This window comes from Schistocerca gregaria, chromosome 3 (genome assembly GCF_023897955.1).
Source record: "Schistocerca gregaria isolate iqSchGreg1 chromosome 3, iqSchGreg1.2, whole genome shotgun sequence".
Taxonomy (NCBI): Eukaryota; Metazoa; Arthropoda; class Insecta; order Orthoptera; family Acrididae; genus Schistocerca; species Schistocerca gregaria.
The window spans coordinates 673586332-673874689 of NC_064922.1; the positions used below are offsets into that span (position 1 = coordinate 673586332).

Below are 288358 nucleotides of genomic sequence, written 5' to 3' on the forward strand. Positions count from 1 at the left end.
AACACAAACGTGCACTTTTTAGAAGAGATCGTAAAGTCATAACATATTTGAAAAAACGTTCCTACAAATTAATGAAGTTGCATCGCTTTAGATAGTTGACTGTTTCCTGTCTCACCAATCTTCCATACTCGAATAAAACTATTTACGGTCTCTGACTTTTAGAAAGCAAACGGGAGAAAGAAAAGCAGTTGCCATTCATCCTGATTCAAGAAAATGGTGATGTGCTTTGTTGTCTTCAAGGATTCTTTATTTCCGATGGCATTTAGTGATTTTGCAATGCACGAGGAAATTATATGCAGCTGACTCGGAAGCGTATACGTTTCTTTCACTAATGTGTACTACATCATATACAACAGTCCTTAGTCTATTTGTGCTTTGATAAATAACCATTTGATAATGTTAATTAGAGGAAATAATGTGTTTCGCACTCGTAAACTGCTTTACAGAAATACTGCTCTCCTAGTGTAAAAGAAGTCCTCAGCGTTGTGTTGTGGTCACATTCGTAATTTCATTAATTCAGAAACCAACATGAATAGGATTCATCTCTGAAACAAATTTTGAGGTGTCATGATAAGCAAATCCAGCATCATGTCACATAGCTCCCAATAAATTGTGACATTAAATTAACCAAACTAATACGATTAACGAGTGAGCAAATGGAAGCCACAGACTAACACAAGAATGCCTAAATGGATGTCATACCTTCCCATCGTGAAACAGACGCAGTTCCGAGCGGAGAAACGAGAACAGAAGTCGAGAGCAGAACCGTGTTAAGCTAGAAGGCTCTACGATAAGGGACAGACACACACGTCACCAGCCAACCTCTAGTACTCCCCCCCCCCCCCCGCCCCCCTCCCAGCACATGTTAAAAGATAAAGCTCTCCAGAAGAACAGTATAGATCTTACGGTAACACTAAAAGGGACACACGAGCTGCAAGTTTTAGCGTGAGACTTTTTATCGTTTCTGTTACGTTGCAAACTTAAAAAACATTGCCCCGCCTAAAAAAGTATAACGTTTCTCATTGGATAGGCAGAATTTTTGTAGGCGGAGCTTAAGGTTAACATTGAGACCCTGATTGGTCAGATGAAAACACAGCGAGACATTTCTTTTAAAAACAACTTCGGTAAATTGTAATAAGGAGAAGTTAGGAGGGAGTTACTTCCGAGACGACGAGATGCGTGGAGCTGCGCCGCCCGCCGCCCCCTGACGCTGCCTAAACACCGACAAGGTAATGAACGCACGCGATGCCGCATTTTTGAGCGCATAAGTCTTCACTCCGAACGGCAGAAGTCTCATCTGTTACATCCCCTTTTTACGTAATACTAGTGTCGATCGTCAATTAAATCTCATGGCGTTCACATTTGCTATTAGAAGTTAAAATCAGAAACGCCATGATTTTTCTGTTATATAATCATTGAGAAGCCACATCAGCCACTGTAATTTACGACAAGTCAGATAAGTAATTAAAGATAATTGAGGGTCACTGTAGACCATTTTGATTGTTTTGTCTTTTATGAAACTTAATTTCAACCTAGATTATAGATGTAGTATGGCATAGGTCATCCTTCAATCCATTGTAGAACTTGGAAACTCATTCAGGGAATACTTATTGATATTTTTGTTGAACGCAGTTGGTTTTTAGCATCCTGTATTAAAATATTTCCTTTTTTCAATAGTGTAATTTATAAACAATGTTTTGTGAGTAGAATAAAAATTCCAATGGTAATCTTAACTACTTTCTCGACGTTATTTTACCGGCTAACTAAAAATAGGAAAGCCTTCAACCCCTTCAACTAAATTTTGTTAGTTTTAAGATTCGTTTACAGGGAGTGCAGTGGAGCTGACGCTGAAATCATTAAGTATTTGATTGTATCATCCCTAGTCTCACTGAACTCTTCTAAACTCTACATGTCATGTGTGGTCTGGCGACTCCTTACCAGCAACAGGTCCCAGGTTCAAACTAGTCAATTCCCTAAAAAACACGCTCAGAGCGCCGAGTGGTAGGATCACACGATTTAGAACAAAAAGGCACCACGCAGAATGTTACAAAATATAATGAAAGGAAATGTTATTAGATTAAAACTGCGTGCCGTACCTGGAGCCGAACCTAAGAGCTTTAAAGCTCTGGCGATGGGTTCTGGCCTGTGCTTGGGTAGCTCAATCGGTAGAGCTCTTGTTCGTGAAAGGCAATGGTCCAAAGTTCGAGTCCCGTTGGGCACAAGGTTTTATCCTGCCACAGAGTTTCAAATCGGCCCACAGTCCCCTGCAGGGCGAAACTTCCTTCACGAAAATAAAAAGGTATAATACCAATAAGAGATACAGACTGTGAAGTACGGTTTTTTACGTTTTCACGTGAGTTTAATTCCGCGTAATTTGTATGTCAATTTATAAAGAAAATTTGGGTAAAGCTCTACTACCTACCATATTTTTATTGCAACGAACGTCATTCCCAGCGTCATACTCTGCAGTCTGAAGCAACAAGTGCTTGTACGTCATACCGGGCACGAGATGCAGTTATACAGCTTGACGCATTCACAAAAGTTAAAAAAAAGTAGCGCTTTGTTTTATTACGTATGACAGTGTGCAAGGTTCGTGGCTGCGTGAGCTGTCCAGTGACGTGCAGACAGCGACGTGGACAGAAGAACGCACGAGCGGGGCGCATGCGCGACCTCTTCCCCTCTCTCGCCCCGCCCCAGCGTGACGGCGTCGTCACATTTGAGTCGGCAGCGGCGCGCGTCCGACGCCGCGGACCAGAGAGCGCCAGTGTTCCAGGCGCCGCCGCCTTCTGCACGCGTCGTTGCCTCGCCGGCGCCGCCTCATCGCCGCAGCGGTCAGCGCTCCGCCGCAGCTGCGCTTCCTTGGATTCTCTTCCGTCGGAGAGCCAAGTCTCCAACTCTTCCAAGCTGCTCTCGTGCTGAACCTCGCTCCTGGTTTTACCTCTGGGACTGACATCAAATCTGCTGACTAGCAACAGGTAGGTGTTCAGTGTCACAATTCCAGTGATACAACCAATGTGACTCGAGAAGAAATAGTTTCAAAGTTCGTTTTTACAGCATTCTCTGTTTCAAGCTTGTTATGATAGGATGTTATACTGTGATTCTGGACTGTAACATAATGTTTAATGTTACGCCGTTTTTGTGTCGTGTTTTTCGCAGTAGGTCCCTTTTCATTTATCTTCTTGACTGCTACGCTATTACCGGCAGGTTAGTGTACTAAACTAATTCTATATAAATTCAAGTAATGGCCGTATTTCTGTTCCTAAATACATGTCTTGTTTTCTGATCAGAGACTGTAACCCACAATATGCCTCGTGGTGAAGTTTACGAGGTTTTATGGGCTGTGAACAATATTTTATCGGCATTATCAGTAGCAGGTAGATTTTTGTATCCGAAACTAGTCTTTTAAGAATGCATTGTTTCAGAATAATCATCTCAATAGTTATATACTAAGCTTCTTAGCATACATCTTATTGTACTGAATGCGTATCTCACATACTGGTCAGTCAAAGTAGCTCTTCTTACTTTATACAGGCTGACACCTTACAATAGCATTACACCAACAGCGGTATTGTATTTGAACAATGAACATGATCATAGTGTGTAGGGTTAACTTCACTATTATTTATGCCTCTTTACCCTTTTCGTCATTTTCGAGCGATTTTCAGTTAGCTGTGTTTAAACAAAGAAATACTATTTTGGGCAGTTATTTCTCTTCCTGAGAGAAAACAACAGGTTTTCTTCACAATAACAGCGGATGTGAATCAATGGATGTCAATATGTCAATTGTGAAATTTATTTTTTCACAAGTGGGAAGGCGCTATTATGGGAACGCGCATTCTTGCAAAACGTGAAGCGTCATTGACATTCACCTAGCGAAAAATATTCAACAAATGTCATCAAAAAGATGCAAAAATGAAGCACGTGACACTTGGTTGACTACTTTCGTAAATTGTTTTGATCTTTGCTGACGATTACTTTTCGCATTTGTATTAGATTTAACGAATGGTATGTAACGGCTCAGCAGAAATCTGTGGAATATAATAGCTAATATTCCTTAATACTGAAACGTTCTCTTCATTAGACATGCTGTAAATTCTATTGTATAAGGCACTCGTCACATCAATATCATATTTTTACATCACAAACACAAACAGAAATACAAACAACTCGCTTTCTGAATTTGTGACTACAAGTGGGCTAACACAGGCACTTCCCACGAGAACTACTGTCAACAACTGCTTACAAGAAATTTCTACTCGGCGTCTATCTTGACTTAATACTGTACACTTTCACAACAGCTAGAGAATAAATTGTAAAATATAAAATCATGTTAGCTTTTCCATTACTTGTATTCCAGAGCTAGTATTACTGTGCTGAATACGTACTGGGTGAATCTGTGTGTAAAGTAAGGGAGCTTTTAGGTACATCTTTGAAAATACATAAGGTAGAATGACAGCATCGAGCTTTAGATCGCTAAAATCTTAATTCATGTCTCAGTGTTGGCAAGTGAAGTTCGCTTGGAACTTGGTGTGCACAAAGTAAGCCGTAATCACTCATTACTGATGACATCACCAACTACAAACAACAAAAATGGAAAGACATTGTCTTACAAAGAAAATTAATAAATAAAAATAATAAAAAGAGGCGACATGTGTACTCCGTACATATATAAAACGCAGTTTCAAAATAAAATCTTCTCGACAGGTTCAGTATTGCCTATACTTTTAGGATATTAGAAGACTGTTATAGAAACACACTTTCGTTTATAAGTATACAAAGATTTTAATCATGAACTATTGGATGGAGTATTTGTCGGAATATTCGTAGTGGTTATTCAGGAGACAAATGGGTAATCCAAGTAATCGATACTGGCGTCATGAAAACGAAATTCTGTCACACTATCGCACCTTAGTTACTCATGGTTCAAAAATAGATGTATTACTCTCCTTGCTGCGTTAACAGTAATTTTTACATTGTGATTTACGTGTATTACAAAGTGATCTTCCGAAACAAAGGTGGTTGTCCGACACTAACAATACATACGCAAGTGGCATTTGGCTTCACGGCTTGGATAAGTATCAAAATTTAGACAACGAACGTTCCATGTGGAGTCGGGTAAAATATAATTATCTCTGAGTACGTCGTCTCAAAAGAACTGATGACCTCATAACTACCTAAACCTTACTAACCTAAAGACATCACACACATCCATGCCCGAGGCAGGATTCGAACCTGCGACCGTAGGAGTCGCGCAGTTCCAGACTGTTGCGCCTTGAACCCCTCGGTCACTTAAGCCGGCTTCGTTCTAACAGTCTCTTCTCCAACGCATTGTTTAGTAACAAAACCAGAATGGTTGGGGGGATGATTGCGTACGACAGGTAGCCTCCCGTAGACAGCGTAAGATGAGTTGCACGTTGCAGATGCAGATGTAGATCATCTAACAGAATTTTCGGTGACATGTACCCACAGCCGTTGTTGTACGACCGTATATACTGATTTTGAAACTGACATGCGGACCCTATTGCAGTTTCCTTAACAGGAGTAGGTCAGTGGCTACAGCGATTGTCATTTCATATTACAGATTACAAAGTAAATGTCCGATTTGTCTACCGCCTGTGCGTTAACGCAGTGTGCACCTTTGGTGTGTGAAGAAACTGAGCATATCATCATACCAGAATTCACCTTGTTCGTTTAAGCGGGTACAGATTAATCAGAGGTGTTGCCGTTCCCATGGCTTTACCTGCTCTTATGCGTGAGCTAATTTTGTGTTTCACTGCTCGTTGTAACTCAGCAAGTAAGACAATAAACGTAAACGGTTTCCAGAGCAGTGAAACCCAAAAGGAAAGTAGCGTCCAGATAAATTGTTTCGAAATTGACTGTTACATGCGTCAAACATTAAAATGCTATCTAGTCGAGGTAGATATCCAACAAGTCTTTAAGCCTCTCTCTCTCTCTCTCTCTCTCTCTCTCTCTCTCTCTCTCTCTCTCTCTCTGTCTGTCTGTCTGTCTGTCTGTCTCTCTCTCTCTCTCTCTCTCTCACACACACACACACACACACACACACACACACACCTCTTCTGAATGCGGTGTTATACGATGGGCTACTCAAAATGAAAAACTGAACTACAGTTTCACACAACGATATAATTTCATTTTTTTATTTAGATTTACAGAGCTCACTTTGACAATGCACGCAATCATGAAACATACCAGTAGATTCAAAGGAAAATTATTGACTTCGTCTAGTTTGCTAGTACAAGACGTGACTTTCGAATTATTAATAACGGTTAGGTAGTGTGGAGAGCACTACTCAAAATGTCAACATGGCGTTACAGCTCAAGTCATTGCAGTAATTGTAATTTCCTAAAAAGTTCCGTTATTATAAATCACAAATAACTAATGGAAAATGAATCTTAGGTATTCTTACATCGAACAGGAGTTTTAGAAAGGAAGCGCTATCAGTCTTTGTTTTAAGATACGCTTCACTACCAGTCTCCAGTTGTTTAGAGGTCTTCTGAAATGTGCCGTGTAAGGCGCACTATTTTGAACAACACAGAAGAACGTGAATTCCCTGTACAGATCTTGTCTGTGTCCTGTGGTGAAAGTAATTGTTCATTCGAAATACATGAATGCTGTGAGTAACAAGTCTGAGAAGAAGGAGATAGGCTGTGATATAGGTGTTAATAGCCCCTAATTTACATAGTGTAAATGAACTCGAATGATGTCTAACTGTTGCGAATCAGTGAGGTTTTCTTGTTTTGAATTTTGCAGTTTCAGTTTCTAATTGTACACAAAAGTATGAAACTGTTTTGTGTACTACGAGATTATTCACTTAGTAAGAAGGTGCGGAGAACAGAGCAAATAATCATTTACCCGTATGTAGGTGGGCGACAAGAAATATTTCTGTATTCGGAGGAGAAACAATTTCAGAAATAAAATTTGTATGTGCAAAACAACATTTCCACTTTTTGTAACAGATGATTGGGGTGGGTATTTATTCTTGGCTTAGGCCTTCAAATGGACAGCAATCATAGAAGCATACTTAGGAGCATGACCACGTGGCACAGACCAGGTCACAGCCTTTCAGTTATGTTCTGTATTGTTTTTCAATAAGTCCGATGAGCTGCGTGTCTGTGCTGCTGGGAAGTGGAGCGTGCTGATGATTCCGAGGGACCGCTATCAACTCATCATTTACTTATAAACACAGACTCTGAACATTATACTTCACAAAAAGTAATTTCACCATAGCTCATGGTAACACCGTTTAATCTCCTTATACTTTGTCACTATTGGCACTAAGAAAACAAATCTTTCAATCTATAGTAAAAAGTATTTGGCTGAAATTATTCAGACGCATAAGAATCAACATTCGCCCTTACACGGGGCGTCTATCAGTATAGCTTCAGTTTGAAAATGCTGTAGAAAAAGGGCAACTGCTCAGAATGACGTCAAATTTGATCTGCATATATTGCCACAATGGAACAAGAAGAAAAAAATCACCAATTGATGGCGCTGTAAACATCTTAACATAAACGGGGTCGGCTACAAAGGTCTGATGAATCACAATCGACGGCCATGGTTTGAGTCGCACATTAACTCATGTGTACTCTACAATGTACATGACTGAACAAATTCGGTATTCAGTAGTTGTAGCATTGGTAGGTAAATTCGTCAATCACTGCCAGGTCTTACCGCAATCCATGGTAAAAATCGGTATTGAATTGTCCTGAGGCCAAATCCGCATAAATAGCCAAATAACACCAGTTTTTCATTTTCCCGGTGCCACAAAACAAAAAAAAGGTTCAGATGGCTCTGGGCACTGTGGGACTTAACATCAGCGGTCATCAGTCCCCTAGAACTTATAACTACTCAAACCTAACTAACCTAAGGACATCACACACATCCATGCCTGAGGCAGGATTCGAAACGTGCGACCGTAGCGGTCACGTGGTTCCAGATTGAAGCGCCTAGAACCGCACGGCCATAGCAGCCGGCCGCCACAAAACACACAAGGATAAAAATTACATCGCTGATTGAACTGAGAAAATCAGCTCTCCAGTTTCTCGTATAGAGGTTAATTAACAATTTCTCTCCCTGCTTTCAAATTCCGTAAAATTTTCTTCATCAGAAGTACATGGACACTTAAAATTGTAATAGTCCTGTGCCCCTGGCGACGAAAAATATGAATGCAAAGAAGCTCATGTCAAGTAACATGATGTGTCTGAGTATCAGTAAAACTAAGTAAAATCCATTGGTGCTGGCCTAAGCGTAAAGGGTTTCACATCAAAATGTGGAGCGAATGAACCGGTAGGGTACCTTTCAGTTCCATTTATATTGTAATGTGAAGACTTCTAAGCTTTGAGAACGTACTTTAATCGAATTATTTGGTTTTACTACGGTCACATATGTCATATTACATGACATGAGCTACATTGCTCTCAGATTTGCTGTTGCCAGTATGTGATTCTATGTGTTCATGTACTTCTGAAGAATATAATGTTATAATTGTTAAACTCATTGTCAGGGGTTGTTAATATAACTCTTTATCTGTAACTGGTTCGATGATTTGTTCAAATCAGTCATTCCCGTTTACCAATGCTGAACTGTAGCTTTGTTCAAAATTTTAAAATGATGTCGGTTTGTAATTGTCCTAGATCCCAGAACCGCTTAGTTAGTAAAACAACATCAGCTTCTAATTGTCGTCTTCAATATGCTGTCCGCCGTTTTCTGCCAAAAGCTGAAATCGAGGAACCGCATATTCCACAACAGATCGGAGTGTCTAGGAGGTCCCGTTCAGAATGCACTGGGTAATGCGTGCCTTCAATTCAGCTACGATAGTAATTGGAGCACTGAAAAGAATTGTCAGATAACATCAAATCGAGAAGTCAAACTGAATAAGATCATGCTGTAGAGAGATGACGACTGATGCCTCTAGCGTTTCTGAAACGCCTCTGCAGGAGCCGCTTCTACATCTACATCTCCATCTACATCTACAAACATACTCCGCAATCCACCACACTGTTCGTGGCGGAGGATACCTCGTACCACAACTCGCATCTTCTCTCCCCATTCCACTCCCAAACAGAACGAGGGAAAAATGACTGCCTATATGCCTCTGTACGAGCCCTAATCTCTCTTCTCTTATCTTTGTGGTCTTTTCGCGAAATATAAGTTGGCGGCAGTAAAATTGTACTGCAGTCAGGGGTTCACTGAGTGTGCCACGTAGGAAGGAGCGCCACCTGGCACAAAAATGATTCTACCCACACATCCGCGCTGTTGGCTGGCTGGAATAACGTCGGTAGTAAAAGAGTCTCAAAGCGTTTACCAGTGGCGGTACAGGAACATAAGCCACAGGACTCGCCTCCTCGGAAAATTAAGGTGCCACGATAAACGATGTTGTCAGCCCGCAGCAGTAATCATCGCAGAATGAAGTCCTACCAGATATGCGTATGGATTTTCTGTAGCCTATATACTGCAGTGCTGCAAAGTGACGTTTCTTTGGAGACGAAAATGGGCTTAGTCTGGAATCAGAGTATTCCATGACTATTCCTTGTCTATTTCCATGCGGACGAGAAATTCCAGAGCGAACGTCTTGCTGGCAGGTCAGCAGAAAGCAATTCTTGAATATGCGTGATTTGGTACTGATAGCAATGCAGAATCTTTTGTAGGATTTTATGCACCGTGCTCGCAGGCATGTGGAATGTTCGGGCAATTCCTCGTGCTCTGCAAGTTTGCACGCCAATGCTCAGACCCCCCCCTCCCCCCCCCCCCCCAACTGCTGTAGCCACATCTTCGAAAGATGTCGGATCAATTGCTATCCTCCCTCTGCCACATCGAACTGCAAAAGAGCCTGTCTTTTCGAATTTTGCAATCATTTTCTCCAGACCTTCAGCAGACATCGAGCCATAACCTTTTTTCATACCCTTGAGTGTCCGGAACTCCTGCTGGGTTACTGATGCACTGTTACCGGTCTTGTAAAAAAGCTTTGCCGGCAGCGCGTGATCCTTCATGCAGAAAACCATGTTGGGCGCCTCGGACCCAAAATGAGGAAGAGCCGTGTGCCGCACTTCCATTGGTGTGCATATTCTGACGCTTACGGCGTCATATATTAGTAACATTTTCGGTACATTTTTTCTTTTTATCTTTGTTCCAAAACTGTTTCCCCTTAGTCAATAATACAATGCTCAAATTTGACGTCATTCTGAACACTGGTTCTCTTTCTACGGAATTTTGACCCTGGAATTTTGATTATGGCATAGTCCATGCGATGTTTCATCATATCTCATAACAAAAGTGAGTCTTGCTGTTTAACTTTAAAACAAAGAGATTTACGAGGAGTTACTGAAGTTTCAGTACCCGTAACTCCTTTCCCTCCGGGTTAGCCGTTCGGTCTAACGCACGGCTTTCGGATTGGGAAGGAGCGCCTGGTCCCCGGCACGAATAAGGTCCGGTGAGCCGGCCAGTCTGTGGATAGTTTTCAGGCGGTTTTCCATAGGCCTCGGCGAATGCGGGCTGGTTCCCTTTATTCCCCCTCAGCTACACTATGTCAGCGATTGCTGCGTAAACAAGTTCTCCACGTACGCGTACACCTCTCTATCACGCAAACACAGGAGTTAGGCGGGCCGCAAGATGAGACACTGGCCCGTGGGGTGACGCAAATTCTTCACGGTAGCGTGAGTCACGGCGACAATCATCGCAACTTGGATCGCAGTTTGAATACGCAGTTTGTTGAGGAACTTTGTCTATGGCAGAGATGGCAACTACTTCTGTTATGTTTGTAGATATAAGTTCGGAATCGGGTTCCGGTTCTGAGTTTGAGTTCGAAACGGTGTGTTACATCGCTTTTGATGAAACAAAAAGCAGAAAAAGTGCATACATGAAAAGAAGACTAAGTCATGGGGAATTCGCTTAAGTAAGGAATTTGCTACAGAGTTTTAACAGTGTCAATGTAGAATGTCAAAAACGAATTACAATGCAACTTACCATTTAGTATGTCCGTTTCCTCGGCCACTTCCTCCCTCCTCTCAGCTTTCAGCTTCGTTTTCAGGTAATGTTCATGGCTTGTATCATACAGAACTTCACGAACACGTACGACTCCATTTAGCTTTTCTTCCGTTTCGAACTACCAACAGCCAGAACCACCGTGAGCCTTGCAGTAAACTGCGTACAGGAGACTGCGATCCGCAGGGTCACCAACCGCAGGAACTGCGTCACGTCACGCTGCGCTCTAACGTGCGCAGGACCATTCACTTGAGTGGTTGGCAAAAACTCACCGTGAGTCACCCTGCGTCGCCTCACGGACCTGCTCTCATCTTACGGCCAGCCCTGGCACTCGTCTGGTGTGAGACGCTCCCTCTTGAAGGCCCACCGGGAGACAAACCGCACAATAACCCTGAAAGAATGTTTCGGTGTGGGGCGGCGGAGGGGTGAAGTGGACTGCGGTAGTCGTCGTGAGGTTGTGGACCACTGCGGCTGCGGCGGGGACGGAGCCTCTCCGTCGTCTCTAGGCCCACGATTAACATACAGTACAATACAACCGTAACTCCTCAAGAATCACGAAGATTAGCCTTTCTTTAAAAATAAATCTTCGAGACGAAATTATCTAACTGCTTACATGACAAATACAGATCAATTAGCTTGACAGATATTGAACTCTTCACATAACGTTGGCTCGTATGTCTAAATCTTACATGATTAATTCGTGGCAATCTGAGATCAATAGCTTTCACATACATCGAACCATCTGCTTCAAAACATCGGTCCTACCTTCGAAGTATTTAAAAGCAGTGAGAAGGTGAGAAGCTTTGTAAGTTAATGAGAAGTTTCATAAATTAACCTAACACAATATCACAGTCCTTTGCAGGACTTAAAAGGAGAGACGGTTAGAGGCATAGGCAAACAAGAAAACAAGCCAAAGTTAACACTAATTTGGAACGGAGGGTAAACGAGAAAGAACCGTGGCATTCAATACAAGCCGCTCACCTTCACTAGAGAACAGTGTACTTTCTTTAATTGAATCGTATGGCTAGGGCCTCTCGTCGGGCAGACCGTTCGCCGGGTGCCGATCTTTCAATCTGACGCCACTTCGGCGACCTGCAGTCGATGAGGATGATAGGATGATGATAAGGACAGCACAACAACCAGTCCCTGGGCGGAGAAAATTCCCTGATCCAGCCGGGAATCGAACCCGGGACAAGGCCAAGAGGATTGACAATCCGTCACGCTGACTTTTCTCTTTCTTTTCTTCTTCGTTACGGTTCACTGTATTTCGCCTTAGCAGACGTCTCATGATATCCGTTGAAGTTCGTTGTTGACCTTTTCACTCAGTATTTTTTATTACAGAGGCCATCCAGCGCTCTGACCGAACAAGGTGAGCAACCGTGCCGGCTGTCCATTCAGCTACCGGGGGCGGACAACCAGTGCACTGACGTTCACAGTTTAACAAGGGCGCCAGCTCACATAAGCATTCAGCATTAAAGCAAACAAATGAATGACACAAACACGACTGAAGGGAAACAACTAAAAGGGCAACGCCGTAACGAGCCACAATGACAATCCAAAACATCGTCGTTCATACACCAATCAGCGACAATGTCTGACCACTGGCGCCACCCAAACGTTGCGAATTTTTCTGTACAACTTCTTCAAGATTTTTAAGTAAAACAAACTTAATTAACATATTACATCTTCGTTCGTCATTTCTACGTATTTACTTCTCAACATAGTCAGCCTGCAGACGAACAGCTAGAAACCAGTTTTACTTTACTAACCCAGCCAAAACCTCACCTCTGCTTGGACCGTTTCATCACTATCAAAGTTGAACCCTGGAGGATGCTCTCAAGTTTTGATAAGGAAAGAAAATCAAATGGGAATTAGGTGCAACTATACAGTCGATAATCGATGATAGTGAACGCAAGGCGTCAGATTGTTTTAGGTGTGTCAGCGTTCGTGTATGGTTTGGCGTTGTCACGCCGAAGGAGAGGGTGCTTCATGTATGCACGAACTTTTGGAATACGAAACTCACTACAGGTCGCTGTTCATCACGCACCGACATAGTTACCTTACAGACAGCCATATTAGGCATTCCAATTTCCAGCCCGCTTGCGACAGAGAGCTGAAAATATGTAAAGAAGAAGAATGAGGACGCACAATGTTAATAACGTGTATTTTACTTAAAAATCTTCAAGAGTTTCCGCATAAAAAATTCAGAGGCATTACTTTGCACCATGTTATCATACGTTTCCTCGCCTATTTTCGAGAAACTCCTTACATATCCTCTGTTCACTTAGTTTTCAACATTCTTCTGTAACAGCAGTTCTTAAATGCTTCGATTCTCATTCTCTTGATTTTCCGCTGTCAGTCCTTCGTACCACTGATATCCTCAAAATACACGTTCTTAGAAATTTCCTCCTGACATTAGGGCTTATGTTTGTTAATAGCAAGGAGTATACTCTTTGCTTTACTAGTCTTCTTCTTATATCATCACTGCTTCTCCCATCACATGATCTTTTGCTTCTACCATAACAAAATTCCTTCATTCGGTCTGACTCGATAATCCAAATTCTGATGTTAGCTTTACCACTAATCTCATTTCTGCTACTGAACATCACTTTCGTCTTTCTAAGGCTTAGTCTCAATGCCTACTATGTGGTGAGTCGACTATTCATTCCACTTGTCAGGTGTTTTTCACTTCCACAGAGGGCTGCGATGTCATCAGTGAATCTAATCACTGACATACTTCCATCCAGAATTTAAATCACTTTCCTGATATTTTTATTTTATCGTCATTGCTCCTTCGCTGGACATTTTGAATGGTTGCCGAGGAAGACAGCAATCCTGTGTTAAACACCATTTAATCTGTCCATCTCTAAGTCGACTATCCGTCCTTACTGATACCTCTTGATTTTTCTCGTTTCTTTCGCATCTTACTCATCCGCCCTCAGAATGTTACGATGCAGCCCACCACGAATACCTCCCTTGAGCGAAGAGCTCCATTTCAGAAAAGCGCTTGCACATTCCATCCTAAATTATTTCTTGTATTTAGTAATCTCTTTCTTCTCTACAGTTGTTACCATCTACAACACTATGTAGTGCCATGGAAGTTATTCCCTGAAATACGCCATCCTGCCACTACTTCTTGTCAGTGTTTTTCAAATGCTCCGTTTTCCTCCAGTTCTGTGGAAAACCTTCTCGTTCCTTTTCTCTCCAGTCCACGTAATTGCAAATAACCTTGTGAAACGCTTTTATTGTCTTTACCGATTTGCTCAATATTCATCCTTAATTAACGTACGATGTTGTGCTTCAAGCCTACATTGTCAGAAATTTCTTCTTCAAATTAAGGCCAATGTTTGACACCAACACACACTCCTCTTAGTCTCCAATGCCCTCTTTGATAGGCTTTGATCCACTCTTTCTGTCTTTCTAGCTTCATCCCTCATGGGTTGGCCTGCTTACAATGTGGTCGAAATCTTTCATTCCCTTTACTTCATGGTAAGCAATTCGGGTGTTAATTCTATCGGTAATCTCATTTTTGCTGCTATTAATTATTTTTGTCATTTTCGGTTTACTGTCCATCAATATCTTGAATTCAGGTATGCTCATGCCATTCTACTTGTATGAGAAATTCTTGCTCGCTCTTAGCACAAAAGTGCCAGCGGTGGTTCCTACCATTGCTAGCCTTCGCTCTGAATTTTAATCGCACTCTTAAATTTTTTTAATTCTGTCGTTGCTTCTTCGATATATAGATTGAACAGTTCCGGCGAAATAATGTGTCCGTGTCTTACATCACATATATTCGAGCACTTCGTTCTTGGTCTTCCGCTGTTACATCTTCGTTCTTTGTGCTTGTTGTATGCTACTCGTCTTTACAAATAACTTAGTCTTTCTTTCGCAGAATTAGGACCATGGTGTTCCATTTTACACTGTCGAACGCTTTTTCTTTGTTGACAAGCTCTATTCACGTACCTGTTTTCTCTTAAAACTTCCTTCCATTACCGAGCACAGCGTCAGAACAGCATCTCCGGTGCTTTTTACTTTTTAGAAAGCCAAACTGATTATTTAACAGATTCTCGATATTCTTTTCCTATATTCTGTCTACTATTCTTGCGAGTAGCTTTGATGCACGACCTGTTAAGGTTACGTCTGCGAAATTATTTTCTCTCGCTTTTCTTGAGAGTGTGTGGATGATGATATTCCGGGAGTCCAACGGTATATGCATGTCTCCTGTTTCATAGATTCTGCACACCTGTCACGTAAGCGCGAGATAGGCCATTGCAAATGTGAAATTCTGGTGCATTAGTTCAAATGACTCTGAGCACTATGCGACTTAACTGCTGTGGTCATCAGTCACCTAGAACTTAGAACTAATTAAACCTAACTAACCTAAGGACATCACACACATCCATGCCCGAGGCTGGATTCGAACCTGCGACCGTAGCGGTCGCTCGACTCCAGACTGTAACGCCTAGAACCGCACGGCCACTCCGGCCGGCTCTATTGCATTAATAGCATGTGTAGCCACCAGAGTGTTGAATGTAAGTGAGATGGAATCCCGTGCGTGTTGCACTTGATCGGTCAATACAGGGACGGACAATGCTATTTCTGAATGACGTTGGAGTTGTCGTACAATGATGCCCCCCCCGTGCCGGAATAGTGACAGATCTGGTGGTCGGGCAGGCCAGGGCGACAGGTCGACACTCTATACAGCATGACGGATTACCACAGCGATATTTGGGCGAGCGTTATCCTGCTGGAAGACACTTTCTAGATTGTAGTTGATAAATGGTAGCTCAACAGGTCGAATCACAAGACTGGCGTAATGTTTTGGTACGACCACGAGAGGGCTCCGGCTGTGTCATACGAAATCGCACCTTCGTCCACAACTTTGGGTGCAGGTCCAGTGTGTTTCGCACCCTGCCCTCCAATAACCTCTTGCATGACACCACTGAAGTCGCAGATGGCGGTGGTTCTGGGTCAGTGCAATGCATGCTACATGGCATATCGCTTGAAGCTATTCTCGAAGTAAACGATTTGTAACGGTTCCTTGTGTCACTGTGGTGTCAACTACTGCTCAGGTTGCTGCCGCAGATGGAATACGATGTACCAGAGCCATAAGCCGAAAAGGATGGTCTTCCATCTCAGTAGTGCCACGTGGCCGGTCTTCTTGCGACCGTACATTCTCGTAACCACCGCTGCGAACAACCATACACAGCGGCTACTTTCCTTCTAAGTCTTTCTGCAATCTAATACAGGTCGTCGTTCAACATCAGTGAGGTGTTGATAATGGAGGAGGACGATCTTAGTGTTTAACGTCCCGTCGACAACGAGGTCATTAGAGACGGAGCGCAAGCTCGGGTGAAGGGAGGATGAAGAAGTCAATCGGCCGTGCCCTTTCAAAGAAACCACCCCGGCGTTTGCCTGAAACGATTTAGGGAAATCACGGAAAACCTAAACCAGGATGGCCCGAAACGGGATTGAACCGTCGTCCTCCCGAATGCGAGTCCTGTGTACTAACCACTGCGCCACCTCACTCGGTGGTCTTGATAATGGCTTCTTTGTCGCCTGAAGGGCATTCTTGCCTAATTCTCGCCGTTTCAGTGTGTGTTTGTTGCAAAGCTGATTTATACCCTCAAAGTGGTAGTGAAAGCGTCATTCGTATGCGTCTAGGGCGAAATATCGTCTTTCAGATCTAGAAACAGGCCTACCAACTTTCGTTTGCTTCGCGCAGCACCTCCTTGGTGTTGCGATTCTTGTTTCCGTCAGTTTATATTCATCGGTTTATGCTGTTGTTCGTTTCCTCTAGTTTCACAAACCAATTTGAAAGTGTCTAGAGGATTATTAATTTTTTCCTCCATTATCACGCCCCATGTCAGGATTTTATTTAGTGCCTCTACCTTCCAGAAAGCAAAATTGATCATCAAACAGTTTTTACTCCTGACTAATATGGCTGAAACAATTCATGGAAAACCTGTTTCGGATACCTTAGACTCCGTATTACGGGAAGAATCCGTACAGCAGACCCCGTATCGTCCGCCGGTGCTCTATAAATAGGCGTCCTGCGGTCGCTGGCGGCAGCTGTTGGTCGTTATTCAGCCACGCTAAGCCACCCAGGCTGGTCTGCTGTCGGAACCAGAATTAGTTCTAATTCTGACGCGTGTGGGTAGCAGCAGTTTAATGACGCAAAAGTTTGGTACTTGTTCATAATTATAATAGGTACGAATCGATGAGCGCGAATTTATTTGAAAATACGGAGCAGATGAAGTTAAGGAATTCTACTACCTAGGCATAAAAATAACCAATGACGGACGGAACAAGGAGGACATCAAAAGCGGACTAGCAATGGCTAAAAGAAGTTCTTGGCCAAGAGAAATCTACAAGTGTCAAACATAGAACTTAATTTGAGGAAGAAATTTCTGAGACTGTATGTATGGAGCACGGAATTGTATGGTAGTGAAACACAAGGCAGTAGGAAAATAGGAACAGAAGAGAATCGAAGCATTTGAGAAGTGGAGCTCAGGCGAATGTTGAAAATTTGGTGGACTGATCAAATAAGGAATGAGGGAAATCCGAGCAGAATAGGAGAGGAATGGAATATGTGGAAAACACTGACAAGTAGAAGGGACATGGTGATGGAACCTCTCTTAAGACATCAGGGAATGACTTCCATGGTACTAGACCTAGCTGTAGAGCGCAACAACTGCAGAGGAATGTACTGGAATACTTCCAGTAAATAACTAAGACCGTAGGTAGCATGCCTTACTCGGAGATGAAGAGCTTGACACAAGAGAGCAATACGTGGCGGACAGCATCATACCACTTACAAAGAGACCGATGACGCCAAAAAAGGAAGAGTTTGATAATATCTGATCAGAGCATTGTGGATTTCTACTGTGATTCGTCTATTGTGGAAGAATCTTTTCAGTTCCTGATGTTTCCTCCAGATCTGCAGTGCACGTCTTCGGTTGTGCTCCTGACGATGCTGAGAGTTCCAGACGCGTGTGGGTAGCAGCAGTTTAATGACGCAAAAGTTTGGTACTTGTTCATAATTATAATAGGTACGAATCGATGAGCGCGAATTTATTTGAAAATAGATCCATAAAACATCCAACAAGAGAGCTGATATTGGTGATACTAAAAACATTGACCATTACTGAACGGTGAGAGCGAGCAATGTGACCTTTACTGATCGGAAACCTCCTCACTATGAATAACATCTATTCTAAGTACAGCAGTCCTGTCAAACTCGGCAGTTCAGTCGTTGATTATCTGAGATTTGTGGCCATTAGCCAAATGTCTGAGGTGTTTACATGTGCCTAACATTTCATCTCCTGTGGAAGACATCATCAGAATTTGTATTTCTCACTATGACAGGATCCTGAGCACACAAACATGCCTTTGTAGGCGAAAGAGGCATCAAGAATATAATAATACTGGCCGTGGCAGCCTACAGCACGTTCCGTTCATCGATAATAGCTACATGACATTACATATTGTGATCGACGATGGTGCCTTGTTCCATGACTGACATCAGCTGTGAGATGCACTTCCACTCAGGGGGACAAGACACGAACTAATCTACTGTTTACATGCATTTCTAAACGAACAGACACTTTTGCCTGTAAATTAATTTGCTTACTGTGAATTCCTTGTTATTAGCTGTGTTTAGCATAGATATTTCGCCCGTGGAAGACTGCACTAACGTCAGGATTGGATTAAGGATTTTCTACTAGACAGAACTTTTTAATGACGAAATATCGCCAAGTGGAAAATGAAATTCAAGCACGCCGCAAAGTACGTAAGCGTCATATTATTTATAATAAATGATCTGGTGGATAACATTATAAACTTGGCTTTGCTGTTACGTACAAGGAGATGACAGAATCACGAGATTGTAATGAGAAGCTAGATAACATGTAAAACATCGACATCTGGTACAAGGAAAGGCAGATGACTCTCACCGTCAACTTATGTAACCAACTACGCAGAAATTGGGGGATACTCCGGACTGTTTGATTACATGTTTGGTGGTCCTTTCTTGGTAGCTACAGCAACAGCGAAAAGGGTGACTTTGTTGTGGAGAGAGCTAAAGCCACAGCGGATATTTTTCGGAACTAACGTACAGCCAGTTTCTCGGTTCCCCTGACCGCGCTAAGCCTACGAGAGCCGCTGTGTTCTGTACATAGTTCCGCGTAGTCAGCGTGTACACAACTTATCTACTAGAGCGTGCCCCGCTAAGCACACCAGTCTATAATACTCTTCATTAGTCTATAGTCAGGTTTCAGTCTGCGCCTAACAAGATTACCATATTCCTGTATATAGTCATGAAAATAAAGGAATAGACACTTCGACAAGTATCAGAGATATGTGAGAATAAGATTAACGTACCAAGACCAAAGAAACTTCATATGTTTGTAGTATGTTCTCCCCAATTTGCCCAGATGAGTTCTACACTAAGTGACCGTCACTGACTAAGCAGCTCCCACAACGCTCCTCCAAAATTTTACGGAATGGTTTTTTCTTCGGTTTCGAAGAACCTAGACGTACCTTATACGTGCGGTACTTTGGCAGTGCACTGCTCCACGTAACGTTGTGGCTCGACATAGTCACACAGTCCACCACACATGTCGGTATCCGTGCCCAGAATCAAAACTCATTGTCAAAAATACTTATACCAATGAATCTGCAGGCTAATTACCTAGGCATAGGCTTGTACTGCGAATTATTAAGTTAAACTAGTTGTAATGTTCCCGATGTTATTCAATCTGTATATTGAGCAAGCAGTAAAGGAAACAAAAGAAAAATTTGGAGTAGGTATTAAAATCCAGGGAGAAGAAATAAAAACTTTGAGGTTCGCCGATGACATTGTAATTCTGTCAGAGACAGCAAAGAACTTGAAAGAGCAGTTGAATGGAGTGGACAGTGTCTTGATAGAAGGTATAAGATGAACACCAACAAAAGCAAAACGAGGATAATGGAATGTAGTCGAATTAAGTCGGGTGATGCCGAGGGAATTAGATTAGGAAATGGGACACTTAAAGAAGTAAAGGAGTTTTGCTATTTGGGGAGCAAAATAACTGATGACGGTCGAAGTAGAGAGGATATCAAATGTAGACTGGCAATGGCAAGGAAAGCATTTCTGAAGAAGAGAAATTTGTTAACATCGAGTATAGATTTAAGTGTCAGAAAGTCGTTTCTGAAAGTATTTGTATGGAGTGTAGCCATGTATGGAGGTGAAACATGGACAATAAATAGTTTGGACAAGAAGAGGATAGAAGCTTTCGAAATGTGGCGCTACAGAGGAATGTTGAAGATTAGGTGGGTAGATCACGTACCTAATGAGGAGGTATTGAATAGGATTGGGAAGGAGAGAAGTTTGTGGCACAACTTGACGAGAAGAAGGGATCGTTTGGTAGGACATGTCCTGAGGCATCGAGGGATCAGAAATTTATCATTGGAGGGCAGCGTGGAGGGTAAAAATTGTAGAGAGAGACCAAGAGATGAATACACTAAGCAGATTCAGAAGGATGCAGGTTGCAGTAGGTACTGGGAGATGATGGAGCTTGCACAGGATAGATTGGCATGGAGAGCTGCATCAAACCAGTCTCAGGACTGAAGACCACAACAACAACAGTTGTAATAAAATTTAATAACAACAATAATTGATAAAAATGGTTTGATTACAATGAATAATGGATATGGAAACCCACAACAACAACAGTTGTAATAAAATTTAATAACAACAATAATTGATAATAATAGTTTGATTACAATGAATAATTGATGTGGACAGTGCCAGAATGTATAAACTGAATGAAATGATATATTCAGTCAGTCTAATATGGAAAATATTATATAAATGGTGGGCCTACAATAAATTATTAAAATATGAAAGAAAATAATAATAGTTTTCAGATCGATTAAGGTTGTGTATATGCTTCATTAGAATGGCAGCAGAATCCCCAAAATGCCACCTATACAGGACTGGTAGTCGAAAAACAGAGTTCCATTCCGTCAACTGCCCACTTACAATTACTCATGGCAATCAACATATTAACAAACGCGAATTCACGAGAAGATTTTAGTTGCCTATCCAGTCAGAATTCGAAAAGATCAACCGAAATAAATTCAAGTTAAATTTTGCGCATCATCCAAATCTCAGAAGAGGTTAAAGATCCAGTCAGTTATCAGATTTGAAGCCGAATTCACTAGTCAATTTTAGAAGTACGAGTTAATGTTACAGTTTTCGTGGGGCAACTTGTCGTCTAGAAGCTAACTGTCGCGATGCAACCTTCCGTGTAGAAGCCAACTTTTGCCCCACTATTAGATCTAAGTGTGTATCTGAAGAATTTCCTGCACCAAACTTAACTTCTGAATTTTCTGCCAGCTGGACAAAATAGTCTCTCCCTGCTCACTTCTCGACGCCTTCCTTTCTCTCAACAACGACTGGGAATGCTTGAACGCCCATCTACTCTCGCCAGTGAAAACATGAATTCTGCCAACATAATCGCACAGGTTAATTTAATTGTAGAAAATATACAACTATTTCATTAATAATAAATAAAATAATTTGGCATATAATTTAAATAAGAGGCCATTTTTCCAATACAATAGGGACAAAACACAATACTCTACATATAAGAGTTTGGTCATAAATATTTAAACATGGATCTAAGTCATGGACGCCTGTATCAAAGGCTAAAGAGTCCACATTGAAACATATGAAAATATAAAATTGGCCTGTTCAACAACCGCCTCTTTTCGAGCTCAATCTAGTGATGATATATAATCTGCCGGATAATTTGCCTTTCCAAAAATATAAACGTTTTGAATATTGGCCAACTTAAACTTTAATTAAGTAATGCTCAAACAGTTAATAAATTATATAAACGTAACTTTGCAGCCCATGGCGAGACTTGAGAACTACTAACTGCTTTCATCTTCTCTATAAACTGCGAGGACTCTGAGGGTCAACCGCAACGATATAATAAAAAAATAAAGAAAAGTAATAAATCAATACGTAAAATAAGTGCAAATGTATACCTTTCGGGGAAGATAGCTAAAATCCTGAGAAATCTTGTAATATCAGGTTTATTAAAATCTCATGAAACATTCAGCCATTATTGATTTTCGATAATAATAACAAGAATATTTATTTGTTGTTGTCACCTAACTTCGGTAACATTCTTTCCAGTGTTATTGACCCAATACATGCATCTCAGCGTCCTTTGCGTGCTGATATGATTGGATTTTCACGACGCCCGCACCCTCCTCACGCATCTTGGAATTAGCCATGTATTCCCTGAATAATCGAAGAAATATCACTTATATTATCCTCAACGAAAGGGCGTTCGCCCAGATCAGAAACTGAAAATGTTAAAATGATAATTGTAAACAGCTACAGGCCCCACAATTAGAATAGCTTACTAAAGGCAACAATATACAGATAGTATTAGGAACACAAGATTGGTTGATACAGTAAGTAAATAGCAACGAGACCATAACCCGAAGTTAGAAGACAAGGTGGTATTCATTGCAGTAAAGACTTGCGTAGGGCAAAGGAACGGACGAAGATTCAGGCCACTCGCTTGTCCTTGGCGAGGGAAACTGTCCTTACATCTACATCTACATGACTACTCTGCAATTCGCATTTAAGTGCTTAGCAGAGGGTTCATCGAACCACAATCATACTATATCTCTACTATTCCACTCCCTAACGAACATCTAAACCTTTCTGTACGAGCTCTGATATCTCTTATTTTATTTTGATGATTATTCCTACCTTTGTAGGTTGGGCTCAACAAAATATTTTCGCATTCGGAAGAGAAAGTTGGAGACTGAAATTTCCTAAAAAGATCCCGCCGCGACGCAAAACGTCTTTGTTGAAATGACTTCCATCCCAATTCGCGTATCATATATGCCACACTCTCTCCCCTATTACGTGATAATAAAAAACGAGCTGCCCTTTTTTGCACCCTTTCGATGTCCTCCGTCAATCCCACCGGCTAAGGATCCCAAACCGCGCAGTAATATTCAGAGGACGAACGAGTGTAGTTGAAGCTGCCTCTTTAGTGGACTTGTAACATCTTCTAAGTGTCCTGCCAATGAAACGCAACCTTTGGCTCGCCTTCCCGACAGTATTATCTATGTGGTCCTTCCAACTGAAGTTGTTAGTAATTTTAACACCCACGTACTTATTTGAATTGACAGCCTTGAGAATTGTACTGTTTATCGAGTTATCGAATTCCAACGGATTTCTTTTGGAACTCATGTGGATCACCTCACACTTTTCGTTATTTAGCGTCAACTGCCACCTACCACACCATACAGCAATCTTTTCTAAATCGCTTTGCAACTGATACTGGTCTTCGGATGACCTTACTAGACGGTACATTACAGCATCATCAGCGAACAACCTAAGAGAACTGCTCAGATTGTCACCCAGGTCATTTATATAGATCAGGAACAGCAGAGGTCCCAGGACGCTTCCCTGGGGAACACATGATATCACTTCCGTTTTGCTCGATGATTTGCCGTCTATTACTACGAACTGCGACCTTCCTGACAGGAAATCACGAATCCAGTCGCACAACTGAGACGGTACCACATAGGCTTCATTAGATGTGGCTTGTGAGGAACTCTGTCAAAAGCTTTCCGGAAATCTAGAAATACGGAATCAACTTGAGATCGCCTGTCGATAGCGGCCATTACTTCGTGCGAATAAAGAGCTAGCTGCGTTGCACAAGAACGATGTTTTCTGAAGCCATGCTGATTACGTATCAATAGATCGTTCCCATCGAGGTGATTCATAATGTTTGAATACAGTGTATGCTCCAAAACACTACTGCAAACAGACGTCAATGATATAGGTCTGTAGTTAGATGGATTACTCCTACTACCCTTATTAAACACTGGTGCGACCTGCGCAATTTTCCAATGTGCAGGTACAGATCTATCGGTGAGCGAGCGGTTGTATATGAGTGCTAAGTAGGGAGCTATTGTGTCAGCGTAATCTGAAAGGAACCTAATCGGTGTACAATCTGGACCTGAAGACTTGCCCGTATCAAGCGATTTGAGTTGCTTCACAACCCCTAAGGAATCAACTTCTAAGAAACTCATGCCAGCAGATGTTCGTGTTTAAAATTCTGGAATATTCCATTCGTCTTCCCTGGTGAAGGAATTTCCGAAAACTGCGTTCAATAACTCCGCTTTAGCGGCACAGTCGTCGGTAACAGTACCATCTGCACTGCGCAGCGAAGGTATTGACTGCGTCTTGCCGCTTGTGTACTTTACATACGACCAGAATTTCTTCCCATTTTCTACCAAATTTCGAGACAATGGTTCGTTGTGGAACCTATTAAAGGCATCTCGCATTTAAGTCCGTGCCAAATTCCACGGGTCGGTAAATTTTAGCCAATCTTCGGGATTTCGTGTTCTTTTGAACTTCGCATGCTTTTTCTGTTGCCTCTGCACCAGCGTTAGCACCTGTTTTGTGTACCACGGGGGATACGTTCCATCTCTTACCAATTTATGAGGTATGAATCCCTCAATTGCTGTGGCTATTATGCCTTTGAATTTGAGCCACATCTCGTCTACATTTGCTTAGTCAGTTCGGAAGGAATGGAGATTGTCTTTTAGGAAGGCTTCTAGTGACACTTTATCCGCTTTTTTAAATAAAATTATTTTGCGTTTGTTTCTGATGGATTTGGAAGGAACAATATTGAGCCTAGCTACAACGACCTTGTGATCACTAATCCCTGTATCAGTCATGATGCTCTCTATCAGCTCTGGATTGTTTGTGGCTAAGACGTCAGGTGTGTTTTCGCAACCATTTACAATTCGCGTGGGTTCGTGGACCAACTGCTCGAAATAATATTGGGAGAAAGCATTTAGGACAATCTCGGAAGACGTTTTCTGCCTACCACCGGTTTTGAACAAGTATTTTTGCCAACATATCGAGGGAAGGTTGAAGTCCCCACCAACTATAACCGTATGAGTGGGGTATTTATTTGCTACGAGACTCAAACTTTCTCTGAACTGTTCCGCAACTGTATCATCGGAGTCTGGGAGTCGGTAGTTGGAGCCAATTATTAACTTTGTTCGGCTGTTAAGTATAACCCCACCCATACCAATTCGCGCGGAGTATCTACTTCGTCTTCACTACAAGATAAACCTCTACTCACAGACACAAACACTCCACCACCAATTCTGCCTAATCTATCTTTCCTGAACACCGTCTGAGACTTCGTAAAAATTTCTGCAGAATTTATTTCAGGCTTTCTGTATCTATAACGATATCATCTTCTGTGCTTTCTATTAGCGTTTGAAGCTCAGGGGCTTTTCCAGCACAACTACAACAATTTACAACAATTTACTACAACAATTCCGACTGTTCCTTGATCCAAGCACGTCCTGTATTTGCCATGCGCCCTTTGACATTGCATCCCTCCCCGTACTTTCCCGAGGCCTTCTAACCAAAAAAACCACCCAGTCCACGCCACACAGCCTCCGCTACCCGTGTAGCCGCCAGATGAACTCCTAATCTATTCAGCGCAACCCGAAACCCCACCACCCTATGGCGCAAGTCAATGAATCTGCAGCCAACAAGGTCTCAAAACCGTCTGAGCCTCTGTTTCAGACCCTCCACCCGGCTCTGCACCAAAGGTCAGCAGTCGGTTCTGTCGATGATGCTGCAGATGGTGAGCTCTGCTTTCATCTCGTAAGCAAGACCGTCAGTCTTTACCTTAAAGACGGAAGAATCAATAATGTTCAACGGTATGGGGATGCAGAAGGCAATAGGAACTACAGTATTGAAGACACATAATGTGTATCCACAAGACATGTGGCCTGTAACTGAAAAAGTGTCGTGATGATACCTCCATTTGAAAAAAGTTCCGCAGCAGTATCCCATTCGGACTTCCGGGAGGGGACTGCCAAGAAAGAGGTGACCACGAGAAAAAGATTGAATAACTAACGAAATGATAACGTTCCTATAGTCGTGGCGTAGAATGTCAGAAGCCTGAAAGAGGTAGCGAAGATAGAAAATCTGTATATGGTAGGTGTCAGTGAAGTGAGACAAAGATTTCTGGTCAGATGAGTATAGGGCAAGAAAAACAGCAGCAGAAAATGGTATAACGGGAGTAGTATTCGTTATGAACACGAAGGTTAGGTAAAAAGTTTGTTACTGTGAATAGTTCAGTGATAGGGTTGTTCTTGTCAGATCGACAGGAATCAAACACCGACAACGATAGTTCAGGTACACATGATGAAGTCGCAGTCTGAAGATGAAGATATAAAGAAAGTATACGAAGATATTCAAAGGCTAATACAGTTGATAAAGGGACGACGAAAATCTAATAGTCATGGGGACTAGAATATAGTTGTAGGGAAGGAGCAGAAGAAATGGTTACAGAAGAATATCGGCTTGAGATAAAGAATGAGAGACGAGAAAGCCTAATTGAGTTCAGCGAATACTCTGTTCTAGAACCGCTAGAAGAGGAGGTATACTTGGAAAAGGCCGGGTTATACGGGAAGATTTCAGTTCCACTACATCATGATCAGACAGAGATAACGAATTCAGATACTAGATGGTAAGACATACCCATGAGCACATATCGGCTCATATCACAACATAGTAGTGATGAGGAGTAGGCTGAAGTTTAAGGGTTTACTCAGAAAGAATCAATACGCAAAGAAATGGGATACGGAAGTACTATGGAATGACGAGATACTCTTGAAATTCTCTAAGGCTATAGATAGAGCAATTAGGAAAAGTATAACTGAAGGGGAATGGACATATCTAAAATGGGCAGTCGCTAAAGATGGAAAGAAAAACATAGGTACAAAGAAGGTAACTGCAAAGAAACCACTGGTAGACTAGCAGAAGAAATACGTCAGTTTATTGTTGAGAAAAGGAAGTACAGAAATGTTCAGGTAAATTCAGGAGTACAGAAATGCACGTCGCTGAGGAATGAAATAAGTATTAAGTATAGGGAACCTAAGACGAAATGGCTCCATGAAAAATGTTAAGAAATCGAAAAATATATGTTTGTCGGAAGGACTGACTCAGCATATAAGAAAGTCAAAACAATCTTCGGTGCAATGTAAAAACATTAAGAGTACAACGGTAATTCCACTGATAGAAAGCAGAAAAGAGAGCTGATAGATGGAAAGAGTACATTGAAGGCCACTATGACGGGAAAGATTTGTCTCATGCGATAGGAAAATAAACAGAAGTCTGTTGAAAAGAGATAGGGAATCCAATATTAGAATCAGAATTTAAAAGAGCTTTGCATGACTTAAGGTGAAATAAGGCAGAAGATGTCGATAACATTGCATCAGAACTTCTAAAATCGTTGTGGTAAGTGGCAACAATACGACAATTCACGTTGGTGTGAAGAATGCGTAAGTCTGGCGACATACCACACAATTCCCGATGCTGCAAGAGCTGAAAAGTGCGAGAATTATCGTACAATCAGCTTAACAGCTCTTGCATCCAGTGCGCTGACAAGCATAGTATACAGAAGCATGAAAAAGAAATCTGAGGATGTGTTAGATGACGATCGGTTTGCCTTTAGGAAAGGTAAAGGCACCAGAGAGGCAGTTCTGTAGCTGTGGTTGATAATGGAAGTAAGATTAATTAAAAATCAAGCCAGATTAATAGGATTTGTCCACCTGGAAAAAGCGTTCGACAGTGAAAAATGGTGAAAGATGTTCGAAATCCTGAGGAAAATAGGGGTAAACTATTGGGTGAGACGTGTAATATACAATACGTGCTGGAGCAGAGAGGGCATAATAAGAGTGACGACCAAGAACGAAATGTACTTTGTAAAATGTGTGTAAGACAGTCATGTAGCCTCTCGACCCTACTGTTCAATCTGTACATAGACGAAACAGGGATAGAAATAAATGATAGTTTTAGGAGTGGGAGTAAAATTCAAGGTGAAATAGTGGCAACGATACGATTGTCTGCTGGTGACATTGCTTTTCTCAGCGAAAATTAAAAATAAAGACATGATCTGCTGAATGAAATAAACAGTCTGTCAGCAGCTCGTGGTCGTGCGGTAGCGTTCTCGCTTGCCGCGCCCGGGTTCCCGGGTTCGATTCCCGGCGGGGTCAGGGATTTTCTCTGCCTCGTGATGACTGGGTGTTGCATGATGTCCTTAGGTTAGTTAGGTTTAAGTAGTTCTAAGTACTAGAGGACTGATGACCATAGATGTTAAGTCCCATAGTGCTCGGAGCCATTTGAACCATAAACAGTCTAAAAATGGCTCTGAGCACTACGGGACTTAACATCTGACGTCATCAGTCCCCTAGAACTTAGAACTACTTACATCTAACTAACCTAGGGACATCACACACATCCATACCCGAGGCAGGATTCGAACCTGCGACCGTAGCGGTCGCGCGGTTCCAGACTGAAGCGCCTAGAACCGCTCGGCCACACTGGCCGGCAATAAACAGTGTAATTAGCACAGAATATGGACTGAGAGTAAATCGATGTAAGTAATCAAACGCATCAGTAAAGAGAACAGCGATAAATTAACATCTGGATTGACTGTTACGAAGCAGATGAAGTTAAGGAATTCTACTACCTAGGCATAAAAATAACCAATGACGGACGGAACAAGGAGGACATCAAAAGCGGACTAGCAATGGCTAAAAGAAGTTCTTGGCCAAGAGAAATCTACAAGTGTCAAACATAGAACTTAATTTGAGGAAGAAATTTCTGAGACTGTATGTATGGAGCACGGAATTGTATGGTAGTGAAACACAAGGCAGTAGGAAAATAGGAACAGAAGAGAATCGAAGCATTTGAGAAGAGGAGCTCAGGCGAATGTTGAAAATTTGGTGGACTGATCAAATAAGGAATGAGGGAAATCCGAGCAGAATAGGAGAGGAATGGAATATGTGGAAAACACTGACAAGTAGAAGGGACATGGTGATGGAACCTCTCTTAAGACATCAGGGAATGACTTCCATGGTGCTAGACCTAGCTGTAGAGCGCAACAACTGCAGAGGAATGTACTGGAATACTTCCAGTAAATAACTAAGACCGTAGGTAGCATGCCTTACTCGGAGATGAAGAGCTTGACACAAGAGAGCAATACGTGGCGGACAGCATCGTACCACTTACAAAGAGACCGATGACGCCAAAAAAGGAAGAGTTTGATAATATCTGATCAGAGCATTGTGGATTTCTACTGTGATTCGTCTATTGTGGAAGAATCTTTTCAGTTCCTGATGTTTCCTCCAGATCTGCAGTGCACGTCTTCGGTTGTGCTCCTGACGATGCTGAGAGTTCCAGACTGACAAGTCGGACCTCGGAGAACAACATAAATATTTTGTAAAGTGGGCGTGGTCGAGTTTACGAGTTGTCAGCGTAGATCAATCGTGTTGGAGGTAAAAATTAACTATCAATCATACGTATAAGTATTTGCATAGGAATATCAATCATCATCCACAACAGAAGAGAGGTGCCATTACAAATCATTTTGACAGAGCCAAAGCACTTTGCACACCGGAACACCTGGACACCGAATTAAAACATCTGAAGGTTTCTGAGAAGCATGGCTATTCAGGCAGAGAAGTAAAAAGGGTCCTGCAACGAAATAAGTTAAGAAAAGGACAATATAATACACGCGGGTGGAAGAACACAGTTTCTCTCTCTTTTACCAAAAAAGTCATTCATCAGGTCGACAAGATTATACAGAAACATGAAATCACAGCACTCCGATCTGTGAAGGGCAAATGCCGTACTTTGTCACCAAGTGGAATGTGTAACATTTCGTGTACTTGTCTAAAGCCCTACTCTGGGACTACCACGAGAAGCGTGAGTACAAGAATGAAAAAACACAGAACTTTTTGCCCGACAGGAAAAACAGAAAAATCTGCTTTAGCAGAGTACGCTGTCCAGTCAGGATATCATGAAGTTTTCAGAAAGCAAAGTTGTATTTACTACAACAAAATATTATTCACGATGATATTCAAAATCTATCGAAATTTATATGCATAGCTATAATTTTAACAGTACAGAAACAGCTATGAAACTCAGTGATCTATGGACAATGGCTCTGCACAATCTATAGATTAGTTTTTATCCTTGACAGGCGACGATCTATAGCTAAGTTTACCTCTGACAAAGATTATCCCTGCGTGTAAGCTGGACCACGTCCACTTCACACTGTATTTATCGCGTTGTCCGTCGTCCGATATGTTAGTTGGTTAGGACTCAATGTTGCCAGGAGCAGCTCCTGAGGTAGCCAGCGCAGCTCTGGACGGAACCCCAGAAACCGAAAAGTTTCATCGACCACGTCCATACATCCCGGAAGAGTCGTCGTCAGCTGTGACTTCCGGTCGTTAAAGCTTTCATTGTATGACAGAGTGGGAGAGTCATGCTCTCAAAATTGGTACCCAAGGCAGGGATTTGTATGACATGATGTTACGTCTTAGAATTACTTCGAACAGATAATTAGAAAACCAAATCGTCAACATAACCCTTACACTTCCTAGCAACCAACAGGCAAATTTTCTCATCATTTAACTTAGAGAAGGGTATCAGCGATAAGAAAGCAGTAAAAGCATCTACGACTACTGGTAATAGAAGGAATGTAAACACGGTAGATAAATAGATTTGATTAGAAAGAGTGAAAGGTTACGAACTGCTGAGTATTTGAATGGACAAGATCATTAATGCTGAGCACGAAGACGCAGAGCTCTAATGGATAGAGATTGAAAAGCATCGTTTTTTATTCCTTAGACAAGTATGTTCCTAGAAACTTCTTAACCGATGGAATAGACCCGCCTTGGTTTAATAAATGTGTCAGAAAATCGCTACGTAAACCGAAAGCGCTTCGTCACAGATTACTTACTTACTTTCTTACTAGGTAGGCCACACACACTGTAGTCGGTTTTCAACCTCGCCAATTAGCATCCTCCATCTTCCTCGGTCCACGTAGTGTTCTCCGGCTTTTTCCAGTTAGTCCCATCTTACACGGGTCCTGTCTCATCCCGTCAGTCCATCGCAGCCGTGGCCGTCGACTCGGTCTTGTTGCCTCTGATGTTTTCTTCCACCACCTGCCTGGTTATCTGGTCTACTCTACGTGCACGAACCACCTCAGTCTCCTCTCTCGAATCACTGTCATTATGTCCAGCCATTAGTACAACTTCTACAGTTCGCTGTTCATCCTTTTCCACAAACTGTCTCGTCCGCCCAGATATCTGAGTGGTCAGCGTGACGGATTGCCGTCCTACAGGACCGGGTTCGATTTCCGGCAGGGTCAGGGATTTTCTCCGATCAGGGACTGGGTGTTGTGTTGTCTTCATCACCGTTTCATCCCCATCCGGCGCGCAGGTCGCCCAATGCGGCGTCGAATGTAATCAGACCTGCACCAAGGCGGCCGGACCTGCCCCGTATGGGGCCTCCCGGCCAGTGGCGCCAAACGCTCATTTCCATTAGCAGTTGTCTCCATCCTTCACTGGCCGACAAATCTGTCTCACAACATCAGTCTCCAATCTCTTCTGTCATAGTCCAGGTCTCTGCTCCGTATAGGACCACAGGTTGCATTACAGTCCTGTAGATTCTAATATTTGTGGATCTCGACAGAAGCCGGTAACTACGCAACTTTCCGAGTGTAAACCTCGAGCTGTTTCGTTCCTGGAGTCTTGCCACTAGTTCTTGGTCCACCTCATTCCTTTCACTGAGTACTGCCCCAACATATATGAACTCTTTATCCTTTTAAAGATTATTTAATTTTCAGTCATGGTAGTACTCCAAAGCCAAGAAAAACCAACACACACACTGGTTCCTGCGTTTTAGTTACGTATTATTGTATCACAAACATTTTCAGAATTACACTGTGCACTTCAGTGAACATGTTAATAGCTGTAAAACTACTTTTTGGTAACAATGTCACTAATGACAGGGGTGCTATTGATATGTTGATATGTTATGTACGTTTCCTTCATCAGCAGGAGTATGTATCATCATTATGACCGGCAATCTGTTTTCTGTGCATTCGTTGCGTTTTAGTGTGAAAAGAATTTACGCACGATTGTGGGCAATCATGTGAATGATTTGGCTAACTCTGATGTGCTGCTTGACAAACGAATTAAGTTTGGTATGTACGTCTGTACGTATGATAAGGGGCACACAAAACTCTACAAACTTTTGAGTTATTACCTGAACACATTGTATAAATAGAACAAAACATGGAAGGAAAGAAAAGGGTATTTGTGGAATTCATTTCATGAGAGATCGCCTATGAATCAATTCACGCCTTCACATTCATTAAGTGCCTTTCATTTTAAAAGATTTTCCTGAATCTTTCACTTACATCTCCCTCAGATTAAAATTCTGCGAGGATCCTTTCTCTCTCCGTTATTTAAAATGGATCTGTAGGTTCCAATTCAATTTGTAAATGTTGAGTTCTGCCTTGAGCAATAAGCTGCGTAAAAGTTATAGGCACTATTACTTCGGTGTTTTCGAATGGCTACTAAACAATCTTTTCCTACAATTATACATCATTTTCTTAGTCTTCGTTGTTAGGTTTTCAGTACTACGACACGCTCAGTTTTCCACTTTTTTGTGTTGGCTATGGAGTAGAGGTGTTACATACTGCAACCTGAATGTGGAGAGAAATTTAGAAAAGGAATATGAGATTTTGCAGCAAGGATCGTGTTTCCGAAGACAGCTTCAGAAAATAAAGATAAAACAGGGCTCACAAAGTTGCAAATAGTTTACCGTATTATTTATTTATCTTCCATTAATACAATATACATTGATGTGGTTGTGTTGCTAACGTTATATATAATTAACATGGAGTATGTTCAGTTCCAAAGCAATATAAGGACCATAAGCTCTAAATGATAACCATCACATTCTCTAGCCAACAGAACCTCGGCGTAATCATGTATGCTTAGCTGTTATCACTGCTTGGTGAAATTTAGCCTCGTCAGAGGCAGCAACAGTGTAGGCATCGGTTCTGGTAAACAAGTGATTTTCGTAGATGTTCCAGCATCTAATTGCACAGTGTGGAATTCGCATCACCAATCAGGTTTGGAGTATGTCATGTTCATGTCATCACTGATCAGAAAATATACCAGCCAGATTACTGGGGACACGCAGGCCAGCGCTTGAATTGCCATCAGACAAGCTAATCGCGTTTTGAAAGGCAGAATAGATCAAAAGTGCCTAGCATGGCGTTGTGTCACACTGGAGGCGGTCATTTAATGACATATCTCCTTAATTACTACGTAAATTGAAGTGGGACAGAGGCGACACGAGAGGAAGAGGAAGGAACTAACTATATCAGCTGCATGGGTAGTATATGCTGATTCAGCGGCGAGTAGTGAAAATGCGCGTGGGACTGGGATTCGAACCCGGGATTTGCTTACTAGTCAGCTTATTACTGCTCCACCGAGACACAATGTTATTGCAAATGCACGGACTATCACGGTACGCTTCCCAGCCGACTCACAATCTCAGCACTCTTTTTACATGTCCTCCATGCCATCTAATTTCAGATTCCCCCTGGAGGTCGAACGCAAATTTGCATCCGCAGAAGATAGTGAATTCTCATCGAGGCGAGTCCGAAATCGTACACATGACGCATTCATTTAACTGGTTGTGTCCGGGTGACGCAGTGGTTATCGCAACTGTTAATGTGCAAGACATCCCAGATTCGAGTCCCAGTGTGTAGTTAGACATGAAGTTCCGATGAAGCTTTTTTTTTGTCATCAGTCTACTGACTGGTTTGATGCATCCCGCCACGAATTCCTTTCCTGTGCTAACCTCTTCATCTCAGAGTAGCACTCGCAACCTACGTCCTCAATTATTTGCTTGACGTACTCCAATCTCCGTCTTCCTCTAGAGTTTTTGCCCTCTACAGCTCCCAGTAGTACCGTTGAAGTCATTCCCTCATGTCTTAGCGATGTCCTATCATCCTGTCCCTTCTCCTTATCAGTGTTTTCCACATATTCCTTTCCTCTCCGATTCTGCGTAGAACCTCCTCATTCCTTACCTTATCAGACCACCTAATTTTCAACATTCGTCTATAGCACCACATCTCAAATGCTTCGATTCTCTTCTGTTCCGGTTTTCCCACAGTCCATGTTTCACTACCATACAATGCTGTACTCCAGACGTATATCCTCAGAAATTTCTTCCTCAAATTAAGGCCGGTATTTGATATTAGTAGACTTGTCTTGGCCAGAAATGCCTTTTTTGCCATAGCAAGTCTGCTTTTGATGTCCTCCTTGCTCCGTCCGTCATTGGTTATTTTACTGCCTAGGTAGCAGAATTCCTTAACTTCATTGACTTCGTGACCCTCAATCCTGATGTTAAGTTTCTCGCTATTCTCATTTCTACTGCTTCTCATTACCTTCGTCTTTCTCCGATTTACTCTCAAACCATACTGTGTACTCATTAAACTGTTCATTCCGTGCAGCAGATCATTTAATTCTTCTTCACTCAGGATAGCAATGTCATCAGCGAATCGTATCATTGATATCGTTTCACCTTGTATTTTAATTCCACTCCTGAACCTTTCTTTTATTTCCATCATTTCTTCCTCGATGTACAGAGTAGGGGCTGCAGCCTTGTCTTACACCCTCCTCAATACGAGCACTTCGCTCTTGATCGTCCACTCTTATTATTCCCTCTTGGTTGTTGTATATATTGTATATGACCCGTCTCTCTCTATAGCTTACCCCTACTCTTTTCAGAATCTTGAACAGATTGCACCATTTTATATTGCCGAACGCTTTTTCCAGGTCGACAAATCCTATGAACGTGTCTTGAGTTTTCTTTAGCCTTGCTTCCATTATTAGCCGTAACATCAGAATTGCCTATCTCGTGCCTTTACTTTTCCTAAAGCCAAACTGATCGTCACCTAGCGCATTCTCAATTTTCTTTCCCATTCTTCTGTATATTATTCTTGTAAGCAGCTTCGATGCATGAGCTGTTAAGCTGATTGTGCGATAATTCTCGCACTTGTCAGCTCTAGCCATCTTCGGAATTGTGTGGATGATGCTTTTCCGAAAATCAGATGGTATATCACCAGACTCATATATTCTACACACCAACGTGAGTAGCCGTTTTGTTGCCAGTTCCCCTAATGATTTTAGAAATTCTGATGGAATGCTATCTATCCCTTCTGCCTTATTTGACCGTAAGTCCTCCAAAGCTCTTTTAAATTCCGATTCTAAATCGGATCCTGTTTCTTCTTCTATCACATCAGACAAATCTTCACCCTCATGGAGGCTTTCAGTGTATTCTTTCCACCTATCTGCTTTCTCCTCTGCATTTAACAGTGGAATTACCGTTGCACTCTTAATGTTGCCACCGTTGCTTTTAATGTCACCAAAGGTTGTTTTGACTTTCCTGTATGCTGAGTCTGTCCTTCCGACAATCATATCTTTTTCGATGCCTTCACATTTCTCCTGCAGCCATTTCGTCTTAGCTTGCCTGCACTTCCTATTTATTTCATTCCTCAGCGACTTGTAGTTTTGTATTCCTGATTTTCCCGGAACATGTTTGTACTTCCTCCTTTCATCAATCAACTGAAGTATTTCTTCTGTTACCCATGGTCTCTTCGCAGCTACCTTCTTTGTACCTATGTTTTCCTTCCCAACTTCTGTGATGACCCTTTTTAGAGACGTCCATTCCTCTTCCACTGTGTTGCCTACTGCACTATTCCTTATTGCTGTATCTTTAGAGTTAGAGAACTTCAAACGTATCTCGTCATTCCTTAGAACTTCCGTATCCCGCTTCTTAGTGTATTGATACTTCCTGACTAATGTCTTGAATTTCAGCCTACTCTTCATTACTACTATATTGTGATCTGAGTCTATATCTGCTCCTGGGTACGCCTTACAATCCAGTATCTGATTTCGGAATCTCTGTCTGACCATGATGTAATATAATTGAAATCTTCCCGTATCTCCCGGCCTTTTCCAAGTATACCTCCTCCTCTTGTGATTCTTGAACAGGGTATTCGCTATTACTAGCTGAAACTTGTTACAGAACTCAATTAGTCTTTCTCCTCTTTTATTCCTTGTCCCAAGGCCATATTCTCCTGTAACCTTTTCTTCTACTCCTCCCCCGACAACTGCATTCCAGTCGCCCATGACTATTAGATTTTCGTCCCCCTTTACATACTGCATTACCCTTTCAATATCCTCATACACTTTCTCTATCTGTTCATCTTCAGCTTGCGACGTCGGCAGGTATACCTGAACTATCGTTGTCGGTGTTGGTTTGCTGTCGATTCTGATTAGAAGAACCCGGTCACTTAACTGTTCACAGTAACACACCCTCTGCCCTACCTTCCTATTCATAATGAATCCTACACCTGTTATACCATTTTCTGCTGCTGTTGATATTACCCGATTCTCATCTGACCAGAAATCCTTGTCTTCCTTCCACTTAACTTCACTGACCCCTACTATATCTAGATTGAGCATTGGCATTTCCCTTTTCAGATTTTCTAGTTTCCTACCACGTTCAAGCTTCTGACATTCCACGCCCCGACTCATAGGACATTATCCTTTCCTTGATTATTCAATCTTTTTCTCTTGGTAACCTCCCCCTTGGCAGTCCCCTCCCGGAATCTTTTGCCAATGGAGAGGTCATCATGACACTTCTTCAGCTACAGGCCACATGTCCTGTGGATACACGTTACGTGTCTCTAATCCAGTGGTTTCCATTGCCTTCTGCATCCTCATGTCGTTGATAGTTGCTGATTCTTCCGATGCAGCTGAGATCATTAATTCCCTCCCTTTCCATTCCTTCCCGCCCCCTTCCCCCCTTCTCCCCTCCATCTTCAGGTTACGTAATATGTATCATAGCTGTGGACTCCGTGTGGTACCTGTTCTTTCGGACATGTTCGTAAGATCAGCCCCTGCATCCATATAATATCTCCTTAAATTCCTTCACCGGGAACACGTCGTCTATCAAGTAGGGAAATATATCCATTCTTATTTATCAGTCCATCTTTTACTATTATGCTTTGTATGCATTTACTATTATTACTTTTGAATACATTTATAAAATTCCATGAGTAAAACATATATTAACTGGATTATATGGTATTTTCAAAGTGTGTGTGGAGGGGGGGGGGGGAGGGTTTGGGGTGGGGCAGTTTGGACGCAGTTTGAATATTTCTGACAGCCTTAGTTAACCGTTTCCCTACACTAATGGAACGAAAGTGCCGTATAATTTCCGTAATTAGGATAAAAGCGTACGCCTCGTGGCTTCGTATTCATTCATGACGGGTGAAAGGATACAAAACAAACAGCTACGCTTAAGGGGAGGGCGTGGCTGTGTTTCCCAAACTTAAAATAAACAGCTGGTGATTTAGCTTTTCTAGTAGCTTAACAGAAGCCCATCAACCGTAACACCTTCACTGTTTATGAGTACTCTGGGGATCAAACACCGTTTACGAAGATTTGACGTTGGAACTGCCATCTCATTTGTTTTTTCATCTGTCACTTTGAGGAAAAACGCAGCGAAATTTGAATAGCCTTCTTTTTCATCTTGATGTACAGACATAACGACACTTAACCTTTTGCTAGGTTACTTGAAATAAAATTTAAATTGTATGATATTTTAGGAATACTTAAGCGAAACAAGGGAGCTCCGCAGTTGACCACACGCGAAAAATTAATGTCCACCTAAACACCGTGCCGTGTTCTAATCCGCATCGTGGCCCACGCTTGTAACGGTTTCAGACTACCATCGATGAATACTGTTACCGCAATGGACTTATTCATAATAATTACTTTTAGTTTACTTTTATTTGTAATAACAGATTTGCTGAAGATTACAGATTTACTAGCCTGCAATGACTGAAGGACAAGTATTTTTAGATACAATTTTTTATGCACTACAAGTACTCCCGGTATAGATTTTCAATTCTCTGCTTTCAGAGCCTACTGGAGAAACTCCATCGGGGGCCGAGATAGCTACTAAGTTCCTCGGTAATAGTGAACTATGCCTCGGAGGGAACAGTGCAGATGAAAAAATCTGGGATGGGGATGGAGGGATGGGACATCAACGGACGACAAATCCATTGTCATCCACAACCAGTATTAACCGTCCCCCTATTGACCGACCAAGGATCAGGCTCGGAACTCCATCGCACAAAATGATATCTGGCCCATGTATAACACAATGCATGCACGTTTCCGTGCTTGCATTCAGCATCCTGGCGATTATACAGTTGTTAATGGACAACCATTTCACATTCTAAATCTACATCTACATCTACATGACTACTCTGAAATTCACATTTAAGTGCTTGGCAGAGGGCCCATCGAACCACAATCATACTGTCTCTCTACTATTTCACTCCCTAACAGCGCGCGGAAAAACGAACACCTAAACCTTTCTGTTCGAACTCTGATTTCTGTTATTTTATTTTGATGATCATTCCTGCCTATGTAGGTTGGGCTCAAAAAAATATTTTTGCATTCCGAAGAGAAAGTTGATGACTAAAATTTCGTAAAAAGATCTCGCTGCGACGAAAAACGTCTTTGCTGTAAAGACTTCCATCCCAATTCGTATATCATATCTGCCGCACTCTCTCCCCTATTACGTGATAATACAAAACGAGCTGCCCTTTCTTCCTCCCTTTCGATGTCCTCCGTCAATCCCATCTGGTAAGGATCCCACACCGCGCAGCAATATTCTAACAGAGGACTAACGAGTGTAGTGTAAGCTGTCTCTTTAGTGGACTTGTTGCATCTTCTAAGTGTCCTGCCAATGAAACGCAACCTTTGGCTCGCCTTCCCCACAGTATTATCTATGTGGTCTTTCCAACTGAAGTTGTTCGTAATTTTAACACCCAGGTACTTAGTTGAATTGACAGCCTTGGGAATTGTACTATTTATCAAGTACTTGAATTCCAACGGATTTCTTTTGGAAGTCATGTGGATCACCTCACACTTTTCGTTATTTAGCGTGAACTGCCACCTGCCACACCATACAGCAATCTTTTCTAAATCGCTTTGCAACTGATACTGGTCTTCGGATGACCTACTTCTCAGGCGTATGTCGCACTTACGTTAACCTTTGATCTTGCAATGCTAATCACATGCATATGCTACCTAGACCAATGGTCGTTGCCCCACATTAATTATTTTTCCTGTTGCTATTTTTTCCGTCAGTGTATCATGGAGGAGACAGGAATCATGGAGGAAAACATCAGATCAGTCGAACATTTATTGCATTATAGAAGCGAGTTAAATCGCTGTAATGATTAGTATTGTAATCAGTGATAATCACTACGCCATGTACGTACTATGGTTTTAATGTTCAGTACATTGGTGTCACAATGATTAACTTTAGAGTTGAACTGGTTGTACGATTAGTTAACTATTGTTACCATCTTAGAGTCAAAGATAGAATTATGAGTACAGAAAGGGCTTTCCCTGGATATCATTGTAAAAAGCATATTGATTGCGATAGAGACAAACAGACGTTAACATCGATAACAGCTAATTCCGTTTTATACAACACTGTGAAATTGCAATTCATTCTCAAAGAAGAGGATGTTACTTAAAATCATGTTTGTAAACCTGCGAGTTCGTGATGATTAATGGCCAGCTTGGATAAGGTTCTCTGGTTACACATGTGCACCATAAAGACCCTAGTGTGAAAAAAATGTTCAAATGTGTGTGAATTCTTATGGGACTTAACTGCTAAGGTCATCAGTCCCTAAGCTTACACACTACTTAAACTAAATTATAAACACCCATGCCCGAGGGAGGACTCGAACCTCCGCCAGGAGACCCTACTGTTGAAGACGAAGATAAGTGAAGCGAATCGTCAGCGCATGTGAATGTTTAAAGGATGCAAAAAGACTGATAAAATATTGTATAACGTAGGACTATCCGTTAATGCGTTTATGTTCCAGTTGACAATGAGGCCATGACATGGGAAGAATGTGGCAACTGTCTCAGATGCATCATGAATGTTTCAGCAGGAGAATGATTTCAACCCAATTTTTGTCGAACCCCGCTGCAGTATCGTCACCTTGAGACCGCCTCAGGCGTATGAAGTTGCGGAGATCGAGGTGAGGAGGTGGTGCAGGTCAAAATAATGGGTAATAACCGACATATCCAACATCAGCGCTTGCTAGCAGATAAAAGCTTTTACCTACTTAGCTTTTTGTACTGCTGCTTTTATCTTTACGATCCCTGAGGCAAGAATATGTAAACATCTTTGATTATTCGTGGACGCTCCCTAAGAAATCCATGTTACTCTTCTAATTAAGTTTCCGTGATACGCTTGGGATCTATCTTCAAGCGCCAACGAGTTACCGTGACTATATATGACACCTTTCTACGTATTCGATAGAGAACCCTTACTTGTCTAACGTAATACGTGCCCACTACAACTGGACATTTTTTCATATGTAGCTCATACGCATATTTAATCAGGAATCACTTTCGTAAGTGAACTGTTGTTTCTCAGTGCCGTAAGTGCAGTGAAGTTTGCTATTTCCTGTATCTACAATGACGCCTGTGTAAGCGTCACATTTAATGACCCCCATGGGTTAGTACGTTTGGTGGATGGAAGGCTTCAGTTAACCCTGCGTATAATATACATTGCGTATAATTTTAAACATTACTCTCATATTCATCATTATTCCACACGTATAGCCATGTCAGCTGCAAACCATCTGCGAGTACAATGCACAATCTCAACAAGGTAGTACAATGACCAGTCAAAATATTATGACCACCTACCTAATTTTGAACAGTTTGACAGAGCACTGAAAGCCCTGAATCGAAAAGAGGCCCGGGAGTAGAAAACATTCTATTAGAGCTACTGACGGCCTTGGGAGAGCCAGTTCTGACAAAAATCTACCATCTGCTGAGCAAGATGTACGAGACAGGCGAAATACCCAAGAGGAATATAATAATTCCAATCCCAAAGAAAGCAGGTGTTGACAGATGTGAAAATTACCAAACTATCAGTTTAATAGGTCACAGCTGCAAAAAAGATGGTTCAAATGGCTCTGAGCACTATGGGACTTAACATCTATGGTCATCAGTCCCCTAGATGTGTGTGATGTCCTTAGGTTTAACTAGTTCTATAGGACTGATGACCATAGATGTTAAGTCCCATAGTGCTCAGAGGCATTTGAACAATTTTTTGGAATACTCTCTTTGAAATTTTAAAGGTGGCAGGGGTAAAATACAGGGAGCGAGAGGCTATTTACAATATGTACAGAAACCAGATGGCAGTTATAAGAGTCGAAGGGCATGAAAGAGAAGCAGTGGTTGAGAAGGGAGTGAGAAAAGGTTGTAGCCTCTCCCCGATGTTATTCAATCTGTATATTGAGCAAGCAGTAAAGGAAACAAAAGAAATATTTGGAGTAGGTATTAAAATCCAGAGAGAAGAAATAAAAACTTTTAGGTTCGCCGATGACATTGTAATTCTGTCAGAGACTGCAAAGGACTTGGAAGAGCAGTTGAATGGAATGGACAGTGTCTTGAAAGGAGGATATATGATGAACATCAACAAAAGCAAAAAGCGGATAATGGAATGTAGTCGAATTAAGTCGGCTGATGCTGAGGGAATTAGATTACACTTAAAGTAGTGAAGGAGTTTTGCAATTTGGGGAGCAAAATAACTGATTATGGTCGAAGTAGAGAGGATATAAAATGTAGATTGGCAATGGCAAGGAAAGCGTTTCTGAAGAAGCGAAATTTGTTACTATAGAGTATTGATGTGTCAGGAAGCCGTTTCTGAAGGTATTTGTATGGAATGTAGCCATGTATGGAAGTGAAACATGGACAATACATAGTTTGGACAAGAAGAGAACAGAAGCTTTCGAAATGTGGTGCTACATAAGAATGTTGAAGATTAGGTGGGTAGATCACATAACTAATGAGGAGGTATTGAATAGGATTGGGGAGAAGAGAAGTTTGTGGCACAACTTCACTAGAAGAAGAGATCGGTTGGTAGGACATGTCCTGAGGCATCAAGGGATCTCAAATTAAGCATTGGAGGGCGGCGTGGAGGGTAAAAATCGTAGAGGGAGACCCAGAGATGAATACACCAAGCAGATTCAGAAAGATGTAGGTTGCAGTAGGTACTGGGAGGCGAAGGAGGTTGCACAGGATAGATTAGCATTGGAGAGCTGAATCGAACCAGTCGCAGGACTGAAGACCAGAACAACAACAGCAACATAATAGATGGTATGTCCACAATTCACACGGACAGCAGCGGCGACGCGTCGTAGCATGGAAGCAATGAGGCCTTGGTAGGTCGCCGGAGGGAGCTGTCACCATATCTGCACTCACAACTCACCTCGTCCCCGTAAATTCTGGGGAGTGGCCGAAAAGCTCTGACGTCACGTTCAATCACATGTTCGATCGGTTTCAATGTCGGCGAGTTGGGGGGCCGCCACAGCAATCAGAACTCATCACTGTGTTCCTTAACCACTCGATCGCATTCCTCGCCTTGTGACATGGCGCATTATCTTGTTGAAAAATATCACTGCCCTCGGGAAACATGATGGTCACGTAGGAGTGTATCTGGTGTGCAGTCAGTGTACGATACTCCTTGGCCGTCATGATCCGTTGCTCGAGCTCCATTGGATCCAGGAATGCCCTCGTGAATGTTCCCTAGATCATAATTGAGCCAGCTTGTCTCCATTCCACAGTACAGGTGACAAGGACCTATTCCCCTTGAGGACGACACATTCGCGGCCTCCCGTCACCATGATGAAGAAGGTACCGAGATTCAGCACACTGTGAACAGCTGTGCAACTGCATCAATGTCGAGCGCCGATGGTCACCTGGCCATTTCAGTCGTAGTTCCCGAAGTCGGCTGCGGGTGTCCATCGCTAGTAGTGTTCGGTGCACCTTTTGTTCAGACACTCTTGTACTCTGCCCAGGATTAGTCTGATGTTAGTTCCGCCACGGTTTGCAGACTGTCTTGCTTTATTAGTCTGCTCAGCCTACGACGTCCGACATCTGTAATGGAGAATAGCCGCCCAACCCCATGACTTCTAGATGTGGTTGTGCTGCGTGTTGAAAACACTCATCACAGCATTCCTCGATCATCCAACATGTCGTGCAGTTTCGTAAAAGCTCGTGCGAAGCATCTGATCACAATCTGCGCTTGTTCAAACGCAGATAGATGGCGCGCCTTCGCCATTCTGCACAAGGACAGGAGGCTCGCTGACACTACATGCAGCGTGCGTGTGTCTGACTTCAGACATTATGCGCCAAGCGACGCTAATATCGCCTGGACTTGTTTAGGTCGATGGTAGGTCGGTGTTCATAATGTTCTGGCTAATCACTGATGATAACTCAAGGGTAAATTGCCCCATCACCTTCCTATTATGCCGATCGAGTGGTCACAAAACTAGTCCATTGCTCAGATGGATATTCCCTACGATTTTATGTTCTATATATCACATTTAAACACAAACCCCTCCAATGTCGTTGCATGGCGTATTTATTGTGGGCTTTCGTTCGGCTTCAATAGTGTTTTGACAGTTCTTACTGGTTGGTGTAGAAAAGTGGCTCCACTGGATCGTTATATTTGAGTACTGTCTCCCATGCGGCTTTTTTATGGGTTCATTGATTTAACGTAATCTACAATCAAAGACCAGGTGACAAATGTTCTTAAACTACGCAGCGTCATTTATATAAATAAACTATAGGTATTGCTTTTGTTGCTATTGTGGGCTTTAGTCCAAAGACCGATCTGGCACTCCAAGATAGTCTCTCCTGTGCAATACAAATCATCTCAGAAAAATTACTGCAAACTGCATGAACTGTAACCAGCATAGAGTATTCATCCGTTGATATGTCTCTAGAATTCTTATCCGCCACGTTTGCCTCTGTTACCAAATTGACGATTCCTTCATGCATAAGGACGTGTTAAACGATCACTTCTTTTGATCATTTTGGGCTATAATTTTCTTATTTTCCCACCTTGAAGTATCTCGTCATAAATTACTCGACACACCGATTTAGTCTTCATCATTCCTCTGTAGCACCACATTGCGTTCTTGGCTTAAGTGCTTGTCGTCCCAGTTTCACTTGCTTACAAAGCTACAATTTGAAATAAACCTGTAAGAAGACATTTAAAACACTTAAATTTACATTTTCACAACAACAAAATATTCTCAAGATCATTTTGTTGACAATGAAGGCGACAGGTGGTAAGGTAACACGTGATCTATCGTTATGGGAGTATACGATAAAAGGTTCAGATAAAGTGAAGCGCACATGTCACAACATAGGGTAACTGGACAGTAGCATCAGCACACAATGCATCTATCACTGGTGACAATGCAGTGACATATTCTCGCATGCAAATGATCGTGAATATGCAGAAAGGCATGCTGCGATAGATAGTCCCAAGCTTCTGGCGCCTTTTGTTACTATTCGGCAAAGGTTCGTGCAGATCCAGGAGAATGAATAGGTTCTCGTTTCAGTAGAACCCACACATATTAAATCTGCGAAAGATCTGGTGATCAAAACGCACGTTGCGTCACAACAACCTTATGTGAATTCTCGAACAAAAAAACGCAAATGCCTTTCCTGTCGAAGGTACGACAGTAGCATGGGCGTAACAGCATATGCGATGTATAGGCCACTGGTTGCTTTACTCCTGCAGAAACGTCGATTGTCACCGCGAGTTTCAGCTGATTGCGCACCACACCATGACGCCTTGGATAGGACGTGTATGACTGGGCGGATGCACTCTGGAATAAGCAGCTCGCTTGGTCGACACCACCTAGACTACAGGCCTGCGCGAACACGCCCTCTGCAGCTATACGAACTTTACGAGTTTTAGTGCTGAAAGTGCATAGGGATTCCCGTGATTTCCTCTTCTACATGGTCTTGCAATGAACGTGTGGAAATTTATATCATTGCACAAAGTAAATGAACAAAACTGCCCTATGTTATTTCAACATGTAAAATTGTTTGGACGATCTGCCTTAAATAAGCGTTTATATGCTTGAAGACACTGTATTTTTAAATTCTGTCTTTTGCCTCAGGAGCTTTTTTTGCAGTAAAAAGTCGGCTATATGCAACAACAAGCAGACGTTTTCGGTTTTAAATAAAACTGCTGGAGCTCCTACAGGTGGTTCAAATGGCTCTATGCGCTATGGGACTCAACATCTGAGGTCATCAGCCCCCTAGAATTACAACTACTTAAACCTAACTAATCTCAGGACCCCAACACACATCCATGTCCGAGGCAGGATTCGAGCCTGCGGCTGTAGCAGCAGCGCAGTTCCGGACTGAAGCAAACTGAAAAAAGCTTTTATCATCAGATTCTTCAATAAACTTATATAAAACACCTTGCTTTATCTCCAACAAATGCTCTTTATCTCCATACTCTGGAGATGCACTGTTTTCAACAGATTTCAGTATACTTTCAATATCCTGAAAATAATTTATTTTCGTAGGAAATTGGTATCTGTTCTGGGAGCTATTCACTGATACTCGTTTATAAAAAAACTGAAACTTCCAACTGTTCATTAATAACAACAGTGTAACGTAAATGGAGTACAGATCCTGTTCTCTCAAAGTTAACAAAAATAACACTGTCTGCCTTGCTGATGACGGTCCAGAAGGAAGGAAAGTTTACTTTATGCCCTCCTGTTAACAGAGATATATTTGAAATTTGCTTTTCACTTTCGTGTAGATCTACAGAATTCACACTCTCACTTATCGCTTTCTGAAGTTCTGCTGCTTCCAGACGCATCAGCTTTTCATCAGGCGATTCCCGGAAATCCAGTTGCAATGATTAATAGGAAGGACAACCATGAAATATCGATGGAACACATCCATCTTTCATACTCGGTAATTCGAGATTTACAGTTAAAACCCGTCCTGTCTTCTCGTCAAAGCAGATTGCTGCCCATACAATACTTTTCGGTAGGAAATGTTTGTGACATATCTGTGACAGCACAACACAAATTAATATAGCTATTCTGTTTGACAATAGTTGCGTTAATGAGGGACATTTCACAGCCACATTCGCATTAACCTCGCAGAAATGGTCCACAATTAAGAAACAATTGATACTTGGACATCATACATAACTGCTTTTAAAAACAATTGGCAAATATGGTGCAAGAGAAACAAATAACACGTTACAAATTTTTCGTCATTTACTTATCCTTGAATGATGCATAGGCAGAAATTCCTGTCAGGGAGTAGCTGCAATCCAGCGATTTCTCAATTTCGCACATTTGAGAAATCGAAACATGTGCCCTTTCATGCCTTTTTTCGATTTATAATTTCCCTGGTAAAAGGGAGCGCTGCACTTGTATCCCATACGTTGAAGAACTCTAGGCGAATACTGTATGAAATGTATATCACTTTCACGTGGCATACACTTTCAACACAACATACCCGCCAACAGGACTGCCGACCAAAGATAAGATGGCCAACAGTTTGTGATGTCTCGTGCCAATATGGCCGCTGTGCATAGGCATTGTATCTAGAAGGCTTTGTCTTGGACCACTCCATACACGTGTACGTTCATCACTAGCATACAAACTCTCATCGCTGAAGACAACGGAGCTAACCTCCACTCCCCAGTAAGCTCTTACACGGAGCCGAGCAGCCATGCTTGGCGGTGTCATGGTAGCTCAACTGGAGGCACACACGATCTTCTTCCTTCGGCGCGAGGGCGCTTGCCGATGGTCTCTCATGACGCAGCACGTGCAAAATGTACCGACACGTTCAGTCGGCAACTGCTGCTCGCACAATACGTCGATCTTGAGGTGCGCCTAAATTACGCGGACTTCCGCAACCTGCTCTGGAGGTGGGGGAATGTTCCACAGACCACTGTCGAAAGCACACCACCGATACATTGTGCCCACCATGTGCAGCAATCCATGGATACATTCACGCAGCATCCTGGAAGCCCACACTGTGACCCCATTCTAATAACTGAAACTGTTCAACAGGAAAATGTACACATCGGCGTAGCATGCCTGTACCTTAGAATAAATGTTGCAACCACTATCCACCTCACAAACCCAGCACAGTTACTGTCTGCAGAGTCAAAACAGGGTGCACAGACAAGCGGCCTGAGCGCCAGCGGATGGTCAGTGACAGTGACAAATGTATCACTAACTCTAAAACACCTCAGTGTGCACATATTAACAGAATATAGCAGATTTTTCCCCCAGTATTAATAGATGTTAAAAAATTCTTAAAGTTTTGAACATGCCTGTGTTGTTAGCGACCATTTACAATGTAAAATTAAAGCAATAACTGCCCTCGGTTGTAAAAATGAAGTCTTTCGACCTCGGGTTCGGCAACTACTAAGAGTGCCTTCATCAGAAGTAATACATTCAAACTGTCATGGCATATATCAAATAAATAGAAAGCGATAAAGCGTTAGTTACAAAATTTTAAAATAGAAAACATAGAAGGCAAGCCACTATTGGCTGTACACACATGTTGATCTGCGGTACCATCAGAGTAAAGCATTATCGCTTGATATTTATTTCATACGTGACATGCCAGTTTGAATGTTTTACTTCCGATGAAGGCATTCTTAGTAGATGCCGAAACCGAGGTCAAAAGAATTAATTTTTGCGATCGAGGGCTGTTATTGCTTTAATATAACACATTCCTCCTTTCCAGAAAAGATTTTCTTTATATATCTACTCTGCATTTTATATCCTCTCTACTATGAGAATCACCAGTTATTTCTCTAACCAGAATCCGAGCTCATATACTGCTTTTTGTTTGTAATTGCCTAATTCCCTCAGCACCGGCTGATTTCATTCCACTACATTCCACTGCCATTGTTTTATTGTTCATCTCACAACTTGTAAACTAAACACAATACACTTTGTTGAATTGAGCTTCTAAATTATTTCCTGTCTCTGATAAATTTAGAATGTTCTTCAGTAACGTCAAAGTTTTTATTTTGTTTCACTGCGATTCATTTCCTAATCCTAAATTCATTTTTGTGTCTTCCATAATCAGTCTAAGTATTGAACATAGGGGATTGGCTACATACGTGTCTCACTGCCTTCCCTTTCAGGCCCTTGAATTACAACTACCATATGATTTGCCATGAGAAAACACAAGCAACAATCTGCTTCAACGTTAAAACTTCAGAAGCATTCCCTGTTAAGAACGGTGTGAAAAAGGGGTGTGTGTTAGCTCCTATATTATTTGGGATTTTCTTTTCCCTTCTGCTCAGATTTGCCTTTGAAGACTGTGAGGAGGGAGTTTATCTACATACGAGGTCTGATGGAAATATTTTCAACATTGCTCGCCCTAAGGCCAAGACCAAAGTAAATACAGTTGTTATCCGTGAGTTGTTATATGTGGACGATGCAGCTCTAGCAGCGAACACAGAAGATGAGCTGCAGTATATAATTAACAAACTATAACATGACTGTGAAAAATTTGGTCTACTCATCAACCTTCAAAAAACTAAGATCATGGAGCAAAGCACTACCTACCTTCCATTCATCAGCATAGATGGCAATCCTCTCCAAGCAGTTGATGACTTTACCTACTTGGGATCCAAAATATGTAGCAACTTGTCCATGGACACTGAAATTCCTGACAGAATTGCAAAGGCATTATCTGTCATTGCTAGATTGAAAAAACAGAGTATGGAACAACGGACTGCTTACTACAGAAACTAAATTAAAAGTCTAGAACGCTTGTGCTATAAGCACCCTTCTCTATAGATGTGAGACACGGACAACTCTTTCTAAGCACGAATCTCGACTCAACAGCTTCCATCTCCGCTGTCTCCGGAAGATACTTCAGATCTCTTGGAGAGATAGAGTACCCAACACCGAAGTCTTTCATCGTGCAAGCACAACCAGCATCTTTGCACTCCTGAGTCATCGACGTCTAAGATGGTTGGGACATGGATCCTGAACGGATACCGAAACAACTGCTGTACGGAGAACTTCAGAAGGGTGTAAGGCCAGTGGGACGACCGCATCTTCGTTTCAAGGATGTCTGCAAGAGAGACCTGACCAAGACCAGAATCAATCCAAGTCGGTGGGAAAGCATTGCAGATGACCGTGTCAAGTGGCGAGTAACTGGGCGCAACGGCGTCAAGCTCTCAGAGGACGAACGCACACAGGAACAAATCAGGAGGAGGACAAAGCGGAGAGACAGAGCGGCTTCTGTTCGAAGTCCCTCAAGTTTCACATGTCCAAACTGCAGTAGGGACTGCCAGTCTCAAGTGGGACTTTTTATCCACAGCAGACGCTGCAGACTCTGAACCAACCATGTTACACCATTATACGTCAAGGATGGACGGGTGCCATTATGATTTCTTTTCAAGTTGTAAATAACCTTTCACTTGCTGTATTTTGTCCCTGCTAGATACAGAATATACAAACGGCCTTGCCGCAGTGATAACACTGGTTCCCGTCAGATCACCGAAGTTAAGCGCTGTCTGGCTTTGCTGGATCTTTGATGGGTTACCTTCCGGGTCGGCAGTGTGCTGTTGGGTGCACTCAGTCCATCTGAGGCCTATTGAGGTGCTACGTGATTGAGAAGTAGTGGCACCGGTCACAAAAACTTACAACGACCAGGAGAGTGGTGCAGTAACAACATGCCCGTAAGTATCCGTATCTGGTGGCGCCAAAGGGCTGTGGATGACACGGCGACGGGCCTGTAATGTTGGGCCTTCATGGTCTATTTGGACGTGTTCTTTTGTTTTCCGTTCAGAATATGAAGAGTGTACACTGCAGTAAAAATTCTGAAAGCTTTCTTTAAATCTACAAATGAAATTTTTAATGCTTTCGACACGAAGGTAGATGGAAGTAACTATTACGCGAAGCGATCGGATATTCTGTAACTAGGTTAGTAATTCGAAGGTGGTTTTGACATGGAACGAAACGACACAGGTATGTAAAGAGCGATAGCTGGAAAAGTTTTTATAGAAATATCAAAAGAACAAATAAGTCACACGAAATGTATTCGCAATTGTGAATATGGACAGCCATCAGCTGTACAATGGAATGACGACTATGGAAATAAGCGGGAGATCTGTGTTTGAGTCGCTATCCGGCACAAATTTTCATTGTCGTCATTCCATTATACAGCTGACTGTTGTCAGTATTCGCAACTGCGGATACATTTCACGTATTTCATAAGGGCTGTAGTCACTGCTGTGCCTGTTACTTCGGACATCCATGGGTGTCCAAATGAACTTTGCATCGTGTTTCGGAACAACAACGGTGCCTCCATCGGAAAAACTTGTACGACCTTTCAAATGTGATGGATTTAGCTGGCGTGTACCTAGAATCGTTAAAGTGCGGCACTACACGCAGTGTTGCGCTGTAACATTGTAAAAGCTTTTTATGTCATTTACAGTCCAGAGAGCGGGTAACAGCAGGGCTGAAAAAACATAAAAAGCCTTTGCTGCTTAATAGCATGTTCAGTTTTTAACGCTCCTTAGTGGCTCCATTCTGTATACGAGAGCAAAAATTATGGTTGCAGTGCACTCGTAATGGGCCAGATACGGTTCAACTTTACAGCACCACGATGTTGTTACGGAAGCCGGAGTGATTTCAACGCCGGTTGATTTGGTTCTGACTCGATCGCAGAAGTGTGAAAGGAAGGGATGAAATGAGGGTAACTGGATGTTTGGTGACCTCCCCATTGTATGAAACGTGGCGAAATGTGATGCCAACGTGACCTACCTTACATCCCATATTAACTACTGACCTGCGACCTTTTTGTCGAATGAGTTGATACCTTGTTATTTGAAGCGTCGATGAATCCGAGACTGACGTCGCAGGGGTCACAGGGCACAACGATTTCCCACCATTAAAGAGAAGGTAGTAGGCAACTCTGAGACAAATTTCGAACGCGTTGCGAGGGGAAACCATTACAGGGTTCCGAAAAAGTTGTGCTTTAATATTTTGCACAGTGCAAAGGTTTGTTAAGAATGCATGTGCAGCGGGACAGGGATACCAGTCCGGAATTGACCTAGCAGGATGTGGAAAACCGCCTGAAAATCAGATCCAGGCATTTGGCTCACCAGCCCTCGCCGTTGATTCGCGTTTTAGATTCAATCCACGGCAGGCTCGCGTCCCCTAATCTTGAAAGAGGCGACGAATGACTCTGAGCACTATGGGACTTAACATCTATGGTCATCAGTCCCCTAGAACTTAGAACTACTTAAACCTAACTAACCTACGGAGGTCACACAACACCCAGTCATCACGAGGCAGTGAATATCCCTGACCCCGCCGGGACTCGAACCCGGGAACCTGGGAGCGGGAAGCGAGAACGCTACCGCACGACCACGAGATGCGGACAGTCGAACGAACGCGCTCGGTCTTAGGGCGGGTGAAGACCTAACATCTCTATCCTTAATTACCTTATCGAAAGTAGCGACGATCAGTCGTTACTTGATGGTGACCTACGAGGTTGAATTTCTTTGTTTCGAGAGATAAAATTAATTGCAGAACGAGCAGAAAGACTCTCACTTGTTCACTGCAGCTACCATCAGTTTGTCGAATACATGTAAATCAGTAATAACAACAATACCTTAGACAATATCTATGTGTTTTGCAAACATTCCACTAGAGGCTGTCTTCAGAAACACAGAAAAACACATTCATTGAAGTCGATATTCTTTAACTGGGTGCAAATGAAATGGTCAGATCTCACAATTTGCTAGTCTTTAGAAGACTAGAAGACGCCAAGTTGATCTCTAGAAAATTACATTATTCCAGGGCTTTTCGATGAAGAATGATCATAATTTTCATGGCCCTTCTCAAAAAGATCTCCGACGAATGCGATTCACTTGTTCCAGCGTTTCTGCGACTCTTCAAATACATGCTCGAAACCATTTTTTGGGAAATTCTTCCAATCCATATGTGGCATACAGCAAACCTGTATTTAACAGGATTGGTTTAACAGTCTTTGTTGCAATTTTTTTATTTTTTTAACTACGCGTTTCGCCTTTTTTTTTTTAGACATCTTCAGGTTATCTTAATTTGGTCTTTCTTAGATGAATCCTTTACTCAGTGTAGCTAAAGGGCGTCATTGAATATATCAGGCCAACATCGCCTTCCATCCGTCTCGAAAAGTTTTTACTGTGTTTAACGAAGGCCATGTTGGCCTGATATATTCGACCATGCCCTTTGGCTACACCGAATAAAGGATTCTTCAAAGAAATACCAAATTAACCTGAAGTTGCCTAAAAAAAGGCGAAACGCGTAGTTAAAAACTAAAAAACAAAAATTGCCACCAAGTCTGTTTTTAACCAATTTTTTTTTTTTGGGGGGGGGGGGCATTCATAATCGCCTCCGCAGCTTTCACCACTGCTTCTGATGATTGATAATGCCTCCAACGGACTATAGGGAGGGTGAGGGAAGCACTTCACGTTAATTTTTGCAAGATAATCAGCAACAACGTTGGCAATATGTGGACGCGCATTATTGTGGTGCAGCATCCAGCCTGCTTCACGGAACTGTGGTGTTTTACGTCTGATATGGACCTGCAATGTTCTCAGGACATCCCTGAAGTATTGTCGGGTTACGGATGTGTGTGCAGGTACGACATTCTGATTTCATGAATATCATAGAATGAGATGACCATAACGTTCCCACCACAAGCAACTACGTTTGCTTTTTTGGGGGTTGGTGATGAAGGAGATTTCGACATTGAGCTTTGCTGTTTGCTCTCAGGATCAAAATGATGTGCCCAAGTTTCTTCGGCAGTGATTACATTTGTAGGAAATTCCGGACCTTCCTCTAACCTCAACTTTTACTGCACGCAGTCCTGCACGCGAATGTCCTTTTGTTCGGGAATCAACACACTTGGAATCCATCGCGGCCAAACACGTGCCATGTGTAATTTTTCTGTCACCAATGTGTTGGTGGCACCCAATGAAATGTTGAGTATTTCAGAAAGTGATCTTAAGTAATTCGCAGAGCCTCTCTCACAATGAAGGATGCAGTGTTGATGTTTTCTTCCTTAAGAGCAGTAACTGGAACACCGGGTCCTCCTTCATTTGAAATTGATTGTCTCCCCTCTTTAGACATTTTAAACCACTTCCAGGTGTGCTGTGGGGAAGAACAGACGCTCCATTGGCCTCCTCTAACATTCTATAGACCTCAGCTGAAGATTTGTTGAGACGAAAGAAGACTTTCAAACCCACGTATTGTTCATCGCGTGTTACCTCCACTCCAGCGGTAGGTGGTACTGAACATGTCTGACCTTGCCTCCCTCTCACAGGCGGGAATCAGGAGTCCCAACAACGAAGCTACTACGGCGTGTTTGTTGAACATTACGCTAACAGAATATCGTAAGACTAAAGTTTGGAGCGAAATATTATGACCATAAAAAATTATGAACGTTCTTTATTGAACAGCCATCGTAGTAGGGGAATATGCTGTACCTGGAGCAGGTGTATCTAGGAACACTTGATGTTCCGATAAAAGAACGAGCAACAGACACCATCATAAGAAGTCTCTGCATTTTCCACTGCCTTTGTTGTTGTGACATATAAATTTGTAATTTGTGGTTATGAATGTTACGAGTTGTACACATTTAAGTGGTGTGCAATAAAGTAACGTAATTTTGGTGATATAGTTTAATTTTTGGATACAGAGTTTAATAGGAAGTATAAGCGTGTACATATTTAGAACTGCAAAGTAATATAAAGTGTAGAAAATTAATGTACACCATGTTGTACCTATAAACGGAAGGTCTCTTTAACAAGGAACACTCGGTATTTGCAAATTAATAGTGTCTTGACTGTCTTAACTATTTTCCCAGTCATGAGAGTGAAACTTCATGTTACATGCCGATAGCTTCTATTTCAAAATATTTTTAACTGGGATCTGGCATTTCATAATATTTCTTTTTAATTTGAATTCGCTTACTGATTACCGGTGTGTAATATAGTAATAATGTAACATATAGTATATTAAATACGGTGTTAACTAGATTTTCTTGATTGCAACACTTTCAAATATGAGTGGAATATGTGTTCCTAACTACATGACCGTGTTTCACAGTGGAGCACTGTGGCACATCAGGAAGACCCTATTTTACAGGACTAGTGTTTATAATTTCAGTAAAAGGGTGCAGCATACATAAAGTAAATGCTATCTTTTCGAAATGGAATAGAAAAATATATCTACCTTGTGTTACAGGACTGGCTAGAGGCGAAATTCTGAAAGCTGGTCCAACGTGGAACACCCTTCATACAACCTCATTTATTTCCGGCAACATAACCGAAGGTATCCACAGAGGATTTGCTAGAAAGACTTTTTCCTGCCTGCTGTGGAGCTTATATTTCAATGATTCCTAATGAATGTCTTCGATCTATTTCTATAACGGTTTTTTCTGTTGTGTCATGGATTCTTTGAACAATGTGCGTACGTGTTATCTTTTTCTTCGTGTTTCTTTATTCTCGTTTAAATACAGCCCAAAGCCTTTGTTGTTCCACTGTGGTTACACATAGGCCTACATTCTCAGACCGTATGTGTAATACTGTCTCAATGGATGTTTGCATTAATCTGTTTGAAAATAGAGCGATCCTGACAATGAAGACTTATCCTGGCAAACTGTTACATTTTGCTCAAATATTCTTTCTTTCTTTGGGCACTACCGCTCTTGAAATGTGTAAACTAGTTACTGACGAAAGACTGTAAGGAAAAAGATTTTTATGTCTTTATTAGTTTTCCGCTTACGTTTCTATTAAAGGTTGTGTTTAAATTGTTACACCTTTCAGATTCAGGTGTACATTTGTCAATATCACAAGTCGTATTTTATAATATCGCTTCGTGCTAATTTAAACAACAAAATTCGCAGGAGACTGCAACACAGACAGTGGATATAACCGTATCATTTTTTAAAGATTTCTGCAAACATTGATACTGAAAATGTGGGATAAAAGCTCGAGGGAAGTTCTTAACAAGTCAATATTAGGAAACGTCAGACATGGCTCTAAGTCAACTGCGTAACCTTCACTCTGTCGAAAAGCAGAACAAATTTATTATTCCCCGGTTGTTGATTACTGTGCGGTAGCTGATACGGATTTACCGTTCTTTGCCACGAAGCGGTTTTATAAGCGATTCTCTCTCGTCATCGGAATGTCACGGCTTTCAAATAAGAGACTTCAGAAAAAAATATGTTTGAGACCTCCAGCGGAAAGACTTTCCATGCAAACTTCCTTGCTGTTTCGTCGGACAACATAAAGTACAAATAAATTACTAGTTTCCAGAACGCTACAAAAAAAAGAAGAGAACCGCTGATCACAATGGCGGCAAATTTGATCGGAATATTATCGAAGAAGTGAGGAACGTTACGAAAAGAAATTTTGAACAATTTCCGACTAGACGGAACCGTAAGCGTCATAACATAAATGGGTTGGGCTACAAATTACAGATGAACCGCAGTGTGGCGAATATGCTGTGAATAGCTCATTAAACTAAGTCTACTGTGCGATGTGCATGACGGCACAAGTTTTGCATTCAACAGTTGAGGCACTGTTAGTTACGTACGTCCATCCATCACGGCATGATCGTACCACACCGGGTGGGAAAAATCGGGCTTTCATTGTCCTGAAGCTAAAACCCGCTCAAAATGCGAGAATGACATTGGTTTTTAATTGTCCTAAAGCAGACCGAGGAACAAGCGTGTACCCCGCTTCTGTGATAACGCATTTTCTGCCGCTTACAGCTAGAAAGCTATTCGTAAAACTTTTTGTTTCCGTAACTTTTCCCCCTTCTTCCATAATACTCCACTCATACTTGACGTCATTCTGAGTAACGTTTTTTTACAACATTTTGAAACTTGAAATTAAATTATAATCACCCTCCATATGAAACACCGAGAACCATAGGGCTTAAAGCACTTCATCGTCGACTGTGAGAGTGTAGGATTTATTCGTGTTTGTGGCATCTGCTGATCTTGTGGTGAGTCAGGTTTGTCTGCGCTATGGGCCCTCATTGTACAAAAGTCTCTTCACCTTGTCAGTGTTTTCCACATATTCCTTTGCTCTCCGATTCTGCGCAGAACCTCCTCATCCCTCACCTTAACAGTACATCTAATTTTCAAAATTCGTCTGTAGCACCACGGTCCATGTTTCACTGCCATAGAATACTGCGCTCCAAACGTACATTCTCAGAAATTTCTTCCTCAAATTACGGCCCATGTATAATACAAGTGCAATTCTCCTGGCCAGAAATGCCCTTTTTGTTAGTGCTAGTCTGCTTTTGATGTCCTCCTTGCTCCGTCCGTCTTTGGTTATTTTGCTGCCTAGGTAACTATACTTAACTTCCTGAACTTCGTGACCATCAATCCTGATATTAAGCATCTCGCTACTCTTATTTCTGCTACTTCTCATTACTTTCGTCTTTCTTCAATTCAGTCTCAATCAGTATTCTGTACTAATTAGACGGTTCATTCCATTCAGCACATCATTTAAATTCCCTTCGCTTTCACTCAGGACACTAATTTCTTCAGCGAATAGTATCGTTGAAATCCTTTCAGCTTCAATTTTAATCCCGCTCTTGAACCTTTCTTTCATTCCCATCATTGCTTCTTCGATGTACAGATTTAACACTAGAGCGCGAAAGGTTACATCCTTGTCTTACAGAATTTTTAATCAATGCACTTCGTTCTTGTTGGTCACTCTTATTATTACCTCTTTGCTCTTGTACATATTTCATCCGTCTCTTCCAGTAACGTACCCTTATTTTCCTCAGATTTTCGAATATCTTGCACCATTGTACATCGTCCAACGCGTCTTCCAGGTCGACAATTCCTAAGAACCTCTCCTGATTTTTCTTTAGTTTTGCTTCCATTACCAACCGCAACGTCAGAGATGCCTCTCTGGTGCCTTTACCTTTCCTAGTGCCAAACTGATCGTCATCTAACTCATCCTCAGTTTTCTTTCCCAATCTTCTGTACTCCATTTTCGTCAGCAACTTGGCTGCAAGAGCTGTTAAGGTGATTGCTTGATAATTCTCTCATGTGTCAACACTTCCAGTCTTCTGAACTATGTAGATGATATTACTTCCAAAACTCAGATGGTATGTCGTCAGACTCATGTATTCTACACACCAACGAAATGATTATAGAAATTCTGATGTTATGTTATCTATTCCTTCTATCTTAACTCCTCCAAAGCAGTTTTGAATTCTGATTGTAATACTAAATACCATATCTCTTCTGAATCGTCTCCTGTTTCTTCTGTCACATTAGATAAATCTTCTTCGTCAGAGAGGCCTTCATTCCACTCTTTCCATCTACCCGCTCCCACCTCTGCATTTAATTCCCATTGCACTCACAATGTTACCACCCTTGTGTTTAGTTTCACAGACGTTTGTTTTGAGTTCCCTGTATCCTGAGCCAGTCCTTCCATCAATCATTTCTTTGTCGATTTCTTCACATTCTTCATGTAACCTTTTCGTCTTAGCTTCCCTACACTCTCTATTTATTTAAATTTGCATTTATGTATTTCTGAATTCCCCTGAACAATTTTTTACTTCCTTCTTTCATCAATCAACTGAACTACTTCTTCTGTTTCCCACTATTTCTTCGCAGTTACTTTCTTTGTACCTACGTTTTTCTTTCCAACTTCTGTTATTGCCCTTTATAGAGATGTCCATTTCTCTTCAACTGTACTGCTTACTGTTCTATTCCTCACTGCTGTATTTATAAACTTAGAGAATTTCAACCGTGTCTCTTCATTCCTTAGCACTTCAGTATCCCAGTTCTTTGCGCATTCATTCTTTCCGATTAATCTCTTAAACTTCAGCATACAGTTCATCACTACTACATCGTAATCTGTGTCATTATCTGCTCCTTGGTACTTTTACATTCCAATAACTGATTTCGGAAGCTCTGCTTAACCATGAAAACTGAAATCTTTCAGTATCATACGCCCTTTTCCTAATTTAGGTCCTCCTCTTGTGTTTCTCGAACAGAACTCAGTTAGTCTTTCTCCTCTCTCATTCCTTGTCCCAAGTCCATATTCTCCAGTAACCTTTTATTCTTCTCCATCTCCTATAACAGCAATCCAGTCTCCCAAGGGCTATTAAATTTTTACCTCCCTTTATGTACTGTATTTCCTAATTAATATTCTCATATAGTTTATCTCTTCTTCCTCAGTTTGTGACCTTCGCATGTATACCTGAACTATCGTTGTCGGTGTTGGTTTGCTGTCGAATCTGATAAGAACAACCTTTTCACTGGACTGTTCCTGTAACACACTCTTTCCCCTAGCTTTATATTCATAAAGAATTCTACGACCGTTATACCATTTTCTGCTGCTTTTGATGTTACCATATACTCATCTGACCAGAAATCTTATTTCCCTTTCATTTCACGGAAAATTACTATATCTTGATAGAGCCTTTACATTTCCATTTCCGGATTTCGTAGTTTTCCGACCAAATTCGAGCTTCTGACATTTCACGTCCCGACACGTAAGACATTATTCTTTGGTTGGTAATTCAGTCTTTTTCTCATGGGCACCTCCCCGCTCGGCAGTCCCCTCCCAGAGATCCGAATAGGCAGCTATTCCGGAATATTTTGTCACTGGAGAGATCATGGTGAATTTTTTTGAATTAGAGACCATATGGCCTGTGGATACACGTTATTTATCTTTAGTTCGGTGTTTTCTATTGCGTTTTCCATCCTCATGCCGTTGATCATTCTTCGCCATTTATGAGCAGTTTCCCACCCCAAGGGCAAGAGTGTGCCCTCAAACTCTGTTCGCTCCTCACCCCCCCCCCCCCCTTTGACAAGGCCGTTGCCGGAAGGTGGGTGACTTCTTATACCAGAAGTCTTCGGCCGCCAGAGCTGGCTATTACATCAGGAAATTCTTTCGCTTTTGTACCAAGCATGTCTCCAATTTTCTTTTCTTTTTACAATTCTAATTTACATTACTCTCCACTACTTTTCTATTTGTGTTTATTATTAAGTCCAAACGTGATTTTAGTTACCGTGTACATAGAGTTTAATACCTCACCTAAGTCTTAGTAACTCTCGTCCAAGAAAGCAACGTAGCCAACGTCACCGCTGCTAAATGCTCTCCATACGCCTTCTCAGTCGAACACTAAAACAGACTTTCTCTTCCTTCTCTGGTTTTTGAAACAGCAAGTACGCAAAACAAAATAGACATGCAGTCTTGAAATCTGTTTCACATCCGTATTAACGTGGTTATATTGATTTTCTTCTTATTAGATCTGTTAATTGCGAGAACAGTGATACTCACGTAGTGTAGTATTTTTCGCCAGCCAGAACTAAATAAGGGAAAATAGATTTAACTAAAAGTAATTACAGCGTGAATAGCCGAAAAATTAAATGCTTCTTTTATATGTTATTGGTTCCTTTTTATTTTGCGTTATGTCAAATATCAAATTTGTTTCTGTAATCAAAGGGAAAAATTCATGTAGTAGGTAAATAAGAGAGGAAAAAGAAAAGGAAATCATTCTGCACTGAAGGAGAGTACATTACTTTGCACTCCACTGGAAAAGTAATTACATTCAAAGGTTTTACTGAATGGGAATGCTGCAGTATATCATACATTTCTATAGAGCAGATGACAATTCATGTCATCTGTGCTTGGTAGCTGATTTATTGGCACTAAAATAAATGTCGGAGCATTCGAAAACATTTATTGAATTTATCAACGGTTTCTGTTCCTCTTCTGAAGGAGTGGGTGTTTATGTTCCCGCTGAACAATGTATAAAGAGTAAATATTTTGTTTATGGACTACTTACAGAGAAAATGCGCTCTTTGGCGGTGCTTCCACGATTGACGAGACGATTGTAGCTGCACTGCTGTTGAAACACATTGTTTGATGAACGAGAGCTGCATCCTCATTTCCTCCGTTTTTCTCTTCTTCCAGATTACCACAACACTCAGCGGGAAGAGCTCATTTAAGAGCGAGGCACTGCAGAAGACATGCACAGCCCAGGTGACAGGGTACGTAAAGCTGTGCATATAGCTGCTCGCAGTGCGATGATCCTTTCGTTGATGTAAGTAGTGGTCACTGTAGAGCTATTGGATGTTTTCCAATCTGTTTTCGCTACGCTTCTTCACTTCTACGAACACCTCTCATACATTGAACGTTATTCCCTGACGACAAAACTGCGATTTATTTAGTTCTATTGTTTCTACGTATTCCTTTCCTCTTCCATTCTGCAGACAACTCCTCATTTATAACGACTCCATTTCATTTTCATTATCCTTTTGTAGCACCATGTCTCAAATACGTATATTCTCTTCCTTCCAATTGTCCAGAATTCCGTGATTCGCTGCCATGCCAAAAACTTATTCCTCATTTCAAGACCTACACTCCTGGAAATTGAAATAAGAACACCGTGAATTCATTGTTCCATGAAGGGGAAACTTTATTGACACGTTCCTGGGGTCAGATACATCACATGATCACACTGACAGAACCACAGGCACATAGACACAGGTAACAGAGCATGCACAATGTCGGCACTAGTACAGTGTATATCTGCCTTTCGCAGCAATGCAGGCTGCTATTCTCCCATGGAGACGATCGTAGAGATGCGGGATGTAGTCCCGTGGAACGACTTGCCATGCCATTTCCACCTGGCGCCTCAGTTGGACCAGCGTTCATGCTGGATGTTCAGACCGCGTGAGACGACGCTTCATCCAGTCCCAAACATGCTCAATGGGGGACAGATCCGGAGATCTTGCTGGCCAGGGTAGTTGACTTACACATTCTAGAGCACGTCGGGTGGCACGGGATACATGCGGACGTGCATTGTCCTGTTGGAACAGCAAGTTCCCTTGCCGGTCTAGGAATGGTAGAACGATGGGTTCGATGACGGTTTGGATGTACTGTGCACTATTCAGTGTCCCCTCGACGATCACCAGATGTGTACGGCCAGTGTAGGAGATCGCTCCCCACACCATGAAGCCGGGTGTTTGCCCTGTGTGCCTTGGTCGTATGCAGTCCTGATTGTGGCGCTCACCTGCACGGCGCCAAACACGCATACGACCATCATTGGCACCAAGGCAGAAGCGACTCTCATCGCTGAAGACGACACGTCTCCATTCGTCCCTCCATTCACGCCTGTCGCCACACCACTGGAGGCGGGCTGCACGATGTTGGGGCGTGAGCGGAAGACGGCCTAACGGTGTGCGGGACCGTAGCCCAGCTTCATGGAGACGGTTGCGAATGGACCTCGCCGATACCCCAGGAGCAACAGTGTCCCTAATTTGCTGGGAAGTGGCGGTGCGCTCCCCTACGACACTGCGTAGGATCCTACGGTCTTGGTGTGCATCCGTGCGTCGCTGCGGTCCGGTCCCAGGTCGACGGGCACGTGCACCATCCGCCGACCACTGGCGACAACATCGATGTACTGTGGAGACCTCACGCCCCACGTGTTGAGCAATTCGGCGGTACGTCCACCCGGCCTCCCGCATGCCCACTATACGCCCTCGCTCAAAGTCCGTCAACTGCACATACGGTTGACGTCCACGCTGTCGCGGCATGCTACCAGTATTAAAGACTGCGATGGAGCTCCGTATGCCACGGCAAACTGGCTGACACTGACGGCGGCGGTGCACAAATGCTGCGCAGCTAGCGCCATTCGACGGCCAACACCGCGGTTCCTGGTGTGTCCGCTGTGCCGTGCGTGTGATCATTGCTTGAACAGCCCTCTCGCAGTGTCCGGAGCAAGTATGATGGGTCTGACACACCGGTGTCAATGTGTTCTTTTTTCCATTTCCAGGAGTGTATATTTGATAGACTTCCTTTAGAGACGAACGCTTTCTCTGCTTGTACTAGTCTGTCTCTTACATCTTCCCTGCTTCGTCCGTTGTGCTTTAGTTTGCTTCCGTGGTAGAAAATTGGTACACATCGCCTCCTTCATCGTCTTCAACTCTTAGGTTAATTGTACTGCTAATCTCGTGAGAGCTGCTTCTTACTGCTTTCAGCTTTCTATTGTTTCCTCCCTAGTTTTATACAGTACTCAGTAAACTACTCTGCCAATTCAACAGAATTTGTAAATCTTCTTCAAGTCCACTGACGGTAACACTGATACATGCGAACTTTATGACTGATATATTTTCACCCTGAATTTCAATCCTCTCCTAAGCATTTCTTTGTCGATACATATTTTAAACTTCAGGGGAGAAAGATTCCGTCTGATATGCTTCTTAATACGTTTGGCCCAAAATCGTTTTACTCATCCCATTCTATTTCATTGACTCCTACTACATCCTGACTGAGAACTTACTTACCTATTTTAGACATACGGTCTTCCTGTGTTCTTTTGACTTCCGATACACTACGCTTCAACTGGTAGAATATTACTATGTCGTTAGTTTTTCAGTGTTCCAACCTTCAACTCAAGATGACCAGAACTGTTTGGTAATGTTAAAATCAAGCAACACAGTTTCTATTTCTAGTCATATTTCCTGGGATTCATATTATGTCCATTCTATGCACAGGTTTCCATTGTATTTAGGATCTTCATCCCGTTGATAGTTGCAAATTCTTCGGTCTCTTAGAGGGTTTTTATCCTTTTCCCACCCCACCCAAGAACAACAACTTGCCCTAATTTCTTTCTGCTCTTCTCACTCTTTGATAAGGCCGTTGGCACCATGAGGGGGGCTCGTAACACACGCCTTTAGTCGTCTATTCTGATAATTTTTATTCAAGGAACAGGAATCTGGGATCTGAGGTCGAGAACACTTTAATTAGTAATCACCGAGTCCATGGCACCTTCTACGAATTCCATTGTTCTTAGGTTAGATTACTGAATCATTCCAATAGACCCACACAAGAGACGAACATCCTGGGTGTGGAACATGTCACATAAACACATTACAAAAATGTAATTAGAGAAACTTGGGTTTCATTAAATGATCCTCAGTCAATAAACAGTAAAATTATGTACAACATTTAAAATTAAACTTCCACTATTTACAGACGTAAGACTTACATCTGCTTTCCGTACATCCATCAATCACACAGTAGGTAGTTACTTGACTGTTACAATAAAGTATTGTCAAAAATTAAAGTGTAATATATTTTCATTAACATGGTCTACTGCATTTGTTGAGAAATTTATGGATGTAATAGAAGGATCCGGCCACCAAAAATTCTCTTAAACTGTGTAAACTGTGCCTTGTCTGAAACTAAACTTAATGGTTGCAGGTAACTTATTGAAAATATGTGTTGGACTCCTTTCAGGGCAACAGTAAGTGATTTTAAATCTTTATGTATATTTTTCTTATTCCTAGTATTGATACACTTCCTTTAGAGAGGAATGCTCTCTCTGCTTGTACTAATCTGTCTCTTACATTTTCCTTGCTTCGTCCATTGTGCTTTACTTTGCTTCAGTGGTAGAAAATTGGTACTACGAGTAGAGTACTTACACATGTTCTTTCCCAGACTGGCTTAAATATGCGGAAGTTATACATCCTCACAAAAAAGGCCACAAATAGATGCCATCAAATTACCGACCGATCTTACTTTTGCCTACTTTTTCAAAAATCTTTCAAGCACTTAGTTGGCAAAAGAGATGTATTATTTACAACAAACTTCATTAAGGAATAAATATACTGAGAAGCGGTCGTTAGTATCCCCAATTCTTTGAATAGGTTCCCACATGATGTTCTTGGATTTTCACTGCAATTACTCCTATTATACGCTTCTGTACTCTAAAAAATTTTTCTCACTTTGTGGAGTTCCCCCAAAATATGATACCATATGACATAATGGAGTGAAAATAAGCAAAATATGATAGTTTTTTATATTTATATATCCTATGTCTGACATCATTCACACTGCAAACACAGACTTGTTTAGGAGCTTTAGCAATTCGTTAGTATGACGTTCCCAACTGAGTTTATTATGAAGTTGTAATCCCAAGAATTTTAAACTTTCGACTTCTCCTACTTCCATGTCAATATATTTTATACACACTAGAAGGAAATCTCTTGGAAGTTCTGAACTTCATAGAAGTGGGTCTTTTCAAAATTTAATGACTGTGAATTGGCTATGAACCACCTATTAATGTCAGTAAGAATTTGATTAGCTGCCCTTTCTAAATTTATATTTGATTTACTATCTATTACAATGTTTGTATCTCCTGCAAATAAGACAAACTTGGCATCTGGTAATGTGATGACAAATCATTAATATACACAAGAAAATGTAGTGGTCCTAGTATCGAACCTTGGGGAACACCACATGTAATTTCTTTCCAGTCAGATGATGTCTGATTGCCTACTGCTGAAGTGTTACATAATGACACTCTTTGTTTTCGATTAGTAAGGTATGACTGAAACCACTTTGCAGCACTACCAGGGATGCCATAATATTTTAATTTACTTAAATGAATTGTGTGATTCATAGAGTCAAAAGCCTTTGACAGGTCACAGAATATGCCAGTTCCCTCTAATTTGTTGTCCAATGAATGAAAGACATCTCCGCTGTAAGTATAAATAACCTTCTCAATATCAGAACCCCTAAGAAACTCAAACTGTGACTCTGATAGTATGTTATTTTCACTAAGGTGTTTAAGAAGACACTTGAATACAACCTTTTGAAAGATTTTTGAAAAAGTTGGCAAAAGTTAGATCGGTCGGTAATTTGATGGCATTTACTTGTGGCCTTTCTTGTGAGGATGTATAACTTCAGCATATTTAAGCCAGTCTGGGAAAGATGCTGTGATAAGTACTCTACTCGTAGTACTGCACAGCACGTCTCTTAGCCACAGTACATCGAAGAGCGATTTATTCTATCGCTAGAAGCAACATATAAGTCGAATAAACCCATTTCGGACCAAGGAATGTTTAATAAATAGTGAATACATATTGAAAGCCGATGATTGGAGCAAATTACTACCGTCATCGGGAATTCTAGGGTTCTGTTGGATGCCTTACCTATAAACAGCCTCTTATTTTTCCTGTTGTAGGAATGACAGTCAGTTCTGTGCGACATACAACACTGTCCAACTCTTTGTTCCTCAGAAGGGATTGCTCTGTGGGTGACTATTGTTCATGCCATGCCAATAATTATTTGGTAGGCAATAGCAAATGACCAGCTGATGTTGCACCGTGCAGTTTTGCTGCAGAACGTCATCAATGACAGACAGCAATTGTTTTCCAGCTGCTTGTTTGTTCTGGAACACCGGTTCATGTCCAGCTGCTGCTCGGTGAACATGTCTGATCCACCTGATTGTGATTGCTACCAACCAGTATGCTGTCGCTCTGTAGTCATCTTGCATGTTCATGTCTTTAACTATCTTGGTATCTTCTCCCATTTTTCGTTACATCATCCTGAATTCCCTGGCAGCAATACGGTGTGTTGGAGTGTAATTCACAGTTCTCGCAATTTTCGCCAATATTGTCGATTTGCTGTTTACTTTGTAAGTAGCAAAAGCGAGCTACGTCCTAATCGCGTTACAGTTCGTATTTCATACGGGCACGAGTTACGTCCTAGATTAGAACAATACTGGTATGATTATGTGATCAGCAGCTAGTACCTACTGTGTGCCATTGTTAGGAGTTTGAATTGGACTCGACAATCAGAATCTTACAGTACTGCCAAAGGAACCAGCAGCTCATGCCTACGGACTGGTGGCGATGGAGTGCGTTGTAGAATGTGACAGACAAAAACTGTAATTATCATAACAGTTGAAGATATAGGTTTGGTGGTAGGTGTAGTTTTTATTCATAATATAAACAATTTTTTTAATTACTGTTGTTAGTATCACCTGTTTTCTCTGCGTCAGTCAATGCAACATGGGTCTCCAGTCAAATCTTTTTTCTATTTTTTACACATCTGTTTCATAGCGGAGTTGATATCCATTTGCGACCTTCCTGCGCGGAGTCCTATTTGCACTTCTTGCTGCTTGTGACTTGTTTCTTTTTCAGATCTGTCAGTATTTCCAAATACATTATTCTATCGAAAGAGACCACTACCAGTCTCCTATAGCTAGTTGGGTCGTTTCGAGACACTTTCTTACGCACCGCTGTTGTGTAGCACGTATTCCATTCTGTTGGAACATCATCTCCATTTAATAATCGTTCAAACAGTCTCCTTAGCATCTCCAAAAATTTCGGTAGACCAAACTTCACCAGTTCTGTATATTTGGATCCATACCTTGGTGCATTCTTGACCTTACCGCTCTTCGGCCCCCTCCTCCCCACCACCCTCCCCATGAACCACGGACCTTGGGGTTGGTTGGGACTTGCGTGCCTCAGTAATACAGGTAGCCGTTCTGTAGCTGCAATCACAAACGAGGGGTGTCTGTTGAGAGGCAAGACAAACAGGTAGTTCCTGAAGAGGAGCATGAGCCTTTTCAGTAGCTGCAGGGGCTACAGTCTGGATGATTGATAGTTCTGGCCTTGTAACATTAACCAAAACGGCAGTGCTGGTACTGCGAACGAATGAAAGCAAGGGGAAGTTACAGGCGTAATTTTTCCCGAGGACATATAGCTTTACTGTATGGCTAAATGATGAAGGCGTCCTCTTGGGTAAAATATTCCGGAGGTAAAATAGTCCCCCATTCGGATCTCGGGGCGGGGACTACTCAAGAGAACTTCGTTATCACGGGAGACAAAACTCTCGTTCTACGGATCGGAGAGTGGAATGACAGATCCCTTAATCGGGAAGGTAGGTTAGAAAATTTAAAAAGGGTAATGCATAGGTTAAAGTTCGATATATTGGGAATTAATGAAGTTTGGTTGCAGGAAGAGGAAGAATTTGGTCAGGTGGTTACAGGGTTATAATTACAAAATCAAACAGGGGTAATGCAGGAGTAGGTTTAATAACGAATAAAGAAATAGGAACGCGGGTAAGCTACCAACAACAGGATAGGGAACGCATTATAGTAGCCAAGATGGACACGAATCCTACGCCAGGATCAAGTAAATAAAAAGACTAGGGCTGGTACAAATCCTTGGGTAACAGAAGAGATACGGAATTTAACTGATGAAAGGAGAAAATATAAAAATGCAGTAAATGAAACAGGCAATAAGGAATACATCCGTGTCAAAAACGAGATCGACAGGAAGTGCAAACTGGCTAAGAAGGGATGGCTAGACGACAAATGTAAGGATATAGAGGATATCACTAGGGGTAAGATAGGTACTGACTACAGGAAAATTAAAGAGTCCTTTGGAGAAATTAGAACAGCTTTTATGAATATCAAGAGCTCAAATGGAAAACCAGTTCCAAGCAAAGAAGAGAAAGCAGAAAGGTGGAAGGAGTACATAGAGGGTCTGAACAAGGGCGATGTACTAGAGGGCAATATAATGGAAATGGAAGAGGTTGTAGATGATAATGAAATGAGAGATATGATACTGCGTGACGAGTTTGACACAGCACTGAAAGGCCTCAGTCGAAACAAGGCCTCTGGAGTAGATGACATTCCATTAGGACTACTGATAGCCCTGGGACAGCTAGCCATGACAAAACTGTACCATCTGGTGAGCAAGGTGTATGAGACAGCCGAAATATCCTCAGACTTCAAGAAGAATATAATAATTCCAATCCCAAAGAAAGCAGGTGTTGACAGGTGTGAAAATTACCGAACTGTCAGTTTAATAAGCCACAGCTGAAAAATACTAATACGAAGTATTTACAGACGAATCGAAAAACTGGCAGAAGCCGACCTCGGGGAAGATCAATTTGGATTCCGTAGAAATGTTGCAACACGTGAGCCAATACTGACCTTACGACTTATCTTAAAAGAAAGATTAAGGAAAGCTAACATCCCAAAGATGTTCGCGGTCCCATGCCGTTCCCCTTCGGCGAAATGTCTTGGCTCAAACTCATCTAGGGGTTGAATCGCACTTGTCGCATTACACGCCGTAAATTTGACACTTGTGACCGTTTGGTTAAATTGTCTGGCTGCTGGAAAGATTCCTAAATTGTATGAAATTAATAACAGTAATAGTATTATCGGGAACTAAATTAACGACCCATCAATGATATAGGCCAGACAGTTGCGATTTTGTTAGAATAATGTTTATTCAGAAACCAACAGCGAAAGTGGTCCTATTTAGAATTACTGTTACACTCGAGCACATAACAATTTGTCACAGTTCGATCAATCACAATCTCATCACGATACACAAGTCTAGTACTCCACCTTAATATTTACATGAAAAGTTATATGGCTCTGAGCCCTATGGGACTTAACTTCTGAGGTCATCACTCTCCTAGAACTAAGAACTACGGCAGTCTATGCCGTAAGGATTCTCTATCTCATGCGTGAAGAATACTCCGTTCTGACTGTTCAGTTTTCTTTAATGCCTATCGAAAAACATTATCCTCCCGCGTTAGTCCGCGTTTTTCATGACTAACCAATCAACAAATGACACACTTTCGAACTGTACTTTTTCCCGAAGTAAATATTTAACTTCCTGATATATTGTTTACACTTTACTTTATTAACTTTTTACGTTTGCACTCGATTAAACTTTCCTTTTACTATAAACTTACTTAACATATTATGATACAAAATTCCTCGTCATCTGCATTAACATGTCTTAAAGACTTCTCATCCTAGTTCGTATGGCGTTTGTCAATCTAACAATGATCTACGTATTTACTTTAGACCACATTCACGCATCATTCACACTACTAAACGCATATGCAAAACTTTAGAAACATAGATAAACAATAAAGCCTTCAAGAAATAAACAGAACAATTCACGAAAACATTCTCATGACCTGTTTCTTGGATGTCTCTGTCCACTACTGTACTCTGGTGGAGGAAAATTACAACTCATTAGAACTACGTACTCGAACTATCAACTCTCAGAGTACTACTTGGCACCTACATCCTCAATTATTTGCATTTTGTATTCCAACCTCTGTATTCCTGTACAGCTTATGCCCTCTACATCCGGTCTCTTATCATTGTCAGCGTTTTTCCCGTATCCCTTCCTATCCGTTTCAGCATTCAGTCTCCTCATTCCTTATCTTATCATTCCACCTAATTTTCAACGTTCATCTGTAGTACCACATCTGAGATTCTCCGACTCTCTTTTGTTACAGTTTTCTCTCAGTCCATGTATTACTGCCATACAACGCTGTGCTCCAGACATAATAATCAGAAATTTCTTTCTCATAGTAAGGCCTGTGTTTTACACTAGTAGACTTCTCTTGGCCATGAATGCCCTTTTTTCCAGTGGCAGACTGCTTTTGATGTCCTCCTTGTTCCGTTTGTCGGGTTATTTTTCTGCCTCCGCAGTAGAATTCCTAAACTTAATCTACTTCGTAAGAATCAAAACTGATGTTCACTTTTTCGCTGTTCTCATTTCTGCTGCTTTTCAGTAGTTTTCTCTTTTTTTCAATTTACTCTGAATCGATATTCTGTACTTATTATACTTTTCATTTCATTCAGCAGATCATTTCATTCTTCTTCATCTTTACACAGGATAGCAGTTTCATCAGTGAACCGTTCATAGATATTCTTTCACCCTGAATTTTGATTTCACTGCTGAACCTTTCCTTTATTTCCATCATTCCTTCTTCAATGTACAGACTGAAGAGTAGGGCCGAAAGATTGGGCGAAAGACTAGATCCGTGTCTTGCACCCTTTTTAATATGAATACTTCGTTCTTCGTCGTCCACTCTTATTAATCCCCCTTTGCCCTCGTATTGTATATGATCCGTCTCTCCCGATAGCTTACTCCTTTTTTCTCAAAATTTCGAATACCTTACGGCACTACACATTTCGAACGCTTTTGCCATAGACAAATCTTATGAAAATGTCTTGGTGGTTTTTAGTCTTGCTTACATTATCGACCGGAAAGTTAGAATTGCCTCTCTACTGCTTTTACCTACCCTAAAGTCAAACTGATCGTCATGTAACACATCCTCAATTTTCTTGCCCATCGTTCTGTATTTTACCCTTGTCAGCAACTTGTATGCACGAGCCGTTAAGCTGATTTTGCGATAATTCCTGGACTTGTCAGCCCTTGCTGTCTTCGGAATTGTGTGGATGATTTTTTTCCGAAGATCACATGGTGTGTAGGCAAACTCATACACACCAACGTGAACAATCGTTTTGTTGCCACTTCCCCAATGATTTTAGAAATTCTAATGGAATGCTACCTATCCCTTATTTTTATCTCAAGTCCTCCAAAGCCCTATTAAATTCTGATTCTAATACTGGATCAACTATCTCTTCTAAATGGACTTCTGTTTCTTCTTCTATCACATCAGACAAGTATTCCCCTTCACAGAGACCTTCAACGTACTCTTTCCGCTCCTTCCTTTCCCCTGCATTTAACAGTGGAGTTCTAGCTTAACTCTTTACGTTACCACCGTGCTTTCATAGAAGGTTGTTTTGGCTTTTCTATATGCTGAGTCAGTCTTTCCGACGATCATTATTTTTTAGATTTCTTCACACTTTCCATGCTGCCATTTAGTCTTAGCTTCACTGAACTTCCTAATTATTCCGTTTCTCAGCGACTTCTATTACTGTGCTCCTGAATTTCCCTTAACATTATTGTAATCCCTTCTTTCAACGATCAACTGAAGTGTTTCCTCTTTTATCCATGGTTGCTTTGCAGTTACCTTCTTTGTACATGTGTTTCTTCTTCCACCATTTGTAATATCTCTTTTTAGGGATATCCTGTACTGCTTACAGAGTTATTCTTTATTTCTATATCTATAGCTTAGAGAAATTCTAGAGCATCTTACCATTTCTTTATACTGCCGGATCCCAGTTCTTTGCTTATTGAGGCTTCCTGACTCATATCTTAAATTTCAGCCTAGTCTTCATCACTATTAAATTGTGATCTGAGTCTATGTCCAGGGTACACATTACGACCTAGTATATGATTTCGGAATCTCTGTCTGACCAAGGTGTAATGTAACTGAAATCTTCCCTTATCACCCTGCTTTTTACAAGTAGGCATTCTCCATTGATGATTCTCGAACAGAGTATTCGGAATTACTAGCTGAAATTTGTTACAGACCTCAATTAACCTTTCTCCTCTCTCATTCCTTGTCCCAAACCTAAATTCTGCTGTAAACCTTTCTTCTACTCCCTCCACTACAATTGTATTCCAGTACACTACAATTGTATCATGCTTTTACGTATTGTATTACCTCTTCAGTATCCTCATATACTTTCCCTATCTTCATCTTCAGCTTACGACGTCGGCATGTATACCTGAACAATCGTTGTCGTTGTTGGTTTGCTGTTGGTTCTGCTAAGAACAACACCAGCACTGAAATATTAATAGAAACGTACTCTCTGTCCTACGTTCCTATTCATAACGAACCCTACTCCCGTGATACCATTTTCTGCTGCTGTTGATATTACCCTATTCTCATCCTCGTCTTCTTTCCATTCCAGTTCACTGACCCCTACTATAATCAGATTGAATCTTCGTATCTACCCTTTGAGATTTTCTCGCTTCCCTACCTCTTTCAAGCTTCTGAGATTCGACTCGCCGATTCAGAGAGCTCTGTCGTGTCGTTGGTTAATTAATCTTTGTCATAGTCATCTCTTCCTTGGTAGTCATCTCCGGAGATCCGAATGAGGGACTATTCCGGAATCTGTTGCCATTGGAGAGCCCATCATGACACGTTTTCAATTAGAGACCACATTTAGTGTGTCTGTAATGTAGTGGTTTCCAGTGCCTTCTGGGTCCTCCTGCCCCTGATCATTTCTGATTCTTCCCTCTTTAGGGACATTTTCCCACCCCAAGGGCAATTGAGTGTCCTGAACCTCTGTCCTCTCCTCTGCTCTCTTTGACAAAGCTATGGAAAAGAGGAGCGTGACTCCTCATTCTGGAAGTCTTTTATCAGTAATGCTGCTTATTAATCAAAATACAAGCGGTGGCGGGTTTTGGCTTTCTCGCCAAGGGAAAGGCATATCCCAAACGGCTAAGTTTGTTAAGTGCTTGTGTGATGCTCAGGTTAAAGCATTCCGTGCATGGCTGTATGGTGCTTCCCAAAACCGGCGCCGAGGCAAATATTGCGCACCACGGGCCATAGATATATGTGGTGAACGACAGCTGCTGAGTAGTACGCAAGCGGAAGACGTGCAAGTGTTGCAGCAACTGACCACCCAGATAAACCAAGGGACTACCAACAGCGTCTTCTCGAAGACCGTTCACTACGTATGGGCATCCGCAGCAGGCGCCTTGTTCAAGCACCTGTGCTGACTCCGGTTCATCGGCGATGAAGGATACACAACTGGCACACTGTGCGGTAACAGGCAGCCTTTGAGGTTCATGCTCAATCGGACAGATGTCCGTTAGCACGTAGGACATCAAATGTCTGAAAGTAAACAACGTGCAATAATCGTCGGAAGGTTGCAAGCCGGAGGAGGGCGCTTTATGACAGGGTGAATTTTTTCGTCGCATTCCCTCTGGGCGATACAGTAATTAAGGAAGGCATAATGGATCGACGCAAGTAGCCTTGGGGACTATATCCGCCGTTAAGTGCACTTCCTTTTTCCTTGTCATGATGATGTGGACCAGCGCGACCACATAACGTGTCACACAGCCCGCAGTGTACATGCGAGGCTCGAAGACCACCAGAATGTGTTTCCCATACACTCCTAGCCATTAAAATTCTTGGATTTAAAAGCAGCGACGATGATTCGGAAACTGATCGTAGTTTTAGAGGAAAATGGTTCTGTTCAAAAATCAAATTGCTCCAAGCACTATGGGACAACATCTGAGCTCATCAGTCCCCTAGAACTTAGAACCACTTAAACCTAACTAACCTAACGACACCACACATCCATGCTCGAGGCAGGATTCGTACCTTCGAGCGTAGCAGCAGCAGCGCGGTTCCGGACTGAACCGACTATAACATCTCGTCCACAGCGGCCAGCAATGGTTCTGTGACGAACCCCTTACATACTGCCAGACTACGCTCCGCTGGCAACGAAGACAACACTGAAAGAGTTAGGGCCAGCGTCGTAGAAGAACCAGAAACAACGGCCCGAAAACGATGTAGGGATGTAGGGAATTAGGGATGTCCTGAATATACTTAAGGAGAATTTCAGGACATGGTTTAAAAATATTTCCATACAAAGTACAGTTAGTGCAGTAACTGGAACCCCTCGGCCAGAAAATGCGCTGAAAATTTACATTCGCAGCCAACGACTATCCAGAGAAAACAATGAATTTAATCGTCAACTTGTAACGTCATACGAAGCTGATTTTCATTTGGATGGCTTCAACAATTAACAAAGCTGTCCTTTCTAGGGTACAGAAAATCCAGTGATAGTTCGTCAACGCCAACTGTAGATTATTAAGTGCACAGTTTGGTGTGGGCTTGAGGCGTGGCGCCCTATATCGATCCTGTCTAGAGCCAGTGTATAACTCATGCGGGCGCAGTGACAGATGGTCAGAAGCGTGTTCAGTCGAGTAAAAGCTGTACAGGAATACAGAGGTTGGAATACAAAATGCAAATAATTCAGGATGTAGGTGCCAAGTAGTACTCTGAGATGAATGAGTTGGTATAGGAGAGGACATTGTGGCGGAGTCAGAGGAGTGAAGATTCAAAAAAAAAAAAAAAAAAAAAAAAACGCCCAGGTTAATGGTTTCTCCTATTCATTTTCCGGTGCTGAAACAGAATTGGTATTGGCTCATGGCCCCAACAGCTCGGCGGCTTTAAAGCGGTTACACAGAAGTTATCCTGAAACTTTGTTACAGTGTTTATTAACGTATTGGCCTGCAAGTCTTTGGACCTGAGGAACCCCTGTCTGTTTGTTTTTTAACAATGAGTTCTTCAGAGGTTTCCAATAATGTAGGTACCCTGCCCAGGCGCTAGGCATCTTTCAGTAATGGTGTTAGGAACGGTGTGATCTGGGGTGCTGGTTTTTCCAGTGTTTCGGAGTGGATACCATCTGGTCCGGGTACGTTTTTATTTTTGGGTTCTGAAATTGCTAATTTAACTTCTTCTTGTGCAAAAGAACAGGTAACAGTTCCAGTGTTGCAGTGCCCTTTGGCATGTGTAACTTTTGTGTTAGTGTTGTATGATACTGCGTGTCTGTATCGACGACTTCATCAGGGAGCAGTTTATACAGCAGAAACTCTGCTGTATTCCTCCATCCCCTCGTCATCGTGCCGTCATCCTATGTCAGCGTTACAAGAACTATTGGGTTTTTTATCTTCTTTGTCAGTATTTTGTATGACCCCCCATATACTTTGATCTGTTCGTTTTGTTACAACTCGTTCCCGTTGTAGTTTACGCATGTCGCATAGAGTCTGTCTGTATGAGTCTCGTGCATGTCTATGGGCTTAAAGTCCTATGCGTCTGTCTGTCTCTGATATCCTCCTGTGATGGAATTTTCGTTGATTGTGGCGTTTTATTTGAGTCTCGTTAGTTCGTTGGTTGACGGTGAGTGTTTTGTGTTCTTTGCAGCCAATACTTCAGTTTTTATCCATGTCATTTTACCTGTGTTGTTTGTGTGGTCTCTAATCGATACCTCCATTGACGTTTCCTAGACCGTGATTTTCGGATAATTTCCGTTAATTTGTTCGAATCTGCTTAATGCAACAATAAGTGCTGGGTGTGCGATGTGATAGTTGTGTTCTGAGTATGAGTTAGTGTGCATTTTACTGATTAGATTGTCGTGTACCGTTCAGTTTGTTAAATATACGATTTCTGCATTATTTCCTAGCGCAAAGGCGATATTATTGGTCGTACCACCGAACCCTGTTAATGTTGGAATAGGTATATCTGTGTTCATTACATGTAACTGTGTTTCTTGTGTTAGGTAGGTGATTATACGTCCTCTGTCATCCATTTTGTTTGAGCTCCAGAGAATGGATCATGAATTAACGTCACCAAAGGTCACTAATATTTTTCCTCTGGCATACATTGCTGCTCTCTGTGTAAGGTTGTATTTTATGGCTATATTGGGCGTACATGGACGCAACCACTCATGTAATATTCGTACTGGTTATCTCTATGGTAACTAAATGTTGACTGCATAACTGTTTTACCTTAATTATGTTGTAAGTTCTATTGAAAAGTCCTGTTGTATCCTTACAGTCATTGCTGCCTGTTATCATGGCAGCGTGTTTTGATAGACTTATTAGTTGTCCATATCTGTTATAAGGTTCCTGTAAGCACGTGATGTCTGACTATAAGTCTTGAGCTATTTTTGGGAGTTTTTGTATTATATTGTAAGATATTTATTTTTGTCTATGTATTCTTCGTGTTTTATATGGACAAAGCATTTACTGTCCATCTGTGAGTAACTTTGGATGACGCAATCTAAGTAGCGTCCGTTCCCCAGATTGCAAAATCTTTTTTTCCTCTAGTCAACTTCTAAGAAAGTTAAATTCTAAACTATGGTAATTAGGTGTATCTGGCTTCTTGCTGGTGCTAGTTTCAGCTGCTTTTCTTGCGGTGGTACTAAATGGATTGTGGTTTGGTGTTGGTCGCTAATTGGGAGACATTTTAAGATCTTTTATGGATAGCGCATGATTTCATTTCATTTTGTCATACGCATCTTATCCTCTGTATCCCGGAAATTGGAACTGGGACATTTCTGACATCGAAATGGACCCACAAAATTCAAATCGAGGAGTGCCTGCAAATCAGGGATATAGTTCATGTCATGTGGCCATAAGTATAGAGTGTATTTTCAGTAGAAAAATAGGACTAAAAGTTTGCCGCATGAAAAATAACACATATGAACGCAGGATGTCCTTAGAGTACCACTGTGCTGTCAAGATTTCCCTCAGTCATTGCAGGTGCTGACGTGAAGCGCCGGTTAGTCAGTTAGCTGCGTGCTACCTAGATCATCTGAAAGATTCATGTATCGAAATGATGTGGAGGGAGTCAGTTTACGGAATACGTATACATTGCTTGTGCTTACATTAATGAACTACCTTTTATCTTGCTCACGCAACTAAAAATAAATTTTTTTACCCATTAAGCCAGGAGTAACACCGCAGTTCTTCTCCAGAACATTTTAAGAAAGAGGTATCTCTGCAAGTCACCGCCATATTCGCCGACGGTACTGACGAACCGCGATTCATTTCTGAACGCTAAGCGATGCCCTTTACGTGCAATACAAGACTCTCGCTCACGGTAGCAGTCCGAAGGCAAGAGCCTGTCTAGGAGTGTGGAAGGAGGCGTATGCGTTCGATGGAAATTCCCTAGTGCGGCTCCTACTAGCCGCCCACCAATTGGGCAAAAAATATTGTAGGGAGTCCAGTACTCCTTCTACAATAGCAGGTGCAAATGTGAATGGGTAACGATATGTTTGCTGCATAACACGGTGTTCCTCCCTTGTGGTCGACGGGGACTTTTACGACTAATATAATATGTCTTCCCTCATTTTCCCTTGTAGTCCGACGTGAGGCCACTGTCACAAAAGAATGCCCCACAGATCTGGATAACGCACTATTCGACTAGCCTCCCAAATAGTGATCAGCAGTGAGCCTTCTTTGAAACTCTAATGGGTGCTGATAATGCTGTTTCACACGAATAGACGGCATCCCTTCATCCTTCATAGAGACTACTCAACGTTCGATGATCCATGGCCCCCTTATACATCCTACAAGCCTGGTAACAAAACTCAACATGAAAACACTTATGCAGTGTAGTGGCTGTTCCACTGGTCACAGAGAATTACAACTCTGATCATTCAAACACCCGGCGATGACGTGTGCAAAGTTATATCGACATCCAACGATGTCTTGTGCTTACCTTTCTGCTAAGCAGTGTACTACCAACCTATTTATAAAGTATGTCTACAAGTTTTTATAATGTTACGGTCAGACTCTACTTTCTGAAGCAACTGATACACAACACATCAAGTTCAGCAAATTGTCCAGGGGAGTGACCGATATGAGTCGTAAAACGCGGCGAGATACTCTCGCTTTATCCTTTGCAGTTATCTAACGCTGGTTACTCTTAACACCTTACAACAAATATTTTATATCCTCGGAGTACCGGTATCGGTCAGTCATAACCATATTCAGATATGCAGCAAAACACAAATATAACTAGTGTATGTCTACACCTTACTGACATACATGCGAAAATTATGTGCATTAAATATGACTAGGCATACCTGTTATATAAAAAGCATGTCCTAATACACTGATGCCATAGTGGTATCGTCAAATGCAGAACACGAAATCAGCCCCAGCAAGGTCACACATACATACATTATGGTATACACTAGAGTCATCTTGTTAGCGGAGCTACTGTTCAAAACAAACCTGTACAGTAGCCACAAAATCTTCGTGACGCAAGCTCGCCAGATGTCGCTGCTGTAGGTGTACACATATTCTTCAATGATATAGGATGCAAAATAAAAAGTAGAATACAATCTGTAAAGCCTGTGGTAGGTAGTAAAATGCTACAAATGAAGACACAACAAAAGTTATATTGTTAAAAAGGAAAAAGTTATGTTACATAAATTCTGAAAACCTCTAGCGGCGAATTTTAGATGAAAATATAAAGGCACAAGCAATAAACAGCTTACGGAGTATAAAGATTAATAAAAAAATCTAAACATCACAAAAACAAATAGCGAAAGTATCCCATTGAATGAAAATAAATTCTAGCATATAATCAGCGACCTCTGTTGGTGCTACCACCAAAATGCCACATAGGTGACAAGTACAAGCATTTTTCACAGTTACTGTAATCAATTCTCTATACTCCAGCGTCATTACAAATGCTTTACCCCGTTTTCAGTTTATATTTTACTTACGTTGTAAAGTGTTGTTAGCCTCACAACCTAACATTAGTTTTTCCAAAGCATTTTTGTATTTGCAGGGACACTATACCGTCAAATTTCATCGAAATGATTTTCGTTCGTTCTTTATTGGTTCCATTTTTCTGGGTAGTGTGCGTCTGCTTGCTGTTTATTATACCTTTCTTTAGCCTACTGTAAGGGCGCATGACGACATTTATTGAAAATCCATTAGCTATTGCAGTTTGCTTTAAAGTGCTGAGTAATTTACGTATTTCTTTTCCAGCCAATGTTAGACGAAGGAACCGGTGAATACTAAGGCGAAGGGGACTTTTTTTTACCGAGGAGGATGCCATGGACTTGCATTGATGATACTATCTGTACATATAGGTTTTTCTGAACTTCGGAAACTTACGTGTATTATAAACTTTCTTAACAGTTGGGTCGAGGTAGTTAATGAAGCTCCCTTTTAGTTTATGGTGCGAATTACTTGGGCAAATGCGTTGAACTCACACTATCAGTAGTAAAATGTCCTCAACATAACACTTATAATAAATCGCTTTTTTCTTTTAGCTGTGGAAACTTGGCAAGAAATTTGCATTCTGAACTTTTAACAAAAACTTCTGCTAAAGTAGCAGCTAGACCATTACCGATCCCAAACCCATCTGTTTCATAATATATTTTGTCATTTAAAGTAAAAATATTGTAAGCTAAAACAAAATCTCTGAATTCAATTACTTCTGTACAGATGTTGCTGTGTGATAGCAGATTACGTCTAATAATTTCCATAGTTTCTTTTATCGTGTCGTTAATCTAAAGGTCTTTTTCATATAAGGATGCTAATATCGCATTATCTGCTATACGCATACCCTTGACTGCATTTGCAAACTCAGAACTCTTTTTGATATCAGAATAAGTACTGAAAGAGTAAACTGATTTAAGTTTATTGGTAAGAAACTTCTTTACTTAATAACATAGTGATGATATATTATTCACAATCGGCCCAACCGGAATGCCGTCTTTGTGAATCTTAACTTGAGATCTTAGTGGGGGCAGTTTAGCATTCATCATTTTAAGCGATTTCGTTCCGTAATCGTTAAGAAGAAATTGGAGTCTCTCTCTCTTTCTACGCAAACGAGTCTGAATCTTCTCAATTGGAGCTTCGTAATTTCTGTAATATCGCTTTCTGGAAAAAAAAAATTTCGTCTTACTAGCGTAGTCATCTTCACGTATAAGAACTGCCATATTTCCCTTGTCTGTCGAATGACCATTGCTTTGTCTTACTCTAACTTTGTACTGAGATTTGTTAAAGCTCGGCTCTCGTGATTGACAACTTTACAAGAACTATTTACAACTGAAAAAGCTTTATTGAGCTTACTCCAGAACGTGATTGTTCTGGCGGTCCAGATGCTATGTCATATGGGCCTACTCATCTCCAGATATTTAAACACGATACACTTGTCTGTCAACGTTATTATGACACTGTACTCTTTGCCAAGCGCAGTGGCCAAGCACTTCGAGGCGCCATGCACGGATTGCGGGGCACATCCCGCCGGAGGATCTAGTCCTCCCTCGGTCATGAGCTTGTGTGTTGTTCTTAGCATAAGTTAGTTTAAATAGTGTGTAAGTCTAGGGACCGATAACCTCAGGAGTTTGGTCCCTTATGAACTCTCTCTCACACAGACACACACACACACACACACACACACACACACACACGTGGAGGCGCGCGCGCTGTTCTCTTTCCACTCTTGCGTCTTATCAGAGATGACAATGCGCCACAGAATGGAACAGTGCAAGTAGAACGAGAGAACGCCCCATGAGTGGTATGATTTGTCCAATCCCGAGACTTAAATTGCATCGAACACGTGTAGGAGACATATTGCGGCACGTGCACATGTACCAAGGATCATCCAGCAGTTGGCGACTGCGGTGGTGGAGGATCGAAACGCCCTACCACAAGAACTCAATATCAACCACGTGGCAAGCACTGGAGTATGTTGCGGATCGTGGTCATCACGCACACACTATTAAGAGCCATGTCGCGACTTTTGTAACGTCCAGCTTACTACCACAAGCAAGCTGACTTTAGTGTAATTACCGTTTTCGAATAAACATGTCGTTTCTGGTCTTTGACTGCTATAGTATTCAAAGAACTGTGACAGACGCCCGAACAACAGGGACCTACATGCATTGACAATAGAAAATAGCGCATTGAGAATGGCTAGCCACTAGCTGAAATCTGGATTTGCGTGAAAAAAATCTAAAAAAGGACGACTTATTGCCGCATTCTATAATTTATAACAGCTGCGTTGGTCGACAGGGACACTGCATACGAAAATTACTTTCGTTCTTAGGTTTCGAGCACCTTTGTATGATATCACGTTCAGACGGAAGTCAGGACAAAAAATGGCTCTGAGCACTATGGGACTTAACATCTGTGGTCATCAGTCCCCTACAACTTAGAACTACTTAAACCTAACTAAGCTAAGGACATCACACACATCCATGCCCGAGGCAGAATTCGAACCAGCCACCGTAGATCAGGACAAGGAGGGCCGTTGTTGAAATGGAGAATGGAATTGACCTAGATAGGTTTGGCGTTTAGCTGACCCGAAACGGTTTTTAAAAACATGCATTTGCACTTTCCTCCCCGAAAGCTAGTCTCCAGCTTCTTAACCTCGTCATATACATATTGAAACGTCCCCTTTGAAAAACTGTCCACGACTGGTCTACGTGAAACGTCCTCTTTGAAAAATTTATACACGACTGTGCTTAATCTGACACACAATATTTTTAGCGCAACACAATCTGACTTTCAATAATCCCTACAAAAGAATGGCCCTGACTAACATTAACCTACACCTTTCACAAATCACTTACCTCACAAAAAATCTTCGTTACTCGAACTACTGCAATACAGCGAGCACCACTACTGCCAGCTAAATAAAAGATTCTAACTACGGAAGGCACTAACTACTGATAGGTATAGTTAGCAAATGAAAGATTTTAATAGAGAACAAACAGTGTATTTACCTTAATAGTCAAAATATATATGATAGTTCATGACATCCAGTCTTACAAATTACAAAACTCCGGCATCGCTCTCCCCACGTCCACCACTGCTGGCGGCTCACCTCCAACTGCGCAACGCTACGCGCTGTAAGCATCCAGCTGCCTCTGCTCAACACTACAATGGCAGACAACAATGCAAACTAAACACACACTGCGCACAGCACAGCCAGTGATTTTTCATACCGAGCGCTAAGCGGCGTTACCAATAAGAAAATCTAAACAGCCTACTTACAATATATGTACTGATTAATGAGGTGTAGAGAGAGTTTTCTGAAAATAATCTAAAGATAGACTTCAGTTTTCTGGCAGTTGAATATCTTTGAAACAACGAATGAAAATATAGAAGTTGCAATCGGTTTTACATCTGGTATTATGTCTATCTAATATTCTGCTAGATAAACTTGCTGCAATGTCAGCTGGAAAATGTGAAAAAAGTATTTTATCCATCCTCAGAAACTGTGATTGTCTGTAACCAAATAAGAAGCTACCAGTTGCACAAAAGAAATGTGAGTTCTTCGCAGGTTTCGGGAACCTAGTGCCCTCCTTCAGAAGGTTGAACCTATCGCATTGTGTTACTTATTGCTACAGATTTTTTTTTAGGACCACGGAATTTTGCTTCTTCATTTCAATGTTAATACAATTCTGTGATAGGTATAACGTTCGGAAAGAGGGGACTAAGTGCCCGAAGCCAGTATAGAAATAAGTTCTTTTATGCAGCTGGTTGCTTACTATTTCGTTGCACTGTCGATAAACAAGCTGTCAGCACAAGCATCTCTTTTCCTTCATGCCGCCCCCCCCCCCCCCCTCCCCAGCACCACGGTATTTGGAAACATAACAAAATTCTTCTGAGGATGCCTAGCTGTCGTCGGCAGCGGGGTGCTGCAGCTATTGTATCGCAGTGCCTGTGGTTTTTACAGACGGGGCTGGAGAGGCGGAAAGAGTCGAGTGCGGCGCCCCTGGCGGGCAGTGGCTGCACTACACCCGACGAGCCGCCGCTCCTGGACGACCCTTATCCCTTCGCCCTCGTACTACGGCTTCGTGTCCTCCAGGTACAGTGGACAGTTTGTGAAGTATTGTACATGCTGATAATTCAGTAATCTATGCCGTGTAACAATGTTTCATTAATACTCAGATAATACTTGATGTTAGAAACGCAATGTTTGCGAAGAAAGTGGCGCAAGTGATTGAAGATGATAGGTAAGGCCTCAGATCCCAGTGATCGAATTTAGTATCTAGCACAGTTTGTAGTGGTCCTAAGGTGAGAAAATATCACCATAACCTGCATATAAAGCACCTGCATATCCTGACACTTAATCTAAGTTCGCTCGAATCTTTTTTGAGATAAAATCAACAAGCATATCTTAGTAGCGTATCAATTCATTGACAGTTCCATCGGCGTCAGAACTTATCGACCATTGTCCACCTCTGAATTGTGGGCCACCTGGTGGAGATGCAGGCACATGTCCCGCTAAGGAAAGTATGTAGCATAGGTCAACTGGCCATATTGCTGGGTATTATGCAACCCACAAGCCCTTCAAATAACAGGCGCAAGATTTTCATACTCTCTCGATCGCTACTTGCAAACTATTAACTACAGAAAAACTGAACACGATATTTTTGTGGGAAATGTAATGTAGTTTGATTTTGTACTGAGATGCGTTTTCGGTAGAGGCCATAGTACTAGAATTATCCAAGAAATTATACAAAACTGATTTCCAAACACGTATTTCTGGAATAACTCGAAAACTGTGGGCTCTAGCGAAAGTATAACTGCATCAAATTTTCTACAAAAAGTTCCTGTCCATTTTTTCTGTGGGACAAATAGTTTCCTAATAGCTAGAGAACAGGAAAACCTTGTATTTTGAGGCATTGCAGAATGCATAAAACCCATCAGTAGGTCTGCTAAATCACCCTTTATGGATGGAGGAGAGACAATTGGAGAATCACTCTATCAACGATACAGACTGTATATGGAGAAATCGACTGATATAATCGATTTTGACAAAAGGCAGACTTTTGTTTCTTAGCTCCTGAAAAAGAGCATCTTGGAAATGGCGAAGGAGGTCGATTGTTCGCGTGCTGCTTTCGTGATCATGTATAGAAAGTGCTTAGACAACAGTCCGAGCACGAGTAGGCAATAAGATATTCTGCGCCGAAGCTTCATGACAGAACGTGGAGGTCGGAGGCTTGCCCTCCCTGTAAAAGATAGGCTACAATGCTAGTGTTGATACAAGATTTTCGGAACACACCATCCAGCGACATTTTTGAACATGGACTCCACAGTAGACGACCTCTACAAGTTCACATGTTAACTAGACGACATCGCTAATTACCAATGCAGTCATCACCATATCTTCGATAGCGAATATCCACTAGAAACATGCACCGCACCGCAGACTCAGGCTGATGGAAGCATTATTATACTATGGAGAATATTCATCCGCGCTTACAAGGACGTGTGGTACTAATCCGAAGGCACCAAGACTGTTGTGAACTACTGTGAATATTATTACGGACCACTTGCATCCTTTCATGCTTTGCCATCCCCAGTGACAAAGCTACCTTCTAGCCCAATAATTCTCCATGTCACGAGGTCATAATGGTTCCACAGTGGTTTTTGGTGTGTGAGGGTGAACTTACGTTGATGTCTTGCAAATATCAACGTGATTCGCCTTAACAGAATACGATGGAACACATCTGAGACGCTATTGGGTTGCAGCTCCGCGATCACATACTACTAGCTTTTAACAATTGGTAATTGCGTAACCTGTTCTTAGACATCTGGTGCCACATATCTTCCGAAAACGACTAAGAACTTTATAGAAAACATGATGTACCGAATTTGCGAAGATGGACAAACACGCTGTGGGAAATGCCATGTGGCTAGGGCTTCCGTTCCCCCGGTGCAAGTCTTTCGAGTTGACGCCACTTCGGCGACCTGCGTGTTGATAACACGCTGTTAATCAGATGGTTATATTGTTCAGGCTCACCTGTGTACATAGAACATCGCAGGCCTCGCTACCTAGTCCTCCGATGTTTCTTATAAACGTAAATGATATTCCGTTAGCGTCATCTCTATATTGGATAACCTTTTCTCTATGTGCTTTAAGAATAGGTTGTACGAATTGTACCACGCCTCGTATTGAGAAAGCTGACTTCTAAAATGTTTGACAACACGAACAGATTGTTCAAGGTAAATCGATTATTACCAAAAATTCTCACAGTTCAGTACATGAAATTCAGTGAGTCTCATAGAACACCAGAAATCATTAAAATGTTCAATTCCATCAATGACTTTGATTGTCTTTGAAAATACAGGAAGATCGGAAACTGAAATGGAAAACTCAATGTATTCGACTGCTGTCTTGGAGTTGTGTGATTTTTGGCTGAAGTGGTGGAGCCACCTCTAGGGCAAACTTGGAAGGTGTGAGCCCGAAACGAGGCAGTCGGTGGTGAAGCGAGGACGACATAGTTCGGTAGGCGCTTGTAACGTGTGCTGTGAGTTGGCGAGCCGCTGATGAAACTCTACTGTGCTCGGCCCAGTGTACGGTCTCACCACAAGATATAGTTGGTGTTCCTGGTTACTGTTGGTTGATGTGGATACGACGACCTCATGGTAGTGGATTCAGTCACAGCCTGGAGGGAAGTTAGGTCTGTACACAGCCTATGGCAGTATCAGGCACGGTGAAATTAACTGTGTGTTTCTTCTATATTTAAAGTGTTGGTAGGACTAAGTTTTACTTCAGTGTTATCCGACCTCTTATTAACTGCAGTAATGGTGTCTGACATGTGTGATGAATTCGACCGTTATTTTAAACGATTCTGATACTGAGCACATAGTTTGCGACTGTGTATAATCCTCGTGCAGTTGCTTTACTTACTAGTGTCTGGCACTTGTGTTTTGCGCTTGTTGTAAATTCCAAGGAAATTACCTGCAAGTTTGTAAGACAAGTGTATGATGTATACGTGCAAGTGAGGTAAGGTTCATTGAGTTTACGGGCAACTACTATTAAAGTGCTTATGTTATACGGTGGCCTGGCTATCCTTCGAATCGTCAAAATTTAACTGCCGAGTGTGAGTTGAGTAATATTCACTGTAGGTTATGGTAAATCATGGGAACTAAACGAACTTTTCCTTTTGTAATATGAGAACCATTGTCTTCTCTTACTGTTTATTGCTAAGCGTTGCGACCCATTCAGTTTAAACGTAATAAATTAAAAAACTAAATTGGAACGGTATAATTATAACAGTTATTGTTAAATGATGTGAAAATTACCGAGCAATCAGTTCAATAAGCTGCAAAATACTAACACGATTTCTTTACAGACGAATGGAAAAGCTAGTAGAAGCCGACCTCGGGGAAGATCAGTTTGGATTCCGTAGAAACACTGGAACACGTGTGGCAATACTGACCCTACGACGTACCTTAGAAGAAAGATTAAGGAAAGGCAAACCTACATTTCTAGCATTTGTAGACTTAGAGAAAGCTTTTGACAATGTTGACTGGAATACTCTCTTTCAAATTCTAAAGGTGGCAGGGGTAAAATACAGGGAGCGAAAGGCTATTTACAATTTGTACAGAAACCAGATGGCATTTATAAGAGTCGAGGGACAAGAAAGGGAAGTAGTGGTCGGGAAGGGAGTAAGACAGGGTTGTAGCCTCTCCCCGATGTTATTCAATCTGTATATTGAGCAAGCAGTAAAGGAAACAAAAGAAAAATTTGGAGTAGGTATTAAAATCCACAGAGAAGAAATAAAACCTTTGAGGTTCGCCGATGACATTGTAATTCTGTCAGAGACAGCAAAGGACTTGGAAGAGCAGTTGAATGGAATGGACAGTGTCTTGAAAGGAGAATATAAGATGAACATCAACAAAAGCAAAACGAGGATAATGGAATGTAGTCGAATTAAGTCGGGTGATGCTGAGGAAATTAGGTTAGGAAATGAGACACTTAAAGTAGTAAAGGAGTTTTGCTATTTGGGGAGCAAACTAACTGATGCTGGTCGAAGTAGAGAGGATATAAAATGTAGACTGGCAATGGCAAGGAAAGCGTTTCTGAAGAAGATAAATTTGTTAACATCGAGTATAGATTTAAGTGTCAGGAAGTCATTTCTGAAAGTATTTGTATGCAGTGTAGCCATGTATGGAAGTGAAACATGGACGATAAATAGTTTGGACCAGAAGAGAATAGAAGCTTTCGAAATGTGGTTGCACAGAAGAATGCTGAAGATTAGATGGGTAGATCACCTAATTAATGAGGAAGCATAGGATAGAATTGGGGAGAAGAGATGTTTGTGACACAACTTGACCAGAAGAAGGGATCGGTTGTTCTGAGGCATCAAGGGATCACCAGTTTGGCATTGGATGGCAGCGTGGAGGGTAAAAATCGTAGAGACCAAGAGATGAATACATAAGCAGATTCAGAAGGATGTAGGTTGCAGTAGGTACTGGGAGATGAAGCACAGGATAGAGTAGCATGGAGAGCTGCATCAAACCAGTCTCAGGACTGAAGACCGCAACAACAACAACAACATTGTTAAATGCTAAGTCAGATTTCTTTTCAATTTACTTGAGCTTTTTTTGTATACACCATTACTTAGCTGTGTCAGCTGCACAGTGATCGTGTGGCTCATGATGCAGTCCAGTTAGTAAAATTATGTGCCACTGTAATATTTGACTGTGCGAGGTGGCGCAATGGTTAACACATTGGACCTGCAATCCGGAGGACGAAGTTTCGAGTCTGCATCTGGCCATCCAGTTTAGGTCTTCAGTCACTTTCTTAAATCGCTTAACTCGAGAGCCGGGACGGTTCCTTTGACTGGGATGCCTATTTCTTTCCCCATCCTTGACACAATCCGAGCTTGTGCTTCGTGTCTACTGACCTCGATATCGGCCGAACGTTAAACCCAACCTTCCTTTCTTCCTTCTTTAATTTTTGACCACATGTTCGATCCGCTGACGGAATAAACCATCTGATTCCTGGAATTTATTTGTAAATGAAATACATACTGTAAGTGTAAAATTTTATTGGTGTATCTAGGTAATTTACTACTATTAGTCCAACTATTAGTTGAACGTAAAGTCATTTATTAAATAATGGTGTATGATGTATGCTTAAACTGTGAATCATTAGCCTGCTATTCCTTTTAATTTACATTGAAGCTACTATTTAATATTACAGTTGAGTCTTAAATACTCGTGTATTTGGATTGAAGTAAAGCATTAACGAAATATTTGGCTAAATTTAAATACAGTATAAACAAGTGGTTGTTTAAGTAAATATTTTGTCATGTTTCAGATTTCCTAAAGTTCTGTCGTAACGAACTAATATTAATCGTGGTATTAGTTTTCCTACATTATATTTTAGCAAATAGTTTTTTTTTACGTTATGATGCGGTACGATACCCAGAAAGCTTTTATGTCAAATGTCTTGGTGAGCTGTACACACATTTGGTCAAGCTTGACTTGGAAAGTAAGCAAATACTCTTCATATTAAAAGATTTAGTTATTTTCTTAGTGTGTGTGGTGTTATTGATAAGTGTATCAAAATTTCATTTTGCACATTATTCACCCAGACCTCACACCATACTCCCATGTGTTACAAACCAAAGGAACCCAGTGGTTGGACTACATTTGCATTATGCACGATCATAGCCATATGTGATTGTAGATGGAAATCTTGGCTTTTTTCTGCGTAATTTCCTTTATTCGTGACTTTTGGAATCCGTTTCGCGAATGTCGACTTGTGAGGATTAGGTATTTAGCATATTGAAGTTTATTGTAAGAATTAAAACTGACTTAGAGTTCAGTAACATTCCGCAGAGACCTCTGAGAAAGTGCAAAGCATATTGTTGTTGTTGTGATCTCCAGTCCAGAGACTGGTTTGATGCCGCTCTGCAGGCTACTCTATCCTGTTCAAGCTTCTTCATTTCTAAGTAACTACTGCCCCCTACATCCTTCTTAATCTGCTTAGTGTATTCATCCCTTGGTCTCCCTCTACGATTTTTACCCACCACGCTGCCTTCCAATACTAAGTTGGTGATCCCTTGATGCCTCAGAACATTTTCTATCAACCGATCTCTCCTTCTAGACAAGTTGTGGCACAAATTCCTCTTCTCCCCAGTTCTATTCAGTACTTCCTCATTAGTCACGTGATCCACCCATCTAATCGTCAGCATTATTCTGTAGCACCACTTTTCGAAAGCTTCTGTTCTCTTCTTGCCTACACTATTTGTCGTCGACGTTTCACATCCATACATGGCTACACAAGAAAGCATGATAATCTGACAACTGTATTACAAAACAAATATTAAGTAGTGGCCATCACTGTTAGCAAATTTATTTCTTGTAAAAAGCCAATGCGATACAAGGTGTACACACATAAGTTCAGCTAGCTGACAGAGCGTGTTAAAAACCTCATTTGTGATATGGATGACTTAAGAGTGAATGTAATAGTATTATGTTGAACAAGGCCTTCAACTCATTTGAACAGCATTTCCACAGGGACTCTGTGGAGGTAGTTATTACGTTATAGTATAGTTATATTTAGCTATCTGTTACAGAACTATTTAATAAAAGATAAACCATTCTGTTTGACTACAATTTAAATAAAATCTACGTCCTCGAATCTCTTTTCACTTTAGAAACTCCTTTCCAAGAGTAGTCCATTGAACATAATTATGGAAATGCTGAAATGACGTGAGAGCATCCGAAACGTGTTACAGATCGTGTGCGGCATTTCCGCGATGGTGATGGGTACGGTGACGTTCATCGAGGAGCGGGGCGCTCTCAACCTTGGACTCGGTATCCCCGCAGGAGCGGCCACCGTAGCCGCTGCAGGTGAGACGCAGCAGTAGATGACGTCGCCGACAACCACCAGTATTTCAACAGGACTACACCTTGCCATTGTAAAGGCAAAACTGCAGCAAATACCCTCTTTTGCAAAAAAATTTAAAACCCATGCCTACAAGGTTCGAGTAAATCCACCATTGCTGACTATTGTTTTGGCACCAGTCAACTATGGATTACAACACGCGGCGATTGTGGTACTTACTTCCAGCTACTGTGAAAAGAGGGATCGTGGTTTTTGTTTAGATTCTGCGTGGAGTGCTGCTCTCTCGCTTGTCAAAACCAAAGGACAGAGTTAATCCTACTGTTGTTTATTCTGTGTGTGTGTGTGTGTGTGTGTGTGTGTGTGTGTGTGTGTGTGTGTGTATGTGTGTGTTTTATCTATCCGGAGTTTCTCTGCAAACCGTTTTAAATCCCATAGTATAGCGCTTACTTGCTGCAGTTCTACCCAGAAAATGTCAGGGTGTGCTCATGTCGAAATATAGGCGGTCGTCGCCAATATTACCAGCCTTCATTCTCTTACTTTATTTGAACACTAGAGCGTTGTTTGTTTATTTGTGTACATACAGCCGCCGATTATTTGGATAAGCTACGTCTTTAACTGTGGCTCACATGAAAACGTGAGATGACACACTCATTGAAAGAACTCACGCAGCTTTAGATGTACTCATTCTGCATCATGTTAGTGGATTACATCAATTTTGTGGCACTGAGTAAATACGGGAAGTGATTTTCACGTTGTTGAAACAGAGGTCTAGTTATATTAAGATAGGGAGCATACAAAATACTAAATAAAATTGACGAAATAATGGGTTATTTTGATTCTGGATGTACTGGAACCACAACGAAACGCTATATTTCAAACTAAAATTTGTGCTGTATATCCACCCTCCACCCTCTCTCGATAAATCGTTCTCACGTTATTTAGCAGAACGTAACTGTGCGAATCAATTAAATCACGAACAATTTAGTGAGAGGGAACAATTTCTACTGTTTACTTTGTGTAGATTTACGAGTAAAGCTTTGTACTATGTATATGTAATGTATGTAATTAATAAAACGTGCAGGAGAAATTCGTTTAGAATGTAGATGTGGAAAAAAACCGCAAACAAAACCACACGTGAACATCTCTTTCTCTAGAATGAGATTTTCACTCTGCAGCGTGTGCGCTGACATGAAACTTACTGGCAGATTAAAACTGTGTGCCGGACCGAGACTTGAACTCGGGACCTTTGCCTTTCGCGGGCAAGTGCTCTACCAACTTATTTTTCTTCGTTTTGTTCGCTTTACTTTGTTTAATCTGCTCGGGACGGACATCGTAAGGCATCCGTTTAAGTTCGTTATTGATCGATTAACTCAGTTTTTATTTTATTACAGAAAGCAGCCAACCCTCTGACCGAACACGCTGAGCTACCGTCTCGGCATCAACTGAGCTACCCAAGCACGACTCACGCACTGTCCTCACAGCTTTACTTCTGCCAGTACCTCGTCTCCTACCTTACAAACTTAACAGTAGCTGTCCTGCGAACCTTGCAGAACTAGCACTCCTGAAAGAGAGCTTCTGTTCTGTTTGTAAGATACGAGACGAGGTACTGGCAGAAGTAAAGCTGTGAGGACGGTGCGTGAGTCGTGCTTCGGTAGCTCAGTTGGTAGAGCACTTGCCCACGAAAGGCAAAGGTCCCGAGATCGAGTCTCGGTCCAGCATTTTAATCTGTCACGAAGTTTCATCTCTTTATCTGTAACACAAGAATAACCTATTCTACACTCTCTCTCTTCAGTAATATTGTCAGATATGAAATACACTGACGCATAAGCCACGATTGGCAGCTCTACTTGCCAGATCAAATCTGTCTGCCGATTTAGGAAACCAAGCAGGATTTTTCAGTTTTTACTTTTACTAGCAATGCTTTACGAACTCAGCTATTCACACAGGCCTTGGCAACTTCTGCATACGTTGTGTCGAGTCGTACATTGCTCGCACAGTGGGAGGTAGACTGAAACTTTGCTGCAAGTTGTGAAAAGAACCACTGTAGCTTAAATGGCAGAATGTCAACACAAAAGAAGGCTTCGAAATGACTTGGTTACTTTGTAAAGAGTTGGCCTAGGGGTAACACTTTTGATTAGTTATCAAATGTCCTCAGTCCCCGGTTCGAAACGCGCCACCGCATAACTTTTCATTAATAATCAGCAGTGGCTGCATAAAACTTCCGGCATAAGAAGTTACCATTATTCTGCCAACGCCCTTGCCAAAGAAGGGCGGAGGAGCGAACAGAGGTTGTGGCCACCCTATTGTCCTTGGGGTTAGTAACTGCCCCTAAAGACGTAAGAAACAGAAACTATCAACGACATGAGGATGCCAAAGGCAATGGAAACCACTGCACATTACATGTGGCCTCAAAAAGTGTCATGATGATCTCTCCACTGGCAAAAGATTCCGAGTATGTCCCCCATGCGGATCTCCGCAGGGGACTGTCAAGGAACAGGTGGCCATGAGAAAAAGATGAAATAACCAACTAAAGGATAATGTTCTACAAGTCGGAGCGTGGAATGTCACAAGCCTTAACATTGTAGCGAAGCAGAAAGTCTGAAAAGGGAAATGCATAGCCCCAATCTAGATACAGTAGGCGTCAGTGAAGTGTAATGGAACGAATACAATTATTTCTGTTCAGATAAGCAAACGGTAGTATCAACAGCAGCAAGAAATGGTATAACAGGAATGGGATTCAATATGGATAGGAAGGTATTGCCGAGAGTGTGTTACCGTGAACAGTTCAGTGATAGGTTTGTTCATATCAGAATCGAAAGCAAGCCAACACCGACAACGATAGTTCAGGTATAAATACCGACGTCGCTAGCTAAAGATGAGGAGGTAGAGAAATTACATGAGGGTATTGGGAGGATAACACAGTACGTAAAGGGAGATGAAAATCTGATAGTCATGGGTGACGGGAACGCAGTTTATGGAAAGGATTAGGATAAGCAATTACAGGAAAATACAGGATTTGGAAAAGGAATGAAAGAGAAGAATTGCTAATTGAGTCCTTTCATACTATTCAGCTAGCAATAGCGAATAATCTGTTCAATAATTACGGTAAAGGCCGGGAAATACGAGCAGATTTTAGTTACATTACATCAATAGCAGACAGAGATTCCAAAATCAGATGCTACATTGTAAGCCGTACCGAGGAGGAGATATAGACTCAAATCACAATGTAGTAGTAATGAAGTGTAGGCTGAAGATTAAAAGAGTAATCCGGAAGAATCAATATCAAAAGAAGTGGGCTACAGAAGTGCTAAATACTGAAGAGATGCGCTTGAAGTTCTCTAAGGCAATAGGAAGAGCTCAGTAAGCAGTACAGTTGAAGAGGAATGGTCATCTCTAAAAAGGACAATCACAGAAGAAGGGAAGAACAGCACAGGTACAAAGACGAGAACAGCGAAGTAACCATAGGTAACAGATGAAATACTTCACCTGATCGGTGAAAGAAGAAAGTACGAAAATTTTTCAGGAAAATTTAAATTCAGGTCTCTGAGGAATGAAATAAATAGGAAGTTCATAGAAGCTAAGACACAATGGCTGCAGGAAAAATGCAAGGAAATTGAGAAAGAAGTGATTGTACGAAGGATTGACCCAGAATATAGGAAAGACAAAACAACATTCGATGAATTTCAGAGCAGTGGTGGTAATATTACGAGTGCAACGGGAATTCCACTGGTATATGCAGAAAAGAGAGCGAGTAGGTGAAAAGAGCTCACTGAAGGCCTCTGTGAGAGGGAAGATTTATCTGGTGTGACGGAAGAAGAAACAGGAGTCTATTTAGCAGAGACAAGTGTTCCACAACTAGGATCAGAATCGTATTACCCAGCTTAACCATATCAAACTATATAAGGGTAAAGTAATTGCTTTGATATGGATCAATGATCGCCTGCGAATATTCGATAGCTTGCAAGCTCTTAAATCAGCAACACGTCTAAGGCACTTGGGTCTAATTTCGTTATGTGTCATGTCAAACAATTGTCTGTCATGTCGACGGTGGCGCTATCTCTATCACCGTAAGCACTTATCTTACGTGTGTTCATGGTGTAGTATAAGGCTGGTTTCATTGGATGACACATTATAGATGACGGAACATTGCTCTTTATAAAAAAGTACTACCACGCAGTAGTAAATAGTGCTCAGACTACAGGACAATTATATTAAGGAAAGTGTCTCAACATGAAGGCTTAATTTGACGTTGAGTACTACAAATAACGACAATCTGCGTCGTCCAAGACACAGAGAGATAGCTAGGGCTATCGAGGGAGAACTATTCCCTCGATAGAACTTGAGGTTATAGTATCAGTTATTATATCTGGGACTAAGCATCCGTCTAATCAACCTTAATGTGTGCACGTCGAAGGATACTGCGTATTCCGTAATCCTTCTCAAATAATATAAGAGGTTGTTCAAGAACACGTGGACTCTCGTAGTTAGATCATAATTCGAAGCATTCTTGCTGTCTAAAATGATTTCCAACCACATGTTAGCCTTCGTTTAAATAAACTGGTTAATAAACTAAGCAGTTTCAATCGCAGTTGACAGCGTCAGGTGCTCCACAGAAACTTCATCATCAACAAAATGCCATTAGTAACTTCAGTGTATTCATAATCGAAGGTGGTTCTGCTACGTTAGTGCCTGCGTTCGTAGCGTTCTTGTTCTGTATGTTGATATTTTACTTGCTATGGGTTTATTTGTTACTGTCGCTTTTATTTGTAGTTCACTGTTGCTATTTGAGGTTACATACTGTGATTTTTTTTTCCTTTGGATGTAGTACGTGGAGCTGTGGACGTTAGAAAATTTAGTGACAAGTGGTGAAATGGAATTTTCTGACATACTCTTTCGTTTGAGTTCAGTAGACAGCTGCGGAGGCAACTGGACACATTCGCACCGTGCATGAGGATAACGCCAATGGGTAGAGCATGGCAACAGCATGGTTTCCTAGTTTTAAGAACAACCACTTTACATTACTGAATCTCCACGCTCAGGAAGACATTTGGGGTCTGGTGAATATCGTTAGAACTCATTAATCCTCAACGATCCTCGTCACTGTATTGGAGAACTGGAAAATACGATGAAAAACATGGTTCAAATGGCTCTGAGAACAATGTATTTAACATCTTTGGTCGTCAGTCCCCTAAGACTTAGAACTACTTAAACCTTACTAACCTAAGGACATCACACAACACCCAGCCACCACGAGGCAGAGAAAATCCCTGACCCCGCCGGGAATCGAACCCGGGAACCCTGGCGTGGGAGGCGACGACGCTACCGCACGACCACGAGATGCGGGCGAAAATGCGATGACATGTTGTAACCTCCCCACAAAATAATTTCCGTAACCTCCCAACAGTAGGAAATATAATTATTTATAGCTTTCAACGTAACCTCCCACAGATAAATTCCGTAACCTACCAATAACACAATGCGACTAATCTCGCAATAAAATTGTCGCTCACTTATAACCTTTAAATAATTGACTGTCAATTTAACCTGGTAAATTTTGGACGTCAGCAGTGCTGCGTCATGGCCCTGATACATCATTCTGAATAAACTGAAAAATCTTACCTTAATTAGGTAGCCGGATAACGCGTATATATCTGCTCCTATAAGAAATTTTTCTGGCGCAGCTAAGTGCAACGCTGGCCGATAGATTTGTCTTATATACACTCCTGGAAATGGAAAAAAGAACACATTGACAACGGTGTGTCAGACCTACCATACTTGCTCCGGACACTGCGAGAGGGCTGTACAAGCAATGATCACACGCACGGCACAGCGGACACACCAGGAACCGCGGTGTTGGCCGTCGAATGGCGCTAGCTGCGCGGCATTTGTGCACCGCCGCCGTCAGTGTCAGCCAGTTTGCCGTGGCATACGGAGCTCCATCGCAGTCTTTAACACTGGTAGCATGCCGTGACAGCGTGGACGTGAACCGTATGTGCAGTTGACGGACTTTGAGCGAAGGCGTATAGTGGGCATGCGGGAGGCCGGGCGGACGTACACCCGAATTGCTCAACACGTGGGGCGTGAGGTCTCCACAGTACATCGATGTGGTCGCCAGTGGTCGGCGGAAGGTGCACGTGCCCGTCGAACTGGCACCGGACCGCAGCGACGCACGGATGCACGCCAAGACCGTAGGATCCTACGAAGTGCCGTAGGGAACCGCACCGCCACTTCCCAGCAAATTAGGAACACTGTTGCTCCTGGGGTATCGGCGAGGACCATTCGCAACCGTCTCCATGAAGCTGGGCTACGGTCCCGCACACCGTTAGGCCGTCTTCCGCTCACGCCCCAACATCGTGCAGCCTGCCTCCAGTGGTGTCGCGACAGGCGTGAATGGAGGGACGAATGGAGACGTGTCGTCTTCAGCGATGAGAGTCGCTTCTGCCTTGGTGCCAATGATGGTCGTATGGGTTTTGGCACCGTGCAGGTGAGCGCCACAATCAGGACTGCATCCGACCGAGGCACACAGGGCCAACACCCGGCATCATGGTGTGGGGAGCGATCTCCTACACTGGCCGTACACCTCTGGTGATCGTCGAGGGGACACTGAATAGTGCACGGTACATCCAAACCGTCGTCGAACCCATCGTTCTACCATTCCCGGCAAGGGAACTTGCTGTTCCAACAGGACAATGCACGTCGGCATGTATCCCGTGCCACCCAACGTGAAGGTGTAAGTCAACTACCCTGGCCAGCAAGATCTCCGGATCTGTCCCCCATTGAGCATGTTTGGGACTGGATGAAGCGTCGTCTCACGCGGTCTGCACGTCCAGCACGAACGCTGGTCCAACTGAGGCGCCAGGTGGAAATGGCATGGCAAGCCGTTCCACAGGACTACATCCAGCATCTCTACGATCGTCTCCATGGGAGAATAGCAGCCTGCATTGCTGCGAAAGGTGGATACACACTGTACTAGTGCCGACATTGTGCATGCTCTGTTGCCTGTGTCTATCTGCCTGTGGTTCTGTCAGTGTGATAATGTGATGCATCTGACCCCAGGAATGTGTCAATAAAGTTTCCCCTTCCGGAGCAATGAATTCACGGTGTTCTTATTTCAATTTCCAAGAGTGTAAAAGGAAAGAACTGATTTTTCTTTTCAATAATTGGGATGACCAAGAATCGGAGAAATTAGTAAATTCTTTAAATTGAAATGAATGATTGTCAAAAGTTACTTTTTATGAGAAAGAATCTTACTAAGCGATTTTTTTTAAAAAACATTTACTTGGGACTTGATATAACGATACTACATACGCGCGGCGCTGCTTTTACCTTATACTACAACGCTCAGACTCCGCCATCGCTGCACACGACCGGCCCAGCCAACACGATACACCAGACTGCTCGCTAGCCACTACTTACTGCTACTGCCACACAGTTCCTACTGCAGTCAACACTGCTCTTTGGTATCAGATTCTATTAAAGCTTACATGTCGCAGGCAGCGCGTGAACAATCCATCGAAATTACATCTGCTCGACTGCGCTAGCAACAAACTCTTTAATCATGGACCTCTTACACTGTGACCATTTCACTATCGTTTGTCACTTGTATGCTATGGGGAAAATTCAGAAAAATGTTGTATAGGTACCGCATGCTCTAAGCCAAAACCCCAAAAATCAACGGTTGGCCATGTTTACATTTCTGCTTGCTCGTCTTCAATTGGCTTTTGAAAAACATCGAATATTTCTATCCTGTATCGTTACTGATGGGGATATATTGTGCTTTATCATAATATAAGGAAAAGAGAGGAAGGTTTGAGCCCAGAAAAAGCAGCAACTCACCGTAAAAAAGACCTGCACGCATCCACAAAGACAATGTTATAAATTAGGTGGAACACCGAAAATGCTATCATCGATTTGCTTCCCTGAGATATAACCATCGCTGTTGACACTTACGGACAACCACTGAGACATCTTGCAGACGCAGTCCAAGACCACGACCAAGAATACTGTGTGAAGTGACGCTCCTCCAGTATAACGCTCGCACGCATCCTGCTGAACCAGCAAAAAGCGCTGTACAGGGGTTCGGTTCGGAAGTCATACCACACCAACCAAATTCATCTAATCTTGTGCCCTCACATATTTACCTTTGCCACTCTCTACAGAACAGCCTTCGACGAACTTCCTTTCCAGATGAAAACGCTCTCCTAATACAATTCGACAAGGTATTTGCCTCAAAACCACGCAGTTTCCCTGGTCGCGAAATCCAAACTTTACTTGAGCACTGGCAATCATTGGTAAACAATGAAGGAGAATATACCGACGACTAAAGTGTCTATTATATAAATCTGTTGTGTTTATAAAAATTACAGAAAAACTTCGCAAATCACCCACCGCCCTTATTAACCAACAGTAAGTGACTTAAAATTATGAGCGGTAAGTTATGCGTATGTTTGAACTATAATAGATATGATCAGCTTTTCTGGATATGCATTCAAACACAGCACCTTTAGACAATGTAGACCAACAACCGATTTCTTTTGTGACCGAAACTCGAATGCAGAACTGATATTCATTGCTTACTAGGCTTAAAGATACATGATAACGCAATTTTTAAGTAGCACTAGTTAGTAAATCAGAACTAGAAAAACGTGACGAAAATATTTGTACCTGGGCCGTGACTGCTATTCAGCAACTATTGTGCCTATTACCTGACAACGATAGATGTTAAATATGATTTGATTCGCAAGTAACAACTTAAAATGACGTGACTTAAAGCACTGTGTTGGATTTCAACGCAGAATCTAATTTGTCTATTAACTACGCTGAATCAGAAACTAGATATTAATTTTTTCAGCGTTAGTGAGATTTCTAAAACTGATATGCTGACATTAACGAATAATTTTTGTCTTCATGTCATTCGAGCGCGGTTCCTGCCATCCTTGTTTTCTGTCGCATATTGACGTTATATGCACATTTCTTTCAGCTTTGCCGAAATGTAACTCCGTTTTATCAGGAAAAAACGTAAGTACGAGTTCCTTGCTGACAGTGAATCGAACCACACACATGTAATTGTTTACTGCACGTTAAATCATGGAGGGCTCCAGTAGTAAGGGAAAGCGTAGAAGAAAAGATTAGATGAGAATGAAATTTTCACTCTGCAGCGGAGTGTGCGCTGATGTGAAACTTCCTGGCAGATTAAAACTGTGTGCCGGACCGAGACTCGAACTCGGGACCTTTTCTTTTGCCGGCAAGTGCTCCACTAACTGAGCTACCCAAGCACGACTCACGGCCTGTCCTCATAGCTGTACTTCTGTCAGTACCTCGTCTTCAACCTTCCAAACTTTACAGAAGCTCTCCTGCGAACATTGTAGAACTAGCACTCCTGAATGAAAGGATACTGGGGAGACATGGCTTAGCCACAGCCTCGGGTATGTTTCCAGAATGAGATTTTCACTCTGCAGCGGAGTGTGCGCTGAAATGAAACTTCGTGGCAGATTAAAATTGTTTGCCGGACCAAGACTCGAACTCGGGACCTGTGTCTTTCGCGGCAAAGTGCTTTAGCAACTGAGCTACCCAAGCACGACTCACACCCCCTCCTCACACCTACACTTCTGCCAGTACCTCGTCTCATAGCTTCCAAACTTTACAGAAGCACTCCTGCGAACCTTGCAGAACTAGCACTCCTGGAAGAAAGGATATCGGAGACATGTCTCAACCGCAGCCTTGGGTATATTTCCAGAATGAGATTTTCAATCTGCAGCGGAGTGTGCGCTGATATGAAACTTCCTGGCAGATTAATACTGTGTGGGGGACCGAGACTTGAAGTAGGGACCTTTGCCTCTTGCGGGCAAGTGGTCTACAAAAGTTCGCAGGAGAGCTTCTGTAAAGTTTGGAAGGTAGGAGTCGAGGTACTGGCAGAAGTAAAGGTGTGAGGACGGGGCCTGAGTCGTGCTTGAGTAGCTCAGTTGGTAGAGCACTTGCCCGCGAAAGCCAAAGGTCCCGAGTTCGAGTGTCGGTCCGGTACACAGTTTTAACCTGCCAAGAAGTTTAGGTTAGATGAGAATATGGGCTTGGGACAAGGAAAGCGAGAGCACAAATACTGATTTAGCTCTGCAATAAATTTCAGCGAGTAATAGCGAATGCTCTGTTCAAGATGACAGGAACAGGAAATATACTCGGATAAGGCCGGGTGACGGGAAGATGTAAGTTAGATTACATCACGGTCAATCAGAGGATCCGAAGTTAGATATTGGATTGTAACGCTACCCAGGGGAACATATAAACTCAGATCATAATGTAGTAGCGATGTAGAGTCTGCTGAAGTTCGAGACATTATCCAGGAAGAATCAATATGCAAAAAAGTGGAATACGGATGTATTAAGAATTGACGAGATAATCTTCAAGTTCACTAAGGCTGTAGATACAGCACCGAGGAATAGCTCAATAGGAAATGCATTTGAAGAAGAATGGACATCTCAAAAAAAGGGCAATGGCAGAAGTTGGAAAGAAAAACACAGGTGCAAAGAAGGTAATTGCGAAGAAATCATAGGAAACAGAAGAAATAATTCAGCTGTTCGATGAAAGAATGACGTACAAAAATACTCAGGGAAATTCAGGTACATATAAATACAAGTCCCTGAGGAATAAAATAAATCGGAAGTGCAGGGGACCTGAGACGAAATGACCGCATGAAGACTGTGAAGAAATCGAAAAAGCAGTGTTTGTCCCAAGGGCTGACTCAGTTTAAAGGAAATTCAATAGAACCTTCGTAGAACTGAAAACAAGAGTCATAAAATTAAGAGGGTAATAGGAATTCCACTGCTAAATGCAGACGAGATGGAAAGAGTACATTCAAGGCTTCTTTGAGAGGAAAGATTTGTTTGATGTGAAAGAAGAAGAAACAGGAGTCGATTTAGAAGAGATAATGGAGCCAGTATCAGAATCAGAATTTAAGTGAGCTTAGGAGGACTTATGATCAAATATAACAGAAGGTATACACAGCACTCCATCAGAAGTTCTTGAATCATTGCGGGAAGTGGCAACAAAATGACTATTCAAGTTGGTATGTGGAATGTATAAGTCTGGCGACATACCATCTGGCTTTCGGAAAATATCACCTATCCCATTCCGAAGACCATAAGAGCTGACAACAGCGAGAATTATCGCACAATCAGCTTAACGTCTCTTGCAGTCATGTAGCTGCCCAGTATAATATTCAGCAGAATTGAAGAGAAAATTGAGGACGTATTAGATGACGATCAGTTTGTACACTCCTGGAAATGGAAAAAAGAACACATTGACAACGGTGTGTCAGACCCACCATACTTGCTCCGGACACTGCGAGAGGGCTGTACAAGCAATGATCACACGCACGGCACAGGGGACACACCAGGAACCGCGGTGTTGGCCGTCGAATGGCGCTAACTGCGCAGCATTTGTGCACCGCCGCCGTCAGTGTCAGCCAGTTTGCCGTAGCATACGGAGCTCCGTCGCAGACTTTAACACTGGTAGCATGCGGCGACAGCGTGGACGTGAACCGTATGTGCAGCTGACGGACTTTGAGCGAGGGCGTATAGTGGGCATGCGGGAGGCCGGGTGGACGTACCGCCGAATTGCTCAACACGTGGGGCGTGAGGTCTCCACAGTACATCGATGTTGTCGCCATTGGTCGGCGGAAGGTGCACGTGCCCGTCGACCTGGGACCGGACCGCAGCGACGCACAGATGCACGCCAAGACCGTAGGATCCTACGAAGTGCCGTAGGGAACCGCACCGCCACTTCCCAGCAAATTAGGGACACTGTTGCTCCTGGGGTATCGGCGAGGACCATTCGCAACCGTCTCCATGAAGCTGGGCTACGGTCCCGCATACCGTTAGGCCGTCTTCCGCTCACGCCCCAACATCGTGCAACCCGCCTCCAGTGGTGTCGCGACAGGCGTGAATGGAGGGACGAATGGAGACGTGTCGTCTTCAGCGATGAGAGTCGCTTCTGCCTTGGTGCCAATGATGGTCGTATGCGTGTTTGGCGCCGTGCAGGTGAGCGCCACAATCAGGACTGCATACGACCGAGGCACACAGGGCCAACACCCGGCATCATGGTGTGGGGAGCGATCTCCTACACTGGCCGTACACCTCTGGTGATCGTCGAGGGGACACTGAATAGTGTACGGTACATCCAAACCGTCATCGAACCCATCGTTCACCCATTCTTAGACCGGCAAGGGAACTTGCTGTTCCAACAGGACAATGCACGTCGGCATGTATCCCGTGCCACCCAACGTGAAGGTGTAAGTCAACTACCCTGGCCAGCAAGATCTCCGGATCTGTCCCCCATTGAGCATGTTTGGGACTGGATGAAGCGTCGTCTCACGCGGTCTGCACGTCCAGCACGAACGCTGGTCCAACTGAGGCGCCAGGTGGAAATGGCATGGCAAGCCGTTCCACAGGACTACATCCAGCATCTCTACGATCGTCTCCATGGGAGAATAGCAGCCTGCATTGCTGCGAAAGGTGGATATACACTGTACTAGTGCCGTCATTGTGCATGCTCAGTTGCCTGTGTCTATGTGCTTGTCGTTCTGTCAGTGTGATCATGTGATGTATCTGACCCCAGGAATGTGTCAATAAAGTTTCCTCTTCCTGGGACAATGAATTCACGGTGTTCTTATTTCAATTTCCAGGAGTGTATTTAGGAAGGGCAAAGGCAACAGAGAGGGAATTCTGAAGTAGTGGTTCATAATGGAAGTAAAAAAAAAAAGATCGAGACACTCTCATAGGAGAAAGCGTTCGACAATTATAAATGGTGCACGATGTTCAAAATTCTCAAAGAAATAGGGGTACGCTATAGTGAAAGACCGGTAATATACAGTAAGTACAAGAACCAAGAGGGAGCAATAAGGGTGGTCGACGAAGAACTAAGTGCTCGGATTAAAAGTGATATAAGACAGGGATGTAGTCTTTCGCGCACTACTGTTCAATCTGTACATCAAAAAAGGAATGGTGGGAATAAAAGAAAGGCTTAGGAGTGGTATTAAAGTTCAAGGTGAAAGGATATAAGTGGGATAATTCCCTGATGACAATGCTATCCCGAGTGAAACTACGGTAGAATTACATAATCTGCTGAATGGAATTAACACTCTAATGAGTTCGCAGTATGGATTGAGAGTATATCGCAAGAGGACAAAAGTAATGAGGAGTAGAAGAAATTAGAACAGTGTGAAATTTAACATCATAATTGACGGTCACGATATAGATGAAGTTAAAGAATTCTGCTACCTAGGTAGTAAAATAACCTGTGACAGACAGAGCAAGGAGGACATCAAATGCAGACTCGCTATGGCAGAAAAAGGCATCCCTGGCAAAGAGAAGTCTACCTATATCATATGTCGGCCTTAAATTGATTAAGAAACTTCTGAGAATGTACGTCTGGAGTACAGCATTGTCTGGTAGTGAAGCATGGACTATGGAAAAACCGGAACAGAAGGGAAACGAAGCATTTGAGATGTACCGCTGCAGACGGATGTTTAAAATTAGGTCTACTGAAAAGGTGAGGAAGGAGGAGGTTCTATGCAGACTCGTATAGGAAAGGAATAAGTGGAGAAGTGGCACGTTAACAGGACATCTGTACATCAAGGAGTGACTTCCTTGGTACTGGAGGCAGCTGTAGAAGGCACATCAAACCAGTCAGAAGACTGATGACTCGAACAATTCTGCTTGGTTATCTTACATTGTTGTAGTCGCTGTTACAGTGTTGAAGGTATGATCCACGGTTATTTTCCAACCTGGCAAACAACTATTTTGCTCGGTCCTACAGATGTGTGTCTTGTTTCTAGCGACGTTTGCTGTGTTGTCGCTTATTACAGACGTTTACAGTAATGCACATAATTGATTATCATCATTCGTGGTGTATCATAGATGTTACTAAACTGAATTTGTGTTTCCTTTTTACACAGAAATAAGATGTCCATTAAATGCATGCAAACGTTTCTTGAAACGTTGCTTTGCTGTTACGGAGACGCTCTCTTGGTGCACTCTCATTATGATAGTATATCTCCTAGAGCTGTGTTAACAGTTATGCCTTTTACAAAATCTAATGATGTATGTCTACCCACTCGAGACTATTCATTTTAAATAAATAATAATAATAATCATATGTCACAGATTCCATTAAGTACACTAACACCTAAGATATTCCCTTAAAAAGACCTATAGTTATTGCAAAAGCAATAATGCCTAAAAAGAACAGTTGTAATACAGAAAAGGCAGCAAAATAGTAAAGTAGGTCTGTGGTGATGGGGGCTACGTACAGCCTACATTCTCGAATGTGTCACTTTTTAATTTAGAGCAGCTTGCACCTGTAAAATTTGCTATTTAGGACCTCATCTCGGAAGGATGAACACTGTAGTTGCAATGCACCCACACTTACAAACAGAAAAAAAAGGCAATGCAGCAGATGCATAGTAATACAAAATAATAAAATGAGAAAATGAGAGACGATGCCCATAAAAAAATCTCGAAATCCATACAGTACACAAACAAAGCTTTCAATTCCGTCGGAGAAGGAGTAGCGGAAGCTAATGGCAAAGCATCTGTGTGACGTTAAGTCCATTAAGCAAACACGTGTGTACAAGTCTGCTACGGCGGTGCATTGGTTCCTTGTGCTCAGTTGGCGAACTCGCATCTCGTGTGAGAGGCTTATCTTTAGCAACCTGTTGCTGTAACGGTTCTCTAGCAAGTGTATCCCTGTGCTCGTCTTCTCACGTAAATTTTGAAAACCAGCCATCGCGATGCAACACGAAATCAGTAGCGTATCGACCTGCTTCAATATTATTTCTGTTTCCGAAAATCCTTACCACTGCTACACAACATGAAATGTTTTATGTATTTGTTGCAGAGGTACACTGATTTACCTTCAGTACACAGTACACAGAATTTCTTCACAGTATTACTTCCTATTTCAACAGTATTCATGGCAGCATTCACCTGAGTGTCGCTCACTCTCCGTTAGCCAGAGTTATTTCATTCGCTAAAGGTATCCACCTTAGCACTGTTAGACCAGATATTATAAGATAATTTGCCAAAGTTAAATATTATAAAGTCAATAACAATTTTTGTATATTTGATAGAATTTGTTACACGCTTGCCTCATAGTGCTGCATTCTGCGCTGTATGTTGCTAGTTTCTAATATTTAGAAAGTAGTACAAACTTCATAATTATTTCCTGCAAAATTGGCGAAACATTAGCTCTCTCGGAGCAAGCTGATCGCGAACACTCCTCATTTAACCTGTGGTTCAAATAGTCTCTACTAGGTGCCATGTAGAGTCCGTCTCTCTCCCTTCCTCTCTCGCTCTCTCTCTCTGTCTCTCTCTCTCTCTCTCTCTCTCTCTCTCTCTCTCTCTCTCTCTCTCTCTCTCACACACACACACACACACACACACACACACACACACACACACACACACACACCACGTCTATACATTTCAAGATTTCGTTTTGCAAATCACGTAAAAAAGTGTGGGTATTCAGGCGAGAGAGAGCAGCCACTGTAATGCTGACACTCGGACGTAGCAGTTTAAGGTGGGGTATGTTTTGAGCCATGGTTGCTTAAGATACCAGTGCAGACCAGCACATGACACCTTCCACCTCTTTTTTTGCCACAGTGACAACGCAGGCAAGTAAATGTGTGGTACCTGTTACAAAATGCTTCCTGCACTCCTCTTTGCTTTGGCTTTGTGTTGTACTTTGCTGGTTCTTTTCTTTTATTTTCTTGTTCTGGAACGACTGAAGAGGTACTGGTGCATCACAGTGTTCGAGCACGAGTTTCAGAACACCAGAGGGTACTGGCTACCCCTGCGACGTAATGCTAGCTGTGCTTCCTCTGAAGCAGTGAGCTGGCTGCCCTGCCACAGGCAGGCGGGACTTGCAACCTCTCATCGCTCCTCTCCCCTCGGGCGGTCTGAGTTCCTGTTTGTCTATGCTCGTAGCTGACGGCCATGTTGTGGGGTCCGCCCTATAGTATCTCCTTCCCACTGACAGCAGTCCTTCTCCTACACCAGTTTTGCTGTGGACAGTGGTTCACATCCCTGCATGCTTATCCGGCATTCAGTTTTGTGTGACTTACCCACTTCAGTGACTCCCTTGATTAGCTCACGAGTGATATTTTCCTACCTGATCCTTGCATCGTTCTACCACAGAAGTTTCAAGCATCATTCCGTTCTTGTCCTGTCGTATGTATGTGCGTAAGAGACAACAGGGAGGCCGGGGCACACACACACGTACTTTTTTAATTTGAAAATTTCTTTGGTTACTTTTATCGCGTTTAAAATTGTTTAAATTTTTGACGCTGCTACTAAAATATAACTTGTTTTATATACTTCCAACTTAGTCACGTTGTAGAGTTCAAAATAATGTTAGATTAGCTCAAATCGAATGCGGAAATGTGTCTTGGTATGGACAAGTTTACACAATCATGACCTCACATTTGCGTCTATCATAACACAATAAATTTTTCCAAATATTTTTTGTCGTTAGAAAATTATTAGCCAATCGACATGGCAGAAGACAAAAATGTTACTACAGTAAACCAAGCTTTTCGCAAACTACAGCTATCCGTATCACATGGCATAAACAGATGTAATAATGTTAATGAAAGTCCTTTTAATCACCAGTCTGAGTTGGAACTTCTGTACACAAAAAATAATATGGCTCCTAGGGCAAAATCATCGTGATTCTCCGTTATACATATAAAAAACTGGACTCTTGGTTGATTTCTTTTTGACAGGTTGTATCGTTTCAAACAAAAGCGCAGAGACAGTTTCATCATCTTTATCAGGCTGCTGTGGGTTATAACAAAAATGAAGAACTGGGTGGAACGTCCGTTGAGAAGGGACAGCTTGCTAACAAGTGACTTAGAAGGACTAGTTTGTGAGAGGAGAATGAGAGAAAGGCGTAGATACAGGATGATAGATGACATACACGGAAGAGAAAATTATGTGTACCTAAACAGGATAATACGAGACCATCCAGACATACCATATAAAAACCTGCCTTGGAGCAGAACACTAATTATGACATCAGAAGTAGGCCAATGCATACTTTTCTTGTTCTCACTTTTTGCAATTTCTTACCCGTATCAGTCCTTGCTCTCATAGAATTAATTCTTGCTGTTCATATAGCGTATTTAACATTTTCTATCTTCATTAGTCTTATAGTTTCATTTTTTAGATTGCGTTTTGTACTACTCTTCTTGAAGTTTGCTTCCGAACGGTGTAAGGCAAATAGAAACGCAAAACAGTCAGTAAACGCACCCCAACAGTGGTGTGTAAATGTCCCCCATCGCCATGTTTGAAACAGAATCGAAACTAAATTACTAAGTTTCAGGCTTTCGAATTATATAAACGTGATTCGTACACTAGAATAAGCTCATGTGAACGAACATTATATAGACTACTGGCCATTAAAATTGCTACACCAAGAAGAAATGCAGATGACAAACGGGTATTCATTGGACAAATGTATTATACTACGACTGACATAGGATTACATTTCCACGAAATTTGGGCGCATAGATCCTGAGAAATCAGTACCGAGAACAACCACGTGTGGCCGTAATAACGGCCTTGATACGCCTGGGCATTGAGTCAAATAGAGCTTGGATGGCGTATTGAGGTACAGCCGCCCATGCAGCTTCAACACGATACCACAGTTCATCAGGAGTAGTGATTGGCGTATTGTGACGAGCCAGTTGCTCGGTCCCCATTGACCAGACGTTTGCAGTTGGTGAGAGATCTGGAGAATGTGCTGGCCAGGGCGTCAGTCGAACATTTTCTGTATCCATAAAGGCACGTAAGGGACCTGCAACATGCGGTCGTACATTATCCTTTTGAATTGTGGGGTTTCACATGGACCGAATGAAGGGTAGAGCCACGGGTCGTAACAAAAATGATTCAAATGGCTCTGAGCACTATGGGACTTAACGTCTATGGGCATCAGTCCCCTACAACTACTTAAACCTAACTAATCTAAGGACAGCACACAACACCCAGTCATCACGAGGCAGAGAAAACCCCTGACCCCGCCGGGAATCGAACCTGGGAAGCCAGGTGTGGGAAGCGAGAACGCTACCACACGACCACGAGATTCGGACGGGTCGTAACACATCTGAAATATAACGTTCACTGTCAAAGTGCCGTCAGTACGAGCAAGAGGTGACCGAGACGTGTAACCAATGGCATCCCATACCATTACACCGGGTGATACGCCAGGATGGCGATGACGAATGCACGCTTCCAGTGTGCGATCACCGCGATGTCGCCAAACACGGATGCGACCATCATGATGCTGTAAACAGAACCAGGATTAATCCGAAAAAGCGACGTTTTGCCACTCGTGCACCGAGGTTCGTCGCTGAGTACACCATCGCAGGCGCTCCTGTCTGTGATGCAGCATCATGAGTAGCCGCAGCCATGGTCTCCGAGCTGATAGTCCATGCTGCTGCAAACGTCGTCGAACTGTTCGTGCAGATGGTGGTTGTTTTGCAAACGTCCCCATCTCTTGACTCAGGGATCGAGGCGTTGCTGCACGATCCGTTATAGCCATGCGAATAAGATGACTGTCAGCTCAACTGCTAGTGACACGAGGCCTTTGCGATCCAGCACGGCGTTCCGTATTACCCTCCTGAACCCACCGATTCCATATTCTTCTAACAGTCGTTGGATCTCGACCAGCGGGAGCAGCAATGTCGCGATAAGATAAACCGCAATCGCGATAGGCTACAATCCGACCTTTATCAAAGTCGAAAACGTTATGGTACGTATGTCTCCTCCTTACAGGAGGCATCACAACAACGTTTCACCAGGCAACGCCGGTGAACTTCTGTTTGTGTATGAGAAATCGGTTGGAAACTTTCCTCATGTCAGCACGTCGTAAGTGTCGCCACCGGCGTCAACCTTGCGTGATTACTCTGAAAAGCTAATAATTTGCATATCGCAGCATCTTCTCCCTGTCGGTTAAATTTCGCGTCTGTAGCAGGTCATCTTCAACGTGCTGCGAATAAATAGAAAGAAAGAGCAATTATCATTTAGCTACAATATAGCAGGTCAGCAACTGGAAGCAGTTAATTGCATAAATTATCTGTTAGTACGAATTGGGAGTGATTTAAAATGGAATGATCATATAAAGTTGATCGTCGGTAAAGCAGATGCCAGACTGAGATTCGTTGGAAGAGTCCTAAGCAGATGCAATCCGAAAACAAAGGAAGGAGGTTACGGTACACTTGTTCTCCCACTGTTGGAATACTGCTCAGCAGTGTGGGAACCGTACTCCGTACTAGATGGGGTTGATAGAAGAGATAGAGAAGATCCAACGGAGAGCAGCGTGCTTCGTTACAGGATGATTTAGTAATCGCGAAAGCGTTACGGAGATGATAAACTCCAGTGGAAGACTGAGCAGGAAAGACGCTCAGTAGGTCGGTACGGGCTATTGTTGAAGTTTCAAGAACGTACCTTCACCGAGGAGTGAAGCAGTATATTGCTACCTCCTACGTATATCTCGCGAAGAGACCATGAGGATAAAATCAGAGAGATTGGACCCCACACAGAAGCATACCGGCAATCCTTCTTTCCACGAACAATACGAGACTGGAATAGAAGGAAGAACCGATAGAGGTACCCAAGGTACCCTCCGCCACACACCGTGAGCTGGCTTGCGGAGTATGGATGTAGATGTAGATGTAGAGGTATAGAAATTAGTGTATTTAGCTATTGAAATTCTAAGCCAAATGATCCGTAAGTAACCAAATTTACTGATCTTGCATCATTAAAAAAAATATTTTTTTTTCGATATTCAGTCCGTTGGTCCGGTAAAATTGGTGACTGCCCTCAGTAGACTTCAGTGCTAATCTTGTCTTGTCGGTAGCGCTCTGGCAAGAATGGTTCCCGAGAAAAGTGCTCTACACAGAACTGCTGTGTCCCCTACATTCACTTTGAATAAACGCAATCTTTCTGTTTTGTAAATGGGCTTTCAACCAATTTCGCGGGCTCATGTAGACAGGTGTGGACTGCAGCTGACGCCTCCCGCTGCCAGCGACTTGACCCTGTGTAACTGAGCTCCCGCAGTTGTAACTAGCACGGCCCTTTCTCCCTGCTCCACCTCTACGTTCCGGAGGCGTGCCACGTTCTGCCCCGGTGCCTGACGCTGCTCCCGCGTGTCTGCAGCGGCCAGCATCCACTCGAGCCGCGGCTTCGGCGGCTACCGCCCTCGCGGCCCGTCCCGCTGCCGCCGCTGCCTGGGGCCCAGCACGCCGGCCGCCGCGCTCTGGGGTTGCGCATGCGCGCTGCACGCCGCGCTGCTCGTGCAGGCCGCCCGCACCGCCGTCTCCGCCAACAGCGCCACCGAAGACACCGACCTCACGGTGCTCGCAGCGGTGAGTAACGCACGTCCTGAGCCACCACATAAGGCGCTCTGACAGGTGAACAGGTAGCAAGCAAGCACAATGGCTCTGATTCCTGTCTCTCTACCTCCACTCCAAGTAAACTGCATTTAGATTGTGGCCGACCAACTAAATGTACGAACCAGGACTTGTAGCATCATGGTCTTTCCAGTTGAACAAGAAAAGGTGACAAGACGTAATTAATCTGAAATATGAACCCACGTGAATTGTAAATGGTTGCGAAAACACACTTTACCTCTTAGCCACAAACAATCCAGAGCCATCATGACTGATACAGGGATTTGTGATCATAAGGTCGTTGTAGCTAGGCTCAATACCGTTTCTTCCAAATCCACCAGAAACAAACGCAAAATAATTTTATTTAAAAAAGCGGATAAAGTGTCACTAGATTCCTTCCTAAGAGACAATCTCCATTTCTTCCGAACTGACTTTGCAAATGTAGACGAGATGTGGCTCAAATTCAAAGATATAGTAGCAACAGCAATTGAGAGATTCATACATAATAAATTGGTAAGAGATGGAACGGATCCCCCGTGGTACACATAACAGGTCCGAACGCTGTTGCAGAGGCTACGAAAAAGCATGCAAAGTTCAGAAGAACGCGAAATCCCGAAGATTGGCTAAAATTTACCGACGCGTGAAATTAGGCACGGACTTCAATGCGAGATGCCTTTAATAGGTTCCACAACGAAACATTTTCTCGAAGTTTGGTAGAAAATACGAAGAGATTCTGGTCGTATGTAAAGTACACAAGCGGCAAGACGCATTCAATACGTTCGCTGCTCTGTGCCGATGGTACTGTTACCGACGACTGTGCCGCTAAAGCGGAGGTATTGAACGCACTTTTCCAAAATTCCTTCACCAAGGAAGACGAATGGAATACTCCACAATTTGAAACACGGACATCTGCTAGCATGAGTTTCTTAGATGTAGATACCTAAGGGGTTGCGAAGCAACTCAAATCTCTTGATACCGGCAAGTCTTGAGGTCCACATTGTACACCGATTAGGTCCCTTTCAGATTACGCTGATACAATACCTCCCTACTTAGCAATCATATACAACCGCTCGCTCACCGACAGATCTGTACCCACAGATTGGAAAATTGCGCAGGTCGCACCAGTGTTTAAGAAGTGTAGTAGTAGTATTCAATCGAACTACAGACCTGTATCATTGACGTCGGTTTGCAGTAGGGTTTTGGAGCATACACTGTATTCAAACAGTATGGATCACCTCGAAGGGAACGAGCTATTGATACGAAATCGGCACCGGTACAGAAAACATTGCTCTTGTGCAACGCAGCTAGCTCTTTATTCGCACGGAGTAATGTCCGCTATCTACAGTGGATCTCAAGTTCATTCCGTATTACTAGATTTTCGGAAAGCTTTTGATTCCGTTCCTCACAAGTGACTTCCAATCAAGCTGCAGGCCTATGGGGCGACTGGATTCGTGATTTCCTGTCAGGAAGGTCGCAGTTCATACTAATAGACAGCAAATCATCGAGTAAAACTGAAGTGATATCTGTTGTTCCCCAGGGAAGTGTCCTGGGACCTCTGTTGTTCCTGATCTACACTCCTGGAAATGGAAAAAAGAACACATTGACACCGGTGTGTCAGACCCACCATACTAGCTCCGGACACTGCGAGAGGGCTGTACAAGCAATGATCACACGCACGGCACAGCGGACACACCAGGAACCGCGGTGTTGGCCGTCGAATGGCGCTAGCTTGTGCACCGCCGCCGTCAGTGTCAGCCAGTTTGCCGTGGCATACGGAGCTCCGTCGCAGACTTTAACACTGGTAGCATGCCGCTACAGCGTGGACGTGAACCGTATGTGCAGTTGACGGACTTTGAGCGAGGGTGTATAGTGGGCATGCGGGAGGCCGGGTGGATGTACCGCCGAATTGCTCAACACGTGGGGCGTGAGGTCTCCACAGTACATCGATGTTGTCGCCAGTGGTCGGCGGAAGGTGCACGTGCCCGTCGACCTGGGACCGGGCCGCAGCGACGCACAGATGCACGCCAAGACAGTAGGATCCTACACAGTGCCGTAGGGGACCGCACCGCCACTTCCCAGCAAATTAAGGACACTGTTGCTCCTGGGGTATCGGCGAGGACCATTCGCAACCGTCTCCATGAAGCTGGGCTACGTTCCCGCACACCGTTAGGCCGTCTTCCGCTCACGCCCCAACATCGTGCAGCCCGCCTCCAGTGGTGTCACGACAGGTGTGAATGGAGGAACGAATGGAGACGTGTCGTCTTCAGCGATGAGAGTCGCTTCTGCCTTGGTGCCAATGATGGTCGTATGCGGGTTTGGCGCCGTGCAGGTGAACGCCACAATCAGGAGAGCATCCCCGGCATCATGGTGTGGGGAGCGATCTCCTACACTGGCCGTACACCTCTGGTGATCGTCGAGGGGACACTGAATAGTGCACGGTACATCCAAACCGTCATCGAACCTATCGTTCTACCATTCCTAGACCGGCAAGGGAACTTGCTGTTCCAACAGGACAATGCACGTCCGCATGTATCCCGTGCCACCCAACGTGCTCTAGAAGGTGTAAGTCAACTACCCTGGCCAGCAAGATCTCCGGATATGTCCCCCATTGAGCATGTTTGGGACTGGATGAAGCGTCGTCTCACGCGGTCTGCACGTCCAGCACGAACGCTGGTCCAACTGAGGCGCTAGGTGGAAATGGCATGGGGCATGGCAAGCCGTTCCACAGGACTACATCCAGCATCTCTACGATCGTCTCCATGGGAGAATAGCAGCCTGCATAGCTGCGAAATGTGGATATACACTGTACTAGCGCCGACGTTGTGCATGCTCTGTTGCCTGTGTCTATGTGCCTGTGGTTCTGTCAGTGTGATTGTGTGATGTATCTGACCCCACGAATGTGTCAATAAAGTTTCCCCTTCCTGGGGCAATGAATTCACGGTGTTCTTATTTCAATTTCCAGGACTGTATATGAATGACCTGGGTGACAATCTGAGCAGTTCTCTTAGGTTGTTCGCACATGATGCTGTAATTTACCCTCTAGTAAGGTCATCCGAAGATCAATATCAGCTGCAAACCGATTTTGAAAAGATTGCTGTATGGCGTGGCAGGTGGCATAATGAATAGCGTGAGGTGATCCACATGAGTTCCAAAAGAAGCCCATTGGAATTCGATTACTCGATAAATAGTACAATTCTCAAGGCTGTCAATACAATCCAAGTGCATGGGTGTTAAAATTACGAACAACTTCAGTTGGAAAGACCACATAGATAATACTGTGGGAAAGGCGAGCCAAAGGTTGCGTTTCATTGGCAGGACACTTAGAAGACGTAACAAGTCCACTAAAGAGACAGCTTACACTACAATCGTTCGTCCTCTGTTAGAATATTGCTGCGCGGTGTGGGATCCTTACCACGTGGGATTGACGAAGGACATCGAAAGGGTGCAAAAAAGGGCAGATCGTTTTGTATTATCAAGTAATAGGGGAGAGAGCGTGGCGGATATGATACACAAGTTGGGATGGAAGGCATTAAAGCAGAGACGTTTTTCGTCGCGGCGAGATCTATTTACGAAATTTCAGTCACCAACTTTCTCTTCCGAATGAGGAAATATTTTGTTGAGCCCAACCAACATAGGTAGGAATGATCATCAAAACAAAATAAGAGAAATCAGAGCTCGAACAGAAAAGTTTAGGTGTTCCTTTTTCCTGCGCGCTGTTCGGGAGTGGAATGGTAGAGCGATAGTATGATTGTGGTTCGATGAACCCTCTGCCAAGCATTTAAACGTGAATTGCAGAGTAATCATGTAGATGTAGCTGTAGAAGTAGACGGGAAAACTCGCTACACCAAGAAGGAGTCGTGATGTAAATGAAAGTTGGCACCTTATTTCTACATGAGACAGGTGTGTGAGTTCAGACTCGCGCTAGGCCTTTAAGACTTCTGCTAGGAACGCCACTAGGATGGTGCAAATCAGGTTTCCTCTAAATTCACTCTTTAACGATCGTGAGCGTCAGTTACCTGGAGGTTTAGACGTGGTAAGTCCATGTTGGATAACAAAGCCTTTAAAGCGACAAACACATCATTACCAACACCTCACTTGGTTCGAACGTGGTCGTCTAACAGGACTATGTGAAGCTGAATATTCATTCTGAGATCTTACAGAAAGACTTGACAGGATTGTAGCCATAACTCAAGATTTCTGGCAGCGTTGGCCACGGCGATGAACGGTCGCAAGAGGAACAGGCTCCGGATGGCTTCGTGGAACTACCGAGATGGAAGACTATCGTGTTCAGCGTATGGTTCTAGAGCATCGTATTGTATCTGCATCAATAATCTGAGCAGCAGTTAGCATGGAAGTGATAAAACGAGCTGTAGCATGTCGGTTACTTCAAGGACAAATGGTTCAAATGGCTCTGAGCACTATGGGACTCAACCTCTGAGGTCATTAGTCCCCTAGAACTAGTTAAACCTAACTAACATAAGGACATCACACACATCCATGCCCGAGATAGGATTCGAACCTGCGAACGTAGAGGTCTCGCGGTTCCAGACTGCAGCGCCTAGAACCGCACGGCCGCTTCGGTCGGCCTTCAAGGACAACTCCAAGACAGACGCCCTGTAGGGTGCTACCCACTGGTCCCTAACCACCGTCGTTTGCGACTTGGTGGAGTCAAGCGAAAGCTGATTGGAGGGTACGACTGTGGTCTGTGGTGTTTTACGATGAAAGCTGCATTTTCCTCGGTGCCATTGTTGGCCATGTGTTGATTAGAAGGTGGCCAGTTGAGTGCGTGCACCCAACTGGTCTGCATGCTAGACACACTGGACCCACACCCAGAGTTACGGACTGGTGTGCGATTTCGTATGGCAAGAGGAGCACTTTCATTCTTACTACCCTGACTGTAAATTTGAACGTCAGCCTGGTGATCCGATCTGTTATGCTGCCAGTCATGAACACCTTTCCAAGGGGTGTTTCCCAAAAGGCCCACATGGCGCTGTACTCTACAGGGTGTCGAATTGTATCCTTGGCCTCGTTCACCAGATCTATCTCCATTCGAGAACATTAATGATGTTTTCGGACAACCACATCATCCTCCACAAACAGTATTAACCTTCTATGTATCAAACAACCATGGAAGTCCATCTCACAAACTGATTTCCAGCACCTGTATAATGATGTATATGAGGGGCAAATATATTGTGTTCCAGCCTCTGCATGGCTTGAAATCATTTTGTGGGAGTACTGTCGGTCTTGGATCTCCTCCCACACTAGGACACATTTCAACCAAATTTGCGACAGAAACAGCAGGCCTAGTTTCAATGGGACTGGAGATCTGAGAAAAAACTTGTTTTTATGGTCGCTGGTGTGTCGGCTGTCCTAGATGGCATCATGTTGTGTAGGACCAGTATCGGCCTCTCAAATCAACCTCCTCTGAAGGGCAGTCTGTTTGTCAGAGGCAAATAAATGGCATTCAGTAGCCTGACGTGTAGCCCGCTCAGCATTGCACGTGCATTGTGGGAGCAGTATCGGCCTGATTTATTGAACTGTATTGCAGGGGCCTCATGTTCCAGTGAGTATGGCTGTGGACAGGTCGAAGAGGATAGATGAGCACATGTACATAAGAAGGGAAAGGAGAAAATTGATAGAGGGGAGGGGACAGAGATACAAGTGGAAAGTGTAGAGATGTGGTAGGTAGGAGGAAAGGAAGAAGGGCAGGCAAAGAGGGAACGAAAGGGGGCAGGATGATATCAAAGAGATGGGAGAGGAATATATGATCAGAGAGAGAGGATGGAGGAATTGGCCAAAGGGAAGTGGAGGAGGAGATGGAGAGACAAAGAGTGGGGAGGAGCAAATAGGCATATAGGAGGCTGGGATAGACAGACAGAGGGAGGAAGCGGTGGGTTAAGAGAAGGGGAGGAAGAATGGTCTACGTGTGTGATGAACGTGTATTTGGACGAAGCTGCTGGCAGAAGGCTAGTAGCTAAATAAAGCAGAAGCATTGTCTAACGAAAGTGCTTCATATCTGGACTGGTATCACACAACCAGTACCTATAAAAATTCTTACGTGTAACTGTAATCTACAAGAAAAATAATCAGAGCAATTGATGTAAAGTATCCGACACTTCGGCATTTATATACAGGCTGCTTTTATCTACACTGTAAGCTGCACATGTTGCTAGTTGCCATGTGATATTACTACATAAATAAGAATTTTTGCAGCCATGAGTGAGTGTTATTTTCCTTCCCTCAATTACAGGTTTTGGTAGAATCTTCCTGTGTTCTTCAGATATTCCGGAGATAATATTATTGTGCATGATTGGAACAACTATAATCTAGAGAGCACACTCCATCTACAATCATCAGCCAAAACATTAGGACTACCGACCAACAATCGATGTGAACCCGTCCAGTCTAGGAATGACTGTTGGTCAAACACACGCAAGGCGCATGTAGCATCATTGGGGATACTCTCCGTGTGTAGAATGGGGAAGGTGCACGATCTGTCAGTGTTTGACAAAGGGCAGATAGTGATGGCGCGGAAACTCGGCACGAGCATTCCTGAAACTGTACGACTCTTCGGGTGTTCCAGGGTCTTGTGGTGAGTGCCTTCATCACGCGGTAAATGGTAAACAACGTCCAGGCGTCATGGCAATGGGTGGCCCAGCGTCAGACGTTCATGCTGGGCTGAATGCAAGTTCGTCTGAACACACAGTGGGCAGAACACTCGTAACAATGGGCCTCCGCAGCCAACGACCCATGACTGTGCCAATGTTAACGCTATTACGTCGGCAACGACGACTGAAACGGGCGCGTCACCAACGGGGCTGGACATTGGCGCAGTGACAGAGCGTTGCATGGTCTGTTGAATCCCAATATCCTCTTCACCATGCCGATGATAGGGCGCGAATCCGTCGTCTTCATGGAACAGTTTCTTAATACCTGTATAGAAGGGCAGGGACAAGCTGGCGGTGGGCCCATTTACGTGGGCATACATGGGTCATGTGGAGCTCGTGCAAGGCACCAGACACCATAGAAGTATCGTACTTATGTTAAAAACACGTGCAGCCCCTGGTGACGGTCGTATTTCACGATGGCAGTGGCATTTTTTGACAAGATAAAGCGCCAATTGAACAGTCCAGGAGTGTGATGGAGTGGTTCGAAGAATACAGGGGACCCCCATCTCCCTTGATCTCAATCTGAGAGATCTGGGATGAAACTGAACGTGGCGTCAGAGCTCATTGGTCCGTCCCTGAAATTTACTGGAGTGTGTTCGTATTAGGAAGGGTGTAAAAGAAGGATGTAGATTATCGCCGCTACTGTTCAATAGGTTCATCGAGGAAGCAATGATTCAAATAATAGAAAGGTTCAGGAGTGGAATGAAAATTCGAGATGAAAGGATATCGTGATATGATTCGCTGATTACATTGCTATCTTGAGTGAAAGTGAGGAAGAATTGCATGATCTGCTGAATGGAATGAACAGTTGAATGAGTACAGAGTATGGACTGGGAGTAAATCGAGGAAAGACGGAGGTAATGAGAAGTAGTAAAAATGAGAGCAGCGAGAAACTTAATACCAGGATCGATGGTCGCGAAGTACATGAAGTTAAGGAATTCCACTACCTAGGCTGTAAAATAACGAGTGACGGGTGGAGCAAGGAAGACATCAAAAGCAGTCTAGCAATAACAAAAAGTGCATTCCTGGCCAAGAGAATTCTACTTATATCAAATACCGGCATTGATTTGAGGAAGAAATTTCTAAGGGTGTACGTCTGGAATACAGCATTGTATGGTAGTGAAACGTGGACTGTGGGAGAACCGAAACAGAAGAGAATCGAAGGATTTGAGACGTGGTGCAACAGGCGAATGTTGAAAATTAGGTGAACTGATAAGATAAGGAATGGGAGGTACTATACAGAATCGGAGAGGAGAGGAAAATATGGGGAACATTGATAACGAGAAGAGATAGGATGATAGAACATCTGTTAAGACATCCGGGAATGACTTCCATGGTACTAGAGGGAGCTGTAGAAGGCAAAACTGTAGAGGGTGACAGAGATTGACATACATCTAGCAAATAATTGAGGACATAGGTTGCAAGTGCTACTTGAGATGAAGATGTTAGCACAGGAGAGGAAATCGTGGCGGACCGCATCAAGCCAATCAAAAGAATGATGACCAGAAAAAGAAAATGTGTGCAGATGTTCCAGCTCCCTCCGGCGCCCTACCAAGGCCTCATTGCCTCCTATCCCGACGTGTCGCCGCGGTTATCCCTGCCAAAGGTGGACATTCGGTGATAGGTCGGCATAATTTTCTGGCTGCCAGTGTGTAAAACAGAAGTTCTATGTACTTGATAAGCCCAGGTGGTGCCTCTCTTTAATCATAGGACTTGCTCTCATTACGGTTCTGTGATTCATGCACAGTAGTATTATTTCCAAATGAACCGAAGATAACAGCTAGAGTATAGAAACCGATCATCGAGGAAATAAAGTATTTCAACAAGCAATCTTAGCTGCAAAAATTGTTGTTTATCACCGTTTATAACTACATTATAAACTACATGTTCGACCGTGAAGCGCAACACAGATCACTAACATCAAACGTAATACTTCGTACATCGAATTATAGCGTTTTACTACGAAATATTGGTAACACACGGTCCATTCATTTAATATTTCCGAGTGTGTCAACGGCCTGGTGCAAGTGTTTTACCGAACGCCTGTTTGGCGACTTGTGGGTCTGCTGATCACTAGTGCTCCACACTACCTACACTAGTAAATTGATAGAACCATTTTCAAAACGAAAATCTTAAGAATATGTGTTTATATGTGGAGACAGATATTTTAGACCCCACACATGCGCAGTTGTATTCTAAAAGAGGACTGACAAGCGTAGTGTAAGTATTCTCTTTAGTAAACCTGTTACATTTTCTAAGAGTTCTGCCAACAAAACGCAGTCTTTGGGTAGCCTTCACCTCAACATTTTCTATGAAATCTTTCCACTTTAAGTTGTTCGTATTAGTAATTCCTAGGTATGTAGTTGAATTTACGGCCATTAGATTTGACTGATTTGTCGTGTAACCGAAGTTTAACGGATTCCTTTTAGCACTCATGTGGATGACCTCACACTTTCCGTTATTTAGGGTCCATTGCCAATTTTCCATCCATACAGACATCTTTTCTATATCATTTTGCAATTTGTTTTGATCTTCTGATGACTTTACTAGTCGGTAAACGATTGCGCCATATGCAGACAACCTAAGACGGCTGCTCAGATAGTCTTCCAAATGGTTTATATAGATAAAGAACAGCAAAGGACCTATAACACTACCTTGGGGAACGCCAGAAATCACTTGTTTTACTAAACGTTTTTCCACCAGTTACTACGAACTGTGACCTCTCTGACAGAAAATCACGAATCCGGTCACATAATTGAGAGGATATTCCGTATATCCACAATATCATTACAAGCCTCTTGTGTGGTACAGTGTGAAAGTCTTCCGGAAATCCAGAAATACGGAATCAATTTGATATCCTCTGTCAATAGCACTTAACACTTCGTGCGAGTAAAGAGATAGTTGCGTTTCACAAAAACGATGTTTTCTAAATATGTGTTGACTGTGTGTCATTACACCGTTTTATTACAGGTAATTCATAATGCGCGTCCTTAAATATTGGTGTGATATGTGCAACTTTCCAGTCTTTGGGTACGGATCTTCCGTCGAGCGAAAGGTTGTATGTGATTGTTAAGTATAGAGTTATTCCATCAGCGTACCCTGAAAGTAACGTAACTGGTATACAATCTGAACCGGAAGATTTGCTTTTGTCAAGTGATTGAAGTTGCGTCACTACTCCAATGATATCTACTTCTACGTTACTTATGTTGACAGCTGTTCTTGATTCGATTTTTGGAATATTTACTTAGTCCTCTTTGGTGAACGAATTTCGGAAGGCTGTGCTTAGTAACTCTGCTTTGGTAGCACTGCCTTCGATAGTATCTCCATTGCCATCGCGCAGAGAAGGCATTAGTTGTGTCTCGCCGCTAGCATACTTCACTTACGACCAGAAACTCGTTGAATTTTCTGCCAGGTTTCGACACAAAGTTTCGTTGTGGAAATTATCATCGCATAGAAGATCGCATTAAATTTCAAGCTTCTGTAAAAGATGACCAACATTGGATATTGGCCGTCCGTCTAAATCTGGCTTCAGAGCACTGATAATGCATCAAGTTCGACATGGGATAATAGAAATAGGTGCAGTGTTAGGGGAACGCTCTAGTAGAAGTTCAGCTTGGAGTAACGGAGGTAAATTACAAGCATTTGTAGAGGTGGATGAAGGCCCTGTAGTGCATCAAACTCTGCAGTTTAATCTACTGATATCCCACGTAGAGCATCCATTTCGAACGGAATTTCATTAATGGCGATGTCCATTGTTAATGATAGCGCGAAGTATACATCATTAAATGTTTGTGAATTGAATGGCACCATTCCTGTATCCACAATTCTTTTCATCGCATTATTTAAAGCTGCTGTTAAGCTAAAGGCAATGTTGAACATTCTTGCAATGCCTTGTCTTATCACTAGGCCTGGATGATTAGTCAGACAGTCAGTAGAATCTTTGCTACCGGCAGTCTTCAGAGATCCATAAAATGACACATCCAACTCCTGCGATCTGTGGCTGATGTGACGTGGGAAACGTAGATGCGTTATTGAAATTATCTCTGCAGACAGTAAAGACTTCCAAAATGGGATGCGATGTATGACTATCCATAAAAAAAGATTGGATCTCTTTCTGATGATCTCACTTGCTTAGTGAAGCACTTCAGCCATTTTACAAAGCTCTCAGCATCCATCCATCCAGATTTATGCCTATTCCAACAGATTCGGGTGGTGCTCCTTAAAGGCACGCTGGGTGCATTCTAACCCCCAAATAAACAACAAATGGAGATATGAACAGACCTGTCGCACTAACACAGCAAGCAGCATTCACATTTCTTCCCCTATCAGCTTAGGAAACCTTTATTAACCTTATTTTGGCAGGAGTTCTCAGTACTGGTGATATCTTTGTGGGAACAGTTGAACGTCGTGTCTCATCAACATTAGTCACGATTGTTTTTCCACATAGCACCGTAATTTACCTCCATGGAGGTTGAACAACCTAGTCGTAACAGTAGTAGGATTTCCATTTCTTGCGTGGTGCACTGTCTGTTTTATTGATTCCTTGTCCATTTCTTTCGATCTGTATTTCTTATATACGTAATCTGTAATCAAAGTGACACATTTATAAAATAACAAAGTAATCAGAAGCACGGCAACAAGGAGAGGCTAGTAAGATGAAGAATTCGGCACCTTAGACCTTCATAATTCGCATTGTAATAGCAGTCGACATTTTGGACACAGACTTATAAAGGCACAAAGTCTTACACAATAATTTCATTAAACCGTTATTAAAGCACAATTAAATCTGTAAGGCTTAAGAGAGATACGATAATATTCATTTATGTAAAGGTATTACTTGTAAGAAAATTATATTAACCGTAGGACAAATTGTTAAAAAAAACACGGCGCCCACTCCCAAGCATCTGTTCTCAACAAAATAAAATGACCAAGTGAGTCTAGTTAACAGATATTCCTGTAGAGCACACTAATAAAGCGATACCATAGTGCATGTAGCACCATCTGTAGAGTTACCGGAAAAATTCTTGACGTAAGACTAGATTTCTGAGGTGTATTCGGCAGATGATGTGTGTGAATTGCTAAGGGACCAAACTCCTGAGGACATCGGTGCCTAGACTTACTCACTACTTAAACAAACTTATGCTAAGAACAACACACACATCCATGCCCGAGGGAGGACTCGAACCTCCGGCTAGAGGGGCCACGCAATCCGGGACAGAGCGCCTCAAACCGCGCGGCCACTTCGGGCAACTATTCGGTAGAGACTGTATATATTTGAGACGAAGTGATGAAAACTGTAGTAATAAGTGCATTGAGCACTTTCCTCTAGACTGAACGCACAGGTGGCTAACATCAGAGCGAATGGCCCATACCTCAACAATAATCTGGTTCAGTACACATGATTATAATACTTTTCTCGATTGAGGTGCATGTATATAGGACCTTTTCTTTTAACCGTAAAGGTCAAACAAGAGCTGCTGCGCTACTTCAATATATTCGCACATTTGGAGCCTTCGGTGAGACGTTGGGTCCAGTAGCTTTCATATCGTCACCCATTTTCACTACCACGACACCTCAGCTGCTTGTTGACCCTTTCGTCTGCTTCGGAGGGTTTCGCTCGCCGTAAGATGTGTATGCACAGGGTTATTTGGTGATAGCGTTACGGAGATGTTTAGCAAACTCAAGTGGCAGACTCTTGCAAGAGAGGCGCTCTGCATCGCTGTGTAGCTTGCTCGCCAGGTTTCGAGTGGGTGCGTTTCTGGATGACGTATCGAACATATTACTTTCCCCTACTTAGACCTCCCGAGGAGACCACGAATGTAAAATTAGAGAGATTCGAGCGCGCATGGAGGCTTTCAGACAGTCGTTCTTCCCGCGAACCATACGCGACTGGAACAGAAAAGGGACGTAATAACAGTGGCACGTAAAGTGCCTTCCGCCACACACCGTTGGGTGGCTTGCGGAGTATAAATGTAGATGTAGATGATTCGCATACAGATGGTTGCAACCATACAGAAGGCTCCTTTCGTCTGTTGGTTATCTCTTGATGTTTGCTCTGCAGTAAATCCTCTCATTATGTTAAACAGCGAGGTATGTCTCGTTAGGAAGTCTTTGTAGCTTATGTGTGGTTGATTTTTTGATGTCATGCGTTTGTGTAGAAGCAGTACTAGAGTATCCTGATGTTTTTAAGTTTTAGGCGATCACAGTATTCTTTGGAGGCGTCCATTTTTGAAAGAGAGAAAGTAGCCATTATAATCTGATGAGAAAGTTAGTGGTAAGCGTTTCCAGCCTTCCACCTACGAAAAAAAGGCAACTTCGTTATCGCGGAAGTGTGGTGAGTAAATGAACAAAACAGCTATTCGAAGAAATATATGGAAAAATGCAGCAACCCTTATCTTAAATCTCATATAAGTATCCCTAGTGTAGAAATTTTAGGTTGCGGGTTCAGAGGCACGTTTGAACCGATCGTTACGTCAATGGAGTTGTACTGAAAGGCACCCTTGTTGGTGTAAAGAACTCACCGCTAAGCAAACTACCATAGTTGGGGGAATATACACGAAACCGTAGATATATTTGCCGTGACCATGGGTTGAAGAGGCAACGGCCTTGCCGCAGTGGAAACACCGGTTCCCGTTAGATCACCGAAGCTAAGCGCTGTCGGGCATGGCCGGCACTGGGATGGGTGACCGACCATGTGCTGTTGCCGTTTTTCGGGGTGCACTCAGCCTCATGATGGCAACTGAGCAGCTACTCGACCGAATAGTAGCGGCTCTGCTCAATGAAAACCATCATAACGACCGAGAGAGCGATGTGCTGACCACACATCCCTCCTATTAGCTCCGCATTCTCATCTGAGGATGACACGGCGGTCGGATGGACCACTTGTGGCCTGAAGACGGAGTGAGTATGGGTTGAAGCTTCGTTTCCAGGTGATTCATGAAGTACTTCGTTAGGATAATAGATATTACTGTATCTCTGCCTAGCTTTTCTTTGCCCCTTGCACAGCTTGATAGTCTGTAGTAGATGAAGTGAATCCCTACCTAGCTTGTGGGAAGCAGAAATGATAAGCTTCACGTTCATCATTCAGTGCAGCAGCCAAGAGGAGTGAAACATTGACGAAGCCCCTCCCGAGTTAAATCTGAAGTCTCTGCTAACGAACGTTTAAATTTTACACGCAATACGGCGCTACATGGACCCAGCCACTTCTTATTGGGCAGGCGGCGGACTCTTCCACGTTAAGCACTAAATGCAAATAACGTTAAATTACAAAATTAAATTAAATTTCCTGAGCCCATCCGATATTTTGGGAGACATTGCAAACATGAAACTGAAATTCGGATGTAACATAGATCACAGGCGGCACTAGTATCTTCATTTACGCTACATTTTTGTGTGATTTTACAGGGACTAACGTACTATACGAAAGCTGTAGCCAGCATTTCGCGAAATAGTACCAGCGCAAGCAGGCGGCGACCATTACATGACTTTCCGGGTCGTTGCTCGGATGTTGTGGCAGTGGCGTATAGGTTTCAGACGAAAAAGTGAACTGGATGATATAGGAGCAACATTCGACAGGCTTTTAATGTAACTTGTAATGATTTCCCAGTTCGATCGCCGATTCTGTGACTTCACACACCCCGGTAGACACAGCTTCGTGAAAAAAGAAGAGCATTTCATGAAGAGCCTATTAGTCCCGCACAGACTACAGTAGCCACCTGTAGCATTTACGCCAAGCAACGATATCCGGACTGATCAGTCGATACAGGGTGTTACAAAAAGCTACCTCTAAACTTTCAGGAAACATTTCTCACACACAAATTAAGAAAAGATGTTATGTGGACATGTGTCCGGAAACGCTTAATTTCCACGTTAAAATATTACTACAGTTGTTAGTGTTCTGATATGGAGGCAGAATTAATTATTCTACTTTCCTGAGCCTCTTACATTCAGCAGGAGGAAGACATCTCAGTCTTTCACAGTACAGCGTCAGTTGCTATGACAGTACCTGCATTCATTAATCGCCTACTTCTTTAGAGTCTTATACGTAATTCATCGGATCGGATGTGCCCCCCCCCCCCCTCCCCCAAAGTTCGAAAATCTGTTTAGACAATTACTCCTCGAACCAATAATTATCATAGCGTCAAACTTCTCCCTAAAAAAAAATGGTTCAAATGGCTCTGAGCACTATGGGACTCAACTGCTGTGGTCATCAGTCCCCTAGAACTTAGAACTACTTAAACCTAACTAACCTAAGGATATCACACACATCCATGCCCGAGGCAGGATTCGAACCTGCGACCGTAGCAGTCTCACGGTTCCGGACTGCGCGCCTAGAACCGCTAGACCACCGCGGCCGGCAAACTTCTCCCTCCCCATTCCCAACTACACTTCACCAACCTCAAAACATTATCTTCATTGTCTTCCGTAATAAACGCTCAGTTTATCCTACATACTCTCTCTACTGTCCATTACTCAACCACATCATCCCAAAATATGCCTTCTGCCCAAGAAAGCATGACAAAAGCCAGGTTTTCTGAAGCCAACATGTCCAAAGATTTTCCTACTATTTGATATTACCACATAGTATTTGTAAACATTGGATTTCTATACGCAGCGATACAAAGGCTGATTAAGGCTTGCTTATCTTGATCCATAAGCTCATCAACGATTCTGGTGGAATCAGTATTAGGACACCTGACAGACCAAATAGTTGATGTCCTTATTGATTTAACTGACATTCCAAATTGGGTGATGTTTATGGACTTTAGTATTATCGATTCTGTAAAATCGTTTTATTATCTGACGTTATTAATTCCTTCTCTAATATCTAAATACTTAATATGTACACACATAAAAGCCGGCCGCGGTGGCCGTGCGGTTCTGGCGCTGCAGCCCGGAACCGCGGGGCTGCTACGGTCGCAGGTTAGAATCCTCCTTCTGGCATAGGTGTGTGTGATGTCCTTAGGTTAGTTAGGTTTAAGTAGTTCTAAGATCTAGGGGACTTATGACCTAAGATGTTGAGTCCCATAGTACTCAGAGCCATTTGAACCACACATAAAAATTGTATCACCCTGGTTCCCAGAACTCCTGACGATAGACGTTGACTGGATATTGTATCACAGACACAGTCCCTTTGACTGTTCAGAGAAGTCTCTAAACTCGCCCAAAGATGTATACAACCATGCATGAGCAGCGCCTATTAGACGGAGGAGGTCCGTCAGCCGACCATTTCCAGTCATTCCACCAGGAAGGAGGTACACAGCTCGTGTTGTCTGCAGTTCAACCATGCCTAGATGGCCAATACCGCGTTTCGATAGCGTCCACATTGTTACTTTGTGCGAGGAAGGATTGTCAACTAGGGAAGTGTCCTGGCGTCTCGGAGTGAACTAAAGCGATGTTGTTCGGACATGGAGGAGACACAGGCAGAAAGGCAGTCGATCACATGCGTCGCTGAGGCCGCACAAGTGCCACTACTGAAGTGAATGACCGCTACCTGCGGATTACGTCTCGGATGAACCCTGACAGCAACGCTGCCATATTGAGTAATGCCTTTAGTGAAGCCACTCAAACTGTGCTCAATAGGCTGCATGATGCGTAACTTCATTAGCGACGGCCTTGGCGAGGTCCATCTTTCTAACAACGACACCATGCTCCGCGATACAGATGGGCCCAACAACTTTCCGGAATGGCCGTTGTGGCCGAGCGATTCTAGGCACATCATTCCGGAACCGGGCTGCTGCTGCGGTCGCCGGTTCTAATCCTGCCTCGGGCATGGATGTGTGTGATGTCCTTAGGTTAGTTAGGTTTAAGTAGTTCTAGGTCTAGGGGACTGATGACCTCAGATGTTAAGTCCCATAATGCTTAGATCCGTTTGAACCAACATGCAAATTGATCTTCAGGATTGGCATCACGTTCTCTTCACCGATGAATATTGCGTATGCCTTCTACCAGACAATCGTCGGAGACATGTTAGGAGGCAACCCGGTCAGGCTGAAGGCCTTAGACATACTGTCTAGCGAGTACAGCGAGGTGGATGTTTCCTGCTGTTTTAGGATGGCATTATGTGGGGCCGAAGTACACCGATGGCGATCATGGAAGGCGCCGTAACGGCTGTACGGTAAGTGAAAGTCATTCTCCGACAGAAAATGCAACCATATTGGCAATATATTGAGGAAGGATTCGTCTTCATGGACGACAATTCGAGCCCCAGTCGTGCACAACTTGTGAATGACTTCCTTCAGGATAACGACATCGCTCGACTAGAGTGGCTAGCATGTTCTCCAGACATGAACCATACCGTACATCCCTAGGATAGAATGAATATGGCTGTTCATGGACGACGCGACCCACAAACCATTCTCAGGGATCTACGCCGAATCGCAGTTGAGGATTGGGACAATGTGGACCGACAGTGCCTTGATGAACTTGTGGATAGTATGCCACGACGAACAAAGGCATGAATCTATGGAAGAGGACGTACTGCTGGGTGCTAGAGGTACCGGTGTATACAGCAGTCTGGACCATCACCTCTGAGGGGATTGCTGTATGGTGGTACAATATGCAATGTGTGGTTTTCATGATCAATAAAAAGGGCGGAAACGATGTTTAATTGATCTCTGTTCTGATTTTCTGAACAGGTTCCGGAACACTCGGATCCGAGGTGTTGCAAAACTTTTTTTTTAATGTGTATATATACAACCGCTAGCTCGACGAGAGATCCATACGTAAATATTGAAAAATTGTTCAGTTCACACAGATACTAAAGAAAGAAATTAAGAGCAGTTTGATGAATTACAGACTCGTATCACTAACATAGATCTGCACAGGAATTTAGGAACATGTGCTAATTTAGAACATTATGAATTAACTCGAGGAAATGTTTCAGCTGATAGCACGGACTCATAAAAAATAACTCTTATGACTTTATTCTCATGAAGTAATGAGTGTTCAGGACAGGAATCCCAAACTAATTTAATATTTTTAGATTTCCGAAAAGCTTTGATACTGTTCTTCCTAAGTGGCTTCTACGAAAACTGATTGTCAATAAAGTGCCATGTGAGGGGTGTGACTGGATTCGTGCTTTCTTGTCCGAAAGGTCGCAGTCCTGTGTATCTGACGGAAAGCCATCGGGCAAAACATAATTGATATATGGCGTTACTAAAGAAATATTGTAGGCCCCGCGCTGTTGCTAACTTGCATAAACGATTTAGAAGAAATTCTGAGCAGCCTTCTTAGATTTGTTGACGATGCAGTCATTGTCATAGTAAAGTCATAAGGAAATCAATAACAACTGAAAAATTATTTTCACAAGATATCGGTATCGTGTGGTAAGTGGGAGTTGTCTGTAAATGTTGAAAGTTTTGATCTCGTCCTCATGAGAACTAAAAGAAATCGATTGCACTTGGATTACTTGATAAATGAGACACATTTCACGCCTGTCAATTCAACCACGTATCTAGGAACTGAAATTATAAACAACCGAAATTGGTTAGCAGGCACAGATAATGTTGTGGGGTGTGGGGCAAACCAAAGACTGCGTTTTAATGGCAGAGCACTTAGAAGCAACAGGACTGATAAAGAGGCTTGTGCATTAGTTGCTACAGTTTAGCTGTGCAGTATGTGGTCTTTAAGTGATTGAATGGAGAACATGGAAAAACTTCATAAAGGGGCAAGTCATGTTGTATTATAGCGAAATAGAGAGAGAGAGAGAGAGAGAGAGAGAGAGAGAGAGAGAGAGAGAGAGAGTGGGTTAGTGATCTTCACAACAAGGGGTTGTTTTGTTGCGGCGAAATCCTTACACGAAATTTAAATCTCAAAGAGTCTCCCTGAAATGAGATAATGTTTAATATATTAAGAAATGATCATAGTAATAACGTAAGAGAAGTGAGAGCTAGTTCGGAAAGATTTGTGTGTTCGTTTTCCCCGCACTGTTGGGAAATGTAACGGTGGAGAAATAGTGTGAAAGTGGTTAAATGAATTCTCTAGCATGTACTTAAGTTTGAACTGCAGAGTAGTCATGTAGATCTAGATTTAGAATAGCAGTACTGTGCAAATATAAGTTCACTTAATTCATCACAAAATGCGACAACAATGAAACGGATGTATTTTTTTAAAAAACTGACATTTTGCACTATATTGTTTTTTGTTATATTAGGAATCGTTAGGGTTGGCCTGAACTCCCCACTGTATGTTTTTGGTAAAGGAACAACAATGATAGCTAAAATGCAGTGTATTCCACTTTCAGTTACTTGCATAACCGTTAGATAGAAAGATAACAGAACTTTAAAACAATTTTTAAATAAAATTTCTGTAATTGTAAACGCTCTGATGTTGGTGTACATAAGTCGTGTGTCCGCCATGGAAATGTCACGCCTTTGAATTAATTAGCAACAGCCCCGCCATTGACAACCTACACCTAGCGGAATAAATAAGAAGAGGTATATAGTGGTGGTGATATTCCACTCTAGTTTCATTAGAATATCGATAATGTTGAACAGGTAGAATGAGTAGAAGAATAATACTTGATACCATGAAGTTACTTAGTTTCAAACAACAGAAAAATGCAAAAAATATAGAAAGGCAATAAAGAATGTCAAACCCTACTCTTCCTCTAGCCTTGGGATTGTGTTGAGTGGTACTTAAGTAAGTAAATTAGTGAAATCAAAGTGAAGTAGAAATTAGAATATAAATGAAATACTTGGTTTAGTTTAGAGAGTTACATACTGGCAAACAGCGGGCAGAACGGAGGACATCTCTGACTTTACTCAAAATTGCGCCCCCATTTATGAGACGGACACAGGAAGTTGTCTGTCACTGATTACCTCCAAGAAACAGAAAACCTGCACCCTGATTGGAACTAACGGTAAAAAGCTCAGAGAACAGGCAAACGTAACTCCACACAATAACTGTGATGGTTACCATACCTGCCGAATCGTGGTGCGTATATCATCGATCACAGTACTGTAAGGCGTGGTACAGCAGCATCAACACGCTCGGTTCCCTTGATCGCCGAGCAAGGGACGTACGTTGCGTACGTATAGATTCTGTCTACACAGTGAAAGTAATATACTGCCCACAAACTCCTATAGCTAGAACTACTTCACTGCAACACAGAACACGACTGAAGATTCATGTCTGCTCATAATCCAGAAACAGAAACTCAACAAAAGTATTCAATCGTAAAGCTGCGCTTCAGTATTCTACAGACTAAACAGAGAAACAATTAAACCTCACTCTGCTTATGGAGAAACGACTTAACCCGTTCCCAGAAGCGAAATTGCAAATTGTAACAGTGAGAGTCTTTGTTGACGCTATTGTCAGCAAGGTTTCTAAGTTGCTCCCCGCACGATGTGGCAGCTTTTGACACCCGCCGGAGAGTCACCTTACACGCCATGTACCGGTTTCCAGCAATGCTCTTGGTGTCTGCGTGTGCGCTCCCTCCAATTAATCCCCGCAGCCGTTACAAAACAATGCCTCCACTACGCGAGCTATGTAGCTGACAGCCGACCTCCTGCGGTTCATACTCTGTATCGAAGACTGTCCTATAACATCCCACACCTCCTTCTCCGACCAAGGATTCCATTAAATGCAAAACTATGTCCATACTAACTTGGCGGGAAACGTGGCTCACGGCCTCCCGTGGGATCTCGAAAGGTCAACTCGCATCCGTCAGTCGTGACCCCCGTGTATTCCTCTCTACTAAAAGGATACCACCTTGTAAGATGCTATCGGTCTCCATCCCTGGCTTCCAGCACCTGGCTGTTTTTAACTAATTCCATTAGCGGCAGGGTTGCGTCTCGAATCAGCCCACAGATTTCGCCTCTAGGACATTGCCAGCAGGGCTGTAAACCCCACTGTCGCCACTCTGTTCTCTTAGGAGCAGTAAAACCATATCTCCCCCGGTCGAACAGAGCATGACTTCTTTTCTGACCTCCCTTCCAACGATTGGCACTTTAATGGTCAGCACTCCCTGTTATCAGCGTCCAACTTAGATCAGTTCCCAGCTATACAACGCTACATTTTGTTAGTGTGTGGTGCTACCCAATGTCAACCAAATAAATGATAAATTATCCGATCATCCATCGTAAATAGCGATCTCAGATCGAATAAAATGTGCAAACGTACTAGTATAATATTACTTGAATGGGACAAAATACTGCCGCCTTACTCAATAATATGAGCAGCTTTTAGTGAATGGAGTGTCCAAAACACCTCGCACTGACACTTATGAGTCAATTAACTTCAATTCGGACTCTTATTCTTTACTGGATTACCATTTAAATTTTTGCTCCTTACTCTGATAAGGCAATTCTGGAAATTTCCCCCCATGAAATTTTCCGTAGTTTAGATGAATATATCGTTTTCTGTTTCTCGTCATGCACATGCTATTTCTAACCTTACATACTTGAACATGTTATACTAGAATGCAGATTCATATTTCTACACCTCTGAAATGCTGCTAAGCCGTCGTAAGGTTTACCATCCCACATTTTATTCAAAGGAAGTTATACTTTATAAGTTACTTAATTACAATTAAACGATGGAAAATCCAGGATGTGATAAGGAAAATGTTATGAAAATACCTGCTATTAAGACCAAGCGGTTCTACGCGCTTCAGTCTGGAACCGCGCGACCGCTACGGTTGTAGGTTCGAATCCTGACTAGGGCATGGATGTGTGTGGTGCCCTTAGGTTAGTTAACTTTAAGTAGTTCTAAGTTCTAGGGGACTGATGACCTCAGATATTAAGTCCCATAGTGCTCAGAGCCATTTGAGCCATTTTGAACCTGCTTTTCACCATATACCAGAGATGCTGAGTCGCAGATAAGGACAACAAAAAATCTGTCAAACTGGCAGGCTTTCATCCTGTAATATATCCAAAAATTCCTGTAATCCTCCTACCTCAACCTTCAGTTAGTTATTGTTCCACACCCATCTATCCCCTTCGCTGTCCCCATTCCAGCTCTACACGGCCCTCTGTTCCACTAACAGATTAGTAGTCCTTTTACTTCTTTCTTTTGCCATTGCCAACCCTCCTCCAACACCAACCGACTTCACCCAGCTGCCCTACCCTCTCTCCAGCTTATCCCTGCATGCTGTCACAAATACCACTTTCCTGTCCCGAGCCCTGCAAAGCTTTCCCTCCCCCTCTCCCCCACCCCAAATCTCCTCCTTTCCTGGACCACGAAACCCAGAATGCCTCACTCATCATGCATTGCTATTCGCAATCTGGCATCCGAAACAATGTCGTATGTTTTTGTGAGTAGAACTTGTGTGTGTATGTGTGTGTGTGTGTGTGTGTGTGTGCGTGCGTGTTTGTGTGTGTGTGTGTTGCTACCTAATTCGGATGAAGGCCTTTTTGGGCCAAAACTTACTTATTTGGCAGTGTTTATCTTCTGCCTATTTGCGTCTTACCATTTCCTCTACATGGTGACTAGCAATCAACTCTTTTCATAACATAGTTAATTATAATTATTATATCTCCAATTGTACTTCAAAAATCTAACGAGGTACAAAATTTCCTCTTACATTTCGAAGTGCAATCGTAAATTTTACGATTGTTAATTAGTATTTTTCCTCTCATATCATTTCGCTTCTTACTTATAGGCGTTTATTTTTGTTTTATTTCACTTAACTCTCCCATTAATATCTAATACAATTCGGTTCCGCTCCAGATAGCGCCTTCATCGACTCGCTAGCGACTTACTGGCTCACTTGGACAACAGTCGTCTAGCAAGCGACAGTGCTCAAATCGTGGAACTCATATTTCCTGAATAACAATGTCCAATTTCTCACAAAGAACTTGGCCCCGATGTAGATGTGGTACACTTACAGCCAGATATAACTGGCATATTTTGAGGATGCCGTTACGAATGTGAACTGGCGCACTGTGTTTGGCAGGTGCTGCTGTGCCTGGCCGCCGGCACGCTGAGCGCCGAGTGCGCGCTGCTGCGAGTTGACTGGCGCTACGACCCCGACTGACCCCTGGAGGCGCTGGCGCCGCCGCCGCCAGTGTCCGTGAGCGTCGTGGCGCTGGAGGTCCCCGGCGCGGGAGGGCCTGGATCCGTGGCGCCAGTCGGCACCTCCAAGGTGGCCTGGGCCGTCTGACACCGGGGCGAGGGACAGCCCCTCCTGCCCGCGCAGTGCGGGCGCTACGGCTGAGAAACTCTGCCATCGGCGGCGCCACAGTGCATTCTACTACTGCCCCACATTTTCCGCCGTACCTTCTCTCTCTCTCTCTGATGGCGAACGACTCTCTCTGCGCACCGTGTTCAGCAATCAGGACAGCATCAGTGTGCTAACACAAATGACTTCCCGCTCCAACTTCTAGTGGAAAATCTGTGAATTTTAATGCAACCGAGTGGAGATAAAACCTAACGGCGACAAGATTAAGGGTGGCTGGAACCCTAGATATAAACCAAGTGTCTTTCATAAATGCGTTGCGGAAAATTGCGGAATCTGAAGTCTTGTTGAAGTATCAAACCTCTATGTACAACAATAGGTCCAAAAGCATTGCCCAGTATACTGTAGCACTAGTGAAAATGTGTGTGAAAGTCCTAGTCGATTAATCCTTTCGAAACGTGTATTAGCTAACGGTCATTTTTATCCACTGCATTGCGGCTACATTTCTTTCCACGCCATGAGTGCACGTTCGTTGGCATTTTGAGAGCGGTAATTCGAAAACATCTTTTCCCCGTATCATCGACATTCATAGAAACCCGATTGAACTAGGCCAGAAGCGTATGGGAATTGTGGTTTCACAGATTGCATAAGTCCTTTTGTGCTGAGCGGGTATCTAACATTTTTGGGGGTGTAGGTTGAAGTCTCTTAAGTCTGGCCTAAGATAATCTGCAGCCATCGTATGGATTAACACTTTTGTGCTTTGGTAAAGATTCTTCCATCACCACGAAAGTACGGTTCGGGGTGATTCAAAAAGATAGGATAGATTTCAACTGTTTATTACAGAAGACACTGAAACGTAGAAACACATTGCGTACCTCACTGGGTAGAGAAATGTTGAAAGTCTTATGATGGCACAGACATTATGCCATATACGCCACAAGGGTACCGTAAGTTGCTCGAGAAACATCAAAACGTTAGTCCATTACATTCCAATAGAACCCTGTTTATTTAATTGACAGCTTCAAGAATTCAATTTCTCAGCTCTTGAAGAGTAGCTGCCACAGGTGGGACAAATACTCTGCCTTTTACGTACACCCACAGAAAATTTACAAGAATGAGGGCCGGTGACTTTAGAGCCCAAAAGCAATGAACAACACCTTGTTGTCGATTTCTTGCAGTCCAACGTTGTGGGATGGTGTTATTAAGATAACTCCGCACCTCAAGCTAAAAGTGAGGTGGGGCAGCACCATGCATAAAAACGAGATCATTGAAATCTGTGTGAAACTGGGGAAACAACAAATTTTGCAGCATGTCCAGGTATTCCTGTCACTGTTTCCTCCGCTAGAAAGAAAGTTTCGTAAGCTTTGTGAACAGAAACTACACAAAACACGTTACGGTTTGAAGTATCGCATGTTCGACGACGACCCAGGATTTCGTGATATCCCTAATTCTTACATTATGGCGGTTTACTTTACTCGATGGATGAAACTTCGATTCGTTCGAAAACACGAATCGTTCGGAATAAGTGTCCTCTGCCATAAACTTGAGGACTGAAATGAAAAATTTGTAATTTCTGTCATGGACGCCATTTCTGCAGCAACTGCTACTTGTAAGGCTTCATGTGCAGGCTTCGTTTCGGAACACGCCACACCGTTGTTTGAGGAAGTTGAAGTTCCTGACCTCCCCGTCTTGTGGGCTTTTGAGGCCTTCGAGTGAACGCACACGTTAGACATTTTCAACAGCAATGAGTCACCGACAAGTGCTCTTCCCTTTGCATGCCAGTCATAACTCTGCCTTTGCAGAGTCGGCTTCTTGTTGAACCGACGGCGGCATGCACGTGGCATTTGAACAGTGGCTTCACTTCGCACAAATTTCAGCAAACGATGTAATTTAACTTTTGAAATAGTCGCCTTTCCGCTACAAACAAACAACAGCACACCTGTTTCAAAACTTGCTCTACGCAATGACATGCACTATGTGTTTCTTTCTTTTACTGTTTATCTATAACAAACGGAAATGTCTCCTTTCTTCTTCAGTGAGTCAGTATATTAATCGTCTATAGTTACAAAAAAATTTCACCAGCGATCTGCTGTGTGACGTGGAACATAGCTACTCTTTTCGAGGAAGAGAAACTAACTGTGGTATCCAATTAGGGCTAAGAAGAAACTGTCAAGTATGGTCACATGGTGATAATTCCTGAAAGCCGGGGCTAATATTCTAGTGTGACATTGCGTATCTGGAGTACGAAAGGTGGTAGGGGTGAATAAGGGTCGGACTTCGGAGTATTTAAATTTGCCATTAACCTAGCCTTCACCTCTGAATTCTAGAAATTGCTGACACGCGACTCGCCGAAGTGATGTCCAGCCGAAGAACTAACACTGGGTCGTTGATCAATACGGAATTATTATCATCGCATGAAAGCTTTTAGGACCATTACTAAGAAATCCTTAAATAAGAACTTTAAGTAACGGCTTCTTCATTTGCAGTGTATTGCGCTATGGAGCATAGTTTTTCTGTGAACTCGTCGATTAACATCAAGGCGGACTATTTTTATTTTCCATTATCGTTTGTCTCAGGGCGAGGAGTCTGTCGTTTGGAAGGAATTCATTAAAGGTTGACGGGTTTTATGAAAATGACTGCAGCGGTGTACTGTTCAATGGAATGTCTCTGGTACTGAATGAAGCAATCAGTACATCGAATGCAGCGTCGTAAGAGACAGTTTCTGTTCCATATGATGTTTCGGCAGACTGGCAACAGTTTACTGTATGTATATGAAACTGAATTCTTCCGGTTAGTATGTGAATATGGTCGCCGTGGTACGGTCTCAAGTTAATCGACCACGATGGAAAATTTACAGAAATATCAAAAGTATATTTGATGCAGTGAATATCCAATACTTAGAACTAGAAAACATAATCTCCCTAGTTCTTATCACTCATACGTGAAAGTGGCTCTTCTATTACTATTTTCCTAACCTTTGTACAAGACAATATCATATAAATGACAGAGAGATTTTACTGTTTCACTGAAAATGATCTTGAAGACACATAACGTTAATGGCTGTCTGTACGAGAGAGCGTTATTTGAAGAGAAATTACTGTCAAATGTGAAGTGAAGCAATATGTGTGACAGTTGATTGGACTGAACGAACAGTACAATAACCTAATAAGTGGAAGTGTGTGTTATATTTTTAGTTCTTTCTAAAGAACTAATACAGTGACTAATAGTTGACGGGAATTTTGAACTAATTGTTATGATAAAAAAGATCTATGTGTACATATATATATATATTTATGAAGTGGACGTAAACATTTGATCTTCTTCACTTGTACTGTATGGAAACTCTATAAGCTGTAATTCTGCTGTAATATATAGAGAAGAGGACACTCTAGAAAGTGGCTCTTCTACTACTATTTTCCTAACCTTTGTACAAGACAATACCATATAAATGACAGAGAGATTGTACTGTTTCACTGAAAATGAACTTGAAGACACATAACGTTAATGGCTGTCTGTACGGGAGTGCTTTATTTGAAGCGAAGTTACTGCCAAATGTCAAGTGAAGCAATAAGTATGACAGTTGACTGGATTGAAGGAACAGTACAGTAGCCTAATAAGTGGAAGGATGTGTTTTATTTTTAGTTCTTTCTAAAGAACTAATGTAGTGACTAAGAGTTGACGGGAATTTAGAACTAATTGTTACTGGAAAAAGAATTATATATATATATATATATATATATATATATATATATATATATATATATATATATATATATATATATATATGAAGTTGACGTAAACATTTGATCTTCTTCACTTGTACTGTATGTAAACTCTATAAGCTGTAGTTCTGCTGTACTATATAGAAAAGAGGACACTCTACTATGTACATATACGCATATCAATACTATATAGAATTAAGGCATTCTATCGAAGATAACTCCGGTGTGTGCTTCCTACTGTGAAATATACTTTTCGCTGCGAACTTCCTATTAAAATACGTTTCATCTTGAAATACAACAGGCTTAATCTATAGGAAAACCTACATGTACTTTTTTAATATTGCGCTATATAATATATGGTTTTGTTCGTGAAACTATCAACACCCTTCATCTAGTAATTGTGGTTTCATCATTATTATTTGTCTGTATTCATCGATTCATAAAAACAATTATAAATGGAATTTCACAGAAAGTAAACAGCTCAATTTCCTCACAGCATATGCTCACAGCTTTTCGATTTTAGTACAGAGACTGATTATGTCAATTTGGTACGCACTCGTGGCAGATTAATGAGACACCACTAACAACGTCAAAATGTAACACATGGAACCGTGGAATGACGACAGTCTTAGCCGATCTAACTTGACATTCTGGTTTACCATAATGCGCATTCCGCAAGCTCGCGAGACAGGGAGGTGAGTGTGAGAATCGACGCGTCGCATCGGCGACCAGTGGATGTGGTGCTCGTTTACCGTGCTGTTCCTTTGGACGTCATCCTATGTTCCGGTGGTTAACAGCAGCGTCAGTTACAAATCTCAGATTAACAAAACACGACACACTGTTAAAAAACGATTTCGCACAAAAGAGTTACACAGTTCTTAAGCTTATTGATCACACGACTCTCCTTTCTAGGGTTATTCGATTACTGTGATGTGGTCATAGCAATGACTTAGTGGCACAAAAATTGAAATGAATTGTACCAAATCATGAGAGAAGGGACCTCTCCCTGGAAGGGGAAAATAAAAGCGAACACAACGATTAAGAGACAATCTGTAAGGGGATGAAGTTAAACGAAAAGTCCCCACATAGGCTCCACGAGTTTCAGAGAATCGCCCACACAGTCGCGCGTACGAGGAAGGCCAGACACAGCGAATCACAGGGCAGGGAGACGGAACTGGGAAGGCCGGCTGCTTGTTTACTGCAAGGCGCTCCATTCACTTGTTTGTTGTTCCGACGGCGCGGCTCCACACGGGTTGGGCACCCAGCTGCTCGCTGGATTGAACAGATTGTTTATTTACTGTGTGCGACACAGCTAGCAGTGTGCTGCGTGCGGAATACTAGCAGGGGCGTAAATCCGCTGGCAGAGACGTGTCCATGACCTGAGGAGGTGTTGCTTGTGTAGACGAAACCATTACTGCTTGCTTCAAATGGTGTTTAGGGAAGATCTCCGTCCTGAAATTGGCACAATTATCCGATACACTGTTTAAGCGGGTAATTCCGTCGTACAACGAAATCTGAAGGTTAAAACTGACAAACATTTTATCGACATGTGAAGGATGTTCAGTCACCCCTTGCTGTTGTAAACGTAGGAAGACGTGAAACGGAGGCAGTAATCCGAAGGAAGTAAGATAAGATTGTAGCCTACATTCCACGTCAAATGGTTCAAATGGCTCTGAGCACTATGGGACTCAACATCTTAGGTCATAAGTCCCCTAGAGCTTAGAACTACTTAAACCTAACTAGCCTAAGGACATCACACACACCCATGCCCGAGGCAGGATTCGAACCTGCTACCGTAGCAGCCCCGCGGTTCCGGACTGCAGCGCCAGAACCGCACGACATTCCACGGCATTCAATCTGTAGGAGTATATAGGGTGTTACAAAAAGGTACGGCCAAACTTTCAGGAAACATTCCTCACACACAAAGAAAGAAAATTTGTTATGTGGACATGTGTCCGGAAACGCTTACTTTCCATGTTAGAGCTCATTTTATTACTTCTCTTCAAATCACATTAATCATTAAATGGACACACAGCAACAGAACGTGCTTGAAACACTTTGTTACAGGAAATGTTCAAAATGTCCTCCGTTAACAAGGATACACCGTCCGTCGCATGGAATCCCTCATGCGCTGATGCAGCCCAGGAGAATGGCGTATTGTATCACAGCTGTCCACAATACGAGCATCAAGAGTCTCTACATTTGGTACCGGGGTTGCGTAGACAAGAGGTTTCAAATGCCCCCATAAATGAAAGTCAAGAGAGTTGAGGTCAGGAGAGCTTGGAGGCCATGGAATTGGTCCACTTCTACCAATCCATCGGTCACCGAAGCTGTTGTTGAGAAGCGTACGAACACTTCGACTGAAATGTGCAGAAGTTCCATCGTGCATGAACCACGTGTTGTGTCGTACTAGTAAAGGCACATGTTCTAGCAGCACAGGTAGAGTATCCCGTATGAAATCATGATAACGTGCTCCATTGAGCGTAGGTGGAAGAACATGGGGCCCAATCAAGACGTCATCAACAATGCCTGCCCAAACGTTCACAGAAAATCTGTGTTGATGACGTGATTGCACAATTGCGTGCGGATTGTCGTCAGCCCACACATGTTCATTGTGAAAATTTACAATTTGATCATCAGAATCGAGGAAGTACAGTACAGGCCGACGAAACTAAAAAGACCTCTAACATGGAAATTAAGCGTTTTCGGACACATGTCCACATAACATCTTTTCATTATTTCTGTGTGAGGAATATTTCCTGAAAGTTAGAACGTACCTTTTTGTAACACCCTGTACATATCATGCACCAACTGAAACTAGAGACAAATCTGCTGTGGGAGTTAAATTTAATATATATGAGAAAGATTTGCTGTTCACATAGAAATTTCGTCAGAGGCAATGAAATTGATAGTGTTTTGAATCATTATAAGATAAACATCAACAAAAATGAAACAAAAGCTACTGAGCGTTGTCGGATGAAATCAGGAGATGCTGTCAGAACTAAGTTAGAAAATGAGACGTTAAAAAGCAGTAAACGAGTTTTGCTAATTGAGCAGTAAAATGTTTGACACGGACAAGAAGAGAATAAAAGCATATCAAACTGCGGGCTACAGAAGAGAGCTGAATATTTAGGTGAGTACATCGGGTATCTAATCAAGAGGTACAAATCTAATAGCGGAGAAACGAAATTTAAGGGACAACATGACTAAAATAACTGTTTGGTTAACAGGATACATTTTAATGCAGAATGAATACGAAGGCGTGCTGAAAAGTAATGATTCGGAGTTACTTTATACGGAAACTCTTGAAGCTATTTAAATAAAACAAACTTTATTAACATTCTACACCTTTATTCTTCAGCTCCGCATATTTATTTCTCAACGAGAGATGAGTTTGCTGACATCAACACTGCTGAATGTTTGGCTTTGCTGGCATCGATTCATCACTGTGAGAGTGAAGGTGTTCTTTAAGTTTTGGAAACAGATGAAAATGGGATGATGCCAACTGGGGACTGTATGGAAGATGATCAAAGCAAGGGAACCCAAGGCGTCGGAATGTTGCAGATTTCGCACTGCCCGTTTCTGGCCCGGCCATTGCCATACTGAAGGATAGGGCGCTCCATGCGTGGAGGAGCTGTTGGATGATGATGATGATTAGTGTTTTAGGGCTCATATCAACGAGGTTATCAGCGCCCGACGAGCTGTTAGAATTCTTGCTGTCAGGTTTCTGAGGATCTCGCGGCACCTTGCAGAGTTTACGGTGGCACCGACGCGTTACGTGTCGCCGTCTTACACGCTACAATTCGGAGCCCTCCAGAGCCAGAGGGTTGAGGGTTGCAATTTGTCAGCGAAGCTGGAAAGTCGACCGAGCAATATGCATGACATGTTAAACTTCCACCGATACCGAGAACGTAATAATAAATCCGAAGGTATTACATTTTAGCACGTCCTCGTAGCTGGTTTGGCAATGGAGAGAGGTGCGCAGGATAAAACCAGCAGAAGTCATTGAAGGGTTGACTACAGTCAACAGGTTAAATGTTTCAAATGACTCTGAGCGCTATAGGACTTAACATCTGAGGTCATCAGTCCCATAGAACTTAGAACTACTTAAACCTAACTAACCTAAGAACATTACACACATCCATGACCCAGGCAGGTCTCGAACCTGCGACCGTTGCAGCCGCGCAGTTCCAGACTGAAGCGCCTGGAACCTCGCGGCCACAACGGCCGGCGTTAACAGGTTAAAGTGACTGTTGTTGTTAGTAATTGTGCAGAGATGAAACGCCTTTCAGACGGCAGAATCTACATCTACATCCATACTCTGCAAGCCACCTGACGGTGTGTCGCTTGAAACTCTGAACATAATGCCGTGGCAGTTACAACCACAATAACGGCTTTGCACAAGACCACTAAGGCATAAATGGAAATGACAAGTTGAAGATGTCGTGGCTATGGGACACACTTTGCTATGATTAACTCATTCTCATAATTAGTATACGCTGCTTCACTTTAGATACAAGGCAGTTGTGCTTACGAACTGGTATTTTTCTTACGGTATCCTAGATCTCATATTTTCTGGTAGAATAAATAACAATTTGTGTGCTGTCATCTTTCATTCTCTTTAGCCTGAATTTTCGACTCTCTCAAAAATTGATTTGAAGCTGTAATTATAAGTCTAACCATTTTTCACTTATTTTTCCTTATCACCATACATTTTGGTGTCTTAGGTGTGTAACAAGACGTAAATACTTATATTGTTATCAAATAGTTAATTATCAGTCGTTTAGTGATAACTACCTGAACGTTGAGCTCATAAACAGGTACAATTACTCAAAGTGAATCACAGAAGCTTTAATTTACAGTTGATGACCTGACAATTACCTGAACAAGTAGTGGAATACACTTAGCTGGCAACTGTCCCGCCATCCTTATCTGAAAACTTATGAATCTGGTATGTCGCTGTAAATAATGAACTCACAAGTGTCATTTCAGTAGTGCATTATTAAACAATTCGTAATGGACAGTTTGTCAGAAAACTTGCCTGATTAATTCTTCTGGCGATTTTATAATACGTCTGACTGTTACTTCAACACCAAAATTGGTACGACAAGTCTGTATTTGTGGAATTCTAAGTTACCGCATGTAACGATTTGCAAATGACTACTTTCATCAAAACCACTGGAACGTGAAGAATATCTTAATGCAAAATACGAAACTAACGGGTCTGTACTGTATTTAGAAAGGTGTACTACAATAACAAAATGTCAAACCCTAAATTTAACGAATTTATTGTAGTTCTATTCTTACTCCACATCGTTCTCACGCAGAAATAAACAAAATAAGTCTCCGGTTTATGGAAGATAGTTCTTCCGCACTCGTACTCACCCTTAGCAAGGTTCTAAACTCTATTCGATCATCCAGATATAGGTGCACCATGTATTCTCCAAGACGATTACACTAATGAAGGGAGAATTCCATTGCACATGAGTGAGCCGTGGTAAAATTTGCTGTTTTGAAGAGCGCGCCACAGCGCGAAGTGTGAAGCAGTCGCCCTCCGCTTCTGGCGGTGGCGCCGCTGTGGTAATCGCAGGTTTGGTGTCTCCCTCTGGTAGAAAAGGGAAAAGGTTGCCTGTTCACGTGCATTTAAGGGACGCTATAAGCTCGCCTTGGACCCCTCTCCCCCCCCCCCCCCCTCCCTCCGCCTTATGAGTCCTCAAGCTCCTTATTTCCCCCCACCTTTCCTTTTTCTTCTCCTTCCTCCTTGTTTTCCCTCTTCATCTGTCCAGGTTCCCGCCCCTCCCCCCACACCCCCACCCCAATCTGCCCTTGGCTATGGTGTGTCATCTTTGTGTCGACATTGTAGTACAGTGTTTACAGTGAGTGTTCAGTGTTGTGTGTCTTTTCCGAAGTATTGCGAACGGACATCATACTGTCGCTGGGTGTGATTTTTATATCTCTTGCGAACAGACATCAGACTGTCGCCATGTTTTTTAAATTGTCTGTCTACTATGTTACCTGTCTGCTTCCTCTGTATTTTATTAGCACTGCCAACACTTTGCTTTATGATTTAACTCTCCACAATTTTTCGCCTTTTTACAATTTAAGTCACCGTTTCATCGCCTTCTTTTATTGTTTGTTATCCCGTGGTCTAGGGGTAGCGTCTTTGATTCCTAATCAAAACGTCTTCGGTCACTACCTAAATTTTGATAAATAATCAGCATTGGCAGCCGAAGACTTCCAGCATAAGGAGTCAGCCTCATTCTGCCAACGGCCTTGTCAAAGAGGGTGAAGCAGCGGATAGAGGTTCAGGGCACTCTCTTGTCCTAGGGGTGGGAAATTGCCCCTAAAGGCGAAAGAAGTAGCTATGATCAACGACATGAGCATGCAGAAGGCAATGGAAACCACTGCATTAAAGACACGTAACGTGTATCCACAGGATACAAAAAAAGGGCAGCACGTTTTGTATTATCGCGTTATAGGGGAGAGAGTGTGGCAAATATGATACACGAGTTGAGATGGAAGTCATTACAGCATAGACGTTTTTCGTCGCGGCGAGACCTTTTTACGAAATTTCAGTCACCAACTTTCTCTTCCGAATGCGAAAATATTTTGTTGAGCCCAACGTACATAGGTAGGAATGATCATCAAAATAAAATAAGAGAAATCAGAGCTCGAACAGAAAGGTTTAGGTGTTCGTTTTTCCCGCTCGCTGTTCGGGAGTGGAATAGTAGAGAGATAGTATGATTGTGGTTCGATGAACCCTCTGCCAAGCACTTAAATGTGAATCGAAGAGTAGTCATGTAGATGTAGAGGACATGTGGCCTGTAGTTGAAGAAGTGTCATGATGATCTATCCATTGTCAAAAGATTCCGGAATAGTCCCCCATTCGGATCTCCGGGAGGGGACTGCCAAGGGGGAGGTTACCATGAGAAAAGGATTGAATAATCAACGAAAGGATTACGTTCTACGAGTCGGGGCGTGGACTGTCAGAAGCTAGAACGTGGTAGGGAAACTAGAAAATCTGAAAAGGGGAATGCAAAGGCACAATCTAGATATAGTAGTCAGATGAGTATCAGGTAATATCAACAACAGCAGAAAATGGTATAACAGGTGTAGGATTCGTTATGAATAGGAAGGTAGGGCAGAGGGTGTGTCACTGTGAACAGTTCAGTGACCGGGTTGTTCTAATCAGAATCGACAGCAGACCAACACCGACATCGATAGTTCAGGTATAATTGCCGACGTCGCAAGCTGAAGATGAACAGATAGAGAAAGTGTAGAGGATATTGAAAGGGTAATGCAGTATGTAAAGGGGGACAAAATTCTAATAGTCAAGGGCGCCTGGAATGCAGTTGTAGGGGAAGGAGTAGAAGATAAGGTTACAGGATAATATGGGCTTGGGACAAGGAATGTAAGAGGAGAAAGACTAATTGAGTTCTGTAACAAGTTTCAGCTAGTAATAGCGAATCGCTGTTCAAGAATCACAAGAGGAGGAGGTATACTTGGAAAAGGCCGGGAGATACGGGAAGATTTCAATTATATTACATCATGGTCAGACAGAGATTCCGAAATCAGATACTGGATTGTAAGGCGTACCCAGGAGCAGATATAGACTCAGATCACAATATAGTAGTAATGAAGAGTAGGCTGAAATTCAAGACATTAGTCAGGAAGTATCAATACACTAAGAAGCGGGATACGGAAGTTCTAAGGAATGACGAGATTCGTTTGAAGTTCTCTAACTCTATAGATACAGCAATAAGGAATAGCGCAGCACGCAGTACAGTCAAAGAGGAATGGACATCTCTAAAAAGGGCCATCACAGAAGTTGGGAAGGAAAACATAGGTACAAAGAAGGTAGCTGCGAAGAAACCATGGGTAACAGAAGAAATACTTCAGTTGATTGATGAAAGGAGGAAGTACAAACATGTTCCGGGAAAATCAGGAATACAAAAATACAAGTCGCTGAGGAATGAAATAAATAGGAAGTGCAAGGAAGCCAAGACGAAATGGCTGCAGGAAAAATGTGAAGACATCTAAAAAGATATGATTGTCGGAAGGACAGACTCAGCATACAGGAAAGTCAAAACAACCTTTGGTGACATTAAAAGCAACGGAGTTAACATTAAGAGTGCAACGGGAATTCCACTGTTAAATGCAGACGAGAGAGCAGATAGGTGGAAAGAATACATTGAAAGCCTCTATGAGGGTGAAGATTTGTCTGATGTGATAGAAGAAGAAACAGGAGTCGATTTAGAAGAGATAGGGGATCCAGTATTAGAATCGGAATTTAAAAGAGCTTTGGAGGATAGATAACATTTCATCAGAATTTCTAAAATCATTAGGGGAAGTAGCAACAAAACGACTATTCACGTTGGTGTATAGAATATATGAGTCTGGCGACATACCATCTGATTTTCGGAAAAGCATCATCCACACAATTCCGAAGACGGCAAGAGCTGACAAGTGCGAGAATTATCGCACAATCAGCTCAACAGCTCATGCATCGAAGCTGCTTACAAGAACAATATACAGAAGAATGGAAAAGAAAAAGCGTTCGACAATATAAAATGGTACAAGCTGTTCGAGATACTGAATAAAGTAGGGGTAAGCTATAGGGAGAGACAGGTCATATACAATATGTTCAACAACCAAGAGGGAATAATAAGACTGGACGATCAATAACGAAGTGGTCGTATTAAGAAGGGTGTAAGACAAGGCTGTAGCCTTTCGCCCCTACTCTTCAATCTGTACATCGAGGAAGCAATGATAGAAATAAAAGAAAGGTTCAGGAGTGGAATTAATATCAAAGGTGAAAGGATATCAATGATACGATTCGCTGATGACATTGCTATCCTGAGTGAAAGTGAAGAAGAATTAAATGATCGGCTGAACGGAATGAACAGTCTAATGAGTACACAGTATGGTTTGGGAGTAAATCGGAGAAAGACGAAGGTAATGAGAAGTAGTAGAAATGAGAACAGCGAGAAACTTAACATCAGGATTGAGGGTCACGAAGTCAATGAAGTTAAGGAATTCTGCTACCTAGGCAGTAAAATAACCAATGACAGACGGAGCAAAGAAGACATCAAAAGCAGACTTGCTATGGCAAAAAAGGTATTTCTGGCCAAGAGAAGTCTACTAATATCAAATACCGGCCTTAATTTGAGGAAGAAATTTCTGAGGACGTACGTCTGGAGTACAGCATTTTATGGTAGTGAAACATGGACTGTGGGAAAACCGGAACAGAAGAGAATCGAAGCAGTTGAGATGTGGTGCTATAGACGAATGTTGAAAATTAGGTGGACTGATAAGGTAGGGAATGAGGAGGTTATACGTAGAATCGGAGAGGAAAGGAATATGTGGAAAACACTGATAAGGAGAAGGGACAGGGTGATAGGACATCTGCTAAGACATGAAGGAATGTCTTCCATGGTACTAGAGGGAACTGTAGAGGGCAAAAACTGTAGAGGGAAACAGAGATTTGAATACGTCAAGCAAATAATTGAGGACGTAGGTTGCAAGTGCTACTCTGAGATGAAGAGGTTAGCACAGGAAAGGAATTCGTGGCGGGCCGCATCAAACCAGTAAGTAGACTGATGACAAAAAAAAAAAATCTTCTTCTTACATTTTAAAAAGTCTTTAGGCTGCAGAGCAGCGTTCTAAGCTGCTGCCAGCCCGCCACCTTCGGGGGGAATCTAAATCAATAAAGGAAAAAAAAGTCGCCTGGGGCAACCTGTCAGTCTAGGCGAGTCTGGTCAGTTAGTAAGGTACTCGTCACCGGTAGCTGGTCTGCTCTCGGTCGCATTTCTGCGGCAGTCAGTGTCTGTTGGTCGTTCGGAGTGCTAGTATGTGTTAGGCCGCCAGTCTGTTCGCGCTTGATTAGGCAATGGCCATTGGCAGTTGGATCAATCGGGGTTGGTCGGTCGCGCACGGGGACACGTCAAGATCACTTGTCCGTCTTCAGCATCGTTGCATGTGAGGTCGCCACATCAGCCCAGCGGGCCGCGCCGTATAGCGAGGGGTAGTGGCTTTGGGCATTGGCAGTTGCATCGATCGGTTGGTCGGTCGCGCACTGGAAACGTCAAGATCACTTGTCCGTCTTCAGCATCGGTGCATGTGAGGTCACCACGGCAGTCCAGTGGGCCGCGCCGTATAGCGAGGGGTAGTGGCTTCGCGGCCGACACGAGAGCAGCAGGAGCCAGCCTACGACATCGTCTGCGACGCCGTGAGACGGGAGATCGGTGCGCCTTCCAGCGTCCGTTGAAGCAGCTGGCAGCGGACGGTTCGGGAGAGCGTTCTGGGGAGTCCTGCGCCAGGTCTTCGCCAGACATCGCAGTTTTTAGATGTGATTTGTGATATGTTGTTTCATTTACTTGTTAAATTATACTTCTTTTCTTGGTCAGTGTCTAGTCCCCAGCTTGCTCGTCTGTCTCCCGTCGGCATTTCTTAGGCAGTTAGTGTCTAGCTGTCGGTCCTCTGTCATGTTTGTCGAATTCGGTGTTAACGAATGTATTGCTTAAAGGCCGAATTTCTGAAATATGTCTTCATCTTCCCTATCATCTTGCGTGGTGGTATACGTGTAATGTAGAGCATGTTGTACATTTCATTTCAGTCTGCATTTTATGGGTTTTATTTAAATAGTTGTTTTTAGAAAGTTACCACCGTAAGAGTCCTTTTTAAAAACAAATTGCACTTTCGGTGGCAGATAATTTGAGTATTGCACCATTTCCATTCCTCCTTCGGGGTGCATAGCTTACATGTTTGTGTGAGTTGTTAAAAAATTTTGTTAAGAATAATCTGGTGGGTTGCAGATTTGCACCAGTGTACTGTTTCTGAGGTTTTTGTGAGCGGCCATGACTACGGCCGTGCTGAAAGGGCGCTGGCAAGTTTCTCAGCCCGAAGGCTCCTGCTGTTAATATTGTTCTTTGCCTCTAAATGTTTTTCTCCTTATAATGTTCAATTTGTTTTTGAAAAAGCTTTTAGGAATAAAATTCACATTTGTTAAAACTAATTTTCCATCAGCTACTCCTTGGCAACTACTTCCACACTAACATAGTGTGATTAAATGTGTTAATGTTCTTCATGAATCGCTAATAAATAAAGGAAATTCTTTAAGAAAAGATTTTGAAAGTAAATTCACGGTTCAAGGAGGCCGTTCGTTTCCTAACGATCTATCTGTGTTTGTGCTGCGGTACTAAAAGCTTTGTCACCAACTTGACCTGAACCATTATCCTTCTTTCTTTTCATGCAATGGGAAGATTTTGACATCTGCGAAGAACGTCATAGAATGTGGTCCTGCGATATTTCGGTACTGAAAGTAAACCACAGGATGGAAGGGTCTTAATATACCATAAGTCGCTTTACGTAAGGAAATTCTGAGAAACTTCTCAAACTTTCGGTCATTTTTAATGGCCTGCAGCCAACCCAGACACATGTGACACTTCGTCATGTGATGTGCCACACTTCTATGTTTCTGTCTTGCCATGAAGACACAGCTATAATTTTTTTTAATCTTCTACTCTTTTTCTATGAGTCCGTTTCGAAGGTACGAAAACAAGTGTGTGGCTTAACACACAACATGGTTTCATAACCTGTATTGTATGGATCTGAAGGTGGCAGGTTAGTCCTTTCGCAACTAGTAATCCCGAGTACATGCGTACAATCAAGACAATAAAAGACTTCATATCAGAGGCTTTCTTTACATAGCAAACGAATTGTATTGCCTTATCTATTTTTTCATTTACTTGTGTTTCCAGATGCACTATAGATGGCTCTGCAATGTATCACTTTTTCACGAGCGAGGTTACGTAGAATCAGAGTAAGAAATGTGCTGTTGAAGTAAGATTTAACCGATTCAATTTCATCCGAAAGCAGACACACCACGCTCGGTTTCCTTCTTGCCAGTGAGTATGACTCGCACCTTCTGGAAACGGTTCGGAGTAACGCTCTTAGAGGTTTCCACGAGTTTCCAAAGCAGTGGGACCTGTTAAGCATCCCCACTCCCGTCCCTATTCTTATCCGCCTAGCCTCTAACTTGGCGACGAACTTTCCTGCCGCACTTCGCCCAGTCGACAAACTTCGTTACGCACTGCTTTCCGCCCGAATGCTCTCAGTCCCCGCCGTCTCATTCAGTACACCTGTTGCTGACAATGTGAGAGCAGGCTTACTACAAACAGTTTCCGCAGTAAAACGAAAATTTCTTAATGCTATTATCCTTAACGGGAAAATGCTCCACAATCTTGTTTCAAGCAACCCCCTCTGCAGAATTTTGGTGGTTCTTGTGAGTATTCGTCCTTGAGTGGAACGGCAAGAAATTAGTAACTCAAAAGTACTCTTAGTCGAGCACGTTGCAACGACTGCGGAAGTATTTCAAAACTGTAAATTTTAAGCCCTTGAGTAGGTAGTGCACTGAGCTATCATGAAACATAACTCTCTCCTAAACCCATCAAGCTACACGCTCATACAGTGCCGTATAGTATTTCCGAAGATGTATTCTCTCTATTAAATGAATAGTTGTAATATTTCAGTTCATTCATTATAAATTCCAGAGTTCTGCCTAAACGATATTTTTAGTCATTCTATTTATCTGCCAAAACGTAGGGTACTAATACAGTAACATCTTTATCAATCGTGAATGTCCTACAAAATACCATTATTTGCGCCGTAGAGCACTGTAACAAACCGACTGAGATAACAGGCTTCAAAGGACACAAATTACTTACATCTCGTTCCAAGCGGACTGTCATTTTGTATATTTTTACGTACTGTTTTCAACCCTACTTACAAATTTAAGGGTAATACATACAACCCCACACAGAGAAAATAAATTATGTTTCTCAATAATTTCATTACAACGTACGGTAAAAAGGAACGTATGCGAAATTGCAATACTTCGGAAAAAAAATGTCTTAAAGTTCAAAAATCTCAATGCAATATAACTACATTTCACGTAGTAGTTAAGAAATGTTATATGCATACAGACACAAGTTTTCATGGTTTTTGGCGTTAAAGGTTTATAATTACAAGCAGTTGAAATGTTTTTAAGATGGTGAGTACAAACGTTTATGAATGAAATAAATGAATTTTTGTACAAATTTTGATATACCATTACAACATATATTCGTGGAGTAAAGTTTTGATTTCTTCTTTTGTTAAATTTTGACAAATCTCCAAATATATGTGAAAAACATGTACCATATTTTACAGCTTTACATAAATGCCTTACCATTAAAAGAAAATTCGTTTCACAGTACGTTCCACTAAAGTATTAAATGCACAATTTAAGTACTCTAACGTCTGTGGTTTGTAAGGGAAAGGTACATAAGTATTCCAAAATGTAAATTACAGGAAACCTAAGTCAAAGACATGCCAGCGTTTCGATAAGGCCTTACCATCTGCAGGTGAACTAGTGCAAACTATAAGCATTCTCCTTTTCACCCTTTTTGCTTTTCTTCTTTGGTTAATCTGATTCTCAAACTGAGTAGTAATAATGTCAGCCGCAGCAATTCTGCTATTATCAATTTCCTTCAATACCGAGAGTGTGAAACCTCATCGATCAAATCCTAAAATGCGTAGCGTTGTTTGTTTGCCAAGATTTGTGAACTGTAGCAATTACCTCTTTTTGATCGAGGCATGCTGCAGATATTAATAATAAATCTGCACGCATCTTTCTTTAACTTTACTCCCTTACACTCACTTATGAACAATTGCCATAGAAAAGAATACAAAATCAGTGTCAATGATACTATTCCACTGCCTTCTTGATATACTACACAGAAGGACACTGCGTGTCAATTTCGTTGAACTGGAAAAAAAAAAACGCCACAGGAATGGTTACTATGAGGAAATACGGAACAAGAAAGGAGCGGGGCACTGTGCAAGCTTTCGCCAATCATTATTTTTATCGATCAAAGGAATATGATTGATGTACAATGCTCAGGAATTTCAATTTCAGTCACATGTAGTAAATGAAGATCCAATAAAGTCTCACAATTTTTGTCACTTTCATAGATGCCCTTCCCCCCCCCCCCCCCTCCCCCTTATATTATTAAAATGGTCAAAGTAATTTTTGTGTCATAAAAAGATCTTCGAATATCTTCTCTACGTTTTTATCTTCTGGCTTATTGGACATACGGTAGAAGTTCTGAGCCATGGTGAAAAGGACTTTTTTTGTTAACAGTAGCATTTCGATAATCTGGAAGATTTGGCTCACTACTGAAACAGTTCATATCAATTCTTAACGTATTTTACGAAACTGATCTACTTGTCAATAAGAGGTAACCGACTATATCATGCCTAGAGATATGCATTTTTCCAATACATCGATTGCGACTTTTACTTTTCCAAAAAGACTAGTTTCGTGAATTGAAGATGAGTAACAGCGCCAGACACCGTAATCGTGATATAAACAGCGATCGGCAGACTTAAAAAAGAGATTTTTCTTAAGTGTACTCTCCACTACAGGAACATTTGTTAGGTATCAATACTGAATTCTACGTCTGTTGCAGGTAGAATACAACATTAATAACAAAAATGACCACACTTACTTGACGCTCTGTAAATATTTATTGTTAGGTCATAATGGTTTCAGAGACTGGCCACCAAAAGCCACTTCGATTGAAAGAAAATTAAAGCCCGCTCTTAAGCGTAGCTGCATGGTTCTATTTTTTTTTTTTTTTCATGTGCATCATTGAGGAAGAACTTAAAGCAAGGTTCTATAGAGGTGTTCAGGGAACTCGAAAGATTCTGAAAACAGAATTCAAAGGGATAGTTGGCAGTCGAGAAGGGATTCCAATACAAAAGCACTGATCCTCTCATATTTGATTCAGCAGTTGGAAGCTGGTGCTGAATAAGAATAATTGTAATAAACTAGCGCGCGCCAGCATACATGATTATTATTCCACGGGTTAATGGTTACGTCACACGTCTTATTCAAATACCTTATCATGTATTTATTACATAGCGTTTCTCGTAAAACGTCAGAGGTGACTTTTAGTGTAACCTTGTGACAAACAGTAAGCAACACTTGTTTTCGGGCGCGTGTTTCACTACGAAGCAGCGAACAGAGAGACAATCAGAACACAAATAGCGTTTAGAGAGACTGTGACTGCACACTATTTTAGAAATAAAATACCTGCAGTATGAGTAAGGAAACTCTTGAAGGCTGTTTATATATATGAATTCGTTAACAGTTCTGTTACAGCGATGCAATAATAAGATATCTAATACATAAGTAGGACCTACTTCCATCAACGGAACAACACCAGTGTATGAGAACTACGGCTGACAAATCATCGCGTTAGAGTTTGTTTGCATCAGATTTATTCATTTGATGAACGAAGCACACATCAAAAAAAGTTTTGCATCAACCACGTTCCCAGAACTCTTAACGACAAACTATTACTGTGGATATTGTATCACAGACACAGTCCCTTTGACTGTTCAGAGATGTTACTAAACCCACCCAAAGATGTAAACAACCGTGCATAAGCAGCACCTGTTAGACGGAGGTAGTCCTACACCTTATCAGTTCCAGCCAATCCACCAGGAAGGAGGTACACTGCACGTGTTGTCTGTAGTTCAACCATGCATAGACAGCCAATACGATCGCGTAAGCATTGTTACTTTGTGCCAGGGAGGGCTCTCAACAAGGGAAGTGTCCAGGCGTCTTGGAGTGAACCGAAGTGACGTTGTTCGGACATGGAGGAGATACAGAGAGGTCGGAACGGTCGATGACATGCCTCGCTGAGGGCAGTCGAGAGCTACTACTGCAGTGGATAACCGCTGCCTACGAATTACCGCTAGGTTGAACCCTGACTGTATCGCTACCATGTGTTGAGTAATGCTTTTCGTGAAGCAAGAGCACGTCGTGTTACCACTCAAAGTGTGCGCAATAGGCTGCATGATGCGCAACTTCACTCCTGACGTCCATGGCGAGGTCCATCTTTGCAACCACGACACTACGCAGCGCTGTACAGACGGGCCCAACAATATGCCGAATGGACCGCTCAGGTTTGGCATCACCTTCTCCTCACCGATGAGAGTCGTATATTCCTTCAACCAGACAATCGTCGGAGACATGGACATGGTTGGAGGCAAACCGGTCAGGCTCAACGCCTTAGACACACTGTCCAGCGAGTGCAGCAAGGTGGAGGTTTCCTGCTGTTTTGGCGTGGCATTATGTAGGACAGACGTACGCCGTTGGTAGTCATGGAAGGCGCCGTAATGGCTGTGTGATAAGTGAATGTCATCCGCCGGCCGATAAAGTAAGTATATTGGCAAAATATTTGAAAGGCACTCGGTTTCTTGGACGACAATTCGAGCCCCCATCATGCACATCTTGTGAATGACTTCCTCCAGCATAACGACATCGGTCGACTAGAGTAGCCAGCATTTTCTCCAGACATCTACCCTGTCGATCATCTCTGGGATGGATTGGACGACTTGGCCCACCAACCAGTATGAGGGATCTACGTCGAATCGCCGTTTATGAGTGGGACAATATGGACCAACAGTGCCTTGATGAACTTGTAGATAGTATGCCACGACGAATACAAGCATTTATCAGTGCAAGAGGACGTGCTACTGGGTATTGCAGACATCCGTGTGTGCAGAAGTCTGGACCACCACCTCTGCAGGTCTTGCTGTATGGTGATACAACAATGAATGTGTGGTTTTCATGAGCAATAAAAAGAGCGGAAATGATGTTTATATTGATTTATATTCCTATTTTCTCTACAGGTTCCGGAACTATCGGAACCGAGGTGATGGGAAACTTTTTTGACGTGTATATATCAAAAAATGATCTGTGAGTACTGTTCGGTACAGCAACGTACGTTTCTCACGAAAATTTCGAGAGAAAACGTTTAGTGTTTCGTCTTAATACGAAAAATATAAGGGTTATGCTGAGTAATACAAAGGATACAGAATAGACAAATAACTTGTTTTACTGAGGTTGATCGCTATGTGCCCCATAGGAAACTACGTAATCGCTGTGTGTCGTTTCATCATTTTCATTAGACACATCCATAGCTCTCGCATTCTCTAAGCTCTGGAGTCTTTAGGCCCTTTGGATTCCTCTTAGTGGCGTAATCTGTAACTCGAGGCATATTTACTACTTTTATGCAACGATAGCTTTCTTTACTTTGAAATTTTCATTTAAATATCAATTTTCGCTTAACTGCGAGTTCTTCACAATTATCTGCACTGACTATTCTACCTAAAAGCGTTTACACACTACGCCGGTTTGTAACTTGCTGAAAAGTAATTCGTAACTATCACACGTGTGTCCTACACTGGTACACTAACGACAAACAAAATATTATATACTGCGCAGCAAATGCGTACTTATATGGTCTACCCGTTGTGAACCCAACCATTGGTTACACATTATTTGTTTGCAATTATTAGCGACTCAGATGTAACGATGTGTTGTCACGAACTGAAGTTCAGCTGATGAGCGAAATACTTTTGTGTTCATTTCTTAAGACCTTTAACCCAGTTCCTCCAAAGTATAGAATGAAAATTGTTAACTTGTCTATTAAACGGATGTTTAAATTGCAATATTTTTGGTTTAATAATTCTACGATTCAAGACAACTGTGTAAGTTGAAATAACATATTTAATGCCGAAATATTAGCACAAAAATACACGCCTTTACACAGTTTTCAATGTAACAAAAAACAGTTGTCAGGATAATGCACCTCGTCAACATAAAAAATTGAATTATCCTAAACACAACAATATTAAATATTAACTCTCAGAAGGTTAAATTTTCCTAAGCACGACAGTATTAAAGTTTAACTAGAAGTTTCTCCACAAAATTGTTCCAACACTTACGTTATGAAATTGGTCAGTACTACGAAAATCATCCGATTCTGGTTCAAAGCTCGGTACTATGACAATCAAATATACGGTGTACGCTTAGTTATGTGACAAATTGAGCAAAAGATTTTTCAAGGTCGCTCTAATTTACAAGGGACGAAAGCTGGTGAACCAACAAGTTTATGCCTGTGCTCGTGGTATTTACCTTAAGCTGAGATCAGCTGTCGTCTGGAAGACCGCTGTCTTCCGCAGAAGTTCCTATAAAACTAACTACACCTTTGCTGAATTTTCCAGCAGGATCTTTCCCTATGTTTCTCTTTATGCAGGAGAACATGTACTCGTCCCTAGTCTTAGTTTGTGGCATATACACGTGCATAGTTGAAGCAGCGCTCATGTTATAATACCCCCTCAGTTCTCGCAAGAACAATTAACTATTTGATGGTTCGGTCCTCCACAGTTGTAGCTAAACGATGCTACAGCTAATTTCTAGCTGGATGTCAGTCGCTGTGAACGCAGTGTTAACAAAAATTACTCCTCTGTGTCATGCAGTGCGTTTTTCGCTCTGTTCTGCACTTGACGGCAGTTCAGAGAAGAGTATACGAAAATTTCCGCCTTGTCTTATTCATAGCCGAACCGTCTCCCCACATGGGTTCTTTTGTTCTTCACGTCACGGTTTTTTTTTTTCGACCAATGGGGGCGTTCCCCTTATTTTGTGTAAACTCTCTCTATCAATCGCAAGGTCAGTACCATTAAACTGCGTCGAAACTTTGGCTCTTTTCCCATTCCTAGCGCGTTTCCGCCAATCAGACGTTTTGTGCCCGTTCCAGATGTCTAAATGTGTACATTGACTCTCTCATGTGTGTACCACTCGCTGGACGTGGGATCGAAAATGCATCACTGGTCTTGTTTCATATCCATTTGGAATTCCGAAACACAGTTATCTGAAAGTTTCTTTTCTGTCGTCCCTGAGATGGGTAGTTGTGCTTACTCTCCTCATCTGATTAATCTGGTCGGTCGTTGACTTTCCGCCTGGGTCATCCCTTTAAGTTGTTTCCATGATACCCCTTGTAGCGCGACCTTGTCTCTGTATCGTCCCTCTGAATTCCAAAACTAAAATGCCTCTCGCTGCTTGGTGCACCTTACGCTCAAACATGCAGTATACGAGGTGCATTCAAGTTGTAAGGCCTCCGATTTATTTTCTCCGGACTGGAAAGAGATAGAAACATGCGCATTGTTTTAAAATGAGGCCGCGTTCATTGTCAATACGTCCCAGAGATGGCAGCACCGTACGGCAGATGGAATTTTACCGCAAGCGGCGAGAATGAGAACTATTTTAAATACTTAAAATGGTGATGTAGCACAGCGTGCAATCATTCGTTGTCTGAATTTTCGTAGTATGAAACCAATTGAAATTCATCGCAAGTTGAAGAAGACATGTGGTGATGGAGTTATGGATGAGTCGAAAGTGCGTTCGTGGGTGCGACAGTTTAATGAAGGCAGAACATCGTGTGACAACAAACCGAAACAACATCGGGCTCGCACAAAACGGTCTGACGACATGATCGAGAAAGTGGAGAGAATTGTTTTGGGGGATCGACGAATGATTGTTGAACAGATCGCTTCCAGTGTTGGCATTTCTGTGGGTTCTGTGCACGCAGTCCTGCATGATGACCTGAAAATGAGAAAAGTGCCATCCAGGTGGGTACCACGAATGCTGACGGACGACCACATGGCTTCCCGTGTGGCATGTTGCCAAGCAATGTTGACGCGCAACGACAGCATGAACGGGACTTTCTTTTCGTCGGTTGTGACAATGGATGAGACGTGGATGTCATTTTTCAATCCAGAAACAAAGCGCCAGTCAGCTCAATGGAATCAGACAGATTAACCGCCACCAAAAAATTTCGGCTAACCGCCAGTGCTGAAAAACGATGGTGTCCGTGTCCTGGGACAGCGAGGGCGTAATCCTTGCCCATTGCGTTCCAAAGGGCACTTCGGTAACAGGTGCATCCTACGAAAATGTTCTGAAGAACAAATTCCTTCTTGCACTGCAACAAAAACCTCCTGGAAAGGCTGAGCGTGTGCTGTTTCACCAAGACAACGCATCCGCACATCGCGCTAATGTTAAGCAACAGTTTCTTTGCGATAACAACTCTGAAGTGATTCCTCATGCTCTCTACTCACCTTACCTGGCTCCTAGTGACTTTTGCCTTTTTTCAATAATGAAAGACACTCTCCGTGTCCACACATTCACCAGCCGTGCTGCTATTGTCTCAGCCGGCCTCGGTGGTCTCGCGGTTCTAGGCGCGCAGTCCGGAACCGTGTGACTGCTACGGTTGCAGGTTCGAATCCTGCCTCGGGCATGGATGTGTGTGATAACATTAGGTTAGTTAGGTTTAAGTAGTTCTATGTTCTAGGGGACTGATGACCATGGCTGTTAAGTCCCATAGTGCTCAGAGCCATTTGAACCATTTTGCTATTGCCTCAGCGATTTTCCAGTGGTCAAAACAGACTCCTAATGGAGCCTTCGCCGCTGCCATGGAATCATGGCGTCAGCGTTGTGAAAAATGTGTACCTCTGCAGGACGATTACGTCGAGAAGTAACACGAGTTTCATCCATTTCGGGTGAGTAGTTAATTAGAAAAAAAATCGAAGGCCTTAGAAGTTGAATACACCTCGTAGGAATGGTGTTTAATTACTGTTGATTGAATGTCATGCCTTTTTGCATTATGTACTGCTGGCAAATTTGCTGATTACCGCCAAATTAAGTTAGATGACATATTCACCGTCCTGTTGCGAAGTATAAATCTCTCATGTAATGTGCGAATCTGACTTTCATTTATTCTACAACCTTATAGATGTACAACTTACACAGTACTTTTGAATGGGATCAGCCTGTACTAATTACGTCGTGAGACTCAAAATCTGATAAATACACTCCTGGAAATGGAAAAAAGGACACCAGTGTGTCAGACCCACCATACTTGCTCCGGACACTGCGAGAGGGCTGTACATGCAATGATCACACGCACGGCACAGCGGACACACCAGGAACCGCGGTGTTGGCCGTCGAATTGCGCTAGCTGAGCAGCGTTTGTGCACCGCCGCCGTCAGTGTCAGCCAGTTTGCCGTGGCATACGGAGCTCCATCGCAGTCTTTAACACTGGTAGCATGCCGCGACAGCGTGGACGTGAATCGTATGTGCAGTTGACGGTCTTTGAGCGAGGGCGTATAGTGGGCATGCGGGAGGCCGGGTGGACGTACCTCCGAATTGCTCAACACGTGGGACGTGAGGTCTCCACAGTACATCGATGTTGTCGCCAGTGGTCGGCGGAAGGTGCACGTGCCCGTCGACCTGGGACCGGACCGCAGCGACGCACGGATGCACACCAAGACCGTAGGATCCTACGCAGTGCAGTAGGGGACCACACCGCCACTTGCAAGGAAATTAGAGACACTGTTACTCCTGGGGTATCGGCGAGGACCATTCGCAACCGTCTCCATGAAGCTGGGCTACGGTCCCGCACACTGTTAGGCCGTCTTCTGCTCACGCCCCAACATAGTGCAGCCAGCCTCCAGTGGTGTCGCGACAGGCGTGAATGGAGGGACGAATGGAGACGTGTCGTCTTCAGCAATGCGAGTCGCTTCTGCCTTGGTGCCAATGATGGTCGTATGCGTGTTTGGCGCCGTGCAGGTGAGCGCCACAATCAGGACTGCATACGACCGAGGCACACAGGGCCGACACCCGGCATCATGGTGTGGGGAGCGATCTCCTACTCTGGCCGTACACCTCTGGTGATCGTCGAGGGGACACTGAATAGTGCACGGTACATCCAAACCGTCATCGAACCCATCGTTCTACCATTCCTAGACCGGCAAGGGAACTTGCTGTTCCAACAGGACAATGCACGTCCGCATGTATCCCGTGCCACCCAACGTGCTCTACAAGGTGTAAGTCAACTACCCTGGCCAGCAAGATCTCCGGATCTGTCCCCCATTGAGCATGTTTTGGACTGGATGAAGCGTCGTCTCACGCGGTCTGCACGTCCAGCAGGAAAGCCGGTCCAACTGAGGCGCCAGGTGGAAATGGCATGGCAAGCCGTTCCACAGGACTACATCCAGCATCTCTACGATCGTCTCCATGGGAGAACAGCAGCCTGCATTGCTGCGAAAGGTGGATATACACTGTACTAGTGCTGACATTGTGCATGCTCTGTTACCTGTGTCTATGTGCCTGTGGTTCAGTCAGTGTGATCATGTGATGTATCTGACCCCAGGAATGTGTCAATAAAGTTTCCCCTTCCTGGGACAATGAATTCACGGTGTTCTTATTTCAATTTCCAGGAGTGTACATATGGACGAATCTCACGTCACATGACAGTCATGTGACATCTGAAATAAAAGAATCGTGGTTACCAAATCTCGGTTCTGTGCATCTAAATGCTTACTCCGTAGATATACCCTACCTATCCTTACTGATATTCAGGTGTTTTATGTGATGGCACTCTAAAGGACCAACAAACTCTAAAATTATATCTCAGGCAATGTCGGAAGCAATATTGTCAGCAATCGGCCGCTCTTTTCGATGCAGCCACACAAAAGCTGTTCAGCAAGCAACTCCTATTGTTTCAAGCGCCACTGTGTTTTAAACTCATGCTAGGGTTAATTAAATGTTTAGCAGTAATGGCACTTGATCAGCAAATGTCAGAAAAAGCCTCGTAAAAAATAAAACAAATGGGAATAAAAACTTATTAAATCTGATTATTTTGTGCTTTCATGCTACCAAAACCCTCCAGTATATTACTGATGAGAAAGTTATACGTGAACTATGTAAACTTTGTTGACAAGAGGACAGTGTCCTCTCGAAAGGGACGATTATGCATGGAAGGACTACACAGTGAGCCACAACCTGAGATGGGAAAAGTAACCAAATCGAGACTGCGAGTAAATAAATTTAATATTGGTTGAGGCAGGAAATGTCATTTACGAAATTATTAAATCAGGTTTTTTTCCTTTAATGTAGGTTAAGATTTCATTAAATGTTTTATGTACATCTTTCGAGTGTGCATTTGGCAAATACATCTTTAAAACCTGAATTGCATTTTGAGTTTTTTTTCAACTAAATGTTATTAAGACAAGCACTGGTGGACAAGCACTGGTGGTTCCCAGAACTCACGTTTGAAACATTATAAGGGAGAGTGAATGGAATGGCAAGCAAGAAAACTGTAACACCAAAATACGTAAACTTTAAAAATAAATTGAATTTTTGCTTAGGACACCTCATTGGATTAAAAGTTGTTTCATGAATATCTGAAAATTGCCAGTTTTGTATAATCCTGTATGTTGGCGGGCGGTGATTCAAAACTTGTTGTCTATTTTTTTTTCTGTGTGAATAGCAAAATCGTTTAAATATGGAATTCATGATATATATATATATTAATTAACTCACACTTAACCATAATATTTCAAGAAAAATGCATGTGTTCTAGTTTCTATTTACATATCGCACGTAAAATTCTAGTTTTCATTGCAAATATACACTCTGAATTATCGATATTTTACAAAAGCTCGTTAAAATTTGTTGAAGTTCAGAAAACATTACACAATTACTTTTTTGGAGAAAAATGAAGAATCATATACTCTTTATTTGAATATGTCTGTTATTTCGTAGGACAGATGTCGTCTCACAAGAGCCACAGTGATAACCGTCGTAAAAACATGGAAAAGTAATTTTCGAGGCGTCGAGCGTAGTGTAGAAATTCTGCATTCTTACAGTTGTTACTGTAACAGTACAATCTGAGCCCAGTAGAAATGATATGGATCCAAGTTAAGGGATTTTTTGCGAGAAATAAAGAAAACACTTGAGCTTCCAAACGCACTGGAAATAGTGCGCAAAGCTTTGTGACACGTCACTACCGAACGATGGCGAAATACAGAGCAGCACGTCATAAAGAGGAGGATGAAACGTGGATTGACTACATGGGAAATCAACAGTGTGCTTTTAAGCCACACAAACCTCATGCAGGAAAACTATCCTTGTTAAGATCAAGAAAATTTTTGTCACCCTTGTTTTTAGTTACAGAGGAGTTTTGCTATGTGGGGAGCAAAATAACTGATTATGGTAAAAGTAGAGAGGACATAAAATGTACACCGGCAATGGAAAGGAAAGCGTTTCCGAAGAAGAACACTTTGTTAACATGGAGTATAGATTTAAGTGTCAGGAAGTCGTTTCTGAAAGTACTTGTATGGAGTGTAGCCATGTATGGAAGTGAAACGTGGACGATCAATAGCTTAGAGAAGAAGAGAATAGAAGCTTTCGAAATGTGGTGCTACAGAAGAATGCTGAAAACTAGATGGGTCGATCACATAACTAATGAGGAGTTATTGAATACAATTGGGGAGAAGAGGAGCTTGTGGCACAACTTGACTAGAAGAAGGGATCGGTTGGTAGGACATGTTCTGAGACATCGAGGGATCACCAGTTTAGTATTGGAATGCAGCGTGCAGGATAAAAATCATAGAAGGAGACCAAGAGATGAATACACTAAGGAGATTCAGAAGGATGTAGTCTGCAGTAGGTACTGGGAGATGAAGAAGCTTGCACAGGATAGAGTAGCATGGAGAACTGCATCAAACCAGTCTCAAGACTGAAGACCAACGTAAGCTAAGATCGAGAGGTCACCTACGAATCCTGTCGCCTGAGTTTTACCGTATATTATTTCCTCCTGCTTAAAAAGTAAGTGATATTCAAATCCATATTGTTTCTCTGTTTGTCCCTTTTTACGTCTCTACTGCTACAGTTCACATTACTGCAGGTTAGGGCAGTAGCGCACTAGAGCGGAGATGGCCACGACCAACGGCTGGCCGTTGACGCAGCTATTGCGACCGAGGCTGCGAATGGCCGGCACGGTTGGCAGTCGGGTGGCCGCAGCCCAGTCGCACGATAGAGATAACGGAGATAGCAACGGCTGCGTACCTCTGGCACCGTGACGCGAAACGGAAGAAGAAAAGATACTGGGTACATCCTATGCTGCAATCTCCTTCTACAAACGGAATGTTTGTTACATACTTTGTGAATTTCGTGAACACGAAGATAAGTTCTTAAATTTCACTAGAATGTCTATAAATCCTTTTGGTGACATACAGGGTGAGTCACCTAACGTTACCGCTGGATATATTTCGTAAACCACATCAAATACTGGCGAACCGATTACACACACCGAACGTGAGGAGAGGGGCTAGTGTAATCGTTTAATACAAACCATACAAAAATGCACGGAAGTATGTTTTTTAACACGAACCTAGGTTTTTTTAAATGGAACCACGTTAGTTTTATTAGCACATCTGAACATATAAATAAATACTTAATCAGTGCCGTTTGTTGCATTGTAAAATGTTAATTACATCCGGAGATACTGTAACCTAAAGTTGGCGCTTGAAACCTCCGACGTTCAGTTGCGTAACACACTGGCCACGGTCGGCAAGCAGCATCTGCAGGGACATGTTTACGATTACGACCGTGTTTACGATTGTGGCTGTAGTGCACTGTTGTGGTTTGGTCCAGCTGTCGCAGTGTCCGCATGTAGTGCTACTGCATTCGTCTCCGCACGCAGACCAACTGCAGTACACAGTGTTACCAGACGTCTGCGATAGTGTAGTGTTGTAGGAAGTCTGACCATGGTGTATTCGAACACTGAAAAGGTGGAGATGAGACTCATCTAAGGCGAATATCGACGAAATGCAGCTGAAGCCTGCAGGGTGTATGCAGAACATTACCCGGACAGAGAGCATCCAACGTGCCGCACATTGCAAAACATCTACTGCCAACTGTATGCAGCAGGTATCGTCGTAGCACGCAAACGGGTCCGTAACAGGCCCGTCACAGGAGAAGCGGGTGCAGTTGGTGTGTTAGCTGCTGTTGCCATGAACCCACATATGAGTACACGGGACATTGAGAGCGCCGATGGACTGAGTCAGAGTAGTGTCATGCGCATACTGCATCGTCACCGCTTTCACCCGTTTCATGTGTAGCTACATCAGCAATTACATGGTGATGATTTTAATCATCGAATGAAATTCTGTCAATGGGCATTAACAGAGAATGCGTTGCAGTTCTACCTGTTTACCGATGAACAAACCACAGGGCAGTGAATCTACGGATCATGCATTACTGGTCCGTGGACAATCCTCGCTGAATAAGACAGGTAGAGAGACAGCGACCGCAGATTGTAAATGTATGGTGCGGAATCACTGGCGACCACCTCATAAGTCCTCACTTCTTTGCAGTGGTCCAAACAGCTGCAACATACATCGCGTTTCTACGGAATGATCTACCAACGTTGCTCGAAAATGTCCCACTGGAAACGCGTAGACGTATGTCGTATCAGCATGATGGTGCACCTGCATATTCCGCAATTAACACTAGGCTGACATTTTACAGGATGTTCGACGAGCGCCGGCCGAAGTGGCCCTACGGTTCTAGGCGCTGCAGTCTGGAACCGCGAGACCGCTACGGTCGCCGGTTCGAATCCTGCCTCCGGCATGGACGTGTGTGATGTCCTTAGGTTAGTTAGGTTTAACTAGTTCTAAGTTCTAGGGGACTAATGACCTCAGAAGTTGAGTCCCATAGTGCTCAGAGCCATTTGAACCATTTGTTCTACGGGTGTTTCATAAGACGTGGAGGACGCATAAATTGGCCAGCCCGTTCTCCTGATCCTACACCTCTCGACTTCTTTCTGTGGCGTACGTTAAAGGAGAATGTGTACCATGATGTGCCTACAACCCCAGAGGATATGAAACAACGGTTTTGGGAGCCTGCAGCGGCATTACACCTGATGCACTGCGGCGTGCACAACATTCATTACGCCAGAGATTGCAGTTGTGTGCAGCAAATGATGGCCACCACATTGAACATCTATTGGCCTGATATGTCGAGACACACTCTATTCCACTCCGTAATTGAAAACGGAAACCACGTGTGTACGTGTACCTCACCCCTCATGGTAATGTACATGTGCGTCAATGAAAAAGACCAATAAAAAGGTGTTAGCATGTAGACGGAATGTGCTGTTCCATTCTCTTCTGTATCTAAGGTCCATTACCGTTCCCTTTGGATCCCTACGTAATTCGGTGCTCTCCGATACACACTATCGAACAGCGGAGGAGTGGTACTCAAGCGTCAACTTTAGGTTACAATATCTGCGGATGTAATTAACATTTTACAATGCAACAAACAGCACTGATTAAGTTATTTTTTATATGTTCAGATGTGCTAACAAAACTAACGGGGTTCCATTAAAAAAAACGTAGGTTCGTGTTAAAAAAATACTTCCGTGCATTTATTTTATGGTTTGTATTAACAAATTACACTAGCCCCTCTCCTCACGTTCGGTCTGTGGAATCGATTCAGTATTTGATGTGGTTTACGAAATATATCTAGCGGTAATGTTAGGTTACTCACCCTGTATTAAACAAAATTGGTGACAGGGTAAGATGTACAGCCAGTGAACAGGAAATGAAGACAAATTGCTAATCACATTATACGATAATTTTCTTGTAAGGTTAAGAGGTGTCTTTTTATTTATTCTAACTATTTTCATGTCTTTTCATATCTAAAGTAAACTGCAGTACACTGGAAATAACCGACCATTTTTTTAGTATTAGTAACAAAGTTTTATTAAAGAAAATTTTTACCAATACTGAAATTGTTAATGTTACACTATGTAGTAAGTAAAATTTACTTGATGATTCACCGAAACATATAAGTAGTGGTGATGTAACACGATTATCAATAGTGCCGTCATCGGTGGTTTATGGTGGAGACTGTGGTGAATTATTATTTTTTAGAAGAAGAAGAAGAACTAGACTGCATGGGATAAGTATCCTGATCATATCCGATGTATACGGAGGCTGGTGTTGTGAGTAATATGCGAATGGTGAATGTGGACAGTGAAAGATGTACGTTTTTTAAAAAATGGTTAAAATGGCACTGAGAGCTATGGGACTTAACATCTGAGGTCATCAGTCCCCTAGAACTTATAACTACTTAAACCTAACTAACCTAAGTACATTATACACATCCATGCCCGAGGGAGGATTGGAACCTGCGACCGTAGCGGTCGCTCGGCTACAGACTGCAGCGCCTAAAACCGCACGGCCACTCCAGCCGGCGTTTGTTCATCAATCTGGATTATATTAAGAGAGGAATGTTTGTCAGAACCGACCAAAAACGACTGGCTGCAGATACGAAAAGATTTGGAAACTAAGGCCAATTTCCCAAACTGTCTCGGCGCCGTTGATGGAAAGTATGTGCGACTGGTGAAACCAGCAAACAGTGCATCAATGTTCTTCTATTATAAGAAATATTTCTCTATTGTATTAATGGCTGCTTGTGATGCAAACTATAAAGTTGTCGCTGTAGGTGTGGGATTGTTTAGTAAATATGTTGACTCAACGGTATTTCAACAGCAGTGTTCTGTAAGCGAATGCTAATAACTTCGCCATTCCGGAAGACAAAAACATTTCAGACATAAACAAAATAACAATGCCTTATGTATTTGTTGCTGACGACGCATTTTCCATGTCATACAGAATTATGGGTCAGCACGTAGGTCTGCGACTTGATACAAGAAAAAGTATTCAACTATCGTCTTTCTCGAGCAAGACGTTTCATAGAGTGCTCGTCCGGGGTAATGGCGAATAAGTGGAGGATCGTTCACAGACCCCTGAATGTGGACGTCGATTTCGCCATAGACATTGTTAAGGCATGTTGTGTTTTACACAACTATGTACGAAATAGTGATGGTGTACAAATGGTTCAACTGGCTCTGAGCACTACGGGACTTAACTTCGGAGATCATCAGTCCCCTAGAACTTAGAACTACTTAAACCTAACTAACCTAAGGACACCACACACATCCATGCCCGAGGCAGGGTTCGAACCTGCGAACGTATTGGTCGTGCGGTTCCAGACTGTAGCACCTAGAACCACTAGGCCACTCCGGCCGGCAATGGTGTACAATATTCAGATACATTGTATGGATATTCTTCAGTTCATGACGATATTCCTCAACGAATACGCACACGCGTACCTAGTTCACACTACAGAAAATTATTTGCCCATCACTTCGTACATGAGGGCGCTCTGCCGTGGCAGTTGGAATACATTCTCTGAAGTCTGAATTATATGTACGGCACATGTGTTAATAAACATAAATAAAAGTAATAGAAGTTATGCAGCGTGTTTTGTTCCTGCGGAGTTGCACATTCTCTGCCCTCGAACATCATAGTCACTTCCTCCCACATTCTCTTTTTCATATTTTTGTCAGCATATTGTTCAGATGAGAAGTTCCACTTACGTTTACAATAAATTTTTCCTTATCAAAGTCCATGATGACAGAAAGATCCTTCCGCACACAAGCAGCAGCAAACAAATAATAAAATGTAAAATATCTCCACAGCTGAAACCGCATTGACGGCTGGACGAACACTAGCAGTGCATAGTGCGCGCTGCCCCATTTAGCTGCGTGTATCCTTGGCCGCAGTGCTGCGCTGGCCGGAGGCTGGTTACATGACAAAGTGCTGGCAGCACGGGCGGCTGGCCGCAGCCGGCTCAGTACGGGTTGCGCGGCATCTTCCCATGCAAACCTGGCTGCATCCGACCAGCAGCAAGTCTTGCCTTGGCCGTGCGCTGTTGCCCTTAGTTGGATCACTTGCCTGGCTAGCGCTGTCCAAGTTAAATGTGCCGGTAAAGCTGTTGCTCACATAATGTACTGTATGCATAACGCTCAGCGTAACACGTATGCTCATTATCGTACTTGACTGTACTCGAGACAGCTAGGCTGCTGTTGCACATGAAACAAAATACAGTGAGGTTCCAGCAAAATAGATAGTGTAACGTTTACACGAGGTTTATCAGTATTATGAACTGAACCTATAGGAAAAGACAGGATAGCCATTGCAGGAAAAGACAAGGTAGTCACTCGAGCTTTTTACATTTTCTTATCGGACTGTATTTTACTTCTGCGACTTGGTTGGGATAAATTATGATGTGATGCCACTCCAGCGCGGCTTCCTGTTACACCAAAGTGAAACTTTCCAGAAAAAGTTCGAAATTGGTGTAATAACATGTAAGAGGCAGGAGTATTGTCACATTTTCAAATATTTGAGGGACAAGGTTCTTCTTCCTGTATAGTCTGTTAAACCTTCGTTCATAAATAGGGTAATTCAAAGGGACATCACACACGCTACGGTCGTAGGTTTGAATCCTGCCTCGGGCATGAGTGTGTGTGATGCCCTTAGGTTGGTTAGGTTTAAGTGGTTCTAAGTTCTATGGGACTGATGACCTCAGATGTTAAGTCCCATAGTGCTCAGAGCCATTTGAACCATTTTTATTTTTGACGTCACATACATCCATGCCCGAGGCAGGATTCGATCCTGCGTCCGTAGCGGTCGCGCGGTTCCAGACTGTAGCTTCCAGAACCGCTCGGCCACCCCTGCAGGCAATCAGATTGTCGTATATTAATTTTGTGTACTGGCGAATATTGTTTGCAGTAACATGTTGGCTGACAGTGCACTCCGACAAAAGTGTACAGCTACACTGGCTCTACGATGTTACGCCTTCATTAGACCATGTCTCCATATTAACAAAGAAGGAGGAGGATGTGTTTAACATCCCGTGGACAACGAGATCATTAGAGACGGTTGGTTGAAGAGAACTGGACTCATTAGAGATTTAGCACAAGCTGTGATTGCGGAAGGATAGGGAAGGAAACCGGCCGTAACTTTTCGAAAGAACCATCTCGGCATTTGCCTTAAGCAACTTAAGGAAATCACGGGAAACCTAAATCATGAAGCCCGGACACGGGTCTGAACCGTCGCCTTTCCGAATGCGAGTATACTATGTTACCCATTGCGCTACTTCGCTCTGTTATTATTCAAAGGCCGGCCGGAGTTGCCGAGCGGTTCTAGGCCCTACAGTCCGGAACCGCGCGACCGCTACGGTACCAGGTTCGAATCCTGTCTTGGGCATGGATGTCTGTGATGTCCTTCGGTTAGTTAGGTTTATGTGGTTCTACGTTCTAGGGACTGATGACCTCAGAAGTTAAGTCCCATAGGGCGCAGAGCCATTTTGAACCATTAATCAAAAAGGGCTTGCTGCAATTATAACTATAATTAGCTATACTCTTACTTACTTCCGTAAAGTAGGTAAATTTTCCTTCTTTGATGAATTTAAATTAGCGTCTGCAGGAACAACATTTGTACACAATTGCTTTACCGGTTAATAAATTTGTGAAAACAGCGCAAATACGTGTAATGGTAATGTTTAAATTTAACAGAAATAGCAAACTACAGCTTCGTATTAACGTCACGTCACACTGATGGGAGCGTCTGTAAATGGAACACACACAGACGTTCGTTCACATCAGCCACAGGACTGAATGTCGACTTAGTTTGCGCTGATAGTAATTGGAAGTGTTTTTCAAGACTTCTTGGTTGCAAGCACAGATAAAACGAAATATGACTGACAGAGGTATTAGTGTTACGTATTCAGATACTTGAAATGGTTCAATTGACTCTGAGCACTATGGGACAGAACATCTGAGGTCATCAGTCCCCTAGACTTAGAACTACTTAACTCTAACTAACCTAACGATATCACACACATCCATGCCCTAGGCAGGATTCGAACCTGTGACCGTAGCAGCAGAGCGGTTCCGGACTTAAGCGCGTAGAACCGCTCGGCCAGAAGAGTCCGGCATTCAGAGACTGAGAAAGGAGATATTACACAAGTAAGTTACAAAAGACAGCATCACTTTTATAACACTGACAATGAATTTTGTTTCACTATCGCAGTCTGCTCCTCTCACACACGCATATATTAAACTTAATATAACAAACGAGAAAAATACTAATGTCCGTATATTTAAATGTAAGCTACTATTCTGTCTCATATGTTTCTTACCATATATATTTAAAGTAGTGTAAAGTTTTTACTTTTCTTAAGGCATTCTAGATAGTCTTAACAAAATATGAAGTATGTAAGTTTACTTTTGAAGGAATAAAGATAATTTTATTATTCCCTTGTGTTTAATTAAGCTACAGTTATATGTACGTGAAAGAACAGATTACAATAAAATCAACTTTACTGTTCATGTTTAAAAAGCAGCTATTTCGTTAATAATGTTTTTATTCATTTTCATTTAATGATTTTCTCCGTCAGAACACTGTGTCTGTATCACTGATACTTTCTTTAGTTGCACGTGATTGTAGCTGTGGCTCTGACCACAAGATAGGGGAATATCTATGGCGTGAGCCATGCAGTAAATATATCTATGGAGTGAGCATGGCGTCCTGAGTATCTTGTCAATGGTTAAATCTCATTTTGACGTCACAAGCAATATCAACAAAATATTGATCAGCTCTCGAGTTTGTGACAAAGAAGAATATGAATATTATTGCTCCTCGATCCACTAACTGTAATTTATGTTGTCCTTTTAGGTTCCTGCCTAACCGCACACGAGAAAGGCGGAACATATTCGGAAATAAAGAGCCAAATATTTGTGAGAAGAAGTAATATGAATTTTATTGTTGGTCGTTTCAGTTGCAGCAGTTTAAGCTGTCTTCTTAAGTCCCTGCATAGCCATATACTAGGGTAGCGCTGAATATTTATTTCATACTTTGTTCTCAGATCAGACTGAAATAACAAACAGTGCTGCAGAACATACTTGTATTATATTCATAAAAAATAATAGAAAGTGTTAACTACACTCACATAATAATGCATATAACGGGATGCGAACCAGCTACTTACGATTGTAGAAACCACGGCATTATTCATAACGTTGTTTGACTACTGGCTTGGTTATCAAATTCTGTAAGTGGCGTGTAATGATAACGGCGATGTGTTTGTCGTGGTGTCACCGCCAGACACCACACTTGCTAGGAGGTAGCCTTTAAATCGGCCGCGGTCCGGTAGTATACGTCGGACCCGCGTGTCGCCGCTATCAATGATTGCAGACCGACCGCCGCCACACGAAAGGTTTAGAGAGACTTCCTAGCACTCGCCCAGTTGCACTCTCGACTTTGCTAGCGATGGTTCACTGACAAAATATGCTCTCATTTGCCGAGACGATAATTTAGTATAGCCTTCAGCTACGTTATTTGCTACGAGCTAGCAAGGTGCCATTATCAGTTACTATTGATATTGTAAATCATGTACCGTCCAGTGCGACATCCGTCATTAATGGATTAAAGTTAAGTATTCCACCAGCTATGCCTGTTTTTCTGAAGTCTAATTTCCTTGTCCAGTTCCAGACATCACGCCAGCCTGCGTGAGCTAAATCGCGTACCTTTCGGCCTCCTCTAGTAACACGGTGTTGGCTCTCCTGCCAACCACAACATTTGTGATAAAGTTTTAGTACTCCGTTACACTGAAACGGCATACCCAAATGATAAAACAAGTGTGTTACTCTCGTAATTTGTAAGTTATTGACGATAACAACTCACTCCTAAGAGAGCACCCTTATATGAATTCATTAACCATAGATAACTGATTATGTCACATTTTCATTGTAACAACAATTATAGTAAATGGTTCCAAGAATGATGTGTTTTCTGCGAATCGCGGTTAAGTGTGCATGAAATCTTGTGAGAGGTCCGTATCAAATGCTAACTGAAGTCGATAGCCGACCATGTGGTCCTCGATTATGTATGACGTCATAATCGACACCACGTTGGCGAGAATTCTTGTGCACCAAATGTTACACGTTGTCAGCGTTAAGCGGCAACTGTCACGCGATCTCCGCATTATTCTGTGTAAGTCTAATTCAATTTGGCCCTCACGTCATGTCACATCGAAACATTACATGGTCGAATTTACACAGTTCGTCAACGGAACGTCACGTCAGGGCAGGGTACGTCAAGAATTCTCGAAACGAAAGTTTTCAAAGTATCGTTGTCTCCTAAAGAGGTAAGTTAACCTACACTCCTGGAAATTGAAATAAGAACACCATGAATTCATTGTCTCAGGAAGGGGAAACTTTATTGACACATTCCTGGGGTCAGATACATCACATGATCACACTGACAGAACCACAGGCACATAGACACAGGCAAAAGAGCATGCACAATGTCGACACTAGTACAGTGTATATCCATCTTTCGCAGCAATGCAGGCTGCTATTCTCCCATGGAGACGACCGCAGAGATGCTGGATGTAGTCCTGTGGAACGGCTTGCCATGCAATTTCCACCTGGCGCCTCAGTTGGACCAGCGTTCGTGCTGGACGTGCAGACCGCGTGAGACGACGCTTCATCCAGTCCCAAACATGCTCAATGGGGGACAGATCCGGAGATCTTGCTGGCCAGGGTAGTTGACTTACACCTTCTATAGCACGTTGGGTGGCACGGGATACATGCGGACGTGCATTGTCCTGTTGGAACAGCAAGTTCCCTTGCCGGTCTAGGAATGGTAGAACGATGGGTTCGATGACGGTTTGGATGTACCGTGCACTATTCAGTGTCCCCTCGACGATCACCAGAGGTGTACGGCCAGTGTAGGAGATCGCTCCCCACACCATGATGCCGGGTGTTGGCCCTGTGTGCCTCGGTCGTATGCAGTCCTGATTGTGGCAATCACCTGCACGGCGCCAAACACACATACGACCATCATTGGCACCAAGGCAGAAGCGACTCTCATCGCTGAAGACGACACGTCTCCATTCGTCCATCCATTCACGCCTGTCGCGACACCACTGGAGGCGGGCTGCACGATGTTGGGGCGTGAGCGGAAGACGGCCTAACGGTGTGCGGGACCGTAGCCCAGCTTCATGGAGACGGTTGCGAATGGTCCTCGCCGATACCCCAGGAGCAACAGTGTCCCTAATTTGCAGGGAAGTGGCGGTGCGGTCCCCTACGGCACTCCGTAGGATCCTACGGTCTTGGCGTGCATCCGTGCGTGTAAGCGGTCCGGTCCCAGGTCGACGGGCACGTGCACCTTCCGCCGACCACTGGCGACAACATCGATGTACTGTGGAGACCTCACGCCCCACGTGTGAGCAATTCGGCAGTACGTCCACCCGGCCTCCCGCATGCCCTTTATACGCCCTCGCTCAAAGTCCGTCAACTGCACGTACGGTTCACGTCCACGCTGTCGCAGCGACGCACGGATGCACGCCAAGACCGTAGGATCCTACGCAGTGCCGTAGGGGACCGCACCGTCACTTCCCAGCAAATTAGGGACACTGTAGCTCCTGGGGTATCGGCGAGGACCATTCGCAACCGTCTCCATGAAGCTGGGCTACGGTCCCGCACACTGTTAGGCCGTCATCCGCTCACGCCCCAACATCGTGCAGCCCGCCTCCAGTGGTGTCGCGACAGGCGTGAATGGAGGGACGAATGGAGACGTGTCGTCTTCAGCGATGCTAGTCGCTTCTGCCTTGGTGCCAATGATGGTCGTATGCGTGTTTGGCGCCGTTCAGGTGAGCGCCACAATCAGGACTGCATACGACCGAGGCACACAGGGGCAACACCCGGCATCGTGGTGTGGGGAGCGATCTCCTACACTTGCCGTACACCTCTGGTGATCGTCGAGGGGACACCGAATAGTGCACAGTACATCCAAATCGTCATCGAACCCATCGTTCTACCATTCCTAGACCGGCAAGGGAACTTGCTGTTCCAACAGGACAATGCACGTCCGCATGTATCCCGTGCCACCCAACGTTCTCTAGAAGGTGTAAGTCAACTACCCTGGCCAGCAAGATCTCCGGATCTGTCCCCCATTGAGCATGTTTGGGACTGGATGAACCGTCGTCTCACGCGGTCTGCACGTCCAGCACGAACGCTTGTCCAACTGAGGCGCCAGGTGGAAATGGCATGGCAAGCCGTTCCACAGGACTACATCCAGCATCTCTACGATCGTCTCCATGGGAGAATAGCAGCCTGCATTGCTGCGAAAGTTGGATATACACTGTGCTAGTGCCGACACTGTGCTGCTCTGTTGCCTGTGTCTATGTGCCTGTGGTTCTGTCAGTGTGATCATGTGATGTATCTGACCCCAGGAATGTGTCAATAAAGTTTCCTGGGACAATGAATTCACAGTGTTCTTATTTCAATTTCCAGGAGTGTACATCCTGTCGTGACGGTGCTGTGACGTGGTGTCTGTCTATTTTGCTTTTCAGAGCTAAGAGCCCATTTTGTTCCAGGTATCAAATGCAAATTGCCCAAATATCAAAGGCAAATAGTTACAGAGTCTACGAAACGCCGGTATCAAATCCACAGCATCTACAAAGGGACTCTGTCCGAACTAGCATTATTACTACATTTAAAATTTATAGGACGCATTATGGACAAACCTGCGCCGTCCCAAGATGACGTGACCACGGCCCAACGTATGTTAATCACACAAAATCATTTATGAGCATCTGAATGCTCTCTCCCGAGATATTTCTACTCTTCTGAGTGAGCATGGAGTACTGCACATACCACCACCATCAAACTCCATTGCCAAACTACTTCAGTATAGCAATGCTTGCTTACGTTTTTCACTAAGACTTGTTGCATATTATACGTACATGTCATGTTTTTACTGATTTACGTATTGGTAACAGCAGTGGTGGAGAATTATCGCTGCTTCGGACGTTAATCAAAATATGGCAAAAGGGATATAAGGTTCTTTTCATAGGAAAGTACCAAGAATGTGTAACTCTCGTGATCGTACTGATAAGCACCACTCATTGTGCTGAAAAACATCTGGACACGCTGTAATAACGTATAAATATTGTAGGTATAGTCTGTGTCTGTATATTATGGAAACAATTCAGTAGTGTTGAAATGGGCTGCCAGATGATCCGTTGAATGTGTACCCAATTGCAGTAATTTCCACCAGCATATAAGGTTTATATATGTGTCACACTTTTTACGTAATTACGGATTATACACACCTCCCATCCATTGTGCATGTTTTAGAGTAATCACAAACAGATATCGTAGTGCTTGTATTTATGTTATAGAGAATGAGTACGCAGGATCAGTACTTTGTTTCCTCGTCGATGAATGAAATATAAACATATGACTGTAAAACGCAAAAACTGGAAAAAAAAAATATCCCTAAGAATATTTCAGTGCGTGTCAAGTCTCCCGCAACTGCTACGGTCGCAGGTTCGAATCTTGCCTCGGGCATGGATGTGCGTGATGTCCTTAGGTTAGTTAGGTTTAAGTAGTTCTAAGTTCTAGGGGACTGATGACCACAGATGTTAGGTCCGATAGTGCTCAGAGCCATCTGAACCATTTTTTTGTCAAGTCTCTAATTTTCCACAGTATAGTTAATTAAAACAGAAAGCTGTTAACTGCAGTACCAAATTGAAAGAAATAAAAAGGAGAACCTCTGGTTAACTTCTGGTTTTCCGGACCTCAGCTCGTATACAAAAGCTGACATTACACACATTCCCAATAAATATAGTTATGGGTACTAAAAAGTAAAAGATAGCTTGTCCCTCTGCAGTCACTGATACCATTCCGTAATTACTATAACATCAAATCGATCGGTCGAAATACGACACGAATAGCGATTAACTGAATTTCCATAATAAATAAAATTGGTGCCAGGTCAGAGACGGACTGATGCTCTACAAACTATACAACCCACTTGATACTAAATTTGTCACTCATACATTCGTGTTCACCTAATGTGCGCAATAATGCAGCTGTTTTAGCAATTGCAATACAGTTTGCGGATAACAGGGGTGATAAATAGTTAGGCCATATTCTAGTCCTACGATAACACCACTGTGCACAGGATAGCAGTAATGGCGAAAAGTAGAAAACTAAAATGTAAAAGTAGTACAGTCAACAAAAAGCGAATCAGTTATCTGTCACAAATCGTATCTGTGCTAGAGATATATGAGAGAAGTATCAAAACTTTATTATACATGTTGGCTGTCAGGCATACTCCTTTTAAATGTAGGATGATCCGAGATAATGCTAATAAGAAAAGCACAGGACATCCAAGTGTCGATTTCCTGTCGTGACGCACAGAAACTAAATGTACCAATTGACTCCAAGTCTACTACATCAAAGATACAGAAGGAAAGAAAAAAGTTGTGATTTAAACATGCGTTTTTAGCTGAATTCGTGTTCATTCCTCAAGCGACACTCTTTTCGTGCATGAATGACATAATATTCGTATTACACACGAGCTAGTAAGACGGTTGTCTTCTCAACATTTTCACGTAAAATCTATTTGAGGTCGTGTCTTGGGATGTGTCGTAGATGTTCTTTGCAATATAAGGTTTAAAATCTTCAGTATCGCTTATTTATATATGTATGGGGTAGTGACTCGTTTGTATGGCAGTAGGATGCGTGAATACCATTTTAAATGCGGAATACAATATTTCTACTATAAGGTTCTTCGCGAACGATAATGTTATGCAAATCGATGTCGCTAGGACAAAAATTGTAGCTAAATGCAGGAAGATTTTCATACTACGAGGCTTCATACAAGGACTTATAACCTTCCCACGTCGTCCGGTGTACGTCATTGTCGGCCGCGATTATGTACTCTTAATTTGTCAAAAAAGCATTGACTCCGAATAACACTGACTGATATTGGAAAGTGACAAATGAATACACTACCACAATAACGACAGAGAGCAGATACACGTATTCACAAAGAGTAATTTTCAATGGCAGATCAAATTTATTATGAATGTGAAAAGTACCATATAATCAAATACTAATTATGTAATGAAATTACATGGTCACCAGTCCTAAAGGAGATAACTTACTCATGAAAAGAAGTGGTTATGATTTACGTTGTCGTAATAATGCGTAACTCGCTTGTGGGTGACGTCGGTTAGTACTCAAGCGGCAGCTAATATAAATTTTCAAGTGATCACAAAAATAGTTTGTCAAACTGAATTACAATTTACAAAGCTTAAAATTCACTAAATAAATTATAAACAAAACAAAAACTGACGAATTTTTATATTGTGCGCAGCGGTAATAATGACGTACCGTATCCTCATTGTAATCTTTACTGTTACTAATTTTGATTGATAGTCAGTAATAACCATTATAACTCACTCTGAAGATTATTACATTCCAATGCGGGTGACTTCAATTTAACGTCAGAGTACCATGGCAAAGCTTAAATGAGGCAGCTAAGACATCAGTACACAAATATACCAAAATACAACATAGATAAAACTAATTGGACCGGGTGCAGAAAAAGGTAAAATCCAGTAGCATTTGCCAGATCCAAAGATTTTAAACTTTATCCTAGAAATAGCTTTCGATATTTATTCATAACTATTTTAGATCAAAGATTATGCAATGATTTTGATTAGCTAACAGGAAGGGAATTCTCGGTGCCAGGGAGAAAATTATCTACTCTGTCTCGCTAACTTATTATCTTTTCCATTAATAGACATATTCATACACAATGTGATTCTCGGAAAGTAGGATAGGACATCACCTTTTTGGACGACAATAAACTTGATAAAAATTCTCATAAATTTATGATTAAACTTACAAAAAAGTCATATTATTCAAATACCTCAAAACATTGGTAAGTCATTTACAAAACTAAAAGTTCAAAATGATTCGATCTAACATTTTCAAACTCAGCAGGCTTGATGTAGTAGCTCCACTTAACAATTGGAAAAATAACGTCTAGTCTCCTAATGCAAATTTTCATTATACGTGCTGTGGCACAACAGTACTCTTTCTTTTAATCCTCGGAACACTTGTTTAGAAATCACCAATGTAGTGTTACCCTTGGAACTTTCCTTTCGGAACGCCAAGAAACTAATGTCTTTCGTCATGTCACACTCCAAGCTAATATCCAGTCTCTCTCTCTCTATCTCTCTCTCTCTCTCTCTCTCTCTCTCTCTCTCTGTTCGCTCCTGTCGCCCACATCTGTGCACATACACGGAAGAGTGTCCTTTATTCACCACATTATCACTGACTCTGTGAAAAACATCATCTCTGACACTCACTGTGTGCATATTACATAAAAGTTACAAAAAGTTTTTAATCCCTCATAAGAAAATCATTTCTCGTGTTTTCTTTAACAAAGATTACACTGTATTGACACCGACCAAATTTAACGAAGAAATATTAAACAAATTACATTCGTGAAAAGGAGCAGAATTCAATAACTCGATAGTCATTCTGGGTTATATACTGAAAATACGTGCTGTAGTGTCACAGAGTGTCGGGTGAACCTACAGAGAATATGTAGTGATCGTTGCAATGCAAAGGCGAAGAAACTCATTACTTTTTGACTGTGGAAGTATTTAAATTGGAACAAACACAAGAGATGTTCTCTAGCAGGCTGTGGTTTACTGCTAAAATTGCGATTTGGTACTTTCCTGGAAGAGCCAGCCAATATAAAGAATGGGCGACAATTCAGTCGACGAACTTTCACAGGTGGTAGTGTAGACTGAAACGAGTTAAAAGTGCCCAGTAAACATGGACTGTAACAAATATATCTTAAGAGCTCAGTAAAAGTTACACAGCAGTGGAGATAAACAAGTGCTCATACGAGTAGCTCTTAAAGTATGCACTTTAGAGCCCCTGTTTGCTATACATTATTTTTTGTTTTTCATATACTTCTGTCTCTGAAAGTTCTGGTTCACACTCTACACAGCTTTCTTTACGTGTGTGTTGAGAAAAGACCATGAAAGTAAAAAAAAAAATCATGCTCACACAGAGGCTTATCTGCAATCGTTCTTCCCGCCAACTAATTGCAACTGGAACAGGAAAAGGAGGAAATGACGCTAGTACACAAAATACCCTCTACTCCACACAGTAAGGTAGCTTGCAGAATGCAGATGCAGATGACTATTTTGGACATAGATATAGGGAGTACAGAGTCAAGGTACACTTTCTTTGGAAGAATACTATGAAGTTGGAATTCACCAACGAAGGCTATGGTTTATAAAACACTATATCTAGCGGTTCTCCCGTCTGTACTTTCCTGGTGTAGGAAAGACAGATCAGATAGAAAAACTTCTAAGTGGAAATGTATATTTCGTCTTGGATTCGTTTATTCAGCCTCAAATTATCAGAGAAAGGCCCGGCTCACACCATTTCAAGACATTACAAAATGGTACTGTAACTGTGTTAGGTGACAAATTTCAGTCCAAAAAGCATGTGTTTCAGAGGCATGTGTCATTTGAACGCACTTTCTCAAATATCCCTGCTGTGTATACAGGGCGCCCTGACCATTCAGCCCTTCTTCACAGCTCTATTCCGTTTTTGTGCAGCAACAACTCCATGTAATGTAACAGAAAATTCTTTGGAGAATTGCGATACGTCGATCAAGCTGGTGTTGTGACAAGACGTTCTCTTTTTGTGAACACATCAATAGCAAACACCCTCATCTTAGGCTTAAGATGAGGGTGTTTGCTATTGATGTGTTCACAAAAATTTGGGATTATTTTGTAGCATTTGAGATCTTACTCTACTCAATAACGCTGAAATTTAAGTGGGATAACGAAATACGAAACGATGCAGTTCTCCACGGAATAAAAGGGTAAAGGAAAAGTTGGGGATCGCGAAGCAGCAGTAGCAGCAGAATCAGATGACAATTAAGTCGGCTTTCTTCGTGGTCGTTGTCACTAAAGTTAAAACCTTCTGGGTTGTTGGGCATCATCATATTTCTTCAAACAATCGACGTTTCGACCGCGCTGATAGGATCTTCTTCAGGATCTTGTGGTGTTCACTGTATATTGGCCATTGTCAGGGTCGTGTGTCGCCATCTCTTATAAAAGGGAATTTTCCCGCGCTTATGCTGGGGAAGTGGGATTATTGGATAAGAAACCTTGGGCTACCTCTGGTGGGCCATCGTCGTTGCACAGTAGGAGAAGTCTCCCCGCGCTAATGCCAAAGAGGAGATTATTGGCTAGAACTCTTGTGTCTACCGTTGGTCGGCTACTGTCATTGGTAAGAAAGGGACTTTTCCTCTACTTATAGCCGACCGGAGAGGCCGAGCGGTTCTAGGAGGCACAGTCTGGAGCCGTGAGACCGCTACGGTCGTAAGTTCGAATCCTGCCTTGGGCATGGATTTGTGTGATATCCTTAGGTTAGTTAGGTTTAAGTAGTTCTATGTTCTAGGGTACTGATGACCTCAGAAGTTAAGTGCCATAGTGCTCAGAGCCATTTAGCCAGCGTACGTATATTGGAGAAGAGTTATTGGTTAAAATTCATTCTGCTGTTATTGGCAGGCGAAACGGGTACACAGCGAGAGGGGAAATGTTCATCCAGAATATTATTGTCTGCAGAGGTAGCTCCCAGGGTTCCGTTTGAATTGGTCGCACGCTGCAGCCACGTATTCACTGTCTTCATGCCGGGGAGCCACGATGCCGGAAGCCTATAGCCGTCCTCTCTATTGAAGTTACATGGCTTGTTAGAAATTTCAGTCGCTTCTCGAACTTTTCTTCTATAAACATTGGTTTCCTTAGCCAGTACACGTGTGTCACTGAAATCTATTTCAAACTTTGTTTCAGTCGCGTGTGGCGTTCGTGTTCCTTAATACGTTGTGTCACAGTATCTCCCATTTCCACTATATGCACTTCGCAGTGGCCACACCGCCTACTCACTTTCGTAAGTTACCGTTCGTTTCCGGGTTCACGCTAGACAGAAATAACATGTTTGTCACTTTGCAGTGTCTTACTGTGAACAATGTGCAGTGAATTCCACGTAAAATCTGAGATCCCAATACATTCCAGACGTTCTAATTTGCTTTCCTGACCTTCTTTTTCCTTCATAAGTTCTACAACAACAGGTTTTAAATCTAATAATCGTTTCAGGCTTGCGCCCTACCTAACCAACGTATTTGGCAGAAAACTGTGACGTTTCCATACCTGTTGTTCAGTTCCACCGAAAACTGTTGAAAATTACAGTGCAATAGTGCATGCGACTTCAGAAAATTTAGTATTCGTACGATAAATATCATCAGGTGCCCCATGCCTGAAAATTTAGCACAAAGGCTCTTTCATAATCAATTGAATATTTAAATTCCTTCTGCAGGCTTCTGTAATGTCCTTTCTCAGCAAATCTGGTATATCCGTGGATTATGCGACTGCATACAGCACAATAGATATTGAGAATTCTCATCATTCTCATTCATTTTAAAGGCTTCTGACGATAATCGCTAGCTTGCCTCTTTTTGTTGAAACAGTCACTGGACCAGTGAACTTGTTCCATATCATGAGCAAATAACGAACGGTAAACAGCACTGACACCACAGATCTGCCAAACTGTAGAAAGCCGAGCCGACCGCGAAATGACGAACCCATATGCTGAATAAAATGCCGCGGTGTACCGGGAAATCAGAAACAGATCGAGCCACGGCCTTCATGCGGACCGTAAATCGGGCTAATTCGTATGCTGCACCCGAACTTGATTTACCCATACGATAGACTCCGACAAGGGAACAGAGTTTGTCTCAAGCTTTATAAGTATGCGCTGAAACTGTTCATTTGAAACTAGTTATCAAATAAATGTTGTTCTTGTTGTGGTCTTCAGTCCTGATACTGGCTTGATGTAGCTCTCCATGCTACTCTATCCTGTGCAAGCTTCTTCATCTCCCAGTACCTACTGCAACCTACATCCTTCTTAATCTGCTTAGTGAATTCATCTCTTGGTCTCCCTCTACGATTTTTACCCTCCACGCTGCCCTCCAATACTAAATTGGTGATCCCTTGATGCCTCAGAATATGTCCTACCAACCGATCCCTTCTTCTGGTCAAGTTGTGCCACAAACGTCTCTTCTCCACAATCCTATTCAATACTTCCTCATTAGTTATGTGATCTACCCATCTAATCTTCAGCATTCTTCTGTAGCATCACATTTCGAAAGCTTCTATTGTCTTCTTATCCAAACTATTTATCGTCCATGTTTCACTTCCATACATGGCTACACTCCATACTAATACTTTTAGAAATGACTTCCTGACACATAAATCTATACTTGATGTAAACAAATTTCTCTTCTTCAGAAACGCTTTCCTTGCCATTGCCGGTCTACATTTTATAACCTCTCTACTTCGACCATCATCAGTTATTTTGCTCCCCAAATAGCAAAACTCCTTTACTAGTTTAAGTGTCTCATTTCCTAATCTATTCCCTCAGCATCACCTGACTTAATACGACTACATTCCATTATCCTCGTTTTGCTTTTTTTGATGTTCATCTTATATCCTCGTTTCAAGACACTGTCCATTCCATTCAACTGCTCTTCCAAGTCCTCTGCTGTCTCTGACAGAATTACAATGTCATCGGCGAACCTAAAAGTTTTTATTTCTTCTCCATAATTTTAATACCTACTCCTAATTTTTCTTTTGTTTCCTTTACTGCTAGCTCAATATACAGATTGAATAACATCGCGCAGAGGCTACAACCCTAACTCACTCCCTACCCAACCACAGCTTCCCTTTCATGTCCCTCGACTCTTATAACTGCCATCAGGTTTCTGTACAAATTGTAAATAGCTTTTCGCTCCCTGTATTTTACCCCTGCCACCTTTAGAATTTGAAAGAGAGTATTCCAGTCAACATTGTCAAAAGCTTTCTCAAAGTCTACAAATGCTAGAAACGTAGGTTTGCCTTTCCTTAATCTTTCTTCTATGATAAGTCGTAAGGTCACTATTGCCACGCGTGTTCCAGCGTTTCTACGGAATCCCAAGCGATCTTCCCCGACGTCGGCTTCTACTAGTTTTTCCATTCGTCTGTAAAGAAATCGTGTGCAGCTGTGGCTTATTAAACTGACTGTTCGGTAATTTTCACATCTGTCAACACCTGCTTTTTTTGGGATTGGAATTATTATATTCTTCTTGAAGTCTGAAGGTATTTCGCCTGTTTCATACATCTTGCTCACCAGATGGTAGAGTTTTGTCAGGACTGACTCTCCTAAGGCCGTCAGTAGTTCCAATGGAATGTTGTCTACTCCGGGGGCTTTGTTTCGACTCAGGTCTTTCAGTTCTCTGTCAACCTCTTCACACAGTATCTTATCTCCCATTTCATCATCATCTGCAGGCTCATCCACTTCCATAATATTGTCATCAGGCACATCGCCCTTGTATAGACCCTCTATATACCCCTTTCCACCTTTCTGCTTTCCCTTCTTTGCTTAGAACTGGGTTTCCATCTGAGCTCTTGCTGTTCATGCAAGTGGTTCTCTGTCCTCCAAAGGTCTCTTTAATTTTCCCGTAGGCACTATCTATCTTACCCCTAGTGAGATAAGCCTCTACATCCTTACATTAGTCCTCTATACATGCCTGCTTAGCCATTTTGCAATTCCTGTCGATCTCATTTTTGAGACGTATGTATTCCTTTTTGCCTGCTTCATTTACTGCATTTTTATATTTTGTCCTTTCATCAATTAAATTCAATATTTCTTCTGTTAGCCAAGGATTTCTACTAGCCATCTTATTTTTACCTACTTGATCCTCTGCTGCCTTTACTACTTCATCCCTCAGAGCTACCCATTCTTCTTCTACTGTATTTCTTTCTCCCATTCCTGTCAATTGTTCCCTTATGCTCTCCCTGAAACTCTGTACAACCTCTGGTTCTTTCAGTTTATCCATGTCCCATTTCTTTAAATTCCCACCTTTTTGCAGTGTCTTCAGTTTTAATCTACTGGTCATAACCAATAAATTGTGGTCAGAGTTCATATCTGCCCCTGGAAATGTCTTACAATTTAAAACCTGATCCTAAATCTCTGTCTTACCATAATATAATCTATCTGATACCTTTTAGTATCTCCAGGGTTCTTCCATGCATACTACCTTCTCCCATGATTCTTAAACCAAGTGTTACCTACGATTACGTTGTGCTCTGTGCAACATTCTACCAGGCGGCTTTCTCTTTCATTTCTTAGCCCCAATTCATATTCACCTACTACGTTTCCTTCTCTCCCTTTTCGTACACTCAAATTCCAGTCACCCATCATTACTACATTTTTGTCTCCATTCACTATCTGAGTAATTTCATTTATTTCATCATACATTTCATCATTTTCCTCGTCATCTGCAGAGCTAGTTGGCATATAAACTTGTAGTACTGTAGTAGGTGTGGGCTTCGTATCTATCGTGGCCACAATAGTGCATTCACTATGCTGTTTGTAGTAGCTTACCCGCATTCCTATTTTCCTATTCATTATTAAACATCCTCCTGCAGTACCCCTATTTGATTTTGTGTTTATAACCCTGTAGTCACCTGACCAGAAGTCTTGTTCCTCCTGCCACCGAAATTCACTAATTCCCACTATATCTAACTTTGACCTATCCATTTCCCTTTTTAAATTTTCTAACCTACTTGCCCGATTAAGGGATCTGACATTCCACGCTCCGATCCGTAGAACGCCAGTTCTCTTTCTCCTGATAACGACATCCTCTTGAGTAGTCCCCGCATGGAGATCCGAATGGGGGACTATTCTACCTCCGGAATATTTTACCCAAGAGAACGCCATCATCATTTAATCATACAGTAAAGCTGCATGCCCTCGGGAAGAATTACGGCTGTAATTTCCCCTAGCTTTCAGCCGTTCGCTGTACCAGCACAGCAAGGCCGTTATGATTATTGTTACAAGGCCAGATCAGTCAATCATCCTGACTGTTGTCCTTGCAACTAATGAAAAGGCTGCTCCCCCTCTTCAGGAACCACACGTTTGTATGACCTCTCAACAGATACCCTTCCGTTGTGGTTGCACGTACGGTACGGCTATCTGTATCGCTGAGGCACGCAAGCCTCCTCACCAACGGCAAGGTCCATGGTGTTATGGGGGTATCAAATAAATAAAAAAGTTAAATTTGCAACTTTGGCGGGTTTTCCGTTGTACTGCGTAACCTTCTTATTCATCACAGTTCTGATATTAATGTTTCGAAGTCTTTTGCAAGGAAGATTAATAACTGAAGGTAGATGATGAAAGTTCTACGAAACATCGACAAGAAGAAGATGCTGCAAAAGAAACTCTGCCCCATTGAAAGGAATTAGGACTATCAGTTTGAGAAATCAGTTTGTTTGAGAAGTCAGAGAAACGAACATAACAGTTTCAGTGCATTGGAAAAGTAAAAGATGAGGCAGATGAAGTTAAGATGTTGTAGAAGGAATAGCACAAGAAGAAGAAGAAGACGATAAAGAGGATGAACTAGAGGAGGAGCAGGAGAAGGAGGAGGATATGTATGACGAGGAAGCTTTAATACACTCAGCATCATTTTCTAATGAATAGATAGACAAACCATGTGATATGTTTTAACTCATCAGGTTCGATCCCCATCTCCGCAGTATTTATGATTGGAAACTTCTTGGTATTTATCACTGGAGATGATACGTCATCCGATAAAAAGTATCCTGGCGTTAGTTTTATTACGGGTTGTGTCCACCCGTCACCTTTATGACGGATTGAGCTCAGTTGTAGATGCTTACAGGTAGACAAGGTGACTTAATGTCTGCAGAGGAATGATAACCTACTCTTCCCCAGTAGCTGAAACCGGAAAATGTGGTGGCATAGGAAGCTGGACTCAGAAGCGAAGTCTAATGTGTTTCAAAGGGGTTCCATTGCGTTCAGGTCTTAATTCTGGCATGCCTGTCCTAAATTTCAAGAAGGTTATTGTTAGCTAACCATTTCGTCACAAGTGCTGTTTTATAGCATAGAGCTCTCCTCATTTCTCATTTACCTGCTATTGTTTCTCTGCTGACAACAAAACACACCCCTCCACCTTTTACACTGAAGGGTCTGCAACTTGAAATATCTTGTGGTCATTTTCATATTACATACAGCATGGTGTGACAATACCGGGAATTACATGATTATATATGGTGTTTAAAAAGTGGTGTCTTATGTTCTTGCAGGAGATGTACTGATCAAAGTTAAGAAATACTACATTAAATCTGTTCCTAGAAGTAAATATGGTCAGTTTCAGTTCTGTCGAGGACGGGCAGTACTCAGTGGTTTTAACTGCTTCACGTTGACGATCGCTGCTCATTTCGTGCCGACTGTGTTTTCTTTCTTGTTAGCTCTTTGACTGTGATGCTTTTGCTGACTTACAGTTACACTTGTCTACTACATCATCCATTCGATACGTGTCATTTTGAGATTTGCAAATCAATAAACCGAGTTTCATTCCTCCACTCTTGAATGACAGACGTGTCATTCTATTACTCATGCAGTCAAGCAAATTATTTTGTTTACGGACCATAGCGAATAATTCACTGTTTACGCCACGGATGACGGTACTTTACAGATGAAATTTAGCTTTGTTCATTAATGTTGATGATTTTTTATTAATAACTGTGATTGGGAGCAGCATTTGCAAATCAGCCTATGTGGGTCAACTGCAGGAATGCAAAGTGCTTCACAATGCTTTATTACAATACATTCTGCATTGAGTCATATCACAGTTATTTCAGTTACCTTTTACAGAACACAATGACAAAACAGTACTGTATGGTCGGCACGACAGACGTAACAAAACATTAGTACAAAGCTCGAAACAAATGTACTTTGAGATTCCCACGTGAAAATTAGCGTGGAAGATCTATGGTAAAAACGTCTCACACCATGATTATCTCTTTCCTGGTACCTGGCCTTGGTTTTTGATGGAATCATCGTGAGCTGAGTGTCATGTGTTGTAAGTCACTAGCGTATAAGAATTTATCTATTGGCACATAAGTTATCAAACCAACATATAAACAGTCCATCATCATTATATCGGCAAGGACACGATAACTTTATTCCTTTATGTAGTGGAATCACAGACTCACTAAATGCCAAACTTGAACTGAAAACTCTGTTCTCTTCTAATTCCAGTTATTGTTATATCTAAATCGTGACCTATTGACTTGCTCACAGTTTACCATATGGTAAAATGTGATGAAGACAATGAATGTCACAAAAGTCATGTATCTCACCCAAAGTCAAAGCAAACTCATTGCACATTACTACACCTACCTGAATTCTTGTAACCATATTGCGAATTCTGTCAAGATTTAAGTACCTTCTGTTTGGTCTTTCTGTTCTTCCCGTGAGCGGGGGTTTAGCTTGCCAGTGACAGGCTTCACATGGGGCAGTGATGCATCAAACATACCCTCTGCTTCACTAGTGGATCTGTTCCCCTTCCCATGGTTCCAGTCAAGCTTGGCATTTTCGGGCCCACCTGGATGTTTCCTTGCATCAAAAGGGAGAACTATGACCCAATCCGATGCGAAAGCAAAGGGTGCGTGGCATAGGGAGAGCTGTGTCCAGAGACCGAAGATCTGTCCCTTGGGGGGGGGGGGGTTTGAGCGGGGCTGCTGGGCTTTGGGGGGTGTTGCTCACTCGGTATGCTATCCCTCCGCGCTGGGCGATTGCTGCTCCTCTACCTCTCTGCACAGTGCACAAAAAAACCAGGTACTCTGCATGCCAGTGAGCTCGTTTGTCAGCGTTGGATCTCGGAGTGAGTTGGAAAGCACTCGGCGAAGTGTGGGAAAGTGGCGGCATGCTTTTTAAAACCCAGGTGGTGGTGACATCTCCTAGATATCCAGGAGACATATTGATCTGTATGGCTTGGCGTATATACTATCCTTGTCTTTGGCTTTCTTTATAATTACAGCATTTGTCTTTTTACAGATTTTCGAGAATTTTCCAAGGGCTAGGCACCTGTGAGAGGTGCAGTTAGCTGAGGAGTGACGAACTGTACAACCTCAACTACTATGCTGTATTGCCCAGGGACCTTCCCCTTTCAAGAGATTTGATATGTGCCACCATTTCTTCCTCCGAGAAAGAGTATGCCATGGTGTTATTGGTGTACTCATCAAGATCTTCCCTTCGAATCTGACATTGGGTTTCGTTGTCCTCATTTTTCTCATCGTCTTGCAGCAGAGTCAGAGGGAGGACCTCAGCAGTCTCCTATCAGGACTCTGTCATTCGGCCGCCATCCCAGATGGTCTTATCTTTACCCTGACCAGCTGATAGGGTACTTCCCATTGGTCAGTAGCTAGCTCATGCAGCACATATCTTTCCGAACTTTTTACCCTGAACTCCTTTTGTTCTTTCTGGAACACTTCTTTAGCTTCCCAGTATCGTTGTAGCCAATACTGTTTTTCCTGCCAGATGACACTTCTATGGTAGTACCTGCGCTCCCGTCTTATAGACTGATGTGTCTATTCACAGTCGGCAATCCACGGTGATGGGGATACCGTAAAAGCTCTCCTCCTGGTTGGAACAGCAGCCTATACCGCTCTAACTATTGTCATCACCAGCTCTTCAGCATACCTATCCATGTTTACATTACCTTCAGGTAATGCTGGAACATCACACTCTTGAGCTAGGCATTCCGAATCTGTCATATTGAAATTACATTGAATCTCCCAGCCCATGTCCCAGGGGCACTCCTCATCACTTAGGCTGAAAACAATCAGATTGTGGTCACTTGTTGTGACTTGATCTAAGACTCTCCAGTTCTTAATGGTGCTGATAGCAAGGGGTGTTGTCTAGGTGACATCTATGTTTGTTCCAACACCGCCTCCACTTCTATAGATAGGGGGATTCCCTGGTCTGTTTGCCACAGTTACTTGGATGGCCATGATTGTCTCTTCAGCCTTTTCCCAATTTGCATCTCTAGTGCCGCTGTACCTTAGGGGGGATTTAGCATTCATATCCGGGTTGTTGTAAGCTAACACCCCATAGATGCTCGGGCACACATGTGGTTCCCCTTCAGCGAAATGTCTTGGCTCATACCATCTAGGGGTTGAACTGCAAGTGTCACATTATACTTCCTAAATTAAACACTTGTGACCCTTTGGTTAAATTGTCTGGCTGATGGCAAATTTGCGAAATAGAAAGTTAATATAACATATAATAACAGTAATAATAATATCGGGAACGAAATTAACAAGCCATAAATGATGTAGGCCACGCAGGTGCTATTTGGTTAAAATAATTTTAACTCAGAAAGCAAACTAATAGCAAAAGTGGTCGTATTTAGAGATACTGTTATACTCGAGTGTGTATCCATTTGACGTAGATCAATCATTCACAATCTCATCGGGAATCACAAGTCCATCTCTTTAACTGCGCGAAATGTTAGAGTTCACACTAGGTGCGCGACTACTCACTGCTTAGAGACTAAGTCCCGCGATACCACACAACTCGAAATTTTCTGTCGTTTTACTACTTAGCTGCCTAAAGACCGACCGACGGCTTCCGCGTCTCCAGCAGCTGTCTCCTTTGTTACCTCGACCTGAACTGTCTCTGCCTGTCACCAGCGGCGTTTCCGGCTTGCCGAACATCATCCCTCAACTGACTACGACAGTTCCCTTTCCTGTAGCCGTCGATATGATTGGCTACCGCTTATTCCACATTATTTTATCTTTTAACACACGAGTATATAAATAATCATAGCTTGACCACTTTCACGTTCTAAATATGTAACATTACACAATAAACATTAAATTCTTTTGCATAAAACAAATACAATTTCCTTCTTAGCTTTGAATGTCATGGACAGTAGCTTTGCATCAATGTTCTTTGCGATAAATAAATAAAGAAAAAAGTACAAATTATACACTAAATTTAAAACTAATATTCTTTTACCTAATGATTCAATAGTGTGTCATGCTGTCATCGTTCAATGTGTTTCGTGTGGAGGACATGATGATCTGATGCTTAACTGTAAATACTGATAATTTAAATATACTATATCTTTTAAACAAATAAAGCTATAGACATTTACAACTTTTGTAATTTTAATTATGCGCTTGTATATGAAATGTCGATTGTTAAGATCGACCAAAGCGTTCAGATTATAGCATTCAGGTCTTCATTACAAAATTTTTTAATTTCACTTTAGCAGTAAATCCTAAACTATTATAGATACGATCATTATTCAAGTTTTATTGGGATCACCGTGAAAATTTATGGAGGATGGTAGGATAAAATTACTGTGGCTTGATTCCCTGCATTACTACAGAATGAAATAATTTTCATAAATGTTTCCCTTTATGGCCGATCTTAGGTCCGCCCTGTTTAACACTGCTACCTCTCCTTGGCGACAAAAGCCTCCCAATGAGTTTCCCCATGACTTAGGTTCTCACCTGTCTCACTCCCACACCACAGCGCTTAGGCCTCAATAGACAATACATGCCTTTGAGTGAATCTGCGCTCTTTGAGGCACGCGGTCCTGGACGACAGGGTTCGCTTCACAATTCCTGTAGGCTGACTCTTTAGGCCATATATTTATATGAGAGCACAATGTTCATTAACTCTCATTATGATAATCTTTCGCCCTCGCAACGCCGTGGCAACTCTCGTGAGATGATCCGCAAAATCTTCAAAGTTACTTCCGTTTTGGAAGTACATATTGATTATATAGACAAGCCCCACGGGTGACTGTAGTTCCACGACGTTGCAGTCGCTATTTGATAGTCGTGTCAGGGCCTTGTTCACTACAATTAGAGCTTCATTTGGCACTTCTCCAGTGAAAATTACCTGCCAAGTGGAAGCCATAAATGAAATCTGCCCAGCTTGGGAGAATGGCTCCTGCAGGCAGATTACATCCAGCTTCCATTCCTCCACTGCCTTTCGCAGTTCCTGCATGACCAAGTGAATATTAGGTGCATTTGTGTGCCCAATGTTTATATCACTTGACATTATGGGAGACAAGTGGATATATTACAATCAGGCCAGGTCTCTTTCCAATCTAGCGCAACGCGCCCATTTGCTAAAATAGGCTTTATGTAGATTTCCTCCAGTTCAAATCTTTCATCTCTTCCTTCGAAAACATTTTTGATGAAGTCACGCAGGGTTCCGAAGTCAGTGGGGAGATTCATCGACTTTTGCTGTATTGTGCTCACAGCCTCCATTGTCAGGAAGGTGACATTTCTACCATATCTGTATCCTACGCGAACGACGTGTCTGAGTGCAGTTGTCAGGACTGTTAGCTGCTCCAAGCGCGAAAGCTGCATAGTATGTTCTCAGTTAGGGTACACCCTTCTTGGGGCTGCTCGCGTAGCTCTTACTTGCTGTGCTGGCTGTGGGTGCATCGTGCTGATAACTCTACTATCCTGTATTATTTGTTGTGACTGCCCTTCCAGTCCGGGGATAGTACTGTTAATAGTACTGTCTCGAGAGCGGTTATTAAGTACTTCGCTGCCTTGTATTATAACTGGCCGGTCTTCTGCCACTGGCCGCCCACATGTCTTTCCGCTTCCTCTGTCAATCTGTGCCTCTGGTTGAGGGAGGAGGAGACACCAAGAGGAGCCTAAACCACTGGCTCACTTTAAATGCAAACATCAACCATCATTGTTCTTTGTTCTCTCATCTCTTATAGAAACTTAAGAAAGTCTTTGAATTTGCATGCCCTCTTCTCATCCCTCCTCCTCTTACTTAAGGACTTTCTTTCCTTGACTATCCTGGTCCCAATAACAGATTCAGCTATAGTCTATTCTAGATATCAAACACTGTTCCAGTATTTCATATGTCGTGCCATTTCTACCAATGACACCGCTATTCTTTTTACCACTCCGTGCGTATGGAATGCATATACTTGATTTTCTACAGTCTTTCCTATCATGGTCCTCTGCTCCACACTTGGAGCACGCTGGTTTCCTGCTATATTATTTGTGTACATGATCTATGACCCAGAAGTTGTGGCAACAAAGTACCTCAAGGTAATTTTTTATGTTTACAGCATGGAAACCTAAGTAAACCTTTCCCATGTATGTTAGCTTCTTCCACAGGGTCCCTGAGACCTCTGCCACGTGATGGACTACAGGTCGGCCCCTAGGTCCTGCCCTGAACCTTAAGTCTTTCATGAAGGTGTGTATGTCCATATCGTCTAAATTTTCTTGATACGTGGTCTTCTTCCTTTAAGGACGTGAGAACATCAAACAGGATAACAAATATATTACGTTTCCTGGATGGTTCACGTTTGACAGACTTTCAAAGTTTTTGATTGGCTAACAGTTTATTTTTTTCCTCTGTAGCAACATCAACTATATCGACGCTTTTGGTGGGCCTCAGATGCTGCTTGTGCAGCCATGCCAGCCCAGGTTTTTACAGGCTGCTTTCCCTACCTACCGTTTTCCTTCTTCAACTCCTGCATTCGAACTTCCAACTTGGCATTGAGAATTGCCCATGCCGCCAGCTCATTTTTGATGGCCTGGACTGCGGCCGGACTAATTTTAAAATTTTTTTTGCTTTGATCGACGATCTGAGTGGTTCTTGTATGCCGGTTCATAATGATGTCTGACTCAGGCCATCTTGTGGCTAGGGATCGGCTAGCATCGAAGCCCTTGTGCACCCACTGGAATCGCTTGTCTCTTCAGTAGCCATCATGTGTTTGACAAGTGAAAATGGGTTGGGAGCCCGTCTCCTGCCCAAACCGGCTCCTCTGGCATGGGGGGCGACTGATGCAGCTCGCCCACCCACCTCACCTCTAGGCCAAAGGCGCTACTGAGCTGCCAGGTTCATCCCTCCTCTTCAAGTACACCCAGCACTTAAGGCCCTTCGCTGCCAACTAGCCTGAGCTTCCACCTCTCGGTCAGGGACCCACTCCCACTCACGTGGTGGGCCGGTCACCCAGTTGTTCGGCGGTCTCGACCCAGCTAACCTGGCCCAGGCAATGTCACCACCACCTGACAGACTGACAGCACACAGGATACTGTGGGGGATGAGCGACAGACAGTTTGGCTTTCCACCAGGACGCAATTGCGCTGGCGGCCGAACTCTGCAGCTCAGCCCCACACAAGTATGTCGTGGGCATCATGGTAGATACTTGTGGCACCTTCGACCACCTGTCATGGCCCTCGCTCTTCTCCCGCTTGCATGAGAAGGAGGGCCCAGTACCCCTCTATGGCTGTCTCATGAGCAATAGTGAGGACAGGGAGGTGTGACTCTCATCGCCTAGCGAAAACATAAGTAAAACCACTACAAAGGGATGCCCCCAGGAATCTGTTCTGGGCCACTCTTTTGGGATGTAAATATAGAATGTCTACTAGAAACATTACAACTCAGTCAGGATGTACTAGACGTGATAGCCTAAGCAGACGACCTCCTTCTGCTGGTCGGCGGCCGTAGCCGTGAGGACCTAGGACCCAAAGTGGAACGAACAAGTACATTGCTTGTTGAATGGTGCCACTAAACGAATATCAAGGCTTTATAACACAAATATACGTATCTACTGTTGAAAGGTAGCCTAATTAGGAATCGAACAGTACGAATTGGAGGAACGCCAGTTCTTTGGCGCCGCGAGGCTAGATATCTAGGAGTTATAATATACGAAAAGGGGAACTACACATCTCATATAGATACCATAATTCAACGAGCACTGGAAGTCTTGAATACTTTTTATCGATATTGGCAATAAAAGATTCCATCTGCCACCCAGTCTCGTTAACCTTTACCACAATGGCGTTTTAACATCAATAGTAAGATACGGAGCCGGGGTCTGGGCACACAGGGTCACGAGGGTGACGCCTGAAAAAAGGGTGCAGCGGAATTTTTGCTGTTATGCTCTGTTGGGGCGTACCAGACAACCCCTGGAGGAGCTTTATTAGCGTTAATTGGCAGGCAGCATGGTATTGGACAACCAAAGGAAAGATTGAAAAGACCAGGGAGATCATGGCGCTACAAGTAGAACAATTTGCTATTAGAAGGAGGGAGGAGGAGCTATGGCAGGAGTCATGGGAGAACGAGGACACGGGGCAAAGGGTATATCAACTGCCTTGTAATATTAAGGTGAGATTGCAGATGGGTTACTTCGAACCAAGTAGGGGTCTGCTGCACTTTCTTACAGGGCATGGACCCTATCTGACGTACCTATGTCTATTTGGGAAACGGGCTACACCAAAGGGTGACTGTGGCGCTTCAGGACGGAACACCTGACCACATAATTTTGAATGTGCAATATACGACGATGTGGCGACCGAATGTAGACTTCAACTACGGTATCGTGACACATATTATCTATTACGAGGTTCTGACGCCTGTAATGTCCTAAAAACTCTGGTAAACGAGATAACAAGTAAGAACATGAGTTAATTCATTAGGAACCATAATGGTCAATAAGTAAAAACTGATAAAGACTTGAGGTGCAGCTGCCCAATGCTGTCAGGCGCGGAATGACCGGTCGCCGTTACGTCCGAAATCCGTCGCGCTTCAGGATCAGGAGGGCAGTTGTATCAAAAATGTACCACCCGATACAGCACCGCCGTCTAGATATTAGGTATTATAAGTAAAATTAGAATGTGTAAATAAACCAACAATACTAACACGATTAGGGACTACAGAGACTCAAATTAATTAGGGCCAGCCCCGTGTCAGGGGCTATCCCACTGGGATTAGCTTCGTGAGCTGGCCAAAAATAGAAGGTTTGTAGTTTTCGTTGGCACACTTGTAACGCTGCAGGATAGACTAGATTTGCAGAGTAATTGTAGAGTACATTAAAAAGTGGCATAAACCTTATCCATAGCAATAGTGTCAGCTACCAACTAACGTATAAGTTGGATCTGTCATTGTAGTCATTAAAGACCCACTAATTAGTTTAGGTGATGGGTTAGTTTGTATGTAATCATTGTATTGTATGGTTTCAATAAAGTTTTTTCTTTAAAAAATTTAAAAATTGCGGAATGATTCAAAATGAATAATGAATGAAACGGCTGTATAAAACATACATGGCAGTTGTAACTCGAAAATGGTCAATTGACAATAACTCACGGAAGGTTGCTATTTTGCTGTGTAAGTTAATCCTTGTAAACAATATATCGACGTTAGGAATTTACTAAGATGTATACAGTGGATGTATCGAAATAATGAAATGAACTAAGATATCTGCATATATGTACTGTACACACATTGAAGCACGAACACAGAAGTGTAACTCAAATTATGTGTTGCTCAGTGCAGCGAAAATCATTGGCGTAAAAGAAGAGCGAGTGACTGATTAACCACATTCCATGTATTGTACCATCGAACTTAAAAAGACGCTCTCAGAGTGATGAAAACTTTACAGAGGACGATAGAACTTTCTAAATACAGTAGCTTAAAGATGTAGTAATAATAACATACAGACCCTTTCCAAAAGAACTTCGAACAGTATCAGAGTGTACCTAGCACAATAAGTTGCAAAACAGACTGTACACAAGCGAGCAACAATTCAGTATTTGTTGCGGTCGCTCGGAAGCTGCGAGCATTGTCAAATGGAGTGGAAATAAACTGTCGATGCTGGCTGGCATTTTGGTGGACGCTTTTAATAGAGCCAAACCTAGCGCTTAGTGTCCACATACATGGTGCAACGATTGAATAATAACCTAAAGGAGTAGACCATGACTATTTATTGCAGAATAAAACACGATCACTAGCAGTGGTACCCACAATCTATGTGCGACTGGAATTAGAATGGACACAAGGCTAACTTTATCTTTGCAGGCTATAACAGTATAACTACTTGTCGTTCCCGTGACATTCTTAACAGGTGCGGTTCTGGAGAGTCTTGCAGTTCGGACAAAACGGACAGCCGAGCGGTGCCAACTCAAAGATTTGAAAGTACATAACTCATTAAGTTATTAGTAACATATACAGTCAGATGATGGAGTTTGAGGGCTATAGGCTGCTTTTATTCCAAGTTTTCCACAGCCAGTGAACTCAAGTGAGGAAGAAAATTTTAAACAATTTCCGGGACGTATTCGAAGTCTCCCCAAGCTGCATTCATGCTGTCAGGCACACACAGAGTAAAGTACACCACAGATAATTACCGGGCGACACAAAATTTTTTGCAATCGCAAATTTTGTATATCTTTAAATATTATGTGATTATCAGAAGTAGTCAACGAGCATTTAACGACTAATAATGGCCTAACGTCAAATAAATTTTTTTGGACCGATGTGTTTGTGAAAATTGTTTTTTGAAACTTCACTGTATGCAAGTACAGTTTTCCAGTCAACAATGTGGAAACGTTTGAACCACAAAAATGACGTTTATGGGAAACCTCTCCAGAGGCATTGTATTGTAGGTTGGAACTGGAAAACGTGGTAAATTAATATTTTCTTGCCTGTGAAAAGACATGAAGTTACAAAAGCACCAAATGCAAGAAACTAAGATAGTAGTCGTGTCTGCAATACAACAAAATGAAAGAAAATAAATGTTCATCGTTAACATTAACTGTGTAAGACTTCGTTACTAGTAAAACTTACTTCTGTTCGAGTCTTTAGAAGAAGAAGACGCAAACTTCTAATCTGGATGGAAATGTCTGTGATGTGGTGATTTCTGTTTGTTATCTGAGAATATAATTACTGTTCGTAAATATAGAATAACTGAATTTATTTAATATTCATTTTTCTTTAAAACACTTTTCCTCTAGGTTATTGCCTTTTTCAGTGTAGCAGATGTACGTTAATTGACGACCACCAACACTGCAACATTCTCTCGATTCACCTAAAGCGAGGCGCGGCGCCAACATGTTATCTAAAAACTGTCTTCATTAATCAAGAGAATTAAAATGTGCAAGCAACGCAAGCTCAAATAGTCAGAATTTTAAATTATTTCAGGTGCAACAGGACAAGCCAGCCGCATATGTTAAATAACGACACAACTCTTTTTCTTTTACTATTTTTAACTATTTAAAAATGTTTTCAGTGTAATCGGCAGCTGTACAAGCAGAAACCGCATTTACCACGAAAATAAGATACCTTATGTTCTCCTCTTTACTTCATCGTCATACTCTTACGAAGCTAGCCAGATCTTTAACCAAATTGCAACTTTTGTGGCACATTCGGCATTAACTACGTGTACTATTGTGTGAAATGGACATCATTCTCTTAACAGTGTTGTACATACCCAAGATATACGAACATTGATGAAACTGAAATAACTTTATATTTTTCATCAAGTTTAGGGAAATTAAAGAGCAACATTTTTCCCCTTTATTCATCACATACATTTGTTAACAAGTTAGGATATATTACAGCGTATAAACAAATATACGTTAGTAGATGAATGTTTTTATGGAATATCAGTACAAGAACGCAGAAGTTATGGTTAACAAAAACCTTCGACTTGCTACCACAACCACTTTTCGATCAGAAGTCCATATGGATAATTAGCGTGAAAAATTTAGCAAGCGTGGCAATTTGTGGACAACATAAAAACCCAATTAAGGGGAACCAAAATAAAACCTGAACAGGCCATATAGTCTACGTGAACAAAGTAGTGGGTGCTGAGCTAGTAATTAAGCAAGTACACCAACATACCTCTGGTGTAATGTATAGCGAGTATAATGTAAAACATACTTATTTTGTTATTGTACCAAGCATTCTATCGATTTGTGTTTCTGTGATTTGCTTGACGGGTTGAAGTGAAACAAACATAATGTGTAGTAAATAGTGTGCCACGGTCATAAATAGAACTGTTGACTTTCTATACATATGGTTCGTTAATTTTTGGCTACACCATAACAGTTTTGCCTGTCAGCTTTCTGAGTATTACTAATGGTTGTAATGTAGTGCGCTACTGGGTTGTATTTCTACTACACAAGTACTTGAAAATCCTGTGTACCATTAAATATATGATATCTATTTAGTCCAGTGTCACGTGAAACTTACGATAAGTAACATTTTCTTTGAAGTATATAGGAACATGAGACATTTTATGTAGACAGACACTGTTTGAACCAATGTCATTATTTTTGTGGATGTGTTTCAGGTGCTTGAATGTGATTGAGGGTCGAGATTAGTTAATAGCACAGACAATATTTCCTATAAAAAATCTTATTTTATAGAAAATACCGACGGCCGCGTTAAACATTTTGTACCACGGAGGAGTTTATTGATGAAATTATGAGAGCGTACATTCGAAGAACCGTCAGGTAGCATATTACTTCCGACCAAATACGTATCGAGAAACGATTCCGACGAGTTGATCACAAGTCATACGGAGCTTTATCGACAATCGGTCTTTCCACACGCCAATCCTGAGTGGAAATGGGGACGGGGGAAACGACAGAGGGTTGCTAAGCATTGATTTGCATGTCGAATCTCTGTCGATTCAAACCTGATTATAAATTGAATTAGCACCTCGTAATCATCCATTTTACCCGTATAATATTCAGCATCTGCCTGTAACACCACAATGGAAGAACCTCTATTTTCTACTTGTCGGAACGGCTTATCTTCCAGGTTTTCCATGGGTAAAAATAGACTTCAGTTGCAGTTATATTCGATGTTAAAAATTTTCTCCTTTTAGGAAAAAATTTCTTCCTATTGGTGATCTGCGTTTTATGTCATTCCATTTTTCCTGTTTCTGCCTTTGTCAATCACTTTCTGTCCGTAGAGCAGAACTCGTCTACTAATTTTAGTGCATTATTTCCTATCCTTTTAATCTCAGCATCATTCGACTTAGATCGACCACGTACTACGTTTCTTTTATATTTGTTAACATTCATCTTATAACCTCTTTTAAAGACATGTCCATTCTGTTCATATGATCTTTCCAGTTATTTGACGTTTCTGACAGATTTACGATGTCATAGCTAGACACCGAAGTTTTTATTATTCCTGCCTAAACTTAAACCCCCGTCCAAATTTCACATTGGTTTCCTTTGCGGTGTACTCTATGTGCAAACTAAATGACAGATAGGCCACAATCCTCATCCCCTTTTCGACCACTGCATCCCTTTCAAGGTCTTCGACTTCCCCGCAGAAGTTTTCGCTCTGTGTGTTTTATCCCTGACAACTTCAGAGTTTCAATGTAAGTGTCCTAGTCAACAGTTTCACAAGCTTTCTCTTTATCTACGATTTTCCCTTGAATAATTAACCAGAATGTTCACTATGGTGGATTCCTTCACACACGTGTTTCTATCGCTGCGATATTTCACTTCACTGTTCACTATTTTCCTTGCATTCTTTTTAAGTCATTGTGACTATCAGCTACTGCGAGCACTGCTAAAGACTGACATCCTTTCAACATTAATGGTGCTGCTGTCACAATGTCCCACCTTTTTCCTGGCTACGCGCTTCCGATCGCCGGTCCATACCTTTTGTAAGATTACGCGCTGTAGTCTATTCATCCAGGGTCTAGCGTCTCCTGCAGTGCCTAATTTTACCAGCGAGTACCAGTTCGTGAAAATATTCGAAAATATTACTATCGGTCACTTACATAAAATAATAATTTTCTTATATCCAGTAAGACACTGCACGATGTACTGTCATGTTTTACGAAGTAAGTGCCTTGCCCAGTGAATAATAACTGGTTTTAGTTCCGTAATATGTCAGATTGTCACAGATTTTTCGCATTAAGGCTTAATTTTTTTGAAACTCTAACTTCACATTTTACTAAGGGTTGTATGTCTCTTACCATGTGAGTATTCAGCGAAGTTCATTTAATAACGTTGCGTCAAATAACTCATCTACATCTTCAGTAGTTAGTCAAATGAGTCCACGTTTAACATACGGGACCAAATTCGTTGAGGACAGATCAGACTTCCGTTGAAAATATGTTTAACTGTTCGCATATTGTGACACAATTAGCAGAGCGCATTTCATATCGTATGGTAAAATTGTATTAAAATCCAGTGCTGCGTTTCCTGTTATTAAAAGCACTTCTCATCAACATTCATACACATATAATGTTATCTCAGTAATAAAAACATTACTTCTGTTTGCAGTGTGATTCAAGTAACATAACTGTCGTAGCAAAAAATCTGTTACCTCGCTCTTTGCGTCCACCGATAAAAGGTATATTAAAATGAAGGTGACAGTGACATATTGCTACCGCACTAGGTCTCCTCATGAACGTGAGTTGACAACTGCGTAACTATTTCCCTTGGAGAAAGATTTACTTGTGTGTACACGTTAATACTTTTTTATTTTATTTCACATTGTCGTAGAGTTTTTCTTTTTTTTGCTTTGTGTTACCATTAGTGTTGTTACTCAAAAATGTAGGAGAGAGTAAATTTTAAGAGAAAACCATAGGCTTAACTAATGCGCAAGATGCACCACTAAGACTGGAAGAAGTACGTTAGCTTATCATTCACAAAAACCATACTGCTTTAAATGGTTCCTACAGAAATGTTATCATTATATACTCTTTAAAGGAAGAGCAATGTGTGTCATTTTTGAGAAGCCATCATTTTGTCGGTGTTTTAGCATTCCTGAGAAAGGAATGTTGCATAATCAGTTTGTGGACGGTTGCAAGTTGGACGTTAACACTTCTCTGCAATGTGGACCACTGACTCTGCTGGTGTGCATACACAAACTCTGAGTCTGAGATATTATTACAGCGAGTAGCAGAGAGCGAACAGTTATTGAGAGGCATTGGAAGTGGTCGGATTAAGGCTGTGGTGGAGAGAAACCGCGTGACATGAGAGGTCGCAGCCTGCCGTGATCGCTAGCAGCACCGGAGGAGACTTCAGTATTAATTGAGGACTTCTGGTGACTTGAATTTTTACTGCTCTTAGTTGTTGCTTGCTTGCACATTGGAGTGATTTTGTCAGATTTGTGTATGCATACACTGAGTGTAATTTCCGTATCTTTGTCGTAGCCCGAGACGTGTTTATTGAGTATAGACATTGTGGAATACTTGCAGTTTGGTAAAATTTGCCATTGTTTAAATAACACATTTTGCAAATATAGTAAAGTAAAGTCTTTAATGATTTCTTTCATTTTTTACGCAGTTTACGGTTAGTTGACCAAACCCCTCCCGACCATTCAGTCTCTCTATACAATATATATATAAATGGCAGTAGTTGCAGTTATGAACATGCACTGCACTCTGCATGGATCGCAGTACTGCTTTAAAAATACGTTTAGCATGTTGCTGATCACACAGCTTCAGCGAAAGACGAGGTCAGTGGCCCCTTGCTTACAGGAGAGCTTCAGAACAGTTGTTAAGAGTTGTTAGAGAAGATTTTAAAACTCGCAGTCAGATATTTGAGAACTGAGTTCTTTATGAATTACAGGAAGGGTAACTTACGTCATTCACTCAGAATTACGTTACCGTCAGAAATGCGATGTCATATGTATTTATAAGTGTATTAAATAAATTCAGATATCTTTCACAGTCAACCGTTCAGCTAAGGTTTTGTTTGTCTCAGGTGGTTTATGACCAAGACGAATTTTTATACACTGACAGGATTTCTTTTCTCCCATTTGGCGCAGCATTCTTGTCTCTGATCTATACTGCTTCTCGTCAGAAGTTTCTGTTTACTGGTCTCCCAGGTGGGACCACAATAATGAGCGATGGCACCCCGATCTATTGACAGCTTCGCAAACTTGCGTTCTGACAATCCACTTTGAGGTAATATTAAAAATGTTTGTAATCGTAAAAACGCAAGTAATCCAAAATAGCTTTGCCAACAAAATATCACCAATCAGTATTCAAAGGCAGCACTTACGGATGTTGTCGCCAAAGCTTTAGTGTAGCGATACACTCCGAGCGCGAATTGGCCAGCCCATCTCAGTGCCAGGTCCTTGAGATTTCATTTTCTCGCATGTGGGTTCTGCAGGGATGGTTGGTTTTAAATGAGCAAGTTAACATTACTATAATCACCTTTTTGCGTGATTTGGCCCTGGTATAGAAGGAGTCTGACGCACTCATATGTCATGAGTCTCCTTGGCCAATCTGTCAGGTGACCATAAATATAACATATATAAATTTGTGGATGTCCATCATTTTGCATGGACGAGAGACTTCAGCTGATGATATATATGATAAAAGGCACCACCACAGTCGTATCTTGATAAAGTTTAGTGTCCCAGACGCCTAGTTTCGGCGTTAGTCGTGTGAGACAACAAACACTCTCAACGTGCAGCTGTGATGGTACCCCGTGTACATTACCACTATGGGAGAAACTGCGGAAGTTTCTTATGTATATTTTTAAACTCGTGTATGATAGTGTCAAGTTGGTATCTAAGAAATGTGTTAAACTTATTTTTATATCGAAATACGTAAATCACGGTGCAGGTGTACGTAACTATGTGATCATTTATTTTTGGACGGAAATATGTGAAGCTCACGCCTCACGATGCGAAATCCAGATTAGTGACATATCAAACAATTCGTATGCAAGAAAGCAACCCGGTTTCAATGAAACTTCCATGTGCCATCTGCCTGCAAAGGAAAATTATTGAGAAGAAATTGTTGGCCATGCGTATTGCTAATTTTGGTTTTTAATCTTGCATTCAATCACTGTACCAGAACTCTTGTTGTAATTAAACCGCAAATGAATATAAAAATGAACTCATCTGAGTTTCTGATAAAACTCTTAGAAAATTCAAAGGTAGTTCAAAAATGGTTCAAATGGCTCTGAGCACTACGGGTCGTAACTGCTGAGGTCATCAGTCCCCTAAATTTAGAACTACTTAAACCTAACTAACCTAAGGACATCACACTCAGCCATACCCGCGGCAGGATTTGAACCTACGACCGTAACGGTCTCGCGTTTTCAGACTGAAGCGCCTAGAACCGCTCGGCCACTTCGGCCGGCCAAAGGTAGCACTTTATTGAAATCGTCTACTGGTATTAAGCCTCTGTGCTGATCTGATATTGCTTTCACAAATACACTCTGACAAACACTGTCTGCCTTGCAGTGGACTTGAGCTTTGATGGTAATTAAATTTATCGGGCCACCGTTGCGGACGAAACAATCGTCTGCTGTGCAACGTGTTGCTATTGTGAATAATGATGTGACTATCAAAAATCAAATTTCGTTTGCCATGCTTGCGATGTACAGTGCAAGAAGGTATCTTAAGAATTTTCATAAAATGCTTCTCAGTACACAACTCGCGATGTGCAATGCGCTTGCAAACAGACTCATGAAAGTATAAATGAGGATGGGGAACTAATCTGAACGACTAACCCGCACGGCTAGCCACGCGGTCTAAAGCGCTGCTTCTCGAGCGAGAAGGCGTCACGATTCCCGGCACGAATACTCCCGGCGAATTAGTGTCGAGGTCCAGTGTGCCGGCCAGCCTGTGGACTGTTTTTAAGGCGACTTTCCCTCTACCTTGGCCAATGAGGGCTGGTTCCCCTTATTCCGCCTCAGTTACACTAGGTCGGCGATTGCTGCACACTGTCTCCACGTACGCGTACACTATAATTACTCTACCACGCTAACATTTGGGGTTATTTCACTCGTCTGGTACGAGACTGTCCACCGAGAGCCGAACCGCCCAATAAACCATGAGTTCGGTGTGGGGCGGCAGTGGGGTTGGTGGACTGCTGTGATATGTTGTGGGGTGGTGATGTACTGAGGGCTACCGTGGAACGAAGCCTCTCCGTCGTTTCTAGGTCCCCGGTTTAATACACCATACAATCTGTACAATTGACAAATGAGAGCAAAGACTTGAAGCTTAACTACGTTTCATTAAGACACGACAATAATACAGCTTTTCATAAAGTTATCACACCTAGGCCAATTGTCATAACATTCCTTAATCACTTTCCTGTGTAGAATTGCTTCCTTCAAACTTGTTTCAACTATAAGCCAAGACTATATGTTGAATTTTAAAACTTGTACAGCTAACGTCAGTCACATGCAGTGTTCTAGTAGTATGAAGCTAAATACTGACAATTATAAAAAAAACTGGATTGTCTTAAAATTGGCTGTTATCATTCTTCTACTAATACACTCTAATTGACTCAGTATCTTTCGTCTAAACACATTATTTCAAAGTCTTTTTTAGATAACGTCGTCACTACTAGGTGACAGGCCAGCTTCCATTCTTTTCGAAACAAGAATATAGATTGACTGTTCAACATACACTGACTCTGCTACTCACTGACTTACTCTAAGCAAAACTTTCTGACCAAGATATCTGATCTCGAACACAGACTTACAAAGAATAAGATTATATGGTCACTACAGAGGTTGATTACGTTTATCAAAATCGTAACTTCATTCACATTTATGGTATAAACCTACAAAAATTCATCGTGGCAGACGGGACAGTCCGGTTTCAACCGGATGCATGAATTGCAGGAAGTCGTCATTGCCAAGCTCAAACCGTTTGTGTATCTTCATAGTTCAGGGCCTCGTACATCCACGACGCTGTCTTTACTCCACATTCAAGGAGAGGACTTTGTGCTTTATGTTAATAGTGACCACAGTGACAGCACTTGATTAACACGCCCAAATGGTCCCCAACAGGATGGCTCTTCTCTGGTAAGCAAAAATGTAAGGTTGAGTTACACATTTCATATTTGCTTTGTATGAACGTAGGAAACATAGGGAAAATATTAATTTATAAAGGTACAATCACAGTCAGTCGTGTTCTGCGGTCCCTTGATGTCACTTAAAGGTTATTCAGAAACAGTTTGAAAGGCATGTAAGGATATTCCAGGGTGAGTTGTGCTGAGAAATAATTGTTAATCAAAACTCGATACGTAGCCCCGTTTACGAATAAATTAGCACTTAAGTTAGCCAATCAGGCCGTTACGTTTGTAAATTCGAGTGGCGCGCCGGAGACAATGTCTGTTTTCGTAAATCCGAACGAGAGAGCCTTGCAAAAATTATACATGTGTCGGTAGTAGGAATCGAGCCCGAGCCAAAGTGTGAGCAGTCTTGTATGCTGTCATTAACGCTATCAAGTCGACTATGCTAATTGTAAGCCGGCCGCTGTGACGTAGCAAAAAATAACGCAGTGATTTGCGTAATGGGCAAATATAGAAGTTACGTTTTTAACACTATTGGGAGCGATGAACATATTGAATTAAAGACGTATATGGAAAATGAATTCGAGAAAAGACTTAAGTATGAGAATCGCAATAAGAAATATCGTACCATGCTCCGAATTGTCTTCAACAGAATGGTTATAGGTTAGGAACTGGATTCCTCGTAGAGGAAAAATAAATCAGTAGTATGGCAGACACAAGAATATGACAGCAAACATCTGGTGTCTGTTGTAAAGGAAGATCTTGAACTCTCTACGGACGCGTTTACAAGGCTGGAACTGACAAAAATAACAAGGCAGTGAAGGATTTTGCGATGTTGCTGTTCGGGACTGCTCTTCTGTCCACGTAATTTACCCTGGAAGGAACATACATCAAGCATTTACTGAATGATTCATTTGGGTCTGGGAAATGATGAAGAGGAACCTCAGGCTGCAGAAGAGGAACATGTGCTGCTAAACGGCCACCAGTTGAAGGAGACAGTGAAGGTACTAAATGTCTGCTACTACTAAAAACTGAATAGATTCCTCACTCATTGAACGCTGAAATTTATGACTGTAATTATCTGTCACCTTATTCATGACGTTTCATTGTAGCCGTTTTTGTTACGTTTTTGTGGAATAAAAAAAAAGGGGGTTCTGGGCGCTTCAGTCTCGAGCCGCACAGCTGCTATGGTCGTTGCTTCGAATCCTGCCTCGGGCATGGATGTGTCTGATGTCCTTAGGTTAGTTAGGTTTAAGTAGTTCTAAGTTCTAGGGGACTGATGACCACAGCAGTTAAGTCCCATAGTGCTCAGAGCTATCGGAGCCATTTTTGCTAATTGTATCTCGCGCGTCGTTTGAATCTGCGCGCAGAAGGGCCACGTTGTCTAATTGACTCGGAAACGGCGCAGCGTATGGACTTTTTTGCTTAGCACTTGTTTATCAGCACAAGCTATCCTGAAAGACCCTTACAAGCTGACCACCCTTCAAGGGTCATTGCTTACCGGTTTCACCTTCACGTAGCCAGACCAGCTGCTGATGGTACTATGACGCCGTAATGGTCGGTATTAGCTAATACAGAGGCTCTTGCACGTACTACACACATCTGTCATTATTGCACGTGGCACATCCTACAAATGTTATTAGCATTTGACACAAATAACCTACTTAAACCATTAAGTAATGAAATTTATTAGAATCGCATTTTACGAAGCGGATATACCATATGTAACGGCACACGACAAATGAATCCATCATTACACCAGCTTCTATTATCAACTTGCCGGGAAGCTGCAACTCATGTGAAATGCGTTTTGCTTACCCATATGCACAGCTGCAGTGGAGAATAGTGATATAAACCGTAAATTAAATTTCTGTCCTGGTTTCCCAGGATCTTCCGCTGTCCACATTAGGGGACTGTTTTTGCTGCCACACAATCACAAACAGGAAAAGGAAAGGAAGGGAGTGTATAGGATGGGAGAGAACAGAATAGGATAGGACAGGACTTGGGGTTGGGCGGCCACGCCTCATTACATATGTGGAACGTCGTAGGTTGGACAGACTGGTAACACAAGACAGGCGGCCAACTGTGGCGGAAATAACATCAGACTTCAATGCTGGGAAGACTACAAATGTGTCTGAACACGCTCTCAAAGTAACCTGGAGGCATTCTAACAACTGGAAAACGTTAGTAACTATATGGTACATTGAAAGAATTTTTACCACCGCTCTAAATATTAAAAAGGTGGCAGCTATGAAAGCGGTGGCCTTCCTGGGATAAGGTGTACTAACCTTTCACTCATCGCAGGATTGTGGCTAATGTATGGCAATGACTGTCAGCGATTCCACTAAACTGAAGGTTTAACTTTGCCGGATGAGAGGTGAAATGCTGTGAATTTAGCAGTCACTACATATCTTAGATTATTTTGGTTGTCAAACGGTTCATGGGACGCTATAACGAATCTTTGATGTGGTTATGGTTTTGGCACTGATCTGAAGTCGACGTAGATGCTAACCTTTAGGAAACATTGTCGAAACAGTGCCCTCAGTCTATTTCCTGACACTAGCACGTAATACTCTCACTGAGCTACAGAAAGGGACCGATACACCCTGACACGTGGATTCCCAGCAGAATATATACACTACAGCAGTTACATGGCCGCCATCGGTCACTAAATATTTTTTAAAAAAGGCATGTGAATAATGGACCTGTCTGTTTTAATGTTTGTTCCCAGATCTTCGAATTCAAGAAGTGTCAATTATTCTCCGGTATTGTTCATGTCGCAAAAGATTTCCGCTGTCCTCCTAATTTTTATGTCTACTTCAGTTTCCACCTATCGTTGTGGGAATATGAATAAGTGCTTTTTGTGCTTCTTTTCTGGCTTTATTTCATAACTCGTTTGATACCATTTTATTCATATGAGGATATGATTTCGTATCACTGAATCAAAAAGATGACATCGACAATCCTATGAATCGCTTAAAAGGGTGTACTTTATAGATACTGTTAAGTAAGCTTATTTTTTAGGTACCAAAGGAATCGTTTGTTGCGCAATATTTTTTGTGCACTTATCAGATTTAGATCTAGGGGCACGACGCTTTTGAAACTCACCGAATCGGTTATATATAAACTGGGAATTTTAGACTGTTGCCCCCTCTTGGGAAAATATCTGCGGACGATTATGAACCTAACCGAACACACTGAGCTATCGTGCCGGCTGCGCTACGGAGGCAGTCAACAAAATCTTTCACAATATGAAATGCAAGTGATAATTCTGATTACCTACCAAACGAATACTAAAAACAAATTAAATAATAACATGTACGATGTTTTTGGGAAATCATGACCATTGTAAGTATAATGAAGATGCACACTGAGATATCCTCTTTCTTCCTTTTATCTGTAGAAAAGCGGTTTTTACCTTTTGCACTTGTCATCCTGAAATCCACCACCACAGGTGCAAAGTGTAATTGGTAAACAATGGGACATACAGTAAATAAAACGCAGTGAGTCATCCGGCGTATGTTTTTGTATTTATCGTTTAGACAACTTTGTATCGTGTTTCAACATTTTATTAATTAGTACAGCAGAAGTAGATTCTCTTGCCAAATGAAATGAGTGAGTTAAAAGGAATAGTAGCAACATTTACGATCATCTTTCTGTATGTAGATGTTGCAAATATTTCACATAAATTAGAAAAAGTGCTGGAAAGATTAACTGAAGTGATTCTCGTGGTCATTTAAAGAAGTAGGAAGAGGAAACGTGCACAACTGATCAGTATGGGACGTATTAAACAGCTATGAAAAGCGGCAAGTTTGCCAGAGAATGAGGCATTCGAGAACAGAATATGCCCCTCAAACTGAATTGGTCTTTTTTTGCAGTTTATATTTTTAGAGTTTGCCACAAACGTAGCTTAATCTCCATAGTCGTAATACGGTAGTTCACGAATGTAGGTACTAGCCTGCTTTGTTAACAATGCTGGAGTACACATGTTGCAACTGACGCTGGGTTGGAGCTCACTTGATTGAACTTTCGCAGATGTTGTCTTAGCCTGGAACTCTCTTGTTTCAATGTCACAATCATTCTCTTTAACGTTTTACGTGTGAAACTCATAGACAAGTTATGTTCCTCTTAATGCAGATGTTTAGCGACACATGATATGACACCGAGTCAGGAAACACCACTATTAAAATTATAAGCCTAATAGCATGGCAATGTTCTGTTGTTAATTAACCGATGAGTCTTTAAAAACGCAAGTGGTAGTTACAGATCATCTTGCTATGGCACTCACGGAAAGTGGTTTGTGTCCTTAGAAAGATATGGGGTCTCCTAGAGTGTTTGAGACTAGCACTACAGCGGAGTCGCACTCGTAGATTAATATGTGTTACTTAATAGTCAGGACAGAGAATAGTGCCAATTCTGTACTGCAGTACTACGGACACAAACAAACAGAAAATAACGTAAAACAAACTTTTCCCCTCGTCACGTTATTTCAGCACACGGGAGACGGCTTAAACCGTTGATTGAATGACGTATTCCTAATGAATCTGCGTTAAGGTAAGCGTACACCTCATTGACTGACTTGAGAGCCGCGAAAACGTACTATGATTGTTACCGAATTCCGAGGTAAACACGTGGCCGCTTCGGAGAAAAGTGTGCAGAGTTTCGCCGTATATTTCAGAGTACGACCTCGACATCGCCGTAGGCTGGGAGCCACTGACGCGGAACATTTCCTGGTGGCAATAAAACTCCCAATTCGGCTTACTTGGGGAGCGTCTTCAGCACCTGAGCTAACATCGCGGAACGGACGAACTTCCCACAACCAACATTTGGAATGCCCCCCGGTATCCAAGGAGAAATATACCTACTCTGCTTTGTGACGCCAGTTGGAACCAGTGTTCTGAAACAAGAAATGTTTACAATCAATTTCGTAGCGATATTACTTTGTAGGAAATATAGGTACCATCTTTCAATGTCGTACAAACTGTTTAATATATTTTATGAAGTAACCTTAGTTGCTCACTGCATCACTAGCCCTTTAATGCTACTTAATCGCTGTACTAAGTTATATTCGTTAAAATATCGTAGCGCTCTAAAAATGAAACGTAGTCTCGTGTCAGTTAGTCCTGCTGACAGAACGCAAAGCATATCTCTGTAATATCGAAATCGTCACTCAAACCCTATGTCAAAACGCCATGCAAGCTAGCGACCAGAGAGAGACGATGTTTTTTTAAAAAACTGTGTACTGTGATAAATGCCATACAGAAAGACTTGCAGCAAAATTGAGGACATCAGTCGCTGTAGACATCCAAACTTCGTACAGAAATAATACTTTCACATGATGATTGCTTCTATGCTATGTAGAAGCTACAGAAGTGGAATTAAAATCGATTGTTATACAGTGGAAACACAAAAAGAGAAAACTGCATCCGGCAGATAAATAAGAAATACCCAGATTCAATTTTTAAAAAGTGTGTATTTTCAAACTGAAAATTATTTTAGAAATTGATTACTTTAATCAAGAAATGCTATTAAAGCAACCAGCGAAGTTCACTATTAGGGAAAAGTAACTGAAATACAACTGATTAACCACAGATAACTTTGTGCACGGTGGTTTCAGGAGGGAAGCATTCGTCAAGCAAACTGAAAGATTAAGTAAGTGAATACAAAATGGTTGCAGAAAAACTGGAGGCCACACTAATAACGACTCAATTAATGTAGAATATGTACATTTTGACGAACGTTAGGATGCTAAGCACTCATATTAGACAGAGCTAAGCACTCATACTAGACAGATGAATGTCAGATTAGATTAGATTAAATATTCATTCCACAGACCCACAAGAGGGGGGGATCCTCCTGGTTGTGGAACATGCCAGAAAAACACATTAAAAAATGAAATTAGAAGAACTTGAGTTTCATTAATTTTAATGATCCTCAGTCAATAAACAGTAAAATTTTGTACATGAATTAAAATTATACTTATACTATTTACAGGTTTAATACTTACATCTGCTTTCATTAAATCCATCAGTCTAACAGTAGCTAGTTACTTGGCTGTTACAACAAAGTATTGTCAAAAATTAAATTATTCATTTTAGTGATCCTCAGTTAAGAACAGTCAAATTATGTACAAGATTTAAAATTAAACCTCCACTATTTACAGGCTTAAGACTTACATCTGCTTTCCATAAATCCATCATTCACACATTAGGTAGTTAATTGGCTGTTACAACCAACTATTGTCGAAAATTAAAGTATAATAAATTTTCATTAAAATGGTCTACTGCACTTTTTGAGTAATGCATGGATGGAATAGAAGGAGTTGGCCACCAAAAATTCCTTTAAATTATGTTTAAATTTTGCTTTCTCTGAAACTAAACTCTTAATGGTTGCTGGTAACTTATCAAAATACGCATTGCTGAATACGGAACTCTTTTCTGGGCAAGAGTAAGTGATTCTAAATCTTTATGTTATTGTTCTTATTCCTAGTATTGACACTGTGTACTAAGCAGTTAGTTTGAAAAAGAGATGCATTATTTACAACAAACTTCATTAACGAATAAACATACTGAGAAGCTGTGGTCAGTATGCCCAACTCTTTGAATAGGTCTCAGTGTGATGTTCTAGGATTTACACTATATGTTACTCTTATTAGATGCTTCTGTATTCTAAAAATTTTTTCTTTGCACTTGGAGTTACCCCAAAATATTATGCCATATGACATAATCAGTGAAAATATTCAAAATATGCCAGTTTTTTATATTTATATCTCTTGTGTCTGGCATCATTAGCATTGCAAACACAGACTTGTTTAGGCGCTTTAGCAGCTCGTTAGTCTATCCCACCCAATTGAATTTATTATGAAGTTGCAATCACAAGAATTTTACACTCTCAACTTCTCCTATTTCCATGTTATTATATTTTATACACACACTAGAAGGAAATCTCTTGGATGTTCTGAACTGTATATAGTGGGTCTTTTCGAAGTTTAAAGACATTGAACTGGCTATGAACCACTTATTAAGGTGAGTAAAAATTTGATTACCTGCCCTTTCTGAATTTATATTTTATTTACTATTTATTGCAAATGTTTGTGTCAGCTGCAAATAAGACAAACTTGGCATCTGGTAATGTAACAGATGACAGGTCATTAATATATACAAGAAAAAGTTGTCGACCTTGCATGAAACCTTGGGGAACACCACATGTAATGTACACCCTGTCAGATGGTGTCTGATTGCCTACAGCTGAAGTCTTATGTAATGCCACCCTTTGATTTCTATTAGTAAGATGTCACTTACTTTGCAGCACTACCAATGATGCCATAATATTTTAGTTTACTTAAAAGAATGCTGTGATTCACACAGTCAAAAGCCTTTGACAGGTCACAGAATATGCAAGTTGCCTCTAATTTGTGGTCTAATGAATTAAGGACATCTTCACTGTAAGTTTTAATAGCCTTCTTAATATCAGAACCCGTAAGAAACCCAAACTGTGACGTTGACAGTATGTTATTTTCATTAAGGTGCTTAAGTAGACGCTTGAACATAAATTTTTCAAAGATATTTGAAAAGAGCTGGCAAAAGTGAGATCTGTATGTAATTTGATGGCATTTCTGTGTGCGCTTTTTTGTGGTATAACTTCAGCATATTCCAGTCCAAGAATGTTCCTGTGATAAATGATTGATTATACAAATAACTTCAGATATAACTAAGCTCACATGAACATTCTTTTGTTAACATTGTTGATACAGAGACCTAAAGTGAGAGTAGAGCTGTGACCTAATGCGTCATCGGACTATCAAGCAGTAACCAACATACAGTGTGGCGACAAGTAATTACATGCATAACTTACAAAAACTATTTGTTGTTGTTGTAGTGGTCTTCACTTTGAAGATAGTTATGATGCAGCTCTCCTTGTTAGACTGTCTTCTACAAACACTTTCACATCTGAATAGCTACTTCTACATCTACATTCTACATCTACATCTACATTTATACTCCGCAAGCCACCCAACGGTGTGTGGCGGAGGGCACTTTACTTCTACCTACATCCTTTTGTTCTTCTTACGGTATTCATGTCTTTGTCTCTCGAATTTATCCACCACACCTTCCTCCATTTAAAAATGAACGATTTCTTGCTGACCCAGTCAGTGTTTTGTCAACGGGTCCCTTCTGCAAGTCAAGTTGTGCCACAAATTTCTGTATTCGTTATTCAGGCTACCCATATAATCTTCATTATTCTTCTACAGCGTCACATTTCTAAAATTTCTATCCTCTTCTTGTCTCAACGGCCTATCTTCCTATTTTCACCTTCTTACAAGTGTACAACCCTTACAAATGCTTTCTAAAAGCAAGCCTAACTCTTTAATTTCTTTGGATGTTACCAATCTCCTTTTTCTCAGAACTGTATTTTTTACTATTGTCACTGTGCATTTTATATTCTCTCTACTTCGGCCCTCATAGTTTTTATACGGCCAAAACATGAAAATATAAGTATTAATTTCTGTGTTTCATTTCCTAATCTAATGACCTCTTCACCACCTTATTTATTCCGCTATATTCCATCAACTTTGTTTTAGTTTTATTTAATTGTAAATTTTTGGTAAGATCTTATGCCACCAAACTGCTTGCGTCATTGGTGCCTAAGCTTACACACTACGTAATCTAACTTAAATTAACGTACGATATAGACAACACACACACCAATGCCCGAAGGAGTGCTCGAACCACCGACGGGGGACTTTTATTGATGTGCATTTTGTATTCACTTATCAAGCCATTCCATTCACTGGCCTTTAGAAGTCAATCGGCGGACCTCATAACCTGTATTTTATTCGTGTAAAATTTTAAAGAGTGTAGACCAGTCAACTCTGTCTCAACTATAAACGCTATACACAAAGGTTTGCCTGTCTTCAGGTTATCTTCTACGATACATCGTAGGGTCAGCATTGCCTCGCAGGTACCTACATTTCTCTGGAAGCCAAACTCATCTTCCCAGAGATCGGCTTCTACCATATTTTCCATCCTTCAGTACTTAATTCTTTTCAATGTGTTGCAGTCATGAGTCATTAAAGTAGTGTTTCGGTAGTATTCACATTTGTCAGTACCTGCTTTTTTTGGAACTAGAATTATTGCCTATTTCTTAAGTCTGAGACAGTTCGCCTATGTCAGTACCAGGTGGTATAATTTTGTCATGGATGGCTCTCCCAAAGAATCTATGTAGTTTTTAAGAGAGTGACGTCTCCCACCAGGGCATTGTTTCCACTTAAGTCTTTCAAAGGTCTGTCAAGTTCTTCACATAGTATCACACCTCCCAGCTCATCTGCACCTACTTCCACTTCTCCTTCTGTAAAATTATTCTGAAGTTGCATTCTAGTGTATAAATTCTGTATATTTTCCACCTATCCCTGCTATGCATAGCACTGGCTGGCCACTTGATATTGATACTACCGATTCTCTTTCCTCCAAAGATCTATTTAATTTTCCTATAGGTGCATCTCTTTTTTTTGTACATCTGCATTCCTGTTTGTGTACTTCATTTGTTGGATTTTTGTATTATGTCCTTCCCTTGATTAAATTCAATATTTCCAGCGTCATCCGACTAGGCCTTGACATTTCGCTTATGATTTCCTCTGCTGCATTTACTATATTATGTCTCAGACTAAACATCCTCTTCTGTTGGAACGCTTTTTCCCGTGTTTCTGTCCAACGAATCGTAGTGGGCCCTCTAAAACGCTCAGAAACTGCTTGTTCTTTCATTTTATTCTGGTCTCACCTTCTTAAATTGTTACCTTTTTTCTTCAGTTTTAATCTGCAGCTCATAACCAGTAATTATGCTCACGTTTCGCACCTGCGCCTGGAAACGTCTTAGAAGATTAAAATCCAGTTAGTAAACAACTGTCTCACCATTATACAATCAATCTGAAAACTTTTGTGTCTTTCATGATTCTTAAGCCAAACGTCAGCGATTACTTTGCCCCTGTCCATGTTCTTCTACTGTTAGTCCATCTCTTTCTTTTCCTACTTCACATTCCAGCCACCCATCGCTGGCAGCTAGCGTGCACTACTGTGGTGTCTCTTGGCTCGTGTCTATGTTGGCTACATTAACGTACTCCAATACAGTTCCTCGCATTCCAGTTTTCATTATTAGGCCTACGTCTGCTTTACCCCTATTTTATATGGTGTTGTTAATCCTGTAATGACCTGACCAGGTGCCCTGTTCTTCCTGTAACCACCCTTCACATATTTCCACTCTATCCGTGTTCTACTAATTAATTTCTGTTTCTCTTACCTACATTACAGGATATAGCAAACCAAGCACTCTCAGAATGCAAGTTTTGTTTTTTATGATGAAGAAAAACTTCTCTGTATGGGGGACAGTTTTACCTCTGGAGCACTATACTGAAGACGATGCCATCATCATTAAGCCGTACACAAGAGCAGAATGCCATTGGGATAAAGTAATAGCTGTAGTTCCCCTTGATTTCCACCATTCGCAGTACGAGCACAGCAAAGCCATGTTGCTACATTTTAGAAACCCACATCATTAATCATCCACACTGTTGCCCTACTAGAATTAAAAGGCTTATTACTTGTACAAATATATTTCTTCTAAGAATCCGGCATCATTGTGTGTGTGTTGTGAATGCAGCTGTCTAGGTTGCTTCATACATTTCTGTTGTTATTATGCACTTTCGGCTACTGCTACCATCAGATCTGTACTATGTCAAGAGGAACATAAAGAGTGACAAGCCTCTGTTATACATATAGCTATGAAGAATGAAAAATTAAAAGGTACAGGTATTTTCAAACAACTTGCAGAACAAGGTTCAGTGACAGTATCAAAAGATTATGCGGAATGCAGACATCAGCTTTCTACTAGGATCAAAATGTTGTAGAAAGATGTAAGTTCTAGCCAACAGGTGAAGGTAGAGTGGTGTGGAGATGGAAAGAACTGTTCTTTTTAGACAGAACCAGAACTGTGCACTCAATGAAATAAAGTAGATATTTTTCATGACTCACCGTTCATCATTCACCCACAAGAAATTAGTAAAATGAAGATACATTGCCTCTTTACTTCAGGTTACTAATCTTGCATTTTTATCTGATTCACCCCTGCTTCAAAAAAAACATGAAAAAGGAGAACCAATTTTGTGATATGTCCCCAGTAATTTCCAGATAATTTTTTATAAATATTGCAAAAAAGTGCTAAATATTTTTTATCAAATGGCAAAATTTTGAGAATGAAGACTGATTCTTGTTATACTTCGATATTTACACTGGAAAAAATACAATATAAAAAGTATAACAGCTGTAATTGGTACCCGTGGTCTAGGGGTAGCGTCTTTGACTCATAATAAAAACGTCTTCGGTCCCGGGTTCGATCCCCGCCACTGCCTAAATTATGATAAATAATCAGCATTGGCGGCCGAAGGCTTCCGGCATAAGAAGTCAGCCTCATTCTGCCAACGGCCTTGTCAAAGAGGGCGGAGGAGGGGATACTGGTTCAGGGCACTCTCTTGTCATAGGGGTGGGAAATTGCCCCTAAATACGGAAGAATCAGCAATGATCAACGACATGAGGATTCAGAAGGCAATGGAGACCACTGCATTAAAGACATGTAACGTGTATCCACAGGACATGTGGCCTGTAGTTGAAGAAGTGTCATGATGATCTCTCCATTGGCAATAGATTCCGGAATAGTCCCCCATTCGGATCTCCGGGAGGGGACTGCCAAGAGGGAGGTTACCATGAGAAAAAGATTTTAATAATCAACGAAAGGATAATGTTCTACGAGTAGGGGCGTGGAATGTCAGAAGCTTGAACGTGGTAGGGAAATTAGAAAATCTGAAAAGGTAAATGCAAAGGCTCAATCTAGATATAGTAGGGGTCAGTGAAGTGAAGTGGAAGGAAGACAAGGATTTCTGTTTAGATGAGTATCGGGTAATATCAACAGCAGCAGAAAATGATATAACAGGTGTAGGATTCGTTATGAATAGGAAGGTAGGGCAGAGGGTGTGTTACTGTGAACAGTTCAGTGACCGGATTGTTCTAATCAAAATCGACAGCAGACCAACACCGACAATGATAGTTCAGGTATACATGCCGATGTCGCAAGCTGAAGATGAACAGATAGAGAAACTGTATGTGGATATTGAAAGGGTAATGTAGTATGTAAAGGGGGACGAAAATCTAATAGTCATGGGCGACTGGAATGCAATTGTAGGGGAAGGAGTAGAAAAAAAGGTTACAGGAGAATATGGGATAGGGACAAGGAATGAAAGAGGAGAAAGACTAATTGAGTTCTGTAACAAGTTTCAGCTAGTAATAGCGAATACCCTGTTCTAGAATCACAAGAGGAGGAGGTATACTTGGCAAAGGCCAGGAGATACGGGAAGATTTCAATTAGATTACACCATGGTCAGACAGAGATTCCGAAATCAGAAACTAGATTGTAAAGCGTACCCAGGAGCAGATATAGACTCAGATCACAATATAGTAGTGATGAAGAGTAGGCTGAAGTTCAAGACATTAGTCAGGAAGAATCAATACGCAAAGAAGTGGGATACGGAAATTCTAAGGAATGACGAGATACTTTGAACTTCTCTAACGCTATAGATACAGCAATAAGGAATAGCGCTGTAGGCAACACAGTTGAAGAGGAATGGACAGCTCTAAAAAGGGCCATCACAGAAGTTGGGAAGGAAAAGATAGGTACAAAGAAGGTAGCTGCGAAGAAGCAATGGGTAATTGACGAAAAACTTCAGTTGATTGATTAAAGGAGGAAGTACAAACATGTTCCGAGAAAAGAAGGAATACAGAAATACAAGTCGCTGAGGAATGAAATAAATAGGAAGTGCAGGGAAGCTAAGACGAAATGGCTGCAGGAAAAATGTGAAAACATCGAAGGACAGACTCAGCATACAGGAAAGTCAAAACAACCTTTGGTGACATTAAAAGCAACGGAGGTAACATTAAGAGTGCAACGGGAATTCCACTGTTAAATGCAGAGGAGAGAGCAGATAGGTGGAAAGAATACATCGAAAGCCTCTATGAGGGTGAAGATTTGTCTGATTTAGAAGAGATTTAGATTTAGAAGAGATTGGGGATCCAGTATTAGAATCGGAATTTAAAAGAGCTTTGGGAGACTTACGGTCAAATAAGGCAGAAGGGTTAGATGACATTCCATCAGAATTTCTAAAATCATTAGGGGAAGTGGCAACAAAACGACTATTCACGTTGGTGTGTAGAATATATGAGTCTGACGACATACCATCTGACTTTTGGAAAAGCATCATCCACACAATTCCGAAGACGGCAAGAGCTGACAAGTGCGAGAATTATCGCACAATCAGCTTAACAGCTCAGGCATAGAAGCTGCTTACAAGAACAATATACAGAAGAATGGAAAAGAAAATTAAGAATGCGCTAGGTGACGATCACTTTGGCTTTAGGAAAAGTAAAGGCACGAGAGGGGCAATTCTGACGTTACGGCTAATAATGGAAGCAAGGCTAAAGAAAAATCTAGACACTTTCATAGGATTTGTCGACGTGGAAAAAGCTTTAGACAATATAAAATGGTGCAAGCTCTTCAAGATTCTGAAAAAAAGTACGGGTAAGCTATAGGGAGAGACGGGTCATATACAATATGTACAACAACCAAGAGGGAATAATAAGAGTGGACGATCAAGAACGAAGTGCTGGTACTAAGAAGGGTGTAAGACAAGGCTGTAGCCTTTCGCCCCTACTCTTCAATCTGTACATCGAGGAAGCACGAGGGAAATAAAAGAAAGGTCCAGGAGTGGAATTAAAATACAAGGTGAAAGGATATCAATGATACGATGCGCTGATGACATTGCTATCCTGGGTGAAAGTGAAGAAGAATTAAATGATCTGCTGAACGGATTGAGTCTAATGAGTACACAGTATGGTTTGGGAGTAAATCGGAGAAAGACGAAGGTAATGAGAAGTAGTAGAAACGAGAACAGCGAGAAACTTAACATCAGGATTGACGGTCACGAAGTCAATGAATTTAAGGAATTCTGCTACCTAGGCAGTAAAATAACCAATGACGGACGGAGCAAGGAGGACATCAAAAGCAGACTCGCTATGGCAAAAAAGGATTTCTGGCCAAGAGAAGTCTACTAATATCAAATACCGGCCTTAATTTGAGGAAGAAATTTCTGTGGATGTACGTCTGGAGTACAGCTTGTATGGTATTGATACATGGACTGTGGGAAAACCAGAACAGAAGAGAATCGAAGCATTTGAGATGTGGTGCTATAGACGAATGTAGAAAATTAGGTGGACTGATAAGGTAAGGAATGAGGAGGTTCTACGCAGAATCGGAGAGGAAAGGAATATGTGGAAAACACTGATATGGAGAAGGGTCCAGGATGATAGTACATCTGCTATGACATTAGGGAATGACTTCCCTGGTGCTAGAGAGAGCTGTAGAGGGCAAAAACTGTAAAGAAAGACAGAGATTGGAATACGTCAAGTAAATAATTGAGGACGTAGGTTGCAAGTGCTACTCTGAGATGAAGAGGTTAGCACAGGAAAGTAATTCGTGGCGGTCCGCATCAAACCAGTCAGTAGACTGATGACAAAAAAAATTAAGAGTGTCTGGAGTCATTAACAGTCAGTGTCACCATATAAGTCCATATAAAGGCAAAATTAATCAGTATTGTCATTTATAAATAAAATGTGACCCCTTTTAGACGCAATCACTCCCACTCCATTCTCAGTGCATATTTGTCCGCTTTTTAAATATTCGTTCACAGGCCATCGATATTGCTGTGATAAATAATACTTCTAGAAACCATTGATATAGAACTGGTCACACTAATTTCTTATTTCTAACCAGTATAAGGGGTCGCTGTTTGTAGGCAAGCATCCCTTCACTAAATATTTGTCCAATTTGAGAACTGCCATACTAAACGGCTTGTGAATTTCTAAAAGCTGACTAATAGTGACATTGAATTCCTCACTGGTTGAAGATTTTTTATAAGTCATGGTGGTAACTAGTTGAGAAATGCGTTCGGTTTTTCTTCTTGAACAATCAGCGCTTTCATTTCTACCATAGCCTTATTTGTCGTCTGAAAATCCTAGCCTTATAATCGGGTAACGTAGCCTGCCTAATCAGTTCGTTGCTGAAGAGAACACCAAACCACGGTGATAACCCTTTAAGCATATTGTCAACAGATAACTATCTCTCTTCAGGATAATCTTAATTTTTGTCTTTAAAAGATTTAAGTTTGTGTTCCATTAATCTTGGCAAGATTTTTACTTCTTGAAATGAGTCTGTTTTCTCTGAGGATAGCACTTTGGTTACCTCATCAAAAACTTCCAAAATCTGCAAAGCTGTAGTAGTATCTGCCAGTGTGTATCTTTTAAGTTTAAGGTGGTCTAGTTTTCACCTAACATAGCATGGCAAGAAATTATGGGATCTTTATTTAAAGTAAAACTTTGCAAAATTTCGTAAGTAGAGTTCCATCTGGTTGGGACATCTTGTTTCAATTTCAGTCAGTCTTTTTTTTTTTTTAATTTCTTGCATTTCAGCAAGTTTCCTTAAACCAATGAAGCTCTCCTTAACAAATATGACAACTCATTTGACCTCATTAACGGTTTTCTGTATGGACTTTTGAACTGCGTGTTGTGCAGTGAGGTGTAAAGAATATGCAAGGCGCAGGCTATGTGGAAGTTTCGGAGGCAGGGCGATTAATTTCATATCTGACGCATTATCTGTCGTTATGGAAGTAATTTTACAGTTGATATTATATTTGGGGTAGCGGACTTTATTCGGTTTTAAATGTCTTCTGCCCTGTGTCTGTCATCGAATTGTGAGCACTCATCTATGAAATGTACAATGAGTGCACAGAAATTCATGTTATTTACACTCGTCTACACATCGGACGTAAGGAAGACTGCTTTTGCGGCGTCTAAATCATTTTTGATTTTATCCAGTAACTCATGATGCAAAATGGACATTAGAGAGTATGACAGTGTTTTCCGACTTGTTTACTTATAACTATATATATATGTTAAATTCTGTGTATTTAAATGTAGAGAAAGGGTGGGGATTGCCTGGAAATCAGTCAGTGTTAAAAGCGGTACAGCTAACGGCATACCTATATTTAATATGAACGGCTTTTTTTTTAAAAAATTAATTTTTGTTGTTATAAGCGAAAAGTAGTTGAGAAGTAGTTGAGGACAAGGGCACCACAAAGTAAGTAAATCAAGAGTCTTCTAGACCACCTAAAATGAGAAGAATTACGTAGCTAAAATTTCATAACTTATTTCGAAACCCACAACAGATGGCGAAAAAAACACAGACACACAGCAGAAAAGGATGCCCTCCCCTCCAGATGAATGAAATAGCTGAAATAGAACTGCTGGTCTGGAGACCCTCCAAAGGCACACTCATAAGTCGGGGACGTCATCACACCTGTTGACCCAGAGCAGCCTAGTTTGCCCTGACTTTGAAGTGAAGAATTGAGTGAAGAAGACATCATTCGACACTCGGACATCATATAACTTTTTGTAGATGTGTTATTCTGCCCCTGTATTCTTCAAAACATTCTATAGTGACTACTATACCCTTACGAAGGATGTCTTGTAACTCTGTGGCATCATCGAACTTCCTGTCAATCGATCATTATGATTTGTTCTTACTCAGTTTACCCACCAAAATGCTGCTGCTGGTGTGGAAGCACTGTCTGTCACTTTCTACAGAAAGACAAATTACGAGAATTTAAGTGGAAAATTATTTTTGTACGGATCGAATGCCCCAGTCATATTGTACTGACAGTTAAACCTTCCTCCCCCCATGAACCATGGACCTTGCCGTTGGTGGGGAGGCTTGCGTGCCTCAGCGATACAGATGGCCGTACCGTAGGTGCAACCACAACGGAGGGGTATCTGTTGAGAGGCCAGACAAACGTGTGGTTCCTGAAGAGGGGCAGCAGCCTTTTCAGTAGTTGCAGGTGCAACAGTCTGGATGATTGACTGATCTGGCCTTGCAATATTAACCAAAACGGCCTTGCTGTGCTGGTACTGCGAACGGCTGAAAGCAAGGGGAAACTACAGCCGTAATTTTTCCCGAGGACATGCAGCTTTACTGTATGATTAAATGATGATGGCATCCTCTTGGGTAAAATATTCCGGAGGTAAAATAGTCCCCCATTCGGATCTCCGGGCGGGGACTACTCAGGAGGATGTCGTTATCAGGAGAAAGAAAACTGGCGTTCTACGGATCGGAGCGTGGAATGTCAGATCCCTTAATCGGGCAGGTAGGTTAGAAAATTTAAAAAGGGAAATGGATAGGTTAAAGTTAGATATAGTGGGAATTAGTGAAGTTCGGTGGCAGGAGGAACAAGACTTCTGGTCAGGTGACTACAGGGTTATAAACACAAAATCAAATAGGGGTAATGCAGGAGTAGGTTTAATAATGAATAGGAAAATAGGAATGCGGGTAAGCTACTACAAACAGCATAGTGAACGCATTATTGTGGCCAAGATAGATACGAAGCCCACACCTACTACAGTAGTACAAGTTTATATGCCAACTAGCTCTGCAGATGATGAAGAAATTGAAGAAATGTACGATGAAATAAAAGAAATTATTCAGATAGTGAAGGGAAACGAAAATTTAATAGTAATGGGTGACTGGAATTCGAGTGTAGGAAAAGGGAGAGAAGGAAACATAGTAGGTGAATATGGATTGGGGCTAAGAAATGAAAGAAGAAGCCGCCTAGTAGAATTTTGCACGGAGCACAACTTAATCATAGCTAACTCTTGGTTTTAAGAATTATGAAAGAAGGTTGTATACGTGGAAGAACCCTGGAGATACTAAAAGGTATCAGATAGATTATATAATGGTAAGACAGAGATTTAGGAACCAGGTTTTAAGTTGTAAGACATTTCCAGGGGCAGATGTGGACTCTGACCACAATCTATTGGTTATGACCTGTAGATTAAAACTGAAGAAACTACAAAAGTGTGGGAAATTAAGGGGATGGGACCTGGATAAACTGAAAGAACCAGAGGTTGTACAGAGTTTCAGAGAGAGCATAAGGGAACAATTGACAGGAATAGGGGAAAGAAGTACAGTAGAAGAAGAATGGGTAGCTCTGAGGGATGTAGTAGTGAAGGCAGCAGAGGATAAAGTAGGTACAAAGACGAGGGCTGCTAGAAATCCTTGGGTAAGAAGAAATATTGAATTTAATTGATGAAAGGAGAAAATATAAAAATGCAGTAAATGAAGCAGGCAAAAAGGAATACAAACGTCTGAAAAATGAGATCGACAGGAAGTGCAAAATGGCTAAACAGGGATGGCTAGAGGACAAATGTAAGGATGTAGAAGCTTATCTCACTAGGGGTAAGATAGATACTGCCTACAGGAAAATTAAAGAGACCTTTGGAGAGAAGAGAACCACGTGTATGAATATCAAGAGCTCAGATGGCAGCCCAGTTCTAAGCAAAGAAGGGAAGGCAGAAAGGTGGAAGGAGTATGTAGAAGGTTTATACAAGGGCGATGTACTTGAGGACAATATTATGGAAATAGAAGAGGATGTAGATGAAGACGAAATGGGAGATACGATACTGCGTGAAGAGTTTGACAGAGCTCTGAAAGACCTGAGTCGAAACAAGGCCCCCGGAGTAGACAACATTCCATTAGAACTAATGACGGCCTTGGGAGAGCCAGTCATGACAAAACTCTACCAGCTGGTAAGCAAGATGTATGAGACAGGCGAAATACCCTCAGACTTCAAGAAGAATATAATAATTCCAATCCCAAAGAAAGCAGGTGCTGACAGATGTGAAAATTACCGAACTATCAGTTTAATAAGCCACGGCTGCAAAATACTAACGCGAATTAAGAAAAGGCAAACCTACGTTTCTAGCATTTGTAGACTTAGAGAAAGCTTTTGACAATGTTGACTGGAATACTCTTTTTCAAATTCTAAAGGTGGCAGGGGTAAAATACAGGGAGCGAAAGGCTATTTATAATTTGTACAGAAACCAGATGGCAGTAATAAGAGTCGAGGGGCATGAAAGGGAAGCAGTGGTTGGGAAAGGAGTGAGACAGGGTTGTAGCCTCTCCCCGATGTTATTCAATCTGTATATTGAGCAAGCAGTAAAGGACACAAAAGAAAAATTTGGAGTAGGTATTAAAATTCATGGAGACGAAGTAAAAACTTTGAGGTTCGCCGATGACATTGTAATTCTGTCAGAGACGGCAAAGGACTTGGAAGAGCAGTTGAACGGAATGGACAGTGTCTTGAAAGGAGGATATAAGATGAACATTAACAAAAGCAAAAAGAGGATAATGGAATGTAGTCAAATTAAATCGGGTGATGCTGAGGGAATTAGATTAGGAAATGAGACACTTAAAGTAGTAAAGGAGTTTTGCTATTTAGGAAGTAAAATAACTGATGATGGTCGAAGTAGAGAGGATATAAAATGTAGACTGGCAATGGCAAGGAAAGCGTTTCTGAAGAAGAGAAATTTGTTAACATCGAATATAGATTTATGTATCAGGAAGTCGTTTCTGAAAGTATTTGTTTGGAGTGTAGCCATGTATGGAAGTGAAACATGGACGACAACTAGTTTGGACAAGAAGAGAATAGAAGCTTTCGAAATGTGGTGCTACAGAAGAATACTGAAGATAAGGTGGATAGATCACGTATCTAATGAGGAGGTATTGAATAGGATTGGGGAGAAGAGATGTTTGTGGCACAACTTGACTAGAAGAAGGGATCGGTTGGTAGGACATGTTTTGAGGCATCAAGGGATCACAGATTTAGCATTGGAGGGCAGCGTGGAGGGTAAAAATCGTAGAGGGAGACCGAGAGATGAGTACACTAAGCAGATTCAGAAGGATGTAGGTTGCAGTAGGTACTGGGAGATGAAGCGGCTTGCGCAGGATAGAGTAGCATGGAGAGCTGCATCAAACCAGTCTCAGGACTGAAGACAACAACAACAACAACAGTTAAACCTTGCAAACTCGGTTTACAGATCCTGAAATAGAGAAACTATTGCAACGGACACTTTATATCTTACACTGCTCTGCTGCTCTCGAGGAAAGCTTTAATTTTTCGGATGTAAAGGGATCTCCGTCCAGGATACATCCCAGACACGATTGTATCACCGTTCCTTATCATTACGTAGCTGTAGTAAACAGTGTTCACATCCTGCATAAGACAAAATCATCACTTCTGCAGCCAGGAACTTCTACATATAATGCAGAGACACACAGATCCCAAAAACCATGTATAGAGACAGTGCTAGATGTCCCTCACGAGCCTTGTCAGCCATCCACTGAGGCCAATGGCCACAAGACAACTGCTGCCCCACATACACTGGCCTGATATATGAATGGGGCGCCATCTATGTACAGCGACCGCTCTCCGGACTGGTATACAAAGGCTGGGCTGACTTCTCTGGAACAAGAGCATCCGTTAATAGTACTGTTTCGGGCAAGGCCTGCTGTCTACCTGGCTTTTGGAGGTCTGGTTTCTTCAGTGAGTTGCGATTGTCTCCTAACTCTGGGATTACAAGAGTACACACTTTGTCAGCTATGTTGATTTGAAATCTTTCGTTAACCGCGAATTAATTTGCCGATATGAACACCAGTATCAACTGCAATATACAACGTTACCCCAAAGAACGACGGTACTTCAGACCTTGTACCAAGGAAGGCAGGATTGGGTTACGATTGTGGACGGGGCCGTAATCAGTTACTGTTGGTTAGTTTATTTTTCAATCACGTTCACGTTATTTGGAAACAACAAATAAAAGGTGACAGTAAATTAAGAAGTGTTCCACGGCTGAAGGCCTTAATCACAACAAATTCAAAAGTATTTCTCAGCTGAAGGTTCCAATTGTGATAATTTAAAAACTGCTTCACAGCTGTAGGCCTGAATAGCAATCTTTAAGAACCAGTTAACTGCTTCAACTTGCACTTACAGCTATTAAAATATTTTTAAAAGAGCAATCATCAAAATCTCACTGCTACAATACAGTTGTCTAATTAAATTTCAAGACAAGGCCTTAATAACAACAAATTCTAGCTATTTCTCGGCTGAAGGCCGCAATAGAAATAATTTAAAAACTGTTTCATGGCCGAAGTACTGACTAGCAATCCTTCAAGAACCAATGAAACATCTTCATACTTGAAATTATAGTTACAAATTTTTCTTACACAAAAAACAGTAATCAAATGTGACCAAACCAAGGGGGATGGGAGCCGCAGACGTTGCTCCAATCATCGACCTGGGAAAGTCCCTCAGAACTTCGCAAGCTATGAGACAGGCAGTCAAGAGTTGCATTCATTTCACGAGATGGTAACTCAGACTAGTGGCAGTTTAAGCACACGACCAATAATCAATTTCCGAATGAACCTAGCGCCTGATGACCAATGCAACGATGGAATGACACACCCAAGCTGGAACTGGCGGTCAGCACTACGTCTTGAGACCCCAGTGTTTAGAGTATCCTGAAGCAGAAAGGAACCATTACTACCAGGGTAGAAACAAGAAACACCACCTGGGCCACCAATCAAGGATTCTGTCGAACTACACGCCCTAATGGACAACAGCGACAAGGCGAGGAAAAATACACTGCCGTGACATACACTAAGCTCCAGGGCAGGTAACTGGGGTGTTAGCAGCCACTAGGCAGGCAAAATATTACTGGTTCAACTTCAAAAATAATAACCCATAGAATGCAACAAATAATAATAGGAAGTGGAGGAACGCTAACTAGCTTCGCCTTCCACAATTGCTCCACTCGTTGCTCATAATCTCGGCGACATTGCAAGCAGCAACACGCTAGCAAATGGCGAGCTATCACAATGGTGGAGGTTTCACTACTTGAATTAAGGTCCACGTAACCTAAATTTCCTGGGTCTGGTTGAGAAGGAAGTTGTACCCCTCACGACTACAGCCCTTCCATCCGGCAGTGCATGCGTGCCGCCAGTGGTACCAGCATATTCTCACACTGCACGGACCTGGCTGCTTGTCCGCCACCAACCGAACTGCCGACTCACACGGCACAGAAACACCACGTAGCCCCAAAGACTCTACCACCGTTACTAGGTATCGATAACCGTCACTGCTGCCACTAGCGGACAGACAACGCTTGCAAAAGGGGAGGTGCCAATGAACGCAAGAAGAAGGCAACAACCGTAACTACACCAACTAAACGATGCCAACCTAGCAACGGCAACAACGCCAGCCGCAGCACGGCTCAATACTTGCGACAATTCTAACCTAAAATCATCGACTAGCATATGAATGTTTGCCGAGTTCTGTATATTTTCACATGATTTGCTGGAACATCATACCATTTACGCGACTGTTCTCGTTATCAACCGCATAGACGTATCCCACCGATCGCTTGCACAGTATAATTCTGAAGACAAAGAATGGGGATTATATGCTTGAGGATCCAAAACTTTAGCATGGGATGTGCTGCAAATGACTCAGTAACAGGAAACTTATCTCGTCCGTGAAGAGTTTTTCGTGAAAACTCGTAATTAGAGGAAAATGATAGTTACACAAGTATTTCTTTAAACGACAACCTATGTCAATGATATAACAGATTACAGATCATTCCTGTACTTTACAAATCAACTAAGGGCTTAATACTCATTATTGTGTTTATCCTGTATAGAGAACTCTAAACATTCATGGTGGTGTCTGTTTGTTCTACATCGTGTCTCCCTACCACTTTCGCGCAACAACGCTCTGAGCGTGTTTTTTAGGGAATTGACTAGTTTGAACCTGAGACCTGTTGCTGGTAAGGAGACGCCAAACCACACATGTCATGTAGAATTCAGAAGAGTTCAGTGAGACTAGCGATGATATAACCAAATACTTAATGATTTCAGTGTCGGCCCCACTGCACTCCCTGTAAAAGAATCTTAATAGTAACTACATGTAGTGGAAGGGGTTCAAGGCTTTCCTATTTTTAGTTAGCTGGTAAAGTAACGTCGAAAAAGTAGTTAAGTTTACCATTTGAAATTTTATTCTACTCACAAAACAACGTTTATAAATTGCACTATTCACAAAAGGAAATAGTTTAATACAGGATGGTAAAAACCAACTGCGTTCAACAAAAACGTGAACGATTATTCCCTGGATTGGTTTCCAAGTTCTACAATCGATCGAAGGATGACCTATGCCATATCACAGCTATAATCTAGGTTTAATTTAAGTTTCACAAAAGAGAAAAATATCAAAATGGTCTACAGTGACCCTCAGTTATCTTTAATTACTTATCTAACTTCTCGTAAATTACCGTGGCTGATGTGGCTTCTCAATAACTACATAACCAAAAAATCATCGCCTTTCAGATTTTTACTTCAAGTGGCAAATGTGAACACCATGAGCTTTAATTGACAATCGACACTAGTATTACGCCAAAAGGGGGTGTAACAGATGAGACTTCTGCAGTTCTGAGTGAAGCATTATGCGCTCAAAAATGCGGCATCGCGTGCGTTCATTACCTTGTCGGTGTTTAGGCAGCGTCAGGGCAGCGGCGGACAGCACAGCTCCGCTCACCTCGCCATCTCGGAACTAACTCTTCACTTCTCCTTACTACAAATTACCGAAGTTGGTTTAAAAAAAACTATCTGGCTGTGTTTTCATCTGACCAATCAGGGTCTCAATGATATTCTTAAGCTCCGCCTACAAAAATTCTGTCTATCCAATGAGAAACGTTATACTTTTCGTGGTGGGGCAATGTTTTTAAAGTTTGCAATGTAACAGAGACGCGAAAAAGTCTCACGCTAAAACCTGCAGCTGGTGTGGTCCTTTTAGCGTTATCGTAAGATCTATACTGTTTTTCTGGAGTGCTCCAACTTTAAACATGGGCTGGTGGGTGGTCCTTGACGTTACAGAGACGCGAAAAAGTCTCACGCTAAAACTTGCAGGTGGTAGTGGCCCTTTTTGTGTTATCGTAAGATCTATACTGTTTTTCTGGAGGGCTCTAGATTTTAATATGGGCTGGGGGGGTGGTCCTTGACGCAACAGAGACGCGAAAAAGTCTCACGCTAAAACGTGCGGGTGGTGTGGCCCTAGTGGTTAGCTGGCGACGTGGGTGTCCAGTTCGTCCCTTATCGCACGGCCTTCTAGCTTAACACGGTTCTCCTCTCGGCTTCTGTTCTCGTTTTTCCCCTCGGAACTGCGTCGGTCTCACGGTGGGAAGGCACGACATGCATTTCGGCATTCTTGTGTTAGTCTGTGGTATTTCATTTGCTCACTCGTGACTCGTATTACTTTGGTTAATTTAATGTCACGATTTATTCGGAGCTATGTGACATACTACTGGATTTGCTTATCAAGTCAGGGTTTTCATGGAAGTTGTTTGATTTGCCTGACACCTTACAGATGTAAGTAGGCTGTTTCGGTTGTTTTATTGGTAACGCCGCCGCCACGTGGCGCTCTGTATGAAAATCTCTGACTGTGCCGTGTGCAGTCTGTGGCTGGTTTGCATTGTTGTCTGCCATTGTAGTGTTGAGCAGCGGCAGCTGGATGCTAACAAACCCTGTCCTTTCCTTTTGTGTTATCCCACTATGTGTTTGTGTACCCTTGTGCATTTATTTTCTTCCTGTCTCTATGTACTGTTTCATAGAATATTTTCTGTTCTAATACTAAGCTACATTCACTATGATGAGGAATACTGTTATCCTCCAATATAATTTGCATCAATAATATGTTATTTACTTTGTAAAGATGTTTTGACATTATTTATTCTATTTTGTTTTACTGCTCATGTGTGAAGTTGATGTTTCCGAAGTTATTCTGATCTTTTATGTATGTACTTATGTCGTAATTTTTGTAACACTGATGTATTTGTTATTTCGATTCTTTTGTAAAGCCTGTATTACTGCAAATGTTATCTTTACTATTATGTTCTTCAATGATATATTTTGTACCTTTGTTATTGTATTCTTATGTTATAAAATTTGTAATTGACACCAGTTCTTCAAATTAAGTAAATTGTAAATTACATTTCACTGCACACCTTTCTGTTAGTCATAGTATATGGACAATATGTGAGAAGTAGAGACTGATAATGTTTGCACGTGTGTTAATAATTCAGTAAGGGACTGGATAACAGCATTGCTGGTTCTAAGGACATTACAAAAACAATTTTTGTGAGTGCACAAGTGGTGCTAATGGACTTGCTATATTATCCACAAGACTCTTCAATGGTGATTGTGCGCCTGCACAGTCAAACAGATGGCTGCTGGCCATCTCTACAAGGACTGAAGTGGGTCTGCACCTTCGATGGCCCACCAATACCATTATTTCTACATGGACTGCAGTGGGTCTGTACCTCTGATGGCCCACCAATACCCTAATCTCTACCAGGACTTCAGTGGGTCTGCTCTGTGATGACCTACCTACCAATAGTCTTCAACTTCGACTGACTCTGCTGTGAGTTTGCTCTGTTGTGGCCCATTACCTGTCTGCATGTCAAGAGTCAGCACTGTCTTTCCGTTGGAAGGACAACACTAATTCTTCAAGACTGCTTAGAAATCCACCACTTCCAAGTGCAATTTCTTTTATTGCTCAGACTTTGAGAAAAACATTGCAAATCTACTGTGATGAACGATCAGGACTGTCTTTATGGACTGTGAAAAAATTTTAGCTTTTGACCAACATTGTATCAATAAGTGTGATACATTTGTTATTGTAATGATGAAAAATTTTATCAAATCATTATTGGCCAGTGCCCGAAACAATTTGTAAAATTTTTTGTGGGGAGCATGGGGGCTATATGTAAGTAGGCTGTTTAGGGTTTTTTATTGGTAACTCCGCAGCCACGTGGCGCTCTGTATGAAAATCACTGACTGTGCCGTGTGCAGTCTGTGGCTGGTTTGCATTGTTGTCTGCCATTGTAGTGTTGAGCAGCGGCAGCTGGATGCCAACAGCGGGTAGCGTTGCGCAGTTGGATGTGAGTCACCAGCAGTGGTGGACGTGGGGAGAGAGATGGCGGAGTTTTGAAATTTGTAAGACTAAATGTCATGAACTACTATATATATAATGACTATTAAGGTAAATACATTGTTTGTTCTGTATTAAAATCTTTCATATGCTAACTATGCCTATCAGTAATTGTTGCCTTCAGTAGTTTGAATCTTTTATTTAGCTGGCAGTAGTGGCGCTCGCTGTATTGCAGTAGCTTGAGTAACGAAGATTTTTGTGAGGTAAGTGATTTGTGAAACGTATAAGTTAATGTTAGTCAGGGCCATTCTTTTGTAGGGATTTTTGGAAGTCAGATTGCGTTGCGCTGAAAAATATTGTGTGTCAGTTTAAGCACAGTCATGCATAAATTTTTCAAAGGGGACGTTTCACAGAACCAGAAAATGTTTCTTCCACTGCTGTCTCACCACCCGGTGCATTCAACGCATCACAATCGATGGTCTCTCAATGAAATGAAGAGGGGAATGTGTGGAATGGGAGTATACCTCATAGCCAGACAATAAGCTTCTCAAACACTCGGACTTGCTGGATGGGGGGAGACAGAGACACCTGTAACTAATTGTGTCATTACAGTCTCGACGAAGAAGTGTGAAGTTGCACCACCTAAAAATCGAACAAGAGGCTTCTGTTTCAGGTCTGCAGAAATCTGTCACAGATGGACAAAAGATTCTATAACAGAATGCTTCCTGCAAGCCATTAAAAGTATTTTTCGTCAAGACTGCACCCCCCCCCCCTCTCACCGCACCTGGACTAATAGTAAAACACCTGAATCGTCACAGATGATGGAGTGAACGGTCAAGACTATACATTATGTGTCCCTTTGGAAGTCAGATCTGGAAGATGGAGAGATCTAGAGAGACTGTGTAATAGTCTCTGACCGTTCTTCCCATCAACCTGTCGTCTTCTAAAGTTGTGTCCCCAGCACAGAAGACAGCTCCTCGGTTGTGGGATCTTTTTCGGCGGAGGTTGCTACGTTGTCAATTCGAACCTGTGATTGTGCCATTTGTGGTATGCCACTTGTCCAGGTTAGTCTCTGTATCTACAGAATACTGTACTAATGACAATGAAGGTAGGCGACACTGCTCATTAATATAATCTTTTTGGTTATTGTTGAAATTACAATTTCTTTTAAAACACTCGACATAGCTTTCTTAATTGTATGGTTACTTTTCCTTCCAACTTCCGAAGTATGATACACATGTCCGGCTCTCCGGTACTCACTAAAAAAGAACTTCGTCATCAGGCCACAAGTGGCCCATCGGGACCATCCGACCGCTGTGTCATCCTCAGCTGAGGATGCAGATAGGAGGGGCGTGTGGTCAACACACCGTTCTTCCGGTCGTTATGAAGGTTTACTTTGACCGGAGCCGCTACTATTCGATCGAATAGCTCCTCAGTTGTCATCCCGAGGCTGAGTGCACCCCGAAAAACGGCAGCAGCTCATGGCGGCCCGGATGGTCACCCATCGAAGTGCCGGCCGCGCCCGACAGCGCTTAACTTCGATGTTCTGACGGGAACCGGTGTATCTAATGCGGCAAGGCCGTTGCCTCGGTACTCACTAAACAGAGTGGTTATTTCTTATTCACAACTAAGTAATGCCCAATGTAGAGTACAACATGTCCGGCTCTGAAGAGCACCCGAAACAGAGCCACTATTACGTATTCACATCCGAGTAACGCACGATACTGAGCTACCTGCCCTCCAGAACGCCCGAAACAGAGTGACTAGCGTAGCAGAAGCACTTCGTCTCTTACGTGTGTCGAAGCCGAAGGTTTCCGAAGCACTTCGGTCGCGATATCATTGCTCTTACGCTTCTCAAAATTAGTGCAATATCATTGCTCTTACGTTTCTCAAAATTTGTGAAACTAAATAAACAAAAATGACAGCCTCGTAGCATAACCATGAGAGATTGTCATACTAAAAACTGGGTTAAATACGAGGTACATACTGTACCATCGGTCGCTTGTACCCCACGCCACTTTTGTTCCGTAAGCTACTTCACGTGTTTCAAGTTGCATAGAGGCGAGCTTCTAGCAAAATAAGATACTGGCGGCCACAGCCTGGAAATCACAATCTAGATGTGCCTGCACTGTCTGAAATTGCTAAGAAAGTTTTAGTACTGAAATATGGTATTCTGTATATATTCCCATTCATCAGACATAATATTATACGTTAAACGAGTGTTTCGTCGTGTTAAGGTTTTCCAGAACAGTTTCTCTGAGTCCCTACAGCTAGTGTGTTAGCCTGGTCAAAGCTACTCTTTAACGCTTTTCACTGCTGATATCGTCGAACCTATACTTGCCAGAAACTTTTATGGTCTGTTGACCGTTGCATTTAGTATCATATGACAGATCTTCACAACACCGCTTTCCAAAAAACTGATGGGAACGTTGCATTGATGTATAACCTAGTCCATCTACATTAATATCCACGTGATTACTCTGCTATTCACTATAACGTGGATGGCAGAGGGCTCAGTGAACCACCTTCAAACCGTCTCTCTGCCATGCCACCTTCGAAAGGCTGCCGGGAAACAACGAACACTTACATTTTTCTGTGCGAGCCCTGAATTCTCTAGTTTTTTATTTCTTCCTATGTAGGTGGGTGCCAACAGAATGTTTTCCCTATCAGAGGAGAAAAAATGGCTCTGACCACTATGGGACTTAACTTCTGAGGTCATCAGTGCCCTAGATCTTAGAACTACTTAGACCTTACCAACCTAAGGACATCAGACACATCCATGCCTGGGGCAGGATTCAAACCTGCGACCATAGCGGTCACTTAGTTCCAGACAGTAGTGCCTAGAACCGCTCGGCCACCTAGGGCGGCAGAGGAGAAAACTGGTGATTGAAAATTCATGAGAAGATACTGTCGCAACGAAAAACGCCTTCGATTTCATGATTTTCACTCGAATTCACGTATCATTTCCGTGGCACTATCTCCCCCATTTCGCGATAATACATAAAGAGCTGCCCTTCTTTGAATTTTTTCGATGTCATCCGTCAGTCCCACCTGATGCAGACGCCACACCGCACAGAAGTACTCCAGAATAGGTGTAAGCAATTTCTCTAGCGGATTTGTTGCACCTTTTAAATGTTCTGCCAATGAATATCAGTATTTGATTTTCTCTACCCACAACATTATCTATGTGATCGTTGCAATTTAGATTATTTGCAACTGTAGTCCCTAAGTATTCTGTTGAATGAACAGCCTTCAGATCTGTGTGACATGTATTAAAAATCCTTTCTAAACATGCTTACAGATCATGTGGAAAGACAGCTTGCAAAAGCGTGTGGAGCTGCCAGGCCTGCGTCCGTGACAGCAACTGCCAAGTGTGGCCTCAACTCTCATCAGAAGTGTTAAATGCCTTAAAATGCCTACCAGTGAGCATTTGGAGCCAGCTGAAGCAGAATGCGTACGTCCGGTTCAGATTCATTTACTGAAATCTTAAGGAAAGCAACCAAAGAACTAGGAAATGACAAATTATTGAGCTAAAGCAAAAGAATATGTCAGGCTCAAATCCATTTGCTTGTATTTTTAAGGGGGATGTGACCCACCCATTGAGAAGTGTCTGTCTAGGAGTCTAGTGACTGGAAATCCCGTCGGTTTGAGTGTGATGGTATGTGGAGCCCTGTTATGATTTCACAAGAGTGACGAGGTCCATTCTGAATAATCGAAACACAAATATGCGGCAGTGGGGAGTCTGGTGCGTCGCATGGTGCACCCAAGGTGTTAGATGCTTCACCCACTGTCCCTGCTGTCGAGACATCTTCGCGGGTACCGGGCGCGGTTGGGCCACCCTCTCCCCAAGGGGAGTGGCGGGTTCAGCGGCGTTCGCGGCGCACGAGGCGGAGGGTCAATGTGGAGACTGGCCGTGTGGCATCGCCCGCTCTGCCTGTGAGTGGACATGTGGCTGCTCCTTCAGCAAGGTCCGAGCAGGCACACGGGGGGAGGGGTTTATTAGTTATTGGGAGCTCCAACGTTAGGCGGGTGATGGAGCCCCTTAGGGAAATAGCGGAAAGGTCGGGGAAGAAGGCCAGTGTTCACTCTGTCTGCTTGCCGGGGGGTCTCATCCGAGATGTGGAGGAGGCCCTACCGGCGGCGATAGAGAGCACTGGGTGCACCCGACTGCAAATTGTTGCTCATGTCGGCACCAATGACTCTTGCCGTCTGGGTTCAGAGGTCATCCTCAGTTCGTACAGGCGGTTGGCGGAGTTGGTGAAGGTGGAAAGCCTCGCTCGCGGGGTGGAATCAGAGCTAACTATTTGTAGTATCGTTCCGAGAACCGATCGCGGTCCTCTGGTTTGGAGCCGAGTGGAAGGCTTAAACCAGAGGCTCAGACGATTCTGCGGAGAGCTGGGGTGCAAATTTCTCGACCTCCGCTATCGGGTGGAGAAATGTAGGGTCCCCCTGAATAGGTCAGGCGTGCACTACACGCCGGAAGCGGCTACGAGGGTAGCGGAGTACGTGTGGAGTGCACATGGGGTTTTTTTAGGTTAGAGAATTCCCTCCCTAGGCCCGACAAGACGCCTCCTGAGACGCGGCAAGGCAGGAGTAGGCAAAATGCAACAAGGAATAACAATATTAATGTGCTAATAGTAAACTGCAGAAGCGTCTATAGAAAGGTCCCAGAACTGCTCTCATTAATAAACGGTCACAACGCCCATATAGTACTAGGAACAGAAAGTTGGCTGAAACCAGACGTAAACAGTAATGAAATCCTAAACTCTGATTGGAATTTATACCGCAGAGATAGGCTGGACAGTGAAGGGGGAGGCGTGTTTATAGCGATAAGAAGTGCAATAGTATCGAAGGAAATTGACGGAGATTCGAATTGTGAAATGATTTGGGTGAAGGTCACGGTTAAAGCAGGCTCAGACATGGTAATTGGATGTCTCTATAGGCCCCCGGGCTCAGCAGCTGTTGTGGCTCAGCACCTGAAGAATAATTTGGAAAATATTTCGAGTAGATTTCCCCACCATGTTATAGTTCTGGGTGGAGATTTTAATTTGCCGGATATAGACTGGGAGACTCAAACGTTCATAACGGGTGGCAGGGACAAAGAATCCAGTGAAATATTTTTAAGTGCTTTATCTGAAAACTACCTTGAGCAGTTAAACAGAAAACCGACTCGTGGCGATAATATATTAGACCTTCTGGTGACAAACAGACCCGAACTATTTGAATCAGTTAATGCAGAACAGGGAATCAGCGATCATAAAGCGGTTACTGCGTCGATGATTTCAGCCGTAAATAGAAATATTAAAAAAGGTAGGAAGATTTTTCTGTTTAGCAAAAGTGACAAAAAGCAGATTACAGAGTACCTGACGGCTCAACACAAAAGTTTTGTCTCAAGTGCAGATAGTGTTGAGGATCAGTGGACAAAGTTCAAAACCATGGTACAATATGCGTTAGATGAGTATGTGCCAAGCAAGATCGTAAGAGATGGAAAAGAGCCACCGTGGTACAACAACCGAGTTAGAAAACTGCTGCGGAAGCAAAGGGAACTTCACAGCAAACATAAACATAGCCAAAGCCTTGCAGTCAAACAAAAATTACGCGAAGCGAAATGTAGTGTGAGGAGGGCTATGCGAGATGCTTTCAATGAATTGGAAAGTAACGTTCTATGTACTGACTTGGCAGAAAATCCTAAGAAATTTTGGTCCTATGTCAAAGCGGTAGGTGGATCAAAACAAAATGTCCAGACACTCTGTGACCAAAATGGTACTGAAACAGAGGATGACAGACTAAAGGCCGAATTACTAAATGTCTTCTTCCAAAGCTGTTTCACAGAGGAAGACTGCACTGTGCTTCCTTCTCTAGATTGTCGCACAGTTGACAAAATGGTAGATATCGAAGTAGACGACAGAGGGATAGAGAAACAATTAAAATCGCTCAAAAGAGGAAAGGCCGCTGGTCCTGATGGGATACCAGTTCGATTTTACACAGAGTACGCGAAGGAACTTGCCCCCCTTCTTGCAGCGGTGTACCGTAGGTCTCTAGAAGAGCGAAGCGTTCCAAAGGATTGGAAAAGGGCACAGGTCATCCCCGTTCTCAAGAAGGGACGTCGAACAGATGTGCAGAACTATAAACCTATATCTCTAACGTCGATCAGTTGTAGAATTTTGGAACACGTATTATGTTCGAGTATAATGTCTTTTCTGGAGACTAGAAATCTACTCTGTAGGAATCAGCATGGGTTTCGAAAAAGACGATCGTGTGAAACCCAGCTCGCGCTATTCGTCCACGAGACTCAGAGGGCCTTAGACACGGGTTCACAGGTAGATGCCGTGTTTCTTGACTTCCGCAAGGCGTTTGACACAGTTCCCCATAGTCGTTTAATGAACAAAGTAAGAGCATACGGACTATCAGATCAATTGTGTGATTGGATTGAGGAGTTCCTAGATAACAGAACGCAGCACGTCATTCTCAATGGAGAGAAGTCTTCCGAAGTAAGAGTGATTTCAGGTGTGCCGCAGGGGAGTGTCATAGGACCGTTGCTATTCACAATATACATAAATGACCTGGTGGATGACATCGGAAGTTCACTGAGGCTTTTTGCAGATGATGCTGTGGTGTATCGAGAGGTTGCAACAATGGAAAATTGTACTGAAATGCAGGAGGATCTGCAGCGAATTGACGCATGGTGCACGGAATGGCAATTGAATCTCAATGTAGCGAAGTGTAATGTGATGCGAATACATAGAAAGATAGGTCCCTTATCATTTAGCTACAAAATAGCAGGTCAGCAACTGGAAGCAGTTAATTCCATAAATTATCTGGGAGTACGCATTAGGAGTGATTTAAAATGGAATGATCATATAAAGTTGATCGTCGGTAAAGCAGATGCCAGACTGAGATTCATTGGAAGAATCCTAAGGAAATGCAATCCGACAACAAAGGAAGTAGGTTACAGTACGCTTGTTCGCCCAATGCTTGAATACTGCTCAGCAGTGTGGGATCCACACCAGGTAGGGTTGATAGAAGAGATAGAGAAGATCCAACGGAGAGCAGCGCGCTTCGTTACAGGATCATTTAGTAATCGCGAAAGCGTTACGGAGATGATAGATAAACTCCAGTGGAAGACTCTGCAGGAGAGACGCTCAGTAGCTCGGTACGGGCTTTTGTTGAAGTTTCGAGAACATACCTTCACCGAAGAGTCAAGCAGTATATTGCTCCCTCCTACGTATATCTCGCGAAGAGACCATGAGGATAAAATCAGAGAGATTAGAGCCCACACAGAAGCATACCGACAATCCTTCTTTCCACGTACAATACGAGACTGGAATAGAAGGGAGAACCGATAGAGGTACTCAGGGTACCCTCCGCCACACACCGTCAGGTGGCTTGCGGAGTACGGATGTAGATGTAGATGTAGATGCATAGATAGAAACTGTTGCCGGTCTAGAACAACAGCATACTTTCGCAACAGCTGTGTGTGTGTGTGTGGGGGGGGGGGGGGGTATGTGCTTAGTAGCCGTCTCTGTTCTTAAATACTTAAATAACAGAATCTGTCGATCATTTTCACAGACAAAGTCCTTCCTGAGATACAGATCTCTGACCTCCCCACTGCCAAAACTTTCAACAGCAGCCTCCAACAATAAGGCTGTTTACAGAGCATTCTGCCGTTAATGCTAAAAGCTTTCTCAGCACCTGCAGCAGAGAGAGAGAGAGAGAGCTAATACCAGTCGAAGCAAGACTGTTCTTCGTAAACAAAATTCCTGACTAATATATCTCATGAACCGTAAATATTCTGGCTTCAAAGACATTCTGAGAGCTGAGGGGAAATGTTTTCTGCAAACCGAAAGATGCCTGCCTTGTATACAACAGCAAAATGCCTGTCTACTGACAATCCCTTCCCAAATGTACATCTCCGTCTTGTATTCATAGCAACTGGGCAACACACATTCACACAGCACTAAGGTACTATGAAAGTTACGTGCAACAGTATGTCAAGGACTACATATTGTTTCTATGATTACTACACTAGAACTACGACTGTTAAATGGTGTCAGAGGATTCTTTGACAGCACAATGCTTAATGGGAAATACATCACCCTTTTATCGAAATTGAATATATTGCTTAGTACGAATCGAAAAATATCATAGTTTTTCTAATACATCATCCAACTGAATGATTTGCATTAGTACAACAGTCTCACACTTCCTGGCATAATTCGGAGATGCTGCAAGAGTAGGGGCAGATTGGGTACCTAATCACTTTTCACCCCAATACACTGTTTGATAGTGAACTGATCATAATCGGTATTCCAACATGGGTAGGTATCCCACAACGGTAGTACGTATATGCGCAGTGACAATTATTTATTTAGAAGTCAACCGAGAACTTAAGAGCTGCATTCAAGTTCTAAGACCTCCGATTTTTTTTCTAATTAACTACTCACCCGAAATCGATGAAACTGGCGTTACTTCTCGACGTAATCGCGCTGCAGACGTACACATTTTTCACAACGCTGACACCATGATTCCATGGCAGCGGCGAAGGCTTCTTTAGGAGTCTGTTTTGACCACTGGAAAATCGCTGAGGCAATAGCAGCACGGCTGGGGAATGTGCGGCCACGCAGAGTGTCTTTCATTGTTGGAAAAAGCCAAAAGTCACTAGGCGCCACGTCAGGTGAGTAGGGAGCATGGGGAATCACTTCAAAGTTGTTATCACGAAGGAACTGGTGCGTAACGTTAGCGCGATGTCCAGGTGCGTTGTCTTGGTGAAACAGCACACTCGCAGCCATTCCCGGACGTTTTTTTTGCAATGCAGGAAGGAATTTGTTCTTAAAAACATATTCGTAGGATGCACCTGTTACCATAGTGCCCTTTGGAACGCAGTGGGTAAGGATTACTCCCTCGCTGTCCCAGAATATGGTCACCATCAGTTTTTCATGTCTTTGGTGGCGGTAAATCTGTCTGCTTCCATTGAGCTAACTAGCGCTTTGTTTCTGTATTGAAAAATGGCATCCACGTCTCATCCATTGTCACAACCGACGAAAAGAAAGTCCCATTCATGCTGTCGTTGCGCGTCAACATTGCTTGGCAACATGCCACACGGGCAGCCATGTGTTCGTACATCAGCATTCGTGGCACCCACCTGGGTGACACTTTTCGCATTTTCAGGTGATCATGCAGGATTGTGTGCACAGAACCCACAGAAATGCCAACTCTGGAGGCGATCTGTTCAACAGTCATTCGGCGATCCCCCAAAACAATTCTCTCCACTTTGTCGATCATGTCGTCAGACCGGCTTGTGCGAGCCCGAGGTTGTTTCGGTTTGTTGTCACACGATGTTCTGACTTCATTAAACTGTCGCACCCATGAATGCACTTTCGGCACATCCATAACTCCATCACCACATGTCTCCTTCAACTGTCGATGAATTTCAATTGGTTTCACACCACGCAAATTCAGAAAACGAATGATTGCACGCTGTTCAAGTAAAGAAAACGTCGCCATTTTAAGTATTGAAAACAGTTCTCATTCTCGCCGCTGGCGGTAAAATTCCATCTGCCATACGGTGCTGCCATCTCTAGGACGTATTGACGATGAACGCGGCCTCATTTTAAAACCATGCGTATGTTTCTATCTCTTTCCAGTCCGGAGAAAAAAAATCGGAGGCCTTAGAACTTGAATGCACCTCGTACATGCTTATCCGACTATCATACATCTTGCGCTAATTACGAAACTAGTACAACGTGGAACAAATCATTGTCTATATTTGTTTAAACAACAGCACTCACCTTATTACCTATTACGCTTCGATCCAAACTGGAGGGCCAGTGTCTCTAGGCGACAAACCGACGGCATTTCCAGTCACTAGACTCCTAGACAGACACTTCTCAATGGGTGGGTCACATCCCCCTTAAAAATTCAAGCAAATGGATTTGAGACTGACATATTCTTTTGCTTTAGATCACTGATTTCTCTTTTCCTGGTTCTTTGGTTGCTTTCCTTAAGATTTCAGTAAATGAATCAGAACCGGACATACGCATTCTACTTCAGCTAGCTCCAGATGCTCACTGGTAGGCATTTTACGGCAGTTAACACTTCTGATGAGAGTGTACGGGATTTGTAAATCTGTACTGAACGAGTAAAAAATTCCCTATATTCGTGCATACATACCCTAATTGACCCATATGTTTCCGCAGAAACACGTCGTCTTTCCCAGAGATCTTTTTCTTTTCGTCACATATTTGGATGGATTATTCCAATATGTGTAATCCTAGCGGCATCCATATGATGCTTCTGCTACACGGATCAGACACGTAACCAGATAACGTGTGGCGTCATAGGAGTGTGTGATGAAACAAGCGCTGTGTCATTTGAAAGATACAGAGGCGAACGTGTCGGTACTTACCATAGTTCACTGCTACTAACGCCAAATCACCATAACGCGCCGGTGCGTAGCAGAAAGAGTATTGCTTAAGAATGAAATTAAAAATTAAACTAACTCCTCCAGTGTTTGTAGACATATGATTCAGTACATTAATATTAAAAGTGTTAAATTGCTCAAACAAATGCATTAATAATACTACATCTTACACTTCGATTCAAACTGTAGCGCCACAGTCTCCAGGCGAGATACCGACGGGATTTCCAGTCACTCGCCTCCTAAACAGTCACAACTTATTGGGTGGGTCAGATCGTTTGATTAATATGTTTCACTAAATACATTGCTTTAAGTAAAAAACAAGTTCCGCTAAATAATAAAGGTAGATAGCCAAGAACTGTTTCGAATGTGCATATGTATGTCAATATTAACTGTTACAAGCCTCTATTTGATCGAAGCAATATTTTGGTCAAAATTGGCGTTTTTAGGAAACATTTAAGGTACTACATATTAGACTCAGAAACATGAAATTTCGTATGGATTTTTAGTTTGATATAAAAGCATTAACCATGTGACCCCATTAAGCTACTTGTAATAGTTTTAGTCATTTACCAAAAACAAATTTGGAATAAAAACGTTCCAATTTATAATAGATTAAGCATCATTTATATTAATGATAGAAACTTCTCATTACAGAACTTGATTACATCCATTAAATAATAAAACTATAACAAATGTCAAGACTTTGACGTAAATACTAATCAGTACACTGTCTCTTAATCTTGTAGTTCAGAGGTCATGGTCTACGGTCGGTTCCATTCTAAAAATTCTAGCCAGAAAAATTTAAATGCAGTCGAGCTGAAACTTTATCCGTAATTAAAGCCAACTTAATTCCACTCATATGAAAATTACGAAGATTGTAAACTGATGTCCGAGAAAGCGGCCATTTAGGTGCTGCTGCTTGGAGATAGAGCGGATGACTGCAGGTGTTCCCTTCAAGTGTCCGCTGCGTCCATGTATAAATCTGGCCTGAAAGGCAGTGACACACGCTTCGCACCCTGCTATCAATCGGTCTGTGTCAGTGAAAAGCGGGCTTACGCGCTACCTCGGAAGACGTCACTGAATGTAAGTAGCATCTCCAAAGCTAAAATAATTGAACTGAAGTATCAGTTCCAACAACTTGATGTCCTCATTCGGCTCAGCCAGGGGACGATTAGTGTAGCAACTTAAATTCTCACACACAATCCCATCCCAACAACATGCTCTGCTAAGATATCACTGTACATTCCTTGAATGTCTAACGTAGCTAACCTCGTTTCAGGTGGAACCTTCAAAGTGCAAGGCACAGAAACCAATTGGGTACAATTACGTAATGAGGAATCGCAATGATAAACACAATATTTGATTAAATACTCCGCAGTCAACCTATCTCAATGGTAACCTACTCCACTCCCAGCGTTCCACATGGGACATGCCGGGAAGTTGTCCTTAAGGACCTTTATTGTAGTCCTAAGATGCGGTGTCTCATGTTGCATGGATATGAACGACTTTCTTTGATAGGTTCTTGGTTAAACAGATGTGGAATTGAGATGTTTCTCTACTTATGCGACATATTTCACTGTTGGATCGTATCTACAGCACTTAACGTTGTTGTCACCGAAGACATCATGGACTTTAGCCATATATTTGCTTTCCCTGATAACAACAGCCTTGCTCGTGTCAGAAGGAAATTGAGGAAATTTCTTATTAATATTTTGAAGCACTACGTTTTGACCAAGCGGCGGTGACTTGCTACCCAATCTCATGTTTAGATTACCCTTGCCCTTGATGACTTTACTAAAGTCGATGACTGCCTCGTTGCACTGTGCCTTAGAGAAGGAAACTATTTAACGCAGAAATAGAATGAGCAACAGAGAAGTCCAAATGTTGTTGAGACGGTAGCTGTCCGGTATTGTAAGTTATAGCTTTTTCTAGAAGATGTGCATCCTTACTGTTAAAATAAACATCAGATAAATTAACTATCCTCGGGGCAAACTGAAAAGCAGAGTTAGGAGATGGGGGAAGACGAAGTCTAACAGGACCCGGTAATATGTAGCCTAGTTTCTTAGCATGGGTCTGATGCAAACATTTCCTCAAAACTATTGAAACACTCATTTATATATTCTGTTACTAAATTAAAGACCAGCGGACGTACTCGACTGGCAAAATTCAAGTGATACATGTATAATGCTTTTTTTACCCTGGCCTTCTTCTCAAAGAAACTCTGAACTTCCTCCCGTAACCAGAGCACCATATTGTGTCTCCTTGCTTTCGGGGCCAAAGAAGCTCAGAAATTAACAATAGTTCTTATGCACTTAGGAAAGACACGTTTCGATAGACAAGTTTTATTGAACCGAATATTCAGGCAAATTCTAAGCACAGCTTTTTTTAAGATTTAATGATTTATATAATGCCCTTACAACCCTGCTAGGCAACGTACTGCAAATAACCTTTTAGGTAGGGAACCACAGCAAAAGAATTTGTGCATAATATGAAGACCAGTAAAAAAATTTGACATCAAAGATGGAAAATAATTTAGATTAAACTGAGTGAAAGTCCAAATCCACAGTAACTGTCTGTTGGTCTTTTCCTGGAGATAAATCATCAGGTCATATCTGCATACAGAATGAGACTACATAGGTAAAGGGGTTAAAATCAACATAACCTACCGAAGAAAGTAGACAGTAAAGCAATGTACACAAAAAGCAATACTTCTTGTGCCATGTCCATATCATAAGGTGTCGCTGGGTACGAAATTTGTCAATGGTTTTGGTACGTAGACAACGTTCTTCTAGTTTACAATGGCTCTGCTGCAAAGCGTGATTCTTTCGTCTCTTATTGAAATGCAGAGGACACTGATATTCAGTTTGCTTTTAAGCATTTGTCTGATAGTACTATCCTTACAGTCATTTGGCCATAACTTTGAAAAATAGCACTTTTTCTTTCGACATTTATGGGTGAATTGTGGCAGGGTTACGGTATATAGATAATTTTTACTTAAGGACCGTCTGACAGCAACTGAATAAAACACAGTTTTAGTGCCATACGCGTTTCTCCATTATTTTCTGCAAGGCATCGTCAGTGGCCTGGAATATGTTCATATGTTAGGTATTTAATTTACATTTTTTGTCACTGTGCGTATAGGTTATAAACAGTTCTGGTGGTTGGTATTTCCCATTAAGTAGTAATGTTTTTAACTGTTCTTACAGGATGCATGGACAATTTCTTATATATTACGCTCCTGTTTCATTTTTGGCGTTGTTCTTCTTCTTATGAATGCCGATTTGCGGTTTTTTCCCACATTCCACAGCACTATGAACTGCACTCTGGTTTCAATGCAATGTTCTGGTCTCTGTTGCCGACTGTCAAATGTTTTGGCTAAAGATCGTATATTATTGCCCAACTCTCTAGTCTAATTACTGAAGTATCTGTGGTCTGTTCTTGTATGTATCTGTGTGTGTGTGTTTTTTGGTGTGATATAATTTTTTTGTGCTGTGTGTGTGTGTGTGTTTGTGTGTGTGTGTGTGTGTGTGTGTGTGTGTGTCTGTGTGTGTGTGTTTTTGTGTGGTACAATTTTTTTTTCGTGTGTGTGTGTGTGTGTGTGTGTGTGTGTGTGTGTGTGTGTGTGTGTGTGTGTGTGTCCAGGTGGTCTGCGGAAGAGTTTATTTCTTTTCATGTTATCAGTTCAAAACATTACTACTTAATAGGAAATACCAACCACCTGAACTGTTTTAACCTATAGGCACACTGACAAAAAATGTAAATGAAATAGCTAACAAACGTACATATTCCAGGCCACTGATGATGCCTTGCAGAAAATAAAGGCGAAACGCGTACGGCACTAAAATTGTGTTTTATTCAGTTGCTGTCAGATGGTCCGTAAGTAAATATTATCAATATACCTTAATATTGCACGCAACTGAGGAAGCCAGGACTAAAACAGTTGAAGATGTGGCAGGGTTGTTGGCGATGCCTTTCGAATTCCTCCCTTCACTAGCTCGATCTGTCGTGTGATGTCCATATCTGGTTTGCAACCACTAAGATCTTTGCACGAGGTTACGAGGTTGTTCATGGGGACGGGGGGGGGGGTGGGGGGGGGGGGGGGGGGACGGAGCGAGGACGGTGTGAGAGGTCCGCCAAGCCAGTAAAGGGAGCAGTTGCGCAAGCGCCTTGGGAACAGAGTACGGCGAGTGGTCGCTGGGCGTAGTTGTGGGCAGATCTGAATCCGCGAGTGAGTTCGAGGGCCGTCTTCGTGCGTAGACTGACCAGCCAGCTCTGGGGCGTGGCGCAGTTGAAGCCATACCTGGGCCCCCTTTGCAATCGACAAGCTTCAGCTCCGATTCCTGCACTTCAGGATATGTTAAAATGCGTGAAGCCTTGGTGTTTCTTGAGCCGAAACGATAACATGTCTCTTCCTTGGCCGGACCCCTAACCCCCCCCCCCCCTCACCCCCACCACTACCCATCTCGTCTTCACGCAGTAGCAATATGTTTGGGTTTTAGCCGACATCCTTGCCAAACGTCTTCGAACACCAGATAAGCACCTTTCTCTTGTACGACAGATATGGCCGGGTGCCGGTTACGAGATACGTTCGGGCATTGCAGACGTCATTGCTGTGTTAATTATTTTGGCTTAGGATGTGCCAGCGTCTCAAAATTTGCAATTGCTGAGGCTCTGTAAATGGGTTTGGATGCAGCCGTGTTTTTGTTTCGGACCTTTTGCCGTCGTTGTAGAGTATGTTTCGGACCTTTTGCCGTCGTTGTGGAGTAGGTACCTTTTAATGATGAGGGTGTAGCGTTTGGCAAGTTATTGTTGCTTTGACGTAATTGACCCTGCTGTGTAAATATTTCTTTTGCCGGTCCGTATCCAAGAAAAAGGGTCTTCTCGTTGTAACCTTTCTTGGCCTTCCTGTTTGGTGTAGCCTTGTGCTCCTTTTGTATAAGCCTCACCACTCGTGAGGAAGCAATTTAAACTTTTGGTTACTGAACTGAAGCAGTTATTCATGAAGGGCTACTTGTTTTCTGTTTTGTAGTCCTAATTATCTTAAGCTGTTATTAAGGAACGCCTGTTTATTTTCTATTGGGTAATTTCACTTAACTAAAACTGTTATTATTGAAGGCCTGCCTGTCTGGCATTAAGTAATATTTGCTTAACTGAAGCTGTATTAATTAAAGACCTTCCTGTTTTCTGTCTGGTAATTTTACTTAAATGATCCTGTTATTATTGAAAACCTACCTGTTCGCATTTGGTAGTTTTGCTTAACTGTAGCTGTTATCACTGAAGGCTGTTTTCTACTAATTTTATTAACTGAAGCTGTAATTAAAGCTGGCCTGGCTATTTTCTATACGGTAATTCCACTTAACTGAAGCTGTTACGAAAGAAGGCCAGCATGTTTTCTATGTGGTGATTTCATTACCTGAAGCTACTAGCCGGCCGTTGTGACCGAGCGGTTCTAGGCGCTTCAGTCTGGAACCACGCTGCTGCTAAGGTCGCACGTTCGAATCCTGCCTCCGGCATGGATGTGTGTGATGTCCTTAGGTTATTTAGGTGTAAGTAGTTCCGAGTCTAGGGGACTGAAGACCTCAGATGTTAAGTCCCATAGTCCTTAGAGCCACTTTTTTAAGCTGTTATTAATGGTGCAGCCATCATTTGAACCGCTGAGCCAGTATGTTGAGTCAGTGCGTGTAGCCACCTTGGCTCTTGGTATGTCGGTTTAGGAACTAAATACTTTATGAAATATTTTCGAGGGCTTGGGTCCCGAGCATAGGTCGAGGATTGTCTTCTACTCTCCGCCCCATTTGCTTACAGAAATTTCAAACATTCGTTAATTCCATTGAATCTTTTTCTTTTTCCGACGAGGACCGGAGGCGTGAGAAGCGCTTGGAAACTCCTCTGCCCACCTAGAGAATTAAGACGGCTCCTCCGGCATCTGACACATTTTCTGGAAAAGCTTGTCTTCGATACTGTGCCCGCCATCACTTGGTACCCTAGTGTCCGTTGGTACGAGCTCGTAGACAAGGCAAATGAAGCCAGGTGAAGATGAGGGAGGATTTGCCGTCGGAGGCGTGCACCATGGTGCATTTGAGCCCCCCTCGGATTTGCCTTCCCTTTTGCCTGTGGCCGTCTTGGACAAGAACCCTAATGCGCGCTGTAGGATTCTGGTAGCTCCGCGTTCTTGTTGAATTATAATTGGTAACTGATCTTTGGAGATTCCTGTACATTATCTTCCGTGCGCCCCTGCCCTCATATATGTAGTATTGCCAATAGGCAAGAGTAGCCTCTGATCGGTGAGCTGCACTCTTACTCGTTAAGGACGTAGTGCTCAGTTTGCTGCTCTGGTGTGATTGTATTCAGAAAACTGGTTTAGTTCTCGACTTTGCGAGCCGCTCCTTCCCTTTTAGGTCACCTGCAGACAAAATAGCTTTTTTCTCTCGCCGTTGGGCAAGTGTGGGTGATTCGGTAAACTGTAACTCTGGTGAATTTCATGTGGCTCATATTGAACCTGGTCGGGCAGGGCAGTTGTTGAATTTGTTAGGGAGTTTCCTGAGGTTCTCTCTACTATGTTGAGAGTCACTAACGTCATGCAGTACCACATACGCTTGGCTGACGAAATTCCGGTGCGACAGTCTCCTTACCGTGTATCGACACCCAAAACGCAGATTTTGAAACAGAAACTAGAGAGTATGTCGAAGAAGAGGAATATTATGACGTCTACATCTCCATTCGCGTCATCGTTTTTTCTCGCTCCTAAAGCTCAGGGCCAGGATTACAGGAAAGTGGTTGCTTCTAGACTCCTCAATAAAAAATTATCTTATAATCTGTGACCTTTCCGGATCTTCACAACAGTTTTAGCTGGTTTTCAGAGGCTAAATGGTTCACGGTGCTTCGTATTAATCACGGTTATTATCAGATTCCTCTTACCTAGGAGTCTAGACATCTCACCGAATTCAGCACTGACTGGAACCTTTGGGAGTCTAACAAGGTGTCATTCGGCTTGTCCACTTGCGCGGAGGTTTTGCCTCATTTGTTAGATCATATCCTGGTCGTCCTGAAGTTGTCTTGTGTCTTTAATTGTCGTGATGATGTTCGCATATGTGGTCAGTCGTTTCAGGATCATATTTCCCATCTTCACGAGGTCCTCTTCAAATTTCAGGTTGCGGGTTTCACCGTTAAGTCGTAGAAGACTACACTTGCTAGGAAACAGGTGTCCTTTCTGAGCTATTTAATTCCCGGGGACGGTATCAGCATTTACCAGGTCCGAACTAAGGTGTTGAAGAAATTACTTCAGCCTCGAAAGAGGAAGGAGTAGCCGCATTTATTGTCATTGCACCCTTTTGCCCCTGATTTTGTCCAGATGGCTGCTCCCCAGAATACACTGAGTAGGAAGGGGTAGAATTGTGCCTGAGGTGAGAGCCAACATGCGGGTTTTGAAGCTTGAAAGGTGGCTACACTCAGTGACAGTGCCAGAGATTGCGCCTAAAATTATTATTCCGCTGCCTCCACTTGGCGCACTAGTAGTTCAGAGGATGTCGAGAAGAGTCGTTGTTCAGTTGGGCGAGAGAGTAGACGATCTGAGTGTTTATCGAAATGTGGTACTGTTCGGTTGGTGTAATGTATAGATGGAAGAACATGCAATTGTCAGAATATATTTGAGAAAGGAGATGGGCTTATAATTTATGAGGCTGATGTAATGGAATATTTTTGTCAATATATAATGAGGTGAAAAGGTATTACAGTTTTCTTTCATAACAATCCCTCTTGCTCACAGGCACAGTCTACAAAGCATCTGGCTTGTGTGCATATATTATACCTGTAATTCTAGTTTCTATGTGCAATTATAGTATCTCTGGCTTTTCAATTTGTTCATTGTAAATGGTGTTTAAAATATTTTGTCGTATTGAGAAAGACATGAACCAGATACATGTACATTGAGTCACACTACCACACACAGAACAGTTACACTTGTGCTTTGTTGTTTCATTGCTTTTATAGTTGCAGGGGACTTAATTAATCAATTGTGTTAATGGAAATTCCTTGTGATTCCTTATTTTTATTTTATAAAGTCAAATTGCGTGCTAATACTAGTCAGGGGCAACCGGTTACGAGACTTCGTAACTGGTCACACTGCAAGTAAAATTAATGCATTTATTCATTAATATTAGTCTTTTCTTTTTAGTTAAGCCCCCGTGCACGTGGCGACCGCTCCTTCGGATCGTCCCTTGGAATTCTTTTGATAGTAATTTGTATTTTAGGAATTGTAGTCCACATTGCATGTGTAAATTTTGTAATTGAACATTTGTAGTTGTCTTGACATTTTTCTAATGATTTTTGGAGAATTTAATTTTTGATGTGTCGTATACGGGTTTGACAATTTTGTACAATTGTGAAGGTTTTAATTGTTCGTTAATCGTGTTTGTCGGGAATCATTTCGTGTGAATGGTATTGTAGGTGATAAAGTGATATTTTGTGTGTAATTTTCGTACAGTGACGAGTTTTGTATGTTTTGTAAATGATTACGCTATCGATGAAAAAAGCAATAATGATGGATAGTCAGAGTAACAAAATTGTTAACATGGCGAACTCACCAACACAGGAGAACAGTATGGTAAATAATGAAGTAGAAAACAGTTTAATAAGCCGGGAAAATAGTCCGGAACCAGTTCAAATTTTTTTCATAATCGAAAAATTTTCAGAATACGAGATTAACAATAGAAGATTCTGGAATAGTATCGAACACAGATAGCTTTACGGCTATGACGAAGGGAGTTAGTTTTACAGGAAATGTTAGGGATCGAAAAGAATTTCGAACCAGTCAATATGGAGCAGTTGATGAGTTCAATATTAAATTTGGGATCACTAATAGGAACAATTAAAACTGATATGGGAACAGTGGACACACAGTTAGGATCTGAATTTAAGAGAGGGATGGGAACACGGTTAGACTCACGAATAGGGACATGTTTTGAAAACATGAAAAATTAATTAAAGAATGAAATTAGATAACAGGTACAAGCGATTCTGAATGCTCACAGTAATAGATTAACTTCAATAGAAAATAGACAAAAGGAGCAGGATAGAGAACAGGAAGAAAGAGATCGCGTGTTAGTATAAAAATTTTCAGAGCAAAATTTACAACGTGCACAAGATAAGGAAGAAATATTTAAAAGAATCGAGGAATCCGAACCAAATGACAGAATAAATAACCTAACACAACAATATGAACAGTAAACTACTCAATGTGTCAATACTGAAACCCGAGTCGCAACACTTACCGAAGACGTAAATAAACAGAGAGAACAAATAGGTGACTTAAAGGAAAACGTTAAGCAGATTTCAGATAAATTGACCAGTCTCAGTTTAAATGGGGACAGAGACTCAGTTGATACAGCTCCATTGCCATTTGCAGGATGAGAAGAGTACCAGAATATAAATAAACATGTTGAAAATCAGGGAAAATCTAATGAACGTGTTAAAAAGGAATTCGAGGCTTTACAAAAGCAAGTTAAACAAATTGAAAGCGAAATAGTAGGAAAAGACAGTAGAAACAAATTTAGAATCACCGATAGTTGGGGGTTTTGGAGAAAATAATTTATTTCAATTACGAGATGCAACAAGAGAGCGCCAGGCGCGCGAACTTGACAATAATCGACATTCGGACGGGGACAGACGCGGTAGGTCTTTGTCGCCACGAGGCGAAAACTTTGACTGTAAACACTTCTTAACTGTTCGGAAATTTAAGATCTTTCGCAATTCTAAGAATGACATACATCCATGTTCATGGTGAAACCATTTTATGTACGCACTTCCACCAAATTGGCCACTAAGTCACAAACTGGAATTTATGTGTGGATATTTAGAAAACGAACCGGCGACACGGATGCGCGCACTTATCAGAGATTGTAATAACTAAATTGATTTTTATCATGCATTTCTATCGGTATATTGGTCCGAAAACACGCAAGACAATCATAGTCTTATCATGCAGTGTAATTTTAAACAGTCTTAGTTCCGCATGCCAGCAGATTCGAAAGAATCAATTCCTATCCAACCCTTATAGCCCGACTGAATTAATTCGTATTTGTTTAACTAAGCTGACACAGTCGATAAGACAGATTACTTTAGCCGGAAGATGTAAAGACGACATTGGAACATTTAAGACTTTGCTACAAGAACTGGAGTATGACAACGACGACGGAAATTCTTGTAGTTTTTTCAGTAACGGTAATCGCAATAGATTTTCAGAGAAAAGGGATAATGATCGGAACGGACGTTATAACGATAATTTTGGATATGACAGACGAAACAGACAGGACGATACATACCAGCCTTATGACAATAACAGACGTTCTAGCAGAAATTACACAGACAATTATAATAACAGAAATTCTTACCAGAATGATCAATCATACGAAAAACGTAATCGGCTTCATCAAGACAGAAATTAATCGTACAATAAAAGAAATTCTTACTACAGAAATAATCTGGGTAGTAGACCTAACAATAAATTGAGAAGTGACAGTCGAAATTATACAAGAAGTAGTCATGCAGATAGCCATGAAAATATAAATTTTAAAAGTAGATTCAACCAAGAATTTACATCTAACAGACACGAAGAACATAATTGGCATCCTCCACATGACAGAAATTCAGAGTGATAAGTGCAAATCGTAGAAATTGATCCGCAAAGTGAAGCGAATAATCGAAGACGTGACGCAAACAATCGACAATGACTTGTAGCTTCGGCTTCTGGCAGCCGTTCAGACGGTTCACAAAGTAATGACACTACGACCTTACACTACGTACGCTTGGAAAACATGAGAGATATTTTGCTAGATGGAAAGGAAAATAATTTAGACCCATTTTTACATCCTGTTATTGAAGTATGTGTGAGTAAGCATAAGTTCACTGCGGTTTTAGATTCTGGGAGCCCATTGAATGTTATTAGTGAATCAGTTTTTCGTATATGTGTAAGAATTATTGTTTGTCCTGTGTTACCTGTTTCTAAAACCACAATTCGAGGAGCTATTTCTGGAAAAAAGTGTTGAAGTCAAACAACACACCAACTTAAATTTCACTTGTCAAGGATATGAATCTTCTGCTAATTTTATTATTGTTCCATCACTCAGTACACAAATTATATTATGTATGGAGTTTCTTAACACATATAAAGCAATTTCAAACTTTACGGAAGGAAGTGTGAACTTGACTGTTGCCGGAATGCCGAGATGTTTGAAATTTTTCCAATGTGGAACTAAATCTGAATCAGACACATATTGTTTAAGGTTTCTTACTTGTAAGGGCTCCGCTGAGTATTATGACGACAATGTGTTCACTCATGACAACGACAATAGATACAGAGACGCGATGCATGATATGATAAACAGTGAAGAATTAATTAATGAAAAGGTTAACAAAGCTGAAGTGACAGACGACGTTGCAAGAGAAGAAATACGCCGAATTTTAACTTCACATGCTAAAGTATTTAGTCATCACACAGGAACTATAAAAGGCTTACAGTATTTATGCACAATTTCGGATAAAAATGTATCCTATTCCTTTGGCTTATAGAGACTAGGTTAAGGATGAACTTCAATCCATGTTATATCAAGGCATTATTGAGCCAGCAGACAATCTTTATACCAGCCCTTTACATGTCATTCTTAAAAAGGATGGCTCAGTTCGTTTGGTTCTGGATTCCAGACATAAATAATATCGCCATTCCTGAAACTGACCATCCACAAAATTTAGATGAACTTCTTCAACATTTCCATGGAATTAAAGTTTTATCCGCAATTGAAATTTCCACAAGTTTTTGGCAAATTGAACTCTACCCTGACTGTGGAAAATACACTGCTTTTTTAGCCTTTGGTAACTTTTATCAATTTCGGAAATTAGCATTTGGACTTACTGTATCTTCAGCAGCATTCATTCGTGGTTTAAATGAAATTTTATCTGTTTATCTTCACAACAATATTACTTCATATGTTAGCGATATTCTTATTGCTAAACTTTTTGGAGTGAGCATAATAGAATGTTGGAATCATTATTACGTATTTTTGCAAGAGTTGGCATTACAGTGAACTTGGAAAAAGCTGAATTTGGTCGTTCTCAGGCAAAACTTCTTGGTCATATTATTCCAACAGAAGACATTCTTCCTGATCCAAAGAAACCAAACGCTATTCGTAATTATGCTGTTCCTACTACAAAACGTGATGTTCGTAGTTCCCTTGGTGTCTGTAATTTTCTTAGACGCTTTGTTAGATTGGACAATTTGGCCACATCTCGTTTATGTGAACTTTCTGGAAATAATTCTACTTGGAGTTGGGATGAGGGAGCTCAATTAGAATTTGAACAACTTCGTGATGCTTTAGTTGCTGCTCCGCTTCTTTCTCACCCAGATTTATCTAAAGATTTTTGTTTCGCAACGCACTCATTATACAAAGGCCTATGTGCACACTCATTTCAAGAGATGAAAGAAAACGGCGTTGTAGTACAGAAAACTATTGCATTTGGAAGTCGTGTTCTCGCTAAATCAGAAAAGAATTATTCGATCACAGAACTTGAAACTTTGGAGTTTACAAAGTTTCGCATCGTTTTGTATGGCAGACATACTAAGGTTTACACCGATCATAGAGCTCTGGAATTTCTTATGTCAATAAAATTAACACATGGAAGACTATCAAGATGGGCCCTGTGCCTGCAGGAATTTGATTTTAATATTGTTTATATTCATTGTTATGATGCTTTATCATGTGCACCTATGGGTTTGAAACAAAGTGCTGAGGAAGACTGCAAAGAAAACAATTATTGTTTGATGTATATTCAAGGAGTTGCGTGTCAAAATTTCATTTCGTCTTCGCGAAAGGACATTGCTAAGGAGCAAAACAAGGATAAAATCTGGAAGAACATTAAGGAGAAGTGGAGGAGCAAGGAAAGCGTAGCGATTACATAGTATTATTTAGTTCGTAATAATATTCTTTTTAAACTAAAATCGGTTGACAACTCTGTTTGGTTAGTTTGCATTCCTGATGAATGGGTTAATAAATTAGATTTGGTATACACAATTCAGCTACGCACACTTTGGTCCCAGAAAATGCTTTCATAAATTACGAGAAAATTGCTACTTCAGTAAAGAGAAGAAACGTTTTCCATTTGTTCTTGCTAAATGCAAATTATGACAAAAGGCTAAGCCACCAACTATTTCTCACAGAGCACTGTTGTTTCCTATCATTCCAGTAAAATTAAAGGAGATGGCTGCAGTCGATTTGTTTGGTCCATGGTTCATTCTACTAATGGGTTTGCGTACATTTTGTTAGTAGTGGAACTGACATCAAAATATGTGTGTTTTACACGTTTATGTAAAGCAACAGCGCGTTCAGTATCTAATGCGTTCATCAAACATTTTCTTAAAGAAGTGGGTCATGTTGATTAAGTTATATCAGATAATGGATCATAGTATCGTTTTAAAATTTGGCTTCGTTCTCTACGTCGTCGTAATATTAAACCAATTTTCGTATCACGTTTTCTCCCTCAATTTAATGCGTCATCATAATCACAGAACGTGGGATCAGTAGCTTCATATTTTGAAAAACATTGTGAACGAGCTCCCTAATGATTCAACTTCTTTACCGCCTATATTGATACTAAAAAATGAAGCACAAACATATCGTATTTCTGAAATCGTTCCTTTCCCACCTACACGGAAACTGCGGCATTCTGAAGTTGTCAAGAGGGCTCTACAAGAGAGACATCATCTAAACTTCCTGGTCGTTTAAAAATTTTGTCAGTTGGTCAAAAGGTGTTAATTAAGTCTCACAAAGGAAGAGGCTTGTGTCGCAATTATTTTCTGCTTTGTAACGGTCCATATAGAGTTCGCAAAATTATTCATGATAACTTTGATGAAGTAGAAACTCTTAAATCACGGCGCTCTAAGGGAATACCTCATACATCGAACGTTTAAATTTTTGTGGAACGACGTACTTTTTAGAACATTAACAATTACACATAAACACGCAGAGAACACACGGATACCGCGCGGTGTTCTAGCAGCAGCACATACAAAAAGCGACAATCAGTCCGCGCTCTGCACAACGGAACCGTTGACCGGAAACAATTACTTCCTATGTCACGCTTACCTACAGCTGATCGAGCGGTCAGTGCAAATGCACTGACAGCTGTAAACAAATACACAGTATAATTTCTCGGGTTAAATTCAGTATACATTTATAGTGAATTGATAACGTGTAATGTTATTAATGTTCAGTTTTTCCACAGAGCAGTTATATAAAATCTTTAAGATCTACAGGTAAATTCTCTGTGTGTCCCACATTAAGAAGATTTGCTATCAAGAAAATTTCAGGAAGAATGTAATTTCGAGGAAGAAAGTAACAAACTAAAAAGGTAACAATTAAATGAGTTTATTTTTCAGGTAACATATTTCTACTTAGGATATGTACTTTATAAATAATGTGCTGCTCGCGATTACGTGATTTATACTTTGTGTTAAATTTTATGCTCTATGAACTTACTTGTGAAGCGACATACTTGCGTGCATTTGCTGACTTTGACAATGTTTTATTAATGAACATAGTTGTTACTTGTGTATATTATGCATCGCTTGGCTGCTATGCTTATTCATGCTGTCATATTTTGTATGTGCCTGTTGTGCTTATTTATTTAAATTATACTTGTCACCTTATTAGTTGGGCTGATATGTTTGTATATGTAAGTTATACTTTGTGATTTATCTGCTTGCGCCTCCATGTTTACTTATTAAGATTACATATGACCATTTATTTGCTTATGCTGATATGATGCTAAAGACTTCCTTATTATATAAGATGTATACTTGCTGATTTGCATATGGATTGCATATTTACACATTTCTGTTTTGTTGTCATAACTACTCTTTAATTTAGTATATAGAAATGCTTATATACTGTGTATGAACATAGAGTTAAGGTTACACTATGGCATTAATTATAGATTGTTCACTTGGCAGAGCCTCGTTGTAGGAATTGTGCTGCATCCACTTGTTGACATTCTGTTCTCTACTGGTATATTTACTCGATATTGCACGTTTTGCTTACGCTCATTGCTTTACTTTTTAAGATAAGAAACTGAACGTCTGTAATTCTATAAACTACATGGGTATTTAATTTTCATTGAAGTCACATGAACTGGGAGTTTTATGGAAGCCGTATAAATTCACTATTACAGAAAGGAAGCTGACGACTTGAAATACTAACATTAGCTTTAGACTATTGACATATATTATAATGCATTCTTCGTGAGCAAGTAGATTAGATTAGATCAGGTTAGTACTTGTTCCATAGATCATGAAAACAACACTTCGTAATGATGCGGGACGTGTCAGGTTAACAAAAGGTGTCTTTACAACATATTACATTACACAAAATATACCTTAAATTTTTTTCTGGGCGTTGTGGAAATTACCCACTTACAATATCCAAAAATGCATTTAATGAGTAGAAGGAGTTGCCATTAAGAAATTCTTTTAATTTCCTTTTAAATGCTATATGGCTATCTGTCAGACTTTTGCTGCTATTGGGTAAGTGACCAAAGATTTTTTTGGTATCATAATTTGCCCCCTTCTGAGCCAAAGATAGGTTTAAACTTGAGTAGTGAAGATCATCCTTTCTTCTCGTGTTGTAGCCACTGCTATTACTTTTGAATTCGCTCAGATTGTTAATAACAAATTTCATAAGTGACTATATGTATTGTGAGGCTACAGTGAAGATCTCTTGCTCTTTAAATAAGCGTCTGCAGGATGATTGTGGATGAGATCCAGCAATTATTCTGATTACACACTGTTGTGCAATGATGAGTTACTCCAGCATATGATGCCATACGAAAGCAGAGAATGAAAACAGGCATGGTAAGATAATTTACTCAGATGTATATCGCCAAGATTTGCAATTACCCTAATACCATAAACAGCTGAACTCAAACGTTTGAGCAGATCCTCAGTGTGTTTTTCCCAGTTAAACCCCTCATCAATGCATACACCTAGAAATTTTGAATATTCCTCCTTAGCTACCGATTTCTGATCGATGTCTGTATTTATTAGTGGTGTCATTCCATTCACTGTGTGGAACTGTATACACTGTGTTTTGTCAAAGTTTAATGAGAGCCCACTTTCTGAAAACCACTTAATGATAATCTGAAAAACAACGTTAGCAATTTCACCAGTTAATTCTTGTCTGTTGGGTGTGATAACTATGCTTGTATCATTGTCAAAAAGTACCAGCTTTGCATCTTCGTGAACACAGAGCAGCAGAGGACCCAAGACTGAACCTTGTGGCACCCCATTGTTGATTGTTCGCCAGTTTGAGAAATCACCAGTTTTTTTGCATATGTGAACTGCTTATTTCAACTTTCTGCACTCTTCCAGTTAGGTATGATTTAAACCATTTGAGCACTGTCCCATTCATACCATAGTACTTGAACTTATCTAGAAGTATTCCATGATTTACACAATCAAAATCCTTTGATAGATCACAAAAAATCCCAACAGGTGACTTTCAGTTACTCACATTAGTGAAAGTATATATAGCATTTTCCATTGAAAAACCCTTCTGGAAACCAATCTGACATTTTGTTAAACTTAATTTTTATGAAGGTGTGAAGCTACTCTACAATAAATAACTTTTTCAAGAACGTTGGATAAAGCAGGCAGATGAGAGATTGGGCAGTACTTGTTGACACTGTATCCCCTTTTATATGCAGTGGTTTAAAAATGGCATACTTTAGTCTTTCTGGGAAATTCACTGCTTCAGAGAGCTATTACATATCCCAGTTATTTCTTGGGAACTAGGTTTCATTATCCTGCTGGAAATGTCATCAATTCCTTGTGAGCTTTTATTCTTGGGAGACTTTATTATCTTCCTAATTTCAGAAGGAGAGGTGGGTGGAATTTCAATTGTATCAAATGGTGTGCATAAGGCCTCTTCCATTAACTGCCTTGCTGCTTCTAATGAACATTTAGATCGTATTTTTCTCTACAACATTTAAAAAATGATTATTACAGATGTTTTCGACTTCTGGCTTTTTGTTTGTTTCCATTCGCTTTGATGGTGATGCCATCGTCCTGTACTCATGGTTGCACTGTCTCCCTTGAAATAATAATCCAAATTGTTTTGATTTTTTTAGTCAGAGGTATTAATCTCAGACATGATGCACATGCTTCTGGACTTTTTAATAACCTTTCTTAATGTACTGACACTTGACACAAAGAAATTCTCCACATATATGCTTCTGTTTTGCCATGATTCTTGAAGTAGTGTACACATAGTGAAATATTACAATTTATTCATTAAAATTCTTATGTGATCATTAACACTGTATACTCACACCTATTTACTAAACGTTATTCAAACTGAAGGCTGTTAGAGGTCATGTATGCATTACTTTTGTTTTGTGATGGACAAGTTATCCAAAATATATATTATAATTCATAATGAGTAGAAGTTTTGGCCCAGGTGGATTACAAGAGGTTGTGTGTGGACATTGTGTCTTTGGATTGTATGGGATGATGAATTGAAGTTTGCACTAGGATTTTATCTGTACTTCTTCGAGGAGACTGACTAGAGCAAAGAGTTGTTATGGAAGTGAAATGATTGACATATTTTTGTTGGTTTATGTAGAACAAGAAGGGTGAAAATGTCAGACTCAAACACTCCAGTGGAAGGAAGATTGTGTACACAAAACACATTGTTAAATCAATGTTTACTGATATTTGTGTATTTGTAATATTTAATATGATAGTTATCTGATATTATTTGTACATTTATTATAATTTGTATGTTTAGCATTGATAATAATTCTCTAAAAGCAGTTGTGTGTGTGCATTCATATTGTTGTTTGTGCTTACACCTATTGTCATTGCTGGGTGCCAGTCAGCTTTTTCCCCACACTGGTTCCTTTACCATGTTAATTCGCCCACGGTCAGATATTACCGTTTGCCATATTCGGGACTGTGTCACAACGCATGAGCAGAAACATAAGAAACAAGGGCACTACAATCGCATTTTTTATCGCTATTAATGTCGGAACCACATATAGACACAGAGAATTATGTGACACCATACCATACAAGAGCAATGGGGCTTACGCCATAAAATTTAATGACTGCCACGGCAGATATATATAGGTCATAGTTGTAGATGATTCAGTTGTTGTTGTTGCAGTCTTCAGTCCTGAGACTGGTTTGATGCAGCTCTCCATGCTACTCTATCCTTTGCAAGCTTCTTCATCTCCCAGTACCTGATGGCCGCGGATGGCCAAGCGGTTCTAGGCGCTCAGTCCGGAACCGCGCTACTGTTACGGTCGCAGGTTCGAATCCTGCATCAGGCATGGTTGTGTGTGATGTCCTCAGGTTATATAGGTTTAAGTAGTTCTAAGTTCTAGGGGACTGATGACCACAGATGTTAAGTCCCATAGTGCTCAGAGCCATTTGAACCATTTTGAACCCAGAACCTACTGCAGCCTACATCCTTTTGTATCTGCTTAGTTTATTCATCTCTTCGTCTCCATCTACGATTTTTACCCTCCACGCTGCCCTCCAGTACTAAATTGGTGATCCCTCGATGTCTCAGAATATGTCCTACATCCCGAACGATCCCTTTTTCTAGTCAAGTTGTGCCACAAGCTCCTCTCCTCCCCAATTCTATTCAATACCTACTCATTAGTTATGTGATCTATCCATCTAATATTCAGTATTCTTCTGTAGCACCACATTTCGAAAGCTTCTATTCTCTTCTTGTCTAAACTAATTATCGTCCATGTTTCACTTCTATACATGGCTACACTCCATACTAATACTTCCAGAAACGACTTCCCGACATTTAAATCTATAGCTGATGTTAACAAATTTCTCTTCTTCAGAAACGCTTTCCTTGCCATTGTCAGTATACATTTTATATCCTCTCTACTTCAGCCATCATCATTTATTTTTCTCCCCAAATAACAAAAATCCCTTACTACTTTACGTGTCTCATTTCCTAATCTAATTCTCTCAGCATTACTCGACATAATTCGACTACTTTCCATTATCCTCGTTTTGCTTTTGATGATGTTCACCTTATACCCTCCTTTCAAGACATTGTGTATTCCGTTCAACTGCTCTTCCTAGTCCTTTGCTGTCTCTGACAGAATTACTATGTCATCGGCGAACCTCAAAGTTTTTGTTTCTTCTCCATGGAAATTAATACCTACTCCGAACTTTCCTTTTGTTTCCTTTATTGCTTGCTCAATATACAGATTGAATAACATCGGGGATAGACTACAACCCTGTCTCACTCCCTTCCCAACCACTGCTTCCCTGTCATGTCCCTCAACTCTTATAAGTGCCATCTGGTCTCTGCAGAAATTGTAGATAGCCTTTCGAAGGCAGTATATATTTTAGTATGCTGACGGCTCCCATAAGATAGTGTGTTTTTAATTCTTTGTTTCCCGCGTGGAGTACCGACACAGCGAAGTATATTTTAATATACATTACTTTTATTCTGCAATGTTTTGTGCTCATAGTTTTTATCCTATCAGACGTGGATTTTTAAGGAAAGGCAAACATACGTTTGTCGCATTTGTAGACTTAGAGAAATCTTTTGACAATGTTGACTGGAATACTCTCTTTCAAATTCTGAAGGTGACAGGGGTAAATTACAGGGAGCGAAAGGAGATGTTTTACTGATCATGTACGGTTCGGATCGGATGCCCATCTGCCAGTTCATCCGCTTAGTGACACGTTCTAATCCGCACTTGTTCTTTGGAGATCGTGGCCCAAGAAGTGTACGTTTTGTGATTACATCGCTTTACTATCTACTTTCTTCGGTGGGCTATGTTGATTATAAGCGCTTTACTTATGAAGTTTCATTCTATAAGCAGATATGGCCTGAAGATATACTTCCATTATATGAGACCGATCGTCACACCGGAAAAAAGACAATAAACATCAATTGTGGATTTGTACTTTCACTCATATCAATATAGAAGATTTTACCATCTTTAATTTCAGATTGTTTGATTGTCTTTCACAATACGTACAAAGTTTTCAGCTGTGGTTGCCCGACCAATTAGGTTATGTGTAGAAGACCTGTAGCATGCAATCCATTGAACTCGAAACATCGTCAGGTGTGACCCCAGTGATGTCGCGAGAGAGTAATTTGAGGGCAGGGTAGAGGTCTGTTGTGTTTTATGATTTAAACCGTTTCTGACTCGTTGCCAGTAGTGACAAAATGTGGGCCACTTGCAGGGTTGCAACCAGCCTGTCTGTGTGCAAGAAACATTGAATACACGCCTGGAGTTAGTGCCTGGATTGCGATGTCGTATGACATCAGGATCACTCTCGTGGTTATCCCATACATTGTGGCTGCAAATTTGTACGTCAGTCTTCTAATTCGACTTCTTGTGCCGCTGTTCATGAACAACGTTCAAGGGGGTGTTTTACAATTGGATAACGGTCGTGCACGTATCGTTGTTGTAACATAACATGCTCTACAGTGTGTCGATATATTTTCTTGGCCTTATCGATTCCCAGATTCGTCTCCAGTCTAGCACATATGGGACGTAGTCGGACGACAACTCAAGCGCCATCGACAAACAGCTTTAACCGCCCCTGTATTGTCCGGCCATGTGCAACAGACGGGGACATCAATCCCACAAACTGACATACTGCACCTGTACGACACATTGCTTGCGCGTTTGTTTGCTTGCATTCAGTTTTGTGGCGGTGACACCGGTTGTTAATGTACCAGAGTTTCACATTTGCTACGTCTTATTTCGCGCTTACATTAACTTGCGATCTGGCAATGTGAATCACTGAAGTATGTAACATAGACAAATGTACTCCCTGAATTTCAGAGCTCTAAACGAATTGTTTTGTGATGATGCGATTACTTTTTCCCGTCAGTATATAAAGTTCCAAGAAACTGGTAGTGACGCGGACCTTACCATGGATGCTCTTGCAAGACTGGAAATTCTTCAAGGGGCTCTGAGCACTATGGGACTTAACATCTGCTGTCATCAGTCCCCTAGAACTTAGAACTACTTAAACGTAACTAACCTAAGGACATCACACACATCCATTCCCGAGGCAGGATTCGAACCTGATACCGTAGTAGTCGCGCGGTTCAAGACTGAAAGGCCTAGAACCACTCGGCCACCGCGGCCGGCGGAAATTCCTCTCTGAGACTTAAAGTACCATTTATGTATTCCATTTCGGCAGGAATTTCATCACTGCTGCTGAAAGAATGAATCCTTTAACATAAATAAGCACATTTGTAAGCCATACATACTCTCGTACCCGAGTAGCCACTTAATTCGGGGAGCATAATCCTGACTTTCTAACTTTAGCCCTACTATTTTGCAACCTGTTACTGGAAGTAGAGAAATTCGTATCCGAGATCGTCAGTGAACACACTGTCTTAGCCTGTTGTTTAGGCATTCAGCTTGACTTCAAACCGGATGACTGCGATCGAGTGTGGGTAGTTAGCCGTGCTTGTTGTGAACGTACCACATTTGCAACCTTTACAAATCCAGGCAACTACCTAAAAGAACCGAGAACAGCCTCAGAAGCCAGGTGGCAAACGTTGTTAGGACCGACAAGAGCTACTATCCGTTGCTGGTTGCACACAGTGCATTCATCATCTACAGCAAAGCTTCCTCTACATTTAGAACGCGACATTTGGGCAGATTTACTGGGTGCACGGCGGTGTTCTTTCACGAGTTGCGATCTGTTTTCCTAAGGGTACCATCTCTCTGCCTGTCATTGGAGATCCCTTTGACTAAAATACTGACAGCCTCTAAATGTCGGGACTTATGGAAAAATCGGTCACTGGAACAACAGGCGAGGTATCTCGTGCTGATATGTTATGGACACTGGGCAACACATTGAATCTCTTGGTGAAATGAAAGTGGGCAGCCGTGGCCCAATCGACACTTTCACCTTCAACCCAGAGAACCCACCATAGACCGCCACTAATATCAAAGAAATGGACCACCACTTCAGACGAAGCCATCACAAGACACTGTCACATTAGGGTTGATAGGGGGATTCCAGTGACTATACAAGTGTAGTAGCTTTCGCCACTGGTACCTTACATAGCCACAGCTTCCAATAGTTGTCTGAAGTTGTGAACAGCACAGTTTCCTGCTGATTCCAGATAGCCGCCATTCTCGTTAATCTGCACACAACAGGGACTAACTGAGAAAGTAGAAGCAGGTTTGCATGGGTCCCAGAAATCAAGTACATAAAGCAAAACTGCAGCTTATAGCGGTCAAAAATCTACACTAGAAAGGCAGTCTATTCTAGAGAAACTTAAATAGTCACAGTTAGTCCGTGAGGAACTATGAATTTATTGGAAGTTTCATGTGCGACAAAATTTTGCTGGGTCGCCACCCAGTTTAACTAAACTAAAGAAAATTCACTACAAGAACTTAATTAATCACTGAACTGGTAAGCACAACTAAAGTGTTAACATTAAAGAAAATATCCAAGTGAATATATGGAATGAGCACATGGGAACAATTTAAGTACAAACGATAAATCCAATAATTAAGAACAAGCAGGAGCTTAAGCCTCGACAAAAGAGTAAGATAATCAATCTAAAGGCTAGAAATATAGGTCCTGCATTTTGTCCTTAGAAAACGCCACGTTGGATGTATTAAAATAATTTTACAAATAAGGAGAGGTTTGTTTGAGAAACAGTGATCACAGTTTAACATAGCTTATTGAAATAAGACATCATATCAAACATTCACAACGTAATTTTTGACAGACTTGTCGTTTCCTATTATTTAATTCACTCACATATGTTATTATTATGTTGAGTGCTGAGATACATAGCGGACATAAATGAAAAGCAAAAGTTTACACATATACGATTCACGCATGCGAGAATAGAGTTAAAAAGAATTTTGCCCTTCGTAATAAATAAAAGATTGATACGTTCATCCATGTCACTTTCATTGAGTTATTGTGAACACGAATACTATGGAGAGCTTTCCAAGAAAAAAAATTATCTGCATCAACTTGCACATGAAACTAAGGTATGCTAGAGTGAATCCCCCTCAAGTGCCGTGAGTATTCATGAAAAAAGCAAAATTACTAAGACTAGTAAAAAATTCAAGAACACAAATGTAAGCTATATAGACACAAATAGCAATAAAATATCATGCGGAATTAAGATTAATACTTTATAGTACTGAAATTACATACGGTGAAACTACCACCGCGTGGTATGAAGAAAGCTACACAATCTTAAAACTGAAACGAAATGAAAAGTTGAAGAAATAAAACACACAAACACTAGAAAATTTCACACACACATTCAAATGAAAAGAGAAGTCAGACAAATAAATTTCAAACCTGTGTTGCAGTAACGAACTTCCCGTACCACGTGTTCTGACTGCACGAAGCAAGCACCGGAAATACTTACGAAATACAGAAAACTATAGCCGTGACCAAAATGTAAGAATTCCACTAACGAACATGAAAATTAACTAGCAGATCAAACGTGTACATCAGTTAGAACTGCTACTAACATCAGACAACATCGCCAAGTCGCTCTTAAGACTATCATCTTCACTCACTAAAGTCTCAGTCCCGAGCGACAGGAACATGCCCTCCCAAGTAGGTGGAAGAGACCGGAGGGGTCCTTCCCGCCACCAACTTAAGTACTATCAAATGACTGCCAAAAGGGTACAAATCACTTTGCATTGACTGAAAAAGCTACGTAAGCTACGCTGTTGCAATCAAAGCAGACAGACAGATGCTGTAATGCTACTATATAAAATTCAACATATACAATCACTCACCCATACAGAAGATAAACAGAAGAAGGAAGTTGGGAGCACAAAATGTTGAAATACACATGGGATCAGCTGCTTACTGGAAAAATTGATACTTCATGTAATTGTGTTCTACTGAATGTGGTCAAACCAAATTACATGTGATTGAGCGTAAAAGCACGAAGTACGAATTAAATACACTCCTGGAAATGGAAAAAAGAACACATTGACACCGGTGTGTCAGACCCACCACAATTGCTCCGGACACTGCGAGAGGGCTGTACAAGCAATGATCACACGCACGGCACAGCGGACACACCAGGAACCGCGGTGTTGACCGTCGAATGGCGCTAGCTGCGCAGCATTTGTGCACCGCCGCCGTCAGTGTCAGCCAGTTTGCCGTGGCATACGGAGCTCCATCGCAGTCTTTAACACTGGTAGCATGCCGCGACAGCGTGGATGTGAACCGTATGTGCAGTTGACGGACTTTGAGCGAGGGCGTATAGTGGGCATGTGGGAGGCCGGGTGGACGTACCGACGAATTGCTCAACACGTGGGGCGTGAGGTCTCCACAGTACATCGATGTTGTCGCCAGTGGTTGGCGGAAGGTGCACGTGCTCATCGACCTGGGTCCGGACGGCAGCGACGCACGGATGCACGCCAAGACGGTAGGATCGTACGCAGTGCCGTAGGGGACCGCACCGCCACTTCCCAGCAAATTAGGGACACTGTTGCTCCTGGGGTATCGGCGAGGACCATTCGCAACCGTCTCCATGAAGCTGGGCTACGGTCCCGCACACCGTTAGGCCGTCTTCCGCTCACGCCTCAACATCGTGTAGCCCACCTCCAGTGGTGTCGCGACAGGCGTGAATGGAGGGACGAATGGAGACGTGTCGTCTTCAGCGATGAGAGTCGCTTCTGCCTTGGTGCCAATGAGGGTCGTATGCGTGTTTGGCGCCGTGCAGGTGAGCTGCACAATCAGGACTGCATACGACCGAGGCACACAAGGCCAACACCCGGCATCATGGTGTGGGGAGCGATCTCCTACACTGGCCGTACACCTCTGGTGATAGTCGAGGGGACACTGAATACTGCACGGTACATCCAAACCGTCATCGAACCCATCGTTCTACCATTCCTAGACCGGCAAGGGAACTTGCAGTTCCAACAGGACAATGCACGTCTGCATGTATCCCGAGCCACCCAACGTGCTCTAGAAGGTGTAAGTCAACTACCCTGGCCAGCAAGATCTCCGGATCTGTCCCCCATTGAGCATGTTTGGGACTGGATGAAGCGTCGTCTCACGCGGTCTGCACGTCCAGCACAAACGCTGGTCCAACTGAGGCGCCAGGTGGAAATGGCATGGCAAGCCGTTCCACAGGACTACATCCAGCATCTCTACGATCGTCCCCATGGGAGAATAGCAGCCTGCATTGCTGCGAAATGTGGATATACACTGTACTAGTGCCGACATTGTGCATGCTCTGTTGCCTGTGTCTTTGTGCCTGTGCTTCTGTCAGTGTGATCATGAGATGTATTTGACCCCAGGAATGTGTCAATAAAGTTTCCCCTTCCTGGGACAATGAATTCACGGTGTTCTTATTTCAATTTCCAGGAGTGTAGTATTAAACGAATTTAACAGAGACGTTTCAAACTATCAAAAAATGAGCATATTGTTATAAAAAATACCTCACACTACTAAAAACGGATAAATAAACACCTGCTGTTCGTTTCTAATCAGAATATCGGAGTAACGCAGAAGTTATTATTAAAATGAACCATAAATATTTGTTTGCGGAACAACAAGATTTGTACAGATGTAATAAAACTGGTTTTGAGTATTCAATTTAATATACAGAGTGTATAAAAAAGAATCATGTTATTTGGCACATCTGTATTTCTAAAACTAATTAACATGTACAATGAATTTTGAAGCCATTTTGCCTATTTTTGACACTGACTGTCTCAAGAAATACATAAAATAATAATGTCTATCACGAACATGAAACAGACCCACTACCACAATGCACAGCTAAAAATAACAACAAACAATGTGAAACAGCTTCCTCACACAACATCAAAAAACCCAAGTACATAACATTACCATATTTAGGTGCCATATCAGACAAAATAGCAAAGGGGTTAAAAAAAATTTAAAAAAGACATCAGGATCACCTTTTCCGCCAACAACAACTTAAAAACAGAAACTGATACATGACATCGCACATCGGACAGAGAATCTTAACAAATGCGGAATCTATAAAATTACGTGGAGTCATTGCAACAAATGTCACATTGGCCAAACGGGAAGAAACTTAAAAACCCGCTTTAAAGAACACATTGACTGTTTCAGGCATGGCAAACGGAAATATGAGGTATAGCGAAACGTATAAATGAAACAGGATTCAGTGTTACAATAGACAACTATCTCAAAGTAGTACATAATTTAGAAAAGAGCTGGAAAATGGACATTTTGGAAGAAATGGAAAAATTCACCCGTGGTCACATGGGGAATAACGAGGTCCTGAATGAAATGACACACTTCAAAAATTCACATTTCCTTTCCAGCTTCACTACAGTACTCCTAGAATAAAAGATACAAACCATGACAGTCGTTTGACTATAGTCCTAACAATAGTTTAGAAATATGTAAAAAACATAGTTAATATCATGATGTGTTCAATTATATTGTAACGGTTGCTCAGTTTGTAATGAATTCCGTCAACCTACATCTGCAATACGATAACAAGACGTGCAGAAGACATGTAAACATCTGACATCTCATAGATTAGTAATTCGATCGTCAAATCGACACCAGCTGTATTTCGACCGCCATCTTGTCCACTGCACTACAGAACTGTTTGTGATCATGTTTCGAAGTTATTGTTATGTTAGTGACAATTTGTGAGCAATGACCAAGAGAGCCGCCGGCCTGGGTAGCCGAGTGGTTCTAGGCCTACAGTCTGGAACAACGCGACTGCTACGGTCGCAGGTTCGAATCCTGTTTCGGGCATGGATGTGTGTGATGTCCTTAGGTGAGTTAGGTGGGCTGATGACCTCAGCAGTTAAGTCGCATAGTGCTCAGAGCCATTTGAACCATTTGAAAGCAATGTTCCAAACGTCCACCAATGCTTACGAAGACGGGAATACAGTACAATGTCCCAAGGGAAAGTGGTATATACTGTAAGCTGTAAACAGAGCAATAACTGTGCGGAGGCCCGTATTATACTGTGCAGACTTCCACCAGATCTCCAAAAAGGTCCTGCAATTTACCTTGCTTGTGCGAATAGACGACAGCGCTACTTAAGAAAGCCTGCTACCGACTACCGGAGTTGGAGATAACTAACAAGTTTTGGTTGCTTCCTGCCCAGCTTCGCACTCGCCGCCCTTGTGCCCGTGTCACACTCCACGCTACCGGTGTACCCTCGATGCAGTGTGGCTAAGTAGGGACTTGCCGTCACATGCTGATTTGTCTCACCACACCAAGCGGCGCCGCAACACGGCGACGACAGAGCAGCTGGTTGTGCGCCAAATGGGAATTTAAAACATGAAGGGATATCCGACTCATACGTAAGAGTACTGGTAATGCTATATTGAGCGATATATGGACACGTCTCTCTTTTTTTTTAAATGTAATGGTGCACCGAAATCTGTAAATGCCAACTTTGTTCTTTTGTAATTGAGAACTAGGGCAACGGTCGTTGTTGATGGTGGCACGAATTCTTCCTACACCATGTCATTCACATCTAAAAAGAATTCAGCGGTTCCGCAATAAAATTGGCCCCTGAAGATTTTACCATTTACGAGCCGTAGTGAGTTAACATCACCTTCACTGTTGTGGGGCCTGTATCTGACAGAAGCGAGAGCAGCAGGTTTTGAGTTCGGAGTCAATGGCGGATCGTACGTAATTTGCGTTTGCTCAAAATAATCTCTGGCCACTATTAAATGATCCGCAAATAATCTCAGAGACGCGCGTTGCTTACAGCAGATTGAAATGAAGGGCTGAACGCGAATTTCATTCAGAATATTGGGTGGCTTTGGTATGATCTGGTGAGCTCGTAGTTCCAGCTAGGTTTCCTGAAACAAATATTACAAATTATTTATCATTTACAATATAATAATTGGGGGTGGAGAACTATTAGTTATAAACGATAGCAAGAATATAAACAGTTTTTACGTTATTAATTATAAATCAAACACACGTCTACTATAGAGACACTTACATAAGACCCATCTGCTCAGTCTTACGGAGACAGCAGAAGTTGGGAGATACAGTTTGCTCAACGGAGCTTCGCTTCTCGCATTTTCTGAAACATATGGAAATACGATTCTTGAGTTTCTCCCGGCGTATTTGATAATCAAAATATCCTCCTGAGCAACCATAGCGTACGGATCTCCGTGCCGGCACGTTCACAGGAGCTCAGTCCGTCAGTTCACCTGATGATGGCGACATGTTTGATCGCCGAAATATTGTGCCCGTTGGACACTATAGACCGGCAGTACACCCGTGGATATTTTGAATATGGAAATACAATTCCTCCTATACGTTTCAGCCACAGGTTGATTAACCTGATGTCGTTGATCTGAATTTACAGTTCATACACGTCTTAGTACAGTTTTCATAGAGAACTTGAATTACTTCTCCGATAAAAGAGCGCCAGAAAGATTCATACGTAAAAAGAGACGATATTCTTCAACTATAGCTTCAGTACACAACTTGTGTTCTGGAAACCGTAGCTGCTGTTGATGAACCACAGCCAGCTCCGCGACTGGTAATTTAATTTGACACATACAAATATGCCCATTGACATAGAAGGTGACATCACACCGTCCCATCTGCGGATACAATCTGGCGTACATATTCAGTCATTTTCGTTTGGAAACAATTCAACCCTTCCCAGGGAAATTCATTTTCGTTTGGTCATCAGTAAAGAAGACGAGCGCCAAATCTGTACGAAGCTTTTTCGAAAATATTTCTTCAAGTAGAATCTAGCGCACTACATCTGCTCACATACTTACGGAGATCGTTAGACACCGTTTTGTACACTTCCTCGACTGTTTTTGACAGTAGGTTTGAAGAATCTTTCATCTCAGTGAGCAATACTGCCACTTTCGAAAATAAATGTTTCAAATGGCTCTAAGCACTATGGGACTTAACATCTGAGGTCATCAGTCCCCTAGACTTACAACTAATTAAACCTAACTAACCTAAAGACATCACACGCTTCCATGCCCGAGGCAGGATTCGAACCTGCGACTGTAACTGCAGCCCGGTTCCGGACTGAAGCACCTAGAACCACTCAGCCACAACGGCAGGCGCCAGTTTTGAAATATGCCGTCAAGTTAATAAGCTCCAAATACATCATATTTCAACGGTCGATCGAACAGTTTTATAGCCGAATATAGTTCACCTCTCTGTCCCAAAGTCATACTTACTAGAGGAAAGTGCCATCGTATATGTCTCAGAGACATATACAAACAGCAAACAAGGAATGACCAATACTTGCCTATTAAAAACCAGATAACTGATGACGTCACATTACCACTAGGGCGGCTTTCCTTTACCATAATCTTGCTGAATCCAAACCACCTGGTTAACCTGCAAGGTTTCATTGATGCCAAGGATTATGTGACCATTTTGACTGATCAGTTCATGATACGGTGTAATGTTTGTCCCCTAACAGTGGTCCTATTTTACAATACAAGGCCACTGTTCAAGACTAGTATTGCGAGTAGGAGAATGAATTGTCTGATCTCCCTTGGCCACCACAATCGACAGATCTCAATATCTTTGAGCCTTATTCGCCTACTTGGGAGTGAAACGTGCTTGATCGCTATCCGACTTAATCATCGTTTCGCGAACGTGCCACTATTTCGCAGGACTAATGATGTAAAATACCGTCGAATTACTTTCAGGACGTGTATTCTTTCAGTCCGAAATGACTGGAAGCTGTTTTGAATCCCATGGGTTCCTACACAGTATATGGCATGGTGATGTCTTCCGTTTTTCCCGTTTCGTTTTTCAATTCACGGCCTGCATAATTTTCCTTACCAGGTCACGTGGCCCGCAAAGAAGTTATGATTCGTTCAGTCACTTGGTGGGCAATAGTTAAGACTTTTGGCTCTTCATTATGTGGTTTTTAAAGTTGTTCTAAATTATTTGAGCATTTACTCTCAGATTAAAAGTTTAATAAAGGGACCCGGTTTCCTACACATTTTGATGCGTTCTGATCTCAAGCTGTCTCATTCTCGACGGGAAACTAAACTTTAATCTCCATTCGAAACGTCACATGGTTCAAATGGTACCATGGCTCTGAGCACTGTGGGACTTAACATCTGAGGTCATCAGTCCCCTAGTACTCAGAACTACTTAAACCCAAATAACGTAAGGAAACCCATGCCCAAAGCAGGACTCGAACCTGCAAGCGTAGGGGTCACGTGGTTCCACACTGAAGCGCCTAGAACCGCTCGGCCACTCTTCACATGGACGAGTGTGAATTAGAAAATACACTACTGGCCATTAAAATTGCTACACCAAGAAGAGCTTCAGATGATAAATTGGTATTCATTGGAAAAATATATTATACTGGAACTGACATGTAATTACATTTTCACGAAATTTGGGTGCATAGATGCTTACAAATCAGTATACTGAACAACCACCTCTGGCTGCAATAAAGGCCTTGATACGCCTGGACATTGAGTCAAACAGAGCTTTGATGGCGTGTACACGTACTGCTGCCCATGCAGCTTCAACACGATACCTCAGTTCATCAGGAGTAGTGACTGGCGTATTGTGACGAGCCAGTTGCTCGGCCGTCATTGACCAGACGTTTGCAATTGGTGAGAGATCTGGAGAATGTGCTGGCCAGGGCACCAGTCGAATATTTTCTGTACCCAGAAACGCCCCTACAGGACCTGCAACATGCGGTCGTGCATTATCCTGCTCATATGTAGGGTTTCGCACGGATCGAATGAAGGGTAGAGCCACGGGTCGTAACACATTTGAAATGTAACGTCCACTGTTCATCGTGCTGTCAATGCGAAGAAGAGGTGAGCAAGACATGTGACCAATGACACACGATACCATCACGCCGGGTAATACGCCAGTATGACCATGACGAATACACGCTTCCAATATGAGTTCACTACGATGTCGCCAAACACGGATGCGGCGATCATGATGCTGTAAACAAAACCTGGATTCATCCAAGGAAATGACGAGCAGCCAGATCCGTCGTTGAGTGCACCATCGCAGGCGCTCCTGTGTGTGATGCAGCGTCAAGGGTAACCGCAGCAATGGTCTCCGAGCAGGTAGTCCATGCTGCTGCAAACGTCGTCGAACTGTTCGTGCAGTTGGTTGTTGCCTTGCAAACATTCCCATCTGTTGACTCAGGAAAAGAGACGTGGCTGCACGATTCGTTACAGCCATGCGGATAATATGTCCGTCATCTCGACTGCTAGTGATACGGGGCCAATAGGATCCAGCACGGCTTTTCCGTATTACCCTCCTGAACCTACCGATTCCCTATTCTGCTTACAGTCATTGGATCTCGACCAACGCGAGCAGCAATGTCGCGATATAATAAACTGCAATCGCCATAGGTTACAATACGACCTTTATCAGAGTTCGAAACGTGATGGTACGCATTTCTACTACTTACACGAGGCATCACAACAACGTTGCACCAGGCAACGCAGGTCAACTGCTGTTTGTGTATGAGAAATCGGTTTGGAATATTTCCTCATATCAGCACGTTGTAGGTGTCGCCACCGGCGCCAACCTTTTGTGAAAGCTCTGAAAAGTTAATCATTTGCATATCGTAGCATCTTTTTCCTGTCGCTTAAATTTCGCGTCTGTAGCACGTCATCTTCGTGGTGTAGCAATTTTAGTGGCCAGTAGTGTACAATAACATGAAAAAGGCATCAAATGCGCCTCTGTTTGTCATTAATAAAAGTACTCAGACACACACATTCCCATAAACAGGATGTCTCTAATTCAGCGGCAGTCGCTACCTGTTGCGGACGGTACCACCCGACGTGTCTTTTGTTCCAAGTTGCCCAGTGTAGTTGGCCAGTGTTTCGGACGTGGCAGTCTGGGACTCTCCGCGCTCGCTTTGTGTTTCGCTTCCGGCGGAGCTGGCGCTCGCACGGTACTTGGGGCGGGTCTTTGATCTGTCACTGCGCTTTGATGTTCCGCCGGGTGCGACGGCGTCAACCCAGCCGAGGACGCGGGTATTTTCTGCAGGCGAGCGCGACACCGACGGTGTCTCAGTCTCTCTCTGCTTTCATGGTGGTAAAGTCCCCCGTCGCTTCTGCGCTTCCTTTGCAACAGGTGTGCCGCTGCTCTGGGAGATCCCGTCACAAAAGAGCGATTGAACGGGTGGGTAAGAAGCTTACGACAAAAGAGCTCCGAGAGAAACCGTCCGTTGATGAAACTGGCCAAACACCCTGCAGTTTCATATAATTCTGAGATTAATGAAGAGGGCGGAGGATGGGAGGATTTCGTAAATGATGAGTAAGTAACTAAGTTACTTTCTCATAAGGTGCAATCACCTATTCACTGTTCAACTCACAGAGAGGAGTGCTGTCATTCTGTCTTGTCCCTGGAGATGTGCACCCTTATTCACGGTTATTGCGTCACCGAAACCACTGTCCACTAATTTTCCTCCATCGCCTTCTCTTCCATCGCCTTCTCCACCGCCGTCACCACAACCCCACAACCTCAACTACAACCGCACCTACTACCACCTTCCGCATCAACATCATTATTATCACCGCTTCCTTATTCCGCCTGTTGACAACATCACGTTCCACTAAAATGGTGTTTCAATTAGTAGCAATTGCAAAAGAAATACAGTTGAACAACTGACAGCTGCTACTATTAGTGTGAAGCTACATAACGAAGGTTCAAACAACGGAAACGTGGGTAAGCGAATTTCAGCAGTTGTAAAAGCTGCAAACGAATACATTGCACAAGTAAAAGAAAAAAAAATTGATGAAATGCGTTTTCGGTAAGAATTTAACTGCGCGAGCATGTCAGATAATTTATGATAAATGTAAAAAAAAATATTTCACAAAAAGCAATTCATAACTTAAGAGTGCTGAAAAGACATACTCTTACCCTCAGAAGTTCCATAGCAAAAATCAGCTTATTTCTTTTAGTAAAGTAGCAAAGAAATGCTTCGAAGTTTTATAACACCACTTTGTATTTAAACATCAACGACTCTGTGAAGAATACTTACGAATTAGTTGACAAGATGTCAAAGGACATGAAATTAGTTTCAATAGATATAATTAATTTATATGCAAGCATTCTGATTATTGACACCATTGAAATAATTAAACCAGACTTGTCCGATGACGAAATCAGTGAGTGCAAAGAGTTAATTTTGGAGTCTAACAGCGTTAAATTCAACAGTGATATTTTTACAGATAGATGGTTTAGGTTGAGTGGCCCCCTTTCAGGTCTGTTACCTGATATTTATATCAATCATTAGGATAATACATGTTTTCACGACAATCCAGACCTAACAGGTAGACTGATACAACACTTCAGATATGTTGATGATACTTTGCTATCAAATAGGTGGGTGATGAAAGTGTGAAACCGTTGTCAGCAAATTCAGTGGCTTGCATAGCAGAATCGAATTCACATTTGAGATTAGAATACTATAAATTTAAATGATAAACATGCGTTTGGGATCCAGGAAAAATGCACATGTACCGACAGTATCATACCTTACACCTCAAACCACCCAAGTGATCACAAGAAACCACTCTTCAATTAAGTCATCAATCAGTTATTAAAAATTACACTTTCCAAGTTTAGGACATTAATCTCAGCTAAATACAATAAAACTGTTGCTAGAGTTAATAACTATGTTCATAATTACGTCGACAAGATATGTAGTAATATAGGAAGCAAAAGTCAGCTAGAAAATTGTTAAATCGACTAGACAATAGGAGTAATCAATTTGATGTTCGTCAATTTTGGATCAATACGATTTTTTACTTACATTTCCCAAAAGCTCTCGAAAACGTTGTGCATTGTTGAATAATCACAAATAAATATTTCAAAGCCGCCACTTTGAGATGGTTTTAGAGGCATATCGATGACATATGTTGTTAGACAATTTTTAGAAATTGGTGGAAAGCAGGGAGAATGAAAAATAATCGAACCAACTGGAATACTGACAATGTAAACTTTCCCTTTTTCGGAAAAAAACTTCCAGCTGGTGGACCTTACTGGTTGCATTTTGCTAAGGGAATCTATAATTTTCGCCTTGTCTTCCAAGGAGTCTGAAGTAATTCCGGGTTAAGACAGCTTCTCGTTGAATGAGACGTATATACCAGTGTGAAAGAAAGAGACAACTGTTAGCGCTTCATTTATTCCACTCAAACCGAAAATCGTCGGATGATATTTAGCGTACCTTGAAATTATAGTTCACGTTTCAAGATTTATGCGACGGCGATACTCCTCACAGAATCATTTTTCCTTTCACAAATATAATGGCAACTTTCTAAAGTAGCTTTGGGTAATACTAAATTTGTAAGCGTTATTTCTTACTCTGGGTTAGTTGCATAGTCCTTTCAAAGACCATCAGTTTCATTGTCGTACTTACTTTTTAGAATGAATTTGTTCAGACAGTCGTGTTCAAGTATCAAAGAAACTGGAGATCATTTGTCGGTAGTCACGAAAGGAATTAATCCATATATTCTAATTATACCTTTTCCTCATTTGCCGAACTTGTGGAAGATCGAAATGATCTTAATCTACAATTCTGTAACTTTCCCATCATGTCAACATTTAGTTTTCTGTATTATGGAAACACGAAACAGATCTGTGGAGCATGCTTCTAACACTGGGATCACGTTGGTGCTATCAGACGTTTCAACCCTGTCTTCTTCAGTTTACTACTGACTTTACGAGTGTGCATAGCATTATTTTCCTGTAACTTTTAAAAATCTAAATAGCCAATTACGAATGTTCTCTTCTGACGACCATTACATCTCTCCAAGACTAAGTTGAAATACACTCCTGGAAATTGAAATAAGAACACCGTGAATTCATTGTCCCAGGAAGGGGAAACTTCATTGACACATTCCTGGGGTCAGATACATCACATGACCACACTGACAGAACCACAGGCACATAGACACAGGCAACAGAGCATGCACAATGTCGGCACTGGTACAGTGTATATCCACCTTTCGCAGCAATGCAGGCTGCTATTCTCCCATGGAGACGATCGTAGAGATGCTGGATGTAGTCCTGTGGAACGGCTTGTCATGCCATTTCCACCTGGCGCCTCAGTTGGACCAGCGTTCGTGCTGGACGTGCAGACCGCGTGAGACGACGCTTCATCCAGTCCCAAACATGCTCAATGGGGGACAGATCCGGAGATCTTGCTGGCCAGGGTAGTTGACTTACACCTTCTACAGCACGTTGGGTAGCACGGGATACATGTGGACGTGCATTGTGCTGTTGGAACAGCAAGTTCCCTTGCGGGTCTAGGAATGGTAGAACGATGGGTTCGATGACGGTTTGGATGTACCGTGCACTATTCAGTGTCCCCTCGACGATCACCAGAGGTGTACGGCCAGTGTAGGAGATCGCTCCCCACACTATGATGCCGGGTGTTGGGCTTGTGTGGCTCGGTCGTATGCAGTCCTGATTGTGGCGCTCACCTGCACGGCCACGGCGCCATACACGCATACGACCATCATTGGCACCAAGGCAGAAGCGACTCTCATCGCTGAAGACGACACGTCTCCATTCGTCCCTCCATTCACGCCTGTCGCGACACCACTGGAGGCGGGCTGTACGATGTTGGGTCGTGAGCGGAAGACGACCTAATGGTGTGCGGGACCGTAGCCCAGCTTCATGGAGACGGTTGCGAATGGTCCTCGCCGATACCCCAGGAGCAACAGTGTCCCTAATTTGCTGGGAAGTGGCGGTGCGGTCCCCTACGGCACTGCGTACGATCCTACCGTCTTGGCGTGCATCCGTGCGTCGCTGCCGTCCGGTCCCAGGTCGACGGGCACGTGCACCTTCCGCCGACCACTGGCGACAACATCGATGTACTGTGGAGACCTCACGCCCCACGTGTTGAGCAATTCGTCGGTACGTCCACCCGGCCTCCCGCATGCCCACTATACGCCCTCGCTCAAAGTCCGTCAACTGCACATACGGTTCACGTCTACGCTGTCGCGGCATGCTACCAGTGTTAAAGACTGCGATGGAGCTCCGTATGCCACGGCAAACTGGCTGACACCGACGGCGGCGGTGCACAAATGCTGCGCAGCTAGCGCCATTCGACGGCCAACACCGCGGTTCCTGGTGTGTCCGCTGTGCCGTGCGTGTGATCATTGCTTGTACAGCCCTCTCGCAGTGTCCGGAGCAAGTAGCAAGTATGGTGGGTCTGACACACCGGTGTCAATGTGTTCTTTTTTCCATTTCCAGGAGTGTATTTTCATCTTTGTTTATGGTTCATTAACTGATATATTCGACTAAATATTAGTGACAGGCTGTAATGGTCACCTACTGTTTTCTGAAAATACCCTGTCGAAAGGTAATATGCACCTTCGGACCTCGTAGATGTATGAAACGTCAGACTTTTGTTCCGTACAAATAACTCTTATGGAAATCATAGCTATTTTCACTGGACGTCATAACAGAATCGATTTTTTTTACTTCCAAAAATGTAAGAGGCCTGTAACTGAAAAAGTGTCACGATGATCTCTCCACTGGCAGAAGGTCCGGCCTAATCCCCCATCGGGTCTCAGGCAGGGGACTTCACGGGAGAGGTAACCATAACCTAAGGATTGAATAACCAAGTTTCTGTCAATCGCATTGTGAACTGTCACAAGTTTGAAGGCGGTAGGGAAGACATAAAATCTGAAAAGGGAAATGATAAGGCTCAGTCTGGATATAGTGCGGAAAAGTGAAACGGAAAGAAGACCAGAATTTCTTGTCAGATGAGAGTAGGTTAATACCAACAGCAGCAGAAAGTGGTTTGACAGGAGTAGGCTCCGTTATGAATGGGAAGGCAGAACAGAGAGTTAATGCTGTCAGTTCAGTGATACCTTTGTTCAGATCAGAATTGACAGAAACCAAAACTGTCACAATAATTCGGGTATATGTGCCGACAACACAACAAGAAGATGAAGAGTTATGGAAATTATTTGAGGATATTGAACAAGTAATTTAGTACGTACAGACACAGTAAAATTTAATAGCCGTAGGGTTTTGAATGCAGTTGTAACGGAAGGAGTGGAAGAAAGGTTAACTGAAGAATATGAGCTCAGTGATAGGAATGAGTCAGGAGAAAAAGTAATTGACTTATGCAATAAATATCAGCTAGCAATAGCGAATACTGTGTTTAAAAATAACAAGAGGAGGAGGTACACTGGGTAAAAGCCCGAGAGATTTCGGAAAATCAGACTTAGGTTACATCACACCCAGGTAAAGCTTTCAAAATCAGTTATTGGATTGCGAGGTGTTCCCAAGAAGAAATATAAACCCTGATCACAATTTAACAATGACAACGAGCATGCTTAAATTTGAGGCTGATGAGGAAAACTCAGTGCGCCAAGAACGGGCATACGGCAACGCTAAGGAATGATGAGATACGCTTGATGTTATCTAAGGATATATATTAAGCGATAATGAAAAGATCAGTTGTAAGTTAACTCGATGGGCAATGGACATCTACAAAATGAGCAACACAGATGTTGGAAGGAAAAACACAGGTACAAAGATGGTAACTGCGAAGAAACCATGGGTAACAGAAGATACAAGGAAGTACCAAAACGTTCAAGGAAATTCAGGACCACAGAAATACAAGTCACATAGAAATGAAATAAATATAAAGTATGTAGAAGGTAAGGTTGAATGACTGCATCAAAAATGTGACGAAATCGTAAAATAAATGGTTGCCAGAGTATATAAAAGTCGAAACAAAGGTTGGTGATATTAAAATGATTGATTCTAGCAGTAGGAGTGGAATGGGAATTGAACTGTTAATGCAGAGGAGAGAGCGGACCAGTGTGAAGGGTAAACCGAAGACCTTAATGGTTGATAGCGTTAAGGAACAGTAAACAGGAAACGAGGGGAAAGAGATTTTCGATCTAGAATTAAAATCAGAATTGAAAATACTTTTTTGTGATTTAAGATAAAATAGGGGAGAAGGGACTGGTAACATTCCTTCGGAATTCCTAAGATTATTGGGGAAGTAGCAATAGAACGTATACTAGGGTTGGTGCGTAGGATGAATGAGACAACTGATATACCATCAAACTTCCAGATAAACATTATCTACGTCATACCAAAGACAGCAAGAGACGACAAGAGAGAGAATTACCACACTATCGCCTTAACAGTTCATGCATGCAAGTTGCTTACAAGAATAATACAAAGAAGAATGGAAACTAAAATTGGGAGCTGTTAGATGATCATAAGTTTAGACTTAAGGTGGTACCATGCACAAGAGAGTCAGTTATGATGTTGCGACTGATAGTAGAAGTGAAGTTCAGGGAAAAAATCAAGAGACGCCCACAGGATTTGTGGAGCTAGAAAAATCCTTCGACAGTGGAAGACGGTGCAAGATATTCGAAATTCTGAGAAAAATATAATAGTTAAGGAGTGGGTTTAAAATTAAGAGTGGAGGGATATTAATGATAAGATTAGCTGATGAGAGAAAATTAAGAAGAATTGTAGACTCTGTTGAATAGAATGAAGTCTAATGAGTAAATAATGGTGATTGAGAGTAAATAGAAGAAAGACGAATGTAATGAGAAGTAGCAGGAATGAGAACAGAACTGGGGCTCACGAAGTGGACGCAGTTAAGGAATTCTGTTATCGAGGGCAGCAAAACAACCCCTGATGGCCGAAGCAAGTAGGACATAAAAATGGGTCATTCCTGAGACTGTAAGTTTGGAGTACATCATTATATGTTAGTGAAACATGCAGTGTGGAGAAACTGGAACAGAAGAGAATCGAAGCATTTGAGACATGGTTCTATAGATTAATATAGAAAATTTGGTGGACGGATAGGTAAGGAATTAGGAGGTTCTCCGCAGAATCAGAGAGAAAAGGAATGTGTGCACAACACTGACAAGAAGAAGGGCAGTGTGATAGGACGTCTTTTAAGACTTCTCGACACAACTTCCATCACACTAAAGGGAGCTGTAGAGGGTAAAAACAGCAGAGGAAGACAGAGATTAGAATAGATCCGGCGAATAAATGAGGTCGTAGGTTGCATGTGCTACTCTGAGGTGAAAAGATTGGCACAGGAAAAGGAATTTGTGGCCGGGCGCAGCAAACCAAAAACCGACAAGCACGATAACATCTGACTTTCAGGCGACAGTAATGCATAATAAAGTAAGCAAAAGGATTTGTTTTTGGTTCGTAGCAACCACTAAGACAAGTAGCACAATGTCACTATGTAGTAGACACGTACTATGCTGGCACCTTCCCAATTCCATTTGTAAAAAGAATTCGTTAATATTGATTTATATTGTTAGCAGAAAGTCAACTTTATGCCAGTTGACAAGTTCGAAAATTTCCTTGCGTCCGAATATTGCTATCCAGTAAATAAAGAGTAACTAAATACGGTGGGAAAGCACGTCTTTCGTAAACAGTAGTGACAGGAGAGCGGATTAATGTTTTTTTCAGCAGGTAGGAGAAATTGAAACTGAAGCTGGAACAAAGCTCTCTGATAAAATACGCTGCTCTTCATACGCCAATTTATAGAGAGTTTCTCTATAGATGGTATTACCCATAAAATTGCTTTAACCAACAACAATATTACAAATATCCATGACACTGACACTACATTGAAGTTAACGCCATTGTTGAATCATTTGATAAGAGAAAGTCGTTTATTTATTTACTGCGAATCGGCCCCCTATAGTCGTCACGATTGTGCTCCAAGAAACCGTTTTTCACGGTGACCTTTTGATGGTTCGGAAATGCAAACTTGTCTTTCCAAGCCGCTACCGGCTCAGTGTGGCCTGTGTTGAGAAGACCGATTGAGCAGTAGCAAGCAAGCGTCCGCCTGGCAGTACTGCTGTGTAGTGGACGGCTCATGCGGCAGCCGTTACGTCACGGCCACTCGGTGCCCTCCGGAGTCGTAGCCGACACATGCAGGTCGACTATGGACAGGTGCTAAGGCAAGCTGAACTCGCTTATCTTAAAGACCTGCACCCAGATGTCTCGTCGTGCAGCCCAGCTTGAAGTAGCACAGTTCGACCCTCCGCCAGGTAAGGGACAGCAGCCAGCAGCCGAAGTGTCGGGTGCAGTAACTGGACGACCAGCAACAGTTGCTCCCTCTGACGAAGGCAGATCTCGAAGATGTTCTTGTCCCTGTTGGTCAAGCCACGAGTACGCCAGCTGGATGACGGCGGCGTATGCACCCCCCAGCAAAGGTGACCTGAAAGTTTGAGCTGCAGCGTGCAATGGCAGAATTTCTCCGGCGACACGTCCGGCTCCGTAGATGATCAAAGAGGAGTAGGCGCACAGAGGGTCGACTTACATTGCCTACCCCTTCCACAGGACAGCTGCAACTGAGATCGTAGCTTCGTCTATCAGACGCTCTTTCCTGATGCGTTAGAGAGTTAACAGTTATTGTTGCGTTGTATCTGGGTATCTTAGTAGCACCCTGCTCAGGTACCAGTTTGACAGCCGCTCTCTGTTGGCATAATGTCATTGGGTTTTGTTCGCGACCGATCCCGCTGTCGCAATCGCTTCGGCGTTCACCTTGACCTGGTTAGCATTTCCCCTTTAGCTGGCTGTCTCACAGTCATGCAGTCAGGTGGCGTGGCTTCTAGGGTCGATTTTTTTGTGTTCGCCTAATCTACTATTATGAGAGGTTAACATCCCCTCTCCCCTTAAAAAAATTTTCCTTGAATTTTTGAGCTTGGAGTGTTTCTGCAACAATCTCATCACCTACACTTTATACTAATATAAATAATTTTTTTAAAATTTAATATTCCTTGTATGCACAAGGAGCTGAATCACATAATTTCTTGAGTTAATGCTTGCTGGTAAGGCGTTATTTTCTGAGGATAGCACCTTGATTTTTATCGAATGTCCTTCTTACTGATTAATACCAGTTTTACATATAATCAGATGTTCATCTACCAGTTTACACATAACCTCTTACTACTGGTTATCTTTCTTACACGGGTAAATCTGGGTGATGTATTAACTTTCGTTCGGAGTAGATGTAGATTACACAGATAACAATCAAAACCACTACGGCGCTGGAATGTGTACACCTGTAGTTCTGATACTGTGACGTTACCTATTGTGATAATTATGTACGTGCTGTAGCAATTGCTCTGCTTAATTCTCCCTTTCTGTGTTGCCAATACCAAATGGAGTGAGCGTAGTTTCCCCGCTTTTAGAGTATTGTCTACGAAGGTCTAGTTCTGAGTAGGCGGCAGCTGAAGTGCCCTGTCAGGGCAGTACAACGCTTGTTTCCACTTAATTGTGGTTGTACCTGAGACGGTAGCTTGTAGACGAAATGTGGTGTTTGCCATTTCACAAGTCGTACCAGTTACTAGTATTCCGGGGTTTCTCAATTCCATTCTATGCATGTATTTTGCTTTCTGATATTCGTAAGAATTTAAAAGTACTATTTCTAGTGAAAAAACCGAGTAGACGCAGTTGGGGCGTATTTCTTGCAGATGGGAATGAGTCGTTAACACTTCGCATCGAAATTCACACCTTTGTTAGTGGAATAGCTGTATCTCGCAAGTCTGTACGCCAGTCTGTATCAAGTAATTAACACATGTAACATTTGCACAATCAGAACTGATTACAGCGGTGAGTATGTAGTAGAATAATGCTAAATTTCCTTCTTTTGGTTCCACTATCTACCGTAGTTCTACATTGAATTCATTTCGCGCTTTACTTAATCCGGTTAAGAAACGCTGTGGGGGCAGAAAGGCAGAATTTAGTTGCCCAGGATGGCATGTTCTGCTGCGTCTTGTAACATTGTCACTTCCTACCTTGCGTTATTCAGACTGTCCGTTGATGCTCGCAGCAACCTGGCCACATCCAGTCTTCGTTCAATGCGTTCAGCCGACTTTGCACCTTTTACAAGGCGCAGTTTAAAGACCAAACAATATCTCGCGCACTTTTCGCTAGTTCGGTAGTTAGTTGTCGCACTGTCGTGGTATTATTCAGAACACGCTGCTCCGGGTCTGACAACTGGGCCGTATGCCATTCTGCGTGGATCTGGTAACTACCGCTTATATTCGCTCTATCATGACTTTCAAATTTAGGATGTCTTCCCCATCGGTTGTACCAAACACCATCATCAATAACTCACCCCACTTCTCACGTACTAATACTCTTTCGTTTTGTATCTCTTGACAGGACTCCGCAAATGCATCCAGCATTTACGCAGTCCATTCTTATCTTCCCACGTATTGAATACCAATCCACGTACCCACTGATGATTTGTCATTACGACGTCCGGTTGCCCGGAGAACAATACTCTAAACTCCAGGCTCTGGGTCTGTAACGCAGTAGCCACTCTCATTCTGATGAGGTGCGTTATCAGCTGGATTGCGCCATTCCTCCATTCCGTATCTGACAAGAGAGAAAGGAACGCTTACCACTTCCCCTCTCTCCAGAAAAAGGTGAGGGCACTCGCACAAAACTATAGAACCATTACATACAAAAGTAATAGTGCATCTATCCCTTACCGTAAATTGCGAACAAGGTATGACAAGTAAGCAAACACTTCAAAATACGTTGTAATTAGAACAAAGAACTGCAATGCTTCACAGGAAAGTACATAAAAGCAAAGGCAGCAAATCATAATCATACAGTAATCTCAAAACTATCTATCAACATGGCGGAAGTGGATAAGGCACGTTGGACATACTTCGTTCACTAGCCCTTGTGTTCCTTCTGCACTTTCCGAGATTTGACGTTAAGCTCTGCAGATGGTGGTGGTATTTGTGGCTAGACTTACACAGCTCCTTTAAGTGGGTTAACGCCCCCCACATGAATAATCAGGTTGTTCTTGGTATCTTTATCTTACTGTTTACAGATGATCTCATTTCCAGCACTTAGTATGGCCCATGGCATCGAGTCAGGAATATCTTCGTTTTGCCCTTGGATGTGTGCGGATTTGTTACCAATGCCCACTGGCTAACCCGGTATAGCGAATACTTCACCATGCATTGTCCCATCAGCTCCTTGCATGTTAAAACTTTCGCATTTGCGTGTTTCACGTTCTGCAAACGCTTCGATACCTGGCTGTGGTTTATTTCACTGATTGAGCGTCAGATCCTAGTTTCAGTTTTATTATTTCTAAAAGTGTAGGTATCTCTCTGCCGTATATCACCTAATATGGCGAAAGACAAGAGCCCATGTGTATTTTTGCATTGTATACAGTGATCACATAATTTAGATGCCCATCCTGGTTGTCATAACTATGACTAACGTAATAGTCCAACATCTTTGGAATCATGCTATGAACATGCTCTGTTCTCCTATTGGCGTGAGGGTGAATAGGGTTTATCCGCAGCTTGCATAGTCGACACGGGTGCTTCACAGGACCGGATATGAAACTGGTGCCTTGGTCTGTCACTGGAGTATCTGGAATGCCAAATGTGGGCTACCAATTGTTCGCAATTGCTTGGGCGACTGTACTCACTGGCTGGTCAAATATTGCATTATCCCGATATAGCGAGGAGAAAGGATGTATTATGGTCAGTATGTATTTTCTCCCTCCTGGTGTCCTATTAATTGGGCCTAAAATGCCCCTCCCTATCATTTGAACTAGTTCCGTTGCTTCCAGTTGCCTTCCTCAAGACATCAGTCAGTGGCTATCAGCCTGATGTGCATGCAGCACGCAATTCCTGACATGACTGTTTGACATTACGTTTCCAGGTCCTCGACGAATTTTTTCTGCTCCTCGTGCATCAGTTTCTTGCTGTCCACCATGTCCTGCCAGCAGACAGTCATTTGCTTGTTTCAAAATTTTGTTCCACAACGATTCGAATATTACCACCTGTAACCTGCACGGTGTACCTCTGTACAACGAGACGTTGTGCGTGTAGAACTCTGGTTTCAACTTGTATATGACAGTGTCAGCTGTAAGGGCCTTTTTCCACTCAGCAATTTTCCCACCAATTGTTTATAGAACTGCAAATTATTACGCTGGTATACCTCTTCCCTGGCTTGTGTACTACTTCGTATTCAAATTCGCTCAACCCTAGGGACCACCTTGTCAGCCTGTTGCAAGGGTCCTTCAGTCTTAATAACTATTTTAATGTGGCATGATCTATCCTACTATAAACTTGTGGTCACATAAATAACAGCTGAACTAAGAAATACTTTAGATAACTGTCAACATTTCCATATCAATCATGAATAATTTCACTCTGCTATATTCAGCTTTCAGGGATCATATGCTAGACGACAGCCTTTATTATCTTTACTCTGACACCACAAAACTGTAAAATTTGGCGGCCAGTGCATGACTGTGTGATGCAGTAGCACAGTTTACTGTATACCTGACAAGGATAATAAACAGGGGAAATGTAAGCACCAGGGCATGGCAATTTCATTTGATATACTCTACTTGACTGTAACTGTGCCTGGCAGACGGGTACATCGACGACATAGACGAATGTCAGCATTTGAGATAGGATCTGTAACTACGTTCAGACATATTGGCGAATCGCTCAATATTTGTGCAGGAACACTGCCACTATTTGACGATGATGGCAGAAATGGTTGAACGAAGGTAAAACAGAGCATAAAGAAGGAAGTGATAGACCTAGAGGGACGACGAAACGTGAGAAGAGACCAGTCGTCAGAGAGGCAGTGACAAAACCAGATCCATCATTATCATGGATTCGACTTGCAACTGGTGCTTCAGTGATCACTAGGACCATTAATAGGCGGCTCACAGAAAGGGAACTGAGCGCACAGAGTACCTTGTACCAACTACGAGTGACCCCTGTACGACAAGAAGAATATTTTGCGGTGGTGACAGGAGTAGAGTTGTCTTCAATGGTGAGTCCTACTTCAGACTGAGTCTCAATGGCCAGCGAAGACGTGTATGGAGATACCCTAGACAGCCCAGAGGGCTATCAAAGAGTACACCATAGGGTCCAACACCAAGGAGTGATGGTCTTGATCCCATTTCATTTCATAGCAGGGCCTCTTTGGTTATAATCCATAGCACCCTTAAGCACGGTGGTACGCCTAAGACATTTTATATCCTGTTCTACTGCCCTTCATGGCAAGCCACACTGACCTTACATTTCAGCAACTTAATGCTCATCTACATATGGCGAGAGTTTCTACTGCTTGTCTTCATACTTCTCAGACCCTGCCTTGGCTAGCAGAGTCGCGAGATCCCTTCCAGATTGAGAATGTTTGGAGCATTATGGACAGAGTCCTCCAGCCATATCGAGATTTTAGAGGACATAATACACCAATTGGCCAGATTAGGGCGTGATACCTCTTAGCAGTTCATCCAACAATTCTATCAATCAGTGAAAAGCTGAATAACTGCTTACAGAAGGGCCTGAGAGTGACCATTATGTTATTGTCTTGCTCAATTTGTGAAGCTCTTGCTAATGCATAGATCATCCAGTTTTTCTGAAATTGTAATTATATGTTTGTCTGTATCTGTACTTGACATGTAATGATTTCTGTTCAGATCGAATATTTCCCTCACTGTGTGTCGTTTTCTTTGCTTTAGAGTGTAATTACAGAGACCCAAACAATATTACAATTTTTGAAAAGTCTGCAGCAGCAAGAAGTTCCGAACTCTTAGATTAATTGTGGATCTATTATCACACCTTCCTGGCCAATCATGTCGCCAAAATAATTTACCTCCATTCGTGCAAAATGACGCTTATCAACACTTAATGGTAGTCATGCGGACCTCAGTCTTTTGAGCACTTCTTCGAGCCATAGTACATGCTTCTCCATATTCTCGGAAACCACTACCATGTCATCAAATTAAACCATACATTTCCTTGACTTCAGTATTCTAACTACCCCATCCAATAATCTCTGAAAAGAGGTAGCTGTATTCTGTAATCCAAATGCTATCTGATATTTCTGAAAATGGCCAATAGAGATGTGAAAGCTGTTTTCAACTGATCTCCTGGCGATATCTACAGTCGATGATACGATTTCTTCAAATCAAATAATTACACTGACAAAAGTTGACCAGAGTCTTTGTTATGTTCTTGAGACCAAAATGACTGGTGCTCCATGGGCTATCACTCTATTCAAAAATACTAACACTGTCTGCTAGATGTTGGTCGATAAATTCTTCCATTATCAGCTGCTGAGATTTCGGAACTCTGTATTTTTTTCTTATAAGATAGAGCTTTATTCCCTGTTGGCATGCTTCGCTGCATGACTGGCGTTGCTGGTAATGAACCGCTCAGGTCAAATAGTTCTGTGAGTTGCAAAAACGAAGTTCCCATAGCTGTGCTATCATTCCCATAAAAATGTTTCATTTTTAATGTAATGTATATGATCTGAAGCCCTGCTTATTGCAAGGACCTATATATGTTGTCTTTCTCAAAAACTTCCGAATTAGCAATCAACAAACCCTTTGGCAGACTCACGTAATCCATACCAAAATTGTTAGAACCATAAAATCTCCATCCAAGTCACTGATGCACATTGTAAGGCTGCCCACAAAACAGTGTAACTTATTCAGTTCTTCGTTAGTTTCCAACGGTTCTACAACTCATTCTAGATTCATGAATAAGACTATATCTATGCTATCGTAGACCAGCTTCCCTGTCCTTTGCAGTATTGTATCCTGGTATCATGCCAATAGGACATTAGTGCTTCTCTCTGCAGCTTGTTTGGTACCATATTCGTGACTGGTGAACCTTGCAGCATTGTAACACTCGCAGCTGTTGTTCATAGAGAATACAATGTCCCACAACTGTACACTGCAAAGGGTCAATTTTTGTATGATATTGAAAAAGGAAGTTGTGTCCCACGGTCACACAGTAACCATCCCCAGAAAATGGCAACACTTCCACATGTTCACAAAAAACGTGTAGTTCATATGCTAAAGCTCAGCAGTGTTTTCCACAATGACCTCATTACCATCCACTGGATGTAACCTCTACCACGGAGACCCCTACCTCTTTGTACCCAGGAGACGCAGACTGACGAACAACAGAGTGCCCCACAGAGAGTTTATGATTCTTACCATCCACTTTGGCTATCAAATGGTATTCCATATCTGCATATTTTTTGCAGTCTCTCTTTTCTACTGGGGATGTGGTACAGTGGATGAGACACAACCGTTGCTGTTTAACGTCCAACAATTCCCAGACATTGCTTGTCCTGTGTTTTCTTTCCTCTGGCAATCACGCATCTTAAGGTCCACCTCCTTAGGTTTATAACGCTTCACTTAACGTTGTTGCTTCCTGATATGGCTTGTACACCCGTATCTGTAACACATCATCTCAGAGGAGGAAAAGCAAAGGTCATGCTGTCTCCATGTATGTCTATTGTCTCTAGTTTTTTGGTGGTACTGATGACAGCAGCTAAATCACTTAGGTTTTTCTTCCTGACCTCATTGAGATGTCAGCAGTACATTCAGAGTCCTCCTCTCAGCCTCATGGAGAAATACTCTGTCAGCGTCCACACAAAATATTAGCTCGCCTTCCTGTACATTAATTTTTCTAATTGTGTCACAAAAAGGTTATACCGTTTTGACATTTTTATTGAAAGATCCCACAGGACAAAGAATTTGCTCTTCAAAAGACATCAGACTAATACCTTGCTACGCCGTCTCTAGCCCTGATATAATAACACCAGTTTCTTCGGGTATGCCACATCCAGTTGAAACTACTCTTTGACGATTAGGCCCAGATTCAGTATAGGTACTAAATTCGGGGATTTTTGTTGCTACATTTCACTCAGTAATCGAAATACTTTCACACATTTTCTACAAGGCTGATACTGGGTGATTAAGTGCACCAGTCGGTATACGAGGTGCCTGAGGTTTTGTCAAACCAGGAAGGAATTCTTGAAGCAAGAAGTAGAAGCCGCGTTTCTGCGTCAGTCCACTCAGCTCTGGACGAGACCATTAGCCACCTCATCAAACACTGAGGCTTTATCAAGACTCTCTTTGTACATAATGAACATGGTCGCGTCACCCACTGACAGAAATTTAGCGATATTCAAGCCCATTGCCTATGAGCTTTTCATCAAATCGGTAACGGATTCCATGTCCTCAATAAAAGCAATCACATCGTCTGTCGCTTTTAACGAAAATTTCACTATACTGAATCAAAATGTGCTCGCCCACCAGCAGCTTGCATTCCTGGCTGTTCAATACTAGTGTGTCCTTTTTACGTAGGGCTGTAGTCTCCAACAATGTGGCTATTACCCCATTTAGGGCTTCCTCTGTTTCGTTCAAATTCGCTGTCCGCGTGTCTGACATTTGAGGGCCTCCATTTGCCGTCGTTCGAGATAAATAAGTAAACAGTACAACCAGTACAGAAATAAAAATAAAACTGCACCGCTGCAGCTACGATCGCAAGTTCGAATACTGTCTCGCGCGTGGATGTGTGTGATGTCCTTATATTAGTTAGGTATACGTAGTTCTAAGTCTAGGGGATGGATGACATCAGATGTGAAGTCCCATAGTGCTTAGAGCCACTTGAACCATGAAGAACTTAATTGAGCCAATAAAATAGAAATATACGAGACATTCCCAGTGTTCACTACATTCAATAATCAGATAGTACGTACACAATAATATTTGTGAACATTCAAGGGTTATTGAAGGAAGATGATAAACTTTTTACAAACATATTTAATAGGATTAACGAATGCATACAGACTGCTAAGGTAGCGAAATCAAATTTTCAGGGAAACAAATTAGTAAAAATAGATTGAACCTCAGCTGATATCTTATTCAAGAGTAATACAAAGCGAAACTGTCTTTGTATCCGTCGTGGTTGAAAGTGTATGAATTATCTCTGGAGAACGAGATAAATTTTCAACTGCTAGTTCTCTCGACTAGACTCACAAAGTGATTCAGAGATGTTTTAGGCCCGACCCACACGGCAGGGAATGGTTCTTAACTAGCCGGGACAATATATACACAAACATCTGAGTTTAGCTCCGCTGCCGAGGTGGAATCGTCGAAGAGATATCTGTGTAGTCGCGACGAAGGTGGGTGTGCGGGCACATGGTGCAGTATAAATGTGGGTGTGCCATCAGGTGTAGACATCTCTACCGCTGCCAACCATTTGTTAACACAAGATATGAAACTCCGGTACAGTCGTCAGGGGTGTACTGAGCAGGGTGCAATGGCGAGAATCTGTTTACAGTGAGGAGCAGCAATAAAACAAATATTCAAAGTGACATTCATAATGTTCAGAAATTGGTAATGTTTTCCAAGGACACTGGTAGCTCAGTCAATCTGGTAATTTGCGAACCCCTTCAGCATAGCAGCCTTGCAGTTCCGTTGCACAACACGTGGCTCATGTGACAGCTATTAAGTCGTGGGTGGTCGGTGCCATCGGTGTCAGAACCAGTGCGGCCCACAATGGACAATGATAGGAAGCAGCTCTGTCATCTGATCTCCAGAGTGCTCATGAGGTCGAAGACGTGTGCCTAGAAGACCCACCGGGATCCCGGTGTGAAGTACTCGTTTCCATGCAGATTTTTATCAATGGCCTCCTGTTAACGGCGGAGGCTAGCAGCGTCAGTATTAGTTACAGGAAAGAGGCGAGCTGCAACAGTAACGCCCCCCTCGTAACAGCGATGGCGAACAGCTTCTTGGACCTGCTGGTGGAGCCTTTAGTACGCCAGCAGGTCAATGCACGCATCAGTGATGATCCAGAAGTTGGAAATGCAGTGTACTTCGGCAGTGTCTCTCCAGCGATACTTCTGGCTTCATAGATGACTGTAGGTGATTAGCCACACAGAGTCCCTGTTGCTTACGTGTTCAATTCGGACTGCTCAGTGATTCCCAGAAGCCAATGCCAGTCATTGACTAAGGCAGCTTGGCTTCTGGTATCGCCAGTTAAGATAATGAACGAACTTTTAGTACCAGCCTTGCAGGGCTCAAAACTCGGTCGTTTTGAAAGAAGTTTTTGTATAATGTTTCATTCAAGAGGAATATATTTCAATTGACTTTTTATGTAGTGGCTCCACTGAAGTGACAAATGCACTGAAGTGGAAACACAGTGATGTCTTCATTGATCTTTTTATTTCGTTCTGACAATATATTACCAAAACATTTTCTTTCTTTCAAGGAAAGCGGGATACGCAGAACACTTCCTGACGACCACCCCGCACACGAATTGCCTAGTGTGCCGTAATAACCCAAACAGTAGGTGGCTACGTTATCAGGATGTAAGACGATAGTTTACAGCAACGTGGTTCTGTTGTTTAAAGCACCTTGTATACGTAAATTTGTATAATGATGAGTACGATTTTTAATGCACCCGTAGTTTGAAACGAATACTGACATACATTTTAGCAACCAACATAAATATCTCCATCAAACGTTAACTTATGAAACGGTGCAATTGGCATTCATCAGTTGTAATCATAGGTGGTAGCAGTCATTAGAGACAGCATATTTTTTGCTGGTGTACGATGTAACGTCATACAATTAGCTGTTGAGCGAAATCTGTTTAAAATTTGTAATATCTG

General features: G+C 42.1%; 1 protein-coding gene across 1 annotated transcript; it reads left to right on the top strand.

Annotated features, from left to right (window-relative positions):
- The first annotated feature begins 2737 nt into the window (after positions 1–2737).
- LOC126355777 (uncharacterized) lies at positions 2738–135257 on the top strand. The gene is made up of 6 exons (XM_050006181.1): positions 2738–2975; positions 59864–59940; positions 81650–81781; positions 88458–88572; positions 108778–108986; positions 131580–135257. Exons 2-6 carry the CDS (start codon positions 59920–59922, stop codon positions 131658–131660), a joined length of 558 nt encoding a protein of 185 aa, XP_049862138.1. The 5' UTR covers positions 2738–2975; positions 59864–59919; the 3' UTR covers positions 131661–135257.
- The last annotated feature ends 153101 nt before the right edge of the window (positions 135258–288358 follow it).

Excerpts from the sequence above, each read along its gene's own strand:
- LOC126355777 (XM_050006181.1), top strand. The coding sequence starts at position 59,920 with ATGCACAGCCCAGGTGACAGG. Across the intron at positions 59,941-81,649 it reads TGCACAGCCCAGGTGACAGG|ACGGGGCTGGAGAGGCGGAA; the intron begins GTACGTAAAGCT and ends TGGTTTTTACAG. Across the intron at positions 81,782-88,457 it reads TACGGCTTCGTGTCCTCCAG|ATCGTGTGCGGCATTTCCGC; the intron begins GTACAGTGGACA and ends AACGTGTTACAG.